The 288,358-nt window shown below is 37.7% G+C and overlaps 3 protein-coding genes and 1 long non-coding RNA gene across 6 annotated transcripts; 3 read left to right on the top strand and 1 right to left on the bottom strand.

The window, feature by feature from the left end:
- The first annotated feature begins 83,349 nt into the window (after nucleotides 1-83,349).
- Nucleotides 83,350-227,373, top strand: LOC129251389 (epidermal growth factor receptor kinase substrate 8). Of its 3 annotated transcripts, none has more exons than XM_054890785.1 (6): nucleotides 83,350-83,565; nucleotides 166,777-167,164; nucleotides 167,255-167,398; nucleotides 167,462-168,994; nucleotides 226,415-226,615; nucleotides 226,681-227,373. In XM_054890785.1, the coding sequence occupies exons 2-6, from the start codon at nucleotides 166,823-166,825 to the stop codon at nucleotides 226,768-226,770; spliced, it is 2,310 nt and encodes a 769-aa protein (XP_054746760.1). In that variant the 5' UTR covers nucleotides 83,350-83,565; nucleotides 166,777-166,822; the 3' UTR covers nucleotides 226,771-227,373. The 3 variants fall into 3 exon arrangements, with proteins under 3 accessions (XP_054746760.1, XP_054746761.1, XP_054746762.1); XM_054890786.1 differs by having other exon boundaries at nucleotides 83,350-83,547; XM_054890787.1 differs by lacking the exon at nucleotides 83,350-83,565 and adding an exon at nucleotides 84,959-85,252.
- A 41,462-nt stretch (nucleotides 227,374-268,835) lies between these two features.
- On the top strand, nucleotides 268,836-271,118 carry LOC129251359 (uncharacterized). Its single transcript, XM_054890757.1, has one exon. The coding sequence runs from the start codon at nucleotides 268,836-268,838 to the stop codon at nucleotides 271,116-271,118; it is 2,283 nt and encodes a 760-aa protein (XP_054746732.1).
- A 2,891-nt stretch (nucleotides 271,119-274,009) lies between these two features.
- LOC129251338 (uncharacterized) lies at nucleotides 274,010-275,170 on the top strand. The gene is made up of 2 exons (XR_008582951.1): nucleotides 274,010-274,495; nucleotides 274,550-275,170. It is a non-coding gene; the product is annotated as an uncharacterized LOC129251338 (long non-coding RNA).
- Nucleotides 275,171-276,401: 1,231 nt separating this feature from the next.
- On the bottom strand, nucleotides 276,402-278,684 carry LOC129251360 (uncharacterized). The gene has a single exon (XM_054890758.1). The coding sequence runs from the start codon at nucleotides 278,682-278,684 to the stop codon at nucleotides 276,402-276,404; it is 2,283 nt and encodes a 760-aa protein (XP_054746733.1).
- Between the last annotated feature and the right edge of the window lie 9,674 nt (nucleotides 278,685-288,358).

Raw genomic sequence — 288,358 nt, forward strand, 5'->3', positions numbered from 1 at the left:
ATGACCAACCCCGAAAACCTAATTAGACCCCCTGTCCTAAACGTCCCCAACCCACCAACAGTAGCGAACCAGAGGCCTATGGACCAATATGTGACACAACTAGTTGACAGACTGTTTAGTGAACGAATAGACGGACGGAATACGTTTGAAGAAGACGAACTCATTAGCGGAAATAATAATTTAGGAGAATTAGACAAAATTCCCGACATAGTACGATGTCTACGGGAATTCACAGGAAATCCAGCAGACTATGGTTCCTGGAAGAAGAGCGTAGAACGTATACTAAACCTATACAAATCGATACGCGGCTCGGCAAAGTATTATGGCATTTTAAGTGTCATAAGAAATAAAATAATAGGGCATGCAGACATAGTGTTAGAATCATACAACACACCTTTAAACTGGACGGCAATTTCTCGTTGTTTAAATACCCATTATGGAGACAAACGCGACTTACGAACACTAGAGTATCAAATGACATCTCTCACCCAAGGCCACCTTAGTATACAAGACTTCTACCAAAAAGTATACTCTAATTTTTCACTTATATTAAACAAAATTTCTTGCCTCGAAGCAGGAAGAGAATCGCGTAATCTACTGATATCTACTTATCGAGATAAAGCTCTCGATACCTTTATAAGAGGTTTGAATGGAGATTTACCTAGGCTTCTTGCAATGCGAGAACCTCAAGATCTCCCAGAAGCACTTCAACTCTGTATAAAACTGGAAAATCAAAACTTTAGATCAGGTTTTGTTCATAACAACTTCAACCCGAGGAAAAATAACATAGGGCAAACAGCACCTCCTATTCCACCACGACGATTTAACCAACAACCAAATCGCCAACCATTTTATCCCCAACTTACTAACTGGGCACAACCAACCCACAGAAATTATACAGAATATCCTATCTATAGAGCACCCTTGCCACCAAAACATTTTCAGCAATATCCAAATAACCAACCACGTTTTCAAAGATTTAATGAGCATAATCAATCAGCACCTCCTCGACCGTTTGGTACAAAACCACTTCCAAAACCACAACCAATGGAAGTTGACCAGAGTATGCAGACTCGTCACATAAATTACATGAATCGACCAGCCCAACTTCAACAGTTTCAAGGAAAAAGGCCAGCACCTCATCCAAATGCAGACAAAAGGCAGCGAAACTTCAATATCGGGATAAAAGAATATGAAGACATGATGGAAGCAGCAGTTAACCCAGAATTTGATCAACCACTTTCAGAATATGCAGGCCCATATCAAACGGAATACTACGAAGGAAATCAAAACCAGAATACCCACATCGATACCGCGGAAGAATTTGATTTCACAGACGTTCATTTTTTAGAATGAGCGGCTCTTCATTACCGTATATTGAAAGCATATTAAGTAATAGAGAGATTATCAAAATATTGATAGACACCGGTTCTAACAAAAATTACGTACAACCACACCTTGCGAAAAAAGTAATAGAAAATAAAAATCCATTTTATGCATTTTCCGTAGGAGGAAACATAAAAATAACCCACCATACATTTGCAAACCTTTTTGGAGTGAAAGACACCCCTATAAAATTCTTTATCTTGCCCACACTAAAATCTTTTCACGCAATAATTGGCAATGACTCTCTAAAACAGTTAGATGCCGTAATACACAGAAAAGGCAATTTCATGTTAGTAAAAAACAGTATAAAAATAAAATTAAAACAACAATATTCACAGGACGTAAATCTCATAAATATCAGATCAGACCATATGACTCACTCTCAAAAAGAAATCATCCGAAAGTTAGCAGTTGGCTACCAAACACTTTTTAGTGAACCAAACGAGAAACTACCATTCACCACAACAGTAAAAGGCGAAATCCGCACCACAACAAATAGCCCCGTTTACACCAGATGTTACCCATACCCAATGTGCCTTAAGGACCAAGTAGGAAAACAAATAGAAGAATACCTACGAGATGGTATTATCCAACCATCGAGATCTCCATACAACTCACCCGTATGGGTTGTTCCCAAAAAAATGGACGCATCGGGAGAAAAAAAATATCGTATGGTAATTGACTATAGGAAATTAAACCTAGTCACAATACCTGACAGGTACCCAATACCAGAAATAAACGAGGTACTTTCCCAACTTGGCAAAAATAAATTCTTTTCCGTATTAGATTTGAAAAGTGGTTTCCATCAGATCCCTTTAAAAGAAACGGATATTGAAAAGACAGCATTTTCAGTGAACAACGGAAAATACGAGTTCACACGGCTTCCCTTCGGACTTAAGAATGCTCCTTCTATCTTTCAAAGGACGCTTGACGGCATTCTAAGAGACCACATAGGAAAAAGATGTTATGTCTATATAGACGACATCATTATATTCAGTAAAGATGAGGAAACTCATCTTAACGACATAAAATTAGTTTTCGACACGTTAGACAAAGCCAATTTGAAAATACAATTGGACAAGTGCGAATTTCTAAAATCAGAAGTCGAATTCTTAGGCTTCATAATATTTGGGAATGGTATAAAAACCAATCCAAAAAAGGTGGAAGCAATAATAAATTTCCCAGTTCCTCAAACCCTAAAAGATCTTCGTTCCTTTTTAGGACTATCAGGGTATTACCGTCGTTTTATAAAGGACTACGCCAATTTAGCGAAGCCTTTAACACTCCTTCTAAGAGGGGAAGATGGACGAGTTTCCAAAAACCATTCAAAAAAAGTTTCCATCACTTTAAACCCAAAAGCAATGGAGGCATTTGAAAAACTCAAATTGTCCCTCACTGCAAAAGACGTGATGCTCAACTACCCCGACTATACCAAGGAATTCCAATTAACTACAGACGCATCCAATCACGCCATTGGAGCAGTTCTGGCACAAAATGACAGACCAATAATGTTTATATCACGGACTTTGACAAAAACTGAAGAACATTACGCCACCAATGAAAAGGAGATGCTTGCGATCATATGGGCTCTAAATAATTTGCGAAATTACCTCTACGGATCAGTTAAAGTAAAAATATATACAGATCACCAATCACTTACTTACGCCCTCAGCAACAAAAATAATAACACCAAAATGAAAAGATGGAAAGCAATCCTTGAAGAGTACAATTACGAACTGTTGTACAAACCAGGAAAATCGAACGTCGTTGCCGATGCCCTATCTAGACCACCTCAAATTAATATCCTACCTACTTCTAATAATGATGACAACAATTCGCTTAGTGCAACTGTACATTCCGACGAAAGTTCCTCCCATCAATTAATTCCAGCAGTGGAAGCACCAATAAATGTATTCAAAAACCAACTATGGCTCCTAACAGGAGAAGAACCCAGTTACCAGTTTAAAATTCCTTTCCCCACCTTCCATAGACACATTATTATACAACGTGAGTACACACGTGATAACATCATTTCAATTTTCAAGAGATATCTAAATCCTACAGTAATTAATGGACTTTTCACATCCGAAGCCATAATGGCGAAAGTTCAAGAAATATACCCCCTTCATTTCAGTAACAGTAAAATTCGATTTACACAGACCAAAGTTAAAGACTTAACAGACGAAACTGAACAAGAAAACGAAATACTAAAGGAACATAAGCGAGCACACCGAAACCCTCAAGAAAACAAACTTCAACTAATACAAAAATTTTATTTTCCTAACATGAAAGCGAAGATAACAACCATAACCAAACAATGTAAGATTTGCAAGGAACACAAATACGACCGTCACCCAAACAAACCCCAATTAGCTGAAACACCTATCCCACAATACCCAGGTGAAATAATCCACATAGACATATACAGAACCGAAAAAAATCTAGTTCTCACAGCAGTAGATAAATTTTCTAAATACGCGCAAACGAGGATCATACAATCCAAAGCAATAGAAGACATCAGAGAGCCGTTGAGACAAATCATTTTCGCCTTCGGCGTACCCAAACACATAATAGTAGACAATGAGAAATCTCTTAATTCTGCATCAATCTATTTCATGCTTGAAGACCAATTGGGCATTCAAGTGTATAAAACCCCACCATATGCCAGTACAGTAAACGGACAAGTAGAATGTTTTCATTCTGCTCTTTCTGAAATAATGAGATGTCTGAAAACAGACCGAATTCACAGATCCTTCATAGAACTTCTTGACAGATCAGTATATGAATACAACTACTCCATCCACTCAACAACAGGGAAAAGACCGATTGAAGTATTCTTTGGAAGAAGAGTTTCAACAACCCCAGAACAATATGAAATTGCTTGACAGGAAAACATAGAAGCACTCAGACAGAAACAAACAAAAGATTTGGAATCACATAATAAAAAAAGGAACCCACAAAAAACTTATTCTCCAGGTGATGCAATATATGCAAAAATCAATAAACGCTTAGGATCAAAACTAACTGCTAGATACAGAAAAGAAATTGTTAAGGAAGACAGAGGAAGTGTAGTCATAACAGAAATAGGACGGACAGTATACAAAGCCAATATAAGGACCTAAAACAAATTTTTTTTTTTCCCATTTTCTATATACCCAATTTAGATTATATTTTCAAATGACAAACGCAGGATTTCGAATAATTGACTATACGAACGCACAATTAGTTACATTTAATACAGGATGGACAAGACTGCAAACTGGAACATATAGGATCGTACACGTTATTAACTTAGACGAATACCAAGAGACCTTGGACTACCTTAACACTACCATACAGCAAAAAATAATTAGCACTAACCCACTCCTTCCTTTCCTAAAACACGAAGTTGAAAACATCCAGAACAATTTGGATAAATTGAAAACACAACCAAAACATAATAAAAATAAACGCTCAATTAAAATATTAGGCACTGCTTGGAAATGGCTTGCAGGAAGCCCAGATTATAACGACTTTAGAATCTTAAGTGAAAAAATTAATAATGCATTGGAAAACAGTAATGATCAAATAATTATAAATAGAGTACTAAGTGAAAGAATAAAAAACATTACAGAACAATCTAATAAAATACTAAGTGCATTAAAAAGTAATGAAAACATACAGCATAATGTAGCTGTTAATATTAAGTATAAGCTAGATATAATAAAGGAAGATATTGCTAACATAAATTCATTGGGCAAAAACAGGCACAGTAAATTCTTACATTTTTTCAAATAATGAAATAAATTTAATAAAAAGCATTCATGAAAATCAAAATAACCCCTTTAATAATATAGACGAAGCCTTAGAATTTTCTAACGTTAATGTAGCTTCAAATAACTCAGTAATATTATATGTAGTAAATATTCCCTTAACCAATAAAAATACATGCGAATCATTACTAATAAAACCAATAAAAAAGGGAAACAAAATAAATAAAATACAATTCGAAAAAATTTTAATATGTGAAAATAAAATATTTGGGAAAAGAAATGAGTGCGAAAAGCATAACACATTAGAAATATGTAATTATAAGGACATTATTGACATAAGCAACTCCTCGTGCATACCAAACCTACTCAACAGTCATCCAGCTAACTGTACAACAATCAACAACCAACACGTATCCGCAATAGAAGCCATTTTACCAGGAATACTATTTTTAAACCAATATGAAGGGTCAGTCACATTGGACAATGAAGAAATGCGACTCAATGGATCATATGCGATCCAATTCCAAAATTCCACAGTTATCATCGACAACCAGCTATACATTTTCAACGGAATATCAGCAAACAACCCACTTCCTGCTATTCTCCAGCCCAGCAATACAATAAACCCAGAGGAAGAAATTCTAAGTCTTGAAATGATGAAGGAATTGCATTTAAAAAACCTTAAGCACATCGAAGAAGCAAAAAGAAGAACCTTAATATCAACAATAACAAATTTTGGCGTATCCAGCCTATTACTGGTTCTAATAATAGGGCTAATGATGAAATTTAGACCAATAAAGGAAAGTAAATTAATCGGAAAATACGTAAAACAAATACCATTGGAGAGAATGAAAACTACACAAGAAGAGGCTAACACACAGTCAACAGAATACGATGACCACACGAATAGTACAGCACCATATTTCAACTACAACACGTAACGCTCGAGGACGATCGCTTTTAAGAGGGGAAGAGTTAATGCAACATTTATTCATATTTCAATATTTAGTCAGCATATTTAGCCAAGTTCGTTGTACCTATTTCATATTTCAATATTTAGTTATTTCATATCAGTTATCATATTTCAATATTTAGTCAGCATATTTAGCCAAGTTCGTTGTACTGATTTCATATTTCAATATTTGGTTATTTCATATCAGTTATCATATTTCAATATTTAGTCAGCATATTTCATGACGGCTTACATTGCAGCTAAATGCTTATAAATCATTTATGCTTACTTTACTGTGCCAAATAATTAAAATGCTGATCAGTAAATAATTATGTAAACCAGCATAAGAAATGCTGATCAATAAATAATTATGTAAACCAGCATAAGAAATGCTGATCAATACGAATTATGTAAACCAGCATAAGACTATTTATAAGAGGTATTGTAATTTTATGTAATCAGTGTAAAAAGATAATTGAATTAATAAAGAGCTAAGCTCTTAAATATTTTTTAAAAAACTAAAATAAATCTATAATTTATTAACTTGTATAAGCAGAGGTGCAGGAGCTAGTGGATTCAGTTCTAAGCATTGTACAGGCCCATAAGACACACTCTCAGTTGGTTATCGAAAAATTCAAAAACACTCTTTTATATAACATGGTTGTATAAAAAATGATTAAATTTCATAGAAAATCGTATCAAGAAATGTAAAAAATGACGTTAAAATTTAGATATATCTTAATAAAAAGCATTATTACAGCTAAGAAGTGTATTAAAAATATTTGTTATTGTAAATTTTCAAAGTCAAAGATAAAATAATATCTTGTATTAATATTTTTATGTGTCGATATTCTATTGTTTTTAATGTTACCATAAAATGTAACATTGTATTATGATGATGAATTATATAGTACCGTAAAGTACAACATTGTATATGGTGAAGGTAGAAGTCTCATTTGCAAATTTTTATCATACTATACCTACATATATGTATATAGGGGAAATAGTAAAAGGTAAGTTGATAAAATTTGTTAAATTGTATATTAATAACTATTGCCACGTTTATATTAGATGAGGCTGATAATATCACAATTATGGAGAAAAAAAGGCAGGAGAAAAATTTGTAAGAAAGGTGATCCGCTCTCGAAAGCGTAAAGTTGCTTTGGGTATATATGTACTAATATGTACACATATGGATATGTTTATTATGTTCTGTAGCATGAAATAACTTTTAAATTTTTAAATGCGCAGCATATTTTTGACAAGTGGTACTCCAGTGCTTAAATGGAATCAAAGCTGAGTAAGCTTTGTTAGTTAGCCGCACCATTAATACCATAAAGATGAGTCCATTGAGGCCTAAAGATTACAAAACAGGAGCCAGTCAACGCTAAGGCTACGGACATGCTAAATCGACTTGTACTAATGTAAAGGTGAGGCCACAAAAATATATTTGCCATCAAAAATCATAATTCGTAGGCGTACCCAATTTCTCCATAGGCTATAGATTTTAATAGCGCCAGCAGCAGTACTTTGAGCAGTGCTTTACATTTGCAAGTCTGAGTGAAATTCGAAAGTTCTAGTACATTTGTTACAAGGAGTGAGACGAAACGCTGCAAATGTATTAAATGTGAATTAATTACGTTGAGTTATCGAATGACACTCCAGTAGTGAAGAAAGAAGCGCCGTAACAGCCAGTGGAGGTTTCAAGAATAGTAAGCTTTGGAATTGGCATTTACTTAACATTTACAATTAATACATTAATAAATATTACATATGTTCCCTGTCACCAGATGAATTTAATGTTTTCAAGGCAGTGTTATGTTCTGAGAGCTTAAGTGCCTATAATAAACACACCCATATTGCATAACATCAGTAGTCGCCAACCTTTTCAATGTGTTGAGCTACTTTCAAGATTTTGAAATAAACAGCGAGCTACTTGCACAAGCCAACATAAATTAAATAATACACAGTTATATTCGACATACAACACATGTATTTATTTTACTAATAATAATAAAAATATATAATAAACTTATGACTTATAGTGCTTATACTTATGCATAACTACATCCATGTTCACACCTATCAATCGTAACAAAATTTTTTGCAGTCATAATGGCAAATCACAAGCGACTTAAAAAAACAACAAAACAGTAATAGTACATTATTATATAAATAAAATATGGGCAGATAAAAAGAGCATATTTAATGAGAAGGTTGGTATTCTGACTCATCGATAATTTTTTTAATATTTGCAGTATAATTTGATACAGTCATTCGAATACAGTTATCCAAATGTATATCTGTAAGCCGATTGCGGTATTTATTTTTAATAAATTTCATATTGGAAAAAGAAGATTCACACAAATAAGTTGAACTGAATAACGCTTTCACTTTCAACGCAACACGACATAAAACTGAATACTTATCTTTACTTACTAAAGTCCATATACATTTTGTATTTGAACCTAAAGATTTTAAAGTCAAGTCACTTTGAAAAGCAATGAGTTCCATTTCTGTCACAGCAATGTCTTCGCCAAAGTTGTTCATAACACAAGTTGCAAACTGTTGTATATCAATGTCCATGAAGGGTGAAACAACAAATTGCGTCACTAAAGCAATTTTGCTGAAATCCTTGAAACGATTTTTGAAGTTTTCCTTCAAGTTAGAAACTATTTCCATATGATATTTACTGTCATAGGGCCCTAATAAATTTTTGGATATCTTTTCGGAAAGAATAGGAAAATGCTTAGTATGGCGGTTTTTTAGGTTTTGTTCCCAAAATTCAAGTTTTGTAATAAATGCATTTATATCAGAAATCATTTCCGCTTATTCTTTATCCCTGCCTTGAAGCTGCAAGTAAAGCTCATTTAATTTCTCTGTAATGTCCACAAGAAAACCAAAATCTCTGAGCCAAGTCGAATTTTCCAGTTCAGGAATCGGTTCATCGCGTTCTTTGAAAAATTGGAGTATAACAGGCAGGACATCATTGAAACGTTTGAGCACTCGTCCTCTGCTTAACCATCGCACTTCAGAGTGAAGAAGTAGCTCTCCGTATTGACAGTCAATTTCATCAGCCAAGGTTTTAAATAATCTTCTTTGTGACGCTTGAGCTCTAATCTTGCTCACAATTTTCACCACCAGTTTCATAACGTAGTTCAAGTTTAGAAAATTTCCACATAATGCTTGCTGATGTATAATACAGTGGTAACTAAGAAATTGTGGAAAACTTTCATCCTTATGACATAGCGCCACGAGCCCCTTATCACAACCCACCATAGCTGAAGCACCGTCAGTTGTCAGGCCTACCATTTTTGATATTGGAATTTTCTCAGAAGAGATGAGATTTTTTAAATGAGAAAACAGCTCTAGCCCAGTAGTATGTCCTTTGAGTGGAATAAACTTCAAAAGATCTTCTTTAATTGTAAAATCACTAAAAGCCATCCTGACAAATATGGCCATCTGTGAGGTGTCAACTACATCTGTTGATTCATCCAGTTGCAGTGAAAAATAAATACAGTTATCTAAGTCACTTCTTAACTGTAAAAAATATCATTGCTCATTACTTTTATTCGCCTCGTCACTGTATTAGCAGAAAGTTGCATAGATTTTATAGCAGACACTATTTCGTCTTTATTTCTAAAGTTGGCGAATAAAGAATCTGCAGCTTCCAAAAATGCTTGTTTTATGATTTCCCCGTCTTCATAAGGTTTTTTCTTTTGTGCAATTATCTGGGAAACACGATAAGATGCTTCAGTTGCAGCCTTATTTTTGTCGATTGTTTTCAAAAATATTGACTGTTGTCCAATTAACTGGATTTTTAAATGTTTCAGTTTTTCTTTTCTGGTGGCAGAATTTAACGGGAATGCCTTCTCAAAATTCGAATGTACAGTTTTATGATGCCTCTCAATATTTCTTTTTTTAAGGAACTGACACAGATGTATTTCATAACAAACAAACACTTTTGCCCGTAACTTATGTGAAGAAGTATTGTTCTTCCCATTCCAAATGGAAATGGTATGTCTTCGCCTTCTTAATACTGCTTACCATAATGTTTCGAACTCTAACCCAACCGCTGCACGCAGAACGTTGATAATGCCGTTCAGTATTAAACTGAGCGCAATGTCGACGTGCATTACGTATATATAAAACCAAAAACTTCTCGAACACGCTAATCGGTTCCAGCCGATCCTAGAACGGAGACGCGACTTCGCGTCGTGTTTGTCGGCGTGAAATCGCTTACCGCAGTGTTGCTGCTGTTTATCTATTTATTATGAAAATTTCTGAAATTTGCTAATACTGGTATGATGTTCAGACTTTTGGATTTTTTGCAACGTGAGCAGCGCGAGCTACCAGAATTGCCTTTGCGAGCTACCGGTAGCTCGCGATCGACGGGTTGGCGACCACTGCATTACATGGTCCATGGGATGTGACGATTTGTAAAAAGGTCTCATAAATTGTTGTTTGCTGAAGGCGCTACGTATAATTTGCCATAGTTATTTAAGATAGAATTCATGGTGAGTTTTTTCAGAATGCAAAGGGCAGGATTTAATTTGTTGCATCAAACACATATCTATCAAACCTATATGTGCCTTTTAAACTAAAATCATTTTTTAATATGGGAAACTAGGTATGGTCAATGGACTTAGTACGATTTATTTCAAGTTTTATGATAGTTTTTAAGCTTTTGTAAAACATATATTTTATAAGACACTCCTCCGCGAAGGCAGATAACATAGATCATAGATAATAAGATGGGAAACTCTCTCATTTTGAGAGAGAGCGCGCCCATGAGGACGTTTCAAAACTTGGCAGCATTCACACATTATGGGATTTTGAACAGCTGATAGGCGAGAGGGCGGGCTGCCAGTGAAAACGCGCCAAAAATAACTAACGAAAACAGTTCGTTTTTGCTTAATGGAGAAATTACGCGATGGAAATGTTTATAATTATTTGTCTTAAAAGTAATTTAATTGAAACATAATAATTTAATTTGAAGGGAGTTTGTAAAATTTTCCAAAGCTTTTTATATCCTTTTCAGCTTCTACTTTTAATTCGTCTTGTGTTCATATCTGAATACATTTTACATACATACATATAATTTTATTGAAAATTTGTGTTGGTTTATGAATGTAAATTTGTATATATGTAAGTATTTTATGGTTAAAAAGCGTAGGTAAGGGAATTGAATTTGAGTTCGAAATATTTTGAAAACATACATAACTATTTTTAGGCAATAAATACTTGAAGGTTATCTGTTTCAGCTTTACACTTATATACATTTTCGAGTTCATTACTTTATTATGATTATATAGCATTTGTATATCAATTTTGAATAATTCCATATAAATGATTTTGATTTTTTAGCTTATTTATGTATTTTATGCTGATTGTGTTTATTTTTATCATATGTAGGTGTATACGGGTGAAATAAGGCTACTGGGCAGCTGCGCACTATATACTAACCTCAATGGCGGTGTGGAAACTAAAAATTCCCAATCTTTGTTTAAAAAATACCCATTCAAAGTTTCTTCCCGTGTGCCATTACTGACGAATGTTATAAAAAATGCACATTTTACAGTGCTCTCACGAGAAAAAGAGTTTCGCATCTAGTTATCTATGCAGGTACCTTGTCATGCTGCGGGGGCTTAGTCGAATCATTAATCAGGCCTTATCAGTGAATGGTAGCGTGGTCGCTTAATTACTTAATCCTGCCGTAAGTTCTGTTACAAGTTAAGTTCGTTATAGATATGAAATTATAATACTTTTTTTAATGAAGTTAGTTTTATTTAATCATGTAAATATTAAACTGTTAAAGTTTTCTTTCGAAATGGTCACCATTTGATATTACACAACACGCTTTCCATGTATATATTTTGACTTCGCTGTCTGAACTAAAGATTGTTTGAGACTCTCCAAATTTCTGTGAGGACATCCTCCTATAAGACATCCTCCTGGTACACTGTTGTCCCGGTCTTAACCCCTCTTTTCGCAGGCCTTATCAGTGAATGGTAGCGTGGTCGCTTAATTACTTAATCCTGCCGTAAGTTCTGTTACAAGTTAAGTTCGTTATAGATATGAAATTATAATACTTTTTTTAATGAAGTTAGTTTTATTTAATCATGTAAATATTAAACTGTTAAAGTTTTCTTTCGAAATGGTCACCATTTGATATTACACAACACGCTTTCCATGTATATATTTTGACTTCGCTGTCTGAACTAAAGATTGTTTGAGACTCTCCAAATTTCTGTGAGGACATCCTCCTATAAGACATCCTCCTGGTACACTGTTGTCCCGGTCTTAACCCCTCTTTTCGCAGAAATGAAAAGATGACATTGGTCGATACATTCATTTAACTGGGCACGATTTTCTGCCTTCTAAGTGGATTTCTGCGATATCGTTTCCGATCGGTTTTTAAGGCTGCGCTGGTTCGAACCACGCGAGGACGACCACTTTTTTCTGTCTGCCGCTTCAGACGTTTGGGAAAAACGATTAATCGTTTGGTAAGCACAAATTCTCGAAACATTACTGTAAGTGGTCGATCAAAGGTGCTTACATTGGACAAATCAGACTTGGAAAACAATAACACGCTTCAAACAATTAGAGGAGAGTGGGCTACGATTCATGAAAAGGTAGTTGGCAAGGTCGTTATTTGAGCTTTATCAGTAGTTTACACATTTTTACTGGGTATAATCACGGATGAAGTAATAATTAGCGTAGATTTCATGCTGATGCTCGTGTCAAAATATGGAGATACCACTCAGTACCGGGTATGAGTACAGCGTACAGTTCAGAAAGGTTATCCTAAATTACCGTGAACAGATTGAGCCAATATCTGAAGCAGTCATGTGGGCTAATGTGGAAAGGACACTAGTAAAGACTGGAAAAAACACGAAGGTTCCAATAAGGGTACTAAATGATTTCAAGTCACTAGTTATTCTAGATAAAGAAGCTCTAAACTGCGAATAACTTCAACAGGAACGGGAAGAGTTCTAGAAAGCAGCAAGAAAAACCCCCAACTTCATAAGGACTTGGTTGCATGAGGTAAGAGGGCCAGAGAGGACAAAAGCTAAGAAGTCGCTGGAAAAATACGGCTACATATTTAGCGGTGATTATGGAAAGTTTGAAAGAACTGCTATCGTCAAACAGCGAAGAGACACAGTAGATGCAAATCCAATTCGTCAAGTTCAGGCCAAGTTCCACTATCCACAATATCTGAAGCAGTCATGTGGGCTAATGTGGAATGAAGTTGTGGGACATGTGAAATGTGTGTCATGGAAGCTGCTAAGGAGACGACAAACATAATTGTAGGAAGGACACTATTGAAGACTGGAAAAGACACGAAGGTTCCAATAAGGGTACTAAATGATTTCAAGTCACTAGTTATTCTAGATAAAGAAGCTGTAAACTGCGAATAGCTTCAACAGGAACGGGAAGAGTTCCAGAAAGCAACAAGAAAAACCCCCAACTTCATAAGGACTTGGTTGGATGAGATAAGAGGGCCAGAGAGGACAAAAGCTAAGAAGTCGCTGGAAATATAAGGCTACATATTTAGCGGTGATTATGGAAAGTTTGAAAGAACTGCTATCGTCAAACAGCGAAGAGACACAGTAGATGCAAATCCAATTCGTCAAGTTCAGGCCAAGTTCCACTATCCACAATATCTGAAGCAGTCATGTGGGCTAATGTGGAATGAAGTTTTGGGACATGTGAAATGTGTGTCATGGAAGCTGCTAAGGAGACGACAAACATAATTGTAGGAAGGACACTATTGAAGACTGGAAAAGACACGAAGGTTCCAATAAAGGTACTAAATGATTTCAAGTCACTAGTTATTCTAGATAAAGAAGCTCTAAACTGCGAATAACTTCAACAGGAACGGGAAGAGTTCTAGAAAGCAGCAAGAAAAACCCCCAACTTCATATGGACTTGGTTGCATGAGGTAAGAGGGCCAGAGAGGACAAAAGCTAAGAAGTCGCTGGAAATATAAGGCTACATATTTAGCGGTGATTATGGAAAGTTTGAAAGAACTGCTATTGTCAAACAGAGAAGAGACACAGGAGATGCAAATCCAATTCGTCAAGTTCAGGCCGAGTTCCACTAGCAAAGCGCGAGAGAGCAAATCCATTATCCAGGATATGCAGCGAAGTGGAGTAATTTAGACCCAAATAAGGCCGGGAAGCACATCGTTTGTACTGGTTAAAAATAAAGATGGTAGTACCTATGTTTTTGTAGATTATAGAAAGTTGAACGAAGCCTTATTTGTGTAGGCTGATCGCAACCAAACCAAATTTCATTGTGCTCGATTGTGCTCATTTGAGCTGATGTAGATTTTCGAATCGTGTGCAATCAAAAGTTGTTTTGTATAGATTGTGCTGCTATCTGGTGAAGGTCTATCCGCTATCCCCCTCCATTTGCTTGCAATGAGCGAAATATTAACTGATATGTCTTCAACAAGTTCGCCCGCGCCAACAAATTTAAGTGCGAACATCTCATTGTAACAACAACAAGTGCCAGAATCAGCCCCAGCTGCGATGACCGCTGTAAATGAAAGTAAATCGGAAATTACCCTACAAACAGTTCTTAGAGAAATTTCTGCTTTTCCATCCAAGAATGCTCGTGGTATGGATGCAATTAGTTCTTTTCAAGTGTCATGGAAAGAAAACCAAAAATGCGAAAACCAAAGCAAAGACACAAGAGCCTTTATTCCCAGTGACCGCAGCTTTGACTGCTTTGACGGTTGTCTTCTACACTCGTCATATGAACGTAAGAGTATGTGAAGTTTCACTTCAATTTGTCAATTTATTCATTGTTGACAAGCCATTTAGTATACTTGCCATTTTTTTCCTTGTTATGTCGGTCTCCTTGCCGCGGGGATGAGTCTTAAGTGGTGATTTAACCCCATGTTATGGAGATTAACTTACAACGAACTAAGAGGGCAGCTCTATATAGGAATTGGGTATCCACCCATCCGCGGAACGGCGGAATTGGTGGCCACCCAAGTACTATAGTATGTAGAGAAAACCGTACCGACAACCTGGCTGGAGGTATAAAATGCATTTTTCTACAATGTGGAGATTAACGATGGATGTTTCTGCACGAGGTAACCCACTTTCGGGAAATCCTCCCGTCGAGCAATTGACGGCTCGGGCATCGGATGTGCAGGCCCGAACCCCACACCCCCCTATGACCGGAACTAACACCCATGGTTCCTGAGGAAGCGAACTACTAGTGGTGAAACATAGCACAGAGCCGAGTGAGTGTAAGCGATGCACCGGTTAAACCTGGTGCGATTCAGGTAAGTACCGGTAAAAAGACTGAAGATATTGGAGATATGAAAGCAGGTGTTGGTCTATCCACAAGGCAGATCAAACGAAGAAGACAGAAGGCGAAGAAAGCTGAAGCATCAGCTAAGGTAAATACTCAAGCTCCGTCAACTTCGACACCTGTAATGGAGACGGGAAAGCGTGGCAGAACAGAGGACTCCTCTGTAAGGTTGCACTCTTCCGGAAACGAAACGAGGTCTGTGCTCACAACCGGGAAGAGGAGAAAGGCAAAGAAGAGGAATGTCGAAAGACGGAATTCGCAAATGCCTGCATCCTCGACCCAATCCAAGCAGATAAACCTTTACCTGACAAGGTAAAGGCTAAGGGACCTCAAATGTCGAATGACACTCTTCCGTCAACGTCTGGCGAATCATTTGCGAGAATGGCAGGAAAGACAATGACGGTGGAGATACATACCGACAAACAAGAAGGTCTACTGCCCAAAGAGAAATAAAACTATCTGGACAGCTATCTTTGGAAAGCTATCGGTGAGTCGAAAGACGCGCCGACTTTCGAGGGCAAAAGCGTGGTGGACGGCATCGTAAAGGTGCACTGTTCCAATGCATTTTCCCGAGAATGGCTGGAAAAAGTGATAGCAAAAATTCCAGCCTGCGAAAACAGTAAGTACGTTCTTGTTGAGAGGAGTAAAGGAAGGCTGGTACGAGCGAGTATCTGGATTCCGGGTCCTTCCTGCAGTTCAGCAGAACTTCTCACACGCATCCGTGTTCAGAACAAAGATCTTGACACGACTCTCTGGAGAGTATACCCGTGCACCAGGCAGGAATCCGCTACCACCTCGGAGGCGGGTTCCCACCTGGTACTGGCTATCGATCTTGGGTCCCTCAAGCTTCTTAAGTCGAAGCACGGGTGCCGTCCTCACCTACATCTGGGGCGAATCCACTTCCGTGTCCAGGATAAGGTGGAATACAAAATGTAAATATACTCAGTCTCATGACTGAAGTAATATTTATGCAGATAAATCTGCAGCATAGCAAAGCGTCTACGACTCTCTTGTGCCGTAGGCATGCTAAACTGCAAAAAAACCCACACATAATTTTAATACAAGCGTATCTGTGGTCTAGGTGCTATGTCGTGGTCTAGGTGCAAACACTTCATTATGAAGGGAATGTGAGACCGCGATCATGTATTATATTACCGAGGTTGATCGAAGATATCGTTGTTGCAAAGATAAAGTACTTGAACAGTGAGAACAGAGTTGAAGCTATCATAGTTTCGGCCTACCTCCCCTAGGATTCTTTACAGCCACCTCCTTCGGGGCAGCTAAGAAAAGTGGTCAAGTATGCAGAATCCAATAATCTGGGGCTAATAGTGGGCTGTGACGCAAATTCACAGAACATTGTTTGGGGAATCAGCAAATGCAACCCCAGGCCTCAAGTTACTGGATTTTATTATGTCATACGATTTGGTCATTCAAAACACTGGTAACAAACCAACTTTTGCGACCAAGAGGAGACAAGAGGTGATTGATTTAACACTTACCAATAGGTCATTTGGAAATCAAATCAGCCGATGGCGAGTTTTGGAAGAGGACTCTCTTTTTGATCATCGTCTCATCGAATTCCGACTCGGAATTGATACGATATCAATACCATCGGGTAGGACTCCTCGAAATGTGGACTGGGACCGGTATGGTGAACTTGTAACAGAGCGATTACCAAACCTGAAAAAACTCAAATCAGTAGAAATGATTGAAGATGCTACTAAGAAATTAGAAGGTACTTTAATCCATTGCTTTGAGGAACTGTGCCCACTCAGGCAAAGCAGGTAGGCGAAAGCGGTTCCTTGGTGGAACCCTGAACTGTCGAAGCTTCGTGTACGGTCCAGAAAACTTCTGCACCGAAGAGGACTGGGCTAATCATCGACTTATGCAGAGAGAATATAAGAAAAAAGTACGCAAAGCCAAATTTGAGTCCTATAGAAATTTCTGCAGTAACGTTGAAGATATGAGGGAAACAGCGAGACTTTGTAAGGTCCTTCATCTGGACCGCTCAGTAAGGCTGGATTCCATTCGAAAACCTGACGGTTCATACAGCATCGGAAACGTTTAATGCTCTACTCGAAACCCATTTTCCGGGCAGTAGAACTCTCTCTGAAGAAGATAGTGGCATGGACAATAACGGTAACAACGGTGGAGCCTCTAGGTACAGCTGGTATATTGATAGTCGGATAGTGACAAAAGAATCGATAAGGTTTTCTTTGTCTTCCTTTGAAAACTTTAAGTCCACTGGACCTGACGGAATATATACAGCAATGCTTAAAAAAGGAGGAGACAGGCTGATTGAGGCCCTGAAAAGAATCTTCACAGCATGTCTTGCATTTGGTTATATACCATCCCAATGGCGACGCGTAAGAGTAGTATTTATTCCGAAACCAGGAAAAGATGACTATTCCCTAGAAAAAAGCTTTAGCCGAATCAGTTCGTCATCGTTCGTGTTGAAAAGTCTAGAACGAGTGGTGGAGAAATATATTCGAGTGGGGGTATTGCCGAGAAGTCCACTTAGTAGAAATCAACACGCTTACCAGAGTGGAAAATCAAGTGAATCTGCCTTATCAGCTTTTGATAATGCCACTTTCGGCTCGATATGTTCTTCTGCCGAACGACACGGAGTTAATCAAACCATTGTAAAATGGATATATTCCATGCCCTCTGAGAGGCTGTTAACCGCTGGTTGGAGGAGTGACGAACAAATCACAGTCAGGGCCAGACAAGGATGTCCCCAAGGGGGTGTTCTTTCTCCGCTGCTTTGCTCTCCGCTAAGAAGAATTTGCACGAAAGTGCAGAGGATTGTCTTGCATGAGTGCACTTACGCTTCTGTGGTATAGTGGCGACGGAGTATGGTTAAGTCCACAATCCGGGAACTATACAGGCTACAAAGAAGTGCATGTTTAGGCATCACGGGTGACATGAGTACAACCTCTGGTGATGCCCTAAATGCTATGCTTGATTTGCTCCCGCTGGATCTTAAGATACAACAGGAAGCAATAAAAGTACTGTGTAGACTCCATAAATCTGCTTTCTGGCACGAAGATGGAACTTCGAGACACAGAGAAATTTTAAGTTGCTATCGGAGCAGTATCCAGTGTTTTTGGCACCTAAAGATTACCTGATACCCACAGTTTCATTTGGAAGGAAATTTGATGTCAGATTTCCATTGCGTGAGCAATGGAGCAATCCATAATGCAGGCAGGGAGGTTTGACGGATATTTTCTTTACCGATGGGTCAAAGAATAACATAGGGTCTGGAGCCGGATGGTACTTAAACTATAGTAATAAGTATCACTATGCTATGGGGGAAACGGCAACTGTTTTCCAAACAGAAGTTTTTACCATCCTGAAAGTAGCCGAATGGATAATCGAGAGGAGATGGAGCGGGAAACAGATTGGAGTCTTCAGTGACAGTCAGGCTGCACTGAAGGCCTTGGAGAACGTGAAGGAAACCTCAAAGATTGTTCAAGAATGTAAGAAGAAGCTTAATTCTGTCGCAAGACAAACCAGGCTTGTACTTATGTGGGTTCCGGGACACTCCGGTGTTCAAGGAAACGAGATTGCCGACGAGTTGGCCAACCGTGGATCAGCGGTCTCCCACAGGGGCCAGAGCCAATAATCGGAATCAGTTCAGCAGGAATGAAGAATTGGATCAACGATTATGTAGGCAATCTACATAAAGAGCGATGGTCCGGTCTAGAATGCTGCAGAACTGCAAAGTGTTTTGTGACAAGTCCGAACAGAAAACTGTCAAACTTTCTACTAAAACTTAGAAGGAAAGACATTCGGTTGATGGTCAGTATCATTACAGGACACAACCCATGTGGTCAGCATATGACCACCATTGGAATCATTGAGGACCCAATGTGCCTGTCATGCTTGGAGGAAGCGGACAGCACTGAGCACTTTCTCTGTGAGTGTCCTGCCTCTGCTAGAGCACGGCTACGAGTTTTGGGTTCCGATGTCATGAGAATTAGTAATATTCGTTCTCTAAAACTGGAGGATATTTACAGATTTGCTAAAGAATCCGGAGAATTCTTACAGGACTAACTATCTCTGTCTCTATTCTTTTCTATCTTTTTCTCTGATACTTTTCTCCTTCCCTCCTTGACTATCAACCCCCTTTCCAGAGCGTTAAATATATACTATGGGCTTTTTAGCCTGAGTGGTCCTTGGCTCGACCTTTTCAAATTTCATTTCAATCTTTGCCATTTGGAATATCTAAAAGCAAAGGAAATTTATGAGCGAATGCTTAAAGTGTATAAGGACTTTTCGCCATCAATTAGTACAGTAAATAGATGGGTTTGCTTTTTAAACGTGGACGAATAAGAATTGAAGACGATCCACGTCAAGGAGATCCAAAAACAACAACACCAGAAATGGTAGAAAAAAGTACAGGACATCGTATTGGAAAATCGTTGAGTGTCTGAAAGAGACTCAGTAGAAGCTCTACGCATCTCATTGGACAGTGTAAGTAGTATTTTGACTGACGTGTCGTATTCGCTAACAATGGAACAACCGATTCCATTCCCAAAAACAACCGATTCCATTCCCAAAATGTTTTCGGACTCAGAACTAAGTTCAAGTCTGGACTTAATTTGCGTGCCCATTTGGTCTATGACATCGATTTTCTTGTTGAAATTTGGTTAAATGCTGAATTTAGTAAAAATAAATATTTTGATTCGAATATTTTGTACGTATACCGGAAAGACCGAGATTGCCAGAAAACAAGATTGTCAAGGGGAGGTGGTGCTTTAATAGCTATTTGGCGTTGGTATCGATCATCGTTGGTGTATAGCAGGGGTGGGCAAAAGCCGGCCCGCGGGCCGGATCCGGCCCTCTTGCTAATTTTATCCGGCCCGTTGAAAAATTCCGCACATAAATTTTTTTAAACTCTTTTATGAGATTTTGTTGACATCAGCATTATTAGTGTGCGTACTGTATATATAATAGTCTTAATAAAATGGGCGGTCGGCTAACTACACTAGTGTGGACGATGTCGTGAGCTTAAAACAATCCTCGTGTGTTTCACACGGGTCGCTCGCGACGATCGCTCTCAGGGCGGTTTTTTCGTCAAACACAAAGGAGACCGCGCTAGGTTCGAAATGCCTGTGAGTACGGCATATGCCATAGATGACTAGATGTGAAACTCTTTTTCTCGTGAGAGCGCTGAAAAATGTACATTTTTTATAACATTTTCCAATATTGCCACACCGGTAGAAACATGAATTGGGTATTTTTGAATCAAAGGTCTGGAATTTTTAGTTTCCACACCACCATTGAGGTTAGTATTTAGTGTACGGTTGCCCAATAGCCTTATATCACTCGTAAACACCTACATATACTAAAAATAAGCACAATCCGCACACAAAATTGCTAAGTTATGTAAGCCATTTTCTGAAGCAGAATTTGTTAAACAATGCATGGTACAAGTGTCGGAGATATGTTGTCCTGAAAAGAAACATATTTTTGAAAATGTAAGCCTTTCAAGAAGAACAATAGTACGACGGATTGAAAATATTTCAGGAAACTTACTTGACCAGCTAAGAACAAAAATTGCTGATTTTACCTATTGTTCTCTGGCTTTAGATGAGTCCTGCGTAATTACTGATACAAGTCAATTATTAATATTTATTCGCGGCATTAACAAGAAATGCGAAATTAGCGAGGAACTTCTTAGTGTGCATCCAATGAAAGATCAACTACTGGTGAAGACTTTTTTCTCGCTCTTGAAGAGTGTTTAGTTAAAGTAAGTTTAACTTGGAATAAAATAGTAAGCGTCACTACGGATGGTTGTACTAGTTTAACAGGGAAAAATGTAGGCTTACTTAAACGAATTCGCGACAAAGTAAAAAAGTTACAACCAGAACACGATATATTATTTTTGCACTGCATTATTCATCAAGAAGTGCTATGCAGAAAGGTTTTAAAACTGAATCACGTCGTTACTGTTGTGACCAAAGTTGTGAATTTTATTCGAGGGCGTGCCGTAAACCATCGACAGTTTGTTGAATTTTTGAAAGAAATTGAAAGTGACTTCTATGAAATTCCTTATTACACTGAAGTGAGATGGCTTAGCATTGGTAAAGTTTTGGACAGATTTCAATATTTGCTTGATGAAATAGTATCCTTCTTGTCGATAAAAGAAAAACTACATGATTTTCCTGAATTGCAAAATAGAGCTTGGCTAAACGATTTCTCATTTTTAGTAGATATCGTAAAATATTTGAATGAACTAAATATAAATCTACAAGGGAAAAAACAATTCGCTTTCAATATGCACTCAAACGTCAAAGCATTTATGACAAAACTAAGTTTATTTGCTGAAAACTTTAATAATAAATTATTAAATCATTTCCCCTCATTGCAAGCACGGCGAGAATCATTGAAAAATACAGATTTTTTTAAATATAGTACAATAACACAAGACCTGCATTCTGAATTCCAAAGAAGATTTCAAGATTTCAAAGCTATTGAAAAACCTTTATCATTAATTAGCCAACCTTTCAATTGCGATGTGCAAGAAGCCCCTGTTGAAATTCAACTAGAACTAATTGACTTACAATCAAATATTTTACAATACTAAAAGAAAATTTTCACTCAAACGAATTGAGTGCTTTCTATGGCGCTTTGAATGATGAACATTTCAAACATTTTTTGAACTATGTTCAAAAATACCTTGTTTTATTTGGTTCGACATATATTTGTGAAAGAACTTTTTCTTTAATGGTTTCTACGAAAAATAAATATCGATCACAAATTACTGACGAAAATCTACACTCGGTATTAAGGATTGCTGCAAGTGATTTGGAACCCAATTTTGAAGAAATAATGTCAGATGAACATTCGAGATTTCACGTTTCGCATTAACTTTAAATATTTATTTTACCGTTTGATGTTTTTCTTTTCTTTTTTGAATTCTATTTACTATTATATTTACGAAATGCAATATAAATGTTAAATTGTAATAACTATGTGTCAATATAAAATAATTTGTATCATTAAGACATAAATAAGTAACAAAATAAAATGTTTCATTGACTGGTTTATCTAATAGGCATTTATTTATAAAAATATTTCTTTAAAAATTACGTGACATATTTTATTCAAATTGAAATGATACTTAGTGTTTTTGTCAAAAAAAAAATTGGCAGGGAAAAAACTCCATCCAAAACATCCGCTTGTGCAAAGCATATGCGGTATAGTCCTCCGGCCCGGGAGACATTTTGAAAATTTCATTTTGGCCCGCGCTTTAAAGTATTTGCCCACCCCTGGTGTATAGGAACAACGAGAACTCACTTCTGGATCAGCTTTGCGCCTTGGTACATGGAAATTACAATCTTGTAGTCTGTGCTAACTACATCACCCGGCTATTCCAGATAATTTGTACAAGGCGCTTATTGATAATATAACAGCTCTCGTCAGTATTCGTTCTGGCAGCAACTTCTGTATAATTGGTGTTTTTAACGTGCCTACTATTCCTAGGTCATATGTTGACAATAACTGTGCCTTAATTGCTGAAAACATTAACAGTTTTTCGAAGTCCTATTTATTTGAAAAATTTTTAAGTTCGGCTCTTACACAAATAATTAACTGTGTTAATAAGCTTTCCAGAAGTTTGGATCTAGTTTTCATAAATGGCAACTTGAATTTCTCACTTATTCTTCTTATTTGTATATGGCAAAGGTCGAGACACGCCTTGTATATATTTCGGAAATTCCGGGGGAAAGACGCCACCTAGAAGATAAACACCACAAATTGGAGATGAGTCTCGGCCACATACCTAAGACTTAAGTGTTACCAAAGAACATATAAAGGCAAGAAGGTCCTGTTGGCGGCTTATTCCGCTAACTATGTGTTCTTCCTATCTAAATAAAGGGTGAATTTTTAAGAGCTATAGGAAAGTTTTTCAAAAAAACACACGTAAAATTCAGAAAAATGCATGAAATTTTTATTTAAATCGATAGTACAGTCCATATAATTTAATGTTTGAAGATTATTTCATGCAAATCTTGACCGCGACTGCGTTAATTGAAGCAAAATTTTCCACGTTGTTGAGTAACAGAGGCCCAACCGCTGCGAACGGCGACGCATCGATACTTGATGGTCATTATTAACACTGGCCGATGCAGCTGCGATATGTTATTCAGTTCGCACTATACGTAAGCGTGTTGGTGGTTTGATGTCCAATAATGTAAATATGGTTCTAAAGTTAGTCACAATAGCTCGAATAGCCGCTTCAGTGGGTCGATTAAACTGACCATAAAATGAAAGAAGCGCGCGATACGCTTTCTTAGCAGAAAAGGCATTTTTATAATAAAATTTAGCGTTGTTCGTTTGTAAGACGATTCATGGTTAAATTATAGACCAAACTGAAGATGTTTGACGGTGAAACAAAACACGAAATGTGCGTTAGCTGTTTAAACCAACTGTTTAAAAAGATAATAGCTAAAAAATCAACCTTTAGTTATTGGGTTTGATCTTTATATATTGTTATTGGGAAAACTAGATGGATGGGAAACTGAATGATTGAATTCACTAGACATGTAAGCGTTATTATAGATACATACTTTAGAATCAAAATATTCTCCCCTTTCAATTTTCCATGGGGGTACCATAGTGGTACCAGATGGAGCTAGACCTTTACGTTTCTCTATAGCAAACATCTTGTAATAAGTCTGCGTATTTTGCGAATTTAAATAAACCCTGAAGCTCTTTCCCCGAGATACATTCCAGCTTCTCATATTGTAGAGCTCCAAAACATTTCATTCCTGTTCTAGCTAATGCAGTCTCTCGATAGAGAGACGAAGGTTCCTCTCTTCCAGTTCATTGCAAAACCAGCAGTTATCATTGTTTGTAATTCCTATCTGGTATGCATGTAACGCTAGCAAATTGTGACCTGTCAGTATACATATGATAGTTCTGCTTTCTTTTCTATGTAGATAGAGCTATTACGAATCTGATGTATTTATTTGCATTCTGTTTAGGCTAAGTTGATTCACCTCCTGTCTATTGGTCTTTTCATTAAATTTGATTTGTAGTTATTTCATTTCCAGTTAGACTTTTTTGGTTTTGTATTTGTTTCGGCCGCCGTAGCCGAATGGGTTGGTGCGTGACTACCATTCGGAATTCACAGAGAGAACGTTGGTTCGAATCTCGGTGAAACACTAAAATTAAGAAAAACATTTTTCTAATAGCGGTCGCCCCTCGGGCGGCAATGGCAAACCTCCGAGTGTATTTCTCATATGAAAAAGCTCCTCATAAAAATATCTGCCGTTCGGAGTCGGCTTGAAACTGTAGGTCCCTCCATTTGTGGAACAACATCAAGACGCACACCACAAATAGGAGGAGGAGCTCGGCCAAACACCCGAAAAGGGTGTACGCGCCAATTATATATAAGGTTCAATAGGTGCGCTTCAACTTTTTCCGATAGGGAGGGCGACCGACGCAATATTTTTTATTTTTCGCTTGTTATTTGTAAACATCATTAGTATACATTTCATCATGGAGTGCTACACACTTGAGCAACGATTGCAAATCGTGCAAATTTTTTATCAAAATAATCGTTCTGTTGCTGCTACTTTAAGAGCATTACGGCCATTTTACGGTCCATTTATCAAGCCATCCCGTTCGACAATCGACCGTCTAGTGAAAAAATTTGTATCTACGTTTTCGCTACATAATGTTCCGGTGCCAGTGAGAGCAAGAAATGCACGAAGTGTTGAAAATATTGCTGCCGCCAGGGCTTCAGTTCAAGAAGACGCAAATGTGTCGCTCACACGACGTTCTCAACAATTGGGCCTTTCTGTGTCGTCATTGTGGCGAATTTTGCGAAAAGATCTTGGCCTACATCCGTACAAGATCAAGCTGACACAATAACTGAAGCCGTTTGACCGTTTGAAGCGACGTCGATTGGTAAATTGGGCTGAAGATCAACTCGAAAATGATCCAGATTTTTTCCAAAAAATCATCTTCTGTGATGAAGCTCACTTTTGGCTCAATGGCTTTGTCAACAAGCAAAATATGCGTTACTGGGCAGAAAATAATCCACACGAGATTCATGAGGAACCGTTGCATCCCGAAAAAATCACTGTTTGGAGCGGTTTACATGCCGGCGGCGTAATTGGCCCATATTTTTTCGTTGACGAGAACGATCGCCACGTTACTGTGAATGGAAATCGATACCGCGACATGATAAACGATTATTTTTGGCCGCAATTGAATGGTATGGACTTAGACGACATGTGGTTTCAACAGGACGGGGCCACAACCCACACAGCACACGCTACAATTGATTTGTTGAAGAGTAAGTTCGATGAGCGCATTATTTCCAGAAATGGGCTGGTCGAATGGCCGCCGTGCTCGTGTGATTTGACGCCTCTAGACTATTATCTTTGGGGTTTTATGAAGTCATTGGTCTACAGTAACAAGCCGGCGACGATTTGTGAGCTCAGAGCCAATATTGAAAGCGAAATTGCTGGAATTTCGGCCGATTTATGCAAAAGAGTGGTCGAAAATTGGGTTCAACGATTGGACTCCGTAAAACGTGCACGCGGTGGTCATACAAAAGAAATCGAATTTTATACTTAAATGTATATGTTCAAACTCGATAATAAAAAAAATTAGTTAAAAAAGTCTAACCGTTTGTGTTTTATTCAAAAAAAAAAAGTTGAAGCGCACCTATTGAAAAACGCTTTATATATATATTTGTTTGCCTGAAACTAATCGAACACCTTTTGATTTTGCGGAATGATGTCACTGTAGATCGTCTTTGAGAGTTTTAATGCATCCTTTTCTTGTTCAAATGGCATGTAAATTGCGCCCTTGGTAATCTTATCTACAATTTCATTTCCTGCAATGCCCTTACGTCCGGGTACCCAATAGATGTACAGCCGTCTGTCTGTCGGACTTAAGTAGTCCTTACATCCTAGAAAATGTGTATTGAAAACATCCTGTAGAGCTTCTTCACAGTTGTTAGTCCAGTCTCCGTTTAGCTTGCATGTTAATGTGGGCGTGGTCAGATTTTTGATAACAATTTCCTGAGCCTAGCCGCTTCGTTTGTGCTTTCAATACTGCCGCAGAAGTCTTTCCATGACTCTCTTTTGGCCATAGGCACCTCTTGTTTGTATGTTCTTTGCAAATCGTTATATTCATCCCAACGCGATTCATTGTCACTTCCCTGTCTAACTTATAGAATTCGAATACGTTGCGCCTTTGTGATCCCAGCTCCCTGTACCACCAAGGGGGCTTTGGCCTGTGCTTCATAGGTCCGGGGATATGAGCTGTATTTAGCGGGTCTCAACCGTTTTTGCAAAAGTACTTTCCTTAACGTTACCCAGTTCGTGTTTTTATGATCTCTGAGGATAGTGCGTTTGGTCTTGGGTGAGAATGCTATTTCAAATTTTATGTATTTATGGTCGGATAGTAATGGCGTTTGTAACACTTTTCAATCTTCTATTCTAGTAAGATTATTCGTAAAGAGGGTAACATCTAGAACATTTTTCGAGTTGAGTCCAATAATGTTGGTTCCTCACCCCGATTAGCTACTTCTATTCTACTTTGTAGAATAAAGTTAAGGAGAGACTCGCCTCTGTCGTTTATGTCGGAACTCCCCAATAGAGTATGATGCGCCTTCAGCACTTATCACAAGAGCTTGCTTCCTACGCTCAGCTTCTTTCACCAGCTTTTTGATGTTTTCCCTTTCATGTAACAGGACCCAAGAAGTATGGCTTCATTCTTGCCGTCCTATATTGTTATTACGGTTATATCAACTGTGGGGAGATGAATGTTAATTTAGGAATGTAAAGTGGGATGGCAAATCAAGTTCAGATACCACGTTTCCCGAGCCTATCAATGGTTCCTGGACCAGAGCCACGTCGTAGTTGACCCCTTCTAAATTTTGAAGGAGTTCAACTAAGGCTACTTTGTTTTTATGAAGGTTGATCTGAATGACTTTCAGCATCTTTCTTTGCTTATTTACCGTGTGAGGTATCACCCCTTTCGCTTTTGGTATCGACGGTTTGCAGCTGCGTTCCACTATCTCCAGATCGGCACCCGTAAGCCTTGAAGCTTCTTCACGACTTCCTTGACCCATTTGAGGGATGGATCGATTCGTCGTTGCTGTTCATGTCGTGCTTTACGTTTTGCCTTACAGTAACGTCTTTGCCCTTTCGCCTTGTGTGTAGCTTTGCTTCGCTTTCAGCCGAGCGCTGCCTCTGTACTACCCCCTAGCCTCGTTTTGGGAAAAACTTGTGTAGTATTTCACCGCAAGGGGAGAGGGATGATCATACATTGCCCTTAGCTAGGCATTACTGTTTGCATTGCAATCGGTATAGGTAGGTATACCCTATCATGCGCAACAAACAGTGGTGCCCATTGCCCAGTCGGCGCCCACGTGGTGCCAACCGGAAAAATGAGAAGTGCTAATTAAAAATGTTTGGACGAATTTATAGTGTTTCAAAAATGAGCTTTTATTATGCCAAATAAAAAGTGAATTATTCAAAAACCGAGTGGGGAAATTTGGAGAATTTGCTGACAAATTACAAAGAGATAGAAATTGATGCAACTATAGAGTCAGTAAAAGGAAAGTACATGGGCTAAGGGAAAAATTCGGGAAAGTGAAAGATCTGGTCTCAGAATCGAGAACATATATGTGCCACATTTATGGTGTTTCAAAAATCTAGAATTTTTAACTGACCAGGAAATTCTAAATGATTCCACAACACCATTTGAAGAATCCATTGAAATCGAAGGAGTAAATAGATATATATCTTAAAATTTTATTAAAAAAACAAATTATTTTTATTAATCTGTGTATGAATATGTATTTATATAATATATAAAATTCACAAAAATGTATTTTGCCAAGTTACAGCACCGACGATATTGTAGGAATAGGCGCAAAATTTTTTGTGAATTTCTTTCGCGTTACCTGCGACATTTCCATATTTAAATAGCTGTAGATTCGTTAAATAATCATTATCATATTAAACACATTTTCAGTTCGCATGTATACTGATGGTTTTTCTGCTTCAAAAAATGGCGTAGGTAACAATAAACAGTTGGTATTAATGCAGCCTTTTTTGGACATACGCTGGTATTTGTGAACAGAATTCTATAACGATTCGCCAGAATTCCAAAGTTCGCCGAGCTCTTCACAGGCGATAATTAAAAATTTGCAACTCTATGGTTAAATTATTTCGGCTATATGACTTCAAGAGGAAAAGCGTCATCACCTACAAACACATATATAAAGATTTCTTCAGTATTTGATATTTCGTCGCGTTTTGGCAAATTTAAATTTTCTTCAAAAAGTTTTCTTTAAAGTTGTTTGATTTTCGACTGCCCGAAAACACCAGCATCGGAGGCCTGGGCATTTGTGACTACTTCATCTGCTATGAACTCATAATTTGCGTTTACTTCCTCATCATTATAATGCTAAACCTCCTTTTATAATTGAAAAAATAAGATCCATATTTAGAAGGTTCATATTGACTTGCTTCCCATCAAGCGCGTCATTTCTGTTGGGGAAGTTCAAATTTTTCTCAAATTCAGCTGTATATATTGTTAAAATATAATAATTTTGTCTTTTCTTTTTAGCCGACACCTTCCAAGAAACGGAAGTTAAGTTAAAGTGAAAGTGAGTTTCTTCAAAAAGCTGTTCAACACTCAGAAAGTTCAAATAACAACCAAACTAGAGTGGACGCAGATGTTTTTGATGAAGCATGGGCTATGGTTTATCGAAAGTTGGATGGAGAACAAAAAACATCCGCCAAGCGAATTATTGACGAAGCACTTATGCATGGACAATTGGACTGCCTAAGCTATTGTAGCGGTATAAATTTTGGTGGCAATAAAATTAATTTCATGCCGACTTATGTCCCAAGATCATATAGTTCAACGCCCGGTTCTCGGCCGCACAGAAACATATTCATCACTTCCGTAGTTTAATTCTGAGAACCAAAGATATGTACAACTTATTTCTGATGAAGTACTACAATCAAATTTTACGTTTAAAGAACTTTTTGACAGCAACCAATATAATTAACCCTGCTACTACGTTAGGGTCTTTTGATGACCCAAATTGCATATAACATCACCGTATTTCTAACTGGTGGAATATATTGGAAAGTTCTTACTACTCAGTGCATCAATTGTTGAAATATATTGAATTCAATCAGTTTTATCACCATTTTAGGCTTAGAAAATTGTTTATTTCAAGTGCTTACGCATATCATGTTTGGGTCATTTTATGACCCCTATCATATTTGTAAAACGAATAGTAAATATATAATGTTATATCCCCTGTTGCAGAGTCATCGTCTGGAACACCTCTCTGTTGTGAATGCTGGAATGCGTTTACAGTTACAATTTTTGTATTCAATAACAACGAAACCAAATACTTTCAGTTCTGTGCTAAATATTGTAGTGTTCAGTTGCTATTGTAAATCTTAGTTTATAGACGATAGATTTTGATAAAACATACTGTAAGTATATATAATATACATTTTTTTTCTAAATTCATATTAGTAATATATTTATACGGTAAAATTCTTTGTTGTATTTACTTGGCCATAATGTCAGCGTGGACAAATGACTGAGCAAGACATTGGTGCATTCTTGAGTGACCTTGAAGACAATGCAAGTGATGCTAATTTTGTACTTGAGGAAGACGAATATTTATCTTCAGAACAATCCATTTCCAGTGGCACAGAAGCCTTCACTTCATTGACCGTAACTAATAGCACAGAAGTTTTTGATAAAGATCGGATGATAAAGTGGGCAACAATACCTTCTTTGTAATGTCTCAGTCGTGCAGCAAGTGAGAATATTCTTCACGGAAAACCTGGAGTGACTTCTTATGTCATTCATCGTAATATATTTCAAAAATTCGTGATACTTTTGATGTACGCCTTACATAAGCTATGAAAAGGGAAATAATTCACTACAGCAATTTGCAAGGAAGTGCTGTTTTCGAAAATTTTCTAGCTATAGATGCTACTGAGTTCGATGCTACCTGGGACTTCTTATACTTATTGGTATTTATTTACAATATATTTTTCCTATTATAATTGTATAACGGACATATTATTCTTTTAGGAGTCTACCGGTCATACGGTGAAAGTCTTAACTCCCTGTGGGACGAGTTTCATGGACGTCCGTTTTTGAGAGCAATCATGTCTTTGGAGCGATTTAGCAATATTTCTCGTGTACTAGCATTTGACGATAGGCAAAGAAGAAGATCAGAACAAAGAGGAGATAAATTTGCTCCTATTCGCACATTTTATGAGCAATGGACTCAAAACTTGCAGCTGCTTTACGTTCCAAGTGCTAACATAACGATTGACGAACAGCTTATTCCGTTCCGAGGTAGATGTCCTTTCAAAGTATACATTCCAAGTAAACCTGGGAAATATGGCATGAAAGCGTGGATAGCAGCGGATTCTGACACCGCATTTTGCTTACAGTTCCAAATATACTTGGGCAAAGTAGGAGACAATGCTGAAAGGAATCAAGTCGAACGGGTTGTTCTAGACTTAGTGTCTTCATACCGTGGACGAAATGTGACTACCGATAATTTTTTTACGAGTCATAACCTTGCATTAGAACTGCTAAAGCAGAAAATTACTATTGTTGGCATAGTAAGGAACAACAAACGTTTTCTGCCGGTTCATGCAACATCACAAGAATTGCGTAAGCTTCCAATACACTCAAGTAATTTTTTTTTTCATGAAAAAGAAACTGTAGTTTGTATGTGCCTAAAAAATACAGAATGATTTATTTGCTTAGCACCCTTCACCATAATAGCAACATTTTGGAAGATCATCCAAAAAAAATTCCGGAAATAATTGAATACTACAACTCGACAAAAGGTGGAGTCGACACATTGGACCAATTGGTTCGTACATATTCGTGCAAAAGGAAAACCAATCGGTGGCCAGTTGCCCTGTTTTCTAATTTATTAGATATTTCTGCTCTAAACGGTTTTATAATATGGACCGAAATATATCCTGAATGGCAAACAAATAAATTACACAAAAGGCGCCTATTTTTAGAGCAACTCGGTGAAGTTTTAGCTCAAGAACATATCAAGAGGCGTAGTCGACTTCCTCGCGCAGAAGCCTCTGCATCATTGGTACGAAGAATTCGAGAAGAAGACAGTGCATCACCATCTATGAATTCGATGTTGCGCTAGTGAACGGAAAAGGTGCAAATTTTGCCCGTCGAAAAAGGAAAAAAAATATGTTTGTTCGTCACACCGACACACAACCACTCTAACGACGACATATTGCATTGATCACAAGCCTTAAAAAATATTTTTGAACTGTACAAATTTGAATTTTCTCAATAAAAAAATGTGGAGTCAAAATAAGACCCGAACATAACATGTGTATTTTTTTTCTAACATAGTAGCAGGGTTAATAAATAAATTAAGTTTTAATTATGAGTTAAAATGATAAATTATATTATTACCAAAAATAGTTAACTCCTGGGCAAAAGTTGTAGCATTTATAATAAAAAAGTGTTCAAGACTATTATTAAATGCAAATGGAGAGCAGGAAGAACAAAATTTACGGAGACATAGGTATAAAAGTTCATTTTGAGTTTTATAAATATCTTGCAGACACAAATTATACATGTCATTCATCATCATCAACAATTCACGAAAAGGACAGAGTGGTCTAGTACTCTCAGCTTGAATTCAGCATTTGTGGGTCTGCCTGTGGTGATGTGCATGTAAATGCAAGAAAACAAGAGAATACTTCCCACTAGTTTCATTCAGAAAATATTTCCTCCTATATGCAGTGCCAGAGCTAAGAAAGGAAGAGAGACGTATTATTCGAAAGAAGAAACGAGAGGCTGAAATACGTGAGTATGATGACCTTGAGATACTGGCCAATAGGAACAACGCCCAAAAATTCTACCAGAAAGTTCGACGGCTTGGAGAAGGTTTTAACCCCGGGACGTTTTCCTGTAAGAATAAAGAGGGCTATTTGGTGACTAACATCCAGAGCATACTTAAATTATGGAGATAATACTTTTCGAGCCTGTTAACTAGTGATAGCTGCGCATGTCATAGATAACGTGGATATGCCGATACCTCAATCGTGGACGCCGGAATTATCGTTCCGCTACCAGACCATGATGAGGTCAGAATAGCGATAACGCAGCTAAAGAACAACAAAACCGCGGGCGCCGACGGGCTACCGGCTGAGCTATTCACACATGGCAGCGAGGAGCAAAATATGGTCGGATGAAAGCATGCCTACCGATTGGAGATTAACAACCGCGCTGTTAGTTCTGCTTTCTTCAAACTGGATAAAGAGGAAAAGCGAATTGGTCTGGTGGTGAACGAGGACGAAACGAAGCACCTCTTGTCATCAAACAAACAGTCGGCGCACTCGCGTCATTCTTGAGAGTTATAATTTCGAGGTTGTAAAAGACTTCGTATATTTAGGAACCAGCATTAACACCCATAACAATGTCAGCCTAGAAATCCTACGTAGAGTCTCTCTTGCCAAAAAGTGCTACTTTGGAATAAGTAGGCAACTGAGCAGTAAAGTCCTCTCTCGACGAACAAAATTAACACTCTACAAGGCTCTCATCATGTTCGTCATAACGTATGGCGCAGAAGCGTGGTCGATGACAACATCCAATGAAGCGGCGCTTGGAGTGTTTGAGAGAAAGATTCTGCGTAAGATTTTTGGACCTTTGCACATGGGCAACGGCGAATATCGCAGGCGATTTAACGATGAGCTGAATGAGCTTTACGACGACATAGACATAGCGCAGCGAATAAAGATCCTGCGGCTCCGCTGACTGGGTGATGTCGTCTGAATGGATAAAAACGCTTCGGCTCTGAAAATATTCGACGTGGTACCAGCTGGCGGTAGCTGAAAAGCAAGATACTTCCCTCTTTCACCACTGAATTACAACTGATTTACGGCGACATAGACATAGCGCAGCGAATAAAGATCCTGCGGCTCCGCTGACTGGATCATGTCGTCTGAATGGATAAAAACGCTCCGGCTCTGAAAATATTCGACGTGGTACCAACTGGTGGTAGCTAAAAAACAACATACTTCGCTCTTTAACCACTGAATAACAAATGATTTTTATTATTAAAAATGTTTAAATCAAAGTTATAAATTAATTACAAAATTGCTTATTCTGTATTTTAATATTAAACCAATTTCTTAATAATGTTAGTATTGCTTAATTAGAATTTTACAAGTTTTTGTTAATTCGGCAATCGATAATATGAGACTTATAAATTAATTGCGAAATTGCTTATTCTGTATTTTAATAATAATTCTTATGAACTCAATTTAATTACAAATTGCTTATTCTATAGTTTAACAATAATAATTATGAACTCATTGACCTAGCTATTTTTATGTTTAACCTTGGAGGTTTGGTTGGTGGTTGTGTTATGGGGGTTTCCATAACTCCTCCCCCTTTAAAGTAAAGTGAAGACCACAAGGAAAACGTAGTGGCTGGTTCTTTTCCTTGCGATGTAAACAAGGGCGGCGGTAAATATGATGCTCAATGAACAGGTTGTTAGAATAATAATGTAGTTTTTCTTTGATGTTGTTTCGTGACTTTCTATTTGATAGCTTATAAGTTTGTCCAATGGTGGCCGCCGTAGCCGAATGGGTTGGTGCGTGATTACCATTCGGAATTCACAGAGACGTCGTTGGTTCGAATCTCGGTGAAACACCAAAATTAAGAAAAACATTTTTCTAATAGCGGTCGCCCCTCGGCAGGCAATGGCAAACCTCCGAGTGTATTTCTGCCATGAAAAAGCTCCTCATAAAAATATCTGCCGTTCGGAGTCGGCTTGAAACTGTAGGTCCCTCCATTTGTGGAACAACATCAAGACGCACACCACAAATAGGAGGAGGAGCTTGGCCAAACACCTAACAGAAGTGTACGCGCCAATTATATATATATATAAGTTTGTCGAGGCTCAGTTTGTTATGGTTTTTGCGCTTACTTCGGAATAGCTTATGAGTGGTAGAAAAAATTCATCTCTGTAAAACATGGGGCTGTCTTGGTAGATTTCGTCGTTGACGTTGTTGTAGTATAGGAGAGCTGTACCTTTAACTTCGTAAGTATCGTTGCTGCAGCTAGTTGTTACGGTAGTCTTCTTTATATTGATGAAGAGAATATAGTTTGGTTCAGGTTGCATGATTAGGTTTATATTGCCAAGATCTTCTATGTCGCACAGAGCATCTTTGTTGTTTATTATTTGTGCAATGCAGGTGGAGTTAGTTGTATATTCAGTATCTGGTGATTTTTTTCGTCTCTTCGATAAGGTTCGTTAAAAAATGCTGATGCGGTTTTTATTGTATGTTAAGTATTGTTTTATTTTTATCTTTTTAGTGTTCTTTAAGGGGAGTGGAAGTATATGATAAAGTTCATACAATAGTTTCCTTTTGATACATTTGGTATCTGTACATTACATATAGTATTTGAATTCTAATAATATGCTTGTAGTCCAAGCAGTTCGTATATTTGCTCTTTAGAGCTAATTTTTATTGACTGATTTTCCATATAATTAATAATATTTGGTCTAGCTCTGTAGTGCTTAGTATGAACTTCGATATCACATTTAGTTTTGCTAGGACAATTGATTCCGCAATGCTTTCTAGGTGATTGTTTAAAAGGTCTATATTATAATTTATTTGGCTGATATACTAAAGTTCAAAAAGTTGGTCATCTTCTTTCAAGACATGCTATTGCTATTTTGTTAATGTATGTTTCTATTTTATCCTGTTCCTTGTTTATATGGATAGTAACGTTTTGCAATCTTTCCTGCTTGACTGAATTTATTTGGTTCTGGTTATTCAGTATAGTCTCGATATGCATTGTATTAGTTTTAATGTCTTGAATTTGTTTATTTACGAAAAGTGCGTCATGGGCGTCCATATTCCCCGTGATGAATTTTACAGCTCTACCTAGTCCGTTGATGAGTCCACGTTTATGTCGTTTATGTGGTGTAAGTGTCTGTACTTTATTTTCTAGCTCCTTGAGTTTTAGCCTAGTTACTTTTTGTGAAGCTTGTAGTTCTGTGGGTGTTCTCGAATACTGAAACAGTGTCCTGTATTTTATTGACACTTTTAGTGTATACGTCAAGGTTAACAATATGTATGAGGTTATTGTGATTAGTGATTATTCTTATCCTAATCGGAATCTAACTACTTTCTGATGTTTTCTTATTCCTGTTGTGTCCATCGTTTGACGAAATGCCACTGGTATCCTATGGATAAAGAAAAAGTTTAATTAGGGGTTTTTGGTTTTGTGTGTTTCTTTTTTAATTTCGACTTGTGAAATTTTCTGTTATATTCTGTAATTATAGTTACTCTGTTGTTTTTCTTTACTTTATGTTTTGTAAATCTGGGTGTAATTTTATTCGATAAAGGGTTTGATTTTCTAAATTTTCCGGGTCTCAGCGGGTTTCGTTCGGTTTGTTTATCCTATTGCTAGTTGCATTTTCCATTTTTTCTTTGATTTGTGGGTATAAAATGTTTTGGAATTCGTTAAGTTTTGTAATGTACTCATGTTCGTTGTTGAAAGTGACAGTATTATTAAATTTGAAGGTTCTACCGAAAAACGGTTCGAATGGGGTCAATTTCGTAGTACTGTGTTTTGAGTTGTTGTAGGTGATCAGTGTTTCTGTAAGTATGCCGTCATGGTTTTCGCTGAGGTGATTCTCTTTTCTGGTAGTTAATACAACTATGTACATATATTCCCGTTAGGGTGGAATGTATTCTTAGGAGAGTAGGAGCGTTGCTCGTGCTCGGTTGAAATGAGGTAATATGCAAGTGAATTTGAAATTGCCTACAAAATTCTTTGAAAATATTGGCTGTGAACTCCAGCAACTATTTGTCTTGGAATACCGTAGACATTAATGAAATGTTTTAGAGATTTTAGTATACATACATACAGAATGTCTTAATGGGAGTGTGTATGCTGCTGCAAATTTTGAGAATTTGTCAATAACTGTTAGCATTTGTTGTGGTTTATGCTGTATATGTCTATATGTAAGATATCTAAAGGGGTTTCCGGTTTCTCAAATAAGGGTTTTGGGGAATTTCTGTCGTATTTAAGGGTTTGGTATTTGTCGCAGTTGTTGACTATCTGTGTTATTTGGTTTTTCATAAAAGGGAAATAAAATTGTCTTTTAAGATGGAGAAGCATTTCGTTAATTCCGCGGTGGTTATTATTTTCATGGTAATTCTTTATTAGTTCCTCTTATTTGTCAGTGTCTGTTATGTCGTACAATATTTCTTTACATTGTATTAAACGAAACATTTTATTATTTGAAATATATTTTGAATAAACGGACTGAATAATACGAAAAGTGTCATCATCAGCAAATATAGCGGACAACTTATTTGGATTAAGAAATTTTTTTTAAATATCTATTATTATTTCTTCTGTGTATAAAGATTTCCTGAATATCCTACGTTGCTTGTTTTTGAATGGCATGATAACTGACATTTCTGGAGTTTCTGATAATTTTTCTAATATGAGCTGTAGATTAAAGTCGTTTACGGGTTTCTCTGAGATACACATATGTGCCGTCATATAAATTTTCTTCTGCGGAATGATCTGTGGTACCGGACGTACCTTTATTTGAAGCAACATCATTTACGTTTATTTCTGATAAGTTAGGTGGGTCTATTTTTATTCGACTTAGGGCATCAGCATTTATATTTAATTTTCCTTTCTTGTATACTATCTCATAGTCGAATTTTTCCAGTTTGAGGCGCGACCTGACCAGTTTTGAATTAGGCTCTTTTAAACTCATTATCCACGTGAGTGGCCTATGATCAGTCACAATAAAGAACTTACGTCCAAACAGGTAAGGGCGGAAATGTTTCGTCGCCCATACCATCGCCAATAGCTCCATTTCTATTGTTGAATAATAGTATTCGGATTCCGAGAGGGTTCGACTAGCGTTGCATATAGGTTTATCATTTCCTATGCGAACTTGAGATATGTAGTATAGCTCCTAACGCAAAGTTGCTTGCGTCCGTGGTTAGTATAAAGGGTTTTGCAAAATTAATATAGGATACTGTAAAATGAGGTCGTTAGTTAATATAGATTTACATGTTTCAAAAGCGTTCATGTATCTCTCAATAAAGTCTATGTTTTTTCCCTTCTTGAGGCATTCCGTTAGGGGTTTGGTTAATTTGGAAAAATACTTAATGAATTTTCGGTAATACCCAACGAGGCCAATAAAGCTTTTAATTTGCTTCTGAGTTCGAGGGATTGGAAAGTTTTTTATAACATCAATTTTTGTCGGATTGGGTCTTATTCCCTCTGTTGATATAATATGCCCGATAAACTTTGTTTCTTTTTTTAGAAATTCGGATTTATAGTTTGAATTTTAAGGTTGGATGATTGAAGCTTATCGAAAACTAACTGAAGGTTTTGTATGTGTTCTTGTAGGGATGTGGAATAGATAATAATATCGGCTAGATATACTAGGCATATTTTACCTACTAGTTCACCTAAAACGTTATCCATGACCCTTTGGAAGGTGGATGGTGCGTTTTTGAGCCCAAAAGGCATTCTAAGATACTCAAAATGTCCGCCTTCTACTGTGAATGCAATTGTTGGTATGTCTTTATCATGCATCTCAATTTGGTGACACCCCCTTGCCAAATCAAGTGTGATAAAGTACATACATTTACCTAATTTGTCTAGAATTTCGCTTATATTAGGGAGTGGATACCTATTGGATATGGTTTTCTCTTTCAGTTTCCTGTAATCTATTACTAGCCGCCATTTTTGTTTACCGCTGGCATCGAGTTTTTTGGGAACTATCCATACAGGAGAACTCCAATGAGGATAACTTGGGCGTATTATTCCCTGTTCTATCATATCTGCTATTTGTTTTTTTACTTCAGATTTGTGTACTTGAGGGTATCTATACGATTTTGCATGTATAGGGATATCGTCTGTTGTTGCTATTTTATGCTTGACTTGATTGGTGAAAGTCAATTTTGTGTAATTTTTCTTCCCTGTTTAAATGCTCTGTTCTAAGTGTTTCTATAATATCGTATTCACAGTTTCCTCTTTGAATTCGAAGTTAAAGGCTTCTACGAACGCATGACAGTTATATTTAGTAACTTTTAATGGCTGCCCTATCTATAATATCTGTTGTTCATCCGAAATGTTATTAATTTCAAGTAGGCTGTGCCAGTCCTTTGGTTGGTACATACCTTCAGGTATATAAAGTGAAGCAGTAATAAAAGTTGTTTCTATGTAGATATCTCCGTCCATCACGTCTACTAGAATTTTTTTATAAGTTTGGAATTATCAGAAATAATATGCTTCCCTGATGAAAAATTGGGCTTAAGTTCTAAAGGAATTATTGAGTTTTTTGTTATAACTTTATTCTTTTCCAAATCTATTTTGGATTCTAATTGTGAAAGGATGTCAATGCCTATCATACCATCAAAATAATTATTAAAATTAAATAAAAGAAATCTTAATTCACCTGGTTCGTTAAACTCATCAACGTTTCGAAGTCTAACCTCTTTATTTAGCTTATATCTATTGAGGATCGTTGGTAATTGGTTTACATGTTATTTGATCTGAAGGATTTATAAATGTTGGGTTTATAAATGATGATGAGGCTCCCGTGTCAATTAGGAATTTAAGCGGTCGTCCGAGTGGGGAGGAGATATTAATGTAGCCTAACTCGCTACCATGCTTATTTATATCAAGGTATCCTGTCTGTTGTTTGAGGCTAAGTCGCGAAAATTTGTGTTGGCCTCAATGTTGGAATGATCTTCTTTTGTTTTTTGATACTGGTCTAAGTTTTGTTGGAAACCTGCGATTGGTAGTAGTGAATAGTTCTTGCTTTGAAGGTTATAAAGCTCCCTTCTCTTATATTGATTTCCGGATGTAAGAGTACGTATCGGGTGGCCAGTTTTAAAGGATCGTTGAGTTGTTGAGTTTTCACATAGTTGGAGCTTACATCCATAGGCTCTGGCTTACTGTATCCTTGAAACGTGTTACCTCTAAATGGGTTCTGGTTGTAGTTTTGGTTCGGGAAATTGGAGTTTATCCTACGTTGAGAGGTTTGGGCATTATAATTTACAATTTCTTTTGACTGTTGGGGACGTGTATATTGATTGTTGTATGTAAACTGGTTTTGTTGCGGAAAAGGTGTAAATCTATTATTGTACCTGTTTCCACCATAAAACGAATTGTGTGGGCTTGGCTGCCATTTATTTTGGGCTGTAATGGGACCTGTTTTCATATAAAAAATGTTTTGTTTTTTAATGCATTATGAAAACGCTTCTGCTAGTGAGTCTGGCTTGGATGCCCTTATGGTTGAGCCTAGTGGTTCCCTTAATCCAATCAGAAAGCTATTTAGACACATTACAGAATAAAGTTCTTTCTTTGATCTTACTACCCTTTCGTCTCTTTCGTGTATTTGGATATTGGTAAGTAGAGCTGCTTGGATCTCTATTATTTCGCTGTACAATTTTTCTACATTAATGAATTTTTGGCGAATATTATGGAGGTCTCTAATTAGAGAAGTTTCGGTCATTTTACCTGAATAGTGTAGAATAAGGTTGTGCTTAATGTCGTCCCAAATAAGAGGTGTTCCGTACATATTTAACACCTCATTGTCCGATAATTTTGTTGCGGATAGCTCGCAATAGTATTCGACCCTGTGGTGTTCAATCACAGGCTGTTATGTGAATCTAAATTTTTTCCACGTTGTTAAGAGATTCAAGAGAGGGTCTAAGGGAAAGACTTGGGAGAGGGTTCCCTACAGAGTTTGGCTGTTCGCTTGGAGGAGTAGCCATATTATTTGTTTCTAATCGAAAAGATGTATCTGTCAAAGGAGAATCTTCAGATATTGAACTTAAACTCCTACTTTTAAAAAGTCTTCCTAGTGTATTTGGGTATAGTCTAAATGAAATAGTCTTACCCGTTTCCCGCTTGTTCATTTACTAGCAGTATAGTTACTTTTTTCTCTATGGGAAATCAAACAATACGTGAATTTATTTTTGTTTTTCTGTTTATTTATAACAATAAATTATAAGCTCTTCAAATAAATTTTTATGTACTCATATGTATGAATATATGTGTATGTATTTTTTATTTATTATTGTATTTTTACCTTAATTCCTATTTTTCTTTAATGTTTTCAAAAAAATCTTTTTATTTCACATGTATATATATCTTTTTTTATTTTAAATTTAACTACAATATTTTTTTTCTAGATTTTATTTTTATTAAATAAAATTATTATTACTTTATAATTTTTTTATTTTTTTATAGGCTCTTCTAACCTGGATGGTCCGGTTTTAAGGGTACGGAATCGCAGATTTGAGTTTCTGTTGTACTGGAATAGGAATCTCAGTTTATTGTTTTTTGTAAAGGCTGTACAAGCCTGTTTGTAATACTTTTTTTTGTTTTTTATTATATATTTATTTATACACATCACAATTTTTACTCACCAAATCAAGAGTATGGTTCTGAACATGTTGCTCCTGGTGGTAAGGAGTTGACATTCTCCGATATTCTATATTCCTCCGATATTCTGTGATATTCCCGCACAGTCCATCAGGAGGCACTTTCACTTTAAAGTCTTCGATATTCCCTCGAAGTTCTTTTGTACTATTCCTGTGATATTCCTTCACAGTCGTTCAGGAAACGCTTTTAATGGAATTCGAAATCGTCCACCAGGCTTAAGCCGACTGCGCCGGTTATGTTTCCATACCTCGAAGGATAGAAAAAAAACCAGATACTTCGTTCTTTCACCACTGAATTACAACTGATTTTTATTATTAAAAATGTTTAAAATGAAACTTATAAATTAATTGCAAAATTGCTTATTCTGTATTTTAATACTAAACCAAATTCTTAATAATGTTAGTATTGCTTAATTAGCATTTTACAAGTTTTTGTTAATTCGGCAATCGGTAATATCAAACTTACAAATGAATTGCAAAATTGCTTATTCTGTATTTTAATAATAATTCTTATGAACTCATACTTTTTTTCACATACAAATATACAGTTTATCAAGAATATCCTTGTATAGCGAAGAAAAATTTAAAATTTTAGCTTTGATCGAGAACTCCAACAACAAATAAAAAAGCAAACCAAAAATTTATACACACATTCCATTACCGTACTTGGCTACGACTATTAGGCGCCAACAGTTATTAAATAAACACACACATTACAAAAACAACAACAAAAGGAGATGTTTACTCTATTTAAAAACTGTTAAGAGAATCTTTGCATAACTGATGAAAACAACAAAATATGCAGTCTTTTGGGTTAATATTTTGTATGTCCTCCTTAGGCATCAATTACCGCTTGAAGACGACTACACATTGATTTAATAAGTTTCTGAATATCATATTCTAATGGTATTTTTCCCCACTCTTCTCTGATGAATCTTATTAATTCAGTTTTATTAGTTGGCGATCATTTTCCTACCTTTCTTTTTAAATGAACCCACAAATCTTCGATTGGGTTCATGTCGAAACTTTGGGCGGGAGTATCAAAAGCTTTGGTGCAGTTGTAGAGTAACCAGGACCTGTATAAATATGATGTAAGTTTGGGATCATTATCTTGATAGTATTTATATTTAAGTTTGTTCGAATTTTCCGGGTCAACAAAGCCGAATTTTCTAATACTAGAAGCCAATTCGTTTTTTTTAAATATCAAGATATACTTCGTTGGTTATTATTTCGTCCAAAATTTTTATTTTACCCACTCCCATTGTTGATATACAATCCCAAACTATTACTGACAGTTTTCCAAACTTTACGGTAGGGATTATATTTTTGTTTTGTAGTGCTGCGAGAGGCTTACGCCAAACTCATAGAGCATCATTTTCGTCTCATCTGAGAAAATAACGTCATCCCAGTACTCGTTTTTTTTTTTTTTACGAGGAGGAAGCATTGAAAGCCTAACCCCGTCAGTGTGGGACTTTAAACCGAACTAAGCCTCCTACCGTCAAAGTACCGATCCCCCGGTACAACCGTTAAGTATTCCTCGGGAGGTGGTTTGAGCACTAAGCTCAATGTCCGTTATTGTCCTGATGCAATACGTCGAAAGTAGCATCTGCTTGTTACCACCCACTGTTTAGGTCATCTGATGAGAGGGCCACCCCTGTCATAACAATACTCCCCCACCCAGCATGTCTCCGTCCATACCACAGAAACGTAAGTTTCTATGTCTGGTATCGTCAGTTTACCTGCATCCAAATAAATTTATCTAGCAAGTGGTCCTACAGTACCACCATAAGTTACTAAATCTACTACTACAGGAAAAGTTACTACATCTACTACTACAGGAAAAGGTACTACATCTACTACTATGGAATTTCAGCTATTGCTATGCTATGCTTTCGCTTTTTCGCCTTCTCTCCATTTGTCTCAAATCATTGAGTACGAACGCTGACAAATTTTTGATACCATCCCATATTTTAGATTGTAGCATATGTGGAACAACATTGTCCGGTGTTATTCTTTCTGCTACTTGGTTCTCCAACAACTCTCGTTCTTTACTATATCTTTGGCAGTGAAAGAAAATATGCTCCGCATTTTCATTAGCCTTGGCACAAACTGAGCATATAACTCCATCATCATGGCCATATTTATGGAGGTACTCTCTAAAACAACCATGTCCTGTCAAGAACTGCGTTATATAAAAGTCGACATTATCGTGTTTTCTATCAACCCATGCCTGCACATCACTAATGAGTCGGTGTGTCCATCTCCCTTTGGTTGTTATATCCCAGCGTCTTTGCCATTTAGATATACTCTCGTATCTGATTTCTTTGCGCTCCTCAGCTATTAACGACCTGCCAAGGCTTCAGCTTTTGTCATATATTCTCTTACTTTCCAGAGCCATTATATCTGGTGGCATTATACCAGAGATTACCCCAATAGCTTCATGGGATACAGTGCGAAAAGCGCTTGCGACTCTAATAGCGCTCAGTCGAAACAGAGATTTTGTACTCTTGCCGTATGTTTCGTATTTTAGCGCTTGTCCCCATACCGGTGCAGCATACATTACAATGGACTAGGTAACTTTTGCCAGTAGTAGCCTTCTGTTCTGGCTTGGCCCGCCTGTGTTAGCCATTATTCGAGATAGCGCCGTGTTTACCCGTGCTGCTTTCCCACAAGCTTTTGCAATGTGCACTTTGAAGTTTAAGCGTGCATCAATCATGACTCCCAAGTATTTCAGGTACGGTTGGGTATTGATGTTATGCTCGTTTATGCTTAGTGTAATGCTCTCAATTTTTTTCCTGCTTGTAATCAAAACTGCTTCAGTTTTTTGGCCCGCAAGCTGTAGGTTTGACGATGTAAGCCAGTTTTTTAGTTTGTGAACTGTATATAGTCTTGATTTGATTAAGCTCTTTTGCAACTATTGCCAACGCAATGCCATCCGTGTATTCGATTAATTGGGCTGCGGAGGATTCCATCGTAGAGCACATTCCACAACAGAGGGCCCAGCACAGAGCCTTGCGGTACTCCCCCAGTTACTCTATATTGCTTAACTCCTTCGTCTGTGCCATAGAGTAGTATTCTATCTGACAGGTAGCTTTTTATCAAACGCAATAGATATGGTGGCGTGTCCAGGTTCCCTAAAGCTTGCATAATATAGGACCAGCATGCAGAGTTAAAAGCATTTTTTACGTCCAATGTTATGACGGCGCAATACTCCTTGGTACCATGTATCCATCTTGTTCCTTCAATGGCATTTTCCGCTATTGATGTAAGTTTTTTTATTGCATCAATTGTCGAGCGCCCCCTGCGGAAACCATATTGGTTGTCGGACAAGCCTTCTTTTTCAGTAACGTGCTGCTCCAAGCGATCAGTAATAAGCCGTTCTAAAATTTTGCCCATCGTATCAATCATACAGAGGGGTCGATACGAGCTTGGTTGACGCGGCGTCTTATTAGGTTTCGGCAAAAGGACAAGTCGTTGCTGTTTCCAGATTTTTGGGAAGACACCATGTCGAAAACACTTTTGATATGTCTTTTTTGGGAAGGGTTTTGCATCTTCTTTCAGTGCGAGTTTAAGAGCTCCGTTTGGTATTCCTTCTAGTCCTGGAGCTTTAGTGTTTCCAAAACGACCCAAGACTGTATTTACCTCTGTTTACGTGACAGTAGGTATATCTGTAATAAAAGATGCGTCTGCTGTTAGTCGGTATTCTTGCTCATCTTCTTGTCTTGGAAAAAGGGTTTCCACAACCTTTTTTAGGATAATTGGACAAGTCGGCGCTTTTCCTTTGCAACCACTGATCTTAGACCTCACCATTTTATACGCTCCTCCCCACGGATTTTCATCAGCTTTGGCACAAAGTTCTTTGAAGCAGGAAGCCTTGCTTTTTTTAATCGCATTTTTGAGGCCCTTGCGTTTCATTTTGAAGATTTCCCGCAGCCTTTCTTTTTCACTTGTTCCTCTGCTTCTTTGGTATTGACGTCTAGCTTTGTGGCAAGTGCCTCTGAGTTCAGCTATATCGCTGTTCCACCAGTATGCCGGTTTCCGTATGTAAGTTTGTTTTTTCCTGATCATTGCAGCATCACAGGCTTTGGTCAGGCGTGTTACCAGTAGCTGAGCTTGCTCATTCGCGTCGTTTTTGTTAGTTGGATGAGCGTTTAGCATAAGCTTAAAAATCTCTTCGTCCATGGTTTCGATCTTCCACCCTTTTGTCTGGGCTTTTTTAGCAGGCTTGTTCTTTCCTTTACTTTGTTTCGGATGTATTATTTCGATCATTATGGCCAAGTGGTCGCTGTGGGTATAAATGTCGGAAATCTGCCATTTCGTCCTTAAAGCTAAAGATCTGCTTATAAAAGCTATGTCAATAACGGAGCCACGACCATTCTTCTCGAAAGTGTTTTTTCTTCCAGTATTTAATAACACGACGTCAAGTAATGAGAAGGCTTTGAGAAGTGCTTTCCCTCGTTGGTTTGTACACTTACTTCCCCATTCTAAGGCCCATACATTGAAGTCTCCAGCTATTAAGTTTGGCGTTGTTGTCAGGGCTTCTCTGACCAGTTCGTCAAGAATCTTTTCAAATGCTGCTTGAAGTAGGCTCGGTGGTATATAACAACTATATATATGTACACCAGAAATTTTTACTTTACTGTAGCTGGTTTTGTCTGCAAGTTGCCCCTCTTGGATAGTCTTATCTCCTAGGATCCATATGGCTGCCTTCCTTGTTGAATCCGAAACCCACATTCCAGCGTCTGGCTTGTTGTATTGTTCACATATTACCGCCACGTCTGCGTGCTGTTCGTACATTGTTTGCGTTAGAAGATCTTGCGTTTCCCTGCAGTGATTTAAATTTATTTGGATCACTCTCATTTTCTTTTTGTTTTACATGCTGTCGGTAAATTGGGCAGTTTTTGCTACCAATTTGGTGCTTGAAGTTTGACCTTCCGGCTTTATTGCACACAATACAAAAAGGTTCCCTTTCACACATTTTTGCGAAATGACCTTTCCCACCACATTTCATACAGCACTCACTCTTGTCTTCAGGATTTGTACATTTAGTTGCAGTATGTCCATATTCTAGGCATCTATAACACTTCGTAAGGTTCAGTTTTTCACGAATTCTGCAGACAACCCATCCAACCTTGATTTTTTCTGCGTGCAGTAAGTACCCTGCTTCTAGCGCTGGGAGGCGTATAGCGGCTGTTTGGGTACCTGCATATGCCGGTCTTAAATTTTTAACTGAGCCTTCGCTGAAGTTACTGAGTTCCTTGACTTGTGAGCGGATGGCATCGACTATATCATCCTTCGTGGTTATTTCGTCTAGGTCCCGTATTTCAAGTGACGGCTCGTGTGTTAGCGCTTTTATTTCCGCCTGATCTCCCAGTAACTTAGCAATGCCTTCTTTGTATTCTCGGGCACGCCCTGTCTGTGCTCTTATAAGTTGCAGCAGTATCTCACCTCTGGCTGTCTTTCTGATTCTTGTCACGTTTTCACCAAGCTGCTGGAGACCATCATCATTTTTGACCGCCCTCAATATGTCGCTATATGACATGTTGCCAGTTTTTATGATAACTATGGCATCAGGTCTCGGAGTGGGATTCATCTTCTTCTTGCTTTTGTCTTTGCTCTTTCGCGTCTTGTACTTGACTTTTACCCAGTTCTCGTCTCTTGGGGTTTCCACTCTCGCAGTTTTAGCTGGGCTCTTATCTTTTTCACTGGGCGTAATAAGGTCAGCTTTTCTGGCCAGTTCTTGCGATATTCTGCTCCTTTTTGAGGGCGTTTTTCGCCGTGTAGAGTTATCCTCACGTGGCCTCTTTGGTGTTGCTTCGACCATTTTCCTGGTCGCCAGATTCTGGCCAGCTTTCTTCCTTAGCTCTGCGTTTTCCACTTTAGCACATGCATGCAGCTTCGTAATAGTGCTAAGAAGGTCCCGCATGCTATTATTTATCGAGCGCTGAGGAAGTCGCATCAATTCAGAGAGTTTGTTAATGTTCTCTCCTAGTTTAGCAAGATAGTCCCGTTCGGCTTGCACTGGTGTGTCTGCAGGTCTATTTTCGCTTAAGGCGGGTGGAGATGACCTTGATCTTTTACCACGCACCATAGGTGATGTCTTCTCTGGGGTTCTTGCCAGCTTTGATGCCCGTTGGAAGGGATTTATAGCTGGGCTATCTATTTTCCTTGTAGTATTATCTGATACGTTAGCCAAGTGTACCACCATCGTATCATTGCAGTCGTTGGATATCGACGGCCGGGAGCCTGCTTGCTCACTCCTCAAAACCGCCGGCACTGGGCTTTTTACACCCTGCACCGTAACTTTAGCATCTTTCTTACTATCATCCATGTTTTATTATTCAGGATCCTACCCATATCATTTCAGACCTACTGACAGGTGCTCGTTCAGCCGCTCTTAACATAGAGGCAGACGCTGCCTAAGAAGCCGCTCAATTTGAGTCAGACGCTTTAGGATTTTATTTCTGGGCGACACTTATTTCTGGGCGGTATCGACTCGCCCCGTCACAGAGATTTCACAGAGCAGTATAGCCTTTTCAACTATGCCCTCCATTTCGGCCGCTTTTGGTCGGGGACTGCTTATTAAGTATTCGCAGCTAACCTACATATCTATAGGCCGTTCAGCTATCCGCCACCTTGCTGACCCTCACAGTAGCCTAAGCTCAGCCCTAGTTCCCCAGTACTCTGTGGGAAGTGATATGTGCTCGGTGGCAAATCGCAATCTTTTATCAACGTTTTTGCAACACTTTTCGAACAGTTTCATGAGAAACTCTTAACCCGTAGTCATTTTCGACTTGAAGAGCTAATCCTCTTGTTTTGCTTTGCGGGCTATTATAAATCGTTTTAAAAATTTTACGATCAATTCGCTGCGTCACGTTTTTTGGTCTGCCTGTAGATCCTTTCAACTCGAGTATCTCTTCATTTTCAGCACGGTTTATTATATTATATACAGTTCTAATTTTGAGGGAGAACATATCGGCGATTTCTCTGGCTGATTTGCCTTTGTAGTGACTGGAATTTATTTATTCAAATCTGAGATCACTTGTAGCATTGAAGACAATCACTTTATAACGAAATAATTTCTTACTATGTAAAGATATTCTTGACAAACTGTATGTGCATATACATATATTTAATAACGTTAAAACAATAATATATGTAAAAGAATATGAATGAAAATGGTATTCTTAAAACACAACAGAAACAAATAACTTCTGAACAGTTTGGAAAAAGGATATAATTAAAATGTCAAATTTGCAAATTTTTTTTAAGCGTAAAGGTTTCCAGACTACATGTCTTGTTTATTTCAATTTCTTTACTTAGCTTATGGACCTGCTGTGGACTATGACTATGAACTTGTTGTGTAACTATACGAATTACATTCAAATTAAAAGTGGATTTGTTTGTAAATGCATACATATATGTTTGAGTTAATAATTATTTAGATATAGGATAACCATATTGCTGCAGTGATGATCAGTCAGCGCCTGACATGTGTTTGTTTTGTGTGTGCGTTCCCCAAACCGCTTCTTTATTATTTACATATAGTATGTAGGCAGCAACGTAACGTTTTCTTGAACGCCACGGTCTTCTTGCACCCCATTTACACACGGAGACATCTGGAATGGAGACACTGGAAATTCTCTTTTCATGTCTCATTCGCGGGCACACGGGCAAAATTGTTTTCGGCGACATTTTGACATTTAATACTTTAGCATCGTATGGTTCGGAAGTATTCTCGCACGCGCTTACATGTAAAGCGGAAAACGTTCGTCAAAAATTTCTTAAATATATGAATGAAAAATGCAAACTGGTTAAATAATAAATAATTTGTTGTTTTTTTTATTGAAATATATTTATAAATTCTTATACTTGAATAAAAAAAATTAAATTAAAAATACTTCATATGTAAATAATTAACTTAAAATTAACTTGAGTATCTAGAAATGCAGGGAAAAATTAGAAATCAACATAAACATGTCCCATAACTATTTTAAATTATACCTAATTTACTACCAAAAATAATCGTGCATTTCCCAAGCAGCGTTCGGATGTTTGTCATCGTTGTTTTCTTCCGTTTGTATGAAAACCAACACATAACTTAGAACTTTCTTCCACAAAAGCAGAAAACGAATGAAGCAACTGTCAAAAATTGCTTTAAGATTGGAAATACGAATAAGAAGAGCAAAGCGTGTCGCCAGTACAGGAGACAAATTCCCTTCCCTCTTCCCCGGCCGTCCTTCACCACCGAACAAAATGTTTCCCTTCCAGTGGAGACATCGTGTAAATGGGCACTTGGTATATTTACAGGCAGCGACATGTCGTGGTATATATTTTACTAGATCGAAAAGACGTTCAGCTCACTACTGATTGACTTCAATATGGAGCCTACGAAAACAAGCACATCGCCCTCAGCAGCATCTACACCTACCATACGTGAACGTATCAATCCCTCACTAGCTTTTGCTATAACCAAGATCTGAAACATAAATTGGAACACATAAGACAAAAATATTACATACTCGTAACCACTTTTTAAAATACTTACGCATAAACCTTGTTGATTTTGTTGAACATTTTTTCTAACTGGAGGTGAATTTAACAAATGTTCATAAAAAATGTAACAAACGAAGAACTAAAGGGTGATTTTTTAAGAGCTATAGGAAAGTTTTTCAAAAAAACACAGGTAAAACTCAAAAAAATGCATGAAATTTGTATTTAAGTCGATAGTACAGTCCATATAATTTAATGTTATAAGATTATTTCATGCAAATGTTGATCGTGACTGCGCTTCAAATGCTCCATTCGCTTAGTCTAATTCTGGCATACTCTTTCCAATGTTTCGGCCGGTATCTCACATATAAATGCTTTAATGTTGTCTTCCAGTGCGTTAATTAAAGCAGGCTTGTCTGAATAGACATGAGCTTAAGCATAGCCCCACAAAAAATAATCTAAAGGCGTTAAATCGCACGATCCGGGTGGCCAATTGACAGGTCCCGAACGTGAAATAAAATGTTCACCGAACTCGCCTCTCAACAAGTCCATTGTTACGCGTGCTAAAACCACATGTCATGCAAGTCAAGCTCTGGCATTTTGGGCAAAAAAAAGTTGGATATCATTTCACGGTAGCGCTCAGCATTCACAGTTACATTACGATTCGCAGCATCTTTGAAGAAGTATGGTCCAATGATATCTCCAGCCCATAAACCGCACCAAACTGTGACCTCTTATGGATACATTGGTAGCTCTTGAAATTCTTCTGGCTGATCTTCACTCCAAAATCAACAATTCTGCTTATTTACATACCCATAGATCCAAAAATGAGGTTCGTCGCTGAACATAATTTTTCGACTTTAAACTTTCTTAACAGAACACGTATTTTTATGATAAAATTCAATGATTTGCAAGCGTTGTTCGTTTGTAAGACGATTCATAGTTAAATTATAGATCAAACTGAAGATGTTTGACAATGAAACAAAACACGAAACGCACGTCAGCTATTTAAGTCAACTGTTTAAAAAGATAATAGCTAAAAAATCACCCGTTATATACCATATGTATATAAACCAAATTCGCCTTGGCACAAATTTTTGAAAGAAGTGCCCGAAGTACCGAATTCACCCAAGACGAATTAATCAACTGTTCTAATGATATCACTTTATATAAATAGATACGCCTTGGTTGCTATTGATTGACTGATTGAACGATTTTGTTAATATGTGTTTGGATGAATGTGTGAAATGATTGTGCAAACTTCTGCTAGCGATAAGATTGGTTAGTGATATACGAAAAAATATCAACAGTTTTCGCTTATGTTGCTGCCTTGCTATTGAACAACGACTGATGGGACAAGTGTGTGAATATAATAGGAATATGAATAAGTTCGTGTGGTTTTTTTTCGAAATTTGAAACTTTATTGACGTAAAATGGTTATAAATTTAATATTCAAAGTATTGTCCATCGCTTACTACTACTTTTTCCCATCTTTCTGGCAATTCACGGATTCCCTTTGTGAAAAATTCGGTCGGTTTTGCCGCAATCCACGAATCGATCCATTTTTTGACTTCATCGTAATTACGGAAGTGCTGGTCAGCCAGGCCATGTTGCATCGATCGGAAGAGATAGTAAGCGGATGGCGCAAGGTCTGGACTATACGGCGGGTGGGGTAGGACATCCCATTTGAGCGTTTCTAAGTATGTTTTGACCACTTGTGCAACATGTGGCCGAGCATTGTCATGTTGCAAAATAACTTTGTCGTGTCTATCGGCGTATTGCGGCCGTTTTTCTCGCAGTGCTCGGCTCAAACGCATCAATTGTCGTCGGTAGACATCCCCCGTAATCGTTTCATTCGGTTTCAGTAGCTCATAATACACAACACCCAGCTGGTCCCACCAGATACACAGCATAACCTTCAGGCCATGAATATTCTGCGCCGACGTCGATGTTGAAGCATGGTCAGGGTATCCATACGTTGCCCGACGTTTTGGATTGTCGTAATGGACCCACTTTTCATCGCCAGTCACAATTCGATGCAAAAGACCCTTTCTTTTGTGCCGTTGAAGCAGTTGTTCGCATGCCATAAAACGGCGTTCAACGTCTCTTGGCTTCAATTCATACGGCACCCAATGGCCTACCTTTCGGATCATTCCCATGGCTTTTAAACGTTTGGAAATGGTTGATTGATCAACTCCCAAAGTTTTTGCAACCTCTTCTTGCGTTTGAGCCGGATCTTGATCGAGCAATTCCTCCAATTCGGTATCCATGAACTTTGGCGGCGCACCCTCGCGTTCTTCGTCTTCCAAGCCAAAATCACCACTTTTAAAGCGTGCAAACCACTTCTGGCACGTTCGCTCAGCTAGAGTATGCTCACCATAAACTTCCACCAAGATACGATGACTTTCGGCTGCTTTTTTCTTCATATTAAAATAATGAAGAAGAATTCCCCGCAAAAACACATTATTTGGCACGAAATTCGACATTTTCAAGTGTGGTAAAAATATTGTTGTTTACGCTTCAAATAAAAAACTTATACTGACGTTTGTGCCTTACGACAGTAGCTCTCCAATGAATGTTTGGAAATGTGGATCGATGGAATAATAATCAAGTTACGCCATCTGTTGTAAACCCGCACGAACTTATTCATAGTCCTGTATGTATGTAAAATGTTGCGCAAATTTGTTAGTTAGTGTGTGAATGCATGTGAAATAATATACGATTGTGTTAATCTGGCTCAAAACAGGGCACAACTCCCAGAAATTTGTGCCTAGTCCGTAGCACACACACTGTACACAAATCCATAAGCCTGTACACAAATCCATAAAGATGGTGTGTGTCGATTCTGCTTTCATGAGTCTTTTCCAAGACTTGGCGTATTGTGAATACTTGGTCGATGGTGGACCTTCCAGGTTTAAAGCCACAATGATAAGGTCCAATCTGTTGGCTGATGGTCAGCCTTTCACACAATACACTCGCTAGAACCTTATATTTAGAATACTAGTCCCTCGATAATTGACACAGATTGCAGGATCACCCTTCTTATGGATTGGGCAGAGCACACTTAAACTCCAATCGGTAGACATGCTTTCATTTGTCCAAATTTTGCATAGAAGCTGATGCATGCAGCTTACCAGCTCCTCGCCGCCATGTTTAAATAGCTTAGCCGGTAGTCTGTCGAATCCTGCGGCTTTGTTGTTCTTTAGCCGCGGAATCGCTATTGTTACCTTGTCGTGGTCGGGTAGCGGAACGACAATTCCGTCGTCAACGATTGTGGTGTCGGAATCTTCACATTCTCTGTAGCATACGCAGCTGTAACTATTTAAAAAGAGAAGTGTTCCCTCCATAATTTAAGTACGCTCCGGATGTCAGTCACCAGACTTGTTCTTACAGAAAAATGTCTCGGTCGTGAAACCTTCTGTAAGCCGCCGAACTTTCTGGTAGAGTTTTTGTGCCTTGTTCCTGCTGCCCAGCTTCTCAAATTCTCCAAGGCACGTATTTCGCCCTATCGCTCCTGTTTTCTGATAAAAAGTCTATCTTCCTTTTTTAGCTCTTAGTAGCGATCGCAGCGTGGCTCTAAGGCAGCATCGTTTCTTTCTGCGGCAGCTCTTCTGCAATGCTCATCTTGCCTTACCCCATCCATCGCGTCTATTAAATGGCAGTGATATCAGCCTTTGCTCCCACGGGGACATCAGCCAGTCGGGCAGAGGCACCTTCCCTATTAAGGGATCAGACATTCCAGGCGCATGCCCTCAAATGATAGTCCTTAGCCTCAGTGGTCGTCATCAAGGTAAGTAGTTCTCATCTGAGGCTTTGATGTCGTTTTCAATGGTCCTGTCGCATTACATGGCGGATCCCAAACCCAGCGTACAACCTTGAGATGATTCGCCTTCTTACATTAGCTCGCTCTCAAACGGATGTTCGGGAGGTCCCCTGAGGATACTTGGGTGAGACCCGAAAATTGTGAGCTGCTTGGACCGTACGTAGAGGAATGTATAATATGTTTTTTTACTTACCTTAATAAAACTTTTCAAAGACAACACAATTGCTTCATATGCTTCAATTACTATTGTATTTTTCCTAAGCTGAGGTGAAAGATATGTCAAAAAGTTTAAATCCTCAAAACTTTCACCATAGGCAAGAAATCTCAACGTCGCAGAAATCCTATCATTTGGCGTGATTGCTTCCTGCATTTGGGTATTCTTTTTTTATAAAAGTAGATACAGAATTAGGCAGCTCCATATGAGTTTCAGTTTCCATACGTAGAATGTTTGTATACTCGTCTGGAACATCCATTTCCATATTTCCTGACAACTTAATAGGAGAACTACTGCTTCTATTTTGCAACCATTATTTTACAAAAATCTTTTTCTCTTTTTTTCGATTTTTTCTTAATGCACATGTAAAGAACTGCAAGAGTAACCTTGTGCTTCGATTGCTTATTTCGCATGTTAATAGTACGCCGATCTCAATGAAATTATGGCTCGTGGATTTGTGTACAGTGTGTGTGCTACGGACTAGGTACACATTTCTGGGAGTTGTGCCTTATTTTGAGCCAGATTAACACAATCGTATATTATTTCACATGCATTCACACACTCGTCCAATCAGTCGTTCTTCAGCTGACAACGAAGCAATTTGATTGACTATTGCGCAACATTTCACTTACATATAATATATTCACACACTTGTCCCATCAGTTGTTGTTCAATAGCAAGGAAGCAACATGAGCGAAGACTGTTGATATATTTCCGTATACCACTAACCAATCTTATCGCTAGCAGAAGTTTGCACAATCATTTCACACATTCATCCAAGCACATATTAACAAACTCGTCCAATCAGTCGATCAATAGCAACCAAGGCGTATCTATATAAGGTGATATCATTAGAACAGTTGATTAATTCGTCTTGGGTGAATTCGGTACTTCGGGCACTTCTATCAAAAAGTTGTGCCAAGGTGAATTTGCTGTGTATACATATGGTATATAGTTCTGCGTTTCTTACATTTTTTATGAACATTTGTTAAATTCACCTCCAGTTAGAAACAATGTTCAACAAAATCAACAAGGTTTATGCGTAAGTATTTTAAAAAGTTGTTACGAGTATGTAATATTTTTGTCTTATATGTTGCAATTATTTTTCAGATCTTGGTTATAGCAAAAGCTAGTAAGGGATTTATACGTTCACGTATGGTAGGTGTAGATGCTGCTGAGGGCGATATGCTTGTTTTCATAGGCTCCATATTGAAGTCAACCAGCAGTGAGCTGAACGTCTTTTCGATCCAGTAAAATATAGGTATACCACGACATGTCGCTGTCTGTAAATATACCAAAAAGACCGAAGCGGCGTGGCATTCAAGAAAGCGTTAAGCTAAATACACACCAGGCAACCGTTGCAGCAACACGACCATGTTGAAGCAACCGTTGCCTCGTGTGTAGCTGTGTTGCCAATTGATTTTCGTGTTGCTGCAACCGTTGCCTGAAATATCAAATAAATTTGAATTTTGAGATAGGTTGCTGCAACCGTTGCTTCGTGTGTATTATTGTTTACTGCTTTTACTCGTTCAGTTCGTTGAAAACAAGCGAAGAAGGTTCGTGCGAAGTAAAATAAAGTGAAAAAGGAAAAAATGAGAATTGAAAATAATGAAAATTATGTTAATTTTATTAACGAATATAAAAATTTGAGAGAGCTGTGTGATATAAGTAGTGAAAAATATAAAAATAAAAATTTTAGAAAAAAATCATACGAACAATTAAAAAATACAATAAAATTGATAAAAATTTCAAGTCCGCAAAAGAGTTTCCTGTTGCAAGATACCGCAAAGTTATTGCCAGTCTAATTTCTGCTGATATTGCCTTTCTCATTATGGTATCTTGTTTCGTTATTTTGGGCTTTACGAAGTCCAACAATTTTCTAAACAGGGCTTCGTCCATCCTTATGTCATTTTTATACTCCGCTGGTTCATTTTCCTTCAGTTCTTTCAGCAGCCTCTCGTTCGAAAATTCGATTTTTTTTAAAAGCCAATTTTTGGACCAAATTTTCGTTCTCTTCTTTTGTTGCATTTCTTCTTCCTCATTTTCGTACAAAAGTTCGTCAATTATAATAAGAGAAGTAATTTTACGTATTTCGTCGATCATTTAAAAAATTTAATTTTACGTATCTTCCGCTCGTACCTTTCCTGCACCACAGTTATACACAATACTGAGATTGAAGCAACGGTCGCAACGTGTTTCTTCAACAAAGGCAACACGTTGCTGCAACCGTTGCTTCAACGGTTGCCTGGTGTGTATTTAGCTTTATGTTGCTGCCTACATACTATGTGTAAATAATAAAGAAGTGGTTTGCGGAATGCACACACAAAATAAACAAATGTCAGCCGCTGACTGATCATCACTGCAGCAATATGGTTATCCTATATCTAAATAATTATTAGCTCAAACATATATGTATGCATTTACAAACAAATCCACTTTTAATTTGAATGTAATTCGTATAGCTATACGACAAGTTCATAGTCATAGCCCACATCATTTTATTTCATGTATTCTTTTACATATACCTATTATTGTTTTAACGATACTAAATATATGTATTTGTATGTGAAAAAACAAGTTTCAGCGTCACTATAGTTGGTTTTTATTTATTTATTTAAATTAAACACAAATGTTCTTACTGACTTACGCGATTTTGGCCCGTTTAACAAAGCGCGAGTTATGGAAACCCCCATAACATAACCACCAACCAAGCCTCCAAGGTTAAATACACATAGTAGAAAAAGTCTGCGTTCACCTATGCAAATAATCTTTGCATTAGAAAAAGTTCAAAACAATAAATATTTCAGAAATTTTTTTTAATGAGTTTTATTTAGTTCACTTAAACGTAACTATCACACATTTTTCGCTACCAATAACAAAATCAAATTTAAAATGAGATCACATAAAATTAAAAAGGCCATTCAAAAAAGTTTGCGTTCACTTCAATAATAATAAAATAAAAAGCTTAAGATCATAGAAATGTTTTAAAATTAATAGCTAGTTGGATATCCACGCCCTTTTATGACTTCTAGAAGGCGTCTTTTCATTGATCCAACTAGTTTGGCTGTTATTTCTGGACTTATGGATTCCCATTCCTCTTTTAGCACGTTCTTAAGCATTTCCTCGCTAGTTACTGTACGCTCTCGTATTTTTTTTTTTCTAGAACGTCCCGTAAGTGCTCAATGGGGTTAAGGTCAGGTGATTGTGGGGGTGTGCGAAGTTGTTTTGGAACATTATACAACAACCACACCTAACAATCTCCGCTGTGTGTTTCGGGTCGTTGTCCTGTTGGAAAACAAATCTTTCACCCAGTCCCAGTTTGATTGCACTTTCTCTCAAATTCGTTTTTAAAATATCGAGATAATCATGTCTGTTCATTATCGACTCAATAAACTATATATTTCCAACGCCCGAACTAGCCATACACCCCCATATCATGGCACCTCCTCCCTCATGCTTTACCGTAAGTACCAGATTTTGCTTTCCAAGTGCCGTTCCGTTTTTCCTCCAAATAATTTTACGACCTTTTATCCCGAAAATGCAAAACTTGCTCTCTTCTGAAAAAATCACACTATTCCAAAACTCAGGTGGCTTAAGTCGATTTACTCGCGATATGAAGGGTTGTTTTCGGGCCACTCTACCGTGAAATCCGATTCTTTTTAGAATTTTTCTTACTGTATCTGGATGTACTTTCTTTTGGTATTTTACTTCTATGTCTTTTGAAATTTGGCTTGCTGTTAATCGTGGATTAGACTTCACAAGAATAGTTATGTTGCGTTCTTCTCTTTCCGTCAGTTTTTTTGGACGCCCAGAACGAGGCTTAGACTCCAAACAATTCGTTTGCTAGAAGTTGTTTATCACTCTTTGGACCGAGGAGTATTGCTTCCAAACAATTTTCGCGATTTCCCGATAGCTCTTACTATTTTGCCACAAACTTACAATGATTTTCCTTTCACCAATATCTATTTCGTTTCGCCTTTGGTCCATAGTAACAAAAAATGTATAATATTTCTAATATCAATTTTTCCCTCTTTAGATTTGTTCTTAACCGCGTCAACTACATGAATGATTTAAAATTAAATTTAACGTAATTGCCATGCAAATAATCGTCACTATTCGAAATGAACGCACACTTTTTCTGCTCAGCCTATTTAAGTAACTGTACTACAATCCCGTTATCTGAACACGACGCAGCTCAAACTCCATTTTGTAATTAAATTGAGTTCATAAGAATTATTATTAAAATACAGAATAAGCAATTTTGCAATTCATTTGTAAGTTTGATATTACCGATTGCCGAATTAACAAAAACTTGTAAAATGCTAATTAAGCAATACTAACATTATTAAGAATTTGGTTTAGTATTAAAATACAGAATAAGCAATTTTGCAATTAATTTATAAGTTTCGTTTTAAACATTTTTAATAATAAAAATCAGTTGTAATTCAGTGGTGAAAGAACGAAGTATCTGGTTTTTTTTTCTATCCTTCGAGGTATGGAAACATAACCGGCGCAGTCGGCTTAGGCCTGGTGGACGATTTCGAATTCCATTAAAAGCGTTTCCTGAACGACTGTGAAGGAATATCACAGGAATAGTACAAAAGAACTTCGAGGGAATATCGAAGACTTTAAAGTGAAAGTGCCTCCTGATGGACTGTGCGGGAATATCACAGAATATCGGAGGAATATAGAATATCGGAGAGTGTCAACTCCTTACCACCAGGAGCAACATGTTCAGAACCATACTCTTGATTTGGTGAGTAAAAATTGTGATGTGTATAAATAAATATATAATAAAAAACAAAAAAAAGTATTACAAACAGGCTTGTACAGCCTTTACAAAAAACAATAAACTGAGATTCCTATTCCAGTACAACAGAAACTCAAATCTGCGATTCCGTACCCTTAAAACCGGACCATCCAGGTTAGAAGAGCCTATAAAAAAATAAAAAAATTATAAAGTAATAATAATTTTATTTAATAAAAATAAAATCTAGAAAAAAAATATTGTAGTTAAATTTAAAATAAAAAAAGATATATATACATGTGAAATAAAAAGATTTTTTTGAAAACATTAAAGAAAAATAGGAATTAAGGTAAAAATACAATAATAAATAAAAAATACATACACATATATTCATACATATGAGTACATAAAAATTTATTTGAAGAGCTTATAATTTATTGTTATAAATAAACAGAAAAACAAAAATAAATTCACGTATTGTTTGATTTCCCATAGAGAAAAAAGTAACTATACTGCTAGTAAATGAACAAGCGGGAAACGGGTAAGACTATTTCATTTAGACTATACCCAAATACACTAGGAAGACTTTTTAAAAGTAGGAGTTTAAGTTCAATATCTGAAGATTCTCCTTTGACAGATACATCTTTTCGATTAGAAACAAATAATATGGCTACTCCTCCAAGCGAACAGCCAAACTCTGTAGGGAACCCTCTCCCAAGTCTTTCCCTTAGACCCTCTCTTGAATCTCTTCGTATTCCAGAGGCTATAAAGGAGTTCATTAACAACGTGGAAAAAATTTAGATTCACATAACAGCCTGTGATTGAACACCACAGGGTCGAATACTATTGCGAGCTATCCGCAACAAAATTATCGGACAATGAGGTGTTAAATATGTACGGAACACCTCTTATTTGGGACGACATTAAGCACAACCTTATTCTACACTATTCAGGTAAAATGACCGAAACTTCTCTAATTAGAGACCTCCATAATATTCGCCAAAAATTCATTAATGTAGAAAAATTGTACAGCGAAATAATAGAGATCCAAGCAGCTCTACTTACCAATATCCAAATACACGAAAGAGACGAAAGGGTAGTAAGATCAAAGAAAGAACTTTATTCTGTAATGTGTCTAAATAGCTTTCTGATTGGATTAAGGGAACCACTAGGCTCAACCATAAGGGCATCCAAGCCAGACTCACTAGCAGAAGCGTTTTCATAATGCATTAAAAAACAAAACATTTTTTATATGAAAACAGGTCCCATTACAGCCCAAAATAAATGGCAGCCAAGCCCACACAATTCGTTTTATGGTGGAAACAGGTACAATAATAGATTTACACCTTTTCCGCAACAAAACCAGTTTACATACAACAATCAATATACACGTCCCCAACAGTCAAAAGAAATTGTAAATTATAATGCCCAAACCTCTCAACGTAGGATAAACTCCAATTTCCCGAACCAAAACTACAACCAGAACCCATTTAGAGGTAACACGTTTCAAGGATACAGTAAGCCAGAGCCTATGGATGTAAGCTCCAACTATGTGAAAACTCAACAACTCAAAGATCCTTTAAAACTGGCCACCCGATACGTACTCTTATAACCTTCAAAGCAAGAACTATTCACTACCACCAATCGCAGGTTTCCAACAAAACTTAGACCAGTATCAAAAAACAAAAGAAGATCATTCCAACATTGAGGGCAACACAAATTTTCGCGACTTAGCCTCAAACAACATACAGGATACCTTGATATAAATAAGCATGGTAGCGAGTTAGGCTACATTAATATCTCCTCCCCACTCGGACGACCGCTTAAATTCCTAATTGACACGGGAGCCTCATCATCATTTATAAACCCAACATTTATAAATCCTTCAGATCAAATAACATGTAAACCAATTACCAACGATCCTCAACAGATATAAGCTAAATAAAGAGGTTAGACTTCGAAACGTTGATGAGTTTAACGAACCAGGTGAATTAAGATTTCTTTTATTTAATTTTCATAATAATTTTGATGGAATGATAGGCATTGACATCCTTTCACAATTAGAATCCAAAATAGATTTGGAAAAGAATAAAGTTGTAACAAAAAACTCAATAATTCCTTTAGAACTTAAGCCCAATTTCTGATAATTCCAAACTTATAAAAAAAATTCTAGTAGACGTGATGGACGGAGATATCTACATAGAAACAACTTTTATTACTGCTTCACTTTATATACCTGAAGGTATGTACCAACCAAAGGACTGGCACAGCCTACTTGAAATTATTAACATTTCGGATGAACAACAGATATTATACAGGGTGATTTTTTAGAGGTTAGGTTTTCAAGTTGGCACTACTTTTTTCGTAGATGGTCTTTTTGACAGCTGTCACTTGATTTATGCTCAGTTTGGTTTGCCATTTCATAATGAATAGACTTACACCTGAACAACGTTTGCAAATCGTGCAAATTTATTACGAAAATAATGGTTCGGTTCGCGCGACGCATCGAAGAAAATTTTGTTCAGCGATGAAGCTCACTTTTGGTTGAATGGGTATGTCAATAAGCAAAATTGTCGCATTTGGAGTGAACATAATCCACAAGCCATTGCTGAGACGCCGTTACATCCTCAAAAAGTCACTGTTTGGTGTGCTCTATGGGCAGAGGGAATCATTGGTCCATATTTCTTTAAAAATGAAGCCGGCCATAATGTTACAGTCAATGGAGAGCGCTATAGAGCCAAGATTAATGACTTTTTCGTGCCTGAATTGGACGATGTTGATGTGGACGACCTTTGGTTCCAACAAGACGGCGCTACATGCCATACAGCCAACGCAACAATCGATTTATTGAAGGAAACTTTTGGTGAGCGCATTATCTCGCGCCGTGGACCTGTGGCGTGGCCTCCAAGATCGTGCGATATAACACCGCTGGACTATTTCTTGTGGGGCTATGTGAAGTCGCTTGTCTACGCAGATAAGCCCGAGACGATTGACGTCTTGGAAGAGAATATTCGGCGCGTTATTGCTGACATACGGCCCCAATTGCTGCAAAAAGTGGTCGAAAATTGGGCCTCTCGACTGGAATTTATTCGAGCCAGCCGCGGCGGCCACTTGCCCGAAATCATTTTTAAAACATAATGGCAAACCCTTATCTTAATAATAAAGCTAATTTCTTGGCCATAACATTAAATTATATACGTTTTATTTCATCTTGAAAAACTAACCTCTAAAAAAAACACCCTATACATAGGGCAGCCATTAAAAGTTACTAAATATAATATAACTGTCATGAGTTCACAGAAGCCTTTAACTTCGAATCAATTCAAACAGGAAACTGTGAATACGATATTATAGAAACACTTAGAACAGAGCATTTAAACAGGGAAGAAAAATTACACCTATTAAAACTCTGCCGAAATTATAAAGATATATTTTTTGAAGAAAATACAAAATTGACTTTCACCAATCAAGTCAAGCATAAAATAGCAACAACAGACGATATCCCTATACATGCAAAATCGTATAGATACCCTCAAGTACACAAATCTGAAGTAAAAAAACAAATAGCAGATATGATAGAACAGGGAATAATACGCCCAAGTTATCCTCATTGGAGTTCTCCTGTATGGATAGTTCCCAAAAAACTCGATGCCAGCGGTAAACAAAAATGGCGGCTAGTAATAGATTACAGGAAACTGAAAGAGAAAACCATATCCAATAGGTATCCACTCCCTAATATAAGCGAAATTCTAGACAAATTAGGTAAATGTATGTACTTTACCACACTTGATTTGGCAAGGGGGTTTCACCAAATTGAGATGCATGATAAAGACATTCCAAAAATTGCATTCACAGTAGAAGGCGGACATTTTGAGTATCTTAGAATGCCTTTTGGGCTCAAAAACGCACCATCCACCTTCCAAAGGGTCATGGATAACGTTTTAGGTGAACTAGTAGGTAAAATATGCCCAGTATATCTAGCCATATTATTATCTATTCCACATCCCTACAAGAACACATACAAAACCTTCAGTTAGTTTTCGATAAGCTTCAATCATCCAACCTTAAAATTCAAACTATAAATCCGAATTTCTAAAAAAAGAAACAAAGTTTATCGGGCATATTATATCAACAGAGGGAATAAGACCCAATCCGACAAAAATTGATGTTATAAAAAACTTTCCAATCCCTCGAACTCAGAAGCAAATTAAAAGCTTCATTGGCCTCGTTGGGTATTACCGAAAATTCATTAAGTATTATTCCAAATTAACCAAACACCTAACGGAATGCCTCAAGAAGGGAAAAAACATAGACTTTATTGAGAGATACATGAACGCTTTTGAAACATGTAAATCTATATTAACTAACGACCTCATTCTACAGTATCCTGATTTTGCAAAACCCTTTATACTAACCACGGACGCAAGCAACTTTGCGTTAGGAGCTATACTACATATCTCAAGTTCGCATAGGAAATGATAAACCTATATGCAACGCTAGTCGAACCCTCTCGGAATCCGAATACTATTATTCAACAATAGAAATGGAGCTATTGGCGATGGTATGGGCGACGAAACATTTCCGCCCTTACCTGTTTGGACGTAAGTTCTTTATTGTGACTGATCATAGGCCACTCACGTGGATAATGAGTTTAAAAGAGCCTACTTCAAAACTGGTCAGGTCGCGCCTCAAACTGGAAAAATTCGACTATGAGATAGTATACAAGAAAGGAAAATTAAATATAAATGCTGATGCCCTAAGTCGAATAAAAATAGACCCACCTAACTTATCAGAAATAAACGTAAATGATGTTGCTTCAAATAAAGGTACGTCCGGTACCACAGATCATTCTGCAGAAGAAAATTTATATGACGGCACATATGTGTATCTCAGAGAAACCCGTAAACGACTTTAATCTACAGCTCATATTAGAAAAATTATCAGAAACTCCAGAAATGTCAGTTATCATGCCATTCAAAAACAAGCAACGTAGGATATTCAGGAAATCTTTATACACAGAAGAAATAATAATAGATATTTAAAAAAAATTTCTTAATCCAAATAAGTTGTCCGCTATATTTGCTGATGATGACACTTTTCGTATTATTCAGTCCGTTTATTCAAAATATATTTCAAATAATAAAATGTTTCGTTTAATACAATGTAAAGAAATATTGTACGACATAACAGACACTGACAAATAAGAGGAACTAATAAAGAATTACCATGAAAATAATAACCACCGCGGAATTAACGAAATGCTTCTCCATCTTAAAAGACAATTTTATTTCCCTTTTATGAAAAACCAAATAACACAGATAGTCAACAACTGCGACAAATACCAAACCCTTAAATACGACAGAAATTCCCCAAAACCCTTATTTGAGAAACCGGAAACCCCTTTAGATATCTTACATATAGACATATACAGCATAAACCACAACAAATGCTAACAGTTATTGACAAATTCTCAAAATTTGCAGCAGCATACACACTCCCATTAAGACATTCTGTATGTATGTATACTAAAATCTCTAAAACATTTCATTAATGTCTACGGTATTCCAAGACAAATAGTTGCTGGAGTTCACAGCCAATATTTTCAAAGAATTTTGTAGGCAATTTCAAATTCACTTGCATATTACCTCATTTCAACAGAGCACGAGCAACGCTCCTACTCTCCTAAGAATACATTCCACCCTAACGGGAATATATGTACATAGTTGTATTAACTACCGGAAAAGAGAATCACCTCAGCGAAAACCATGACGGCATACTTACAGAAACACTGATCACCTACAACAACTCAAAACACAGTACTACGAAATTGACCCCATTCGAACCGTTTTTCGGTAGAACCTTCAAATTTAATAATACTGTCACTTTCAACAACGAACATGAGTACATTACAAAACTTAACGAATTCCAAAACTTTTTATACCCACAAATCAAAGAAAAAATGGAAAATGCAACTAGCAATAGGATAAACAAACCGAACGAAACCCGCTGAGACCCGGAAAATTTAGAAAATCAAACCCTTTATCGAAAAGAAGCAAAACGTAATAAAATTACACCCAGATTTACAAAACATAAAGTAAAGAAAAACAACAGAGTAATTATAATTACAGAATATAACAGAAAATTTCACAAGTCGAAATTAAAAAAGAAACACACAAAACCAAAAACCCCTAATTAAACTTTTTCTTTATCCATAGGATACCAGTGGCATTTCGTCAAACGATGGACACAACAGGAATAAGAAAACATCAGAAAGTAGTTAGATTCCGATTAGGACAAGAATAATCACTAATCACAATAACCTCATACATATTGTTAACCTTGACGTATACACTAAAAGTGTCAATAAAATACAGGACACTGTTTCAGTATTCGAGAACACCCACAGAACTACAAGCTTCACAAAAAGTAACTAGGCTAAAACTCAAGGAGCTAGAAAATAAAGTACAGACACTTACACCACATAAACGACATAAACGTGGACTCATCAACGGACTAGGCAGAGCTGTGAAATTCATCACGGGGAATATGGACGCCCATGACGCACTTTTCGTAAATAAACAAATTCAAGACATTAAAACTAATACAATGCATATCGAGACTATACTGAATAACCAGAACCAAATAAATTCAGTCATGCAGGAAAGATTGCAAAACGTTACTATCCATATAAACAAGGAACAGGATAAAATAGAAACATACATTAACAAAATAGCAAACAATGTCTTGAAAGAAGATGACCAACTTTTTGAACTTTAGTATATCAGCCAAATAAATTATAATATAGACCTTTTAAACAAGAGAGACTCTACGTAGGATTTCTAGGCTGACATTGTTATGGGTGTTAATGCTGGTTCCTAAATATACGAAGTCTTTTACAACCTCGAAATTATAACTCTCAAGAATGACGCGAGTGCGCCGACTGTTTGTTTGATGACAAGAGGTGCTTCGTTTCGTCCTCGTTCACCACCAGACCAATTCGCTTTTCCTCTTTATCCAGTTTGAAGAAAGCAGAACTAACAGCGCGGTTGTTAAACTCCAATCGGTAGGCATGCTTTCATCCGACCATATTTTGCTCCTCGCTGCCATGTGTGAATAGCTCAGCCGGTAGCCCGTCGGCGCCCGCGGTTTTGTTGTTCTTTAGCTGCGTTATCGCTATTCTGACCTCATCATGGTCTGGTAGCGGAACGATAATTCCGGCGTCCACGATTGAGGTATCGGCATCTCCACGTTATCTATGACATGCGCAGCTATCACTAGTTAACAGGCTCGAAAAGTATTATCTCCATAATTTAAGTATGCTCTGGATGTTAGTCACCAAATAGCCCTCTTTATTCTTACAGGAAAACGTCCCGGGGTTAAAGCCTTCTCTAAGCCGCCGAACTTTCTGGTAGAATTTTTGGGCGTTGTTCCTATTGGCCAGTATCTCAAGGTCACCACACTCACGTATTTCAGCCTCTCGGTTCTTCTTTCGAATAATACGTCTCTCTTCCTTTCTTAGCTCTGGCACTGCATATAGGAGGAAATATTTTCTGAATGAAACTAGTGGGAAGTATTCCCAGGAGCTTTCTATTTTTTGTAATAATTTAATTTATCATTTTAACTCATAATTAAAACTTAATTTATTTATTAATTATATTGGTTGCTGTCAAAAAGTTCTTTAAACGTAAAATTTGATTGCAGTACTTCATCAGAAATAAGTTGTACATATCTTTGGTTCTCAGAATTAAACTACGGAAGTGATGAATATGTTTCTGTGCGGCCGAGAACCGGGCGTTGAACTATATGATCTTGGGACATAAGTCGGCATGAAATTAATTTTATTGCCACCAAAATTTATACCGCTACAATAGCTTAGGCAGTCCCATTGTCCATGCATGGGTGCTTCGTCAATAATTCGCTTGGCGGATGTTTTTTGTTCTCCATCCAACTTTCGATAAATCATAGCCCATGCTTCATCAAAAACATCTGCGTCCACTCTAGTTTGGTTGTTATTTGAACTTTCTGAGTGTTGAACAGCTTTTTGAAGAAACTCACTTTCACTTTTCTAACTTCCGTTTCTTGGAAGGTGTCGGCTAAAAAGAAAAGACAAAATTATTATATTTTAACAATATATACAGCTGAATTTGAGAAAAATTTGAACTTCCCCAACAGAAATGACGCGCTTGATGGGAAGCAAGTCAATATGAACCTTCTAAATCTGGATCTTATTTTTTCAATTATAAAAAGAGGTTTAGCATTATAATGATGAGGAAGTAAACGCAAATTATGAGTTCATAGCAGATGAAGTAGTCACAAATGCCCAGGCCTCCGATGCTGGTGTTTTCGGGCAGTCGAAAATCAAACAACTTTAAAGAAAACTTTTTGAAGAAAATTTAAATTTGCCAAAACGCGACGAAATATCAAATACTGAAGAAATCTTTATATATGTGTTTGTAGGTGATGACGCTTTTCCTCTTGAAGTCATATAGCCGAAATAATTTAACCATAGAGTTACAAATTTTTAATTATCGCCTGTGAAGAGCTCGGCGAACTTTGGAATTCTGGCGAATCGTTATAGAATTCTGTTCACAAATACCAGCGTATGTCCAAAAAAGGCTGCATTAATACCAACTGTTTATTGTTACCTACGCCATTTTTTGAAGCAGAAAAACCATCAGTATACATGAGAACTGAAAATGTGTTTAATATGATAATGATTATTTAACGAATCTACAGCTATTTAAATATGGAAATGTCGCAGGTAACGCGAAAGAAATTCACAAAAAATTTTGCGCCTATTCCTACAATATCGTCGGTGCTGTAACTTGGCAAAATAAATTTTTGTTAATTTTATATATAAATACATATTCATACACAGATTAATAAAAGTAATTTGTTTTTTTTTTTAACAAAATTTTAAGATATATATCTAATATATTTACTCCTTCGATTTCAATGGATTCTTCAAATGGTGTTGTGGAATCATTTAGAATTTCCTGGTCAGTTAAAAATTCTAGATTTTTGAAATACCATAAATGTGGCACATATATGTTCTCGATTCTGAGACCAGATCTTTCACTTTCCCGAATTTTTCCTTTAGCCCATGTACTTTCCTTTTACTGACTCTATAGTTGCATCAATTTCTATCTCTTTGTAATTTGTCAGCAAATTCTCCAAATTTCCCCACTCGGTTTTTGAATAATTCACTTTTTATTTGGCATAATAAAAGCTCATTTTTGAAACACTATAAATTCGTCCAAACATTTTTAATTAGCACTTCTCATTTTTCCGGTTGGCACCACGTGGGCGCCGACTGGGCAATGGGCACCACTGTTTGTTGCGCATGATAGGGTATACCTACATATACCGATTGCAATGCAAACAGTAATGCCTAGCTAAGGGCAATGTATGATCATCCCTCTCCCCTTGCGGTGAAATACTACACAAGTTTTTCCCAAAACGAGGCTAGGGGGTAGTACAGAGGCAGCGCTCGGCTGAAAGCGAAGCAAAGCTACACACAAGGCGAAAGGGCAAAGACGTTACTGTAAGGCAAAACGTAAAGCATAACATGAACAGCAACGACGAAAAGCCGACAACGTCTGAAGCAGCGGCAGCGGCCAATGAGATAGCCAAAAAGCATTTAACTGTGGCACTCACTGACCGTAGTAACCCGCTGGGATAGATGTCGCAAGAGAGATGGAATATAGTGGAGATGAAACTGCTTGAAGCTCTCTTCGCTATAATGGACGCAGACCCAAACACCCCGATGCCAACCGTTGATGGTGCCTGGTGGTTCAGCGTTGTCAAAATCATCAAATGTAAGGTCGATCCCTCCCTCAAATGGGTCAAGGAAGTGGTGAAGAAGCTTCAAGGCCTACGGGTGCCGATCTGGAGATAGTAGAACGCAGCTGCATACCGTCGATACCAAAAGCGAAAGTGTTGATAGCTCACGTGGTAAATCCAAAGCATGCACTTCGACTTCTTCAGTTTCAAAATAAGGATTCTGTACGCTTGGTTCGGGAAAATGGCGTGGCGTCAAAATGAATCGTGTTGGGATGAATATAACGATTTGCGAAGAACATACAAACAAGAGGTGCCTATGGCCAAAAGAGAGTCATGGAAAGACTTCTGCGGCAGTATTGAAGGCACAAACGAAGCGGCTAGGCTCAGGAAATTGTTATCAAAAAATCCGACCACGCCCAAATTAATACGCAAGCTAAACGGAGACTGGACTAACAACTGTGAAGAAGCACTTAAGGATGTTTTCAATACACATTTTCTAGGATGTAAGGACTACTTGGGTCATGAAGTTATAAGCGACAACGCAGTATTCAACGCCGGCCTTCTTGGGTACCAAAACCATGCCTCGGTAGAAGGGCTTGCGTGCATCAATGAGGAGTTAGAATATGCCGACAGCATGGCCTGGCAGGGTGGCCCATGTCGGATAGGCTAATTCTGAGGTGCCAGACTGGTAGTGCCAAAAGGACCAGTCGCAAAAGGTCCCCTTCGACGTCCGGACAAGGTGGTTTGTATTAAGGGCTCTGCGGACGAGTGACCAATTCCTTCCGAGCATACTCGTGAGACCGAAGACAAAAGAGAATTGAAATACCGGACTCCGGGAAAGATTTTCTTCGACTTGGACGAAGGCAGACTCTTGGTCTCAAGTCAAGGGTCCTTAACTACTGTTCAGGATCGCGCCAGACATAGCACGCCTGAATCGCAAGCAGATTTAAAGCCAAAAGCGGCTGCAACTAGAGCGCAGGAAAGTTCTAAAAACAGTACACCTGAAGTAGCTGTAGCCTCTAAATCCAAAACAGCATTGCAGGCGGCCTCCAGCGCAGTGGCGCCTAGATGGCCCCAGAAAAAGAACAGATCAATGGTCATGATCATGAAGTAACGGTACCTCAAGGCTGTCTACATGTTGGACAGAATAGCCAAGAACACAGCAGCCGGCACCGTACATGAGCGATACCAAATCGACAAGCAAAGGCACGCGGCGGTGATCGAGGAGTACAAGAAGTTTTCGGAACGTACAACAGCGCCAACTGCTAACGCAGGCAGCCAAACACAAAAAAAAAATCGCTCTCAGAACGAAAGCGGTAATGCCCATCTCAAGAGGCCCAAAAAGGGCTGTCCAAGGCGGACAACAAAATGCTTACCTAGGTTTTAATTACAGCACTTCAGATATAACGGCAGTAAAGATAGAAGAAGCCGGCATTTTGCTTCATTTTCATAACCTTCTGTACATAAGTAGTTGCCAATAGAATGATTGTAATATTTACTATATCAAGTATCCCACGCTTTTAACTCTAATTTGAATTATTCTATTTGTATCTTAATTTTTGTTATAGTTCTGTTCTGAGGTAGTTGACTATGACTGATCGTTCGATTTGCTATTACTTCATCATATATATTATATATATTTTTTATTTTCCACTTTTTAGTTCGATTAGCAAAAAAGCGTGTTTTTTAGTTTTTTTAACTATTTTTTATTTTTACTATATGTAGGTGTTTACGAGTAATATACTATTACACAACCGCACACTAAAAACTAACCTCAATGGTGGTGTGGAAACTAAAAATTCCCAATTTTTGTTTAAAAAAATACCCTATTCATGTTTCTACCGGTGTGGCAATATTGGCAAATGTTATAAAAAATGCACATTTTTCAGCGCTCTCACGAGAAAAAGAGTTTCCCATTTAGTCATCTATGCTGTGTGTTCCGAGTCGATCAGATTTTTAGAAGCCAGAGAAAATTAAGCTCAAAGATTCCGTTACATTCATTCATACATACAACCCGAGCTAATAAAAGTGTGTTAATTATTCTATTTGTATCTTAATTTTTGTTATAATTTTGTTCTGAGGTAGTTGACTATGACTGATCGTTCGATTTGCTATTACTTCATTATAGGTATCTTTGTCATTAAAATTTATTTTCTACTTTTTAGTTCGATTAGCAATAAAAGCGTGTTTTTTTATTTTTTTTAATCTATTTTTTATTTTCTAATATACTTTTTAGTTAGATTAGCAAAAAAGCGTGTTTTTTAGTTTACTTAAACGATTTTTTTTTATTATGAATGAAAATTATTGTTATCATTGCAGTCAGTGAATAAATGATTCGATATATTCGTGTTATATTTAATTCCTTTCTTATCGACTGTGAGACTAGAGCTATGCAGTTATCGGCCGTGATAAAGAAGTAATCGGGATGAAGAACTTATATCGTGGAGGGAGTCTGAGAAACTGATTTACAAGAATAAATAAAGATTTTTCATTTTACAACCAAATTCACCTTACTTTTTGCCCACAGTAAAAAAAAGAAAATATTAATCCTGGCAATCCTAATAAGGATAATGGAAAAATTTTATCAAATTATTGCATTGTCATCGGTCCTTGATAGGTGTGCAAAATTTCAAGTCGATCAGATTTTTAGAAGCCAGTGAAAATTAAGCTCAAAGATTCCGTTACATACATACATGCATACATACATACATGCATACATACATACATACATACATACAACCCGACCTAATAAAAGTGTGTTAAAAACATAACCAAACTTAGTGCCTGTACGAAAAAAACTTGTGTTTCTTTTATTTACTGCTTCCTTTGACATTAAGACATTAAGTAATTAATATTAAAATATTTATATGGAAATGTTGTTGTAGCATCAATTACAATTTTGGTATAACAAATCTCCACCATTGTAAATGTAATTATTATTGAAAATAAATATTTACCACACGGTTCTCTAATAGTTTTGTTTATAAGTTTGTTTGTTTCAAAAAAATATTCTAATAATTCCTAAAAGTAAATTCCTTATTAAGAAAAATCTTTTGTGTAAGTTGAATTAATGACACATACTTAGTCTTGCCATAAATTTTGTGTCAAATTTTACAATGCATACGGCGAGAAGAAAAAAGGTCTGTTATTTTCGCTTTTGTTCGTATTCATTTACTACTCGTAAATTATACTCAGTTTCGTGGGAAATTTCTATTGTTAACAACGGAGTGGAAAGCTAAAGAAAATTGCATTGCAGTGATTGCATTACATACATAAGTGTGGTAAAACTGCAAGTGAGTTTTACGAATTGCTGAAAAAACTTAACCCTAGAACACACACCCAGAAAATACCACGTAAACACACACCCGGGATACGTTTGTACCCGGGACCTTATTTTGCGGTTTTTTTAATGCTTATTCAACCGATTTCTATGATTTTTTTTTTTAAATGTATATTTTAATATATAACAAGTACTTTGTCTTTTGTTTCATTCGAATATTCCTACTGGTTCCAGCGATATGGGCAAATAAAGTCAGGACATGCAACAGTGGATTTTTGTTTTTGTTGTTGTCCTGATAAATGCAAACCAAAATACATAATATTATTTATAATAATATACTTGTAGAGTAACAACGAATACACATTTTGGTTTTTATTTCATTGAAATATTCTACCTGGTTCAAAAGATATGTGCAAAAAGGTCGCGCAAGGTATGGGTACGTAGGTAGCAAATACACTGGTATAACTGGTTTTTGTATTTTATATGCAGCTGCAAGGGTTGTTTTCACACGAGGTGTTGTTATAAATGATATTTTCATTATTGTTTTGGTGCTCAAAAGTGTAAGAAGTGAAAATATAAGTGAAAATAAATATAACTGAAACTATAAATAACTGGATACGAAATGACTTCAAGAAGAAACGAATATTTATCAAGTGCAGCATATAGAAGGTAAAAAATGTAAAATAAGCAACAATGTAAACATATACTAATTTTTTTTATTATGCAGGCTAACTGAGGAACAACGAGAATCATATATACAATCTTTATTTGATGAAATTTGTGACGATGACGCTCCCAATAATTTTGACTCAGAAGACGAAGAAGAAATTCAATTCAATGACATTGAAATTGCTGATGACGATGCTGAAGTTTCGCAAAGTGCTGCAGAAGTATTACCTGATTATGCGGACTATGAGAATGATGAAGAAGACGATGAAGAAGAAGAAGTAGAAGAAAATAATGAATTACCTGCTAGTGGCGGAAAATTTGTTGCACGTGATGGTACTGAGTGGATGAAAAAACCAAATGTAAGTCGTCAGGTACTCAGACAAAATATTATAAGAGAACGTTCTGGACCAGCTAGATGCACTGAAATGTTGTCAATAGAGCAAACATTCAAATGTTTCATGAACGTTGAAATGGCTGATATAATTATGCGCCACACAAAAAAGTAGCAAAAGAAACTTATAATGCTTACAACAATGCGCATCCAAACACAACTCCTAAGTCATGGACGCCTGTGTCAATAACAGAGCTGTATGCATTTTTTGGCATACTTATTATGACTGGTGCGAACCATAGCAATGGAGAACATGTTCGAGATTTATGGAGCGTCAAAAACTATCCTTTATATCGCGCCACAATGGGAGTCAACCGTTTCTGTTCGATATTGCGGTTCCTAAGATTTGACGATAAAAACACTCGTGCAACACGCCTACTAACTGATAAAGCAGCACCGATCAGTGAGTTGTGGACGATGATGAACAATAATCTTGCTGCACATTACAAGCGCAGCTCTTGCTTGACGATTGATGAACAATTATTTCCTTACCGTGGACGCACACGGTTTACGCAGTACATACCGTCAAAACCTGCTAAATATGGTGTCAAGGTTTGGTGGATTTGGGATGCCACAAATGCATATCCACTGCATGGACAAATATATACTGGCCAAGCAGAAACTGGTAGGGAAACGAACCAAGGCGAACGAGTGGTGAAGGATTTGTCTGCCGAATACCAAGGAAGTGGCCGAAACATTACAATGGACAATTTTTTTACGACCTTGCCAGTTGCAGAACTGCTTCTCACCTGGATACTCACGATCGTTGGAACTTTGCGCAAAAACAAATCATATATTCCTCAAGAAATGAAGCAGAACAAAAACAGGACAATTGGTTCAACGTCATTTGGCTTCAAAAATAATGTGACAATGTGCTCTTATGTTCCCAAAAAAAATAAAGCACTAATTTTGCTTTCGACCATGCATAATGATGCTGAAATAGCTGACAGTGGGAAACCTGAAATAATTGAATATTATAATCGTACCAAAGGTGGTGTTGATCGAATGGACCAAATGTTTGCGGAATATCCAACACAAAGACAAACAAAACGATGGCCACTAGCGATGTTCTTCAACATGTTGGACATTACAGCTCTTGCAGCCTACATTGTCTACGATTTGAATAACCCTATGTTGCCTTGGCGAACAAACAACAAGCGTAAGCAGATCCTGCGCAGCTTGGATGAAGCATTGTGTATGCCCATTATTGAAGCCAGAGCCATAAATCGTCAAGTGACGCGAAATTTTTCGACTAAAATTGCTATTAAAGCATATTTCAACCGACCGCTGGAATCAATGGTGTCAACAGCAGCAACAACATCTGCCGCAGCGCGCACGCCAAAACCTGCGTCCGGATCTTGCTATTTATGTTACGCACAAGAGGAAAAACGCCGTAGAAAAACCAGAAAGCTGTGCGCCAAATGTAAGAAGCCAATGTGTCTTGAACATTCGGTCACATCAACAAATTGCTCTATTTGCCATGATTTTCCTTAGATATAAGATGCATTTTTATAATTTTTATAATAAAAGTCAATAATATAATGTGTGAAATGAATATTTTTAATTTTTCAAATAAAATAATAATATAAAAAATGTTTTTTTTTTTATTATGAGGATTTTTACTATTGGGGTACAAACGTATCCCGGGTGTGTGTTTACGTATATAATGTGTTTGGAAGGCTGTAGCTCCTGAACCAATGGTCCGATCTGGAGGTATAGAGGTATAGCGGTTCAAAAGTTACAACACTTCAAAGTTGAAGTGGATACATTTGTACCCGAGTGTGTGTTCTAGGGTTAATATTTCAAAAATGTTGGTTTACCGCACGACCAATCGTTTTTCCAAATCGCCTGAAGTGAAAGACTGTTAAAGAAGTGGTCGTCCTCGCGTGGTTCAAACCAGTGCAACCATATAAACCGTTCGAGAAACAATTCGCAGAAACCTCCTTAGAAAGCAGAAAATCATGTCCAGGGAAATGAATGTATCGACATGGATCTGTCAAGACTAATTAGAGATGATCTGGACATGAAAGTCTTCCGTCGCTCAACTGGTCATCTTTACACAACGCGCTTGAAGAAAATTAGGCTCGAAAAATTCAAGCAGCTTCTTCAGTGACACGTGGCCAACGGCCATGCAAATATTCTTTTCATAGATGAGAAAATTTTCATTATTGAAGGAGTGTTTAATAAGCAAAACGAAAAAATCTATGCTAAAACTTCTAAAGACGCAAGAACTATTGTTTCAAGTGTTCAGCGTGGGCACCATCCAGCCTCCGTAATAATTTTGTTTGGAGTGTCTTGTAAAGACGTTACATCTCTTCATTCTGCGAAAAAGGGGTTAAGACCGGGGCAAAAATGTACCTGGGGGATGTCTTAGAGGGCGTGGTGTAAATCAGTTGAGCAGTACTCTCTTCAATGGAGAGCGTTGTACCTGCCAGCAAGATCCCACTTCGCAAAAGAATATTCGTGGTTTCATAGCCGCTGAAGATTGACCGGCTGGAAGTCCAGATCAGAATCCATTGGACTACAGTTTGTGGTCAGAATTCAAGAACATGGCCTCTCGAAGGCCTCACAGAAATTTGAAGAGTCTCAAACAATCTTTGATTCGAGCAGCGAAGTTAATATCCATGGAAACCGTGCGTGCTGCAATAGCTGAATGGTCTAGCATTTTAAGGCTTGTGTAAAAGCAAATGGTGACCATTTCGGATGAAAATTATTATTTTTTTTTATATTTACATAATTATTGTAGAATATTGTAAAAGATGTAGAGACGATGAAGATGGCCTCTCGAAGGCCTCACAGAAATTTGAAGAGTCTCAAACAATCTTTGATTCGAGCAGCGAAGTCAATATCCATGGAAACCGTGCGTGCTGCAATAGCTGAATGGTCTATCATTTTAAGGCTTGTGTAAAAGCAAATGGTGACCATTTCGAATGAAAATTATTATATATATTATTTTTTTTTATATTTACATAATTATTGTAGAATATTGTAAAAGATGTAGAGACGATGAAGAGGAAGAAACAATTTAGCACTTCCTTTGCAATTATCCAGCCTTAGCTAAAATCTGAGCAGGTTGTCTAGGTAAGCACCGGGCCTAACGCAAAAATGTCACCAGTAGTTTTTGCATTCACCCCTTTTTCTGTTTGTCTTAACCTTAAAAAGAGAGCTGTTTTTGAAGTGAAACTTCTTTAGCGGCGGTCTGATATTTGAGCGAGAATGGAGAGTGAATTGGAAAAAATGTAACGTTTAGAGATTTCGTTACGCGAGAGAGAAAAAAAGATACAACATAGAGAGAAGGAGAAAGAGAGCTATACATGTTCTATACCTAAGACATAGGCTTCGTTGTAAGACACAGCATACAGATATATAACATAGAGAGAAAGAGAAGCAGAGCTATACATATTATACATAAGTTAAGGCTATCCGCGGCTTCCTTTTGTGCGGTCCTAGTCCAGAGTCTAACTTGCTTGAAGGGGGAATAGTTTAGAAAGCATCGTACGAGCAAGAGAGAGAGAGCCACGTATTCATTGAATACTAGGCACTAGAAGAAAATAAAGTATGACGCGCATGCGCGCGAGTACGTACAGCTCTGCCACCATACGACAGTGGAGCAAGGGAGAGCGATATATACACTCAGTACGAAGCAATAGAATAGGATAGCTACATTATCGCGCATGCGCGTATTATAAAGCGTTTTACAGTAAGAGCTCTTCAACTTTTTTTTTTTTTGAATAAAACACAAACGGTTAGACTTTTTTAACTAATTTTTTTTGCATGACCACCGCGTGCACGTTTTACGAAGTCCAATCGTTGAACCCAATTTTCGACCACTCTTTTGCATAAATCGGCCGAAATTCCAGCAATTTCGCGTTCAATATTGGTTCTGAGCTCACAAATCGTCGCCGGCTTGTTACTGTAGACCAATGACTTCACATAACCCCAAAGAAAATAGTCTAAAGGCGTCTAATCACACGAGCGCGGCGGCCATTCGACCAGCCCATTTCTGGAAATAATGCGCTCATCGAACTGACTCTTCAACAAATCAATTGTAGCGTGTGCTGTGTGGCTTGTGGACCTGTCCTGTTGAAACCACATGTCGTCTAAGTCCATACCATTCAATTGCGGCCAAAAATAATCGTTTATCATGTCGCGGTATCGATTTCCATTCACAGTAACGTGGCGATCGTTCTCGTCAACGAAAAAATATGGGCCAATTACGCCGCCGGCATGTAAACCGCACCAAACAGTGATTTTTTCGGGATGCAACGGTGCCTCATGAATCACGTGTGGATTGCTTTCTGCCCAGTAACGCATATTTTGCTTGTTGACAAAGCCATTGAGCCAAAAGTGAGCTTCATCACTGAAGATGATTTTTTGGAAAATTTATAAATTTTCATACAAAATTTGCACGATTATTTTCATAAAAAATTTGCACGATTATTTTCATAAAAAATTTGCACGATTTGCAATCGTTGCTCAAGTGTGTAGCGTTCCATGATGAAATGTATGCTAATGAAGTTTACAAATGACAAGCAAAAAATAAAAAATATTGCTTCGTTCGCCCTCCCTATCGGAAAAAAGTTGAAGCGCACCTATTGAAAAACGCTTTAGATGTACGCGTCAGACGCTATATATTATTGAAACAGCACGTGTGTATACTTGATATGTATATCATTGTATTTTGTTGTGATTATTTACGTTATTTACATCTGTATTCTGTGATTATTTGATAATATCCTTGAACCGCTATAATGTAAGTATATTTAAATTATTAAAATATTATTATAAATAATATTTCTAAGCCTATATTGGGCTGAAAAAATAAAAATACTTGATTTACGCCACGTGTTTCATCACAGATAACTATAACGCATAACTTCCATCAGTACGTGAGAGAGGCATTACTTCCGTGCAATCAAGAAATATATCTATACATCGCTGTAATACATGTAAGTAATATACAGTATATTCTGTTTTTATGCGGTTTTGAAATAGGGCGGTTTTTTTTTTTTAATTAAAAAATGGATGTCGACCTATGGGGAATTGTACATATAAGCAAGATTCTAAACCAGCTAAGCAAAAACTCATCACACAATATATCAAAAATGCTAACCTTACAAGTATGGAACCGCCTGCATCACCATCCAGATCAGACGTGTACATTTCCTCATGTGACGGAAGTGATTTTACGCCAAATCCTAAACGAATGCGCAACATGTGGGTATTGTCTGATTCTATTTCTGACGATGTAAATTTATTTTTCGATTCTGACGTTTCTTAAAAAAAGATATAATTTTCAAAAATACAATTTTTTGTTTATGCGATTTTATTTAATTATTTCAGATTCATGCGGTCTATGGAACGTATCTATAGTTATAATATGGGACTAGCACCCTTTTTTTATGCGATTTTATTACATTATTTCAGATTTATGCGGTTCTTAGCACTTTTGAAACGTATCTATAGTTTTACTATAGAACTGGTAGCTTTTTTTATGCTGTTTCTTGCGGAACGTATGTACCGCATAAAAACAGAATCTACTGAATACCAATTAATATATATATCGCAAAGCTGTTTAAATGTTCAAGTGAAATTGAGAGCGCGAACGCACACTGACGCATGTAATAATGTGTGCATACGCACTCGGCGTGCACGCGCCGACATACACACTTATGTGCGTCAGTGAGCATTTACATTTTATACCTGAACCTTAGCATTACATTATGACTGCCGAATCCACTTGAAATTATTATAACATTCAAAAATGCTATTTTCGAAAAAAATTCTCACCACATACAATATATAGGGTTGTTCAATAGGTGCGCTTCAACTTTTTTCCGATAGGGAGGGCGAACGACGCAATATTTTTTATTTTTCGCTTGTCATTTGTAAACTTCATTAGTATACATTACATCATGGAACGCTACACACTTGAGCAACGATTGCAAATCGTGCAAATTTTTTATGAAAATAATCGTTCTGTTGCTGCTACTTTAAGAGCATTACGGCCATTTTACGGTCCATTTAATAAGTCGTCCCGTTTTGGGGTTATGTGAAGTCATTGGTCTACAGTAACAAGCCGGCGACGATTTGTGAGCCCAGAGCCAATATTGAACGCGAAATTGCTGGAATTTCGGCCGATTTATGCAAAAGAGTGGTCGAAAATTGGGTTCAACGATTGGACTTTGTAAAACGTGCACGCGGTGGTCACGCAAAAGATATCGAATTTCATACTTAAATGCATATGTTCAAACTCGATAATAAAAAAAAAAATTAGTTAAAAAAGTCAAAACCGTTTGTGTTTTATTCAAAAAAGTTGAAACGCTCTTACTGAAAAACCCTTTGTTATCAAAAAACAAGTATGCTTTACATGAATTTTTCTATTTCACAGATTTCACCATGCCAAAAAAAAGTGACGAACGTTCACGAGGTACCGAAGGAGAAAAAATAAAAAAAATAGCCAAAACGGGAGCAGAGGGGATTCGCGCATACCGAGCGCGCATAAGGGCCCTCGGGAATGTAGCCGCGGCTGCATATATAAGCAATTTTGCTGTCCTCAGTCAACGGAGTAGCCAGAGTGATCAGGAAGCAGGGAATATTCATCGAGAATTTGTTGTTCGAGTTGATGTTCATCAACCAGATTTGCCATCGCTTTCGGATGCTCCATCAACGAGCAGTAATGCACAAGTTCTGCGTGGCACATCAATGTTGGGGAGACGTGGCAAAACTCCGAAAACATCAGCAGAACGTGTTCGTGCTTATAGAGAACGGCAAAAGGCTGCCAACCGGCAGCACGTTGATGACATTTCTGTACTAGGTGAACCATATCAACAAGTAATCAACACGGCAACAGCCACCGCAAGTCAAGAATGCGCAGGGCGAAGTCGAACATATCGAAATTTTTTCGAACCAGTATGCACTCCCGGATCTTCAACCAGTGTACAATTTAACAATGCGACATCTCCCTTGCCATCGATTCATCATAATCCAAGGACCAACATCAACCGTATACCGACATCAACAGTTAATGATAATGCGAATGACATTCAAAATGAACATTCAAGAAGTTTCACTTCTACCACGTGTACGATGCTGCGCATGATTTTTTTTTTTCTTTTTCGATTTCCTGATTTTCGAGAGTTATTATACTAAGAGTGGTCCTACTTTTGATGATTCAAAACAATGACAACAATAGATGATTTGAACTTCGAATCGGTCGCACATTGATCGTATTCGCCATATTTCACTTCGACCGACTACGGGCTGTTCGCAAACCTAAAAACAATGCTTGCCGGTAAAAAATTTCGCTCGAATGAAGAGGTTATCGCTGAGGCGTACTTTGAGGCAAAAGATAAGTCGTTCTACAAATGTGATATTGAAATGTTAGACCGGCACTGGAATATTTGCATTGTTCTTGATGAATTAAGCTAATTTTGTTAGGCCCGAGACTTTTCAGCCCATATGTTATGTACATATGTTCCTTCAAAAACGATACAATAAGTACATTTTTTAATTAACCAAATCCAACCGTGCTTTAAAATTTCAACGTAATTTTTAGGTCGCGCGTAGTGGGATAACAAGTGTTGTACAAGGTAGTGCAAAATTAATGATCTATATTAAATAAAAAGTAATAATTTGAGTGATGGAAATATTTATTTCACCTCCATGCGCTCTATTGCTTGCCTGCTTGTATACTGCAGCTGTGTCGTTCCCAAGTGTCAAATAAGGCTGATGTGCGACGTAAATTTTCGGATAGAATGATTCATTTTGCGCCGCCTTGCATAAATAACTCGGGAAAGCAAAAAATAGTTGTTAATTCAAACTATGTTATAATGAAATACCTACAGAATCTGTTAATAATTCGAATAAAACAGATTGTTCGAGTTTCAATTTGAATTTTTGTATGTTTTTACTTATATTGCAGAATATCCATTAAGATTTTAAGATACTTGCCTTAACCAGCAGCGTTTTCTTTAATTAAATAAAAGGCAAGTTACAGTTTTTGTGAATTTCCTCTGTCGCTTATAACAGGAGGCGCTAAAGTAATCCTCCTATCAGAAAATGCTATACATTTTGCGATTGGCCCCTAATGTCAGTTCTGTTTTGACATTTGTGTAGTAAACACATGCGAAATACACTTTAATAAACAATATTACGCTACACTTCTCCAGAACGCGGAATATTGCTGACTATTTATTTGACCAATAATCGGTCGGTGACTTTGGCACAACGTAAATTTCGTCGCAGATTTCCTCGCCGTCCAACGCCTACTGGTGAAACACTGCGACGTTTAGCCGCTCGCCTCGAAGAGACTGGCACAACACGAGATGCTACCAGGCGTGGCAGACCCCGGAGTAGCCGTTCTGCAGAGAATATTGCTGCTGTAGCTGAGGATGTCATAGATGCGTCGTCGACATCGACCAGACGACGTGCCACGCAAATGGGTATCAGTCGACGGTCTTTACAGCGAATTTTGGTATAAGATTTGAAGATGTTTCCGTACAAAGTCCAGACGGTGCATCAGCTGTTAGCTGCTAACCGCCAATCGCGTCTAACATACGCTCAAGCCATCCTTAATCACCACCAAGAGGAAGATGATTTTTCATCAAAAATAATCATGAGTGAAGAGGCCCATTTCCATCTTAGTGGGTACGTAAATAAGCAAAATTTACACTTCTGGGCACTGAAAATCCGCGTGTAGCCCACGAAGAGCCATTACACCCACTCAAAGTCACTGTATGGTGTGCTGTTTTCGCTGGAGGAGTCATCGGACCTTTTTTCTTCGAAGACGTCGCGGGCCAAACGGTTACTGTGAATGGTGAGCGCAATGATCAACTAGTTCTTTTTGCCGCAACTTAATGAATTGGGATTGGAAAACATGTGGTTCCAACAGGGCGGTGCAACGGCACACACTGCACGTGCCACAGCCGATATGCTGAAGGATGCATTGCCCGGGCACCTACATAATCCGCCGTTTTGGCGATTTGCACTGGCCAGCAAGATCGCCTGGTTTCACCGCTCTAGACTTCTTTTGTGGGGCTTTTTAAAGTCGCGGGTTTATGTCAACAAGCCTCAGACTCTTGCAGCTCTTAAAGACAATATCCGTCAATAATGTGAGGACCTATCACCGGAAGTTTTGGCCAAAGTGATGGAAAATGCCATAAAAAGGGCTCAAATGGCAATCAACTGTGCCGGCGGCCATTTACATGACATCATATTCTCGACTTGATGTAAAAAAAATTACAAGACCAAATAAAAATAATCCATAAGAAGAATCAAAGTTTTTCATTTTTTTTTTTAAATTACAGACAAACAACATCGCAAGGTTACTTTTGCGCCACCTTGTACATGGTGTTTGCAAGTGCTTTGTTTAAAGTTCGCATTCTGAAATTCGCTCTCGTATTCTTGCTCTAGCAAAATGATATTGAATACCTGGACAAATGATAGTCATGCACCAACTCATTCGGCTACGGCGGCCGCCGTTAATTAAGTATTCATGCCTGTAAGAAAAAATAAAATGTAATTATTCATACCTGTGAGAGAAATAATTGCTATTTCCATGTTAATTGGCGTGCCATCTACCGGCACATTTGCGCTGTCTTGGTTTTTCCAACCAAGCGCATTTGCTCAAGCATTTGGGACAAGTTGTTTTATTAAATCTAAATAGCTGCTTAGCTACTGGCTGACATAAACTAAACTAGAGTTTTCCGCTTTAAGGCACTACTAAAAAATTATAAAAAGATTTTATATGAATGTTACAAACGTTCGCTACAAATTCTTGCTCATTTTTTGTTTGAATTTCTCCGGTAAAATTGACTCTTTGCGGTTGATGTCACCACAGTTGCGGCATTCACAAGTCGTCGTAAAAGTCGGTGCCGCCAAAGGAAAGTTTCAACGAATTCTGTGTTTTCTAACATCCATATATTTGCTTTAAATCACTAAGGAACAAATAATAAATAAGCTAAATTTGCTCCGACTAGCTGGGACTCTCATCTCAATCGCGCGCTTGAATTTTGAATTATCATCAAGCGCATGAAAACGAAAATGGCAATGTAAACAAACTCGCAAATTTCGTCACATTCGGCATCTGTTTTCTGTACATTTTTGGATTTTGCCAAAGTGTCATAATCTTTTATAATTCCTTCATGACTGGCAAGCAATACTTTTAGCAAAGCTGGAATTGCTCATCTTAAATAAAAAATTTAAGGACATAACTGCAGCGTGTAAATGAACAGTAAAATAGAACCACGATTGCAAAGAAAAATTAAGTTCTAACAATATGGTAAAATTTTGCAAACAAATTTCAAATGGTGCTTGTAACTTGGGCATGGTTTTGTATCGAATATTTTTGTATCAAATTAAAACCTCGTGATCTAAGTAGATTTGAGAAAAACGTGTTTAAACTTTATAATATTGATTTCATTGTTATAAATCATTTTGAATTTATTATAATTAATAAACGCTTCAAAGCGGTTTATTGAAAATAGTTGGCTTAAATATACGAGTACATGCATCTACACAACCGAATTAGCTATATGGGGTAAACCAACTCCATAATTTTTTTTTTTAAATAGTTTAAAATTATCTAATAAAGCTACTTCGCTTATTATATGACGCATTCATGACTGAAGAGGATTGTGATGCACAAGAACGTATGATTTTTACCGTTGTTCCCTTGATATTCTTAATTTAAAGAGTAGTATACACATATTATATATTTTTTAAGCAGTTATCCAAAATTGAGTCCGAATCTTGCCGAAAAGGGCCAATATATATGTAGTTAGTTTGTTTAATGAAATTGCTTCGGTGATGATTATTCTTTAAGACAGAGCTTAAACCTTTTTTTACAGGTGCCTTCCTTACCTTGCTGCTCAGATTCTGACAGCCGACGTAGCCGACTCTCTTTCATGGCGTTACTACTGAATCGAACTTTGCACGATTCATGGGAGTCACCGTCAAACTAAATTAATAACAAGTTAACTGCTCACAGCTAAAACACGTTAGTACAGTAGGTTTTGTGGGGCGAAATAACGTGGCTAGTGAATCGCGCGTCCGCTATTTTTATAATATTATTTCATTGTTTTTGTTTCTAGTCTTTATAAATTTTTGTGGAAGTTATTGTTAAATTTTTTTATATATCGACCTATACATATGCATGTGTTTTTGCACTAACGGATGAGGTGGACAAAACGCAAAAAGTCCGTGTAAACGTACGTTCATGTTTATATGTGAGTGTAAGAATATAATAAAAATATATATATTATATAATTGTACATCAAAATGAATATTAAAAATATGGACTTGTCTGGCTATGCGGCTTGGCGGTGTGGCACGGCACTCTGTTGTGTATATATAAACATATGGTGCATATATCTCCAAAGTTTTTGAAAATTTAAGGGTAAATAATAAAATCTAATTTGCTTCCATTTTTTTAAAGCTGATAAAGTCAAAAAGAATAAACCACTTACAATATTATTTTTAAATAAATAAATGTACGTGCACACTGCACTACACCTACTGTTAAACATTTAGAAAATGAAATGTTTGCAACTGGTCCATAAATAACTATAAATAAACGGTAAACAATGGTTAAATTGGGTTTGCGTTACACTTTTGGCCTAAATACCTAACAACTTACATGTCTGTCACAATGGGTCCGTTGCGTCCGTTGTGGCAATGCATTTCACTGACGTGGCGTGCAAAATGTACCGTGGTGCCACAATGAAAGTATTGTCGCACATAAACGAAAAAAAAAATGTTCTTCTTGTGGAAGCAAATATTATATTTCGTTGTGTATAAACAGATTTTTGTTGGTTGTGAAAAGTATATATTAATCCTTAATGAAGCGAAAGAGGGTTTTAATAGAATTTGTGGTATTCGTAGACGGTGGGTGCAACAATAACTTCGAGATCGGGACGCCCATTCATATTTCAGAAAGTTAAGCCTAGCCTTTTCTCTACTTTTTCACCGAAATAATAAGAGTGCTTTTGAATTGACTTAATTAATTTAAATTCCATTTATTCGCTCCATTTAATTTGAAATAATAAAAACGTCATCGATACAAAATTGTTCTTTACAGTTGGCATTTGCGCCGCACTTGCCGTACAGCAAAAGTAGAAAGTGGCCAATTTTTGTACACTCTGGCATGGCGTACGGCACGTATCTGGTGCCTGCGACTCAAATACACATAATAAATTTTGCTGTCAGTAAAATTCGTTGCCACAACCGACGAAACGGGCCCAATGTGACGGGCCTATTACTCCTATAGAACAAATGTACATATTTATATACATACATTGGTATGCCAAATTATGTATGCATGTTCGTATGCGTATGTATGCGTTAATATGAAAATACCTGAATATGAAAACGTAGACGTAAAAATATCAACATACTTTGGTTGAATAGCAAATATTTTTAAGTAAATTAATAAATATGAGTGAAATTTCAGTTATGTAATATAACAACTCCCTTATAAAAGAAATTGCCGTATAACAAACAAAAAGTAATGAAAGCGGGACATGAAACCGTTTAAATGCCAAAGCAGTGATATCATTCAACATGGATATGTAGAATGAGTATAAGTATTATATGTATGTACGTACTTACTTACATGCATGTATTCTTATGCTAGATGTAACCTTTGTTTCTAACAAAACTTAACTACATAAGCTAGACCTACATACATACATATGTAGGTAGATGGGTAGATAAGATACAAAAGGCGCTTGTATGAACGAGTGATGGCACATATTATCGAATAGTGTAATTCAATATAGAAGCGTTTACTAAGTAAATATAAAATGAAGGAAGTGAATTTCAAAATAAGGCTTCATTAAACTTTCGTTAGTTTTCTTAAAAACCTCCCAGTGATTTATGAAAGACCTACATATATATGCATGTATGTATGCTGATGTAAGTGAATACCAAATAGGCTCCGTACAAAGTGCTTAAGGAATTTTACATTTCTATATTACTTGTAATGTATTAAGATTGTATATAGATATGAATTATGATGAATGGCGTGGTCATGCAATTAATAAAGTATTGTAAGCTTAGTGATATGTTTCTTTGTTTTTTTTTTCTTTCTGAAATCAAATTAAAGAACTCTAAAACCTCAACATCATTTTGCACAGTCGTATGAGTTTCGCCATACCAGATTTGGCATTTTCCTTTTATAGTTAAGCTAACAATAGAGAATATCGTGCAAATACCCTAAAGCTAATTTCATATTTCATATTTACATATATACTCTGCGTTCCTAGTAATACGTTCACATATGTATAAGTAGATCTACTTTATCGTGCTTAACTCCCAATCCGTAATTCAAAAAAGAGATTTCTCATCCGAAATTTCTCTTCCAAAATCTGAGATTATAAAATATTCCTCCTTTTTGACATACAACCTTGTGTTTTCTGTGTAATAGATCATTATTTTTACGAGTGTAAAGAAAAAGTCAAAATAAAAACTAAATAAAATGGAGGCCGGCAAAGAAAACAGGTTTGCAGACAAAATTCTAATAAAATGTTTGTTAGGTATTATTAACTATGCACTCATACTCGTATAACAGAAAAAAAGAGGTTGTCTGTAAAGTCGGTTTACTGACGATAGTTTAACGTGATAACGTCATAAGAAAATACTAATTGAATGGTTGCATTTTTCAAAAGAAAATTTTAATTTTATTTGTTTGATAGATATTTTGTATGGATATAGAGAATGAGTTAACATTAACATAACATAATATACTTTAACATACAATAACATAACATAACATAACATAACATAACATAACATAACATAACATAACATAACATAACATAACATAACATAACATAACATAACATAACATAACATAACATAACATAACATAACATAACATAACATAACATAACATAACATAACATAACATAACATAACATAACATAACATAACATAGCATAACATAACATAACATAACATAACATAACATAACATAACATAACATAACATAACATAACATAACATAACATAACATAACATAATCACGTCAAAAAATAATAATAACATTAAAACAACAGGTATTATTAACAAACTTGGTTTTATTTTAAATTCTTCAAGTAAATCAAATTAATAATCTATACTAATATTATAAGGAGGAAAACTTTGTTTGTTTGTTTGTTCGTTTGTTTGTTTGTTTGTAACGAATAGGCTCAAAAACTACTGGACCGATTTTAAAAATTCTTTCACCATTCGAAAACTACATTATCCACGAGTAACATGCATTACATTTTATTTTGGAAAAAAATAGGGTTCCGTAAGATATTTGGATTTTTCGGACACAAACTGAAAAAAATCTTATATATAAAATAAAGTCAACTTTTTGTGTGTGTTCGCTAACCGGCCGTGTCTGCACCAAATTAAACCAAACTTACACACATTGTTAAGAAGGTATTGAAGATGGTTTCCGTATAGTTTGGATACCTATTGATGACTAGGATCTCGAAATATATGCCAACACGTGGACCCGCCGTGTCTTTGCACCGAATTAAACCAAACTTATGCACATTGTTAAGTAAGTATTGAAAATGGGTTTCGTAAAGTTTGGTTGTAATTCGGAGCAGTGGCAACGGGTACAGCGTTCTTTTGAGCAATGTCGCTTACTTTTTTAACGCTTGGGGCGGAACTGAACTGTCAAATTGACAGTGTGAGTTACAATGTGCCAATATTTCTTTCTGATTTGGAAACGTAAGTGCAACATGTAAAAATTGTTTGTGAATTTTTTTGGAGTGGATTTTGGAACAGTGAATAATTTCTTACGACATTTGAGAATTTAATGTGAAATCCGAAGGAAATTATGTGTTCGTGGAAAAAACAATTTTTTTCGTTTTTTTTTTTTTTTTGAAAAATATAAATGGATAATGGTTAAAAAAGCTGAAATGCTTAATAAAACATATAAATTGAAACGAAAAATTCATGGATGATCAGGAAAAAAGACTATTGTTTATTCATATGCGTTGATTTGAAATTTAAAAATAATCTTCTTTTTTCCTGATTTTCAATTTATATTTTATATTTACTCAAAAACAAATAGAAAAACAAAAAATATTGTTTATGCCAAAGCGCTTGAATAAAGAAATAAATAATATGAAAACCATATATTTTCTGTTCTAAACCATATCTATTCTATTTTAGTGTGCCCAGCGAAGGGGGCCGGGTTTGCTAGTAATCAATAAGAAGGCATATGCAAATACAAATACGTGAATTTATATATGTACATATGCGCATATACATACACATATACGCTCACTTAAGTAGGAGAGAGCGCTTTCGCTTGCAGTTCATTCAAGGTAACGGCAATGAGCAAGGTAACGGCAATGAGCAAGGTAACACTAATGAGCAAGGTAACGACACATTTTTTCGTGCGTGCAGCCTGTTAAATCGAATTATAAGACGTTATCACGTCAAAAAAGCACGTATCTATAAACGTGTCCTCTTATTACTTATTATAAAATGTTATATTGAATTTCGAATGCGTATTGCTGCCATAATTTTACGTTTACGGATTTCCTGAAACTGTTTCTTATTAGCCGCCAATTGCGCAATTTAGCTATTAGCTCTTCCTTCTCCTTGTATTTTCTTCATATCGTAAGTAATAATTAAACAAACCAAAAACACCAAAATATTTCACCCAAATAATTTCTATGAAGAAAAACCTTTCACAACAGTATTGACAGCTGATTGGCAATTTTGCAGGTAATCTGCCATATGTGAACGGGTAGATTAATTTTGTGGATTTATTGGTAATTAATGCATATGTGAACGTACTTTAAGTTAAGAAGATTTTTTTAAAATAAGATTAACAACATTTTTTCCCCAAAATCGATTATTCGGAATTCCCCATTCCGTTTAGTACACTGTTTTGGCCGGACTAAATGCCTACAGTAAACACTTATAATATGATATTTCTGACTTCTGCCACGAGATGAACAGTCGTCAATTTAAATTTCGTTCATAAATTTGTACATACAGATCTAACTATGGCCGAAAATTCCACATTGAATGTGTTGAGACGTTTTATAGGCCTGCGGCCCAAGTCGGCATGCTGACACAAGGCCTCTTCTTTTCGCCAAGCGTTAGCAAGTGGATGAGTAGTTGAAGCAACTGGTATACATGAATATATGTAGCTGCCTTAAATTACACGTGTTTGTAAGATAGTGAGTTATACTACATAGTTTAATGAGGTTTAACCGTACTTGCTAGCGGCGAATCTTCCTTGATAATTTTGTTGTTGCTTTCGCATGCAAATTTTTCGTCAATGAATCGAGCATAGAGGTAGCGAGCGTGGAAGTGGCAAACAGAAGAGGCCTACAGTATCAGTCGCATCCGATGAAGAAGCGAGCTTGGTTAAATATAACCGGTGAGGTAGCTTTTGAGCAATTTGAAGTTAAACTTAACCAATCGGTTTAAGAAATTTCTAATACATTTCGGGGTGCCCAAAAGCTTTCCTACCCCAGACGGATATCGCAACCTATTTGTATGTATTTATGGTGACCAGATAAGAACAATACGAAAAAAATTTAAATAAAAAAAGGACGGCGTTAAATATCAAATCGATCCCGTATTTATTTTAAATCTACACTCATGCCTTTGTATATGGAATAGCAAGTTATTTAAATGACTGTCTCTTTGGAAGCATCAAATATTTGTGGAGGCATTGGTGAAAGGTATTTTTTTGGCCAAATTTGTATTTACAACTAAGCCCGAATTCCGACAACAGTATGTTCAAATCTCGGTGAAACACCAAAATAAAGAAAACGTTTTTTCTAATAGCGGTCGCCCCTCGGCAGGCAATGGCAAAGCTCCGAGTGTATTTCTGCCATGAAAAAGTTCTTCATAAAAAAAATATCTGCCGTTCGGAGTCGGCTTGAAACTGTCGGTCTCTTCATTTGTGGAAAAACATCAAGACGCACACCACAAATAGGAGAAGGAGCTCGGCATTTTGTAAGGCATTTGAATGTGAATTTCTATATTCCTTTGACAAACCAAATTTTATTCCATTTACATTGTATTCATCTTAACATATCTACGTACAGTATTTAGGGATAAATATATAAATGATCGAATGCCATGATTCTCTCAGTCGCAGCGGCGCTGAACAGTTTCAAATATTGTGAAGCACCAAAAAACAAATTTATTGATAAGTTCGAGTTCATATTTCTAGGAGCAAAATACTTGCATTCATAAAATGAACCGCCCATATGCCAATTTTTGACAACGATGGCAAAAATGTATATCTAAGATTGAAGAAATCAAATCAAAATAGTCAATAATAGATTATTTCTTATATAAATACTTGCCAATATTTGGTGAATCGTGAATTTTTGTCATGCCGAATGGTGGCGGCTCCGTATATATGTTTGCACCCATATATGAATGTAAATATGTCTTCTAAATACTCGACAGCAGCAGCTGCTGTACATCAAGTGCGCGCATGAACGTACACTAAGGTACAGAAATCAGCAACAAGTATCTCAAAAATAAGTTATGTTCCGGACATTTTGATACTAGTGAAAATTTCGAAACAATTACTTTTTGTTCTTAATAGTATGTGAATATTAAATTAATATATTCATTTACGTATGGTGTCTCCAATTGATAAAAAGTGCACAAAGACATATGTATGTATATATGTATGTATATAGCCGCAACAGAAATGGGACTTATTTGGATGTTACTGTACATACATTCTGTCTTCAGATGAAGCCCAAAAGTGCCAAATATTTAATATTGAATCTATTATGAGCTGTACAGTGCTGTTCATAACAACAGAGACCAAAGCTGCAAATCGTTAAATTAAAATCTGTCAGTCAATATAAACTTTTCATTTCTAAAATATATTACGTACTTTTGTTCTTGAACATTAAAATTCGCATATAACAATGTACTACTTCATAGTAAAGACCTAAAAAGTGGTTTAAGTAAATTATGAAACATTTTTGTTGACGCTGCATTATTAATAATTTTTGGCACAATGCTGTTCCTATAAATGTGTGCTGGATTCCTTGAGAATTTTTGGCGAATCGTAATATTTTTGCTGTGACAAGTGCACGCAATTCTCTATGAAGGAATTTGAGTTGGTTGAAGGGGAGTTCAACAAAGTTTAAACAGACATAATATGTGTACATAATTTTGCATGATTTGGAAAAAATTTAAATATATAATGGTCATATTAAAAAGTTAGCCTACATCGATACCATTCTTTGTTTCTAATCACAAAAGAAGTCTACTACTGCTGCTAAATTTATATAATTCAGTCTCTTACTGTTAAGTTTTGGTGAAAATGTGTCTGTGGTGCATAACGTTTGCAAAACGAGTACCCTTCAAAATCACATGCATCCGAGACGGTAGATCGGCTTATTCTACGTTTGTAAGGCGTTGGCACTCTTCTGACAAACCATCGAGGTTGAGTGTATCAGCTTCAGTGTCAAGCTTGCTTAGCATTTTCATTCTGTTGTCAAAATCTGATTGTGACTTGATACCCATAATACAAATCAAATCAACTTAAATTCTTCAAATTTGAGGTTATCCAGCTTAAATTTTGCGTAGTGCCTATTGACCATATCTGCGTAAGCGAGGAGCTCTTTGACGAGCTTGCAAGCGATTGTACCTGGTGTCGAATAGTGATGTTTGGAGTCCGAAGAGTTGCATAATCTTCGCTCCTGTAGACGTATGGAGACTTTACGCCATCGATAGTATCCTTTCCTGCAATTGCGTTCAAAAGCGCTTGTGGGGGGAATGAAACATCGGAGAATGTTTGATACTATAGTGAGTGTTTAACTCAAGCGTCTGTATCTGTTTAAAACTCCGTCGGTCATCTCCATTACAAAGTTGCTAGCAAAGGTGCAAACAAAACCTAAAAAAAGAAAAGAAATATAATATAATATGTTTTTTTGCTAATCTGTCGAATTATGGCTTAGCTGAATTAAGTACTAATGTATCAGGCGAAATATGTTCAGAAGAACTTCAATAAAAAAAAATCTGGATAGGTTTGCACCTAAATAATTACAAAACTAAATTAAATATAACATGACAATACTCATTCCTTACTCAATACTTATTAATTAAATATTATAATAGTATTTAATACTTAATCTATCTTTCTTCTTCTAATGATGCTGCCTTGTTGTTGCAGCTGCTGCTACAATTTCCGGGCCTCCTTTCCCGGTCAGTGTGGTTTAAACTCATCACGACTGTAGCCACAAAGGTTTTTACAGCTGTTAGTTCTTCACTGAAACGTTTGCAGTGGAAGGTCACATGTTTTGCGCTCTTAACTGTGTTCGAGCAACTGAGTTCGGTAGTAGTTAATATCGACATGCTTCCTACTCATCCATCCTTCAAGATTTGGTATGAGTTTGTATTATGCCTTGAGCCATCGATCGCGTTCTTTCTGCTGTAATCGGTTTCACTTCATATAAGCGATACAGTTGCGCTACATGTAGGCGATAATGCATTGGATGTTCACTAGTATCTCTCCAGGCCCGCAAAACAGAGCTACAGTTGTATTCTCGCTGTTGCAGCGGAAAGTTTCAGTTTTAGGACCCCGTCGTACATGACGTTGCAAAGTATTGGCCCCAGGACCGATCCTTGCGGGACCCACCACTGACTTCATACTTTTCTGACCCATTATCGGTATCACACTGTAGGACACTATTGCTTCAATAGCTGCTTATGATGGGTAAGAGATAACATGCCACCTTCAAGTGTTTTAAGGCTAGAAGTATGTTGGACTATTTTGCCGAATTGAAAGAATTTTTTACATCCAATATATGATTGCGCTTCCCCCACTGATATCTTCCCGAGCAAAGTTTGTGACTGGGTTGTGGATAGCATCGACAGTTGACCTTGATCGTCGGAAACCAAACTCGGCAATCGTATTATTTTAACCCGGGAAGTCCCATAACTCGAATATCGTTTTATTTTTAATTTTTCAAAAAATAACTGTTTTCAAACATTTTTATTTAAAAATTAAGTAAATGAAAAAAAAAAAAAATTTTTGAACTGAAATTTATCATGGTTTTGTGTGGTACTGAGCAAAACATTGTACGCAAAGTCCTACGTTGCATTTACCACATGCAGTTCGTCCATTAACTCTGCATCCGTCACCGGCACAATGCCTACGATTTGATGGTACCACAAAATGTCCAACCTGATCATAGCGCAGAGTATGTTCAACTCGACCTGGTTGGTATGCATATCTGTGAAAGAGCGCAGGTCCAGGACTTTTGGGCGGTATACCATAGTGTTTGCAGTAGTATACTGCAACTTGTCGTCGAAATTCTAACTGACTGATAGGTTGATCTTTTCGGTAAAGTTGCCATGCATTTTGAATACAAGCATCTAACAGCCAGGTAAAAATGCTAGACCACCACTTTTTTCCCCTGTATGCGATGCGGTGCAGGGATAGATTTTGATCTAATCGGTCTACTCCGCACATAAATTTATTATATTCCGTGATTGCGCAAGGACGGGGTACATTTATTTTCGATCCACTTGCCTTCGAATAACGCTGTGCCATTGATTTCGGATCCTCACCAAAGCAGGTAGATAACATGCAGACAACATTGTTATCTTTCCATTTCACCAAACAAATACCAGTGCTTTTCATTTCAATTGATTCAGAGTAACCTCTTTCCATTGACTTGAAGTCTTTTTTATGCACTAGTGGACAGGTTGATGGAATTCTGTTTTCTCGGATTGTCCCAGTACCATTATATCCGCAAAACTTGGGATATGCCAACAGAGGATAACTAGTAAACAGGTTATCGAAATAAAACTGGAATGACAGCGATTTCAATTCATCAGGAAAATCGTCGATCATGCTGACTAAAGGAGCGGCGCATTTTCCAAACTTTGCTTTGTACTCCAAATTCGATCGAGGATTCTTCCCCTGGTAAATTTCAAAATTCACCAAATAACCAGATGGAGTACATAGGGACCAGACTTTATATCCAAATCGTAATGGTTTGCCCTTTATAAATTGCTTGCATCCATATTTACCAAAATAGGATATCATACTTTCGTCGAAAGAAAGATTTTGTTCCAGATGGAAATTTTCTATCATTTTTGCTTTCAAATGATCCGTAAGAGGACGCAGTTTCCACATTTTGTCAGGATTTGGGGCGTCTTTTGAAGAAGCCTTGGAATTTTCTTCGAAGTGGAGATTTTGCAAAATCTCTTGAAAACGATTCCCACGCACGGTGTTACTGACAAGATTGTTCCGAATGTCTTCATCCTGACTCCACAAATGTTTGTAATTGGAGTGATAATTGTAGCCAGTGACGATCAATATGCCTATGAATGCTCTAAGTTCGCTGACTGTTATATTTACGTTCGGTCTATTCTGTTCCACCGAATATAACGCACTTTGTTCGCAAATATGTTCCAATAATGTGTCATCAAAAAATTTTTCAAACTGTTCGTGTGGCAGTGAATGGTGACAATCTTCGTAATTTGCGCATTGAAAAATTGGAATTAGAGATGACGATTTCTTCTTGACCCATGCAAATACAGTTTCCTAATGGCAATGCAACGTTTGAAGGTTTCGGTTTTACGTAAGCGCTTCCTCATTGGATATTCTGAACGATTAGCCGTTGTTTCTTCATCCTCCATCTCATTATAAGTGTCTTCAACCTCAATAACAGGCAAATCTCCTGGATTTGGTGCTGAAAAATTTAGAGTTTATAAGATTAAAATGATGGTATGCTTATACCGTCTCTAAACATGCCTTCCATATCCTCTAGCCATAACAACTTCGCAGCCCCCTCTTAGCTGAGCCGGGCAAACATTATCTGGAATGCCCGCACAATCATCTTCAGCGTCATCTTCGCCAGATTCATTGCCATCCACAGGAGGCTCGATATAAAGAGTGGTTGGAATATCACACAGTTGATTTTGATCTTCTGCTTCATCGAGTTCTTGAATGAAATCAAGTATTTCTTGCAACGATAAACCGCTGTAATTCACAAAATATCAATAAATATGATCAAAAATCTCAAAAAAAACTACACCAAACGTAACTAAAACCCTGTACCCTAGACGTCCCACGGTTACCATATGGTAACGCCTTGAGTAAAATACAAAAAAGTTACACAAAAAATCAAATTTCAAACTTGCATTTACTAGTTTATTTCATTAGCTACCAACTGATGCAATTTTTTTGGAAATATATCAAAAAAGCAAAAAGTTATTCATATACTTACCGACGTGCCATGTTAAAAAACCACAATAATTCACTTTTTTATTTTCACCTGAGTTTGACGTCTTATAGCTTTGTAGGTGCACTAAAAATAACAAAAAACTTATGTTTTTCCGTGAGCTGCATTTATTCTGCGTGAAATAAAGTTATTCTTTTTTGTTTTTGTTATTTAGTTCAGACATAATACGTAAAATTGCAACGGCATGTTTGCATTACCATATGGCAATCGTGGGAAGATTCGGGTTAAAATAAAGGCAAATTTCCAACAGTGCGCTTTAAAACTTTTTGTATTTCTCTTATTTTTTACGACTGCTCCGATTTACACCAAGTGACACATATACATATGGTATATAGCTAGTCAGAGTGGCCTGCTATTACAGTTAAATTTAGTAAATATGTAATAAATAGCAATAGAATGCATGATGGAAAGAATAATGAGATGGCGCCTATCGTGGTACCCTTACTTTTCTCTCAGCAAATTTTTCATTTATTTATTTATTTAAGTCTATGAATTACAATCCTTACAGACTATGATGTAAAAGTTGCTTAGACTAAACTACAGATATACATGTAATTAAAAACAACTATAATATAGAATTCAGGAGATTTAAAAATGCTACTCTTGAAAGCGAAAAATCGAGAACAACATCATTATGAACGGAATTCAATTCCCGTAAAGCACAGTAATGGGAGCATTACTGGCATACTTAGTTTTAAAGTTTCCCCCATAAAAATGGTAGAAGTTCCTAAGAGATCGTTGGGGAACATTAAATCGAATCCTCTTCAGCAAGTAGGGGTAATCAATTACTCCAGTAATAATACTATGAGTAAAATACAGACACAGTATACAAGGTTTGATTGAAAAGTAATGAGCCTTATTTTTTTTAAGCAGTTTTATTAAACCCTTTGGCTTATACAACTAATATTCTTCAAAATAGGACTCCTGAGCGTCAATACACCGCTGGTAGCGGTCCTTCCATTGCAGGAAACATTTTTTAAACTCATCCGCCGGAATCGCGTTCAATTTGGCTGTCACAGTTTTTTGGATCGCACCGATGGAGTCGAAACGCCTCCCCTTCAGCTTTCTTTTCAGGCGCGGGAACAAGAAGAAGTCCGGAGGGGACAGGTCTGGGCTGTAGGGAGGGTTGGGAAGCACCGGAACCCCCATCTTGGCCAATGCAGAGGTGCAGAGGAAGGCGGTGTGCGCCGGCGCATTGTCGTGATGAAGGGTCAAATTGTTGACGAGGTCGGGCCGAACCCGGGCGACGCGGTTTTTCAGCCGAAGGAGCACTTCTTTGTAAAATGCCGCGTTTACAGTGCGTCCTGGAGGTACAAACTCGTTGTGGACGATGCCTCGAGAGTCGAAAAAGATGATCAGCATGGTTTTGACCTTGGATTTCGACATGCGCGCCTTCTTGGGCCACCGTTTTACCTGGACACTGGACAGAGATTGGTCCAGGTAAAGCCTCCTTGAGTAGCCCAATGGTTTCGGTACTCGTTTTGTTGAGCTTTACGCAAAATTTGATCGAGCAACGTTGCTCCAACGATCACTGCATTTTGCCACTGCAAAATCCTAACTCACTTTTAAAACCGCTTTCACGCGCGGAGCGATGTTGACTGCACCGCTGTTGCCAGCGAACTGGGACCGATTTCTAGTGGAAGGGGAAGGTCCAACGATCATTTTCCCCCAACAGCCGATTCGGTTGCTCGCTTGGCAGACGCTCAGCGCGGGAAGGCTTATTACTTTTCAATCAAACCCTGTAGACCTACGAATTTCTAAGGACTTGAGACTTTAAATCATGAGACGAGCAGAATATGTCGGCATGGAATCAATAAAATACAGGGACCGAAGGGCATGTTTGAGAAATATTTTTTGCACACGTTCGATTCTATTGATAGCCTGCTGACTACACGGTCTCCAAATAAACACAGCATATTCTAAATGAGATCTAACAAAAGGTATATAGAGTAACTTAATAGTGTTGGGATCAGAGAACTTAGTGGCGTTCCGTCTGACGAAGCCCAACAGCGAAAAAGATTTTGAAGTAATATAATTTATATGGTTATTAAATGAGATTTTGTTGTCGAAGATAACGCCAAGGTCCGTAAACTCGCTGCACTGCAGGACACATGTCGAGATACTGTACTTAGTGCACAAAATGTTAGATGTTTTCGAATAAGATATTTGAAAACACTTAGATAATTTCAGCGAATGTCGTGAATTCTGGCACCACAAGTAAAGCCTATTCAAATCGGCTTGAAGTTTAATGGCATCTTCTTGAGTCTTGATCGCTGAGAAGATCTTAAGGTCATCAGCATAAAGCAAAAGTTTAGCATACGAGAAACAACTTTTGATGTCATTAATAAATAACACAAATAAAAGCGATCTTCCTTGCGGAACACCAGATGTGGCAGTGAAGGGGGTAGATGAAATACCATCAATTGTTACAACACAACGTCTATTGCTCAAATAAGAGTTTATCCATTCCAGAAATGCAGAAGGAAAGACAAAATAAGCCAATTTTTTAACTAAGATTCTATGAGAAACTTTGTCGAAGACTGTGAAAGTCGGTGTAAATACAATCGATCTGGAAGCCAGCCGAGAAAGAATCAATGCAGTATTCACTAAAACAGCCAGATTCGATACTGTTGATCTGTTAGCAATAAACCCATGCTGATTAGGGCAAATTAAAGATTTAACAGCAAAGCTTAGCTCAGTCATTGAAATTGGCAAAATCGCATAATGATTAATTGAATGATTACCTGGCATCAGACGGGATAGTAGCAAAACAGTAAAAGTCGAGTTTGACAACTAAGGGTAAATGATGCTTATCTTTAGGAGTTATGGGATTCAAACATTCATTGATCTTGTAGTTTTTTTTATCACTTACAAATATGAGGTTCAAGATTCTATTCAGAGAATTAACAAAATTATTAATTTGAAATAAATTAAGACTAAGAATATTATCAATAAAATATAATCCATGATTTGCAGTAACATTATTTGGTGTGAGAATAGAATTAGAGACACTACACCAATTTATTTTACTTAAGTTGAAATCACCTAATACACATAAATGATTGCCATTTTATTTAAGACTAGATATACAATGTTGTCAACATGCGCTTTATACAGCTCGTATGAACTTTCAGGCGGCAAATACGAGGCAAGTAGATATAAAGAGCCTTGTGAATTGGGACAACTTATGCAGACGCAGATCTGATCCAACAGAGAGTCAATATTCATGAGGGGGCACAAAAATGCGTTTAAGTGACACTTGATAGCCATAAGAACGCCACCCCCGCGTAAGCACCCTGTTTTTACAGCATCCCTGTCTTTGCGAAAAACGTTAAATAAGTTCGGGTCGAAGAATTCACTGTCGTAGAAACTTGTATGTAGCCAAGTCTCAACAAGAACGCAGATGTCGTAATCTAACTGCGCACTAAGGGAATGTACATACTCAGCCTTTGAACGCATGCCGAATAAGTTCTGAAAATAGACCTTAAGACCACCACTAGGAAGATTCGAAGATGTTGTTATGCCGGTGTCGGCTGCTGCGAATCCTTTTTAAAAAACCGAAACTGATTCACTGTTACATTTGTTGGCCAGATTTCTGAGCTTAACAACTTTTCATACGAGGGCTCCGGAACTCCCAACTTAAAGTTGACCCTTTTAATGCTGGTTAACGAAACATCCTTTTTAATCAGTTTGAAACAGGAAAGTAAATTTGTACTCAAGCCTGTATGTACGTAATATTTAATAGCATCTTCAGATACGGAGGGAGAGAAAGAAGCCAGGGGTAACCATTTGTATTTGACCGCGACATCCAAATCATTACAAGTATTTGTTCCTATTACTCGTACTTGGTTTTTGCTCCGTTTCTTATTGACAGTGATCCACTGTGCATTATCAACCGGAGCAGCAGGTGAATAAAAAGAGCGCGAAGTGTTAGGTGCAGCAGCGACTGGCGCAGAAATTTTTACATGTTTTTTGCTCCGTTTATTATTGACCGTCGCCCACTGTACATTATTAATCGCAGCAGCAGGCGAAAGAACAGAGCATGAAGTGGCAGCATTAGAGACAGCATCGACTGGTGCGGAAACCTTAGCGTATGTATGTGTAGACAGATTAGAGCGAATAACAGCAGTCACATTAACTCCAACATCAGCATTAGCAGCAGTAGTAGGTGAGAGAGCAGCAGAGGAAATAACAACTGTTGGTGCCGAAATCTCAAGGTGCGAATGTGAAGCAGCACTTGACCAAGCATTAGATGAGGATGATAAATCATTAGTAGCGCTGGGCGAAGAAAGAGCAGCATGAGCTATTAATGATAACGGTGGGCGGGTAAATTTAGCATCAGTGACTTCTTTAGCTGCAGCATTATCACTACCAAACTTCTCAAGAGCAACAGTAATGCATAAGCTTAGGTTGTTAACCTCAGTTGTGAGTAAGGAAATCACATTATCTTTTTCCAGCAGATTTCGCTGCATAGAAAGAAGATCTGAGTGCAAACTCTCAGTTTTCTTCAAAAGTTTATCATTGTCCTCACGAATATCACTGATTACTTTATGCACACCAGCATTCTCAGATCGAAGAGAAACCAATATGCTGTATAGTGATTCTAATGTTACTTCTCGCTTATTGGTGGCTTCACTGTCACTGACAAAGAGTTACGTCGCTTAAGCACCTGTATGGCCAAATTACAATTTTCGTAACTTTATTTAGCTTCGTGACATTTTTCTAGCCTGTGCTAATTAAAAGTAGGGTTTATAGTTTGGTTAAATATACTTTTTTTTAAATTAGTGCCATAACTCACTCAGTTTTATTTAGCTTTACTTATTTTAACATCTGGTCGCACAGCACGCGATTGTAGTTGTTGTTGGTGTTCTTCTGCTTTCAGCAGTCTAATCTCTCTCTCGCTACTGCAGTGTTGCCTAACTTTGGATATAAAAACGCAGTAAAATGCCCATTTAAAGAAAATAAAATACCAAATTTCTATCGAACTGCTTAAAGAACTTTGTGTACGTCATAAATTGTCTTTAAAATGTGCTTTTTTTAAATAAATGTGTTATGTATGTACAATTTACTTTATGAGTTTTCTGTTAAGAAAAGAAGTTCTTTGCTATATTTCAGGTTATGTAACAAAATAAGATAGTCTTTTTGTAAAAATGTCGTTATGGTTTCTTCAATATTTTCTAGTATTTTGTTGTTTATTTTTACTATGAATACACCTCTTGATACCCTGTGTCCCACTAAGGATTGAGGACTGGAAGAAAAGATTACACCTCTATGGTTTTAATCCGCATTCAGTAAATTCAAACGTTTTTCAAAATATGTAAAAAGGTTTTCAATGTTAAGCAGAGTTGAGAGAAGAGAATTTAATATTTTAACATAATCTTAAAAGGAACGAACTATTAAATGTTCACTTTCAAAATATCAAATTTTATAAGAACCAACAAATTTTCATTAACACTAAAACATTCTCAGAGTGATCATTTTTAACATTCTGTTGTTTAATAATACAGTTTGTTTTTTAACTTACAGTTTCGGTAGCTTTAAATTAAATAAAAGCAACAAACACCAAACTTAAAAATTTTCGCATTTTGGGTATAAAAAAGCACTAAACTTATTGCGAAGAGCAAATGGTTGGCAACACTGCACAACTCAGCTAATGCGACGTCACGCACTCTTTGATGGGGGTAATCTTGTTTTTATCATTCTTGGTTTCGCCCTTCCTCTTCTTTTCAACTGACCGACTGCATCAATCTGCCCGTTTTCCAAAAATTGAGTGATTGTGACTCTATCTTATTACTTACTCAATGATTTAACTGATCAACTATCAGTGCCCCCACAGGTGTTATAACGGGTTTTTTACTTCTGCATGAGCTGTGGAGATGGAGAAGACATTGAGTTGGTACAACGCCTTTTCTGTGAATGCCCTGCACTTCAAAGAAGCTGTGCCAAATATCTTGACAATTATTTCTTTGAAGACCTGGGAAATTTGCAGAATGTCTCACTAGATCTAAGTAGTTTAACACAACCTAATTAATTGAAATTAAACACATGTGTTAAGTTTATATGATATATATATACAATAAGATAATGATCTGGGTTTTTTTCTGGGTTTTCCAGTATCCTTACAGCGAATGGTTAATCATTTAACACTTCCCAGAACGCACACCAACCACTTTAGCTTAATAACTGAATATTTGTTTTTATTTGTAAACTTACTAGTAATGTTATTTTTGAGGGGAGCGTGTTGGAATACCCTTATTCAAATAATAACATTATGCAACACTATTTAGGTATCCCTTATATACCTAAGTATATCTGGTCACACTGAAAATTGATCTCTCTTTTACTGTTTGATTATCTATATTCGTAGACGTGGTATTGATGTTGCTTAAAAAATAACCTATAAAATAAAAGACAATCATCAAAGCAAACATAAATAAAATACTAGTGTTATTTATTTAATCGTAGAAGTAAGTTTTCCAACATAGACTTTTTCGTTCTAGCGCTTCTACGAAAGCACTGCTCTTGGGCCGTTGAAAAAGTTCGTTGGACCAAGTAATGTTTTTGTATTGAATCGTATTCAAATCGAACATGAAAGCGTGTTGGTCGAAGCCGTGGTTCATTCCCATGGCAGCCGGTTCTACGTTACCGGAATGACTCGGGTTTTTCCCGACCAAGGGCTGCCGCCCCAGTATACTAGCTCTGTCTAGTGAACCGTATATCACCCCACCCTTTACGTCACAGGAGCAAATCCTCGCAGCAATCCTGCTCCAAATGCTTCTCCTCAGGGCTGGAATCGAATCCAACCCTGGGTCAGAAGTATTCTATTGCTGCGTCTGCCACAAACGGCTTCACCCGAACTCCACCTCGGTTAGGTGTAACAGGTGCAACGGGTGGAGCCACCTTAAGACCTGTTCAGGCCATAAGTCACATAGGGAGTGGTCCACACGGTATGTGGCCACTTGTTGCTCCCGCCAGCAGGCGTCTGATGCCTCCATGGCTACTATACCCCCTGATTGGCCGGCACTACCAACCACCACCACAACCCACACCTCCACGGTGAGGAGCCTATCGGAGCAACACAACTCCCCCTCAACCCTTCCCCTTCCTTCCTGCTCCAACCCCAGTGCGGGGACAAACCAGCAGCTCTTGGTCCCCCGCACAGTCTTTTCCGTGTGTCAGACCGTAATACCTCGGAATCTGGTATCAGTCCAATGCAATTCTTGCAATGGCTGGTGCCATTTTCGGAGATGTTCCGGCCTACGCACCACCCGTGAGTGGACAACTGCCTACGTTGCCCCCTGCTGCAGAGCTCTGCACCCCCTATCGCCCCCGGAGGCGCGGCCGCCCACCACCATCAGGCCGCAACAACCACAGTGGATTGCGCAGCAGATCCAACGTAGACAACCCCACGCGTGCCTCACCCCCCGAATTACACAGACCTTACCGAGAAGCTTCAAGCTTCTCCAATTTAACTGCAACGGACTCACGAGTAAGGTCGACGAGATAGTTGACTTTATGAGCCGTCACAGTATTAAAATAGCTGCAGTCCAAGAAACAAAGCTGCACGCTAGGTCATCTCTGATCACCAGGGATGGCTATAACGTGCACAGCCGCGATCGCGAGCGAGACAATGGTGGTGGCCTAGCGTTTATAGTCCACCACACAGTGCAGTATCATCTCATCGATGAAGGAATCGACCGCAGGGACAGCATCTTAGAATGTCAAGGCATAGCTGTCCGGTCAGGCGATTCCGAGCTCGAAATATTTATCATTTATATACCCCCTGTCATCTGCTGCCCGGCAGGATATCAGCCTGATATAGGTGCGCTCATCAGAGGTGAAACACGGTTGGTTGTAGGTGACTTCAATGCGCATCACGATCTTTGGCATTCAAGCCTGCCAAATGATCGTAGGGGACAGCCATTGGCAGAGCAGATAAACGACTCGACACTGTGAACGACGACGCCCCCACCGGGGTAGTGGGCAATTGCAGCAGCTCGCCTGACCTAACAATAGCTAGCGCGGGTCTGATAAATAGCATAACGTGGAGACCTATGCTATCGCTTGCATCAGACCACTTGCCTATTATCGTCTCGATTGAGAGACCGGCCGACTTTGTTTCTGCGAATCTCCGATCCTATTTTAACTTTAAAAAAGCTAATTGGGCCGGCTTCACGGAGTTCACCGAGGACACCTTCGCCGCTCTTCCCATCCCCACTGATGTGCGCGTAGGCGAACGCGCATTCCGCAAGGTGCTCACAGCTGCTGCGGCTCGCTTCATTCCAGCTGGAAGTTTTAAGGACATTCGTCCCCATTTCCCAGCCGAAGCAGCCAGCTTAGCAAACGAGCGTGAGTGAGGCCGATCCCGGGGATCCCCGCATAAGGGATCTCAATTTGGAGATCCGGCAACTGGTAAATCAACATTAGCGGACCAAATGGGTTGAGCACCTGAAGACCTGTAACCTCACCTCTGGGGTTGAATGAAGGAATGAATTTGAAGAGGACGAGCCAAGGAGCCCCAGGAGATTTGGTGACTCCTAAAACACTCAGGCTAAAAAGCCCATTGTATTTAAAGCTCTGGAAAAGGGGTAGATAGTCAAGGAGGGAGGGAGAAAAGTATCAGAGAAAGAGATAGGAAAGAATAGAAACAGAAATAGAGATAGTTAGTCCTGTGAGAATTTTCCAGATTCTTTGGCAAATCTGTAAATATCCTCCAGTTTTAGAGAACGAATATTACTCATTCCCATGACATCGGAACCCAATACTCGCAGTCGCGCTCTAGCAAAGGCAGGACACTCACAGAGAAAGTGCTCAGTGCTATCCGCCTCCTCCAAGCATGACAGGCATACCGGGTCCTCGATGATTCCAATGGTGGTCATATGCTGACCACATGGGTTGTGTCCTGTAATGATGCCGACCATCAACCGAATGTCTTTCCTTCTAAGTTTTAGTAGAAAGTTTGACAGTTTTCTGTTCGGACTTGTCACAAAACACTTTGCAGTTCTGCAGCGTTCTAGACCGGACCATCGCTCTTTATGTAGATTGCCTACATAATCGTTGATTCAATTCTTGATTCCTGCGGGACTGATTCCGATTATTGGCTCTGACCCCTGTGGGAGCACCGCTGATCCACGGTTGGCCAGTTCGTCGGCAATTTCGTTTCCTTGAACACCGGAGTGTCCCGGAACCCATATAAGTACAAGCCTGTTTTGTCTTGCGACAGAATTAAACTTCTTCTTACATTCTTGAACAATCTTTGAGGTTTGCTTCGCGTTCTCCAGGGCCTTCAACGCGTTCTCAGGGCCTGACTGTCACTGAAGACTCTGGGGTTAGTAAGCTCTGGTCCACCGTTAGGTCCCTGTCGAACCCGACGAAGCACAACGACAAGGTGGCTATCACCTTCAACGGTTGTCCTTCGTCGGACCCGAAGAGATGCGCGAGCTATTTTAGCCAGCTTTTCATACTGCATCCTCCGGTCGACAGAACCAAACGTCGTCCTGCCAGAAGGCTGCACAAACTGACGAGCGACAGTGCGCCACTTACTTTCTCCGGTGATGAGGTTCAAGGGGCCATCAACAAATCGAAATCATCAAAAGCCATTAGCCCTGACGGATTAAACGCGCTGATGCTGAAGCATCTGGGACCTCTGGGAGTAGGATTCCTCACAAGGGTCTTCAATCTGTCCCTAACCACTCTCATCATCCCTGACAAGTGGAAAGTAGGGAGAGTGGTCCCACTACTGAAACCTGGGAAACCCGCCAACCAAGGGGAATATTATCGGCCGATAACTCTCCTTTCCCCAGTAGTGAAGACACTCGAAGCCCTCCTACTCCCACTCTTCACGAAACACCTGGTCCCAGCCCCACATCAGCCCGGATTCCGACGAGTGCATAGCGCCACCATTGCACTCACCGCCATAAACGCCCAGATAAACCGCGGGCTTAACCAAAACCGCCCCTGCGAGAGGACTGCCCTGGTAGCGTTAAACCTGAAGGAGGCTTTCGATACAGTCAGCCATTCCACGCTACTAGATGATATTTATCAGTCGACACTCCCGGGAGGGCTGAAGAGGTGGTCCGCAAACTACCTGAGCGGTCAGCAGAGAAAGATTAAGCAAGGTGTACCGCAGGGTGGTGTCCTTTCTCCCTTGCTGTTCAACTTTACATCTCGAAGCTCCCCCAACCACCAGCGGGAGTTTCCCTGATCTCATACGCTGACGACTGCACGATAATGGCGTCGGGAAATGACATTGATGGCCTGTGTTCCAAAGTAAACAACTACCTCACCGACCTTCCTCGCTTTTTCACTGCGAGGAATCTCCAACTTTCCCCCAAAAAGTCCACGGCGACCCTCTTTACCACCTGGACAAAGGAGGTCAAGCTGTCCCTTAAGGTAAAAGTCGACGAAACACCAATTCCGACGGTAAATAGCCCCATAATTTTGGGTGTAACCTTTGACAGCTTGCTCTCCTTCTCTGCGCATACAACCGCAATTGCCACTAAAGTCCAAAATCGCAACAAGGTCCTCAAATCGCTGGCCGGCAGCACTTGGAGCAAAGACAAAGAACTGTTGCTTTCGACATTTAAGGCAATTGGTCGGGCGGTTCTAAACTATGCTGCGCCTGTCTGGTCGCCTGGAACTAGTGATACGCAGTGGATAAAGCTACAGACATGTCAAAATACTGCCATTCGGACAGCGACCGGGTGCCTCCTGATGTCTCCCATTCAACACCTACATAACGAGGCACAAATGCTCCCAGTAGTGGAGCACAACAAACTGCTCAGCAAGCAGTTCCTGCTGGGATGTTACCGCAGGTTTTACCCCTGCAGACACCTGCCTGAGCCTGAGCCGCCTCCCAGGCACGTCAGGAGACACCTCTTAGACTACGCTGACGAAATTCAGGACAAAACTGACCGCAACCTACTCGACCGGGAGACCGTCACCACCTTCATGAACTCCCGTCCTGTGAATGCCGTAATCGGAGTCCAACCACCACCTATTGCAGACGAAGAGCTCCAGCTTCCCCGTGAGACACGTGTAACACTGGCACAATTACGTTCTGGATATTGTAGCAGGTTAAACTCCCACATATACAGAATCGACCCGACATACCAAACACATGTCCGGGATGTGAAGGTACCCCGCACGACACTAACCACCTCTTCACATGCCCCTCAAACCGACTCATCTAACAGGGCACAAATGCTGTTAAAACAACAACAACAAGCCGTGGTAGTCTCATAATATTACTTACTTAATGCATAGAGATACGCAAATCATCGTGTCGAGTAATAAAGACGACCAATGATGGCTTTACTCGTAACACAAATAGTAAAGGCTCAATATAAACAGTGGGAAAAAAATTATTTTGATAAAAATTGTTTTCTTAGTGAGCTAGATTCAGGATGTTCGGGATTATTTTTTGGTTTTTCATAGCTTTTACATTTTCAATGAAATTATGTCTAAAATGAGGTTAAATTTTTTTTCTAAAGCATTTCAACAATCCAAATACGTATATATTTGGGAAAATAACACATTTTATTTGTGCCCGCGAAGAAGACACTGCACGACGCAGCCAAGCAAATTCTGCTCCGGGTGCACAGAAAAATGTATATGTAAACATAGGTGCACCACAGCAAAAAAAAACAGCAATCTGGTTTCTATACATATTTCGTCGATTTTTCATTAATTGGATAAAATGTGAAAATATATTTTAATTAAGTATTTATTTGCTTTGAGGGAACAAAAAGGAATGTGTTTGAAATCTTCAATAGCTTTTGTTTACATTATTAGTGTATGCCTCTGCGCGCACTTGACACACAGCAGCTAAAACCGTCATCATTCCCTACGAGTATCGCCATTCTGTCGCGCACTTAGAATTTTTCATAACCAAACAATAGATAAGTATTAGTAAATAATAGGTTTATGCAATGCATAAGGACTGATAAACAACTTTTACAATAGATAAGTGTTAGTAAATAACATAAGCAATGGATAAGGACTGATAAACAATTTTCCACTGCAAATCTGCCACCGCATCCTAGTATTATAAATAGCCCTAAGTATACAAAATGTAGAGCAGTATTGAATTTCTATTAATGAAGAAAGCTCGTGACTTTGCAGCATATTTCTTTACTCTATTCTATTCAAATAGAATAACTGGGGGCTCAACCGGGATGACAATACGTTTTGTCACCTAAATGCCAAAATCCTCGAAACATAGGAAAATAAAAAATCCACGGTCTTGGAGAAAGACAAAAGACCAGTTTCTGATACAGCAAAACACTACAAAAAAAAACAAAAAACGGTTCCTGGAAAAGGGGAACAATATTAACAACTTCCGAAGAAGTTGTTGTGACAGAAACAGAACAAACTGGATCAGCGCGGAATAAAAGCATTCCTATCTGGCTATTCTTCCAAACGACGTGCTAGGAAATCGGAATCCTCCTTTCTAAGAGGTCAAAGAAGCGACAACACAAGAAATATGGCCGAATCAGCACAGCTAAGAGCACAAATTGATGCACTAACACAACAGTTCCAACAACAAATCTTAAAAGTAACTACCCTACAACAGGAGCTTAATACTGTAAAGGAAAACTAAACAGCCTTCCACAATATCACCACCATTACACAACACGGAGACATCCTAGGTATTATAGCGCAGTAGGCATCATCCGCACGAAAATTATAGGAACAGCAGCCGACATACTAAGTAATCATAAAACGAAATTAAACTTCTATTCGATTATAAATCGATTGGACTATACATTTGCGGACCAAAGACCTTTGTATGTGTTACTAGACGAGATGAAAAAGGTTAATCAAGGAAGAAAGAATTTATCCGGATATCACAGCGAAATTAATAAAGCACTTAAACTTGCGCTTTCAAAAATTGAAATGACGCATGAACAAGACAGCGAAGCCATTAAGACATATGCTAACCAAGAAGCCGTTCGAACATTCATTATGGGACTGAACAGCAGATACACAAGTGGAACCTTGTACAGCCACAACCCAATGGACTTAGAGCATGCATATGCTATTGCCAGCACAGTCTACCACGACAAGCATAACCAACAATTTGAAATTCAGCCAAGGTATGTCCAACAATCAAGAAGTCACTCGGGAGAAGGACGCTTCCCTCAACGAAATGAACGCCCCAGATATAATCCAGGGATACAAGTGCAACGCAACAATTTTACTCCGCACCACGACCGTATAAATAAACCAATACCTATGGAAATAGACAACTCTAGGCAGTTTATACGTCCTACTCAACACCAACAGGGTTACCAGAATCCTTTCAAAAGGAAAGAAATCCATCCTCACAAAACTTCAATCAACATAAGCAGCAGAGGATCAATCAAACGCATCAAACAGAGACAGAATCTACTATATCTCACCTCGAAAAACAGTACGAAAGCGGAAGTACTTTTTTAGGCGAATAAACGGGCTGCCCTGCATTCAAACAAAGTGCGGTCTTACAGGCACACCCGTTACAATCTTAGTCGACACAGGATCAACAAGTAATTATATAAGTATCAACTGTAATATTGGTAAGTCAGTGTCTATAAAACCTATAAAAACAAAAACTATTCACGGATATTCAATATTAAAATCTAAAAAAATTATAACTTTGTATAGTCATCACTTGCCATTTTTTGAGATTGATGAGCTACAAGAATTTGATATAATACTAGGTGAACAAGGACTTAGAACTATAAAAGCAGAAATAAATTTATTCGACTACAGTTTAAATTACCAAAAGAAAGTTGTGAAGGTAGAAAATGAACAAAAAATATATTACACAATAAATAATACAGAACATGAAGATGACATTAGGTAAATAATGAGAAAAAATGACGAAACTAGTGAAAACTTACCGTTTACCACAACTATCCAAGCAGCTATTAGAACGAATAATGAAGATTCTATTAGGACTAAACAGTACCCTTATCCCAGAAACTTCCCGATAATCAGATAATTCAACCAAGTAAAAGTCCATAAAACTCTCCGATTTGGACAGTCCCAAAAAAGGGCACCGATGAAAACGGGAAACCCAAAAGAAGGATGGTTGTAGATTATCAGAGGATTAACGCACAAACAATAACAGACAGATACCCTATCCCAGACGTAAATATGACTTTTCAAAATTTAAGGAAAGCAAAGATTTGGTATCAGGATTCCACCAAATACTAATAAAAGAAGCATACAGAGAGAAGACCGCGTTTTCGGTCCGCGTTTTCGGTAAACGGCGCTAAGTATGAATTTATCAGGATGTCATTTGGGCTTAAGAATGCACCCTCAATATTTCAACGATGCGTCGATGATATTCTCCGCCAGTACATTGGAAAATTTGCATACGTATACATAGATGACGTGTTAATATATTCTTCCTCATCCGAAGAACATGTAGAGCATATAAGAACTATTGTAAACGCTTTACATAACGCCAATATGAAAATCACTAACGAAAAATCACACTTCTTTTAGAACTCTGTCAAATACTTATAACATATAATATAATAAAACACAATAGAATAATGGTGGACCCCAAGAAAATCCGAACAATAAAAGAATATCCTATTCCAAAGACATTAAAAGAACTTAGATCATTCCTAGGGCTAGCTAGTTACTACAGGAAATTTATTCAAAATTTTGCAGCAAGCATTAAACCATTGACCATACATTTACGCGGCCACAATGGTATAGTAAGTAGAAACAAAAGTGCGAAAGTTGAAGTTAAATTAGATGAGGCAGCTCTAGAAGCTATCGAGAAAATCAAATATGCGCTTCAAGCTCAAGTAGAACTTTATCAACCTGACTTCACGAAACCTTTTGACCTGACTACAGATGCCAGCAATTTCGCTATAGGCGCAGTGCTGTCCCAAAACAGACAACCCATCGCTTTTGTATCACGAACACTCAATGAAACTGAACAAAATTACAGAACCAACGAAAAGGAACTTCTAGCCATTGTATGGGCCCTACAGAAATTAAGAAATTACTTATATTGCTAATTTAACAATACATACAGATCACCAATCTTTAATTTACTCTATTTCCGAAAAGAATCCGAATAACAAACTAAAAAGATGGAAGAATTTAATAGAAGAGTATGGTGCGAAATTAGTATACAGACCAGGACATCAGAATGTAGTCGCTGATGCTCTCTCAAGGCAACAAATAAATACGACAACTGATTGCTCAGAACACTCAACAAAAAGCTCACCTGTGGATCATTTTAAGAGGGTCACCAACCTTTAAACTCTTTCCGCAACCAAATTATACCAATTCCGACACAAATAAAGACGAAATTGTGTCACAGACTATCTTTACAAATAATACACGACATATAATCTATTATAAAAATAAAGAGACCCTAATTTCAAGTTTAAAATCAATTTTGCTACCTGGAGTAACAAATGTTCTAAAATTAGATGAAGAAATTTTATTTCATTTCAAAAACGATATCAACTCCATTTTCGCCCCATGTAAAATGTTTGTAGCACAAACATAATTTCAAGACGTAACTGATCCGAACGAACAAAAACAGATTATCATACAAACTCACAAAAGAGCACATAAGAATTATAAAAACAACATACAGGAAACACTTACTCAGTATTTTTGGCCTTCTATTCGAGAAATGTGTAAAAAGGAAGCAATAAACTGCGAAGTATGTTTACAAAATAAATACGAGAGGCACCCTAACAAACAACCAATAGGTAAAACCCCAATACCAGCACACGTAGGCGACTATATACAAATGAACATATTCCACATGAATAACAACATATACATTAATTCCACATGTAAATATTCCAAATATTGTTATCTACGCAAACTTCCAAATAAAGTAAACTGCCACGAATACATTGAAGAAATACTCAAACAAATATACCCTAACACGAAATATTTAATGACAGATAATGGGAATGTGTTTAATGGGCATACAACTAAATCAGTATACGACAGACTACATATACAACACTCAAAACGAACGTTCAAGTTGAACACAGTACACTGATTGAACTATCAACAGCTCTAACGCAGGAAAATCATACGGTACCGGGAGAAGAACTATTTAACGCCGTGAAGCAGTACAACAGGAGGATTCATTACACAACAGGGTTTAAACCTGAGGAAGTGTTTTTTAACAGAGAGAAATACCCCAAGATAAAGGACATCTTAATCGACAAACAGGATAAACTCCTGCAATATCATAACAAAAAAAGACACACAATTACATACAAAAAAGGTGACTTCATATACGTAAAAACCGATAGAAGAAATAAATTAGCAACGAAATATTATATAATAAGTACAAAGTAAAAAAAGATCATGGAACACAATTTTAACAGCAAGAGGGAAAGTTATACACAAATACAATATTCGAAAACAAGAAAAATGTGCAGAATCGCAATATTTTTCGTACTTTTGAAAATTGCTAACAGTGACAAAATAACTGATTTGAATAACAAGAAATATGTGCTAACAGAGACAGATCCATCCTTTTTATTTGAGAATTCAAAATAATTGTACCACATAGCTAACCTGAGCACAATTCTAGCACCATACGAAAAAATAATAAGAAACAGGTACACAACAGATGAAAATCAGGAAGGAACTTTATTAATAAACAGGATAGAAATCTTGAAATTGCAACTTATATCAACTTCACATAGAGCTAAGAGATCGTTAAATTTCTTAGGTGCAATCTTAAAATTTATAACAGGAACACCAGACCACGACAACCGAATAGAAATTAAGACAGAACTCAATGAACTTATTAAAAACAAAAGCCAACAACAAAAGATAAATTCTCAATTTGAAAAAATCTTAGAAACCTTAGATCTTAAATCAGTAACAGAAAAAAATAGAAACAAATGAAGTCTATCAAGAACTTGTAGTCATCACAAATACAATCAATTTTGCAAAAAATGGAATTTTTTATTCAGGCACTTTAAATTTAAATGATATTGAAAAAACAATTACAAATGAACAATTTGATACACCCATAATAAATATACTAGACTATGCAGATAAACATATTTGCCTATACCAAAACTGCGTAATAACTATTTTTAAATATAGACGTGGAAAAATGATTACTGACAAATATATTGCTGAATGTAACAACAAATATACTAGAGTAGCTAGATTTAGAAACTATGTAGGAATGAATATATGTCAACAATTGGCAGATGATAATTGTACTATACTACTTTTGGAAAATAAGGAAGCTAAATGTAACATCATTCAAGAAAACAATAAACCTATATTAATATTAGATCACGGTAATATCATCACAGATGGAGAACTTACGTGGAATGGATATACAATTAAAGGACCGAACCGAAACATCGTCGAAAAAACATACCCCAACCATCAAGAAGAAACAAAAAAGGCAATCCATTCTCACACTAACGAACAATTAGAGATCCTAAAAATTCTAACTTCCGAGTCAGATAAAAAATTTACGAACATATAATACAAAAAATGTACAAATACCCTATACCTATAGAATAACATCCGGTAATGTTCACATTGTATAGCATTCTCAGCCTAGCAACTCTAGTACTCCTTGTGTACTCTTCGGCCAAAATACGCCAATGCTACAAAATAAAGCAGGAAGAAAAAAGGAGAAAACTCACTAACGAAATATACGAAGCGGAATCGATCCACCTTAGAACACAACAATAGTAAAAAGTGAGGACACTTTACACGCCACTGTTGACGTCGCCACATAACGAGTGCATTATCGATACAAACCGTATCAGGCAGCAACCGAAACGGAATTTTCCACAAACAAACAATAGATAAGTATTAGTAAATAACATAAGCAATGCATAATGACTGATAAACAATCTTAACAATAGATAAGTATTAGTAAATAACATAAGCAAAGGATAAGGACTGATAAACAATTTCCCACTGCAAATCTGCCACCGCATCCTAGTATTATAAATAGCCCTAAGTATACAAAATGTAAAGCAGTATTGAATTTCTATTAATAAAGAAAGCACGTGAATGTGCAGCATATTTCTTTACTCTATTCTATTCAACTAGAATAACTCGCGTGAGGGAAGATGCAATGGGCTCGTTTTATGACTGATCGAGCCTTGCTTTGAGTAATATACGCTTGCGTTTATTAATGAAATAGTTTTTGTTGCATTAAAGAATGTTTTAGAATGCTGTTTCTGCGCCTATAAAAGTATTTTGTTTTTGTAAGTACAGTGACTCAATAAAAAACTCGGACACCCAAGTGATATGGTTTTAAATAAAAAAATATATATACATATATATGTACATATATTAAAATGCAAATGGAATACGTTTATGTGTCACATTTATTTTCGTTCTTCAAGTGTATTCTTCAAAACTTCAAAAAACATAAGCAAACTTCAACGCATTCGTATATAAAAGTACAAACATAAAAATAAATACATGGCAAAAAGAACTTGGACATTTATATAAAGTAGAGTTAGGCAAATAATATTTAAGAAAAAATAATATAATTACTATTTAGGCGACATGACGACTAATAATTACATTTCTCAATTCAATTGAGCTTTGTCCACCCGTTTACTCATGTTTATAATTTGGACTTTTATTCAACAGAACACAACTGAAATTTTATTTTAATTTATTATGTTTGGTTCTTTTTTTACACTGTTCTAGCAAGGCAAAATTAATTGTAGGATTCTCTGTTTTAAAGTGCTAAACAATCGCATTAATGCCAGATGTCCGATTTTTTTTTACACCGATTTTGAGAATGTTGCATGATACATTTTTTATAACAAGGAGGTAATAGATTTGTAAACTATTATTACTATTTTTAAAATCCTATGTGTACGCAAAAGAAAAATATAAAAATAAAAATATTTAACTTGCATTTCTTACAAAAATTTTAAATTTGAAACTGCATGCTACGTATGTCCGAGTTCTTTATTGAGCCACTGTAAGTAAAATTTCATTAAGTAAATAATGAATAAAGGAAATACAATTTATTAACCTTTATAGATAAATTCAAATATTTACATCTATGTACAGTGGTCACACAATTTATTCGTACACTCACAGTTTATAAACATAATATTTAATAATAATAAAATGTTGATATATTCGTAAAGAATAACATATTTATTCAATATTTAAGGCACAAAAACTTTGAATTTCATTTCTGGAACTAGAGAACTTAAGGCAATAACGAAATAAGGCACAATTTTATCCAAAAATGTTATTCGTACATAGCCATTTAAGGAATATTTTATTTAAAAAATAATGAAAAAACAAGTATTTAGTACTTTGTTGGGCCACCTTTAGCTTTAATAACTGCTTCCAAACGTCGTTGCATACTTTTTCCCAAAACCTTGGTTTCATTAGCTGCAATTTTCTCCCACTCAACACTTAAAGCTGTCTTTAATGACGCTTTTGATGTTATTTTGTGCTTTCTGATTCTCCTTTCTAAGAGCTCCTAGAAATGCTCAATTGGGTTCAGATGCGGTGATTGAGGGGAATATTTAAGCTGCTTACAGTGGTAAATAAGCCATTTTACACGAGATAAGATGAGTGTTTTGGGTCATTGACTTGTCGGAACAAGAACCCTCTAGCATTCAGTCCAAGTTTAACGGCCCTATCATACAAATTATTCTTCAAGATGTTTAAATACAGATGTTTGTCCATTTTATCATCAATAAAAACCCATTTTCCTACTGCAGATGAAACTAACCAAACCATTGCATTTCCTCCTCCGTGCTTGACGGAAGGAATATGATTCTTTTCATCTGATCCGGAAACATTAAATTTCGACTCATCACTAAATATGACGTTTTCCCAAAAAGAATCTGGCTCATTTATAGAGCAATTGGCGAACTCCAATCTCTTATTTCTGTTAATATCTGAAATGTAGGGCTTGCGGTGTGCCACTCTACTATGCTAACCTAACAAGCTTTTTTCAGACAATTACGGACTGTTTATGGGCTTACTTTTTTATGCAAAGACTCTAGAATATTTCGGCATAGTATAGTGGAGGTTATTTTGGGATTTTGCGTGACTGATGCTATTATGTTGCGTTCCGCACGTGAAGTCAATATTTTTCGCCTTCCGGCTTAGTGGTGATTAGCTTCCAATTTACCAGTATTAACGTAATTAGCAATAACACTTTGACCGGTAGAATGCGATTTGCCATGTACAATTTAATAACAATTTTACCCATTTCTAATGGCAAATCCGCACTTCGTCCCATTTTGCCACTTTCAATCGAGATATTACGCGCAACTGAAACTGAATCAGCGAGAAAAACAAAAAAAAAAAACACCTATATTATTTTGTTTTCAGCAATATTAGTAAAACACAAACGATTTTTACTGTTACTTTTGAAGCAATAATTTCATGAATTGAAAGTGTACGAATAAATGCTTTGCAGCGTTTTGCTACGTCTGCCTGCTTTCCTTGGAGTCCCTCAGTGTGAGTTGAAATAAGGGAAGTTTTGTTTCGGCAATTCATCAGGAATGTAACCCAAAAAAATATATTGTCACAGCAAATATTTTGCGGAAAGCTAAAGTTTTTTACGTACTACGCGTGACCACTGTATATAATTCAATATTAAGTCAAATCTTTGATTTCTTGATATATAATATCCTCCAACTCCTCGTTAAAGCATACAACGTTTAATGGTAATGTATGGTAGGTATAAAATTATCTACTTCCATGCGACATAAATATTCAAATAAAATATTTTATATTAAAATCCTACAAAAATCAAAAGTAGGCGAATCAAAATTTTACCATAGCATCAAATATGTTGCATTAGTGCGTACACATGATGGAAAGAATAATGAGATGGCGCCTATCGTGGTACCTATACTTTGTTGTCAGCGAATTTGACAATCAGTTACGTCGTTTTAGCATCAGTATAGCCAGATTACAATTTTCGTAACTTGATTTATGATTTTTTTTGTTATTTAGCCTCGGAGTCTTAGTTCTTTCTTCATGACATTTTTCTAGCCTGTTCTAATTGAAAGTAATGTTTATAATTTTGTAAAATATAAATTTTTTAAAATTAGTTCAATAATTCACTCAGTTTTATTTAAATTTACTTTTTTTCAACATCTGGTCGCATTGCCCGCGATTGCAGTTGTTGTTGGTGTTCTTCTGCTTTCAGCAGTCAAATCTCTCTCTTGCTACTGCAGTGTTGCTTAGCTTTGGATATAAAAACGCACTTAAATAAATGTGTTATGGATATCTACAATTTAGTTTATAAGTTTTTTTGTTGAAAGAAACTCTTGTGTTAAGAGAACGACTTTTTTGTTATATTTGAGGTTAGGTAACAAGATAAGGTACTCTCTTTGTAAAAATATCGTTATGGTTTCTTCAGTATTTTCTGGTATTTTGTTGTTTATTTTTACTATGAATACACCTCTTGATGCCTTGTGTTCCACTAAGGATTGAGGTCCGGAAAAGACGATTACACCTCTATGGTTTTAATTCGCATTCAGTAAATTCAAACGCTTTTTTAAATGTGTAGAAAGGTTAACAATGTTAAGAAGAGTTGAGAGAAGAACATTTAATATTCTCGCATTAACTTAGAAGGAGGAAAAAATTAAATTTACGCTTTCAAAATATCAAACTTTATAATCAATCAACAAATTGGCATTAGCACTAAAATCTTCTCAGAGTGACCTTTTTTAACATTCTTTTGTCTAATAATACAGTTTTTTTTAACTACAGTTTCGGTAGCTTTGAATTAAAAACAAAAAGAAGCAAACACCAAACTTAAAATTTTTCGCATTTTAGGTATAAAAAACACTAAACTTATTGTGAAGAGCAAATGATTGAAAACACTGCACAACTTGGCAAAAGTGACGTCACGCACTCTCTGATGGGCCAAATCTTGTTTCTATCATTCTTGAATAGAATGTATAATAATGAGAGATGCTCATAACATAACAGCAATAAAGTGCAAGTGAAAAAGAATGCGAATGTGAGAAAAATGGCAACACACAAAGATAAGAGAATGAATGATATTTACTGCTCGGCTGTACTTTTCGTCGGTAACAGAGCCCGTTGGGGCTTTCTAAGTTCTCCTGCACGCGATGACATATGATAAGTTCAAATATATTGGCTACTGTATCCAACATGCAAAGGGGTCTGTATGCAGATGGTCGGTCAGGTTGCTTGCTTAGTTTAAGCAGCAGCACCAAGCGTTGCAATTTCCAACGCGTCAGGAGCATTTGCTGGGTTAAACGTTTGTAAAGGCAATGTACCTGAAGACTCATATAATGAATATGATAATTTTTTCATTTATTTATCATTTTCTTAATGCTTGCATACAGAAGTACATGGTATTTTTTATTTTAACATTAAAATAGGATGTCTTTGCTTCTTCAGACTGTTGCGTGCTCTTTATAGTTTCTTTTTCTTTATGTTCAAGCTCATCTTTGAACCTGATTCAAATAACATCTTCTTCAGTAATGTCACAATGCCTTGCCACAATCTGTTTACTTCCAACTAGTACTATATAACTAAATTCTGTATATCCCAGTAAAGTTTCCAACTCAGCCCTCTTATCGAATTTTGACTTTCTGGTTATTTCTACAATTCTCGCATAAACTTTGCTACCGTAAATTATTTGTTTTTTAATGGATGGTTTCCTTTTGAAAATTATTTTGTACGGTCTCTTTCTTTCCATTGTATTTGTATGTATGCAACAGCTTTAGTTACTTCTGGCCAATTTTTTTCGGTCCACTTTGCCTTCTGTCAGCAGGCATTTTGCCGATCATATCGTGCACGTATATATGCCGGACGTGCTTTTAAGTTGATACCCTTTTCTCTCAGAAACTGATGTACTTCTTTCCGTTATCGCACTGTAACTAGTTTATAGTTTTGCCCGTCTGATTCCGAATTTCATTCACGTAATGTTTTGTACAGTCATATACTTGGCCTTTTGCTTCAGAGAAGTATACTTTTTTTAAATAAAGGGTTTTCCAATAACAGGTGTTACAGGTTAATGGATTGGACAATGTTTATTTTCAACAACACGGCGCTACGTGCCACGCAAGCAACGAAACCATTGATCTTTTACGGGACAAGTTTCCGGGCCGTGTTATCTCTCGAAGAGGTAATCACAATTGGCCACCGAGATCTTGTGATTTAACACCTTGTGACTATTTTCTTTGGGGCCACGGGAAAGCGAAGGTCTACGCCAACAGCCCAGGGTCGATTCAAGACCTCAAAGATGGAATTCGTGAGGCTATCGAGGACATAGGGCAGCCACTTTGGTCATGGAAAATTTCATGAAAAGGATATTGTCCTGTAAGCGTGGTCGTGGCGGTCATTTGCTTGATGTTATTTTCCACTATTAACGGCATACTTCCTTCTTTATAATTAAACAAGCATCCGATCATTTATAATAAAAAATAACATTTTTCTATGAATATTAAAATAACACCTCTTATTGGCAAACCCTTTAGTAAGTTACACATTTTGTTTTCAATAGAGGTGGAACATTTCATATAATATATTCGGTAGCAGTTTCTTTGGGCAATCCCTGTAGCAGTTCGTTTTTACAAATTATTTTGCTTTAACAGTCAACGATTTGTTAATGAACACATTCACTTTTAGTTGTTCTTTAGCCATGTAGCCATTGCCACAATTTCTCTATAACTGTTGTATATTTCCGTTCTTTAAAAATGGTAGAGTGGTTGGCACTCGATATCGGGTAACCATAGTATCTCGTACCTTTTTCGATATTATTCACGATAGTAATATGGAAGCAGTTACACTGGTATTCACCGCTCCGAGCCCATAATTTCCCTTCATATGTCCAGGTTTACCACAATTGTCACATTTTGGTTTGTTTACGGAGGATACACGCGAATCACAATCTGCCCTGAAAACGTTTGATTTATCATTTACTGCTTCTTGTGGGTTTCCTGTAATCGATTCCATGGATTTCATCTTTAGTTTGTTTTTTAAATACTCTGTTAACATGTCGATAAGATTTCCAATATAACTATAACTATGATGTAGTGCTTTGAGCATGTAATCATTGAGTAAGTAGTAAGATAGAGTCACAATCACTAAATTTTTGGCAAACGAACATACTGATGCGGTCGGTCGGGACGCGAGAAACGATGTCTTTGCTCCTATACAAAAAAAGAAATTGACACGAAGGACATGGGAATGCGTCGATTTGTCTTTGCCTAAGCACTGAGCAAGCGTACGGTAAGCGTATGTATATACATGTACGAGAGGGGTTCAATAAGTACACGTGTTAGAGATGAAGAAACCATTTTTTCAAAAGAATTTGTTTTGTTTTTCAATACACACAGTCCCTTTTTAGAAAGACACTCTTCTCCCAACGCTTCGGTCATTTTTTCAACCCCTCCAACTCTTCAATATACACCTCTGACTCCGCGATGATTTCTTTGCATCCTAAAAAATCGTTGTCATGACCTTTCCGGCTGATGGAACTAAATTCGCCTTCTTTAGAGCAGATACACCCGGAGAAATCCATTCTTTTGATTGTTGCTTAGTTTCCGGTGTGTAGGGATGAATCCAGGATCCATCAACGGTGACAACTCGACGCAAAAATTCCTTCTGATCTCGCTAAAAACACTGCTTCGAAGTTAACAGCCGCATCCGCTTGTTGTAAAATATTAATTCCCGTTGCTGTCAACACACCTATGGCCTTCGTCTTCCTCTGCTACCACCACCTGGTACCGCATCGAATATTTTCAAAGCCGGAGCGTTTGTATCCATTCGGACGACATGACCCAGCCAACGTAGCCGCTGGATCTTTATTCGTTGCGGTAAGTCTAGACGTCATCGTTCCTTCGCCTGAGATACTTGCCGTCGCCAACGGGCAAAAGTCCAAAAAGCTTCCGCAGAATCTTTCTCTAAAACACTCCAAGCGACGCTTCATATATCGATTTTCACATATGGATTATTGTCATTTCTCTTTATTATGATAATATTTTATATACATATAATTGGCGCGTACACCCTTCTTGGGTGTTTGGCCGAGCTCCTCCTCCTATTTGTGGTGTGCGTCTTGATGTTGTTCCACAAATGGAGGGACCTACAGTTTCAAGCCGACTCCGAACGGCTGATATTTTTACGAGGAACTTTTTCATGGCAGAAATACACTCGGATGTTTGCCATTGCCTGCCGAGGGGCGACCGCTATTAGAAAAATGTTTTTCTTAATTTTGGTGTTTCACCGAGATTCAAACCAACGTTCTCTCTGTGAATTCCGAATGGTAGTCACGCACCAACCCATTCAGCTACGGCGGCCGCCATTTTATTACGCTTTTAATTTCTTTCACTTTTGCCTCTTGGATACTTATGTAACTAAACTATGATGCTTCTCCATCAGAAGTTATTGTGGTCACAGTCACCAACGTATCCCAACCCCTTTCCGTTGTCCGTAGGATATACAAAATTGAGCATATCCCGTAGAGAACAACTGCGTTCTTTTAGTTACATACATATTTACACAATACATCGGTTTGTTTTTGTTTATGTTTGATTGTATCTACACAATGTTGCCATTGATATTTTTGCTTAAATACTTTTACACACATCCGCGTTATTAGTTATAGTTTTTCATTCCATAATAAACCAAAGTCAAAAACCAACATATGCAAATAGTTCTTTGATCTATCATATAATCCACATTATTCAACATTGCTTCTAAGTTATTTTAATAAGCATTAAAGTTTTTCTAAATTTATTTTGTAAATGATTTCGAAATGTACTGTTTGGCAACACTGTGTGGTGAGAGAGCAATCAGCTGGCCCGATTCTGCGGAATTTTCCAAAACCCTGCTATAAAATCTACGATACTACGATGCGGAAGGGTGGTAATTTTTCATTTACATGGGGCTGTCATTAGTTTGATAGTAACAGCTGACACAATCCTGCGTTTACGTCGGTGAGTGTGCGCAGCATTAAGATTGAATACCTAGTACTCGTGCACATCTGCTTATATACATGTGCTCGCCACATAAAGTGTTATCTGTCTCGTCATATAAATTGTTGTATTATCTCATTCGTGTGGTATTGCCACAGTTGGATTGTGAACATTCGCGTTTTGTAACAATATTCATAACCAGCTGTCAAAGTCATGCCAACGCCAACGCAACGCCAGGTTGTATTTTGACGGGCCTTAAGTTCCAGTCGAGCTTAATTTAATATTTTATTTCATAAAAAATAAATTGCATATAAAAATTTAAACAACCGCTTCTTCAGGTATCGAAAAACGTTGACCTCTCAGTTTGTTTTTTACGTACGGGAATAAAAAGAAGTCATTCGGGGCCAAGTCAGGACTATTAGGCGGATGACCCATTAATTCGATGTTTTGGGTGCTCAAAAATGCAGTTGTTTGAGCCGATGTGTGAGAGCTCGCATTGTCCTGGTGAAGAGTGATCCGTCTTTGGCGATTGGTTTTCCTCATTTCTTGGAAGACAACTAGCAAACAAATGGTTGTGTACCACTCAGAATTTACTGTTCTGCGTTGTTCTAGTGGTGCGGTTGCGACATATCCAGTTTTTCCGAAAAACAGGCGACCATTTGCTTGGAAGTGCTTCGTGCGCGAACAACTTTTGTTGTTGAAACACCCATACAGTCGACTGCTGTTTACTTTCGGGCTCATACGCGTTAATACATGATTCATCACCTGTCACGATGTCATAGACGGGTTTCGAAGCCCCCCGATCGTATTTTTTGAGCATATCCTTCGACCAATCGACACGAGCCTTTTTTTGAGCGATTGACAAATTGTGTGGGATCCAACGCGAACAAATTTTTTTGACAGTCAAATGTTTATGCAATATTGAATGTATGCTGGTCGTACTAATGCCTAAGATTGTCTCAAGCTCACGATAGGTCACATGACGATCTTGCAATATCAGTTCGCGCACAGCATCAATGGTTTTCGGAACAACAACTGATTTTGGACGACCTTCACGAAATACGTCTTGGAGTGAACTACGACCACGATTGAATTCACCATACCATCGATAGACACTGGTCCTTGATGGAGCTTCATCGCCAAAAAATGAATTAAGTTCATCCATGCAATGTTGCTGAGTTAATCCACGTCGAAAGTTGTAAAAAATAATTGCACGAAAATGTTCACGATTTAATTCCTTTTTTGGATCGAGATGAATCTTTTAAGTTACTGTAAACAACACAAATAGTGCTGGTATTTCAAAACGTTCTGAGTACGTAAAAGCCAAAAAATGTCAAACTTTGCGATACAGCTGTCAGTTGCCAGATTGCAACACCAGGGTTGTCAAATCCCGACATATAAAAGGCACCCCTCGTATGTATACTTAAATACAAGTAAATTCAATTTTTCGATTTCAGTAGCAAAAACTAGCACTGTTTATTTATCTTAGACTTCTGTTTTGTACGGATTCATATTTATTCGCAGTATTTAAAGGGAATTAATAAAAAAAAACTTTAAATTCGTTGGAAAAACAACAACAAAAACAAATAACATACTATTTCGACACTGTCAATAAGCTGATGCTATTTACAAACTTTAATACGTAATTACGTACGTAATTTCTTGATTAATTTAATATTTGGCCTTTAGCTTCAATAACATTCTGCAGGCGCTTTTTCATAGAATGGAGCAAATTTTTATGTATTTATGTATTTTTATTGCAGTTTTTAATGCTTCTGAATTCTTTTATAGACTCTTTTCTTCAAAACGGCCCACAAATTTTCAATCACGTTTATGTCGGGACTCTCGGCTGGTGTAATTATAAATTTACCGCAATTGTAAAGAAGCCACATTTACATGTTATGCTCCTTATGCTTTGGATCGTTATATTGATAAAATTAAAATTTGGTTTATTCTCAGTGATAAACCCAAATTTTTCAGCACTGCCGGCTAAGTTTTTTTTTTTTCAATGTATTTAAATATTGTTTGGCGTCCAGTGTGCCGTTAATAAACACCAAGTCGCCTACTACTTTGCTTGAAATGCATGCCCAAACCATACGGAAATTTTTCCAAAATGGGAGTTATAAAGCTGTCAAGGGCTTGCGCTATACTCTAATCGGTCCATCGTTGTCACAAGGCCTTATCTTTGTCTCGTCGCAGTATATAACGTCGTCCCAATAATCATCTGGTTCGGAAATGTGGTTCAAAGCAAAAGACAGGTATTTTTCTACATTTTGTGGAAACAGCAATGGTTTCTGGTGTGCTGATCTCGATAAATATTTGTTGTGCAGTATGGCTTGACGCACTGCTTCATGAAAGACAACAATACCACACTCCTCATTAAGCTCCTTTACAACCGTTCTCAAGGAAATTCTCAGGTTTTGATCCAATTTTCGGATCATTAAGCGTTCTGCGCGTCCAGTAAATTTAGTTTTAGACCCATCTACACGCTTTACTCTAATCTACCCTCTTTTTCCGCTCGATTTATAACATTATAAACACGTCAAACAAGTGGTAATTGTAATATAATAACTGCGTAATATCAAAGCTTACTCTTTTGTCAGGCATTTAAAAAACACAGTATTTAAATTTTAAGTCCGATTTAAAGCAAAAATTGTTCACTGAATTACAAAGCATCAAAGTGACCATTGCAAAGCAGAGATATCAGTAAATCAATGTTAATCGCGCAACACATTCTAAAAAAATTGAAAAAGCAAAATGTAAAAACAGTTAATTGACAGTGTCATAATAGTGTGTTCTTTGTTTTTTTTTTTTTGGTTTTAGTTGTTGTTTTTCCAAAGAGTTTTAAGTTATTTTAAGCAATTCCCTTTAAATACTGTGAATAAATATGAATTCGTACAAGAACGAAGTCAAAGATAAATAAAGAGTGCTAGTTTTTCCTACTGAAGTCGAAAAATTGAAATTATTTTCAAAGTAAGAATTCATTATTCTCATTCTATTTATATAAAAATTCAGCCGTTCTTCGAGTTGTTATGAACTTTATGGAGAAGGGCTCAACCGATTTTAACCATACTTTGCCACATTGAAGAAACACATGTGGAGAAGGTTTGTGTTTGGAAATTTTAAGAATCGGATACCAGGGTCTCGAGAAATAGGCCAAAACGTGGACCCGAGCAACCCTAGGATGTGTTTGTACAATATGGGTAGCAAATGGAAGCTGTTGATGATTTCTATAGTATAAAGTATTTTTCATACCGTTCCGTGACTATGGTCTCGAGATATAGGCCAAAACGTGGACCCGGGTAACCCAAGGATGTGTTTGTACAGTATGGATAGCAAAGGAAGCTGTTGATGATTTCTATAGTATAGAGTATTTTTCATACCGTTCCGTGACTGGGGTCTCGAGATATAGGCCAAAACGTAGACCCGGGTAACCCTAGGATGTGTTTGTACAATATGGGCAGCAAATGGAAGCTGTTGATGATTTCTATAGTATAAAGTATTTTTCATACCGTTCCGTGACTACGGTCTCGAGATATAGACCAACACGTGGACCCGGGTAACCCTAGGATGTGTTTGTACAATATGGGTAGCAAATGGAAGCTGCTGATGATTTCTATAGTAAAGAGTATTTTTCATACCGTTCCGTGACTAGGGTCTCGAGATATAGGCCAAAACGTGGACCCGTGTAACCCCAGGATGTGTTTGTGCAATATGGGTAGCAAATGGAAGCTGCAGATGACTTCTATAGTATAGAGTATTTTTCATACCGTTCCGTGACTAGAGTCTCGAGATATAGGTCAAAACGTGGACCCGGGTAACCCTAGGATGTGTTTGTACAATATGGGTAGCAAATGGAAGCTGATTTCTATAGTATAGAGTATTTTTCATACCGTTCCGTGACTAGGGTCTCGAGATATAGGCCAAAACGTGGACCTGGGTAACCTTTGGTTGTGTATGTACAATATGGGTATCAAATGAAAGCTGTTGATAAGTGCTTTAATACGGGGTAATTTTCATACCTATTGATGACTAGGGTCTCGAAATATATGCCAAAACGTGGACCCGCCGTGTCTTTGCACCGAATTACACTTCGTAAAGTTTGGTTGTAATTCGTAACACCGGCAACGCGTACAGCGTTCTTTTGAACCAGCCATAATGTCGTTTACTTTTTTAACGCTTGGGGCGGGACTGAACTGTCAAATTGACAGTGTGAGTTACAACGTGTCAATATTTCTTTCTGATTTGGACGCCATAAGGAGAAGACGTAAGTGCAAAGTGTAAACATTTTTGGGAATTTTTTTGGAGTTAATTTTGGAACAGTGAATAATTTCTTACGAAATTTGAGAATTTAATGTGAAATCCGAATGTTCAAATGAAATTATGTTTTGTGGATTTATTTTTTCGGTTCATATGCGATAAGCTACGATACACCATGAGTGAAAAAAATGGTAAAAAAAATGAAAAAACAAAAGAAATTGTTAACGGATGCAAAAGAAGAGCACGAAAAATGCGTAACTTTGATGAAAAAATTAATAGTCTTATCATGCAAATTGTCAACGATTTTCAGAAGAAAAGAGATGATTTAAGAAAATCACAACAAAATAAAATAATCCTGACCATATGGACTTGGGCTTTTAAACACATATGCATCGAAAATATAATCCACAAAATTGAAAAAAAAAACATGTTTTAAAATCTCAGAATACCATAATTACAATCATGTTTATTATAGTACAAATGCCAAGACAATCACGTAATCATATTGGTCGTTCGACAAATAATAATAGGCGCATGAGAAATGCCCGGAATAACGCGACATCAGAAGAACGTCAAGAACAAAATGAAGTGGTCAAACGATTGATGAATAATGTTATCCAAGCAACTATTTTAATTAGCAAATTCAAGAATGAAGACGTTCTAATACCAAGAATTCCAATGATTCCACCTGAATTGCCATTTGAATTCAAGCGTTTGCAACTGCCCATTCGTTTAGCATTTGCAATAACTACACTGGTCGACAAAAAATGATTATTTTTCTGATTCAAGCATCGGACCCGGCCTATCTTATAGATTTTTCATCGCTGAATACGAATCTGACCTTAAAAAGTTTCCATCACGTCAAGATTTTGAAAAAAATTAGTTCAAAAAGTCAAAAAAACGTGTTTTTGACCATTTTTGACCAAATGTAGTGGATGAACCTGAGGTGTTGGAAGCTTCTACCTAGCCTTAAACTGAAGCCTGAACCTTCAGTTATAAGATCCAAATCGAAAATACCCTGAATCAATTGTAAATTTTGATTTAGCACAATTTTTTTAACTGCTCGCGCACGATTTTCATAGGTGCAGCCATACAGGCTAGTTAGCCTTATCATAGTGGTGCGCTGACTTGTACCTTTTACCTATCATGTTTTTAGTTATTGGGTTTGCTTAGCACGATTCGGAAGTTGTAATTTCAAAATTGAAAGTGTCGGATGCAAGATGGCGAAAATAAAAATTTAATAAAATCAAATAAAAATTTGATTTTGCAGCTTGTCTTAGAATTAAAGGAAAGGCAAAAATTGTATGTAGAATTTCGTTTGTCTAGAAATTTAGTTGTTACAGTTAGAAATATTTCTAGCTATTAGCTATATTTCTACCAAAGACACATATTTCTAACTGTTACACCTTAATTTCAAGCTAATCGCAATTCAGCTATACGGTTAGCTGGGTCAGCTAAAAATTTCTTTCAATGTTTGGTTTTATGATGCGCTGAAGACAAATATGACATCATAATTTAAAAAGGCAAAACCAATATGGTGATCTAAATTACTTTTTACTTCACGAACAACTATTGAAAGATGAATTTATATAGTTATATTAGACTAATTTTTGACAGTAGTAATAAAGTTTTATAATCTGACATTAGCTGGTGAACCAATATTTTAGTGCATAATAAATTTATTAAATTCACGACCCCAGAATGTGCCACGAGGAGGCTGTCAGTATTTTACACTCTACTTTTGTTTTTTTTGTTCTTTTTTATTTAAAAAATTTTTTTTTGTCTTTTTTTTTCCTTTTTGCTTTTTTTTTGTTTATTAATATTCTCGCATTTGTGGTAATTTTTTGTTATTCCTTAGAAAGGAATTTCTTCCTTCTTTGTTTGAATTTTTTGAATCCACAATTTGTAAATTTGTAGGTAAAGGTCAGATTCTAATATTAAGAAATTGAGATGTAGTCCTGAAAAAAACTGATGATAAAGAAACTTCGAAGATATTGATTGACCAATTTATGTTGAAGTCTCAATTAAAAATGAACTTTTTATCACAAAAGATATGTAAAGTGCAGTTCTGATAACATATATATCTAATAATTCCGAATCGTGCTAAGCAAACCCAATAACTAAAAACATGATAGGTAAAAGGTACAAGACAGCGCACCACTATGATAAGGCTAACTAGCCTGTATGGCTGCACCTATGAAAATCGTGCGCGAGCAGTTAAAAAAATTGTGCTACATCAAAATTTACAATTGGTTCAGGGTATTTTCGATTTGGATCTTATAACTGAAGGTTCAGGCTTCAGTTTAAGGCTAGGTAGAAGCTTCCATCACCTCAGGTTCATACACTACATTTGGTCAAAAATGGTCAAAAACACGTTTTTTTGACTTTTTGAACTAATTTTTTTCAAAATCTTGACGTGATGGAAACTTTTTAAGGTCAGATTCGTATTCAGCGATGAAAAATCTATAAGATAGGCCGGGTCCGATGCTTGAATCATTTTCAGTGTCGACCTGTGCTATCAATAAATCACAAGGGCAAACTTTAGAAATATGCGGGATGAATTTAGAGGAACCAGTATTCACCCATGGTCAACTATACGTTGGCTGTTCACGTGTTGGGAAGCCAAAAACATTATATATTTACTCAAAAACCAATAGAAAAACAAAAAATATTGTTTATGCCAAAGCGCTTGAATAAAGAAAAAAGAAATAAATAATATGAAAACCTTATCTTTTCTGTTCTAAACCATATCTATTCTATTTTAGTGTGCCCAGCGAAGCGGGCCGGGTCTGCTAGTACTGTATAAAGAATAAGCTATAGTTAAAAAAATATTTGTTTTTAAATCATATTCATGCTGTTCTGCTAAACAGCCCCGCGTCTGAAAGTGTTGGCATTTTCTAAACCACTAAAATTTGGCCGCCACTAAAATGTGGTAGCCGAATGGGTTTGTACGAGACTACCATTCGGGAGTGTGTAGGTTCGAATCTCTGTAAATGAATATCAAATAATAGAAAGCGTTTTTTCTAATAGCGGTCGCCTTTCTTATACAAAATATTGCCGGATGAAAGCGAAATCGTCTGTATATTTGGAATGTAAGTGTGCTCTGCCCAACCCATAAGAAGGGTGATCCCGCATTCGACAGCATGAAGAGCATGCCTATATGCCGTGATGCCTGAATTGGGTATCACTGCAAAATTAATAAGGCTGTGCAAATAGACGGTGAACAACTGGGAATTGGGAAGCACCTCCCCGAGCCATTTGGTACAACAAGGTATCAGACAAGGTTACTCGCTTTCGTGTGACCTCTTTAACCAGATTCTGGAGAAGATTGTGCGAGCCGCAGAACTTAATCGTCAATCAGTGGCATTTGTTGTGATATGGGTATTGTGACAAATAACGGAAGTTCGCGAACCGACTGGCAACATAGCGAAGGAGTTACTAAAACAAGAATGTAAATTTGCTTTGAGACCACATGACAAGGCAGAACAAGGCGCATTCCCATAGCTTTTTCCCGACCAAGAGCTGCCGTCCCTGTAAGCTAGCCCTATCTAGTGAACCGTTTATCATCACCCCTCTATCCTCACAGGAGCAATTCCATGCAACAATCTTGCTCCAAATACTTCTCCTTAAGGCTGGTATTGATACATATGATACTTATGATACATACACATAGGGATTGGTCCACACGGTACGGTCGTGATGCTCCCGCCTCCAGGCGTTTCATGCCTCAACGGCTACTACATCCCCTGACAGGCCGACACTACCAGCCGCCTCCCCAACACATACCTCCACGGTAAGAAGCTCATCGGCGCAACACAACCCCCCCAACATAGTCGATTCCCCATCCCTCCTGTTCCAGCCCCAGTGCGGGGACAAACCAGCAGTTCTTGGTCCCCGCACAGTTTGTTCCGTGTGTCAGACAAGAATACCTCGGAACCTGATATCAATCAAACGCAATTTTTGCAATGGCTGGTGCCACTTTCGGAGATGCTCTGGCCTGCGCACCACCCATGAGTGGACAACTGACTACATTGCCCCCTGCTGCAGAGCCCTGCACCTGCAACCGCCACCCCGTGGTGCTGCCGCCCACCACCATCAGGCCGTAGCAACTGGTCTGATAAATAGCATAACCTGGCGACCAATGCTATCGCTTGCATCAGACCACTTGCCCATTATAGTCTCGATTGAGAGTCTTGCCGACTTTGTTTCCGCGAATCACCGGTCTTAATAAAGGTAATTGGGCCGGCTTGGTGGACTTCACCGAGGACACCTCGGCCGCTATTCCCATTCCCACTGATATGCGCGTAGGTTAACGCGTATTCCGCTAGGTGGTCACAGCTGTTGCGGCTCGCTTGATTCCTGCTGGAAGGATCAGAAGCATGCGTCCTAATTTCCCAGCCGAAGCAGCCGTGTTCGGAGATCCGGCAACTGGCAAATCAACACGAGCGGAACAAATGAGTTGAGCACCTGAATGCTTGTAACTTCACCACTACTGTGAGTAACGTCTGGTCAACCGTAAGGTCTCTGTCGAGCCCAATATTTTGATATTTTGGGTGTAACCTTTGACTGTTTGCTCTCCTTCTCTGCGCAAACAACCGCAATGTCATCAAAATCTAAAATCGCAAGAAGGTCCTCAAATCGCTTGCCGGCAGCACTTGGGCGCTTGGGGCAAAGACAAAGAAATGTTGCTATCGACATTTAAGGCGATTTCCCGGGCGGTTCTAGACTACGTCTGGTTACGCTGCGCCTGGAACTAGTGACACGCAGTGGATAAAGCTCCAGACTTGCCAAAACACTGCTATTCGGATAGCGACGGGTTGCCTCCTGATGTCCCCTCTTCAACACGTCCATAACGAGGAACATATGCTCCCGGTAAAGGAGCACAACAAATTATTCAGCAAACAGATTCTGCTTGGGTGCTACCGCAGATTTCACGCTTGCATACACTTGCTTAAACCAGAGCCGCCTCCCAGGCATATCAGGAAACACCTCCTCAGTTACGCCGACGAGATCCAGGACAAAATGAACAGACATCTACTAGATCAGACAGTGTTTACACAGATAAGAAACAACATTCATCGGAAAACCCGTACCATCTTCTTAAGCTCCCGACCCTCGAATGCCGTAATCGGAGTCCAACCACTACCCACAGCAGTTGAAGAGCTCCCGCTTTCCCGTGAGACCCGCGTAACACTGACACAACTACATTCTGGATATTAACTGGTAACCACGTACTAAACATATGTGCTGCATGTGAAGGTATCCCGCACGACACTAACTTACTTTTCACATGCCCCATCAAACCCACTCTCCCTCTGGATCCAACCTGTCGAAACAGCAAGTTTCCTGGGCCTACCTTTAGGTGAATCAGACGTAGACGGCTACACTTACACTTAGTACTGCTGCTACAACAACAACAGAACAATGCGTGACAGAAGTTGCCAGAAGATACGAATTGCCACATCTAGAAAGTTTTTAAGTACATGTACATATATATGAAGAGGCGCACGAGCACGGAGTAATCAGTCTTATGTTAAGCTAGTGAACATATAAACGTAATGTAAAGAGGTTCACTAAATCGAACAAGTTATGTTCCCATTAGATTCTGACTTTTATTTATACAGTGATCGAGCTCAGAGGAATTATACATAGAAAGACCATTTATTTGGATAAAAACGTAACAATTCTTTCTTAAAGATAACCCATTTCAAATGTTGGCCGCAATTATAGCGCAGTTCCTTCGGTCATCCGTAAACATCAATTTTGGATAACTCACTGGAGGACTACGGTCGATATTTCGTGAATAACTTTAGTAATGCTGGCTTCCAAGCCTTAATCGAAGCAGGTTTATCCGCAAAGCATTAAGATTTTATATACCCCCGCAAATAAAAGTCAAAAGGTGTGATATCACACGATTTCGGCAGCTAATCCAATGGTCCGAGACGACCGATAAATTGCTCACCGAAATGACAACGCGGTCATCCCGCCGTCTTGTTGGAAGCAAATTTTGTGGAGATCAAGGCTCTAATTTCCGGCATCAAAAAGTCGTTTGTCATGGCGTGATAGCGTTCGCCATTCACTGTTACATTGGCGCCAGCCTCGTTTTTGAAGAAATATGGGCCGAGGATTCCTTCAACCGGTAGGCTGCACCAAACGGTTATTTTCGGTAGATGTAAAGACGTAGCCATTAAGACAAAAATTGGAATCATCGCTGAATTGGCTTTTGGCACTTTTCACAGAGCGCCGATTTTCGTAACACAATTGTACGATTTGTAAACGTTGTTGAGGCGTATGTCTTTCCATGATGAAATGTCAATGAATACTGAAAAAAGGTATGTATTTAGTTTGACACTACTCAGGCGTGATCTGTCCAAAAAACCCATTGAAAAAAATCCTCCCATCCGATCACCCTTTAGTATGTTCCGTAGGCAATAGAAGGTGAATTCAGGTGAGAGAAAATAAAAGGCGCTGGAGAGAAACCATCTCGTGCATTGTAAAGAGGAACAAAATTGTAAGGTTGATTCATTATCTCGGCAACCCGGTGAGAGATTATCCGGTAGAGCGTAAATGTTGTCCCAAGGTCGAGAGATTCAAGCGGATAGTTAACATCAGATCCGTGGCATGATGAGTAGGAACCAAGTGCGATAAGAAGAAGTCAATTAAATGATGCTGACCTGGAAAAGACAAACAAAGATAAAACTGAAATGGGGGCAGCGGAATAGTCTTAAAACTATTGTTGGAATTCTACATCGCGCATGGGAAAACGAAGACGGAAATCATGCCTTTAACCTGATCATAGTTTCTAAATCCGGAATTGCCACCGTGTTAGAGGAATTCCACAATGGACCTAGCAGGGGTCATTTGGATGCCACTAAAACGCTGGAAAAGGTTAAACATTTGTTTTATTAGGTAAATTGCATAGAATCAGTTGCTTAATGGGTTAGAAATTTCGCGCAGTGTATGGCCACAAAAGGTTCAAAGAAAAGAAGTCGTAGAAGATTACAGCAGTACAACGCGGATTCACTATTTGAGCGAGTGGCCAATTAATGCATCGGATAACAAATATTTGCTAATATGCTAATAACCAGGACTACTTCAGTAAGTGGCCAGAACTGAACGCTATACCAAACCAAAAGGCCAAAACCAATGTTGAGGTTTTTGTGCAGAACTGGGTTTGGAATACCTATTGAGTTGGATTCAGACCAAGAAAGGAACTTCGAATCCGCAGTATTCAAAGAAATGTGTTGTTTTTAGGGATTTAAGAAAACCCTTCCACCCCCAATCAGATGGAATGGTTGGAATATTCAACCGCACTCTGGAGAAGCATTTGCGGAAGGTACATCTTGGTGATTTAGCGTTCGGACGCGCCGCTGCTGGAATGGACGATGGTAGTGATTGGCAAGCGCTGCAGGGCGAAGGTAATTTGATACTTATTTAAATCCGCAATGAAAAAAGGGGCTTCTGTAAAACTCTAAGCTTCCTAGGAAGGTTCCTACAAGGACAAGGCAAAGTCAGAGTAGTACTCCTGGAGAGATTGGCCCCATTTAGATAAAAAAATGTGGTTCTTAATCGACACGACTGAACTTAAGCAGAGAGTGTTTAATCGAGACCATTAGACTTAGCAAACCGAGAAACTTCGCAAACCGACTGGTAACAAAAAGCGGGCGAGTGAAATATTAAAACAAAAACATGAATTCGGCTTGTTTCAAACCTTGTTACCAAATGACAAATGACAAGACAGCAAAGGCGAAGCACATGCATTTATGCAAAGGTGCACCCGCACCGAGTAATCAGTCTTAAGATAAGTTTATGAACATGTAAAAGTAAAGTAAAGGGATTCAATAGAGGGAGCAAGTTGGGATGCCATTAGTTTGTGACTTTTATTTAGCAATCCAGGAATCGAATTCAGAGCAATTGTAGAGAGACCAATTATTTTATAAGAGCGTAAAATTCAATAAAGTGAGCAAGTTGTGATGCCATTAGCTTGGAACTTTTATTTAGCAATCCAGGAATCGAATTCAGAGCAATTATGGAGAGACAAATTACTTCATAAGAGCGTACAATTGTTGCCGTATGTCGATGATAATGGCATCATCGGCCTGAACAACCGCGCTGTTAGTTCCGCCTTCTACAAACTGGATAAAGAGGCTAAGCGAATGAGTCTGGTGGTGAACGGGGACAGATCGAAGTACCTTCTGTCATCAAACAAACAGTCGGCGCACTCGCGTATCGACACCATCGGCGCTGCGGACAGGAACCAGCATCAACACCTGTAACAATGTCAGCCTGGAAATCCAACGTAGAATCTCTCTTGCCAATTAGGGTTACTTTGGACTAAATAGGCAATTGAGTAGTAAAGTCCTCTCTCGACGAACAAAACTAACACTCTAAAAGGCTCTCATCATGCCCGGGCTAACGTATAGCGCAGAAGCATGGACGATAACAACATCCAATAAAGCGCCGCTTGGAGTGTTTGAGAGAAAGATTCTGCTTAAGATTTTTGGACCTTTGCACGTTGGCAACGGCGATTATCGAAGGCGATGGAACGATGAGCTGTATGAGTTTTACGACGAAATAGACATAGCGCAGCGAATAAAGATCCAGCGGCTACGTTGGCTGGGTTATGTCGTCCGAATAGATACAAACGCTCCGGCTCTGAAAGTATTCGATGCGGGGATCCGTTGCGTTGGAAAGATCAGGTGGAGAAGGACTTGGCTTCACTTGGTGTGTCCAACTGGCGCCGATTAGCACAAGAAAGAAACGACTGGCACGCTTTGTTAAACTCGGCCAAATTCGCGTAAGCGGTTATCGCGCCAATTAAGAAGAAGAAGAGTTATTTGAATACAACCGTAACAATTTCGTAAAAATATCATCGATAGTCGAATGAGATAAGAGTCCGACACATTTCGTCAAATAAGAAACGAACAAACCACTAATTATTCTGACGTACAATAAATGTTAGCTTTTGTCTGTGTTCTGTTGCAGGTTAATTAAAATTAAAAAGAAATATCCATAAAGTGCCTTAAGTTAAATTCAAGAAATGTAATTCAGTGTTCCATAATTCACTTAAATAATGTAAAGCTTCTTCCGGTTAAAATTTATGTGAAAGTTGTCATAATACAGGACACCAGCGTATTCACTACATATTTTTTAATTTATTTAAGTTTTAAGTACCAATTGCTTACATACGACTATAGACAATTCTGTGCTACATAAATTGAAGCATTGATAGCAAGTAGTTATACAACATGTTTCAAGAAAAAAAGTTCAAAGTAAAGCGAAGTGAACATTCACCTTTTGTGTACGCTCAAATCGTTTAATATGATAATCAAATTAATGTCTCCAAATAAATACCGCATATTCAAGTTTGGAACAAACTGAAGACGTATAGTATAAGTTAGCGCATTGCACACTTGCAAAGCTAAAACAGAGGTTTGATGATTCCCTTGAATCACTCCCACGTTACTGGCTGTTTGTAATTAGATCCCACAGCTTACTCCCAAGCCTGCTTGGCTTTTGGATTTTGTAAATAAACCTCACAGCGGTCAAGCTGATCGTCAATTAACGTACGTGACTTTGGGCAGCTTGAGGAATGCAGCTGAGAATACATTTGTACCAACATAAAAACAAAGCTGCCGGCGCATCTACACCAATACAAACTCATGGTTGAATAGCTACACCGCAAGCAGAGAACGTAAATTCATAGAGAAGGCGCAGTCCCGGCCCGTTCCTCATTTTGGGCTCTAACAATACACGGGTAAGAAAATGAAATCAGCAAAAGTTAACAGTAGGAAATTAATTAATATGGCGGCCGGAGAGAAATGAGAGGGAGAGAGTGATACGCAAGTGTGAAAAAATGTAGTTTACATTAGCTTACATTTGCTTGCGTACAGAACAGATTTGTTCATTTGATATGTCCATATGATTTGTATGCATGTTTACAGATTTGTTCTTTTTATGAAAATTGCGCGTAATTGCATATATGCATGTTTATATACATATATTAGCATAGGACATACAGCTATGGTCAAACGTTTAGCGCACTTAAAAAGAGTTCAATATAATGCTCGATTAAGGGGTAACACCACTCTACACGCGTAAAATAAACACAATTTTTAAAGAATTTTTTTGTATAGAAAGAAAGGGAAAACAATCACTCTGATTTGGGAAGTAATAATAAGTAATAATATACTAAAATACAAAACTACAAAGTTTGATCGAAAAATTTTACAAAATGGCGGTATTGGAGACATTTTTGTAATGTGGGTGCAAATTTTAATCTGGAACAGGGAAATTTGTTTTTTCTTAATATAGATAAGAATAGCTAGAGAAACACGTAGGGGATTTAAAAAATATCTATTTTTGTGGAATTAGCAAGCATTTGAAGAAAAAAACTCTATTTTGGACTAAAAAAACGGCAGTTAAATAATTATAACAATCGTTTAAATTAATCTATCGAAAATCCCCTACGCTCTTCTCTTAAGAAGGTTATTATACAGACGTAGTGAAAAACCTGATTAAAAATATTTAAAATTGTTTGAGTTATGCTGCGTGCCAATTTCAGAAAACGTGTTTTGAGAAAAACGCGTTTAAAGTTTGGAAATTTGGAGAAATCGTTAGGTAGCAGTCACTAACGCTTGGTTAAAAGCTTAAAATATTTATGAAATAAACTTCGGTAACGTATAAAACTTTTTGTTCTGTATTTTAAAAGGTTCAAAGAATTGTTTAAGCTTATAAAAAAAAAATCAATTTTTTGAAATTTCTACAGTGGTGTTACCCCTTAAATGAAATGAAAATAAATGAAATCCAGTTGTTTTAACTAAATATATTTAACACTTTATTATAAGACAAAATAACTTAAAGTAGACAGTTTTCCCTAGTAAAAATATGATAAAATAGAAGTAATTCTTATTTGGTCATATTGGGATTTGGACATGGACTTAGCGCAGTTTTGATTTCTGTAAAAAATATGAAATATTTATAAGAATTGAGAAAATATTGTTGACTATTATTGCTTACCATATCAATATTTGGTAGAATAGCCGCTATTCTATGTATATAACTGCTTCACACCTGCGTGGTAAACTCTCTACCAACTTTTGGCATCTGTCCAAAGGAATAGAGTTCCATGCTTCCTGTACACCTTCCCAAAGTGCATCGATATTTTTAAATTTTTTTTGTCCAACCATCGTCTTCACATCATTCCACAAGTTTTCGATTGGATTTAAATCCGGACTTTGTGCTGGCCAATCGAGCTGGGTAATATTTTCCTGCGAAAGCCAGTTTTTGACTATTGCCATCTCATAAAGTCCATCCGTAATGTATTTATGAAATATGATATTCCAATCGCCCATGGCACTGCAAGCTTTAAGGTCATTAGGAAGTTATTTGATATTGATTAAAAGAATTCCAATTTTAAAATTTGCCCAAAATTGACGGAGGCTCATATTTACCCAAGCATTTTCGAAAAAATGAGCGTTTCACGCGCAACACAAGTATTGAGCAATTCGGTAGCGTCAGGTATTGACATGATGTGTAGTCAAAATTTATTTGGTAATGACGAAAACTTGATAAATTTTGCCAAGCCCACGCAGATATTTGTTAAAGAAATGAATGATCTTTTTGATGAACTCGATGCAAAGCATTTCCAGTCAACAAATCCATTAAGGTCTCCTCTGAAGCGGGATGATAGGGGCAAAGTTGAAAGACTATTAATATGATATGATATGACTTAATCGATGTCAATATCGAAGTCGCGTGAGAAATTGTTTTAATATGAGAACAATTTCGTAATTCGTGCTTTCACAATTTTATACATAATATTTTTTTTTTCATTTCAGGAAATGTACAATAAATACCAATTATTTATAGTATTGTAATATATATACATATACTATATATGAGTAGTTAACTTACTTGTTGGTAAAAATAAAAAATAGAGATTAAAAAAACTAGTGTTTCAATTTTCTTAAGGATAATAATATTTATTTGGTAAGAAGAACTTAAATGAACATATACCAATAATATAATTCGACATATTTTCTTACAAAATCAATATATTCGTTCAGCTAAATTAAATGAATATCTGCATATGAAAAATCGTTCATATGGACGTACAAAAGCAAACACGCATATACATACATAAATACATGCATACAAACTTCCATAGACGTTTTTTATTGAAACGTTATAAAATGGGTAAGACTCCGTCAGAAAATATGAGATTTGCAAGTGGTCTTTCGATTTCTTTGAAACTTTGGGAAATATTAGTTCTAGGTAAGATACATTCAAGCCTAAAAGGATTTTGAAAAATTTTCAAAATTGAGTCATCTACGCCATGTTGAATATCGGGACCGTGTTTTTTCAAAAATCAATATTTCTTGAACCGGTGGATGGATTTCAATGCAATTTACAGACAATATAGAAACAAATAAGTAGTTTAAATTAGTATTATGTAAAAAAAAAATTTCGAAATTTTGACCAAAAAAAAGTCAAAAAATTTTTTTGAATCAATTTTTAGTTGATTTGGCCACTTTTTTAGATTTTCTGTTATACACGTAACGATTCCTTATGATTTAACCTTTATTTTGAAAAAAAAAATTTTATGGTGTCTATAATAGTTCTCGAGATATTGCGATTTTAGTGGAAGCGCGCACGCACTTTCGCGTACGCACGCACGGTTCGCGCTGCGTTATGTGTTCCTGTATGAAGTGACTGGAGCAGACTGCTGCAGGTCTGTGCGCGTTTTTCTACTCCTGCGCTGCGTAACCGCGAAATTCACGGTGTTCGCTTCCACTAAAATCGCAATATCTCGAGAACTATTATAGACACCATAAAATTTTTTGTTTCAAAATAAAGGTTAAATCATAAGGAATCGTTACGTGTATAACAGAAAATCTAAAAAAGTGGCCAAATCAACTAAAAATTGATTCAAAAAAATTTTTTGACTTTTTTTTGGTCAAAATTTCGAAATTTTTTTTTTACATAATACTAATTTAAACTACTTATTTGTTTCTATATTGTCTGTAAATTGCATTGAAATCCATCCACCGGTTCAAGAAATATTGATTTTTGAAAAAACACGGTCCCGATATTCAACATGGCGTAGATGACTCAATTTTGAAAATTTTTCAAAATCCTTTTAGGCTTGAATGTATCTTACCTAGAACTAATATTTCCCAAAGTTTCAAAGAAATCGAAAGACCACTTGCAAATCTCATATTTTCTGACGGAGTCTTACCCAAATGTGTATACATTTCATGGTATTACGCCTAGCATAAGCTAACAAGTAACATTATTCTATCCTTAACATTGAAATTTAAAAACAATTATAAATATTTTACAAACAATTATACAGCGTTGGCGACTAAATCTCGTGGCTTAGTTCTTCGAAGTCTTCTTGTGCATACTGTTTTGGTAAGCTCTGCGGCCTCCGGGTTTATGTGCTCTTTCAGCCTGGTGTCATGGTTACTTGCAAGAATTTGGATTATATCAGCGACTTTTTTCACCGACAGATCCTTGTGCAGGTCGTGATTTCGCACATACCCAGGTGCGTTGACCATGTCTCTGAGAATCTTATTCTGCAGGCGTTGTACAGCTTCAATGTTTGATTTAGTGGTACATCCCCATAATTGAATGCCGTATGTCCATACCGGCTTAACTACTTGGTTGTATATTAATAATTTATTCTGTATTGACAATGTAGACTTTCTGCCAATTAACCATTTCATTTTTTTAATTTTTAAGTTGATTTCAGTTGCTTTAATTTTGACATGTTCTTTCCATTTGAGCTTTGCATCCAAAGTCATACCCAAGTATTTTGCTGTATTACTATATGGAACAGTAGCAGATGATATTTTCACTGGGTTATAGGCTATTTTCTTGTTTTTAAAGTCTACGTGAACAGACTTGCTTTCATTTAGTTTGATTCTCTAGTTTTCAGTCCATGCGACAACTTCTTCTATCGATGCCTGTAACTTTCTAGTTGATTCATTTGCGTTATTTCCATAGGCTAAGATACACGTGTCATCAGCAAAAGTGGCTATCTTACTTGTATTTGAAACAGGTAGATCTGCAGTATAGAGCAAATACAGTACTGGCCCAAGAATGCTGCCTTGTGGTACACCAGCTTCAATTTTTTTAATGTTTGAGTATGCTTGTCTTTGTTTCACTCTAAAATATCTGTCTGTGAGATATGATTCCAATAGCAAAGTATATTGATATGGGAGCATCGCTCTGAGCTTACGGATTAGACCTTCGTGCCACACTTTATCAAACGCCTGTGCGATATCAAGGAATATTGCTGAACACACTTGATTGTTTTCTATGGCCTCTTCTATGATGTGTACTATACGATGTATCTGATCTATCGTTGAATGTTTTTCTCGAAATCCAAATTGGTGAGATGGTATTAATTGTTTATTAGAAATTATATCCTTTAATCGTTTGGAAAATAGTTTTTCAAATAGCTTTCCGATGGCTGTGAGTAATGCTATTGGGCGGTAAGATGTGACTTCGTTGGGATTTTTCCCTGGCTTTGGGATCATTTTGATTTCAGAAATTTTCCAGTGCATTGGTATGTATTTAAATTCAATGCATGCATTCATTATTAAAGTGAGTTTGATTAGCGCTTTGTAAAATAAGTTCTTTAGCACTTCGGCTGTGATTAAGTCAAATCCTGGACTTTTCTTTTGTTTTAGTTTGGAGATTTCATTTGCTACCTCATCAGTGGTAAAACTTGTAATTTCAACAGATTCTTGCACAATATGGGGAAACAAAGTGTAATTTATCGTTTCAAATGGCTTAAAAATTTTTTGGAGGTGTTGTGCAAATAACTCAGCTTTTTCCGAATCGGTTTTTGCCCAAGGTTGGTTGCTATTTGGCTGTTTAATTGGGGGATTATGTTGAATTGGTCTTTTCATATGTGCCGTAGTCCGCCATAGAGAGTAATCAGAGGTTTTATCTGCAGATAGGTTTTGTAGCTTTATATTTAAAGTTCTGTTTTTATTTTCTTGAATAGCATATTTCACTGTTTTGGTGAGGTTGTTTAATTGTGTTTTAAGTGATGGAGACCTAATCGACTGCCACTTTTTTCTGATTTTTCTTTTTTCCTTTATGAGTTCAATTATATTCGAAGGATATCTTTGGCGATTAATTTTTTGGACTCTTACAGGTGTACTTAACCAAGCAGCTTTTTGTATCTGTGCTGACAGCTTTATTGTTTCCTTCTCAATTTCGTCAACATTATCGATTTCATTTGTCGTGTTTACATATGTGTCTAGTTTAGTCTTGAAGTATTGCCAATCTGTATATTTATTTGAAAGGAGCAGGTTACTTTCATTGATTTTTGGTTCACCATCAAGAATCATGAATATAGGTGAATGATCTGAATTAAGATCTAAACCATCCTCCAGAGTTATGATGTTGTATGGTAGTTGTTTGACTACGAAAAAATCAATCAAATCTGGAGTCTTATTAATGTCTGTTGGCCAGTATGTTGGATTGCCAGTTGAGAATATTTCACAACCACATTGTTGTGCCGCTTTCCACAGTTCGCGACCTTTAGTTGTCGTTAGGCGAGATCCCCAGTTAATGTGCTTTGCATTGAAATCGCCTCCCATAACGAATCTTCCTTTATGTTTATTTAAAAGTTGTGTGTATTCTGTAGACTTTATGTTATGTCTCGGCGAACTATATACTGCTGTTACCGACAGTTGGTAATTGCAAAACTTGATTCCAACTGTTGTCGCTTGAAACTCAGTGGAGCTGATCTTTTCTTCTTCGAAATGTTCAATCGAATTCTTAATAATAATTGCGCTACCTCCTCTTGCGTTGTTTAGAGGATGATTTGAGCAATACATTATAAATCCGTTGAATGTAGAGTACATTTGAGTGGTCAAATGAGTTTCAGATACTAAACAAATATCAATTCTTTTTTGATTAAGTACAAGCTCAAGTTCATTTTTGTGCTTTAAGATTCCATTCGTGTTCCATGCCATTATCTTTAAACTTTTTCTTATTGTGTTTTTAGACATTTATAATTTGCTCAAGTTTTTCAACGCGATTCAGTAGATCCTGGTTTAAGGTTAACTGCTTTTCAATTTTAAATAAAATTTGTGTCAATATATCTTTAACTGTCGTATTTTCCTTTTGGGCTGCTACGTCTGCATATGTTTGTTTACCCGATATTAGTGTTGGTTTCTTAGTCGTTCTTGGTTCTACAGAGTGTTTTGGCATAGCTAATGCTTGACGTATTGCTGTTGGGGGTTTTTTGCCAGTTTCTTCTTTGTGTTTAACTCCGCTTTTGTTACGGAGCTTTTGCAACTCCTTGGCAACATGACATCCTCTGTAGCTTGCTGGGTGGTTTTGCCCGCAGTTGCAGCATTTTGGTGGTTCTTTGTCTGGTTTCTTGCATTCAAGAGTTGAATGATTACCAGCGCACTTAACACATTTTGGAGGCTTGCAACAATAGTTCTTGGTGTGCATAAAACCCTGGCAGGACTTGCATTGGGGAATTAAGCTAGATAATTTTAATAGCTCAATTTTTACGATTGTGTTGAGCATGTTTTTAATCTCATAGACCTTTTTTATGTCTTCATTGGGTCAAAACAGAGGGTAAACATGTTTAAGGGCTCTTTGGTTTTCCATTTCAATTTTCTATATGCGTTTGTAGCCTTTAAACCTTGTCTTTGCAGATCTTCAATGATATCCTCAGGTTGACATGTGTGATGTAGGTCTTTAACCACTACCCTTATCTGCCTTGTTTGCTTGTTTTCGTATGAGTGCCATGGGAACATTAGCTCAGTAAATATTTTTGTAATTTTTCTGTAATCGCTTCCATTCTGGACATTGATTTTATATATATCTTTGCCAATCAGCTTGATTATAAAATCACTATTTATGTTATCTTTCAGTTTTTTTTGAAGTTGTTGGTGATTTATTTTTGGATTTGTTAATATTATTGGCGGTGGTCGTAGCTCTGGCAATTTAACCTGTTCCTTTTGAGTAGGTGGATCGATTTCTGGGGATGATTCCATTTTTATTTTTTATTTGCTCTTTTGGACTGATTGTGTACCCATTTGGTTTCTCTTTCAAGCTGTTCTTCATCAGTATGATATTCTACTTCCGTTAGTATTGGTGTATTTGACCTTTCAGTTGTAGTTTTTATACTATTCAATTCGCTTTTAAGAACTTTATTTTCTTCTTGCAGAGAAATGCACAATTTTTCTAGTTCTTGTAATTTAAGTAACAATTTTTGAGTTTCAGAATGTTTACCTCCCCCTGGAGGTGGCGTTTGTTGCGCCATCTAGCGGCCAGTAGCTTGTTAATTTTCGTGTTGAAGAATGTGGCAACTCTACTTTTGCTCACTAGTTTGGGAGAACAGAGCAGCTGATGTTGTTTGTTTACCGATATGATCAATTTGAGTGATTTTCTCTTTAAGCTTTCAGTCAAAATCCTTTTGTAGTTTTTGTTTTTTCTAATAAAAATATAAATAAATATAACTTAACCAAAAGTGTAAAATTTGAATTGTCAGCAACGAGTCCGCAGAAGGGTCCCAGGTCCCGTCGATTTTCGCCCAGTTTACAATTTTTGGCGTTCGCTAAAGATATCTTTTTGGTGTTTTTCTGGAGCACTTCAATTTCGTACGTGTTTATGAAAACTCACTCACTAATGTTTTTTCCACTTGCAACAGAAAAAATATTCGATTTGCTATTGCTGTCGAGAATTTAGAACACATATTTACATACATATGAGGCATTCTCTGAAAAAAAAGCCACTTGAAAAAAAAAGTTCTTTATTTTTTTTGGCAATAATATATCTTATAGTATATGTAAAAACTAAAATAAAAAATATGGTTTTAGGTCCGTGTAATGCGGGGTTGCCATACTGTCAGGGGTCAAAGTTTTTTGCAAAAAAATTTCCGAACCGCCATAACTTTTAAACGAATGAACGGATTTTAAAACACCTTAAGACTTTTTTGTACAAAATTTCTTAAACTTTAAAACTGTGTATCATAAAAAAATTTTAAATTAATATTTCATTGAAAAAAATTAAAAAAAATTTTTTTTTGAATTTTTAACCACTTATGCCCCCTTCGATTTTTTTCAAAAATACCCCAAAATGTTCCTTATTTCATCACCTTTTTACCCCCCAAAGGGAATTTTGGGACAGCAATATTTGTATGAGTTACAAATAAAAAACCAACTCAGCGCAACGCTCTTAATCCAAGGAAATGCTCTACTACCATCCCTACTGCATTATATTATTATCTTTTTCCATCATACTTTACTAAATGTAAGAAAAATTATTATTTAGGAATTTTGTAAAAGAAATTAAAGAGATTTCATGTCCATAAATGGAAACAAAGTCCTTAAAATTGTCCAATACTGATAATTGTCCAATACTAACTACATAGTTTAAATTGGAGAATTCAAGTACCCTAAAATTCCGCTAGGTGGCTATGCTGTATGCCTTCTTACAACCGAGTTTATTCACGCGTATTATATTATAAGTACCGTGCCTAACAAAGTGTAACATTTTCTACGATTATCGCATTGAAAGAGTTTTCTACAGTAAGTATTTTTTTTTTCACTACTTATTATATGGTTTTTTTTTAATTATGCCTTTTACTAAGTGCTATATTCCTTTTAAATTTTAATATCATAAAAATAAGAATGTACGTAAGGTCAATAGTGGAAAAATTGTTGGAAAAAACGTACCTCACAGTTTGTATTTGTGTGATAAATGTCGTAAACAGCTTGTGAAAGAAGGTTGGCCTAAAGTTACTGGTAAATGTAAATCTAAACCGAAATCTTCTGCATCGTCTACAGATTTAAAGAATTTGGAAGAATTTAAGATTGAGAACGAATTTGAGTCTGAGAATAAATCTGAATCTGATTGTGAGAACGAATCTGATTCAGATTTTTCTTTTGCTAAAGATGATAAATCTACTAATAACGGTAATGATTCCGCTGATTTGTTGCAAATTATTGAAAAATTAAAAAATAAATTCAATGATCCACAGATTAGTAGATTTGAAAAGTATGAATTATTAAAACTTGTACCAGATTCATGGGGAGAAAGAAAAGTAGCAAAGATATTTGGATGTTCACGCCAACTCGTCAAACAAGCAAGAGAAGGAAAAAGCGATAAAATTAATGGAAATTCATTATCTGAAGAAATTAAAACGTTGGTTATTAGTTTTTATGAAAAGGACACAAATAGTCGTCTTTTGCCAGGTAAAAAAGATTTCGTTCCTGTAAAGCAATCCGATGGAAAACGTGTTCATGTACAAAAGCGTTTAATTTTATGTAACCTTTCGGAACTTTATTATCTTTTTAAATTAGAACATCCGAATTGTAAGATAGGATTTTCCACCTTCGCCCGATTGCGACCGAAGCATTGTGTTCTTGCGGGATCATGTGGAACACATTCGGTTTGTGTATGTACTTGCCATGAAAATGTGCACTTAATGATTGACGGAGCATCTATACCTTCTTTGACTGAATCCAGTGTTTTAAAACTTACTTCTTATAAAGATTGCTTAAAAATTATGGTCTGTGAAAATGCGACACCTCAATGTCATTCTGGAGAATGTAAAAAATGCGAAAATAATATTGATATTATAAAAGACCATTTAAATGAGATTTTCGAGTCTAACGGAATTAATAAAATTGAGTTTCAAATTTGGGAAAGCACAGACCGTTCAACGTTGATATCTCAAGTTCAGGATAGTAATGAATTTGTTGAAACTTTGTGTGAGAAATTGACAGTTTTGAGGAATCACGATTTTATTGCTAGAAAGCAAGCAAGCTATTTAGAGTATCTGAAAAAAAATCTAAAAAAAGGAGAATTGCTATTATTATGCGATTTTGCAGAGAATTATGCATTCGTTGCTCAAAATGCTGCTCAGTCATTCCACTGGAACAACAATCAAGTTTCCATTCATACAGCTGTGTGCTATTATGTTAAAAATCAGAAACTTGAACATAACAGTATATTTGTTCTTTCTGATGATCTCACGCACAATACTGTAGCTGTGCATGCATTCCAGAAGATTCTTATGAAACATTTAAAGGAGCAAAGTTTATCGATAAATAAAATAATATATTTTACTGATGGAGCAGCACAACATTATAAGAATCGATTTAACTTTGTTAATTTGTTGAATCATAAGAAGGACTTTGGAGTGGGTGCTGAATGGCACTTCCATGAAACTGCCCATGGGAAAGGTCCTTGTGACGGTATTGGTGGAAATTTAAAAAGATTGGCAGCTCGAGCGAGCTTACAACTTCCACCTTCCCAACAAATTTTGACAGCAGAAGCTCTTTTCAATTGGGCAAAGAAAAATCTTGAACGAACTTTCGTGTATTTTTCTTCAAAAAAAGAACAAAATGTGCTCGAAAATTCCTTGAAAGTCAGATTTTCTTTAGCAAACAGAATTAATGGTACCCAAAAGTATCACGCATTTATCCCTATCGGTAACAAGAATTGTTATTAAAAACATTTAGTTTCTCTGAAGAATCTGTAGTTTTTCCACCAAAGCGTGGACGTAAACGCAAAAGCACATGAACATCAAGTTAAGATTCAATATACATAATTATTTTACTTAAAAAACTAAAAAACCAAAAAAAAAATTATAAAATTGAAAAAATACAAAAAAGTTTAAAAATAATAAAAAAACAAAAAAATAAATAAAAAAAAATGAAAAAATAAAAAAATAAAAAAGGGATTAAATGTCTGCTACGTCCACGTCGTTAAACCTGGGTTACGCTAAATGCAGATAATAAAAGTCCATAAATCAATGATTTTTCATCATAGCAACAGCTTGAAATCTAAGGAATCCTGTTTGCTTGTCTTATTTTTTACTTCCTTTTCACAGCTTCTGATAAATTATTGCAATTTGTAGTCAAACAAATAGATTGGTTAGATTGAGAGCGTTGCACTGAGTTGGTTTTTTATTTGTAACTCATACAAATATTGCTGTCCCAAAATTCCCTTTGGGGGGTAAAAAGGTGATGAAATAAGGAACATTTTGGGGTATTTTTGAAAAAAATCGAAGGGGGCATAAGTGGTTAAAAATTCAAAAAAAAAAATTTTTTTTTTAATTTTTTCCAATGAAATATTAATTTAAAAATTTTTTATGATACACAGTTTTAAAGTTTAAGAAATTTTGTACAAAAAAGTCTTAAGGTGTTTTAAAATCCGTTCATTCGTTTAAAAGTTATGGCGGTTCGAAAATTTTTTTGCAAAAAGACTTTGACCCCTGACAGTATGGCAACCCCGCATTACACGGACCTAAAACCATATTTTTTATTTTAGTTTTTACATATACTATAAGATATATTATTGCCAAAAAAATAAAGAACTTTTTTTTTTCAAGTGGCTTTTTTTTCAGAGAATGCCTCATATATTGATGCATACATATGTACGGAGCCGCGGCCACTCGACTTGACAAAAATTCAAGATTTACCAAATATTGGCAAATAATTCAACGCGAAATATTCGAATATTGACTATTTTCGAATAGTCGTGAAAATTGGCATATGGGCGGCTCGTTTTATGAATGAAAGTACTTTGCTCGTAGAAATATGAGCTCGAACTTATCAATGAATTTGTTTTTGTTGTGCTTTTTAAGGGGGTCTTCTACCGTCACGGTTTGAAAAAATCGATTTTTTTTTTTTTAGATTTTTTAAAAGCTACTAATGTTAAGAGTATGCTATAAAGAGGGTTTTATGAAAAACATGTTCCTTCATGAGCATTTCGGGGAGAATACATGCATGCGCGTGGCATTTTCGAGCGTTTCTGTTATCTTTAAACGCCTTTTCCCGAAAGTTGACTTTTTTCAACTTTCTGGTCACACATCTACTATAAATATTTGTCGAATTCATTCCATCTTTTTTCCAGTTATTCAGTGAACATCTCGCTATGTTTTCCCAGACCACTTTTTTCAATTTTTGATTAGTTTAATTTTGCGGGCCTCTAAAGTGTAAAAAAAAGAGGAAATTTTCAAACTTTTTTTTTAAAATCACGCATTTTTTACAAATTTCAAAATATTTAAAATCGCCACTGGGAAAACATAGCCAACGCTACACTTTATGATAAAAAAAAAAATTTTTTTGATTTCAGATAAGTAAAATGGTCGATCGCGTGCCACAAAGTCGCCTAGGACATTTTTACAAGGGCAACCTCGAGGACGGTTCAAGGACACAGGGCCAAAGAATTCGATTTGAAAAATATATTTTTAAATAGTGCAAACTTGTGCAAATTAAATAAAAAAAATCTGATTTCATTATCTCAAGTGGTTGCTTTGTAATTAATTCCCAAAAATAGGCCCGAGATTAAGGCGCGACGGTAGAAGACCCCCTTAATATTTGAAACTGTTCAGTGCCGTCGCGGGTAAATAATCATGGCGGCAACAGCTACGCCTAGGAATGCATTTTGTTCTTGTAGTCGCTAGGCTTAGAATTTTAGTTTTGGAAGCATACACATGTAGAGGCATAAAGTAAGTATGTGCGGTTATATGTACATACGAATATTCATTGTTTTGCTTAGAATAGAAACTTTTACGTACATATGTACATTGTCCCAACATATGTATTCAATTGCCAGAATGATAGAAAGAAGATGGCGCCCATCAAGAGTGTGTGACGTCACGTTTGCCGAGTTGTGTTGCCAACCATTTGCTCTTCACAATAAATTTAATGTCCAAAATGCAAAAATTTTTAAATTTCGTGTTTGTTTCTTTTTTTTAATTTAAAGCTACCGAAACTTTAAGTTAAAAAACAAACTATATTATTAAACAAAAAAAGGTTAAAAAAGATCACTCTGAGAAGACTTTAGTGCTAATGAAAATTTTTTTACTCTTATAAAATTTGATAATGTGAAAGTGCAAATTTAATTTTTGGCTCCATTTAAGGTTAGGGGCCGTTCAAGTATTACGTAAGCACTACGCAGGGGTGGGGGGGTCTTTGTTTTGCTTATTTTGGATGACATGGGGGGTAGGGGAGTCTAGATGATGATTACGTCATCGGTAGTTATTTACTTTTTTACACGAATGGCAACCCTCACATTGTCTATGCTTGAAAACGAAACGCATTTTCGGGGATTCCCGCAAATATACACGCATACGTTTAGGCACTCGCTTTAGGGTACGTTTATAGTGAGCCAGGTTGTCGACACTGCAGTATACTGCAGTACACGTACTAGTAGCCGTACATAATGAGTCAGGTGAATCTGGCTGTTGTGACAACAATTTTTTTTTTATTTGGACTTTTCGTTTTTTATAATCGGGTGATATAGCCAAAAATTTTGACGGGGTCCGATAATAATAGAGTCTCCGAGAAACCGGTGTTAAAATATTTATTCTCATATATCTATTGTACATGAAACTGTTAAATAATAAAATAATCGGAAAATCCAGATTCCAAAGAACGACAACTCCTTCACCCAACTCTTCCTCGAATCCTTCTTCCTACTTCTATTCTTCAGCCTTGCCACTTGTCGATGACACCAGGCTTGCCATTTGTCGTTGACAGCTCGGCCTTTCCTGATTGATCGTATCTCCGGACGATTCTCTGCGGCCGTTGTCATCGATGTGATTTCGGTTGATATCAGGACCTGACTTCTCATCATCGAAATCATCGTCTACTAAACCTTGAATACACCACGGTTTCATGTTTTCATTTGTAAATACACCTGCGTAAGGTTTTCGCCGAGTTGTAGTATCTGGCAGATCTTCTACTACGTAGCGGTCATTGGGTAAAACTTTAGTTACCATATACGGTCCTTTGAACGACGGATCAAGCTTGTGTGAGGTACCAGTGGGTTGGGGTACATAATCAACCACTACCAAGTCTCCTTCGTTGTATTGTCTGGGTGTCTGATGTTTTGAATCAAACCGCTGCTTCCATTTGGCCCTTTCGGCATCGATTCGTTCGGCCACTGCTTTCATTCGGAAGTCTTCGTGTTGATATGTGTCCTCATCGCGTTCGTCTTGTACTGCTTGAATTAACCGATTGGTGGTAACATCTCGAAGTTTGTAGGTAAAAACTATACTATTTGGACTCTGCTTTGTCGTCGTATTATTTTGGGAGTTTAAGCACCATTGAAGCTGGGGTAGCGCTTCGTCCCAATCTTTGTCGGATTTCGTACTGCATTTAAGTGATGCCAAAATGGTCTTATTAATACGCTCTGCTTGACCGTTGGCACGAGGCGTGCGCACTGCTACTTTCGTGTGACGTATGTCGTATCGTTCGACGAAGTTCTGAAACTCTTTGGATGTAAAGGCTGTGCCTCTGTCCGAAACCATTTGCGTTGGACATCCGTATATCGTCATATAATCACGTAGTGCCGCTAACACCGGAGTTGTCTTCGTATTCCGCAATGCTCGTATAACTACATATTTAGTGAAAGCACAGACAATGACCAGAATATAGCAATTACCGTGTTTGCTTCGTACGAATGGCCCCAAATGATCTATGTGCACACAACGAAATGGTATTGGTACCACCTTGCTTACATGTAGCTGCGCTTCTTTCTTCCCTCCTGTTACTTTATTGATGCAGCATTCTGGACACGATGCAATATAAGATTTTACGTATTGTCGCATACGAGCGAACCAAAAGTCTTTAGATAACCGTTCACAGGTCTTGTCCAACCCGAAGTGACCTGCTTCATCGTGGCACGCTCTTGTCAAACGCCACTTCACGCCTTTTGGGACTACTAGTAGCTTATTCCCGTTGACCTTGCGATATAACCGTTAACCTTGCAAAGTGTAATCATCTTTCAGTTGACGTTCATTAAATGTTTTCTTCCCATTGAGAACCTCGATGATCTCTTTAAGTGTCTCATCTTGTATCTGCATTGCCGATACCCAATCGTTGTCGATATTGACTACTCGATAGACTGACTCTGCGACCGTTATCGGTTCCGTTGGTGGAAATGTCGGACTTCTGCTTAAGCCATCAGCCAATGTATTCTTTGCACCCGCACGATGGATACATTTAAAATCAAACTCCTGTAGTTTGAGCCACCACCTAGCCACTCGCGGTAACAATGGTGTCGTTGCTTTTGTTACTGCTATAGCATTGCAGTCAGTGATTACGTTAAATTTTTGTCCGATTAAATACAACCTATATCGTTGCAATGTTTCAACTATTGCCAGAACCTCTAACTCATGGCTGGCATAGTTGCGTTCTGCTTCATTACATTGCCTACTAAAATAAAACACAGGCTTCCAATCAGTGTCGTTGTCGTTTTGCAATAGCACCCCGGACAATCATATGGAACTTGCATCCGTGTGCACCTCATGGGTTTTCGTTGCGTCGTACATTACTAGTACTGGCTTTGTAATTATCATCGCTTTTAGCTTTTCAAAGGCATCGTTCTGATCTTTGTTCCACACAAACTCTACGTTTTTTTCAGCAACATCTTCAACGGACGAGCCAGTATACAATATTCTTTAACAAATTTTCTGAAATAACCCGTTACTCCTAAAAATTGTCGTACCTCTTTGGTCGAAGTCGGTTTTGGATATTCCTCGATAACCTTTGTTTTATTTTTACGTGGACGTATTCCATCGCTATTTATATCGTGACCCAAAAACTGAACCTGCTGAGCCATAAACGTACACTTGGATGGTCTAAGTGTTAAACCTGTAGCTTTGATAGCTTCCAGAAACTCTTTAAGGACCATGATGCCTTCGTTGACGGTTTTCGTGGCTATGATAACCTCATCAACATAGCTTACCACCTTATCACGATGTTTCAATGACTTAATTAAGTTAACAACTATTTCCTGGAAAACCATTGGAGCATTTACCAGACCGAAAGGCATAACATTATGCTCAAATAAACCCTCGTGAGTTAAAAATGCTGTATATTTTTTTGAATCTTCGTTCATCGGTACTTGGTAATAACCGGAGGTCATGTCTAATGTGGAAAAATATTTGTTCCCTGAAAGGCGCGAGAGTTGTTCTTCCACTATTGGCATTACGTAATTCTTCTTAACTGTGACCTCGTTAAGCGCGCGGTAATCAACGCACATTCGATTTTCGCCATTAGATTTTTTTACCAAAAGTACTGAAGCTGCGTGAGGTGAACTACTTGGACTTATAATTTCGTTGTCCAACAGCTCCGCCAAAATTCTCGACAACTCAGGACGTTGTGAAAAAGGGACTTGATATTTCTTACCAAGTATAGGACCTGATTTGGTTACCTCTATCGTCATTTGTGCGCTTTTGCATCTGCCAATTCGGCTTATATCTTCGGCAAAAGAATTTTGCTTATCAACTAAAAGGTTACGTACCTTGCTCTTATCTTCTTCCGATAAATCGCTGGATATATTAAAATTATTTATTTTTATTTCGTCTAAATGTAGTACGCCTTTGTCTACAACCATGTGATACCCATTGTTTTGTAAAACGTCGCGACCCAATAAAATGTCGTAGGGCAGCAGGCTATCCGCGACAATGTACAATATTATCTCTCGCTGAACGTTATCAACATTTGCAACAACATTGACTTGTCTCGTCACTTGCACTTTAGACCCGCCGAATCCTGTGAAACATTTATTTGTTCCCAGTATCTGCATGCCATCTGCTGCTGATTCGCGAATTAAAGAGCATACGCTTCCGGTATCAATAAAAGCTTCGAACTCCTTTCCATTTAACTCAACCACTTTCATGACTGGCTGTACTTCATCGCTTTCATTGTGGTTCCCAATCTCTACAACTGTTGGTTTCTTGTTGCAGTTCTTGGCTTCGTGCCCTATCTTAGTACATACAGTACAACGTACCTTCTTTTGCGGTTGCGGACACTTGATTGCAATATGACCGTACTCATTACAATTAAAGCACTTTACTTGCGTTTGCTTCGCATTAGATTTCGTTTCAGATTTCAATATTTGCTGGGTTGGAGTAGTAGATGTCGTTGATATACTACTGGTTATCGTTAAGTTCTTGAGTGCAAGTAACAATTGGCTACATGAACCAAAACTCATTGCTGCCAGTGCCTTTGTTAATGCACCATCGTTGAGACCACTAATTATATGTGTACTGATGGAAACATCATCCACCAAACCTTGTCGACCTATGGTTAGCATAGAATAATAATATTCCACATAGTCTTCGCCGTTTTTCCGTTTACGCCTCATAAGCATTTTATGTGCTTCAGCTGCATTATGTGTTGATGGAAAATCGATTTTGAATGCGTTAACAAATTGTGACCAGGACTGAAACACCGGTTGTGCATCCAGCCAACGTTTAGCCATGCCTTTCATTTGGTGCTGAACTGCGATCAACATCATTTCTTCTTTCCAACCGTGACATTTCTGCAATTGCTCAGCTCGGATTAAAAACTGCGTTGGTGATGCTGAGCTTTTGAGTGGATCAAATTCAGGCATTACACCGATCATGTCTTGAATCGTCACTCTTGGATACGACACTGTACGTAAATCATCAGCTGACTCCCAGGTTGACTCGTTTGAAACTGGATCAACATCGTCATTAACGTTGGATGTTTGTTGATTTGCGTTATTGTTTAGCACCTGTGGCGAACTACCATTCAGTGTGCCAATTGCTGACGTCAACCCTGCCATTGCTTCTCTCAAGCTGTTGAGTTGCATTCTTAAATCATTTGTTGATTCCACACCCTCATCTTCGAGCTCCGATGGATCTATTTCATCCACGCCTAAGGCTTCTTGAAGCCTTGATATCTTGCTTGTCTTCAAACCTGTCGTTGGCAAACCATTAGCCCGTAGCAGTGTATTCAACTGAATCACCTTTAGCGTATTTAGTTTGATCATTGTGCTCTCTGATCTTATTTGTTTGCCTTCAGCTGTATTTGCTTTTGATATATTTTCGTTGCTATTCGTTTTATTGTCTTTTTGTTTTCAAATTCGTACGTTGGTTCTTTCAACAGCGACGATGAGTTGAAGTTGATTCGCTTCGTACCTTCGCAGTCGAAATTGTATAAGCAGCGAAGTCAGCGCCTCTGTTTGTACGCGCCGTCAACTGCTCTGTCGTTAAGTGTTGATCGTTGTGACTGAACTTCAGCGTATAAGTTCCAGAAATTGTTAATATTTAGCGTATTTGCAATTCGTTGCAAATATTCGTATATATACCAATGTATATTTCGTCTTCGGACGTTGACAATACGTTGTGGCCTCGTACCGCAGTGCTAATACTTGACTGCGTCGTTGAGACTTTCCGTTGAAAAGCTGATGCCGTTTAGCAAAACTTGCAATTTGCGCTGCTTTCCACGTTGAAAGTTCTCGAAGTACTTGTATGTCTGTACAATGTTGCACGACGTCGGCGTTTTTCCTTTTTAGGCGTTTGGATAAACTTATTCCACTTCTGACTTGTTAAAATATTTATTCTCATATATCTATTGTACATGAAACTGTTAAATAATAAAATAATCGGAAAATCCAGATTCCAAAGAACGACAACTCCTTCACCCAACTCTTCCTCGAATCCTTCTTCCTACTTCTATTCTTCAGCCTTGCCACTTGTCGATGACACCAGGCTTGCCATTTGTCGTTGACACCGGTAATACGTTAAATCAAGAAATCAAGCTGGCGACCGAGCGAGACTATCGAATCCGGGATTGCAGGCCCTAGGCGCGATGAAATGATTTCTTTATCCGGAACAGACAGACACCCTAGACACCCAAGATGATAAAGCTCGAGTCCCTATTGGCGTAACTGCGGCAAATAAGCAAGCACCTCTTCTAATGCACATGGAATATAGAATCAAATTATCTGACCACGATTAGGTAATCGCTGAGCGTCATAAATTAATACCATCTGTTTATGCTGTTATCAAAATCACTTCCAGTATGCTAGGACAACCGGAAGCCGTTGGATATTCTGGACCAACATACATCGCTATTCGAAGTGAAAAGCATAGTTCATCTACTGCTAATACTCATGCTCAGGATTTCGAGACGCTTCTCGAACTTGAAGAGTTTCGACCATCAGCTAAAACTGACCATGGACTAGTAAAACCAGTGGTAATCATGACGGTTGATGGAGGGCCAGATGAAAATCCGCGTTATGAAAAAGTCATAGGGTTTGCTATAGAACACTTTAAGCGATATGATCTCGATGCATTGTTTTTAGCTACCAATGCTCCTGGAAGAAGTGCGTACAACAGAGTAGAGCGCAGAATGGCTCCTCTTAGTCGGGAACTGGCTGGTTTAATATTGCCTCATGACCATTTTGGGTCTCATTTGGATGAACGTGGGGTTACAATTGATGAACATTTAGAAAGATCTAATTTCGAATTTGCAGGAAATGTATTTGCTGAAGTATGGAGTTCAATGGAAATTACTGCAAAATATGTTGGGGCAGGTCAACAAGATGTTCCTGATTTTCCAGACATTAAATGGTATTCAGAACATCTGCGTGAAAGCCAATACTTGCTTCAAATTGTGAAATGTAGAAATACAGAATGCTGTCGTCCAAGAAGTGGCCTATTCAGATTACTAGGTAACAGGTTTCTTCCACTACCTATAAAAGTAAAACAAACAGTTGATGACTTGGTTTTGGATGAAGGAGAGCAATTTCTTGATCTTCCAGTCAATTTAGCTCTACGCTTAAGTGCTTCACTCAAAGATTTCCTGCAAATGTCCTACGATTATTTTTGTCATGGTAAAATTGAGGCTATGAAGTCGAACATGCAAAACGTGTGGTCTTTATCATGCTTCCATCAAGTCACTAAATCGTCACATCGAGAAGATCCATAAAAAAGTAAACACGCACACTGATAGGAATGTTAGACCTGTAAGAGTCGCTGCCCGTCGTGCTAATGAACTGATGTGCATTATTCAAAATTTAGAGCACCATGATGTTGAATGGCTCGATGAGAACGACGTAGACATTCCAAAATCGGATGAAAGTGAGCAGACTCACAACACGGAGCAGCAATCGAAGCAATCCAATGTCATCGAAAACTTAGAATCATGGATTCGGGTTTCATGGACTGAAGACTGTCAATTTGAATTTAATATGTGTACCAAAAATTTTAAATAAGCTTGTTATGTTCGTAAGATTATAATATTTTTGTCCCTTACTCTATGTTGAATACTGCATCAGTAAAATCTAATCTCTATTCTAAATCTATTTTCTTATTTTTAAAATTATAATTATAACATTATAATTATAATATAAAAAAATACATTTTTAATTGAAAAATGTTTACGTAAGCATGGGGGGAGGGGTAAAAGCTTTGCTTACTTTTGCTGACAAGGGGGATGGGGGGGTAAATAATTGTAATAAATCTGCTTACGTAATACTTGAACGGCCCCTTATGCAAGAATATTAAATCGTCTTCTCTCAACTCTTCTTAAGAGTGAAAACCTTCTTACACGTTTTAAAAAGCGTTTGAACTTACTGAATGCGAATTAAAACCATAGAGGTGTAATCATTTCTTCCGGTCATCAATCCTTAGTGAGACATAGGACATTAAGAGTTGTATTCATTGTAAAAATAAGCCACAAAATACCAAAAATCACTAAAGAAACCATACAGACATTTTTACGAAAAGAGTACCTTATCTAGTTACATAACTTCAAATACAGCAAACAAGTCGTTCCCTTAACAAAAAATTCTCGCTTAACAACTCATAAATTAAATTGTACATAAGCATAACACATTTATTAAACAAAACGCACATTCTAAAGACAATTTGTCACGCATACAAAGTTCATTAAGAAACACAATAAAAATTTCGTGTTTCATTTTCTTAAATAATCGCGGGCAATGCCACCAGATGTTAAAAAAAAGTAAAGCTAAATAAAACTGAATGAATTATTTAAATAATTATTAAAAAATGTATATTTTACAAAATTATAAACATTACATTTTAATTAGAACAGGCTAGAAAAATGTCAGGAAGAAAGAACTAAAGCTCTGAGACTAAATGTAATAACAAAAACAAATGATAAATCAAGTTACGAAAATGGTAGTCTGGCCATACTGGAGCTAAAATCACGTAACTAGTTGTCAAATTCGCTGAGAGCAAAGTAATGGAACCACGATAGGCGCCATCTCATTATTCTTTCCATCATGATTCATATGTATATGCATACATACATACATAATGTATATGTACGCGAATACCGTTTAGATGAGTTTTTTTGCATATAATATGTTAGGAATATGTTTGCATACGTTTGTCTATTTGCTTTTGAATTTTTTATATGTAGATACATATGAGCTGTGTTTTGAGGCAGGTCAAGATTTTTTCTGCCCACATGAATATGGATGGTAGATGTTATATCTATTTAGTATATGATATGTATATTCATTCATATGGATATAAAAATTTAAAAAGGACAAATATTGTTGAATAATAACCGTTGATGCAAATTAATGGTTTACAAAGCCATTATGAAATTATTTTGATAATGCACTTAATATCAATACAATTTAGTTAATTAGATACTTAAAATTTCACATTCATGCATGCATATACTTAGAATTAATTTATTCATCTCACAAGAAATAATCCATTTGCAAAATGCCGACGGCAAATAAGCATGAAAGAAAAATGTACAAGTCTTCTGTTATTTTCTTTTCCCTAACACCAAATCATGGCATTTTACATTTCAATGCAAACGCTATGTTTATTTCTGTTGACTACGCTCCGCTATGTTAACTCTTTTCTGTTAACTTTCCTACCCTCGTTTTGATGTGTTTTGACATTTAACCTGCCCATTCGTTCCTGAGCCTTCTCTATCAATTTACGTTCTCTGCCGCAAGTAGGGATTTAGGGTAGATTGTAAGAACATAGTTTTTAGTTGAGATTTGATAATAATAAAGAACAGTCGAAAATAGAAAAGTGGCGCCCAACCGGCGAAGAACCCTTCAATTAATCAACCAAGAATAACTGGCAAAGAACCCTTTAATTCATCAACGCAAGGAGAGCTATTCATTACCACAAAGAGAACTGGCAGAAAACCCTAAAATGCATCAACACAGGGACAACTGGCAAAGAACCGTTTAACTTGTTACAATGCTAAATTACACTATAATAATACTGTAAGTAATTGTTCGGATTTTAAAGTGTGATCCAGTGCAATTAAAGAAAAGAAATATTTTCTCCTAAGGGAGAAAAAAAAATATATTTTTTTTTTGGAATTTTTTCTTCCGGGTTTACGGTCTACAAAAGCAAAAAATTTACCAAAATGAGTGTAACTAGGGAACAAGTAATCGAGATTTTGAGACAACAAAATGAGCTAAATGAAAGAGAATTGAATGCCCAGTTGGATGAAGTGATGCAAACACTTCGGCGCTTAGAGCCGCCATTCGCGGAGAGTTATCTTCCCGTGGAAATAAATCCAACTGTGGTCGGGGGCAACACAAATATGGATTTAATAAAATCCTTACAAGAATTTAAGGGGGATACTGCTTCCGGCCTGGCATTCCGCAGCAGAATTCGCCATTGGCTACTACAAAGAGGGTTCAGAGCAATATTATGTTGCAATGGGGATATTTAGAAACAAGATAGTAGGCCCCGCAAATGCAACGCTCGCTTCCTTCTCAACTGTTTTAAATTTTAAAGCTATAATAGCTAGATTGGATAAAGCATACGCGGACCAAAGACCGCTACATGTTTTGGAAACAGAGCTCAGCGTTCTGAGGCAGGGGAGTTTGGCAATCTGCCAATATTATGATACGGTGGACAAGCAATTAACACTCATAACAAATAAAAATATGATGACTCATTCAAACAATAGGCAGCTTGCCGCCGCGCTCAATGATAGAGCTAGGGAAAACGCATTAAGAGTTTTTATTTCTGGCCTAAAGCGGCCGTTATGCGACATTCTATTTTCTGTCAATCCTAAAGATTTGCCTTCTGCACTGGCTACTGCCCAGGAGTTAGAGAACAACCGCATGCGTTATGATTTCACCAGAACATTTGCGGTTAACAACGTAGCAACTACCATTAGCCCAAAATACCACAATAAATATCCTGGCAATCCCCAAATGCTTAAGGACACCCCACTCCAATGGATGTAGACTGCGGATCCTCCGCATTCCGACGTACAAAACAGTCCAAGCAGGGTTATAGTTAGATAGGGAAATGCAGTGGGAGGGCACCCCAAAAGGGATGCTAATCAATACGTGAATAAACGGGAGCACAGAAGGGGAGATTCAGTAAATTCACGGAAGCCGAAAGTGCACCGGACCAACCATTTGGGGACAACTCCAGAGGGGGATCCACAAAAGAAAATTACTGTGGACCGTGACAGTGATTCGGATGTCGACATCGCTTCCAATTTCGCGATGGAAGACGAGATTAAAATTTTTTAGTATAAGGTCGCTACTACCTTACATTACCAAGAAGGCGTCGGAGGGGCAGGAGCTTAGGTTACTGATTGATACAGGAACTTCAAAAAACTATAACAAAAATTTGAGCTTCCTAAAGGGAATTACCCCTGTGGAGAGACAGTTTACGGTCAAATCTATAAACGGATGAAATCTCATAGAGAAAAAATGTAAGGTTCTCGTTTTAGGGAAAGTCTCAACTTTCTTCATTCTTCCTAACATAAAGGCCTTCGATGGTATAGTGGGATACGATTTCCTTAAGGAGATAGAATCTAAAATTGATACGACATCGGGATACTTATATTACGAGGGTGGTAAGGAAAAATTAAATAACGTCAAATGTGAGCAAGTTAACTCCAAATATTTGGATAAGGACTCGGTCCCAGCTCTTGTGAAAAACGAGTTTGACTCTATGATTAAAAAGAATTGTAAGGCCTTTGCCGAACCTAACCGCGCTTTGCCATTTAATACTAAGGTCAAAGCTAAAATTCGTACCACTTCCTTGGAACCAATTTACACCCGATCTTATCCATACCTGGTTTCGGCGGCAGGATTCATTAATAAGGAAATAGAAATATTGTTGAAGGAGGAAATTATCAGAAAGTCTAATTCGGCGTCCGGTCCATGTAGTGAATAAAAAGGCCTGGATGAATATGGTAAACAAAAGCTCCGCATGGTAATCGACTTTCGAAAATTAAACGAAAAGACGATTGCGGATAAATATCCTATACCAGATATTTCTACCATATTGGCAAACCTCGGCAGTTCTAGATTTTTGCTACTTTAGATCTAAAGTCTGGACTCCACCAGATAATCCTTGAGGAGAAGGACCGCGAAAAAACAACCTTCAGCATTAACAATGGCAAATATGAATTTAATAGATTGCCATTCGGGTTAAAGAGAATGCGCCCAGTATCTTTCAACGGGCTATTGATGATGTCTTGAGAGACGACATTGGCCAAAGTTGCCAAGTTTATATGGATGATATAATCATCTTTTCAAGGGAGGAAAAGTCTCATATTCAACATGTAGATAAGGTACTGGGGAGGTTGGAAAGGGCCGGTATGCGAGTTTCAGCAGCAAAGACTAAATTCTTTAAAGATGAGGTTGAGTTTCTTGGCTTTATTGTCTCTCGAAGGGGGATAAAAACATGTCCAAATAAGGTCAAGGACATAATCGACTATAGGAAGCCGGAAACACTTCGAGCATTACGCTTCTTCTTGGGTCTTTCAGGATACTATTGAAGGTTTATACGGGATTATGCGTCTATCGTCAAACCATTAACAAAATATCTTCGGGGGGAGAATGGCCATGTGTCATCCCACAAGTCCAAACACACTAAAATAGTCCTTGATGACGAGGCCATTCAAGCATTTAAAAGGGTAAAAAGCATTTTCGCTTCCTCTAGCGCTTTAGGCGCGGTCCTCTCCTAGAATGGTCGGCCCATTACAATGATTTCAAGAACATTATCAAAAACAGAGGAGAATTATGCAACCAACGAGCGTGAGCTCTTGGCTATAATGTGGGCCCTTAAAAACCTTCGACATTACTTATACGGTATTAAGGACATCGTAATATTCACAGACCACCAGCCTTTAACTTTCGCCATTTCGAACAAAAATCCTAATACAAAACTGAAGCGATGGCGTGCGTTCATAGAAGAATTTTCGTCAAAATTTGTTTATAAACCCGGCAGACAACGTCATAGAAGACGCTCTGTCCCGTCAGTTTTTGAATAATATGAGTGATACAGATGCTACAGCACATAGCGAGTCATCGCTCTCAAACACAATTAAAACTATCCAGTATCCAGTAAACCAATTCAAAAGACAATTCATTTTGACAAAGGGGGATCATTATCACTAAAGTACAGAAATAATTTTTCAGAAAAAAATTCGTTATACTATAAATTACGACACAATAGTAAATTTGTTGCATAATCTCAAGAAACTCGTAAACCCTAGCGTTACAAACGCTCTTAGTTGCGATCTTCCGACACTATCAGAGATCCAGGGACCTCTTGTCGAAGCATTCCCGGGGGTTAAATTTATTCATACGGAAAAATTTGTAATCGATCTAACTAATCCGAACGATCAACAGGAAGCAATAGCAACGGAGCATGCCCGTGCCCATCGATCTCTGTCCGAGAATTTTAAGCAAATTCTATCAGAATACTACTTTCCCGAAATGAGGAAAATGCTCAGGTCAGCTGTATCAAATTGTAAGATCTGTCTGGAAAATAAATACCAAAGAAAACCACCAAATCCGGAAATTGGGAGAACTCAGAACCCAGAGCGCCCAGGAGAAATTCTCCACTTAGACATTTTAATTACTGGAAAGCAGCTATTCTTAACTGCTGTTGATAGGTTTTCAAAGATTGCAATTGTTAAACCTGTTATTTCAAGATGTACCATTGAAATAAAAGAAGCTTTATTAGAGGTATTAGGTATGTTCAAAGACACTAAAACAATTGTCACAGATAACGAAAGAGCGTTTGCTTCAAATTTAATTAGAAACATGCTACGCGATCATTTCTCTATAGCACAGTTTTTTGTACCCACCTTACATAGCGAAAGCAATGGACAGGTCGAAAAGTTTCATTCAACCCTTTTGGAAATAGCCAGGTGCGTAAAGGCACAGCAGCAGATAAGCGAGGTTAAAGATTTGATTTTGCTTGCTGCTTACAAGTACAACAGAACAATTCACTCGGTTGTAGATTCGAAACCAATCGAAATTTTGCAGAACTGCCCAGCGGAGAAATTTGGGGAAATTAGAGATAAATAAATAAGAGCCCAGAATTTGGTATTGAATATATTGAATGAGAAAAGAATAACCAAAACATATCAGCCTGGTGAAAGGGTGTTTCTTCGTCGAAATAAGCGATTGGGAAGTAAATTTGAGAAGGTGTTCGTGGAAAAAATAGTAGAAAGGGATTTAGGTAAAACAGTACAGATAGAAGGCAGGAAAATTCATAAAAGTAATTTACGATAAAATCAATTTCAGATTGCCGCTTGCCCTAGTCTCCGTCACTAGAGCCAATTTAATTGACTACACCTCCTCACAAGTTATCACCATTCCTCGCGGAAATGTGGCTATTTATAATGAATTAATTTACCTCTTGCACACCACCAACTTAACAGATTATCGCCAGATAGCTTACGAAAGCCGATGGTTCACATCAAAATCAAAAAATCAGGTAGTGAACGAAAATATTTTGAAACAACAAGGTGAGGAAATACTATTCGCACTTTGGAAATACCTAGGAGAATTGGAAGGTCAGTAGATTTTCTGGGGTTCGCCCTGAAATTTATAGACGGTACCCCGGACCACGAGGATTTTGAACAGCTCTTGACAAAGCATGTTAATAGAAAACAACAACAGGCAGATTAGAATTAACTCCGATTTACAAAATAGAATTAACGAAATTACCAACCAAATCAATACACTTCGCGGAAATCAAACGAATTAGATATTGAAAGACGAGGAAACATTGCTCAGTGAAAATTTGGTAAGATGAAATAACCATATAATCAGCCAACTAAACAGACTAGCACTCTCCATTGTGTTGGCAAAAAGTAATATCATAAATCCACTTGTTTTGGATGACGAAGAGATGGATCAAGCGTTCAATTCCGAACAGTTACCCTTTAGTTTAAGTAATTTACTTTTAGTATCTAAGGTAAAAATTTTGCAAAGTTCTGATGTTATTTACTATATTCTTAAGGTTCCTAAGGTTACAAGTTTCTGTCAATTCCTAAAAATCTATCCTGTAGTCCATAATAACAGTATCATAAACCTAGAGACCACGCTTGCGGCAAAATGTAGCGACACGTTTCAACCACTCGAGAACTGCAATGACACTTTGGTAGCTAAAGTGTGCAAACCGGCTCACTCAGATTGCTTGGGTCAGATGCTAAATTGCAGGGTCAGATGCTAAATTGGGTCAGATGCAAAATGCAGCTAATTGTCCATCAGAATCGGCATATCACATACCACCAGTTCAAAAAATAGAAGAGGGCATCATTATTCTTAACAACGTGCAACCAACGACAATATTTAATCAACGAAAATTGGAAATAAGGGGAACGTATCTGCTTCTTTTTCGTGACTCTATCACCATAAATGATACAACTTACGTGACAAAAAGGGAACCGACTTATATCCAACCACATCCTCCAAAAACCGTATCCATTAATTACTTCGAACACCATACGAGTTTGTCCCTACCATACTTGCACCAAATTTATATGACAACATATCTCGCATTCACGAATTGAAGGAGGGTATATCTGTCCATCGTAATTTGTTGTGGACGATTTTTTCTTTTCCTCCATTATTATTGATCGCAATAGCAATTTTTTTCATCCACCGCAGAAACAAATTAGCAAGTAATAAAGTAAAAACTCAGAGGGCAGTAGAGGAAATTTTGGCACGAGTCGAGGACGGCTCGTCTTAAGAGGGGGAGAAGTTAGTGCATTGCACACTTGCAAAGCTAAAACAGAGGTTTGATGATTCCCTTGAATCACTCCCACGTTACTGTACCAACATACAAACAAAGCTGCCGGCGCATCTATACCAATACAAACTCATCGTTGAATAGCTACACCGCAAGTAGGGATTTAGGGTAGATTGTAAGAACATAGTTTTTAGTTGAGATTTGATATTAATAAAGAACAGTCGAAAATAGAAAAGTTATACAAAAACTTCAGGGTGTACGGATCACTAAAATCAGAGCTAAAATGACAAATGAAAGCTAGCCTAGCATAGGATTCCGCAATTTTACAGCTGATGTCACTGAAGTATCAAAACTTTGAATTAAACATAATACCCAGGTCGGAAATCTCATTCAATGTAGAGAGACGAGACCTGTCAATAGAATAGGAAATAGGGACAGGAAAAGAAAAAGAAGCATGGAAATATTTACTTATATTAAGTTGTACACAGTTTTTATAGAACCACAAATTGACTTTATTAATATCAGCTTTGCTCTTAATTGAATCAGATGTACTACTAATGGTGGAAAAAATTTTTAAGTCGTTCGCATATAAGAGATAGTTTTAATTTGTATTGCATTAACAAATGTCATTAATAAAAATATTAAGGTGTAAGGGGCCTAAAATATGGAGGATGGTTCCATATGTAGAAGTCCACGCATTTGGGAAAACTACCTGAACGCCATTCACTTGAGAGTAGCCAGGAATATTCTTCTGCAAATAGTCCAAGCAGTTCACACCCTCTCGGCTTCGCCCAAGTATCCTCTGGGCAGCTTCCAAACATCCGTTCGAGAGCGAGCTAATGTGAGAAGGCGAAGCAATCCAGGATATCTGGTTGTGCGCTGGACTTGGGACTCACCACGTACGATTTTATCCAAGATAAAAAATTGAACGGAAACCCAAGCTAGCTACTTTGGCCACCAAGTGGAAGTGACTTTGTCAGGGAAATGAAAGTGTTGATGAGCTTGCCAAGAAGAAGTCGACTGAATTGGTCTCAGTGGTCTCCTACCTAAACATCGGCAGCCCCTTGATGTTGTTAAAGGGGAATTCCACAACTTATTTCTCAGAAAGGCGCAGGACAGATTACCTCAGTACAATAGACGCAAGACGACGAAAGTTCTAGGGACTCCCCGCCATTCAATTCCCAAGCTCGTAGATTTATGTACCGGTCATAGCCCGATCCGCATACACACAGAAAAGATAAGTTGGCCATTTAATTCCCATTGCTGAAGCTGAGGCGGCCTTTCAGAGAAGGAGACTTCTGAGTACTTTCTCTATAAATACGAGTATTCGGGTTAGCAGCTATACGATTATGGTCACTTGGTGCTTATTTCTTCGACAGCCTGGGACAGTGCTGTATCCTAAATCCCATCAACCTTATTTGTTACATCAACAGCTCTGGTTAGCTATAGATATCTGCCCGTTGGACGTCTCAAAATCATATCAAAACGGCACTTTAGAGTTACTTAGAGAGTGCTAGAGTAGTACTTCACCCATTTCACCTATCTACCTAACTTCGTCAAACACTTTAGAAAAGGGTTACATTGGCATCAGCCTCGTCTTTATAGAAATATGGGCTGACGATTCCTCCAGCTCATAGGGCACACCAAGCGGTTGTTTTCAATGGATATAATAGTTGTCTTGAATGGCTTCGGGTTGCTCTTCAGCCCAAATATGGCAATTGCGCTTATTGACGTAGCCATTAAGCCAAAAATTAGCCTCATCGCTTAATACCATAAATTGGCCTAGGCGCGCTATGATAGAAAAAGTACCTCCAATCTGATCAGCCTTTATGATTAATTTTAATTAAATACTAAAATACATGAATCAATAAATTTTATTGGTTCTTTCGATTTATAAATCATATATTAAATGATTTATTAATTTGTAGTGAATTTGCCTTGTATGTATGATAATTTTCACATAGGCTGCCCTCACTTACTTTTAAACCGGAAACGGTTTTAAATTACTTAAATGAATTAATACTGAATTAATACTGAATTACATACGAGTATATTAAACATATTTTATTGATTTAAGGATCCCGAGCATGGACCATCAAATGGTAGATACTAAAAACGCTCGCCACTTGGCATGCAATAGCAGATCTCTGCAGTGTGATTGTATTTCTGCGATGAAAAAAGTTTTCATTAAAAGCGATTGTAGAAAAACACCAAGGCCAACGCCATAAATAGCAGGAGAAGTTCGGCCCAACACACAAAAAAGGGTGTAACGCCAATTAAAAATATGTACTAACAAAGAACATAAACAAAAACACATTTTTTTACGGTTTTTACTTACAAAAGGCAATCTTAACAGCCGCAAAATTTGTTATGGCTTTTCTATGCTAGATAAAAAAGCGAAGCGAATGGGTCTGGTCTTATTTATAGAGGTATTATACTATGTGCATAATACCATTTGAGAGATTGCGTTTAAAAGAGACATGACAAATGTACTTACATACCTACAAAAAAATATAATGTTAACAATATGTCCGTCGTTTAAATGAAAAATTCCGAGTAGTAGAAAGAATACGAACGAATAATCTATTGCATGCTCGAACGCTTTTCCATTTTCTTTTCTTCTATTAATTTTGTATTATTAGGACAAACTCAGAAAAAATATACATAACACACGGTGGCAGAAACTATATGCAATAAATCACAACACATATGCTACATGGGCAATTTTAGTCAATTATAATGCCTAATTAATGAAACTTGGTGGAGATGTTAGGAAGTGGTTCAGGAACAATCTTTATAACTCCAATTTTCCGGAAGTAATAGTTTTGCAATTATTTGCCTTCAAAGTGCCTTCCGGAACTTCACTATAATTTGGCACATTGTAAAAGTAATATATTTTTTTCTAAACTTCACAAAATATACAGTCACACGCGTGTTTTTACTTGTTTTTGTACTTGTATTCGAAATATTTCTATGAAAATAGAGTGCAAATGCATTCATCAATAGCATCACTTTCCAATTTTAAACGAGAATAACAATTCATTGGAATAGACAACTGTATTATGTTGCCGGATGCCTGGAAATGAAAATAAAAATATTAACAAAAATCAAGTATCTCAGTTCAGTGTTGATGATGGGAATGGGCGTTATTGTGCCTCCTTACTACTCGCACGTATTACGTTTTAGTTTTTGGTTTAATGGAAAGCAGTTCTGCGCAAAAATACTGTATATGGAAAGCTGGAGTTGGACTGATGAGGGTTATTTTTTTGCAAAAAAAACTACAAATACACCTTTGTAAAGCTTATCGAAGCAATACAATACACTTATAAATCGTTCTTTTTGGTTTTGTTTACTTTAGTATTTTGTGTGATATCTTATATATCATTATTTTCAAGTTTCGATGAGTTACTATATACGTGTGTAACATAAGCCAGACAATCGCCCTGTTTTTACTCCATAAAAAGCAGGAGGACGCTTTTTTCTATAAACAGCAATGTTTATATTTTAAAAAATGTTTATCAATTCTAAACTAAAGCAAAAAATACTGCAGATTTACAAACATCCTTCCAGTGAACGTCGCGGTATACGAACTTCGTTTTTATTTGAAGTGTCTGGCAACACCAACTTTACGTTAAATTACACAACTTTAACAATAAATTACTTAAAAATCATAAACCTCCGGAGGGTGCGATTTTCAGTTTTAACATGGGGATCATCCCCTTTGATGTTAAGGGGGGATCATCCTTTTTTTCAAAGCGTGTTGCATTATGCTAAATATTTTCCAATAATAACCGGACATTGAGAAAATGCAAATAGATAAATCTACGAAATGTTCTAAAAGGTTGGGCCGAATCCAATTACTGAATTTTTTTTCGTGAGACGAGGCTTTTCGCTGGTCACCTACCAACTTCGCGAACCCTTTTGGAGACTTAATTTTGGGACCACGGGGAATAGGAGTTAGCTCCTTGGAGTTAGATCCAACCTGATTGTGGGAATGAGCCTTCGAGCAGTTTCGTTGAGTTGAATTGAAACGTGGTGCCGAGCACACAGCATGACAGTGGTTTCAGACTTCGAATTCTATCCAGGTGGTAGTGTACATAAATAAAGTCAGGGCAAGGCCGACGTAAGACATAAATTTTAGACCGCTTTAAAACGTTGTATACTACAAAAAGAAAATTATTGCAGTAATTATATATATTCACTTTTTTCATATTGTAGCTTATTACGAGTAAATATAATTTTGTGTTAATGAGAGCCCTCCAGTATGGCGTATCACAATTCGAATGGAGGTGCTATTGGAGGCAATAGCGCAGTTGGTGGTAGTTCTCGCGGCATTGTTGGTGAAATGGGTTCCACTGAATATTCCGGTGACGAACGGGACTCGCGGACTGGCGAAGAAAGTCTCAATACTGATCTTAACGACAAGCCCATATATCTCCTCGAACATTTAGCTACCTTTACGGTGAATAAGGAATCCGGTATTGTTTATCCGGCAGACGGAATGCGGCGGCTATTACAGTTAGAGAAAACCACTGGCATATGGTCACAGAAAATGCAGTTATGTTTGGACCACCAATGGGTGCTTATAATGGACTACGAAACTGGGGTAAAAGCCATTGAATTTTATATACATATGTTTTCTTCTAATTGTTTAGCTCTGCTTCGGTTTTACTTTCCCTTACTGTCGAAATTTCAGAACATAATTGAACGATTTCCAGCATCACTTATTCAGGAACCAACAGCATTTACGTCAACAGATACCATGGAATTATATAATAATATTTTAGTATTCATTGTAACTGGCGGAAATGGTTCACGTTCGGAAATGCATATATTTCAGGTAAGGTATTAAAATACGTTTTCTGCATTTGCATGTTTACTAAATAATATACATTGTATGTAGTCACAAAGTGTATCTGCCGTGCATTTGGTTGAAGACTTAAAAAGTCTGAGAAATGGCAAAATGGTTACACAACACCGAGAGGATTTATTGCAACAACAAGAGACACAACAGTATCAGCTCAGTCAAAAAAGCGGTGCTTTATCTAAACCATTGTCTGCCTGCACTGTCTTACAAGATCGTAGCGAGCAGCACCCTCACCACCACAGCGGTAGTGTTATTATGCCGTCCCGAAACGGTATGGATCAATATGGATTACATATCCGTAGTCATATGGCAGAAAGTAATCACACAAGTGGAGGCGGGGGCAGGAATTGCGAAACAGATTCCGAGCAGGGAGCACTAAATGACGAAACCAGCTCCACTTCCAGTGACAAATACGAACGCGATGTTACTGTATTGAATCATTGCTTTGATGACATTGAAAAATTTATCGCACGTCTGCAGCATGCGGCTGCGGCATCTCGTGAGCTCGAGCGTAGACGGCGTAATCGCAAAACAAAGAAAAAAGATCCCGGTGAGGGATTACTAACACTCCGGACTCGACCACCCCACGAAAAAGAGTTTATCGATATTTTTGCCAAATTTAAACTTTCTTTCAACTTGCTGGCCAAGTTGAAAGCACATATCCATGATCCAAATGCACCCGAGCTGGTTCATTTCTTATTTACGCCTTTAGCACTAATCGTTGAGGCGTCCAGTGACACTTATTATGAGTCCCAATTGCCCGCACGTGTTATCACTCCATTGCTTACCCGTGAAGCCATTAATCTATTAATTAACTGTGTCACCAGTAAAGAAACTGAACTATGGCGCTCTCTTGGCGATGCTTGGATTATACCGCGCGACCAATGGAAAAATGATATTGGCTCATACCATCCAGTATTTATGGATGGATGGTCTCCAGACTTTTTAGTCATCGATGAATTAGAAACACCTAGTACGCCAACAAACATTAACAGGCGCCAGTTGGAGACTCAAACACATTTGCATGTTGCCAATGTGCCCAGCATTGGCGGTGTGAACGAACGTTCACTTGGAGCTATTAACAATTTAAGCAGTGCAACCCTACAAACAGAACAACCCGATGAATATGAAATGAGTGCACCAAGTGAAAAGTATTCTGGTCATTATGAACGTGGTAGCGAAAGACTAGTTGCAGTTGGCGTAATAGGAGGCGTCGCTGATGGTGGTCCGGGCGATTTCAGTACACGTAGCGAAATTTCTATTGACTCGATTGAACGAAGTGGTGCGGGTCCACAGAGTTTACCAGTGAACAATAATACTCATATCCAAGAAATCTCAATCGGTATGCAACAATTGCGCACACGTGACACTAGAAATACACTCGGCGTTCGCAATATAAATACGGTTTCCGAATTCTCTGGTCGTGATAACACTATCAATGATGAGCAAATGCTAGAGTCGTGGGTTGAAGACTTGCAAGCGGCTGGTGCTAAAATCGTGCTAGTCACATATCCCCGGACGGCCAACAATGATAAAGAGCTTAGCGTCGTGCGTGGTGAATATTTGGAGGTGAGTATGTGGCAGTTTTTAAATTTAATTATGAAATACAAAAAATACTAAGAAAATACTGAAAAAACTGGAAACGGCATTCCGGAAATATGAATCATTTAATTTTTTTGGAATTTTGATAGAGGAAACATCAAATTCATCAAAAGCAAGAAATGAAAATTAAGTTTTGTTTTGCTTTCTACCGGTATTCAGTAAGCAGTCACAAAGAAAGGCTTTCAGCTATGAAATCTCATTTTTAGACCAGTTGCTATTCAGCAAGAAGCCTCTAGGTTCTATTATTTATTTAGTCAGCGAACTTTTAGCAGGTCACAAATAGAAAAATATGGAGGAAGGGATTATATCTTTTTTTTTTTATTAAAAAAATGCTAAAATTTAACAAAATATTGCCTTGAATACAATTTTTAATAAATACGAACTTGCTTGTCTTGTAGAAATGTTCATAGTAAAATTCTGGTCGTTTTACGAAGTACGGAAGACTCATTTTTGCTGTTTCAGTAGTGTTTATTTTTAGATTTACAAAATCATCGAGCTGGGACTTTTCCAAAAATTGAAACAGCATGATAACTACAGTTGGAAATCTAGAATTCTATTGAATTTCATCCTGATTGTTGACGGTCTGGGTTGAACCTTGGTCCCTTCAATAACTTCGACCAAGAATCTCGATCCTTTACAGACATCCTTTAGTTTGTCAGCCCAAGCCTTGGATGTTGCGTCCATAGAGATGATAGATCCAAAATATTTGAATGCCATCTGTTCAAAAGTGTACCGATCAATATGGCAGATTTTCATTCACTTGAAACTTTTCCAGTGCACACAAGTTTATTATGATTCGTCTATGCGTTGGCGCAAGCTTCTGGCTGCGTTCTCAAGTTTCAGGCCTTTTTCGAAGCTACTGTACTCTTGCTTATTATATCGATGTCATCCTCATCTTACATCTGCGCAATCTTCTCCATAGCAAACATGAATAAAGTTGGGACAAAGGGATTATTGTCTAAAGAGTTCTACGCGTCATTCTAAGTCGTCATTTGTATTGTCATAGTAGACATATGGGAATGCGTATGTCCTTAATTTTGAAGTGAACATTCTTTACGCGGCGGAGCTCATTTTATTCTATATTGCACAGTTTTTTTACACAGTTCTCTTGCCTCAGTATACTCAGCTTGGTTTCTTCTGGTGTTATGCAACAACATACGTTTTCTATATGAAAAATATGTGATTTTGATGGATATATTTTTTGACACAGCGAAATCTATAAATCTATTACCATTTTCATTTGTACTATTACTTCGGCTGTATTTTCCGTAGGCTCCATTTCCTGTACGATTTTTTTCAAATTGAGCATTTGGATCACCAAAAACAATTTGTATATCATTTTTTTGGAGCAACTGTGCAGCTCTTGGAAAAACATACCATTGCCTTGTGATTTATCCTCTGTAACCGCGTGGGCAGAGATAGTAATGTTAAATAAACGCTGCCTTTTTGGAGTTTACTCCTTAAGAAACGATATATAAGGCCCACGGTGTGAAAAAAATATGGGTAGTAAAATCTGGCGTACACCGACGGAAGTGTACGCTAACGGAAGTGACACATTGCCCTTTCTCTATGCCCCTTTTTTCTTTTGGTTTGTGTTTTTGATGGTTTATTTAGTTGGTAAGTGTTTGTTTTAAATTTTTCCAACGAAGCCACAAACCACCACTTTGAATATTTGAATATTATCTGCGCAGCGCAATAGTGCACCAACAAACCATACAGCAGCTACTCAGTGTTTTTGCTACTACATTTCACCTCAAACTGTGCATGTGTAATTGTGCCTGCGAATGTGGAGAAAACTACTCAGAGTGTTTCGCTGCTACATTTGACATCAAACTGTGGCTCATCATCATAAATGTGGGGCTTACAAAGTATATTCACTAATTTTGCTAATAGCAAAATTGCATAGCTGGAAACATAAAACGCCTCTGTTAGCTATCCTACATAAAAGTAAATTGTGGTAACTGTGCATGTTAATTATTAATTGCGCAGTTACCGTGTAAAGCAAATTAAACTTTAGAACAGCCATTTTTCATACGCCGCCGGCCAAGGCATCCACATCAGAGCAGCAATAGAAACTTGGTTAAGAACTTGCGCTAGCTAAGCTACGAACCATTTCTGGTTCCATTTTGCAAAGACGCTACTACAGTGCACATCAAACAGTGGACGAGTAGGTAGCAGCACAACGTACCGGAAATTTTACCCAATGCACGTTTTAAATGAGTTTCTGCAGAGAATGTTAATTAACATGCAAGAGAATTCTGCATTCTGTTGCATATAATTAACATTATCTGCTGCTACAAACCTTTCAAATCTCAATTTTACTAAAAATAGTTAACTGTAACATTTGCGCCTTCTCATCTCATTAAGGGGGAACACCACTGTGATTTAAAAAAAAAAAAAAGAGGTGTGTGTGTCAGCTCCGACACGCGACTGGAGTTTACTCCTTAAGAACGATTGCCGTGATATTTAAAAATAAAGGTTCCAGAGAGCTTAAAATACGTTCACATATGCATTAATTACCAATAAATCAACAAAATTAATATACCCGTTCACATATGGCAGATACCTGCAAAATTGACAATCAGCTATCAATACTGTTGTGAAAGGTTTTTCTTCATAGAAATTATTTTGGTGGAATATTTCGGTGTTTTTGCTTTGTTAAATTATTTTCATCTTAACGATATGATGAAAAGACAAGCAGAATTTAATTGCGGAATTCGCTGCTAATAAATAAATTTATATTTTTTCCAGTAATATAGAAAAGGTCTTCATTTACTCCTTTTGCATATTAAATATATTGTTAAATATCACGGTAATCGTGCTTAAGGAGTAAACTCCAGTCGCGTGTCAGAGCTGGCACACGCACCTCTTTTTTTTTTAATGTACACCTTCACTACCAGTTTAATTTCCAACTGAATACCCCATACACATGCCACTCTTCTTATATATATGTGCCTAATAGCTATCGTAATTTCTAGATCTAGCTCCTCGTATCTTCTGGCGAGTTCTGTTCTGGCAGCACCTCCCACTCACCTGTCATCTTCGTCTAACTCATTTAGCGGTAGACTCAAAAAGCGTGCACTGTCTCGCTATTTGCTGTCGCAATCAAGGCTATTTCATGTTTTTGATTTGACCTCTCGTTCGCTACTGTTCCCAGTCGATTCGCGAATCTTCGCTATTGCAACAAAAGTATTATTCGATTGATGACTTTCTACCTTTTACACATATGTAGTAGATATTTGTAGTAATCAATTATCGAGCCCAATTATTTAGCATGTGTCTATAAGAGTTTTTCTGTCTTCATGTATGTGGGATTAATTTTCCGTTCAAATAAAAAAAAGCGGTTTAAATATTATTCAACTTAGCGGTTACTATATTTATTTAAATTAAAGTTTCAAAACGCGTCCGACCAGTCCGGTGCTCTATTCGGAAAGAAAGCTTCGTTTTCCTAACGCTTTAGTTCCGAGTCCTTTTCGTTCAGTCAGTGATGCCCATTGCAATTAAATTCATCCAGTTACAAATAAATTCGTCCAGTATGCAGAGATGCATTTACCTATAAAGTATGCAGAGATGCATTTATCTATAAAGTCATGTTCAATTATGTCCTTTGTTCGTCTGTCAATCCCACATTCGGCCATCCTGATGTTTCATTCGCCTCGAATGAAGGGTTCCACGGCTTCATGTACTCTGCCACTGTATGCGTTACTCTCGGCCCTTCGATATCGCCAATTTTTTCCACGGTGTACCGACCATGATTTCTTTTCTCTTTCACCTTGTACGGTCCGTAAAATTTTGGCTTGAGCTTAAGTCCGGTTCCATATTGAGTGCGCTTAACGGCGACTAATTCTCCAACCACATACTCGGTTTCTATTTTGCGGTTTTTATTAAAATTCCGAATGTTCTCCTCTTGCATATGGCTTATATTAGCTCGCGCTTCTTCTCGTACCTTACTCCTCTCTTCCTCCAACTCTTCTATAGCTGATTCTTCCAACAACTTGCGAATGTCGTGATTTTCGTTAACGCGTATATCAACACCTGTTAACAGTTTGAACGGTGAATGCTTCGTGCTTCGCGACGGTGTAGAGTTTATTACTTGCTGCACTCTATCCACATGCTTATACCATAGCTTCGGATTCTCTACGCATAACTTCGTCAACATTGGTATGACAATCTTATGGACTCTCTCTACCTGCCCGTTTCCACGCGGAACTCCGGTTGTTATAACTAGATGTTGTATGTTTTCCTTTTTGCAATAATCCTCGAACGCATTCGAAGTAAAACCAGTCCCTCTATCCGTGATGATCCTAAGTGGATGTCCAAACGTTGCTGCCTGCTTTTCTAAACGCTCTAAAACTTCATCGCTTCCGGTACTTCTAGTGGGATACAGCCAAACAAATTTAGAAAATGCATCGACGACTACTAGAATATAGTTATATCGCTTTTTCGTTTCTTCCATAGGTCCTACGTGGTCTAAATGGTATGTTACTAGAGGTCTGTCCTCTTTGCTAATTGGATGTAGCATCCCTTCCTTCTTCCCAGCTTTCGCCTCTGAAACCAAACATTCTACGCAACTCCTGACTACTCGCACTACCTTCGGTGCCAAATCGTAAATAAAAAAGTCTCTCTCGACCAAATCTTGCGTCTTTTTCGCCGCATAATGTCCTTGTCTATGAGCCATCTGGATAACCTCTCGCTCCATCGATGTCGGTACTACCATAAGCTCTTTAGCGAGACCTTTATGGAGAACCCCATGCTTTAAATAGAAATGGTGATACTCCTCGTGCTCTAAAACCTTTCGTACGGCTGCCAACTTATCGTCTTTCAGTTGTTCTTCTCGTATCCTATGTCGCAAGGTGTCCGTCATCATCAAGCAATGTATGCGACTTAACGCATCCACGTGTCTCATCTGACTTCCTGAACGGTGCTCAATCTCGTACTGATAGTCTTGAAGAAACATCGCCCAACGCGATACTCTTAAGGGAACGTCCTCTTTTTTCATAGTTAGTGCAAAAGCGTTACAGTCGCTTACTATTTTAAATTTTATACCCATAACGTATACTCTCCATTTCTTTAGCGCGGCTATAATTGCTAATACCTCCAGCTCGTATGAGTGATATTTCTGTTCTACAACCGTAGTTTTTCTACTCATATATTCAATAGGATGTAAACATCTATCTTCCGAATCTTTCTGTAACAGAACTCCGCCATATCCAAACATGGATGCATCGGTGCACTTCTGTCTGTAGTGTTGGGTCGAATAATCTAAGCAACGGTGGATTCGCTAAAGCAGTCTTCAACTGTTGAAACGCTGCTATTTATTGATCCCCTATTTGAAACTCTACGTGTTGCCAAATGGAGCATACAGAAACTCGTATTGTCCATTATGAGTTACAAAAGCTGTGTATTTACGCGACGTAGTCTCTAACGGTACTTGGAAGAATCCGTTACGAAGATCCAAAGTCGAGTAAAAAGTAGCCGATTGAAGCCTCTGCAGAACATTATCGATTAATGGCATCGGAAAGTTGTCACGTATTATTTTTTCGTTTAACTTCCGGTAGTCGCAGCATAACCGTTTGGTACCATCCTTCTTTGTCACCAGTACTATCGGAGATGCATACTCAGATGTGCTAATCTGAATGATATTGTCGGCTAACCACTCGTCTACCTGCTTTTCAACTAAACATTGGTCGGCGTATGACATTCGACGCGGTCTTTGATATACTGGCACCTCATCGGACAAGATGATCTTCATTTCGATGGGCGATGACTTTTTCTTCTCGCTTCTGTAATTCGTAATCAGGCTAAGTACACTTTCCTTTGTGGCAGTTGGCAAATGATCGAGTTCAACCTGCAACCCAGCACTCTCACAAGACACAGAATGTAGGATTTGTCCAAACTCTTTCGCCAACTCATCAATGCGGTTCGGGTCTTCACTCCCCACTCTTTTCACGCTAACTTCCTTAGATTCTGATTTCTGCTCGGGAATTCTTTTCTTTTGGAACCTCACCCCTTCGCCGTCGATGACGACGTCTACCTGCCTTAGAATATCCTTTCCCAAAATCGCGTCGTACAAAATATCGCGCTCCCTAGCAACGTGAAACTCGATATTTACCTCGACCCCATCCAAATCCATGATCGCAGAGAAACACCCAACAGTGGTTATCCTTTTGTTGCCAATACCATACAACGTTTTACTTATGGGTTTTAAGTCGATGTATCCAATGTTGAGTAGGGTGTCATATCTGACAACACAGATATCACTACCCGTATCCAACAGTGCTGAAAACGTGTACCCATTTATTTGAAATTCGCGGAATAGGGACGCGTCCTTTGAAGCTGACTTCGCTTTCGGCTCTTCTTCGCCGTCGGTAACTACATTCACCCTTTGATTTTCCATCTTCTCCGCTCGCGGTACCATCTGCTTACACTCGAATGCCTTGTGACCGACTTGGCTACATTTAAAACATCGAATCGCCAATTGAGTGCATTGCCTAGCAAGATGCCCTATTCTTCCACACTGGAAACACGACCTACTTCTTTGCGCCTCATCTTTAGTAGAACCTTTATCTTGCGAGGACTGTGTGAACGGTCTGCTTCCTATGTGTGATCCCTTGTGTTGTGATCCCCTACATCTCTCATAAATGCGCAAGTTTTCCTTAAGGTCTCTCAAATTACGGGCTTGATATAAAATTTGCTTATTAGCACGCGTGTCTGGGATGCCATCGATAAAATATTCGATAACGCTCTCGTCGTCCATATTAATCGGGCTGGCTATCTCCATCAATGAGTATAGATACTCCAGTAAATTCTCATTCACCCGTTTCCGTCTATTCTTTAATCTGCGATGAATTTCGTTCGCACTCAGCTTAACTTCGAACTCTTCCTTAAGGATGGACTTTAGCGAGTTCCAATCCTTCACTGCTCTCTGACTTCTCACAAAGGTTCTTGCCGCGCCCCTGAGTAGTTGTTTTCCATAAATAAACTTCTGCAGTTCGTTCCAATTGACGACAGCTGCGTTATCCTCGAACTCCTGCAACCACTGATTAACGTCAGGTTGCCCGCACCCTGAGAATGATGACAGCGCATCTTTGATATCGCGAAGGCTAAAAAAATTCTGGACTGGCATTTGTACCTTAGCGGATCTATCTTCACAGCCCTCATCCGAACCTAGAGTTACATTCGCGTCTGAAACCCTAGAATGACCGAAGTGTTCTAAGAGTGCGTCCTGCAAATCACCTTTCCGCCCCCTAGTCGGTAACCCTAAAGCCGTGAGTTTCTCCCTGAGGCAGTTTAAATTCAATTCTAAAATTTCGTCCACGTCCATGTCAATGTCGTTTACAATGTTAGATATAATACAATGTTTACGTATAAAGAATTCAATAAAGTATATTCAACACCAATATAATTTTTCTTAAATAGTTCTTAAATATATGTTGGGAACCGCTGTAATGAGTAGAACCCAGCACTTTGACTTTGCAATTTCTTTCGTTTTGCCTATTACTTATATTCGTTTCTAATTTACTGTAACATCTTGTACATACATTTTGCTATAAATACTCAACTTATGTACATTCCATTTTTAGGAAAAATAAAGTAAATTCGAAGTTAAGACAAATCAGTCTTCCGACTCTTAACAATATACTTGATAGCTTTTGCTATGCTTTTGTTTACAACTTGTTTTGATAACTATTGATAATTCAAAATACTTTTCGTGAATTTACTGCTGTTGATTTACTGTTTTTGATTTCAAACTTAATTTAACTTGTTTATTCATTTTAGATAAAGTTAAAATACTTTTATTGGGATAAACTAAAAAAATAATTCCTATTTCCTACATTGTACCTTGAAATTTACTGTACCGAAATGTACTTGGTAAGTCTAGTTCTTGCCACATAAAAGGGCAAATTGGTTTAAGTTATTACAAACTTCTTTGTAATTATTGAATATTGTATATCATATTTTTTTTTTTTATAGCCATTTACTTTTAAACTGTATTGAAATTGATAAAATGCATTTAGTTTTCACAAAGTGGTTTGCATAATGTTGCTTAGTTATATTTAGGTATAAAATAAATGATCAAATTAATTTCCACTCTTTTAGTCAGCACTTAAGTTAAGAAAACTACAATATTATTAGCATCAGTTCATTAATTTTCACAAAGAAATATAGATATAAAATAAATGATCATATTAATTTCCACTCTTTTAGTTAGCACTTAAGTTAAGAAAACTACAATATTATTAGCATCAGTTCATTATTAGTTAGCTACAATAGTTTTTTTTGTTAAATGTATATGTACTTAACGTATTTTCTCCAACAGTCAGGATATAAGTAAATATTTTTGATTTTGTTTATTACACAAAACAGTTTTAAAAATTTTAATCGTTTTTTTTTTCAAAAAAAATTTTTTTTTTTTTTTTTATCAACTTCAACGCACAATCAACGTTTCGGCGTCACACTTTTCTTATACGCATTTACATACCTTGGTTCTGAATATTTTACGATACGGTAAATTTCCGTTACTTGCACTTTGCTGCTTCTTCACGCCGTTAGTATTCCGTTAATCGCATTCTCTCGTCGCTGCCTCACTTTTCTTGAAAATCGCAAATCAGACGCACAATCCAAACGCTGACTCCTTCTTTCTTCCAGCCGCTGTTGCCGTTATCGTTGGCGACTGCGCCGTATGCACTTCCAATGCTACCTCAACTTCGCCCAAATTTGATGACTGCGCCTCTCTGCTACGTTTCTCTGTTGCTTCCAACTGCGGCGCCTGTCTGGTCTTTCCGTTACTGCTGCGCTCGCGCTGCTACTTTAATTTCAATTTAGTGCGTACTTTGTATCACTTTCGCTTATTTAGTTTCGAAGAAAAACAAACTTTAGATGAACGAAACGAATTTCCCGGACGAGCCCCCAAATTGTGGGATTAATTTTCCGTTCAAATAAAAAAAAGCGGTTTAAATATTATTCAACTTAGCGATTACAATATTTATTTAAATTAAAGTTTCAAAACGCGTCCGACCAGTCCGGTGCTCTATTCGGAAAGAAAGCTTCGTTTTCCTAACGCTTTAGTTCCGAGTCCTTTTCGTTCAGTCAGTGATGCCCATTGCAATTAAATTCGTCCAGTTACAAATAAATTCGTCCAGTATGCAGAGATGCATTTACGTATAAAGTATGCAGAGATGCATTTATCTATAAAGTCATGTTCAATTATGTCCTTTGTTCGTCTGTCAATCCCACATGTATTTATATTTTTATGAACAATTATGCTACTGAAATGCTTTTTATTTTTCTATTTTCTTACAGTCCTTATATAAGTATATGGACATCTCTAATTGCAACCCAAAATCATCTGACTGCCTCTATTGGTTTTAACCACCAAATTTTTTATGACTGCAAATTAGTGAATACCCAAATCATCTCAAGCCATAAAAATAGTCTCTAATATTATATAAACTCTCAAAATTAATAACTTGAAGTTGGTGTAAATGACTGAATACCGGCATACCACAAGATAAGTTATAATGTATAGGCTTCCTGCGCATACTATAATGCACAAGATCATTATAAAGGGTTTTTAATAAGAGGTGTTATTTTGATATTCAACGAAAAATGCTATATATTGATATATGTAATTGATCGGATGCTTATTTCATTATAAAGAGGAAGGTATGCCGTTAATAGTGGAAAATATAATAACATCAGGCAAATGACCACCACGACCATGTTCACAGGACAATATCCTTTTCATGAAATTTTCCATAACCGAATTGCTGAGTGGCTGCCCTATGTTCGCGATAGCCTCACGAATTTCATCTTTTAGGCCTTGAATCGACCCTGGGCTGTTGGCGTAGACCTTCGCTTTCCCGAGCCCTCAAAGAAAAAAGTCACAAGGTGCTAAATCACAAGATCTCGGTGGCCCATTGTGATCATCTCTTCGAGAGATAACACGATCCGGAAACTTTTTCCGTAAAAGAGCAATGGTTTCGTTGCTTGTGTGACACGTAGCGTCGTGTTGTTGCAAATAAACGTTGGCCCGATCAATACCATCCAATTCCGGCCATAAAAATTCGTTTATCATCTCTCGATAGCGCAATCCATTCACCTGTAACACCTGTTCTTGGAAAACACTGTATCTGTCATATAACGATTGTATGTAACGGTATAAAGGAATCGATATGATATAGACGTACTATATATAATATATACCGAAATGAAATCAGACGAAAACAAAAATTTCGTAATATGTTAACTTTTTTTGAAACTCGCTCGCTGGAATAATTATTTCTTGAAAATTTCTTAGTAACAGATTAACTTTGTTTGGTTTTTTCACTCACTCAGTTGAATATTTTTTTATCTTAATCTGTGGGATCAATACTTTTTTTGCCCTATAACAGGAAGTTCTTAATGATGCGTTAGTTTAAATGAGGTACCATGTCTTTATAAGGAAAATTAGTCAGTACCAAGATTTAAAAAAAATTCGAGTACGCAGTTTTATGGCCAATTGAATTTTGTGTCAATAAAGTGTAAGTTTGAATTGGCAGTGTTTTCTTCAATATAAAAACAATGTCAGGCATTCGTTATAAATACTAGGTTGCTCAATAAGTTTTGTAGTTAGGTAAGAAAAACACAATTTTATGGTCTGAGCAAGTTGGCTTGCTTGGGCTTTCACTCCCTCTTTCTACAATGGCTTAAATCATATTTAACGGACAGACGGTGTGTGATAAAAATTGATGGCGTTTTATTGAACTAATTTGTTGCTAACATTAATTTTATTCTTCCAAATTCGTATTCGGTTCTAGGCTTCATCCGTCGCTATATAGTTGAATTTTCTGATCCGTATACCTTTAAACTGTTATTTACGGCTGTTGTTCGCTCTCATTTAGAGTACGCTGTTATCATTTCGAGACCTTACGACCAACTTTCGATTAATAGAGTGCGTTAAAAAAGAAGTTTTCGGAATTTTTATCCTTTTTATGGGGAAAACTTTAAGACTAAATATGCGAGTAATGCACCCATTAATCGCACACTTCGGGACTATAATTCATTATCTAGTACCAGTCTGCTTAATTTTGCTGTATCTAGATCTATTTTTATAAAAAATTTAAGTTTAGTTACTTAATATTGTATTTATATTGATTGCTAATATTATAGTTGCCAAATTTGGCTTGCTTTTCTTTACATTTGTGTCTAGTCTGTAAGGTATTTTGTACTGTAGATTAATAAAATAAATACACTGAATTATTCAGTATAGTCTCCTTGAACACGAGATTGTAATTTATGAATTCCGTTCCTAAACTGAGAATCTGGAAGGGCCGCAAAATACGCTCCCACAGCTGTTATAACTTATCATTTATTTATTAAATCAACAAACAAGACGCTTACAGGCTATTACATAAGTATCTAGATACAAACAAAGAGCTTATGACTGCAGTCAGAAGAGACATAAGCAACTTCTTAAAAGTAAACTTAGAGTAAGAGAAATCAAGGACTAAGAAAGAAGAGTAAGCATTAAATTGAGCTAGCGCCCTTCTAAAAGAAGCATTCATTCCATTAGGAATTTTAGCAATACCCACAAAAAACAATTCATTACAACGGAAAATGCGTGAGGGAACATTAAAATTAATTTTATTGAGCAGATACGGACAATCTATTGAGCCCACACAAGCACATCGTCAACAGAACACGCTAGACTCTAAGGACATTAGATTTATTAATAAGTATCGAGAGCGATAAGACAGAATGGGATCAACGAATTTCATCGAGCGCAAAGCAAAGCGCACAAAAGCTCTCTGAACAGACTCTAATCTATTAATGAAACGGTCTCCAAACGCATACAGTAGTCTAACCTGGACCGAACTAGGGACGAGTACAATAGTTCGAGAGTATAGGGATCAGAAAACGAGGGACTATTTCGACGAATAAAGGCTAACATTGCGAACGATTTAGAAATAATAAAATTTATGTGGGTGGTGAAGTTGAGCTTGGAGTCAAAATAAACACCCAGCTCTTTTAATTTACTAATTGACTTTAGCGGCGAGTTTGAGATGTAGTAAGCTGTTAATATTGTTCTTAAATAGTTTCGCATACGAAGTATAGTGACATTTATTAATGTTAAGGAACAAACGATAACGCACACACCCACTATGTAAGTTATTCAACTCACGCTGGAGAATGGATGAGTCTTCTGGATATTTAATTTCATAGTAGATTTTTATGGACTATGAATAAGTTCGTGCGGTTTTACAACAGATGGCGTAATTTGATTATTATTCCATCGATCCACATTTCCAAACATTCATTGGAGAGCTACTGTCGTAAGGCACAAACGTCAGTATAAGTTTTTTATTTGAAGCGTAAACAACAATATTTTTACCACACTTGAAAATGTCGAATTTCGTGCCAAATAATGTGTTTTTGCGGGGAATTCTTCTTCATTATTTTAATATGAAGAAAAAAGCAGCCGAAAGTCATCGTATCTTGGTGGAAGTTTATGGTGAGCATGCTCTAGCTGAGCGAACGTGCCATAAGTGATTTGCACGCTTTAAAAGTAGTGATTTTGGCTTGGAAGACGAAGAACGCGAGGGTGCGCCGCCAAAGTTCATGGATACCGAATTGGAGGAATTGCTCGATCAAGATCCGGCTCAAACGCAAGAAGAGGTTGCAAAAACTTTGGGAGTTGATCAATCAACCATTTCCAAACGTTTAAAAGCCATGGGAATGATCCGAAAGGTAGGCCATTGGGTGCCGTATGAATTGAAGCCAAGAGACGTTGAACGCCGTTTTATGGCATGCGAACAACTGCTTCAACGGCACAAAAGAAAGGGTTTTTTGCATCGAATTGTGACTGGCGATGAAAAGTGGGTCCATTACGACAATCCAAAACGTCGGGCAACGTATGGATACCCTGGCCATGCTTCAACATCGACGTCGGCGCAGAATATTCATGGCCTGAAGGTTATGCTGTGTATCTGGTGGGACCAGCTGGGTGTTGTGTATTATGAGCTACTGAAACCGAATGAAACGATTACGGGGGATGTCTACCGACGACAATTGATGCGTTTGAGCCGAGCACTGCGAGAAAAACGGCCGCAATACGCCGATAGACACGACAAAGTTATTTTGCAACATGACAATGCTCGGCCACATGTTGCACAAGTGGTCAAAACATACTTAGAAACGCTCAAATGGGATGTCCTACCCCACCCGCCGTATAGTCCAGACCTTGCGCCATCCGATTACTATCTCTTCCGATCGATGCAACATGGCCTGGCTGACCAGCACTTCCGTAATTACGATGAAGTCAAAAAATGGATCGATTCGTGGATTGCGGCAAAACCGACCGAATTTTTCACAAAGGGAATCCGTGAATTGCCAGAAAGATGGGAAAAAGTAGTAGTAAGCGATGGACAATACTTTGAATATTAAATTTGTAACCATTTTACGTCAATAAAGTTTCAAATTTCGAAAAAAAACCGCACGAACTTATTCATAGTCCGCGTATATGTAGAAGAAAATTACACAATGAAAAACAGGAGGAAAAATTGTTAATGAAGAAGGTAAATAGTAGTGGACCTAGGACACTACCGGGGGAGCACCAGATGAGGCAACAAATGGATAAGACGATAGATTATCAAGTTGAGCAACACAGTGCCTATTATTAAGATAGGAAATTAACCACTTAAGAAATTGAGAGTGAAAGCCGAAACCCTCAAGTTTAGCTATTAATATTGGGTGAGATACCCTATAAAAAGCCTTAGAAAATTCTGTATAGATTGTATCCATTTGGAAACCTCTTTAAAATCTATCCAAACAGTCCTCCTTAAAGGCAGCTAAATTCGTTAACATAGATCTGCCCGGAATAAACCCATGTTGATTGGGACATAACAAATGTTTAACATCAAAGTATATTTTGTCTTTGACTATATACTCAAGTACTTTCGAAACTGTAGATAGCTTGGAAATCGGCCTATAATTTTCAATAATATGTATATTTATGCCGCTTTTAAGGATAGGCGTAATAAAAGTTAATTTACAGTCATCAAGGAAAACTCCAGCAGAAAGTAACATGTTGAAAATGTTCTTTAAAGGCGTAGTCAAAGCAGGACAACTTTTAATTAGAATAACCGAGAGACCATCAACATCGCTACCAGTGGATCGCTTAAGCTGATTTATGCCAACAATGACATCCTCGTCAGTCAAATTTAATTTCACAAAGTTAATGGAAGTACCTAAATTTGATGAAAAACGCTTTTCCCGTTTTTTTTAGGCCTGGAAACATATGGAAATCGTAAGGGACCAAATCTGGAGAATACGGTGGGTGTTCCAACAATTCGCACTTTAATTCATAGATTTTATAATAGCTATTGTCAAAATGCTCTTGTGACACGGTACATGGTCCTGTTGAAAAATATCTTTTTTCTTATGTAAAATGAGTTTTTTTTTACGAATTTTTTCCTTCTTCTGGTCTAAAAAGTTACAATAAAATTCGGAATTTATTATTTTAGCAGTTTGCAAGTAATCCACAAACAAAACTCCTTGCGCATCTAAAAAACTGATACTAAGGTGTTAGTTGCTTTCTGGGCACGAACTTCTTTCGGAGCCGAAGAACCAAGTTCACATCACTCCTTAGCCTCTTGTTTAGACTTAGCATCATTCTGATAGACCCAAGTCTCATTCATAGTGATGAATCGATCCACGAAATCCACTTTATTCTTTCGAAAACTCCCTAAATCTTGCTGAGAAAGTCCCATTCTATTGTTAGGGAATGCGACACGTATTGTGCACACAGTTTTCTGAAACCCAATACGTCAGTCAAAATATTATTTACACTGCCCAATGAGATACGTAGGGCTTCTACTAAATATCTTTCAGTGATTCGACGATTTTCCAATTCTACAATATTTCCTGTATTTTTTCTACGATTTCTGGTGGTGTTGCTGTTTTTGGGCATCCTTGGCGTGAATCATTTTCAAGGCTTCTACAACCACGTTTAAATTCGGCAACCCATTTTTTACTGTACGAATTGATGGCGTTCGTTCATAAATTTCCTCTGCTTTTGAACCTTCCAAAAATAAAAATTCGATCAATAAAGATTACTTGATTTTTTTTTTTCATTGTAGAAAATATTGTGGCACGTAGTGGCTTGTAAATAAAAAATGAATTGACAGAGTGAAATGAAACTAACATACCTACGTTCATATGAAGAGTGTACCAACATAACAAAAAAAAAGTTAGGCTTATCGAACCGTAAAACTAATTGAACAACCTGGTATAAAGAAAATATACAAGGCCATTCAAATGTTTGAATTTTATTGAAAGCAGACAACGATCGATGCTTGGAAATAAAATTATACGGTAAATGGGCGTTATTATTAGATTATATTTAGATTAAAACGAGTTCTTTTGGAGGAAAATATGGACCGCAACAAAAACCATCTCAAAAGACTCCTTCGTCGCATAAGTAATTTGGAGGGATTGGTTTTTAATGATCTTCAAAACGTCATACATATGTTAAGTTTAATATTCTGTGTAATTTTTCTTGCATTTAGAATCGCGATTCATCTTTTCAAAAATTCAACGCAGTGAAAAATTGTACTTTTTGGTTGAGGCATCTTCAGTGCAAAGCTCTCTCCTCCCTTTTAGGAACCTGTTTACTCAAATTTAAGTTGGCATATTCTTAAACCGGTGAGGACTCTCTCCAGTTGAAGTATGACGCCCAGAATGAGTTTCACAAGATGTATTCCTATAAAGAGAAGCGAATCCATATATGGAAGACACGGATTCGTTGTACGTTCAGTACCTGCAACGCATGTTAGTGTTGAACGAACTTTTTCAGCATTAACGCTTGTTTTAACGGACTTACGTTATAATCTGTTCGAGCACAATGTGGAAACAATTTGCCTTTTAAAGATTAATAACAATATTTTATCAAAGAAATGAACTTTCTAAACAACATTTTGTTGAAAATTTTGAAATATCATAATTTCTTTTTTCAATTTTTTTTGCCTTACTTTCGCTTCGTTTGATTTGCAAATTGCAAATACCAATGAGTTGGGTTAAATGAATTTCTTTTAACATATCCCCAATAATGAGTTTTTTAATATTCCCGTATGTTTTAAATTATTCCCAATAATCGATCTCGTATGAATTTCTTTGAAATAAAAAATATTTCAGAATTATCGTTATTTACAATATTTAACAGCAAAATATGGCTACAATGAATAAAATTCATGCTAAGTTTGATGTTTGAATTTGGAGAAAATGTCACAAAAATGCATTTGTTATTGAAAAAATTAAAAACTGACCGCAATCAAAATCAATTAAGTGTTAGATGAATAGTAATATTCAAAAGAGATACTAGAAAGATATTCCCTAAGAATCAGTATTTCCCTTTTTGCTATCTCGGGAATCTGACCGCAGTTTTGTCCCGCTTGTTGAGGCGGAAAGACGCAGCAACAAATTATACATATATATTTGAAATGTAGAAGTCAAGTCGAATCGAGTTAAATTAAATATTTTTGTCATTAGCACAGTTTTTATTCTTTCTCTGTTTATGAGGTTTTTGTGCAATTTAATGTTTATTAAAATTTTGGAATTAAGCCCCTAATCGGAAATTGTATTTCAACACTTAGAGACCAGTCGGTCGAGGACTGCGCTTTTATACTATTCCACTGTTCCATAAAAAATTTTTTTAAGGGGAACTTAGGCTGAAACGTCAAATTAGGCTGCTAAATTTAGATTGTGTTACTGCTACACCGGATTTACACACGGAGACATCTGGAAGGGAGACACTGGAAATTCTCTTTTCATGTCTCATTCGCGGCCACACGAGCAAAATTGTTTTCGGCAACATTTTGACGTTTACTACTTTAGCATCTTCTGGTTCGAATATATTCTACAACCCGCTAACATATAAAGCGGAAAACGTTCATCAACAATTTATTAAATATAATATATGAATGAAAAATGCAAACTGGTTAAATAATAAATAACACTGTGCGACAGTGATTTTATACTTTTATGGAGACCTAGTACAACTTGTAGGTACAACTCTTTACAATCACTTTGTTAAGAGCGTTGGGAAAACCGTGCCAAAAATTTTGTGTACGTGTAATTTTCTATCCCTTTCATACATATGTATTCGTTTCAGTGCCAAACAAAATAACTTGTAGGCCAACGACGACAGCATAGCGCGATAGCCGAGCGGCTAACAATGTGGACTTCCGATCCAAAATCCTTGGTTCGAATCAAAAAAAAAAAAATTTTTTTATACATTTATTTTATTTTGTTTTATGATATGTTTATGAGGAGGTTTTTTTCATGGCAGAAATACACTCGGTGTTTTACCATTGCCTGCTGAGGGGTGACCGCTATTAGAAAAATAGTTTTCCTTAATTTTGGTGTTTTCACCGAGATTCGAACTGACGTTCTCTCTGTGAATTCTGAATAGTAGCCACGCACCAACCCATTCGGCTACGGCGTTTGTTTAATTTTACTGATGCAAAAATGAGGAAAAATAAATGAATAAAGTTTGCTTACTGCTTACACATTTTCCAAAGGTGACGGAGAACCAAAAAAAAAAGTCGATTTTCAAACAAATACGAGTGCATATGTGTAATTGTGTTAGAGTTTCGGTCACGCCCCAGCAAAACCTGCCTGCATATGTGTTTGTAACATACAAAAAAGTAATTGTGTTAGAGTTTCGGTCACGCAGGTTTTGCTGGGTAGAGTCTCAAGCTCACAATTTTTGGCAAACGGTCATATTGATGCGGTCGATCGCGTAAAAAGAAGAAGAAGGGCGAAGCATTGCAACAACTTTGGCGAAAAACAATGTATTTGCTCTTATACAAAACAAGAAATCAACATGAAGTAAATCCGGTGTCGATTTGTCTGTACCTAAGCACGGTCTCACAATAGAGAAAAGTTTAATTGAGTTTTTAGATTAAGTAAATAAGTAAAAATAAAACACATATTTCGTATTTATTTTCTTTTTATTATAAAAACGACATCAACCATAGAATTTTCTTTTCAAAGTTTGCTTTTTATAGTCGGGATATACCTGTCTGTGTTCTTGTACGCAACGTAATAAAAATAGTTTTTGCTCCTCTTGAACAGTGATCAAACCGTGGAAGTCTTGCATTAACTTAACCGCTCTTTCTGCCGTATCATTAACTGCTTTCAGTCCTAGCAGCTTTCTTTTAGCTTGTAGAACGAATCCTCATTTGACCACGAAGAGGGGCACTTGTTCAGAAAACTGTCGTCAATCTGGAGTCGATTAAACAGGAACTTGCTTTCGACAGAGACGAAGTCATCAATGTTTTTCTCTGAAATTAAAACAGATAGATCAGTTATCAAATATACCTATTAGCAAACTTAGTAAAAGAACAAAATCAAAGCTTAATTCACGTACCAAAAAGTGGGCCACAGAGTTCTTCTTTGGATGCAATATAACGTTTATTATGGACTGATGGATTTTCTCTAGTTAAGTTAGCAATCACTTTTACTTTAGTTTCTAGATCGACATCATCATCAAATAAAGCCAGAATAGATACTTCATCTGTCAAATACCACAAATGCTGACAAAACTTCTGCAAAGCTGCTTTTGAAATGCTTTTGTCTATTGTTTCTTAATTTTTCAGGGCCTTCCAAAAACACAAATCCTGACACGGCGCCTTTACTGCCGAAATACACTGGAGCCAGGGTTTTACGTAGGATGTCACGATGAACAGACATACGTCCAACAGAGCTGCCTTATCCTTGTTTGAAACTCTGAATTGAGAGCTAAGTAACGATATTTTTAATAAATAAATGGCTCTTGCCATCCATCAAGCCTGGTGCATAGCACCTAGAGGCCGAATCTTAAATTCCTTCGCTGAATCTCCGCCATGAAATATAATTGAAAGCTCAATTAATTCGCGATAGTCATCTCTAACGATTTCTTTGGTTAATTCAGTTTTGTACAATTTTAGCAGTTTGTCAATTTCCGAAACATTAAAACAAGAGCTTTTCTGTACAGCTTTGTATTTTCTCGGGATCGCCTTTAAGTACTAATTCGTAAACGTGATGACGGCAAGCAAAAATAAGCACTTCTCTACACAGTTTTTTTCGAGAAGCACACATGCTCCATTTATGCGGCCTGTGTTAGAAGCAGTAGTATCACAATCTGCACTTTGTCTTCAAGGTTCCAGTTCATAATAGCATCCCAAACTACGTCTGCCTGTTCCCTTCCTGTCGAGCTATCCAATTTCGGAACAGCAATAATTTGTTCTTTATTATCGTATGTAATAACTACCGGTAGGCGTTCTTCTTTACTTTTACGTGAATCTAGAGCTGGCAACAGTTTTCCGTCCCAGTGGACAGTTACCGCGCCCGGGACCTTGTTTTGAAAATAAATTTTTATAGCTTCAGCCCTTTCTTTTCGCATTTCCGTACGAACTCTATGGATGGAGGATTTGCTTATAGGGAATTCATCCGTATTGAGCCCCAGAGCCTCAATAGTAGCCTCAGTTATAAAGACAGAATCCCTCACACTTAACTGACATCTGTCTAATGCGGCAAATAACTTGGGAGTTATGATATTTTTCCGCATAGAAGTTTTATCGGGCTGGGAGGAGGCTTCTCTTGCGCTGGGCCTATTTTCTTCTAAATCTATTATTTCAGAATCAGAAGATGACTTTTCTAGTGGTGGTTCGCAAAATGATGTTGATGGTGCTAAGGTGACAAATATTTAGCACGTCGCTTTTCCTCCTCAATGATTCGAAGGCGCGTCCTTTCCTCTTTGTTTGTTACTTTTTTGTGCACTCCGGCTAAGTGACCGGGCCCACCTGGTTCTCTTTGGCGCTGCAAGAAGATCTTATCTTCCTTTATTTTAATCAATTGAAGGGTATCGGTATGTGCGATGTCAAACAAATTGTTTAAGTTTGAAGCAAACTCCTGTCGACGCTGTTCAAACACTTCTTGAGTTTGTTTTGCAATTCTCTCCAAACTTGGTATAAGTTAACTAGTTTCTTAACACAGTTAGGTATTGATCTGGTCGGCACGTAGCCTTTTCTCAATAAATAATACCCTCACGAATTGTGAGATTTGCACTTTCATTGACACTTAAGTTCACTTCATGAATATTATAGAACAAAACTGCCAGTACTTGCCCGTTAGAGAGAAGTTTAGAACCGGTGATTTGATGTTTTACATATCCTATTAAAAATATCTCCTTTTTGGAACTTCGTAACTCCACTAACATGTCGACTACACGAAAAAAAACCCGGTTACTAATAAAACAAAAAAGTAATTACACGCAATCAATCCGACAGTTCACGCGCGCCGTACTGTACAAGTGCCGACAGGTTTCGGCGCAACTCGGCACGGGTTGCCGTGATTCTAAATAGACGAAACTTTATTTTTAGATGTTTTGAGACCATTCAAACAAAATAAGAGGGTATGCGTTAAAAAAAAACACTTTAATTTTTTTGGGACACTCTAATGTACATACATACATATTTCATGCATACCTTTGTATATACACACTATGGCAACATTTTTATTTGCCTATTTTTGATTTTTGTAGGATTTTTAATGAAATATTTTATTTAAACCACCAACGTTTATATTCTATCACGCTTTGTATCTCTATGTAAAATAAGCATATAATCAAACATCCTTAGCAGTTATAAATACACCCATTAATAAAGGGTTTTTCAATTGGCGCGGGTCGATTTTGGCGCCCTGTGGCAGCCATTTGGTTTTGGTGACATCTGTCAAATCTTTTGTTTATTATTCAGTTGCTTATGCCAAATCATCATGGCAAGTTACACGATTGAACAGCACGTTCAAATGATAAAACTTTATTATCAAAATGAGTGTTCATTAACGTAAACGTTTTTCAATTGGCGCGGGCCGGTTTTGGCGCCCTGTGGCAACCATTTTGTTTTGGTGACATCTGTCAAATCTTTTGTTTATTATTCAGTTGTTTGTGCCAAATCATCATGGCAAGTTACACGATTGAACAGCACGTTCAAATGATAAAACTTTATTATCAAAATGAGTGTTCATTAACGCAAACGTTGCGCGCATTGCGCCCATTTTTCGATAGACGTGGTGGCCCTTCCAATTTCTTATGGCCCATATTGAACCATATGGACCTAGACGACATGTGGTTCCAGCAGGACGGCGCTACGTGCCACACAGCAAACGCCACTTTATTCCATTTCAACATCTACCCGCCCTTATTGAAAAACCCTTTACATCTTTCTGTACTAAATATTATTACTTAAGTATACTAATTTCCAAGTCTGGATCTATGCTTGGCTTTGTAATAAGGAACTCAAGGGAGTTCCAGCATATTTCTTCGCTGAAGCATTTATATTTTTCTCTTGTGAGATCTAACCTCGAATTTTGCAGCATTATTTGGGATCCATCCTATATGGGTTCGTCTTCAAGAATAGAGAAGGTTTAGATATGTTTCACTAGATTTTCTATTCATTCCCTTCGTTGGCCTTGTAGTTTGCCTGCATATATTGTTAGTATTACAAACTTTAGAAATGCGATGAAAAATTTCATCGGTAATGTTTATAAGGGACATAGTTACGAACCATATCAAATGGCATTTGTTGCTGGAGTTAATACTTTTTAATTGTCGGACTCGTAGCCTTAAACTCAGCAATATGCTCCATTTACCTTATCACAAGACCAATGTTAGTCGAAATGAACCGCTTGCACGTTGTAAATATAACCGATTATGAAATAATTTAGATATATTCTCTAACGCACGAGAGACTTTCAAGTCAAAACTTAATCTGGAAATACACTTTCTGAATTCTGACTAATGTATCTCACAGTATTGTTTTCCATATATTATATATATATTCCATATATTATTTTTAAGCTTTAGTATTGGTAATCCATCTGAGTTGTACTTTATTTGAATAAATAATTTATTTTATCTGGCCGACGGTCCTGACTGCCAGTGCTTTAGATTTAAGTGTAGCAATTATTTATAATGGCTTTTCTTTATATAAATAAGTAAATAAAATAAAAATATTATTTAAATATTTATGCCACAACAAAGTAGATAATTGTATACCTTCCCACATTACCATTAAATGTTTTATGCTCCAACTAGGAGCTAGAGGATCTTATATGGTATATCAAGAAATCAAAAATTTGCCTTAACAGATTGACAGCCGGTCCCGCGAAAACGCGGATTTCCGAGTCTTGCCCTTGAGCGTCGGTCCCGCGTAAGCGCAGATTTCCGATTCTTGCGTTTGAGCGTCGGCCGCGGAATAAAACGGGGTTTTTCTCGTTATGTGGAATTTTTTTTGCTGGTATGAGTATCTTACACATCGATTTGTATTTATGTACTTGTTATTTTTACGCCGACCTTCATTTGTCATACTGATTAAACGCTACATTTCGAACAAATCGCCAGCGAGGACACACGTGTTTTACTTTCACGGACTTATCATATTTTTTCTAAAATCTAATTTAATTGTGAATTAAATATTATTTACATAAATAAGAAACTATAAATAAAATACGCTTTATTGAACCGAATAAAATTATTTGCCACTATACCCACGCAGTGTATTCCGCAATCAGTATATCTTTCGTACGCTTCCATTTCTTGTTGATGGTTGTTGTGGTGGTGGTGTGGTGCCTCATTCTCGTTACCAACTTGTTTAACGGTTATTTACAGCATGACTGTATCCAGTCTGTGCGGTTTAAGAACCTTATTAGGTTGTTGACGTCTGACAGTTGTTCGAGATTCTCGAACAGTGGTTGGCCAGGGTTAACATTCTGTCCCTCCATAGGGTAGGGCATTCACAGAGGAAATGGAAGATTGCTGCCTTTTTCTCCGGTTCTTTACAACTGTGACAGTATGTATTGTGAGAGATACCCATTTTGGCGGCTTGTTCTCCGATAGACCAAAAGCCAGTTATGACTGCCGTTAGGCCCCAGGTGTCCCGTCGTTTCATGCCTATTAATGTCGACGATTGCTTGAGGTTGAAGGCGGGCCATAACGTTCTGCTAATTATGCATTTTGTCTGGTCTTTCGATCTACAATCTGCGATTCGGAGGTATTTTTGGAAAACATATTCGTTACTCATGGCAGATCCCCCTCTTGCCAATTCATCTGCTTTTTCGTTACCTCCAATGTTCCGATGTCCCGAGACCCAGTGCCTGGATTGCACCTCCGAAAGAATAGCGATATTGCTCTTAAAAGAGAAATCTGTGATTAGTAGCCTACAGGCCTCCCCGATTGCCAATACTTCCGCCTGGAAGACTCTGCTGGTATTAGGGAGACGCACAGATTTCTCAATTTTAAGTCTGTGAGAATATATACCAGCTCCAACACCACAGTCCATTTTAAAACTATCTTATAAACTGTAGTGTCGAAGTTGTTTAGAGAGAATCCCTTATTCCATTCCTCCTTAGATGGAAAAAGAGTGGCAAAATTCCTATTGAATGTTACCGTCGGGACGATGTAGCCAGTCCTCACCGACAACTTGAAAATTGGGAACAGTGTCGAAGCTATCATAGTTTCGGCCTACCTACCCTACGACTCTTTACAGCCACCTCCTTCGAGACAGCTAAGAGAAGTCGTCAAGTATGCAGAATCCAATAATCTGGGGCTAATAGTGGGTTGTGATGCAAATTCACAGAACATTGTGTGGGGAAGCAGCAAATGCAACCCCAGAGGTCTCAAGTTAATGGATTTTATTCTGCCATCCGATTTGGTCATTCAAAACACTGGTAACAAACCAACTTTTGTGACCAGAAGGAGATAAGAGGTGATTGATTTAACACTTACCAATAGGTCATTTGGAAATCAAATCAACCGATGGCGAGTTTTGGAAGAGGACTCTCTTTCTGATCATCGTCTTATCGGATTCCGAGTGGGAATTGATACAATATCAATACCTTCCGGTAGGAATCCTCGAAATGTGGACTGGGACAGGTAGATAGAGATGCTAAGAAGAAATTAGAGGGTACTTTAATCAATAGCTTGGAAGAACTATGCCCACTCAGGCAAAGCAAACAGGGGAAAGCGGTTCCTTGGTGGAACCATGAACTGTCGAAGCTTCGTGTACGGTCCAGAAAACTTCTAAATAAGGCCTTAAAGACCCAAACAGAAGAGGACTGGGCTAATCATCGACTTACACGGAGAGAATATAAGAAAAAAGTATAGAAAGTCAAACTTGAATCCTATAGAAATTTCTGCAGTAACGTCGAAGAAATGAGGGAAACAGCGAGACTTTGTAAGGTCCTTCATTTAGACCGCTCAGTAAGGCTGGATTCCATTCGAAAACCTGACGGTTCATACACCATTTCCAAATCGGAAACGTTTAATGCTCTACTCAAAACCTATTTTCCGGGTAGTAGAACTCTCTCTGAAGTAGAGAGTGGCATGGACAATAACGGTAGCAACGGTGGAGCCTCTAGGTTCAGCTGGTATATTGCTAGTCGGATAGTGACAAAGGAATCGCTAAAGGTTTTCCTTGTCTTCCTTTGAGAACTTTAAGTCCCCTGGACCTGACGGAACCAACAATGCTTAAAAAAGGAGGAGACAGACTAATTGAGGCCCTGAAAAGGATCTTCACAGCCTGTCTCGCATTTGGTTACATACCATCCCAATGGCGACGCGTAAGAGTAGTATTTATTCCGAAACCAGGAAAAGATGACTATTCCCTAGCAAAAAGTTTTAGACCAATCAGCTTGACATCGTTCATGTTGAAAAGTCTGGAACGAGTGGTGGAGAAACATATTCAAGTGGGGGTATTGCCGAGAAGTCCACTTAGTAGAAATCAACGCGCTTACCAGAGTGGAAAATCATGTGAATCAGCCTTACACGATCTTGTTAGCAAGATTGAAGCCGGGCTGGAAGCTGACGAATACACAATGGGCGTGTTGGTGGACATTGAGGGGGCTTTCGATAATGCCACTTTCGGCTCGATGTGTTCTTCTGCCGAACGACACGGAGTTAATCAAACCATTATAAAATGGATATATTCCATGCTCTCTGAGAGCCTGTTAACCGCTGGTTGGAGCGGTGACGAACAAATCACAGTCAAGGCCAAGCAAGGATGTCCCCAAGAGGGTGTTCTTTCTCCGCTGCTGTGGTCCTTCGTCGTAGACTCTTTATTAGTGGAGATGCAGGAACTCGGTTTTCACGTCCAAGTATATACGGACGATGTCTGTGCGCTAACAACGGATAAATTCTTAAGGAGGCTTTGCACGAAAGTGCAGAGGATTCTTGACAAAATCGATGACTGGTGCATGAGACAAGGTCATTTCGTTAATCCGAACAAAACAACCATAGTCTTGTTGACGAGAAAACGGAAATCGCATGGACTCAGTGTTCCAACACTGAAAGGTGTGACACTTGGTCTTTCCGATAAATTTAAATATCTAGGAGTAATCTTGGATAAGAAGCTGACTTGAGAGACACACATTTCACTGAAGCTGAGTTGAGCATTGAGGATTTTTCAGCAATGCCGTAGAGCCTTTGGTAAAACCTGGGGTCTGAAACCTGCTCTGGTCCTATGGATATACACAGCACTTATCAGACCAATCATCACTTACGCTTCTGTGGTCTGGTGGCGACGGAGCATGGTTAAGTCCACAATCCGGGAACTATACAGGCTGCAAAGAAGTGTATGTTTATGCATCATGGGTGCCATGAGTACAACCTCGGATGATGCCCTAAATGCTATGCTTGATTTGCTCCCCCTGGATCTTAAGATACAACAGGAAGCAATAAAAGCAATGTGTAGACTCCATAAATATGGTTTCTGGCACGAAGATGGAACTTCGAGACACAGGGAAATCTTTAAGTTGCTATCGGAGCAGTATCCACTGTTTTGGCACCTAAAGATTACCTGATACCCACAGTTTCATTTGGAAGGAAATTTGATGTCAGATTTCCATTGCGTGAGCAATGGAGCAATCCATAATGCATGCAGGGAGGTTTGACGGATATCTTCTTTACCGATGGGTCCAAGACTGAAATAGGGTCTGGAGCCGGATGGTACTTAAACGATAGTAATAAGTATCACTATGCTATGGGGGAAATGGCAATTGTTTTCCAATCGGAAGTTTTTGCCATCCTGATAGTAGCCGAATGGAAAATCGAGAGGAGATGGAGCGGGAAACAGATTGGAGTCTTCACTGACAGTCAGGCTGCACTGAAGGCCCTAGAGAACGCTAAGCAAACCTCAAAGATTGTTCAAGAATGTAAGAAGAAGCTTAATTCTGTCGCAAGACAAAACAAGCTTGTACTTATATGGGTTCCGGGACAGTCCGGTGTTCAAGGAAACGAAATTGCCGACGAATTGGCCAACCGTAGATCAGCGGTTCCCCCACAGGGGCAGAGCCAATAATCGAAATCAGCTCCGCAGGAATCAAGAATTGGATCAGCGATTATGTAGGCAATCTACATAAAGAGCGATGGTCCGGTCTAGAACGCTGCAGAACTGCAAAGTATTTTGTGACAAGTCCTCTCTGTCTCTATTCTTTCCTATCTCTTTCTCTGATAATTTTCTCCTTCCCTCCTTGACTATCTACCCCCTTTCCAGAGCTTTAACTACAATAGGCTCTTTGGCCTGAGTGTTTTAGGAGCCACCAAATCTCCTGGTGCTCCTTGGCTCGACCTTTTCAAATTTTAATTTCAATTTCACCGCCATTAACTGAGTTTGTCGCAATAACAGACTAGCATGACCTTACGTTTTTTCTTTACAGCGTCTTTCGTCTTCTTAGTATGTAGGTCTATTAGAATAACGTGTGTCAGTGCATTGAGAGCATTTCTAGGACATGATCTGATTGCACCGACCGTTATTGCACAGGCTGATCTTTGTATTCTGCCGTGTAATTTGGTATTGTACTCTCTCCCAAGAGCTTTCCACCAAACTACCGAAAAATACTATAAAATAGGTCGTATAACCGCCTTATACAGCCATAATGTACGCTTAGGTTGAAGACCCTATCTTCTTCCAAGCATACGTTTACAGGCAGAAACTTCCTTATCCTTCTTCCAGGTAAGTTTGGAGACCAGAATTACCCCTAAGTACTTTGCACTGGGTGAAAGTGAGAGAGTTTGTCCGTTAATATTTGGTAGGGTAAAAGTTGGTAGCTTATATCTGATGGTCAAAAGCACAAGTACTATTTTACGCGGGTTTAAACTTACGCCTGTGGCCCAAGAGTTAAGCTCGCCTAACGCCCTTTGGATGATTCCACTAATGATCCTGGTTTCTAGCATAGAGATGACCCACTTGCTGATGCAATTGTTTACCTCTTAGTCTATCAACGCCCGTCGGATGGCACCTGTACTAACATTGTTAAAGGCGCCTTCTATATCCAAGTATGCCGCCATGGTATAATGTTTGTTCTCTAGAAAGGCCTCTATTGTTGCCTTTAAAGTACGCATGTTGTGCAGTTGATATACCAGAGTTGTCCAAAGAGCATCTGAGATATATATCCAAAAGTTTTTCAAAGGTTTTCAGCAAGAAAGACGAAAGACTGATTGCCTATAGTCCTTCACTGATTCATGTCCCCTCCTGCCTATTTTTGGAATGAAGACGGCCTTTACTATATTAGTTTCCAACTATCTGGAATATGTCCTAAGTTTAAACACGCTTTTAAAATTTGCTCAAGTCATGGTAGGATACAGTCCAAGGTTACCTGTAACATCTTTGGAATGATCCCATCTAGCCCCGGAGATTTAAAAGGTGAAAAAAACTTAATTGCCCATGCAACTTTCTCCTTTGTAATTATTTCTTTTGAAAGATGCTGTGGATTATATTGGCTCCACCTGATATTTCCCCTGCCACTTTCGTGGACCCTGCATCCCGGAAAACGTGTGTTTAGTAGAAGTTCTAACCATTTTTCTGTCGTAGCAGTCCAAGTATCATCAGGCTGCTTGACCCAAGAAGAAATTGAATGATCTTTGGAATGAACACGGCTAAGCCCAGCAGAATCATTGCTGGATTCGATTGACGAACAAAATTCCCTCCAGCTTTCTTTCTTGGCGGCCCTAATTTTCTTCTTGTACTGTCTCCGACTCTCTCTGTACAATTCCCAATTTCCTTTTGAGTAGATGAGGTTAAACGTTGATCTAGATTTTTCCCTTGGTTTTAAGAACTCACTGCTCCACCAGTGCCTTCTCCAGTGTTGTGACCCCACTCTCAAGATTTTCGGTGAGAGTGATTTGGTAGATGCGAGTCTCTCCTATCTTTTTATTTACTACGTTTCTGAACCTCTTCCAGATGGTTGTTAGTGGATTTCTATACGTCAAGAGCGGATCAACATTAAGATCCAGATTGTAGAAGATCCAGCTGTGATCCGAAAAAGACATTTTATTGGAGACCCTCCAATGGTCTAACCTTACTGAGCTATTTTCAGTTAATAGAGTAACATCGATCACTTCCTCCCATCCGCTGAAGTACTCCGTACTGGTAAAGGTGAAAGTGGGAGTGTTACCACTGTTACATACCGACAAGTTAGTTTTAATTATGAAATCATAAAAAGACTCACCTCGGTCGCTTGTTTCGGAGCTTCCCCATAAGGCGTCCCTCGCATTGGCATCGCGCCGAGAAGCAGGGTTTCGTTTGAGTTTTCCTACACAAGTTTACGGGCCTCCTCAGTCGGTGCTGGTATATCATGTGCCATGTATATAGAGGCAAGTGTTATTCCGCACCCAGGGTTCCTGAATTAATGCGATGTACACGTCCTCTTCCGCCAGTACAACGATTAGGTTGTCCCTTGCAGTCTGTGAATGCTGCATACTAATTTGGACAACTTTTGAACCCATGTTTACTGGTTTCCGTTTTCGGACTCGGTGTCATCTAGCTGCAAGCCAGTCGATGGTGCCAACGAACTGCTACCATCGACCTCATCTTGTTCCTCTTCCGGGTTCGCAGAACGAACTTTCTTCAGCTGGGCCTTCTGAATTCGTGGAATCTAGCTAGACGGAATTAGCTTGAGTTTCAAGCCTTCCCAGTTGTTCTGGATTTTACCAATCACGTTTGTCAGAAAATGCAGCAAGAATTGATCATCGCATTTTATGACACGGTACCCACGGATTGGCCTTCCTGGTTCGCCATGGCATGGTCAACCACTATGCGAGACAACCGTGCCTCAATCTCTGACCACTTGTCAAGCACTGGTTTTCCACGGTTAGAGGTTTCATCTACAAATGTCATTTGAAGATGGTCATGTGCCACCTCACTAAATCGCTTGGTAGATTTGGAAGCAATTGCACCCTGATCCGAGGTCTTGTGCTTCTTTGTTACCTTCCCAGTTTTGTCGTGCGAGGGCTTTCGTTTTTTAGCATCTGTATTATTGGCGACTTGGAATGCTAAGTATTCGTCAACCACCTTTTGACATGTTGTCTTGTCAGTCTCATCTTTGGGATGAACTTTACCTTCGGTCTCGCTTTTTCGAATCCTACTTTTTCGAGAGACCTCTGGTAGAGTTTATTACCTCGCTTTTGCCCCATGGCTTTAGCGGATGTTGTTGGTTGATTTATAGTTGTTGGCGTACTGTGGCCCATAGCTTTGCCCTCAACTGTTTCCTGGCTGGAGGTCAAGAGCTCATTCTCTGAGGGTGACCCAGTCATCCTTAGTTCGTCTTTGCTCGTACATCTTGTCCATTTGTCCGACTGTTTGTTAAGTGCGTCTGCGTCGTCCTGTCTATCTGTTTTCTTGTCATGTGGTTTTGTCCGCGTGTTCGTTTTTATGTCAGTCCGTGCTGTCAATGCGTCCGTATGTTTTCCAGTCATTTTGTCCGTTTGTTTCATGATTGATTTTCTGTCATCCGAGTTTTTATTATTTGGTTTAAACATTTCATCTGGTTGGTACGGTCACCTGCCCCACCAAGGGAGCTGCACATGTCGCCATGCGCAGTGGCAAAGAGGATAAAGGGGAAATATCCGGTCGACCATGGCAAGGCCACCGCTACAACCTGAGGCGGCCTGATATCAGGAGGGATCCGTTCGAAGACAGCCTTATATAGTTCTCCGGCTGCCAAACCCACCCAATAGGCATGCGACCCACCTTGGGTTGACTGAATTTTTTTTTAACGAAGTTTACGTTTTCGACCTGTGTGCCTCGCGGGAGATATTTGCTCTCCTACCTTTCATATCTGGGAGGTGTTTCCCTATCCACCACCTGGGGACGCGCCCTCCAGGGATAAGAGGCTCTCCTGAGGGTTCATGTTGAACAATATAAACAGTTTTTTTTCTTTTGTGACATTTTACAAATATAATATGAGTGAAGTTATTGCTGAGTATATTGCTGAATCTCTAAATCTCTAAAATTCTGATGTGGAAGTCGAGGATAACGATAGTGGGTCCTAGAAAATGACCAAGAGCTGTTTCACTACAGGATTCAAGCGATCCCGATGATTCCAATGATTCTGAAATTCCCACAGAATCGCATAATTACAGAGAAGTATGGTCAGATGTTCATGAAATTCCCAATATACCAAATTTTACTGGTAAGCCTGGCCCAAAGATTCCGGCTGATAAGAAAAGCATCACAGAAGTCGTCGAATTGTTTATTCGCAATCGTTTGTTTGAATCAATGAATCCAATAGCTATTACCAGCAAAATAAGTACAATATGAGTGAGACGAGTAGAATGTCAAAATGGCGTGATATCACTCTAGCCACTCTAGATGAAAAAATTTCTGGGTCTAACTACAATGATGGGCCAGGTGAAGAAGGATATAAAGGATGATTACTGGTGCTCCGATTTTCATACGAGAACCCCATGGTACGCCGCTATAATGTCACGTAATAGGTTTCGCCAGATTTGAGGATGTGGAATTTTGCAAACAACCAAACAATAACTGGTGCTCATAAACTTGAGAGAATTCAACCCCTTCTGAGCTATTTATTAGATAAATTCAAATCAGTAGAAAGAATCACCCTAGGAAAGAACTTTCACTTGATCAATCCGTTATTCCGTGGAGTGCAAAATCTATATATATAAAAATTAAGCCGAAAAAAAGTGTGCATTTGTCTCCGGTAATCTCAGCAACGCGTGTAAGGAAAACAATGAAAGTTTCACACATTGTTGGTGTTGCTTTGGCAAAGGTTTCTGTGAAGTTTGGTTGAAATCCGATAACGCGTGTGTGTGCGGTGCGCCAGTTAAGTGAGTGTGTTTTTGCTATTTGCCGCACGTATTTTTTGTACCGCACATTGCATTCATTTGAATTGAATACATTTTGGTCGTGTGTGTCTGGACCGATTATTATGAAATTTGGTATATATATATATATTTTTCCACGGTGAAGGTTAGTATAATATGCTTATTGATTCCACTCACCGCCAGGTGGCGCTGCCGAAGTCCAAAATGAGGACCCGGGTAACCCTAGGATGTGTTTTTACATTGTGGGTATCAAATCAAAGCTACTGATGAGTGCTTTAATACAGAGTATTTTTTAAATCTCTGAGTTACCAGGGTCTCGAGATATAGCCGAAAAGGTGGACCAAGGTACCCTTGGATGTGTTTGTACAATATGGGTATCAGATGGAAGCTGTTGATGAAAGCTTTTAAGTGAAGTAATTTTTACTGCCCGTTTCCGGGATAAAGAAAGGAGATGGAGCTGGAGATGGAAGAGGAAAAGGAATAGCTACAGGAAGAGGAAGAGGAAGGCCACTTATTAGAACAGTTCTCTTCTCCTTCTCTGCTTTTTCGCAGAGATAATGTCGATAATTTAACTGGCTTAATGACTTTACAACAAAACTTTTGTCAAATAAGTCAAACGAAAGAACAGTTAATTCAAAGCATTTTCCCAAATTTGCCTCAAAATTACAAAAATCATGATTGGCTTAGTGAACGAGCCATCATGGCTGGCAAAAATAAAGATGTGAATGAAATGAATGCGGCTATTTTGGCTAACATACCAAGTCCAGAACAAACATATCGATCCGTTGACACTGTTACAAATCAAGATGATATTGTAAATTATCCCACTGAATTTTTGAATTCCTTTGATTTACCTGGATTACCGCCACACATGCTAAACTTGAAAATATTAGAACTGATTATTATGTTGAGAAACATAAATCAACCACGACTATGTAATGGCACTCGATTAACAGTTAAGAGATTGATGAATAACGTCATTGAAGCAACAATTTTGAATGGAAAATACTCTGGTGAAGACGTTTTAATACCGCGAATACCAATGATACCATCGGATATGCCGTTTGAATTCAAACGTCTTCAATTTCCTGTTCGCCTTGCATTCGCGATTACTATTAATAAGTCACAAGGCCAAACTTTATCAATTTGTGGCATTGATTTAGAATACCCATGTTTTTCTCATGGCCAACTTTATGTTTCATGCTCAAGAGTTGGTAAGCCATCGGCATTGCTCATTTATTCAACAACGCATGGAAAAACGAAGAATATTGTATACCAAAGAGCATTACAATAAAAAAAGTAATAAAGTAAATCACATCAAACGTTTTTTAATTGCTACTACTATTTAAAACTTCTTTCATTACTATTCATGCGCGAGAATTTTTATAAAATACGCACAGTATTTTTCGGCTTAATTTGATTAATTAATCTAGATTTTTTTAAAGACGACCAGCGGAACGGGCGGGTTCTCGCTAGTTATCTATAAAAACATACAATCCGGCAAAGATAATAAAGTGCGGTCTACTTTGCCGTATGCTATGCGTAGCGAAAACCGGATATGTTTGTGACATGGATATCTCCACTCTGCAGAAGTAAAAAATTGGACCAGACAATTATGTCATTACTAAATAAAAATATAAGTTTGGGACACCACGTATACATGGACAACTATAACACCGCGTTACACACATTCTGTCCTATGAACCAAATATACTTTTTCGGAAAGGGGATAAAAAATAAAAATACACGTGTATCGGCGATTTTCATGTACACGTCACAATTTTTTTTTTGTATATTATAACTTTAAACGAGCCACACGATCTCAGGATTTGCTTAACGGATTTGAATGAAATTGGGCACACAGATAGTGTATCACATTTCTAGACTTTTCACTTATCACTTTTCACAATATTTCACAAGGTTGCCACCTGTTCGAGATTAAAAAAAAAATTGCTTGAGATATTCCGATGTGGGTATCAAAAGAAAGGTATTTCACTCCGCATTACAATAGGGATATAAAACCCCGATTTTTTTTATTAATTTTATTATATTTAAATTAAAAATTGTTACATTAACAATTTTAATGCTTTTAAAGAAACTTAGGCCTTTTATTTTTGCGTTTGTAAGCATTTGTGCCAGTATCGCGACAAATAGACCAACAGTATTCACCAAGCATATGCGTAACGTCTTGTCCTTTAAAGCGCTTTTAAATAGCCGCAATGTCCTGATGGAACCTTTCGCCATATTCATCGCTACAAGCTCCTAAATCACCAGGGAAACAATCTAAATGATTGTGAAGGAAATGGATCTTTAGCGACATTAATATGCCCATTTCGCCATATGCCGAAATCATTTCCATGCACGTTGTTCGATAGGATTCAATTTTGATGAAAATTCATAACTTGCAACTATTTTTTTTATCTGCGGACCACTGAAAACACCTTAAATTATACACATCATTAAAAAAATAAAATTACTAAAAGCCTTCGTAAAAAAAATACCTGCATGAATCTTTGCGCCGCTCAGTTTCGGAAAAATATTGCGCAAACTTGCAATCGCCTCGCCCTCACGATCCAGTTTTTTAACAAAATTTGATACGACGCCGAGCTTAATGTGTAGGGATGGCAAAATGATTTGAGATGGCTGCACTAATGGTAGATTTTCTATACTTTCTACATCTACTTTGTAGCATGTTCGCGGCTTCCACTTAAATTCATTGTAATGCTGATCTCTTCTGCTACCTTCCCATGTACACAAAAAGCACTGGTGGGTTGGAAATCCACGCTTAAAACCCATGAGTAATCCGACCACTTTTAGATCGCAGCATATTTTCCAATTATGCTCTTGGTGGTTTATCAGCTGTAATATTAATTCCATGTCTTCGTATGTTTCTTTGAGGTTGTGGGCATATGCGATCGGGGCAGCTGGATGTTTGTTACCGATATGAAGCAGCACTACTTTAAGGCTGTTGAGCGATGCATCGATGAAAAGTCGCCACTCCTCTGAAATATGAGGGTAACCAATTTTTTCAAACATCGAATCAATATCACAACAATAAGCCAGGTTTTTTTCCCGATCTTCGTGCAATTTAAAAAATTCGTCATATGAAATACTGCTAAGTCGATCACGAGCGGCTGTTATTTTAAAATCAGCCGCCACTATATTCCACTGCTTAAAGCGTGATACAAAGAGTTCGGCTGTTCTCTTTGACAAATTTCCTTCTCGTACAAGGTCATTGAAGTCGGCTTGCATTACTAAATGCGGCACTGCAGTCAAAAGTTCTCTGGGTGTTGGTACAAATTCCGATACTTCTGGTTCCCCGCATCTCGCATTCGATGCAAGAAATGTTGATAGCATTGTTGGTGCTACTGTTGGTTCTCCATCCCTTAATTCGGGAACATCATCAAAAATCTCTATTGAAGCCGCTATACGTTCTTCTGGTGAGTACAGAACCACTGAAATAACCGATTCTACATTAGCGTAGCGAATTTTGTTGCGGCGAGAGTATTGGGTTTTAGTTTGAGTAAAAGTTACGCAAAAGTAGCACACTTCACTGCAGTGCTCCGTACGTGGTAGCCAAATTGTTGGTACATAGTACATTATTGTTGACCTTCCATCAGTAAACTTGCATAAATTTCTATAGCAATAGTCGCACACGACTTCCGGAGTATACCACAAGTAAGGAACATAAGCAGTCTTGAATATTTTCTGAAACGAATTAACCACTGTTTTCGTAATATTTTAAAAATTTTTACTTGGTGCGAATAAGCCACAAACGTAGCAAAAGTTATTTCGAGTCGGGCACTGCATTTTTCGTAAGATGAAATATACAGAAAGACATTTTCGCGTAACAGAACTTATTTGTTATACGTCTCCTAGTAGCGCAACGCACAAACGGCACAGAGTGTGTTGTATGAAATAATAAATTAAAGGTTAATAAGTTGTTTAAAAATTTGGAGTCCCTTCAAGTTATGCCGAAAATTTAGAAAATCTGAGCATTGATAATTTTTTTTTTAATTTTACATAATAAAAACATTTCCACGAGTCTGCCTGCAGAAATTCAGCGCGATTGGATCACGGAAAAAGGGTTAAAAATTGATCCAAAGTTTTTCACACAGGCGGACTACGAGCTCTATATTTTATACATAAAAAAAATTCTGACGTGTTCATGAAAATCGCCGATACACGTGTATTTTTATTTTTTCTCCTCTTTCCGAAAAAGTATATTTGGTTCATAGGACAGAAAAAAAGTTCGTTTTTGTAACGCAGTGTAATAATAGCACTTAAATCGATGAATTGCTTATGACAAATGGTACATGAGTTTGTGGTACAATTAGACAAAATAGGGGTATTCCCGAGTCTTTACGGCATCTCCAATGGAGAACTGGAGAATATAGATGGAAAAAAGGGTATAGTTTTGATACAGGCGTGGAAGCCGAAAAATAAAGTTGTATACATGATTTCAACGATATATTCGGCAGAAATGAAAACAACAAATAAAACACACAGGAAAACGAAACAAGAAATCATAAAACCGCATTCCGGCATAGAGTATAATAAATATATGATGAGTGTAGATTTGGCAGATCAATATTTATCATATTATTCCATCATGAGAAAAACTGTGAAGTGTTCAAAGAAGACAGTGTTGTTTCTTTTAAACTACGCAATGTTTACAGTCTGTTGCATAAAAGCGTGGTCACTGTTACACGTAGATAAAAAATCAGAGCGTCCTGTTTCTTTTTCTATGACATAGAGGGCACCTCAGTCCTTCATGCTTTTTGTAAAAAGTCAGCTGTCTATAAAATTTAGTCTTCAATTCAGCAGTTTTTTTTCTATGTTTGCATGAAAGAGGACGCAAATTAACGCAAACTGCTGCTGCGAAATATATGGGAAAGTCGAAGCAGTTCGTTAGCAAGTGATAAATCGCTATAAAAAGATCGGTAACGTTGATGATTTTCCTGATCGCGGAAGTGCAAGGAAAGTCTCAAAAAAAGACGAAAAAAAGATTCTCGCGTTGTTCTCGAAAGAACCAACTTTGACTTTACGTGGAGCTGCTGTGCAATTGAAAGCAAAAGGTGTTGACATGTCTTACGGAACGATTCGCAGGCACTTGCTTGCAATAAACTGAAATATCGCAGTACACGTTAAAAAACGAGTGGAATGGCAAAACGGAGTTGTCACATTAGATTGGCTATCTTAGTCACCGGATGCAAATCCCATAGAAAATGTGTGGACTCTGATGAAAATGCAGCTTCGCCGAGGCAAGCCATGTAATTTAGATGAGCTTTCTCGACAATTTCGGAAAATTTGGAGGTCTTTTCCGGTAGAATATGCAGAAAAACTAGTGGAAAGTATGCCCCGACGGTGCCAGGCCATAATTGACAATGCAGGAGATTGGACTTGCTACTGAAGTATTTGCATTGAGTATTCACGACCAAATTATCAATAAATTTGCGAATTTTCGAAAAATCAATTGTTGTTATTATTTAACAGTGACCACGCTCTTATATAACAGACTGTTATGTATTTAGATTATATATTGAATTAACCGGTAACGATATAAAATATAAAATGTTTTTTATATACTGTTGGACGTTTCTGGATCGAGGAGTTCGCAATTTTTTTATTTGTTTTATTTTACATTGCGACTAGTTACAAAGGAAAATTTTATTAATTAATGAGCAATTTGTTTACAATTTAGAAAATAAGGTGAATACAACAATTAACGCTAAGGTGTGGTTAGTACATTAAGTCTTTGGGCTTTTTGCGTTTCAGTCTTATTCTCCAATTAGCTGGATTAACAAGAATAGAGGCCTCCGTATTAACGCGGTTTTTTAATCTTTCATCGTGGGCTTTTTTTCGCAAATAATCCATATTTAATGGATACTCCTAGTACTTTGCATTTTAATATGATACTTCAAGTACTTCTGTGCTTGTTCCTACACCTCGCACACCAAAATTTGATAACCCCCAGAGACTTTCGTGTGATAAGAAGAAACATAAATGGGGGCTCATTAGTCTCATTGTGTCAGCTGATACGGGCGTACGTTCGCTGCAAACAGTGACCGACGTATCGTGGTCCCTTACCACAGGCCCTAGAGAGCGCAAAATTGAGCAAAACTCATCTCGTAGAGAACAACTGCGTTCTTTTAATTACATATGTACACAATACATCGGTTTGTGTGTGTATGTCTTTGGTTGTATTTACACAATGTTGCCATTGATAGTTTTGCTTACACAATTTTTCACACATCCGCGTTATCAGTTAGAATTTTTCATTGTTTAATAAAATAAAGCCAAAAACCAACAAATGCAAATTGTTCATTTATCTATAACTAACATTATTCAACATTGTTTTTAACTTATTTTAACAAAAATGAAAATTTTTCCAAGTTGATTTTGTAAATGATTTCGAAATGTACTGTTTGGCAGCACTGTGTAGTGAGAGAGCAATCAGCTGACACGGTTCCAGTGGAATTTTCAAAAATCCTGCGATCAAATCTACGATACTACGATACGGAAGGGCAGTAATTTTTCATTTACATGGGGCTCTCATTAGTTTGATCGTAACAGCTGACAGGGGACTGCGTTTACGTCGGTGACTGTTTGCAGCATGAGCACCATAGGCCAATTTTTCTAGAGGAAGACAAAAATATTTGGCGAACCGTATACGTATACTTTATAAATGCGCGACAGAATGGCGACAGTCGTAGCGAATGATGACTGTCTAAGCTGAAGTTAGAAATTTACTTTGAAACCAAATTGCTGCTTTTTTCTTTACTGTAGCGTATCTATGTTTACATATACATTTTTCTGCGCACCTTCAATTAAAACTTAATTTCCTCAAAAATATGAAAGCTATGATAAACTAAATATATATATATAAAGGAAAGAATTTTTATCGACAATCATTAATTTTCCCCCACTGTTTATATTGAGTCTTTACTCTTTGGGTTTACGAGCAAAGCCACCATTGGTCGCCTATATTACTCGGCACGATGATTTGCGCATCTTTATGCATTCAGTAAGTAATGATATTACCAAACGTAGAATGTAGCGAAACAAACACACATCCAAAAAAGCATTTACTATTCCCTGCGACAATATTTACCTATCCTTAATCCATACATATGTACGTACAGATAAGTCAGACAATATTTTTCATCCCTGATTCATACATACATATGAGCGTACATATGTATATGTATATATATATAATCGGTGCTTAAACCCACTCCCTGGGAGGATGGTTCTACATGTAGAAGACCACGCAAGTAGGAAAAGTTCCTGATCGCCATTCACTTGGGAGTGGCCATGACGACTCTTCTACATATGGTTCAAGCAGCTCACAATTTTCGGGATTAGGCCAAGTATCCTCCGGGTAGCTTCCGAACACCAATTCGGGAGCGAGCTAATGTGAGAGGGCGAAGTAATCAAGGATATCTGGTTGTGCGCTGGGTTTTGGACCCTTGCTCATTTGCGCCTCCGCCTCGACGGATAAGAAGGACGATGCGACAAGAGATTCCTTCTATGAGCACCTGGAAGATTCCTATGAGCGCTGCCCCGCTACGACATAAAAATCGTGTTAACCGACCTCAACGCCAGGGTGGGCAAGGAGGGAACTTTAAGTCCAATAGTCGGAAAATTTAGCCTGCATAATGAAACCTCCGGTAAGAGACAGAGGTTGATCGACTTCGCCGGGGTCCGAAACATGGTAGTCTACAACACTAGATTCTAGCATAAGAAAATACACCAAGCTACATGGCCGTCTCGTGATTGAAAAACGCGAAACCTGATCGATCAAATTGTGATAGATTGAAGACACGCTTCTAGTGTTTTAGATGTACGTACGATCCGAGGACTCAACATCGACTCAGAACATTACCTTGTTGCAGCCAAATTACTCACAGACCTCTGCGCAGCAAAAAACTAACATACCTACGCAAAGAATGCTCGACATCGAAAAGCTGCAATCACAACGGAAAGGATGCTGCCAATTAAGCCACGTTGCGATCGGGCGAAACGCGAGTTATGTGGGATCGCTACTGACAGCTAAGAAAGGACGAGCGACGTATCAGAAAGTTCGGCGGCTTGCAGAAGGTTTTAATACAGGGCTGTTTTCCTCTAAGAAGAAAGATCTGCTGATCTGGTGATTGACATCCAGAGCATACTTAAATTATGGGGAGGGGAGTACGTCTTGGACTTGTTAAATAGAGACAGCTGCGCATTTCACAGGGAATGTGAATAGCGATATAGCGGCTAAAGAGCAATAAAGTCGCGGGTGCCGGCTGAACTTCAAGACAAAATATGGTAAGATGAAAAGATGAAAATGCCTGCCGATTGGAATTTAAGTGTGCTCTGCCCAATCCATAAGAAGGGTGATTCTGCAATCTGTTCCAATTATCGACAAATTAGTCTTTTCAATATCGCCTATAAGATTCTAGGGAGTGTATTGTGTGAAAGCCTGAAGCCCACCATAAACCCACTGGTTGGACTTTACCAGTGTCCACCATCGACCAAATATTCGCATTACGCCAATCCTTGGTGAAGGTAATACGCATCATCTTTTTGTCAATTTCAAAACTGTATTCGACAGTAAGAAAAGGAGTTACCTATTTGCCGCAATGTATAAATTTGGTATCCCCACAAAACTAATACGGTTCTGAAAGATGACGTTACTCAATACCAGCAGCGCCATCACCTCTCCGAGCCGATTGATACCAAACGAGTTTTCAGGAGACTCGCTGTCGTGTGACTTCTTTAACCTGATGTTGGAAAGGATCGTACGAGCCGCAGAACTTTTTCGCTCAGGGACATTTTTTTAATAAAAGCGTACAATTGTTGGCTATGCGGATGATATTGACATCATCGGCCTTAACAACCGCGCTGTTAGTTCTGCCTTCTCAAAACTGGTTAAAGAGGCAAAGCGAATTGGTCTTTTGGTGAACGAGGACAATACGGAGTATCGGGACACCGGTATAAACAAATAGTCGGCGTACTCGCGTATTTTCACCCACGTCACTTTTGACAGTTGTGATTTCGATGTTGTAAAAGACTTCGTTTATTTAGGTGAGGTTAGGTTATGGTGGTAGTCGGTCCGTATGACCAACTCACTTAGACCTCACAGGTCCGTTGTGATGCCACGGTGCGACACGGGAACCTTGTGTATTTACTTTCATGAAACCATTTTGAGCCTCTTATGAAGCGCAGGATTGGTCTAATCGTCGCGCCAGACAGTTCTGTAAGAGAATTGAAAAAAATGTTACCTAGACACCTGCTCTGATTTTAGCTAATTTAGCTGGACAATTGCAAAGGAAGTGCTCTACTGTTTCTTCCTCCTTCTCATCTCTAAAGCTTCTACAATATTCATGGGAGAATACTCCCAGTCTCAAGGAATGCCTTCCAAATAGCCAGAGGCCGGTGACACAAGCCACGACCTGCGAGATATCTTCTCTTGAGAGGCTAAGCAATTCCTTAGTCCTTTTCTTGTTTATTTGCGGCCATAGTAGCCTGGCTGTTACGCATGTATCTTCTTCCCATGATCTATTGGCCTCTTGGGTAATGTTGTTTTTTATTATTAATTTACTCGTGGCCAAAGGTATTCCAATGGTACTTTTATCACGGAACAGTTGAAGGGCAGTACCTTTTCTAGCTAGCTCATCAGCTTTACAGTTTCCCTCAATATCTCTGTGTCCTGGAACCCAAATAAGGCTGACCTTGAATACGACGCTAATATCATTTAGCTGCTCGGCATTTCTGTGCAACCATTGATCTTAGTATAGGCGCATTCATTGATTTAATGGCCGCTTGGCTATCCGAGAATATATTTATAGTCGTTTTTGCTACGGCATGCATATTTAGGTATGTATCCACTTCTTTTATGGCTAGAACCTCTGCCTGATGGACGCTGCAGTAGTCAGGTAGTCGAGCGGATAGTTCCAGTCTTTATTATTGCGAAAATACTCCATAGCCAACTTTATCGTCTAGCTTGGAACCGTCTGTATAAAAGTTTAATTCCCCCCTTCTCCATGGCCTTGGTGTTTGCCACTCCCTTCTTGACGGTATACTTGCCTTGAAGAGCTTGTCGAAGGTAAGTCTAGGAGTAGAATAGTCTATTTCTTGTTTGTGAATGTTCAGAGTATATAAAATATAGGCGCGGCCAAACCTCCGTTCTTTCCATAGCGCCATACTTTTGAGTCTAAGCACCGAGGCGGCGGCAACGTTTTTTCCCTCCGAGATTAAGTGCAGGTACATTGATTAGCACTTCTAGCGCTTTGTTTGGGGTAGTCCTTAAAGCACCAGAGTTGCATTAAAGGGCTGTTCTTTGGACCTTACTCATGATTTAAGCGTAACTCGCCTTTAGAGTAGATGGCCACCATACAAGTATTCCATATATTAAGATTGGTCTAACTGCCGAAGTATATAGCCAATACGTAACGCGACGTGTTACCCCCATTTAATACCGACCGCTCTTATAATATAATGCAACGTTGGCCTTTTTCACTCTTTCCTCAGTATTAGGTTTCCATGTAAGTTTCCTATCTAATATGAGTCCCTAAGTTCTTGACATTCCCTCTCAAAGGAATCTCCACACCCTTGAAAACCAGCGGGGAGATTATAGGGAGCCTATGTTTCCTTGTGAAGATAATTATTTCAGTTTTTGCGAGATTTATAGCGAGTCCCCTACTCTCAGTCCAGCTCCTAGGCGTGACCATATTTGAGCGCAGAATGTCCATGAGGGTGTTAGGATATCTGCCTTTAACAGCAACTGCTATGTCATCTGCGTATGCAGTGACGTATTTGGTATAGCGCCCCGTATGTACTCGTCCACTATCCTCTCTAGAATTTTGAGAAGAAAAGACGTAAGACTAATTGGTCTGAAGTCTTTGGGGTTAGTGTGTGAGGACCTGCCTGCCTTGGGTATGAAAGAGACTTTTGTCTCTCTCCATCCTAGCGGAATGTAGCCCATGTTAAGACAACTTCTAATGATGTTTTTAATAAACGGTGAGGTAATATCCCGTGATTTCTGCAGTTCTACAGGATAGATACCGTCTAGTCCAGGTGATTTATAAGGACCAAAAGTGTTGACTAAATGGGCTATCAATCTTATCTTTGCGTTTGTCACTTATAGACTTCCGAAGTTGGATAGCTTTTCATGATTAGCAGAATCATTTTGTTCCACCGGCTTGTTTCCTGGGAAGTGTGTATCTAGTAGAAGACCTAATGATTCCTCACTTGACGTAGTCCATGTATTCCCTTGACCTTATAGACAGCCTAGGTTACATGGCGTCTTTGAAAGAATTTTTCTTAATTTGGCCGCTTCTGAAGTTTCTTCAATTTCTTTGCAATAATTTTGCCAGGATTCACGTTGCGCAGTTCTGACTGCTTTCTTATACTTTTTCAGTTCGGTCTTATAGGCTTGCAAGTCCTCTGACCTTCTCGCGGCCCTGGCGAGGTTGAATAACGTTCTATGGTATTTTTGTAGCGAGGTTAGTGGCTTGGTCCACCAAGGTGGGTTAGACTTTCCTCTGGGCCTAACAGCCGGGCAGCTAGCTGCTAAAGAGATATTAATTGCTATAGTTACCTGATTAACCAATTTATCCCGCTCTTCACATATAGTGGGGTCTTTGGGGGCTATCTTTGGCAGTAAAGTTTTTAGTTTATTATTGTAAACTCCCCGGTCGGTTTTTCGTATATTTCTAAACTTACCGACTTCGGGGGATCTAATATCGATTTCAAATTCGATGTATCGATGGTCTGAGAATGAGTTTTCGTTTGAAACGCGCCATCTCTTTACATAGTTGGAAAACCTGTCGGAAGCCAGGGTGATATCCAGAACTTCCTCTATTTATTGTGACAAAGGTCTCTGAGCCTAAATTCAACACACTAATTTGGCTTTCTAAGATAAAGTCAAGTAAAGACTCACCTCTAGCGTGAGTGTCGCTCCTCCCCCACAGGGTGTTATGTGCATTTGCGTCGCAGGAGACAACCAGGTGTTTGTTCTTCAGAGTTGCTTCTTTCAGGAGCGCCCGAACCTCTTCCGGCGGGGCGTCTTTTTCGTGGGCCATATAGGCGGAAGCTAGCCAAAAGCCGGTTTTCCCAAGCTCGATGCTTGCCGCCACCAAGTTGCCGCTACTGAGCAGTGGAAGCAAGAAAATATTGATATTATTTGTAGTTAAAATGCAGCTGCGGATTTTACCTGTGTTTTGTACGGCAATTAGCTTGAAGCCCTTCACTCCGTGCCCACAGATTTTGTTCCCGCATATCCATGACTCTTGAATGAGGGCTACGTCAAGTCCACTGGCAGCCAAGCGGACGGAAAGGTGCGCGGACGCAAGTTTAGAGGGGTGGACATTAATTTGGATCAGCTTCATGTGAATCTGTCCGTTTCGTCTCTACCATCGTGGCATCAACGTCCTCCTCCGAGATCTCCCCACCCTCAGTGTCAGTGAGGAGATCTTCTTCGTTGAAAAGCGGCCCCACACCGGTCAGTTTCTCGGAATCGGTTGAGCTCTGGCTGCAGACCAACCCTTCTTCCGTATCACCACGCAAGCCGCCTTTGTCACCCTCTTCATCTGAGTCCAATGCCGGTTCGTCGCTGCGACAGATCCGAATGGTTGCGTCAACAAACCCGAATCTTACAACATTATTTTGTTTGCGCCAGTGGGGCAAGAAGTTCTCCATTGAGGAAGAGCATCACTTGTCTTCTTCCCTCTATTGGCTCTTCTACTTTCCCTATCCTCCAGTTGTGAGTTGGCAGGTTGAACATTTGCTCGATTTTATTCGGCTCTGCCGGCTTGGCCGGAATCCAAACTCGAGCTCGAGGTCTGCTTGGAATTTCTTCCTTACTAACCGCTTCGAGTTTGGCTCCCGGCCAAACCTCTACCATCCTGGCTACGGCCAACCTGTAGAGCGTGGCTGACCTAACGTCTTCGCTTTGCTCTACCTTGATTCCAGCCTGCGTCATGGCAAAGGGGAGGGGTCCGAGCGGAGTTGATCCCGTAACTCCTGGTGTCGATCGGTTTGATACCGGTTTTCCCAAGCCTCCTCGTCCCCCATTGCCTCCTGCAGTACTCGTACTGGGACCAGCCCTATCGCTCAAGCCCCCTCTGTCTCCTATTAATGGCCGTCTGACCACTACCTTCCTCACAGTTGTGGCAGCAGTCGGGTTCACCTTCGTCGGTTTTTTGGGATAACCGTCATCCTTGTTAGAAATGTGTTTATTTAAACTCTTCTCCATTTTACCTGCACAGGTAAGGCTAGATAGAACCGAAGGTCGCCAGGTATCCGAAGCACTCCGTTCACGACTGGGCTATTTTTTATCTGGGTCCCCAGCCAGGCTGAACCTCAGCACGGGTCGTATTACACCTTGTTCCAACCCAGAGTGTTTTTCAAGAGGTTTGCTCCTCCAGTTGGCAGAACTTGATCATCGTTCAAAAAGACAGTCCGAACCATAGGAAAGTCGTTTATTACTGGAATGTACGTAAATGAACATACTGCCATCCAATGATAAAACCTGATTAATGATTCGACTAAGCTCCCGCACCGCGGCAAGGTGTCTACCCTCGCGGAGGACTTCGTATATTTAGGAACCAACATTAACACCGATAACATGTCATCCTAGAAATACAACGTAGAATCTCTCTTACCAACAAGTGCTACTTTGGACTAAGTCGGCAATTGAGTAGTAAAGTCCTCTCTCGACCAACAAAACTAACACTCTACAAGGCTCTCATCATGCCCGTGCTAACGTAAGACGCAGAAGCGTGGGCGATGAAACGTCGCTTGAAGTGTTTGAGAGAAAGAGTCTGCGCTGGTTAGCACGGTAAAGAAAGGACTTGCGCGCTTTGCCAAAGTCGGTCAAAATCGCGTAAGTGGTAATCGCGCTAATTAAGAAGAAGGGAATCTTACACCCTTTTTGGGTGTTTGACCGAGCTCTTCCTCCCGTTTGTGATGTGCATCTTGATGTTGCTTCACAAATGGACGTACATAAAAGTCACTTCGAGATTTTTCCGACAATTTAATCGTCCAAATGTGCGTACAATCGGAAAAATTGTGCAAAAGTTTGAGCAAACCGGGTCTGTAGGAGATGTGAAAACACCAGTGCATGCTCTTGCAGCTCGTACTGCAGAAAATATTGCTGCTGTTCGCGATAGTGCACCTCTCACGCTCGTCGTTGATGAACATTATTCATAAAGACTTGCATTTACACGCTTACAAGGTACAATTAACTCAAGAACTAAAGCGTCGTCCTTGGTCAGAATGGTGGCAGGAAATGGCAACAGTGAATGACCAATTTTCGAAGAAAATCATCTTCAGTGATGAGGCACATTTTCACTTCAGTGGATTCGTCAATAAGCAGAATTGTCGCATTTGGGCGAATGATAATCTAAGAGTGATTGCCGAAAAACCAATGCACCCACAAGGAGTGACTGTTTGGTACGGTTCATGGGCCGGCGGCATCATTGGGCCGTATTTTTTCCAAAATGAGGCCGGTCAGGCAGTTACTATGAATAGTGTTCGCTATCGTGAGATGATGACGAACTTTTTATGGCCCGAATTGAAAGATATGGATGTGGACGATATGTGGTTTCAACAGGACAGTGCCACTTGTCACACAGCTAACGAAACAATGGCTCTTTTGCGCGAAAAATTTGATGGCCGAATAATCTCACGTCGCGGCTATGTCAATTGGCCGCGAAGATCATGTGATTTGACACCGTTGGACTTTTTTCTTTGAAGTTATTTGAAAGAAAAGGTGTACGTCGATAAGCCATCAACAATTCAAGAGCTAAGGACGAGATAATTCGCCACATTAATGGCATAGAACCTCAATTATGCCTCAGCGTCATCGAAAATTTGGACCATCGGATGGAGGTGTGCCGCCGAGATCGCGGCGGCCATTTGACCGATATTTTTTTCCGTACGTAATTGAGCCGTACTAGTATTATCATAATAAAGAGAAATGACAATACTTTCCCAAACAAATTGTATTTTATTCAAAATCAACACCGGCCCTTGTAACTTAACCATCCTTTATATGTATATGCACCGGCAAGCACTCGCCAAAGCAAAAATATCACCATTTGCCAAATTCAGAACAATTCTATAGTAAGCAATATATATGTACGTATATATACATATAAATGTAATCTACATATATGCGTATTTTTTAATAAATAATTGAATAACATAATTAAAAGTATCGTTTATATTTTTATGAAGATTTTCAGAAAGATATTATCAAAAATATAATAGTAAAAAAAAAAGTAAAAAGTGAATGTACAGAGATGCGGGTCTCAGGATTTGGACCTGGTGCCGAGCATCTAAGGATCTTGTAAAACCTCTAAAACATATGCTGAGTTTGTACCACAACATGCCATATATTTTAAGTTCCTGTTGTCATACTTCACAAAAATGAGTCACGCAATATATTCGTATATAATAACAAAGAGTCACAATCTCGAACAAAAATTATTCTTATTATCAAACATATTGCCCCTCTCCTTTTTACATAAAGATACGCAAAATCCTCAAGTAGAGTAATAAAGGCGACCACGGATGGCTTTAATCTTAAACATAAGGAATAAACCCTCAATATGAACAGTGAACAAAAATTAATGAATTTTGATAACAATTTTTTCCATAGTGAGCTAGACTACGCTGAATTCTTGATATTCATCTTCTTTTTTGGGGTTTCACAGCCATTATATTTGCGATGAAATTAAGCCTAAAATGAGATAAAAATATGTTTTTTTCTGAAGCATTTCAAATACGTGCATTTTGCTTCACTTTCATAACCCTCTGTACATAGGTAGTTGCCAATAGAATGATTGTAATATTTACTATATCAAGCATCCCACGTTTTTAACTCTAATTTGAATTACTCTATTTGTACCTTAATTTTTGTTATAACTCTGTTCTGACGAAGTTGACTATGACTGATCGTTCGATTTGCTATTACTTCATTATAGGTCCCTTTGTCATTAAAATTTATTTTCTACTTTTTAGTTCGATTAGCAATAAAAGCGTGTTTTTTAGTTTTTTTAAACTATTCACGCAATCACAGTACTTACTCAAACCAACAAATTTACAGCCATCCTCAAGCCTTTGCGGAATTTCTGGGTAATTCTTCCAACCTCACGACAGCCAAGCATTCCGTCAAACACTTTAATACCAACCACGACGCGTTCTCATCAGATCAGGGAGCTCGCAGGAGCCTTGCGCCTCAACGAGCCTCCCCGTACAACAGGTGGAAACCCGCTCCACGGATTAATCATGAGCATTAAACTCAACCTTATTGGTTCCCAGATAAGGCTTTTATTTGGGGGGAGTTGTGTGGGAACACAGCTGAAAGTGCCGTACGGTAACACACCTATACCTATCCTTTTGGCCACACTGAATTCATTATTCAATTTAATTTAACGTCGTTATTCGTTCTAAGAAAGAATTCATTCGAGAAGCGTTCTTGCAAACCACAAGACACATAAAACTAGATTTCCTTTATAAGTTATAAGTTTTTATCTTAACAGTCTTGAATTAAACATCACAAATAAATAGTGTTAATATAAAATAAAAAGTGCATGTGGGGGATCTATTCCCCCACACTTCTGTGCACACCGCAGCTAAAACAATCACCATTCGCTACGACTGTCACCATTCTGTTGCGCATTTAGAAGACATATTTACATACATATTATATATGGGTGTAAACATATGCTTATATTATATACTAGCAAACCCGGCCCCCTTCGCTGGGCACACTAAAATAGAATAGATATGGTTTAGAACAGAAAATATATGATTTTCATATTATTTATTTCTTTATTCTTTATTCAAGCGCTTTGGCATAAACAATATTTTTTGTTTTTCTATTTGTTTTTAAGTAAATATAAAATATAAATTGAAAATCAGGAAAAAAGAAGATTGTTTTTAAATTTCAAATCAACGCATATGAATAAACAATCGTCTTTTTTCCTGATCATCCATGAATTTTCCGTTTCAATTTATATGTTCTATTAAGCATTGGAGCTTTTTTAACCATTATCCATTTATATTTTTCAAAAAAAAAAACGAAAAAAATTGTTTTTTCCACGAACACATAATTTCATTCGCATTTCACATTAAATTCTCAAATTTCGTAAGTAATTATTCACTGTTCCAAAATCCACTCCAAAAAAATTCACAAACAATTTTTACATGTTGCACTTACGTTTTTTCCTTATGGCATCCAAATCAGAAAGAAATATTGACACATTGTAACTCACACTGTCAATTTGACAGTTCAGTTCCGCCCCAAGCGTTAAAAAAGTAAACGACATTATGGCTGGTTCAAAAGAACGCTGTACCCGTTGCCAGTGCTCCGAATTACAACCAAACTTTACGAAACCCATTTTCAATACTTACTTAACAATGTGTGTAAGTTTGGTTTAATTCGGTGCAAAGACACGGCGGGTCCACGTTTTGGCATATATTTCGAGACCCTAGTCATCAATAGGTATGAATATTACCCCGTATTAAAGCACTTATCAACAGCTTTCATTTGATATCCATATTGTACATACACAACCAAAGGTTACCCGGGTCCACGTTTTGACCTATATCTCGAGACCCCAGTCACGTAGCGGCATGAAAAATACTCTGTACTATGGCATTCACCAACAGCTTCAATTTGATATCCATATTGTACAAACATATTGTAGGCTCCACGTTTTGGTCTCTATCTCGAGACCCTAGTCACGGAGCGGCATGAAAAATACTCTGAACTAAAGCATTCACCAACAGCTTTCATTTGATACCCATATTGTTTATACACGTCCGAAGGTTACCCGGGTCCACGTTTTGACCTATATCTCGAGACCCCAGTCACGTAGCGGCATGAAAAATACTCTGTACTAAAGCATTCACCAACAGCTTCAATTTGATATCCATATTGTACAAACATATTGTAGGCTCCACGTTTTGGTCTCTATCTCGAGACCCTAGTCACGGAGCGGATGGAAATACTCTGAACTAAAGCATTCACCAACAGCTTCCATTTGATACCCATATTGTACATACACATCCGAAGGTTACCCGGGTCCACGTTTTGACCTATATCTCGAGACCCTATCTACCAATAGGTATCCAAACTATACGGAAACCATCTTCAATACCTCCTTAACAATGTGTGTAAGTTTGGTTTAATTCGGTGCAAAGACACGGCGGGTCCACGTTTTGGCATATATTTCCAGACCCTAGTCATCAATAGGTATGAAAATTACCCCGTATTAAAGCACTTATAAACAGCTTTCATTTGATATCCATATTGTACAAACACATTCTAGGGTCCACGTTTTGGTCTCTATCTCGAGACCCTAGTCACGGAGCGGATGGAAATACTCTGAACTAAAGCATTCACCAGCAGCTTCCATTTGATACCCATATTGTACATACACATCCGAAGGTTACCCGGGTCCACGTTTTGACCTATATCTCGAGACCCTATCTACCAATAGGTATTCAAACTATACGGAAACCATCTTCAATACCTCCTTAACAATGTGTGTAAGTTTGGTTTAATTCGGTGCAAAGACACGGCGGGTCCACGTTTTGGCATATATTTCCAGACCCTAGTCATCAATAGGTATGAAAATTACCCCGTATTAAAGCACTTATCAACAGCTTTCATTTGATATCCATATTGTACAAACACATTCTAGGGTCCACGTTTTGGTCTCTATCTCGAGACCCTAGTCACGGAGCGGATGGAAATACTCTGAACTAAAGCATTCACCAACAGCTTCCATTTGATACCCATATTGTACATACACATCCGAAGGTTACCCGGGTCCACGTCTTGACCTATATCTCAAGATCCTATCTACCAAAGGTAGATATCCAAACTATACGGAAACCATCTTCAATACCTCCTTAACAATGTGTGTAAGTTTGGTTTAATTCGGTGCAGACACGGCCGGTTAGCGAACACACACAAAAAGTTGACTTTATTTTAAATATAAGATTTTTTTCAGTTTATGTCCGAAAAATCCAAATATCTTACGGAAACCTATTTTTTTCCAAAATAAAATGTAATCCATGTTACTCTTGGATAATGTAGTTTTCGAATGGTGAAAGAATTTTTAAAATCGGTCCAGTAGTTTTTGAGCCTATTCGTTACAAACAAACAAACAAAGATTTCCTCTTTATAATATTAGTATAGATATGGAAACTGCCCCGACATAAATTGATGGTTCACCAAATATTTTTGTCTTCCTGAAGAAAAATAGGCTTATGGACAACTCAGGCGTGTGAGAGAAGATATGGTGGGCTCTATTCATGAATTAATGAGCCTGGGTTTGAGAAATATGCGCTTGCGTTTGTGAATGAAATGGTTTTTCTTGTATTAAAGAACATTTTAGAATGCTGCTTCGGCGCCTATGAAGGTACTGGGTTGAAGAATAAGTTCATAGCGCTTTTATATTTTCTTTTTTTTACATCGAGTTTTTTGCTGTTTGGCAAAAGGCAAGCAGAGAACGTTAATGTATAGAGAAGTCTCACGGGCTACGAATAGTGCGAATTGTCTAAAATAAAGTCTAACCACCGCCGTGGTGTGGTAAAACTTTTAACAGAGCAGATTACAGTGAATTCTCTTTAGTACCTATGTTGGCTCTGCACAGTGTTTGGAAGCTCATATTTCTTTCTTTACTTTCATTCATAAAACGAACCGCCCATTTGCCAGTTTTTCTCAGTGATAATAAAATTTTACTTCTAAGATTGAAGAAACCAAATCAACTATTTTTCCTTCAGAAATATTTGCCAATATGTCATATGTATGTATGTAAATATGTGTTCTAAATGCTCGACAACCGCAGCTGCTAGTTTGCCAAGTGCCCGCATGAGCGTATAGTAAACTGCAGAGGACAGCACTAAGTTGTTTATAAAAAAGTTCTGTCCCAGAAATTTCGATACTATGAGAAATTTTCGAAACAATTATTTTATGCTCTCTGATAGTAGGTAAATAGCAATTAGTATATTACTTAACGTATTTAGTTCTTCATTTGATAAAAAATGCACAAAAACGTATGTATGTATATAGCTGCAAAGCTAGAAACTAACACTGAAATCAGAGTGCGGCTTATTTGGAGGTTACTGTACATACATTTTGGCTTCGGATGAAGCCCAAAGTGCCAACTATTTTAATTTAAAGCTTCTGTATCGAGCCGTAATATTCTTGCTGTGCCAAGTGCACACAGTCGCATACATAGGTACATACCTATGTATATGAATTCACATATTTGAATTTGCATACCCATTTTCCTGTGCGCCTGGTAATGAAACTATTCTCTATGAAGGATTTGATCTGGTTGAAGGGAATTCAACAAAGTTTTAACAGACATGACATAATATAGGTATATATTTTTGGATGATTTGCTCTTTCTAAGTAACTATTGCGCTCAGCATATTTGTTTTTTATAATAAAGTGCCTGTAGCTAGCCTACAGCGCTAATTAATTTGACCGGTTGAGTATATTTCTATTAACTTTTAGTGAAAAATATGTCTGTGGTAAACCACGCACGCAAAACGAGTACTGAGACTTCGCTATACATTAACGTTCTTTGAGCCAAGTGTTCATTTGTATTGTATTTTTGAGTTACTAATTTTTTGCAGTTTTGAGGCTTAGAGATGGAATACCCAGGAGGCTAAAATCAACATATTCGACACTTGCTCTCCTTTGCTTTTTATCGAGGTCAAAAAGTTGCCGAAGTAGCCCGGGACATTTGCGACGTATGTATATAGAGAAGGTAAAGGCGACTTCGATGAAGGGTTCGATGAAGAACGTTTCAAATCATTTTTGACGAAGAACGGTCGCCAAACCAGTCGGGAATTAGCGGAAAATGAACTGCGATCAGAAAACGATTCTCAGCCACCTTCATTCAATGGGGTTTACCGAAAAATTAGGAGCCTGGGTGTCTCACGAGCTCAACGAAAAAAGCAAAGAAGGTTACCTTCAAATTGCATCTCAGCATCTCGTCCGCCAAGGAGTAACACGCGGTCATAAACAGGGCTTTTTGTACCAAATCGTCATGGAAGATGAGAAATGGCACCTATACTCGTACATCAATATGAATCAAGGAATGGAGTGGGTGTCTCGAAGAGATACGCCAAAGCTGACAGTCAATCCGGATGTTCATCCAAAGAAGACCATGATATGTGTTTGCTGGGACTGAGACTGGGAATGGTCGAACAGAATGCCACGGTCAACAAGGGGATCTACTACTTTTGCAACTATACTGAGTGAATCAGATTATTCGACTGAAAAGACCTGATCGACATGGTCAAACCATACTCCTTCACGACAACGCCAAGCCCCATGTTGCACAAGTCGTCAAAGCCGCACTTCGAAAGCCCGAATGGGAAGTCATTCAGTATCCGCCGCATTCTCCGGTCCTTGCATCGACCGATTACCATCTTTTCCGCTTTCTGTCAAATCATTTGAAGGACATTACCTTCAATAACATAGAAGTCCTTCAAAACTTGGTCAAAAACTTCTTTGACACCAGACCAGGCGATTTTGGCGGCACGGCATCAACAAATTGGTCGAAAGGTAAGAAGATGCAAATATATAATTGTTAAACTTATTAATATAATTATTCTTTTTTGTTTAAATAAAAGTCTTCGGTAAGAGCGCTACGAACTTATTCCCAAACATAATAATTTTTTTTTGTATGTACAATATTTGGAATGTCGACTGAGGGACGGCAAATTTCATTGATTAAATGATAAATAAATGGCATATGTTTTAGTTAACCGTTATACAATAGATAAATGCAAATATGTACATATATAAGTCAATATTAAGTCAAATTTTTGATCTCTTGATATATAAGATCCTCTAACTCCTCGTCGGAGCATAGAACGTCTAGTGGTAACGTATGGTTGGTATAAAATTATCTACTTTTATGCCACATAAACATGTAAAGGGTTTGTCAATTGGCGCGGGTCGATTTTGGCGCCCTGTGGCACCCATTTTGTTTCGGTGACATCTGTCAAATCCTTTGTTTATTATTCATTTGCTTATGCCAAATCATCATGGCAAGTTACACGATTGAACAGCACGCTCAAATGATAAAACTTTATTATCAAAATGAGTGTTCATTAACGCAAACATTGCGCGCATTGCGCCCATTTTTCGGTAGACGTGGTGGCCCTTCAAAGTCGACTCTTCAACGTTTGGTGGCCAAATTTGAGACGACCGGGACAGTAAACAATCAGCCAACACCCGTACGTTCAAGGAACGCAAGATCAGCCGAGAACATTGCCGCGCTCCGTGAAAGTGTACAGCAGAACCCGAGGCAGTCTATGCCTCGCCGTGCACGAAAACTTGGCCTTTCGCAGACTTCAACTTGGCGAATTTTGCGTCGGGACTTGGGCCTACACCCGTACAAGATCCAACTGACCCAGGAGCTCAAAGTTGATGACCATATACAACGCCGTTTGTTCGCTGACTGGGCTTCGAATCGTTTGTAAGAGAACCCCAGTTTTGGGCGAAAAATCATCTTTAGTGACGAGGCGCATTTTTGGATGAATGGCTGTGTTAACAAACAAAATTGCCGTATATGGGACGACACCAATCCACACGAGGTTCACCAGGTGATAATGCATCCTCAAAAAGTTACCGTTTGGTGTGGATTTTGGGCCGGCGGCGTCATTGGTCCGTACTTTTTTGAAAACGACGTTGGTGAGGCGGTCACCGTCAACAGCGAGCGCTACACAACGATGATAACCAATTTCTTATGGCCCATATTGAACCATATGGACCTAGACCACATGTGGTTCCAGCAGGACGGCGCTACGTGCCACACAGCAAACGCCACGATTGACATTCTGCATGAGGCTAAGGTTATCTCTCGCAGGGGTGATGTGAATTGGCCACCAAAGTCATGCGATTTGACCCCGCTAGACTTTTTCCTGTGGGGTTTCTTGACGTCTCAGGTCTATGCAAATAAACCACAATCGACCGATGCTCTAAAGGTGAACATAACACAGGCCATCGCTCAAATTCAGCCGGATCTATGCGGAAGAGTCATTGAAAATTGCACCACTCGGATCCGTTCCACCGTAAGAAGCCGAGGCGGGCATTTGAATGATGTCATATTCCACACTTAATGGCATATATGCGCCTCTGAAATAAAAAAATAATTTTGTCAATAACTCACACACAGCTTGTTTTATTCCATTTCAACATCTACCCGCCCTTATTGAAAACCCCTTTATTGAAATAAAGCAACTACAAAGTATTTTATGCAAAAATCATCCAAAAATCAAAAATAACCGAATTAAATTTGCTATAGAATTGAATAAGCTACATTTGAGCGTACATACTAATGAATATATGTATGTACATCTGTATGTACATACTCGTACGTTTACCGTACGCTTTCTCAGTGCTTTTTAGATATCCTTGTTCATTTCGCGCGGGAGCATAGGGTCTCGATATGACTCTTCCATCGTACACGGTTCACGGCTTTTGTTTTTATGCCGTCCTATGTAATGTCGGCATCTGCAACACCGACCTTCGCCAAGTGATCTTTGACCTCTGCTTTCTTGCAGGTGCCAGTCCAGTGCCATTCTCGTGATGCTATCTGATGGTTTTCTAAGCGTGTAACCTACCCATCGCCACTTTCTGCATTTGATTTGCCATGAAATGGGCTCCTAATGCGTTAATCTCCACAGTGCGTTGTTGCTGATAGTGTTCGGCCGAAATATTTCACAGATGATGCGGAGGCATTTGTTTACGAAAGATTGTAGCCTCTGTGTGATAGTGTTCGTGTTTCGCTTCCATACAACAGTACACACTTCTCACATGAGCTGAATATTTTCAGTTTAGTGCACTTGGAGATTTGCGAACTCACCCATACTGTATGCATTCGCCCGAACGCCGCCCTTACTTTGTTTAGTCTGCAGTTGACATCTTCAGCCAACGTAGCAAAAACTTTCGGCGGGGTCAATTAGCTCATAGCGTCATCTAGGACGATCCCGATGAAACGGGGCGATAGGGGACAACCATGCCTTACGCCGGCGTTGGTTGTGAATGGCTCGCTGATGTCACCGTTATGGAGCACTGCCAGTTCGGAGTTCTCCTAAAGAACTCTAATGAGGCGAATTATTTTAGCGGGAACCCCCTTTATAGTCAAAGCCAGACATATTGAGTAACGATTGATTGTGTCGAGTGCCTTCTTGAAGTCGACGAACAACATGTAAAACGGGGAGCGCCACTCAACCGATTGTTCTACTATGATGCGAAGAGTGTTTGCTTGGTCAACAGGGATTCGGTGAGGGGGAAATCCAGCTTGTTCGTCCCTTAAGGAGCGTTGGATACATTGGAGTTTGCCTTGCCTGCAGTCACGCAAATCGCCTTTCTTGGGCAGCTTCACGATTATGACTTTTGTCCAGGATGGAGGCAGCTTCTCAATGCCCCAGGCGGACGTGATGTGAGGCTGCAGAATTTCCACTGAAATGTGTAGGTTGGCGATCAGTAGTTCTGGCTGTATGCCATAAAGACTAGAGCAGGATGTTGTTATTTTGCTGATGATTGTTGTGCTCTCCACTTCGAAGCTAGACTCGAGACTAAGAGCGATGTTGCTATTAGCTTCAAACGGTTCTTTCTATCTACGGATCTGGTCATCATTCCATGTCAGTAAAGCACCATTCAGATCTCTGATTGATTGGTTACTACTACTCTGCTGGTTGGTTAGACGGCCGATTTTGCGGTACAGCTGTTTTATATACAATATTTTACTCTTATCGTTTCTGGCCGATTTCTTTATTTGCTTCGTCATCTCTGTGTAGGCTGACCAAAGAGAACCATCGCTGATGACTTTCATTGAGTTGATTTCTGCGCTGAATGATGCCGCATACAGATCCATGATTTGATATACATGGCTTTTACTGTGCCGATTTTCTCTTGTGCGATTTGCCTGAAGGTGACATTTGTAGCTTCCCAATCTTTGTTGTTGTGATTAGTAAAGAGCCTCTCGCGAAAGGCGCTTGTCATTTCTTTTCTGTACGTTGAATCGCTTATTTCTACGCAGAGTATTGGATTTCTTCCTGCATTTCCGCTTGATCTTGACGACGCCGGTAATTAGCTCGTGATCACTGTCTATGTCGGCTCCCCTACTTCCAAGAGTGAAAGGTGTTATGCATTCCTCTGGAAATTATTAGGCCAAAGCGGTTTTCACCTTTATCAGCTTTTTCGTTCTGCAGTATTGTGTTGTGGCAAAGACAAATTGAAAACGCATTTGCTTCGTGTCGCATTCTTTTTATGTATACGAGAAAAGCACCCTTGCTCGCCTCTACTGCTCAACGCGATGCCCTTCCTCTTCTTTTCACCCGATCGACCGCATCAATATGCCCGTTTGCCAAAAATTGAGTGATTGAGACTTTATCTTATTACTTACTCAATGCTTAAAGACAGGACTACGGCTTTTACTCTATCACAAATTAAAACCGCGCGCTTTATTTAGATCAATATCAATATCAACTTTAATTAAACAAAAACTTACATTAAATAATGCACAATAATTATACATATATATATAGAATTGGCGCTTACACCCTTTGTTTGGGTGTTTGGCCGAGCTCCTCCTTCTATTTGTGGTGTGCGTCTTGATGTTGTTCCACAAATGGAGGGACTTACATCTTTAAGCCGACTCCGCACGGCAGATATTTTTTATGAGGAGCTTTTTCGTGGCAGAAATACACTCGGAGGCTTGCCATTGCCTGCCGAGGGGCGACCGCTATTAGAAAAAACTTTCCGGTAGTCCAACGCACCAACCCATTCGGCTATGCACAATAATTACAATATAATTTTTCTCAAATAAAATAAAAATTCAAAAATACAAGTTTTCTCGAAACTTTTATCGTAAAAGTTATATTCTGGTTGGTCCCTCTTAATTCTGTTAAATTAAAGCCTTTTTGTTGTTTAGCAAGTTTTTATTCTTTCATAAAAAATTAAAGTCACATTTTAACCGTCATTATTTGTATGCAAAAATAGAAGTCAACTTTTAATGATAATTTCTTCAAAAATAACTTTGTTCTCGAAACTTGTATTGTAAAAGTCATAATCTATTTGGTCCACCTTAATTCTGTTAGTTAACAATATTATATTATTCTCAACTAGGTAAAACTCATTAATGCCTACGTATTTGAGGCACTGCCACATATGTTGTGAGTTTTTTAAATGTCAGTTTGTCTCTTTGTAGATCTTAGAGGATACCCGTAAATGGTGGAAGGCGCGAAATATACAAGGTCAGGTGGCTCATGTTCCACACACAATTGTTACGCCATATAACTACGGTGACGAGTCTAATAGCAATCAATTCTATGGGCAACAACAAGTTCAATCACATCAGCAAGGGAATAACTATACCCAAGCAAGGAATGCAGCAGATACACTATTAAGTGTAAATTCAATATTTAAAAATAATGCAGTTGAACAAATTCACAGTAAATATGTTTTCTTGTTTAGGATAATATCGAAGCGCACCGATCACAGGACACTACCGATTGGATTCGTAAGAAGCATCTGGGTAAGAAAGGAGAGTTCAGATATTTTTAATATGCTGCATCATATCAACATGTGTACACATATCGCTCCTTCTTCACTGCGTCTTTGGTGTTTTTATCTATAACTTTGTTTAAACAAGTAAACTAAAATTTTAATTTTATTTTATGTTTAGAGTGTGTGACTTAATGTAGTTGCCAATATCAGGTTATGTTGTATTTTTGATGAGTTTGCTGAGTACATTACAACACACTGAATATCAAAAAATTCAAAAAAAAAACAAAACTTATTAGATTTAAGTATTTCTTTTTTATTATATATTAGATAAGTAACGAATCTCTTATTTCTTTGTAAAACCATAAAAAGAGACTAAACAATGGCGTATTGAAGCCAAGAAATTTATTTATAAATCGTGTATGAACAAACTTCCGAATCGATGTTCAGCAATTTTTATTAACTGAAAAAGAGTAAAACTTTCGAGAAAATATTACAAAGTTAGGAGCAATTGTAAATTGTTTATGTTATGCTAGTTTTTTCATTAATGTGGTACAGTTTTGCTGAAAATAATTAAAGACCATAGACTACGTATCTCGAAAAATGATAATACCTATGTAGATCTATCAGCTTTTACCAAGAATATAACAAACAGTGAAAGTAGCTAAGTGGTTTCATTATTTGAGTTACAGCTTAATTTACGCGTGGAGTTCTTGCTTTATAGTATGTACTTGAATGACATTAAGGAAAATAATTCATTATCAATTTGTTCAAGGATTAAATAGAAGTAAAAAAATTATTAGTAGAAAGAGTAGTCCACCTGTTATAATGCAATTTGTAATTATTTGTACATATATTCACAATATGACACTGGGGAAAAATGCCAGTGGAAGCGTTTTGCACACAATTTTTATTTTTTGGTCATTACTTTAGCACGAAATTTTTTCTCTAATTTTCCCACCAATATACTCGTACAATAAAACTTCACAAAATGAGTGAGGAAGTTGTCCAAACGTGCTAGTTTCATTATTTTTCCTTTTTTAATTGACTCTTTCGTTAGAGATGGGTGCTTCACCGAAATGAGAGCTTTGTCAGAAGATTACTTGGACCAAATTGAACAGTTTGTTTTAATAATTCAATGAGAGAGCTCACAGGATCCTAAATCAGCTCAGAAATCATTTCTGCACTCACAAATTTGGTAATAAAGGGCAAAAATTGAAACGTATTGCATTTTAAAAAGAATGGAGAATGCGGGGTGCGTCTTGATGCTGTTTCACAAATGGGAGGAACTTCAACTTTATGCCGCCTCAAAACGGCAGACGATTTTTTACGAAGAGTTTTTTCATGACAGATATACATATACTTGCTTATAGAAAAAACGATTTCTATTATTCATATCAGCACTGCCGAATGGTAATCACGAACCAACCCATTCGGCTCCGGCAGCCGCCGTACAACTTACACATTAGAAAATATCAAGTGAATTTTCGAAATTGTAAACATTTGAGAAATATTTTCTTATTTAAAGTAAAAATATTCATAGCACAAGTTAATATACAAACAAACAAATGTACAACTTACACATTAGAAAATATCAAGTGAATTTTCGAAATTGTAAACATTTGAGAAATATTTTCTTATTTAAAGTAAAAATATTCATAGCACAAGTTAATATACAAACAAACAAATAATCAATAGCCAGATCATTCAATTCCTACATATGTAAAATCGAAAAATAGTAAGCATTGTGTGGAGGAAAAACGAGCAAGAAATATTCGTATGGTACGATAGCTCTAGTCTACTAAGTGCAGAAGCAATATTTGCGGCATTATTCGCGGCTTTTACAGAATTTCGTAGTTAAAGCGTAGCGGTATAGTCGCGCTTCCTACATATGTATATATTGGTACACACATATCTGCACATAACGGGTGATCAATTAAGAGGAGTTTTTTTTCATTTGCGTTTTTTTTACAGATCGCGCGCGAGTTGTGGCAAACTGTCATCGTGGATTTGTTGAACAGCGTTTGGCATTTCATCATGGAAAGACTCACACCGCAACAACGTCTACAAATTGTTCAACTGTATTATGAAAATCAGCGTTCTGTGACAAATGTTTTTCGTGCGCTTAGACCGCATTATGGTCAACATAATCGGCCTGCCTTAAACACTATTCGACATACCATCAACAAATTTGAATCCGAATATTCATTGGTGGATAATTCTCGACCGAATAGACCACGTCCAGCAAGAAGCATTGAGAATAAAGTGGTGCACAAGTCGACATATATGCGCTTTCAAGTCATTTGCTAAATGCACACAACAATGCAGTGTTTTGTTCTCAACTAACAGTAACAGCTAGAGAGAAAACCAAATCATGCTTTTGTATGACTTGTTCCTCTCTCAGCATTATCACAACACACATATTTCGGCAAGATAGCAAGAAAAGCAATGACACTGAAAGGCAATGAAAAACAATTCAATTCAATCAAGTGAATTGTGTCAAATGTGGATTATTTACTTACATGAATTCCTGATATTTTAAAATCAAATAGGCAGTTAATGTTTGGTATGATGGTTTTGTAGAATAAAAATTAAATTCTGATTAATATTTGAATGTAACTTACACTTTGCCTGCTAATATACACTACGTACATACATACATATGACACCAATTCACACATTGTACTTGATGTCTTTCGGCAAAGCTTGTATGAGAATGTTTTTCTACCATTGCCATGCAAGCATATAAGCAGCGTCGTGCAATTCGTGCACTGTCGATAGAGCCGAAGTAGTATTGCTTGTTGAAGACAGGTTTTCTTCGTTGCTGTTCAAGTTGTGTGCCTACATTGCTTTTTGTCTTCACAAACAGTGTCACATGCAATGTGTGACTTGTTGCTTTGTAATAAGCAAGTCATTTGTGCACCACTTTAATTGAGAATATAGCGGCAGTAGCAGAGAGTGTACGTGAAAACCGCGATGAATCGATTCGGCACCGTTCTCAGCAACTTGGACTGTCGTATGGAACAACTTGGTCAATTTTACGGAAGGATCTTCATTTAAAAGCATACAAAATACAGCTCGTACAAGAACTAAAGCCAAATGACCTTCCTGCACGTCACCGTTTTGCTGATTGGGCTCTTGAAAAGATTGAAGAAGATCCGCTGTTTTCGAGCAAAATTTTGTTCAGCGATGAGGCGCATTTCTGGCTCAATGGTTACGTCAATAAGCAAAATTGCCGTATTTGGGATGAAGAGCAACCAGAACAGGTTCAAGAGCTACCTTTACACCCAGAGAAAACAACGGTCTGGTGTGGTTTATGGGCTGGTGGAATCATCGGTCCATATTTTTTCAAAAATGATGATGGCCGCAACGTAACTGTGAATGGTGCTCGCTACCGTACCATGATATCGGACTTTTTGCTACCTGAAATTGAATCTAATGATCTCTACGACATTTGGTTTCAACAAGACGGAGCCACTTGCCATACAGCTCGTGAAACAATGACATTATTGAGAAGTCATTTCGGAGAGCAGCTGATTTCACGTTTAGGACCTGTGAGTTGGCCACCAAGATCTTGTGATATCACACCTTTGGACTTTTTTCTTTGGGGATTCGTGAAGTCCAAGGTCTATGCTGATAAACCAGCTACGATTGAAGCTCTGGAAGCCAACATTACGCGTGTTATTCACGACATACCAGTCGAAATGCTCGAACGAGTGATTGAAAATTGGACCTTCAGAATGGACCACCTTAAGCGTAGTTGCGGCCAACATTTGAATGAAGTCATATTCAAAAAGTAAATGTCAAAGAATGTCCTTTCAAATGATAAATAAAGGTTTTGAACATAATTTACATTTTTGTTTTCTTTTTAAATATTGAAAAAAGCACCTCATGATTGATCACCCGTTACATACATACATATGTACGTACATGTACCATCTACGTGTATGTATGAATGTATGTATACCAACGGAGCAGCGGCAGTTGAGTTGAAAGCGGAGTGGTTTAATTTAGCGACGACACATATGTTCGTACATACAGTGGCTCACAGTTATTTCATGCAGTTTCAGTTCATGAATTTAAATTATTGCAGAATGAAAAATTGTCGCAATTTAAAAAAAAAAGTTATGTTAATATTTATTAATGTTCTCATTGTTTTTTTTGATGAAAATACAACTCTATTCTGAAAAATGGTTACAAGTGAATCATTGAAAGTATTGCCCATCGCTGGCTACCACTTTTTACCATCTTTCTGGTAGATCTCGTATACCGTCGTGGTAAAACTGTTCATCTTTTGAGGCTATCGAATCACATGAATGGAACTGTTGGTCAGCTAGACCATGTGCCGTCGATCGGAACAGGTGATAATTGGACGGCGCAATATCTGGAGAGTATGGCGGGTGGGGTATGATTTCCCATTTCAGTGCTTCCAGGTAGGATTTAACGGGTTTTGCAACGTGAAGCCGAGCATTGTCATGGTGTAGAATCACTTTTTCATGCATACTCGCGTATTGCGGCCACTTCTCGCGCACTGCTCGGCTCAATCGCATCAATTGAAGTCGATACCGATCACTGGTTTCGCTTGGTTTTAACAGTTCATAATAAATAACACCAACTTGGTCCCACCAAATACATAGCATAAGCTGGGCAGCGTGAATATTCGGCCGAGGCGACGACGTAGAAGCATGACCGGGCAGCCCCCATGACATTCTTTTCTTTGGATTGCTGTAATAAATCCATTTTTCATCACCCGTCACGATGCGATGAAAAAACCCCTTCCTTTTTTTGCCGGAGCAGTTGTTTACAGGCGAAAAAAAGGCGTTCAACATCCCTTAGTTTTAACTCATAAGGAACTCAAGTCCTCTGCTTCTGAAACCAAAGCATACAATCGCTTGGAAATGGATTGGCAGGTAACTCTTAATACTGAAGCAAGCTCTTCTTGCGTTTGACACGAATCATCATCGAGAAATGCCTCCAATTCAGCGATTCACCGTCTTCGAAGATTTTTGGCCTTCCTTCACGCGGACGGACGCCAACATTAAAATCACGGTCTTTGAAGCGACGGAACCAATCTCGGCACGTTGTTTCACTTAAAGCAGCATCTCCATAAACTTTCTGTAGCTCTCGATGCGTTTCAGCCGCAGTTTTTTTCGAATGAAAGAGGAAAATCAACACTTCCCGCATATGATGAAGTGGAGGAAGAGAGGACTTCCGCGGCAACGGCATCATCTAAAAACAGATTACGCGGTACAGAAAAACAGCAAGCACCAAGCAGCCAGAAATTGTTCACCTGAAACACGAAACAACAACAGACGATACAGAAGTAAGTTCTATTATTACACAAAACATCAAATTACAAAGTGAAAGATAGCTTTAAGAAAAAGATACATTAAAAAATTGTATTTAAGAAGTAATGTAGTTTTATAAAACAAAATTCAAAAACCACTTAGTAATAAATGAGTAATAAAAAATAACATACGAAATAATAGAAATAACTGTTTTAAACAGGCAGTAAAGTTTTAACAAATTAACAAAAAAGAAGAACGTAGTTTTATATGAAAGTTGAAACAAAAAAAAAAAAAAATGTATATTAGTAAGGAGAAAGCTAAGAAACTAAGCAGCAACAAGAAAATATTTAGACAAATTTTTGAAGTGAAAACTTCTTTAGAATCGTTGGGAGTGATTTGAGACTCGATGAAACGAAAAAGCGACACCAAAAGGAAGAAGAAAAGAGATATACGTATATATATGTATGTATAGAAAATGCTTCATTACCAGGCACACAGAAGGATGGCATAAGCAAATTTAAATTTGTGAATTTATATATGTATGTATATATGCGGATATATGTATATATGTTGTGTGTATGTACATATGTGCCTCGCTACAGCAAAACATACGGTAAAATTTCTCAAGAAATCCAGCGCGCATTCATAGGCACAGCGCACATTCATAGGCACAGCATTGCATGTACAGTAGGGCGGGTCGATTTAAAAATCGCTCATTGCTCTATGAAAATCGTATTCTAGGGATCAAAATAAGAAACTTTGCCGAAGGAACCATACCTCTAAAACGAATTCTGATGTCCCCCAATTTCAAAATATCACCATTTTTGGCCTTTACATGAAAAAATCAGCTAAATGGCTATGTTTTTTCTTTATTTTTATTTATTTATAATATTATCTATTTGTTTTCTTAAGAAATTTATTCAGTCAGAACATATGTAAATGAATGAATGTGAGTTATAGAAAAGAAACTAAAAAGTTCGACCCATATTGGGGGACATCAGAAATCGTTTTAGAGGTATGGTTCCTTCGGCAAAATTTCTTATTCTGATCCCTAGAATATGATTTTCACAGAGCAATGGGCGATTTTTTTGCCTTCCCACAAATCGACCCGGCCTAATGTACAGTAACCTTGAACAGGCAGCTGCGGTTGTCGAGCATTTAGAAACATATATTTACATACATATATGAGTGCAAACATATTTAAGGTGCCGCGGGCACTCGACTTGACAAAAATTGAATATTGGCAAATAATTCTACGCGAAATATTCCAATATTGACTATTTTCGAATTGTCGAGAAAATTAGCATATGGGCGGCTCGTTTTATGAATGCAAGTACTTGCTCTTAGAACTATGAGCTCGAATTTATAAATCAATTTTTTGATGATGAGTTTTTGTTGCACGGTACAATAGTTGAAACTGTTCGGCGCTATGGCAACTAGGATGATGGCCGCTACGCCTGCGCCTATTAATGCATTTTGTTCTTGTAGTCGCTAGGCATAGAATTTTAGCTTTGGACGACATACGCATTTACAGGAATAAAGTGAGTGGCCTGTGTGTGCGGTTGTATGTAGATGCATATGTGTATATTAATAAGCATTGTTTTGCTGGAAGTTCAGAACACAAATATGTGTGTACGTACATAGGCTAGGCCATAGTATAGCATACATACATATGTATAAAAAATTCAAACCAAGCGTCCTACGAATGTTTGTGTGTATGTTAGTACGTCTGTGTATTATACGCGTTACGACGCTCATAATAGCAACAGCGTTTGCTGTATTGCGCCCGTATTTTTATATTCGTAAATATTTTCAATGTTAAATATATACCGCAATTGCAGGCGGTGTTGCAATACACCACAATCAAAATGACGGTGCTCGTATTGTAACTCCACAGATAGATCTGAATGCACAGCAACTAGAATCACTGTCTGTTCAGCTCTCTAAAGTGGGAGAAATATGTGCATGCGAAACCAGATTGAGCAATGGAAAAACAGTTTTAATTGTGGCAATTTATATTTCACCGAATCAATCAATAAATAGCATCACGGAATTCATTCACGAAAATTTAATAAAGTATACACCAGAAGTATCGCGGATACTTAGAAAAGATTACGATAAAGTTCCAATGATTTTAAGTGGAGATTTTAACGTAAATTTTGCATTGAGCACAGCGGTTCCTTTAATTGATTTTCTCAATACAACATTCAATTTAGAAATGTGTAAGAATCGCACTGAATCGACAACACGATCAAAAACAACAATTGACGCGGTATTTCAAAGATATGTTGACAACATCGAAACCAAAGCATTTGTATCATATTTTAGCTATCATAAGCCACTCGTATCATTTGTTGAAATTGAAAACATTGAGGATGAATAACAATAAAATGAAGAAAATAAAATATGAACTTAATAGCAATATTATAATGAACCTATAATTATCCCGCTCCTAATGCTGCTTTCGTCTCATTCTCTCTCAGTTTGTTTTACGGAAGGTTTCACTTCTATCGCGTCTAACCGTTAGACTGGTTTTTTTTTTGCCTCTGATATTTTCGTTTAAAGAAAGAAAATTTTAGAAAAAATTTAAAAAATATATCATAGAAAATGGCAGAACCACAAGCACCACTGTCAATTAACCTTAAACCCCCTTAAACACTTGAATAACCTCCCCGAATTTAATGAATATTATCGGGATATTCAAACTTTTATCAACCTGATAGACAGAGTTAATTCTATCCTTAGGGCCTATAACCCGCCATCCCAACAACTTTTCTCCAACATAATTAAAAGTGGGCTAGGAGTAAGGCTCGCGAAACAATCGAAATCATTTGCCAAACCCAGTCTTGGACCGATATAAAAACGATCCTACTAAATAATTTTGGCGACAAGCACAGCATTGAGGAACTTTTTGATAGATTAAAGGGGGTAACCTTTAAAACTAATGGCGTAGAATTCTATAACGAACTCAAACAATCTTTAAGGAGTTTGAACAATAAGACAGTGACGGTAGTTGGGTCTGTTCCAGCAGCAAATGAGTGCGCCAGAAATAATATGAGAACCGCACTGAACGTATTTAAGAAAAAGATGCCAGAACCAATGAAAACAATACTAATATGTAGAGATCCAGACACCATGGTGGAAGCGATGGAAATATTGTTTCAATCCAGATACGCCTACCCAAAGACAGGAAAAATTCTACCATAACCAGATGCCTTTTTACGGACAAAACCAAAAGCAGGGAAGAAACCAAAAATTTTATAACCTGCGAAATATTTCTTTTTTTATAAAGGTTTACATAACAATAAAATTATTATACAAACTAAAAGTAGTGCAGCGCTAGCTTCGGAGGCTTTCGGCTGGAATTATTTACCTTTCTCAATACAATTATAGAAGCAACAGGCATGACAATCTCCAACAAAATGGGAGCAATCACAGATTACAAAATGTGCCATACCGACTTTTCAACCCTCAATATCAACCACCTGTAGAACCTATGGACATGAACATGATCCAAACCAAGCGATCAAGTGAATCGGCTGGTAGGGGAAAATGATCGTTGGACTTTCCCCTTCCACTAGAAACCAGTCCCAGTTCGCTGGCAACAGCGGTGCAGTCAACATCGCTCCGCGCGTGAAAGCTGTTTTAAAAGTGTGTTAGGATTTTGCAGTGGCGAAAATGCAGCGATCGTTGGAGCAACGTTACTCGATCAAATTTTGCGAAAAGCTAAACAAAACGAGTATCGAAACCATTGGGATACTCAAGGAGGCTTACGGTGACCAATCTCTGTCCAGTGCCCGGGTAAAACGGTGGCACAAGTCGTTCAAGGAAGGCCGGGAGGACGTCGAAGACGAACAGCGATCTGGAAGGCCTTCGACGACGCAAACAGACGAAGATGTGAACCGGGTTCGTGAATTTTTGAACATTGACCGTCGTGCTAGTCTACGTGAGATCAGTGAAGAGTTAAATTTTACTTATTGCTGAAGGGGAGGCGTTTCGACTCCATCGAGGCGATCCATAAAACTGTGACAGCCGAATTGAACGCGATTCCGGCAGATGAGTTTAAAAAATGTGTGTTGACGCTCAAGAGTCCAATTTTGAAGAATATTAGTTGTATAAGCCAAAAGGTTTAATAAAACTGCTTAAAAAAATAAGGCTAATTACTTTTCAATCAAACCCGGTAATATAAATGGGGAACTCATACTTAAAGAAGGCAAATATGATTCACAAAATTTTGCCGTAACTGTTGACACCTGTCATCACTGCTCTGCTGTGATAGAATTAAAACCTCAAGATTATTGGCCTGTAACCTACTAAAATTACTACATATATGATGCAAAATCATACACGGATTTCCCAAGGGAACCACCCTTCAATTATCCAATCAGAATTGACCACATGAACTCTGAAGAACGCGAAAAACTCTGCAAATTAATAAATAAAAAATAGTTTGAAAAAACTAATATAAAAAACACGCTTTTATTGCTAATCGAACTAACGCTTTTAACTCTAATTTGAATTACTCTATTTGTATCTTAATTTTTGTTATAACTCTGTTCTGAGGTAGTTGACTATGACTGATCGTTCGATTTGCTATTACTTCATTATAGGTCCCTTTGTCATTAAAATTTATTTTCTACTTTTTAGTTCGATTAGCAAAAAAAGCGTGTTTTTTAGTTTTTTTAAACTACTTTTTATTTTCTACTTTTTAGTTCGATTAGCAATAAAAGCGTGTTTCTTAGGTTTTTCTTTAACTATTTTTTTATTTTTAGTATATGTAGGGGTTTACGAGTAATATACTATTACACAACCGCACACTAAATACTAACGTCAATGGTGGTGTGGAAACTAAAAATTCCCAATTTTTGTTTAAAAAAATACCCAATTCATGTTTCTACCGGTGTGGCAATATTGGCAAATGTTATAAAAAAATGCACATTTTTCAGCGCTTTCGCGAGAAAAAGAGTTTCCCATTTAGTCATCTGTGTTGTGTGTTCCGAGTCGATCAGATTTTTAGAAGCCAGTGAAAATTAAGCTCAAAGATTCCGTTACAATCATTCATACATACAACCCGAGCTAATAAAAGTGTGTTAAAAAAAGAAAATAATAATCCTGGCAATCCTAATAAGGATAATGGAAAACTTTTATCAAATTATTGCATTGTCATCGGTCCTCGATAGGTGTGCAAAATTCCAAGTCGATCAGATTTTTAGAAGCCAGTTAAGCTCAAAGATTCCATTACATACATACATACATATTTACAACCCGGGCTAATAAAAGTGTGTTAATTATTCTATTTGTATCTTAATTTTTGTTATAATTCTGTTCTGAGGTAGTTGACTATGACTGATCCTTCGATTTGCTATTACTTCATTATAGGTCTCTTTGTCATTAAATTTTATTTTCTACTTTTTAGTTCGATTAGCAATAAAAGCGTGTTTTTTAGTTTTTTTAAACTATTTTTTATTTTCTACTTTTTAGATCGATTAGCAAAAAAGCGTGTTTTTTAGTTTTTTTTAAACTATTTTTTATTATGAATGAAAATTATTACTATCATTGCAGTCAGTGAATAAATGATTCGATATATTCGTGTTATATTTAATTTCTTTCTTATCGACTGTGAGTCTAAAGCTATGCAGTTATCGGCCGTGATAAAGAAGTAATCGGGATGAAGAACTTATTCCGTGGAGGGAGCCTGAGAAACTGATTTACAAGAATAAATAAAGATTTTTCATTTTACAACCAAATTCACCTTACTTTTTGCCCATAGGTAAAAAAAGAAAATATTAATCCTGGCAATCCTAATAAGGATAATGCAAAACTTTTATCAAATTATTGCATTGTCATCGGTCCTTGATAGGTGTGCAAAATTTCAAGTCGATCCGATTTTTAGAAGCCAGTGAAAATTAAGCTCAAAGATTCCGTTACATACATACAACCCAAGCTAATAAAAGTGTGTTAAAAAATACGTAGATTTATTTTATGATTCCAATTCTAAATTAACATTTGCAAGCCTTATAAACATCGATGATAAACCTATCTTTACAGAATCATATCGCTACCCCTATATCCACAAACAAGAGGTAAAGAAACGAATTCAAGAGATGCTGGATAATAATATAATCCGACGTTCTACTTCACCATACTCAGCCCTTTTTTGGTTCGTGCCAAAAAAGGACGATGCAAGTGGCGGGAAGAAATGGCGTGTCGTAATCGACTACCGTAAACTAAATGACAAAACTATTGACGACAAATATCCCATCCCTAATATGGAAAAAATATTAGAAAAACTAGGTCGGAGTATATATTTCACAACTCTTGACCTTGCTAAAGGCTTCCACCAAGTTGAATTAGACGATAGAGATATAGATAGAGATATGCATAAAACAGCATTCTCTGTGGAAGGAGGCCAATATGAATTTTTAAGAATGCCTTTCGGTTTAAAAACAGCATCAGCCACATTCCAGCGCTTGATGAACGTAGTGCTGGGTGACTTGTTAGGAAAAGTATGTTTGGTCTACCTAGATGACGTTATAATTTACTCTACGTCACTTGAAAAACATCTGAATTCAATCAGATACGTATTAAACCGTATCAAGGAGGCCATCTTAAAAGTCCAACCAGATAAGTGTGAGTTCTTGAAAAGGGAAACAGAATTCCTCGGGCATATAGTAACCCGAGATGGGGTAAGACCAAATGACAAAAAGTTGAAGTGCGTAGCTAACTACCCATTACCAAAAACCCCAAAAGAAATTAAAAAATATCTCGGTCTCAGCGGGTATTACCGCAAGTTTATAAAGGACTACGCAATGATAGCAAAACCAATGACTAATTACCTGAATATTTAAAAAGTTTTAATACACTCATTAGTAATCCGAATTTAGATTTATCCAGATTTCAACGAGAAATTCGTAGTAAATACTGATGCAAGTAATTTCGCATTGGGAGCGTCACAAGACAACCACCCGATCTGCTATGCGAGCAGAACGCTCAACGAGCATGAAATACACTGCAATACTATCGAAAAAGAACCCCTAGCTGTAATATGGGCAGTAGGGTACTTTCGCCCTTATTTGTTTGGTAGAAAATTCACCATTCAAACTGACCACCCTTCAATGGTTGTTTTCAATTAAAGAATCAAATTCAAAACTGATAAGGTGGAGCCTGATATTAGAAGAATATGATTACGACATCGTTTGTAAACGCGGAATCAATAACGGGAACGCCGATGCATTATCCCGAATTGCAGACAAGAATACTCAAATTAAAACAATAGAAACCATTACAGAAATTAGAGAAACTGCAACACCAATAAATTTCTATAAAACTCAAATTATCATATCCAAAATTACATCTGGGTCTACGAGAATACGCATTAAAAAAGTATTCGGAAATACCAGAAGAACCTTTTACTTTAAAGAACTTGACAATGCAAAAATAATAACTTTAATTAAAACACATTTTAATCCAACGCAATTAAATGCAATAATTATAGACGAATGCATTTTGGAGACACTCAGACACACATACAATTAAACTGCGGACTTCAATACCCTAAGAATAATAAGGTGCAAGACATTGCTCGAAGACATAGAAGACAATATCAAATTAACAGAGATTATTAAGACGAACACCTACACAATAGGTTAGGTTAGGTTAGCCTGGTTGGCAACAAGCCACGCTTATACTTTTGGTCCCTAGCGATACCAGATGGAGACCGACCTCTATGAATCCGCTTTTCAGACGTCCTCCAGACCCTCAAACTAGGGGGCTCAAAGGCATTTTTAACGCGTTTTTAATAATGCCTGACAAATGCACAGAAAGTGTTTTAAAGTTTCCTCAACATCGTCTCTGCATTGCCTGCATTTGTCCGTGTTTGCAATCCCTATCTTGTACGCATATGCAGCCAATAGATTGTGGCCTGTTAGCATACCTATGATAGTTCTGTATTCCTTTCGCGAGAGCGTAAGTACGAATGGAGTCAGTTTTTTGTCGTTAGTTCTACACATGACTTTTGCTGTTTTGCATGTGGTTAGATTAGTCCACCTAGCTTCCACTCGCCTTTTCATGTGGTCGTCCATTTCGTTGTATATTGTGTTTAGCGGTTTTGGTATGTCGTTCTCTTGTTCAAATGGTAGTCTCACAGCTCTTTTTTTCTATCTCATCTACTATTTCGATCTCCATAATACCTTTGTGACCAGGCACCAGGCAATAGATATGCAGCCTACTCTTTGCGGCTAGCCTTTCTATGGCCTCCCTGTTCCGTCGAACATTTTTGGACTTAATACAAAATGAGTTTATTGCTTTTATTGCTGCTTGACTATCCACGTGTATATTTAATGTTGAGTTCTGTCTTGTTCTAGTGTAGGCTGCCTCTGCCGCTTTCCTAATAGCAAAAACTTCCACTTGGAAAATATTGCTGTGGTCTGGCAGCTTGATAGGCTGCCTTATCTCTAGTTTTGAGCAGTAAATACCCGTTCCCACTCCATCTGAAGTTTTAGAGCCGTCTGTATAGATGTGAAAAGTTCTATGGCCAGGCTTCATGCCTCTGTGCCATCCCTCCTCTTCAATTGTAGTGCGAAACCTTCTGTCCCAACTAAAGTACGGAGTCATGTAGTCTGTGCAACCTGAGCTCCACTTTCCTATTGAGCTGTGACCGAAGGTTCTGTAGGTGAATACTCCAGCAGCCACCAACCTCCTCGAGGATTTCGTTGCCAGGTTTTCCGCCATAAGGTCAATAGGTGGCATGCTGAGTATCATTTCCAGCGCCGCCGTTGGAGTGGTTTTCATCGCTCCTGTTATGCACAGAGCAGCGAGTCGTTGAATCCTTTCCAGTGGCATTAAGTATGTCAACTTTCTTGTCGCAGTCCACCATACTAAGGCCCCATACAGCAATATCGGTCTAACTACCGCCGTGTAGCACCAATGCATCAGAGAGGGTGATAGACCCTAAGTAACGCTCAGCATTCTTTTACATGCGTACAACGCATCAGTGGCTTTTTTCACCCTTTCCTCAACATTGTGCTTCCACAGCAATTTACTATCTAGTATTACTCCGAGGTACACCTACACAATAACCACAGGGGAATCCAGGCAGTCTATGAAGAACCTAAACTAAAATTGTATAACCCCAACTGGAAATAGAAGATAACTAAGTACATTAACAATTGCGAAACATGTATCTTAGAGAAATACGACCGCAACCCACCAAAAATACCATATAAGATTACCGAAACTCCAAATAAACCAAGAGAATTGATTCATATTGACGTTCCTTTAGAGAAAAAGCTATTTCGAACAATGATAGATAAGTTCTCTAAGCACGCTTTAACTTTTCCGATAAACGGAAGAAGTTGTATAGAATTTAAAAGTAAAATATTACATGTTATAAGTATGCTCGGAAAAATCGAAAAGATAATAGTAGACAACGAACTTCGATTTAAAGCTTCAGAAATGCAGACATTCTTAGAAAAGGAAAATATTTGTGTACATTTCACCTCAAACGGGAATCACACATCTAACGCAGATTAAGAAATATTGCATAATACTATAAATGAACATATACATCTCTTGAGACATCATGAAAGGAATAAGGATGAAACAATTGAAGAAAAAATGATAAGAATTATAGGGTTCTATAATAATACAATTCATAGTACCACTAATATTAGACAAATAGATTTTGTAAATGGTAAAATAAATGAAGAAAAGTATAAGGGAATACATGATTTACTGTTAGCAAAGAAACAAAAATATATTAGTAAATTTTACAAAGATAGGGCAGATATAAAATTAGAAGAAGGAACCAATTATGTTCTACCCCACAGTTTAGAACAAAACGAGGACTTGTAAACATTCTAGGTAAAGGTCTAAAACTTATAGCAGGAACTATGGATAGTGACGACGAGACCCAAATCAACGAACCCCTGAATGCAATTTACAAAAACCAGCAAACTCTAACTGAAAAAACGGACAGCCTAACATCTATACTAATATTATAAAGAGGAAAACTTTGTTTGTTTGTTTGGTTGTAATGAATAGGCTCAAAAACTACTGGACCGATTTTAAAAATTCTTTCACCATTCGAAAGCTACATCATCCACGAGTAACACGGATTATATTTTATTTTGGAAATAGGGCTCGAGATATAGGTCAAAACGTGGACCCGGGTAACCTTCGGATGTGTATGTACAATATGGGTATCAAATGGAAGCTGTTGGTGAATGCTTTAGTCCAGAGTATTTTTCATGCCGCTCCGTGACTAGGGTCTCGAGATAGAGACCAAAACGTGGACCCTAGAATGTGTTTGTACAATATGGATATCAAATTGAAGCAGTTGGTGAATGCTTTAGGACAGAGTATTTTTCATGCCGCTCCGTGACTGGGGTCTCGAGATATAGGTCAAAACGTGGACCCGGGTAACCTTTGGTTGTGTATGTACAATATGGGTATCAATTGAAAGCTGTTGATAAGTGCTTTAATACGAGGTAATTTTCATACCTATTGATGACTAGGGTCTGGAAATATATGACAAAACGTGGACCCGCCGTGTCTTTGCACCGAATTAAACCAAACTTACACACATTGTTAAGGAGGTATTGAAGATGGTTTCCGTATCGTTTGGATACCTATTGGTAGATAGGGTCTCGAGATATAGGTCAAAACGTGGACCCGGGTAACCTTCGGACGTGTATGTACAATATGGGTATCAAATGAAAGCTGTTGGTGAATGCTTTATTACAGAGTATTTTTCATGCCGCTCCGTGACTGGGGTCTCGAGATATAGGTCAAAACGTGGATCCGGGTAACCTTTGGTTGTGCATGTACAATATGGATATCAAATGAAAGCTGTTGATAAGTGCTTTAATACGGGGTAATTTTCATATCTATTGATGACTAGGGTCTCGAAATATATGCCAAAACGTGGACCCGCCGTGTCTTTGCACCGAATTAAACCAAACTTACGCACATTGTTAAGTAAGTATTGAAAATGGGTTTCGTAAAGTTTGGTTGTAATTCGGAGCACTGGCAACGGGTACAGCGTTCTTTTGAACCAGCCTTAATGTCGCTTACTTTTTTAACGCGTGGGCCGGACCTGAACTGTCAAATTTACAGTGTGAGTTACAATGTGTCAATATTTCTTTCTGATTTGCATGCCATAAGGAAAAAACGTAAGTGCAACATGTAAAAATTGTTTGTGAATTTTTTTGGAGTGGATTTTGGAACAGTGAATAATTACTTACGAAATTTGAGAATTTAATGTGAAATCCGAATGAAATTATGTGTTCGTGGAAAAAACAATTTTTTTCGTTTTTTTTTTTTTGAAAAATATAAATGGATAATGGTTAAAAAAACTCCAATGCTGAATAGAACATATAAATTGAAACGAAGAATTCATGGATGATCAGGAAAAAAGACGATTGTTTATTCATATGCGTTGATTTGAAATTTAAAAACAATCTTCTTTTTTCCTGATTTTCAATTTATATTTTATATTTACTCAAAAACAAATAGAAAAACAAAAAATATTGTTTATGCCAAAGCGCTTGAATAAAGAATAAAGAAATAAATAATATGAAAATCATTTTTTTTCTGTTCTAAACCATATCTATTCTATTTTAGTGTGCCCAGCGAAGGGGCCGGGTTTGCTAGTATTGCAATAATTTGATGACCTCTCAAATACAAAATATTGCAAAACATATAAAACAAAAATCAATTTCTAATAAAAACCTATCTAAATAACTTTATGAACAGAATAGAATAGCGATTTTAGAAATAGAAGTCACATTTTTATCACATATCTACAAAATAAACAATTATATCTCACTTTTAAGAGACCACATCGATAATATTGGGCAAATTATATTTACCAGTAAACTTGGAATTATTCCTTCAGATATAATGACAAAAACCCAACCAGATCTATAATAATTAATCACTTCAGCAGCTACGTAAATATAGTAGCTTTGTAGCCGTAGCTTTGCAACATTCTAATTATTCTCCTTATACCACAATATTCGAAAATTATTCTTTCAAAAGTCGTATTCGAACCAATTCCAAATATTGATAATAACTCAGTGGCATTAGAAAATAAATAAGTACTTGTGGATTCACAAAATATCATAATATCTTTAATATAAATATTAAAGATAATATGAGGAAGAATTTAATTAAATTAAACGATACGTGTTTAACAAAAATAATAAACTTTAAAGAAGCATTTCAATATGGAAAAACTTGAAGAAACAATTGTACCTGAAGTCACACCTGGCGTTTTTGTCTTTTTCAATAAATTTACATATTTACAATTATAACAAATATAATAAAAGTATGACAAGGAATTTCTTGTAAAAATTTGAAAACTGTGAAGTAAATGCACTGAATACAACATTTCCAAATGTAAAAATTAATGTTTATGATAAATTTATATTACCCACCATAATTACAAAAATTAATAAGAAACCTAATATTACCGCCAATTTAAAATTAGAATAATTGTATATTAAACAAACAAAACATGAAGAAACCATAAAAAACAATATTATATGAGAACAAAAACTCAAACATAATCAACATATGTATGATGTAATAATAATTATTGTAAAAATTACTTTAAGCATAATATTTTTTGTAAAAAAAAATATGTTAATCTTAAAAATTTCGTCGGAGCCTCAAGCTAAAGATGGGAGTATTATAGTGAGACCTAATTTATATAATATAATATAGTACCGCCCTATTTTTTGTATAAATAAGCGCCTAACTTTCCGTAACTTTCCGTACACGCGCAAACATATTTTTTATTTAGTTCACACGCAAAATTCATCACGTTGCACTTTTATAATTTTTATTTAATTGGTAAACAGTTCTGTGGAATTGTGCAAGTGCATTAACACTTTCTTTGCGAGTCAGTCTTTTTCGTTTCCTGTTTACCAAATTTCAAGTGCAATTTTAAGATTTCCTGTTTACCAAATAATTAAAAAATAAATAAACAATTCGCTGGAATTATTTACCTAAATGGTTAATTGACGAAAGTGCTAAAAGTGTTTTTTTTTTAATAAAAGACTTGAATTGATAGCAATTGATAACAATTCAAGTCAACCTTTTTGTAACGTAGTAGTAAGTAGTTAGTTGTTAGTTCTTAAGAATAAATATATATTTATTTTTTTTAATTAAAATATTATATATACTTTTACTGCTAGTCGCATGGTTAACGGTGTTTTGAATGTCTAGTTAATGTAACTATGTTCTATGCAAATTTTAGTATGCTTGTGAGCGTCAAGTGGACAATATAAAAATATATAAAAAATGGGCCAACGTATTACGATTGAACAGCGAGATTGGTCATCAAGCATTTTCAAAGCGGAAAATCGCAGCGAAAAATTGGAGAAATAGTTTGTTTGAGTAGTGCTACAGAAAAAAGTATCATTGAACGCTTCGTTCATGAAAATCGGGTGCAATATAAAGGCCGATGTGCCCCAAATAAAATTTTTGAGGAACGTGATGAGCGTTCAATTCTTCGAAAAATAAATAAAAAATAGTTTAAAAAAACTAAAAAACACGCTTTTATTGTTAATCGAACTAAAAAGTAGAAAATAAATTTTAATGACAAAGGGACCTATAATGAAGTAATAGCAAATCGAACGATCAGTCATAGTCAACTTCCTAGAACAGAGTTATAACAAAAATGAAGGTACAAATAGAGTAATTCAAATTAGAGTTAAAAGCGTGGGATGCTTGATATAGTAAATATTACAATCATTCTATTGGCAACTACCTATGTACAGAGGGTTATGAAAGTGAAGCAAAATGCAATGCTATCGGGTCCAAAACTGTTAAACGAAATTCAGCAGGAAGTGGGCAAATCATGTTGAGTGGAAACAGTGCGACGGGTACTACGTGAAAAGGACTTTTATGGTAGAGCAGCACGATGAGATGGAATGTCTTACGTCTGGCGGAAACTTAATACAGAGCTCCACAAAAGCAACATAAAACCGACTGTGAAACATGGTGGTGGCAGTGTAATGGGATGGGCATGTATGCCAGCAACAGGAGTAGGAAATTTAGTGTTTGTCGAGGGTATTATGGGCAAACCAATGTACCTCAATATTTTAAAAGATAATCTACTCCAAAGTGCTGCGAAACTTGGAATACCTCAAGATTTGCGTTTCTACCAGGACAATCACCCTAAACATAAAGCGGCAATCGTGCAGACATGGCTCATATGGAACTGTCCACATTTAATGCAACCACCGGCTCAATCACCCAACATGAACGTCATCGAGAATTTATGGTCATTACTGGAAACAAAAATCCGCACACATCACATAAGCAATAGAGATCAGATGAAAACCGTAATTTTGGAGTAGTGAAACAAAATCGTACCGGAAGTAACGAAAAAGCTGGTGGAGTCAATGCCAGAAAGGTTAAAAGCTGTTAATAAAGCCAAATCATACCACACAAAGTACTGAATCATTTTTAAATCATTACATATATATAATATAATTGGCGCGTACATTCTTTTTGGGTGTTTGGCCGAGCTCCTTCTCCTATTTGTGGTGTGCGTTGATGTTGTTCCACAAATGGAGGGACCTACAGTTTCAAGCCGACTCCGAACGGCAGATATTTTTATGAGGAGCTTTTTCATGGCAGAAATACACTCGGAGGTTCGCCATTGCCTGCCGGAGGGCGACCGCTATTAGAAAAATGTTTTTCTTTATTTTGGTGTTTCACCGAGATTTTAAATCATTAGTTTAACTTAAATTGAAGAAAAAAATGAATACTGCATGAAATAAGCTGGGATAAAATTTTGAACTGTTCTGTGTTTTATATTTTTTATTTAAAGCTTCAAAAATATATGAAGTACCTTTTTTATACTGCAATTGCGTATAAATTATTTGATCTTTAAATTTTCTCAAAAAAAGTTTTAGCTTTCGAAGTTTTAGTACTTCGTCTGCATAAAATAAGCTGTGAGCCACTGTATGTGCATAGTCTGGGTTCAGACACGGAAACTTTTGTTGCGGTGGCTCAAGTCTGGGCTGTTAATAAATTTTACTTTCCTATCATTTACAAATTCTTTCACATGTATGTATGTACTTCGTCCTGCCATAAGATCTGTTTCAAGTGAAGTCCGTTATAGATATGAAATTAATAATATATATAATACTTTTTTAATGAAGCTAGTTTTATGTACCAGGAGGACGTCTTAGAAGGCGTGGTGAAGTAGTTGAGCAGTACTCTTTCTAATGAAGAGCGTTGGATCTTCCAGATTCCGCTCTAGTTCAAAAGGCGAAAACCACCCAGCAGTGGCTAAAAACAATATTCCTGGGTTCACAGCCGCAGAAGATTGACCGTCTGGAAGTCCAGATCTAAATCCATTGGACTACCGTTTTTGGTCAGAATTGGAAAACATGGCCTGTCGAAGTTCTCACAGAAATTTGGAGAGACTCAAACATTTTTTGGTTCGAGCAGCGACGTCAATGGAAACCGTGCATTCTGCCAAAGCTGAATGGTCTAATCGTTTGACGGCTTATGTAAAAACAAGTGGTGACCATTTGAAATAAAAATTTAAATTTTTTTTCTTAATATTTATATGATTAATCGGCGGCCGCCGTCGTCGAATGGAATTCACAGAGAAAAAGTAGGTACAAATCTCGGCGAAACACCAAAATTAAGAAAAACATTTTTCTAATAGCAGTCGCCCCTCGGCAGGCAATAGCAAACCTCCGAGTGTATTTCTACCATGAAAAAGTTCCTCACAAAAAATATCTGCCGTTCGGAGTCGGCTTGAAACTGTAGGTCTCTCCATTTGTGGAACAACATCAAGACGCACACCACAAATAGGAGGAGGAGCTCGGCCAAACACCCAAAAGGCGTGTACGCGCCAATTATATATATATGTATAATTAAAACTACAATAACTTCATAATGTCTTAACGAACTTAATTTGTAACAGAACTTATGGCTGGACTAAGTACAGGCTGGCTGATGAAAGCCGCTACCAAAAAAAATTGAATAACTTTTTTTCTTTTTAAGCTATCTGTTCCATTTTTGTTTTAATTTGCAGATTGATCTTTAAAATTTATTAAAATGGATAACTGGGACACGCAAACAAGAATTTGGATAGTCCGCCGCTATCACGCACTGGAGTCCGTAGTTTTGGTACAGAGAGGGTACAGGCGGATGTTTGGCGGCGATCCCCCGAGCAGATGGACCATAATGAGACTGGTGAATAATTTTGCTGAGCAAGGAACAGTCGCAAGAAGGCCTTATCATCGAAACCCACCAGTTCGGACGGAGGAAACGATCGCTGCTGTAGCTGCAGCTATACAAAGCAATCCAAGGGTTTCAACAAGAAGCTTATCTGCTCAACTTGGTGTCAGCCGACAGTCTTTGCAAACAATAATGCACAAAGATTTAGACTTATTTCCCTACAAAATTCAAATGGTTAACAAACTGAATGCAGCAGACTTGCCGATTCGCTTGGAATTTTGCCAGAAGATCCTGCAAATGGTGGAAGAAGACCAAAACATGTTAAACTGCCTTTTCATGTCTGATGAGGCCCATTTCGATTTAAACGGCAATGTGAACAAACAAAATTGTCGAATATGGAGTACTTCTAACCCACAGATACTCCACGAGACGGAATTGCATCCTCTTCGCGCGACAGTGTGGTGTGCGGTTTCTTCACGCTGTATTGTCGGGCCTTATTTTTTTGAAGAAAATGGTCACACCGTTACGGTTACTGGATACCGTTATTTGAAAATGCTGAAAGAATTTTTCTATCCAGAACTACGCCGAAAGAGAATTCCTTTCAACTCTGTGTGGTTTCAACAAGATGGGGCAACGTCTCACATAGCCCAGACTGTTATGACAGAGTTGCGACGAAAATTTCCCAATAAACTGATTTCAAGAAACTCCGAATTTCGTTGGCCCCCCAGGTCGCCTGACCTTACTGCACCTGACTTTTTCTTGTGGGGTTTATGTAAACAAGAAGTTTATAAAACAAAGCCAACAAATTTGGATGAACTAAAACAATCCATTCGGGCAACAATTGCGGCTATTCCTGTCGCAACTCTCAAAGCAGCAATGAACAACTTTTTACTAAGATGCCGCACTTGTGTCAACGAGCATGGGGGGCATTTAAATTCAATTATTTTTAAAACTAGTTAAGCTACATTTAATAAAATTTAATGACCTTCAACTTGAAAAAAAAATAAACGAATTCCATATACTAAAAAAAAAGTTATTTGAGTTCCTTAATGTAGCAAAATTCATCAGCCACCCTGTATATAAAGGGTTTTTTTAATAAGAGGTATTATTTTGATATTCAAAGAAAAATGATATTTTTTAATATAAATGATCGGATGTTTATTTCATTATAAAGAGGAAGGTATGCCGTTAGTATTGGAAAATAGTATCAGGCAAATGACCACCACGACCACGCTTACAGGACATTATCCTTTTCATGAAATTTTCCATAACCGAATTGTAAAGAGCTGCCCTATGTCCTCGATAACCTCACGAATTCCATCTTTGAGGTCTTGAATCGACCCTGGGCTGTTGGAGTAGACTTTCTCTGTCACATGGCCCCAAAGAAAAAAGTCAAGATCAATACCATCCAATTCCGGCCATAAAAAATCGGATAAAGGGTCATTCGTATTTTTAACAAAAGAGCTATTAACATCAGACAAAGCTCGGAATAAAAATATTTGCGAATGACTCAGACCCAATTTGGTTTCCTTCTTTCTCTTAAAAGTGAAGATTTAGGAAAGCAAGATACCATAATGCGTTTTGTAATTTTTTTTTCCATATAGTACAGGCTCATAATATGGAAAACATGTAACCTTCCGGTCGTTGGGGAAAGAGGAAGAATTTTACAACAACTACAAAGGCACAAACAAATTTTTTTATTAGCACTCGTAGATGCAAATTTCAAGTTTATTTTTATCGACTTTGGTTGAATTGGAGGAAATTATGATGCGGAAGTGTTTTTGCAAAGCAAACTATCCATGTTTTTACGTGAAGAGAGGAGACTGCAAAAAAATGCCACGATTGGAAATATTTGGTACCTTTCTCGTGGCTTTCTCGCGCCAGACCGCTCGTTCGGTATTCTCTCTAACAGGCTTCGAGATTTCCTTGCTCCATTTAATTAAAAAGTTGAATTGGTGGAAAAAATTACTCTTGCTAGCTGTAATTTGCAATACTACATGAAACTTACACTATTTTCCACTATTATTTTGCTAAAGGCAAAATGTATTTAGTTTTAATATAATAAATAAAAATATCACTTTATGCACATTACCTTACAAGACAGCACAACAACTTTCTTTCATTAAGAACTTTCAATAAAAAAAATTTAGGTACACGGGATTTCGTTATTTTCATTTGAATTTCCACTAAACCAGGGCTTCTTAAACTTTTTTATATAGCGACCCCCTTCAAGCTTAGGAAATTTTAAACGACCCCCTCCTCCATATAATGAAATATATATTAACCGTAGATGTAGATGTAATATCGCACTATTTTACAATGTAAATAAAATAAGGATTAAAGAATACGTACCCATTCATTTCACATATATATAATTGGAAACGTTGACGGGATATCGGTCGTAATAAAACACAATAAATAGAATGACATAAAACTATATATATATTTATTCAATAGAAAAAATAAACTTTTGTAACAATTTTTTTATAAGAAAACATAAAACTATATCTATATATTCAATAGGAAAAATAAACTTTTGTAAACATTTTTTTAATAAAAACATATTATTAACATCAAACAATATTAATTTGACGGATGTGATTGTTTATTTTTACACAAATAATTAAATCTAGGATCAATTTGAGTTAGTGCAGATCGTAATAAATTTTCAACGTTTATTAAAGTTGAACGGTATTTTGATTTTATGTAAGTTAATGTGGAAAAGGCTGATTCACATAAATATGTTGTACAAAATGGCAGTAATTTGTTCATTGCCATTTCCGATAGTAGGGGATATTCTGATTTGATTTCTATTCAAAATTCATGCACAGGCACTTGAGAAAATCCCAGTCGCAAGGTAGTACCACTTGTTAATTCGGCAAATTCTTCTTGTGCTTTTAGGTTTAAAAAAATAATTTCTTCCATTTCAATTGAAAATGGATCCATTGTTGTGTATCGATATCATTGGGAAAATACCTATGCATATAAACTTCCATATCCTTCAAATGATTAACTATAATTTTTGTTATAGGAGTATCTTTTTTTGAAATATTGTTACTAGTTATATTATTTCGAGCGATCCACTTTTCACTCTGTTCTTCCATATAAGAATTTTTTTAACAAAGGCCTCAAGTTTATTTTTTAACATAAACATATTAACGCGACTCCCTGCATTGATAAATTCATATCATTGATTTTATCAAAAATATCTGCCAAATAGCTTAGCTTGAGAAGCCATAAATTATCGTGAAAATAATCGGCCAAATTAGAATTTTGCTCTGTTAGAAATATAAGAACTTCATCTTTTAAAGTTAATAATCGTTTCAAACTTCGACCTCTTGATAGCCACCTAACTTCAGCATGTAGCAATAAACTTGTATAATCCGAATCCATATCAATGCACAAATTTTTAAACAATCGACTATTAAGTGCTCGACTTTTAATAAAGTTAATGATTTTGACTGCATCAAAAAACACAGTCTTTAATTCTGGTGCAATTTTTTTAACAACAAGTGCCTCTCGGTGAATCATACAATGTGTAAATGTAATATGATCATTTCCAACTTTAACAAATGCTGTAAAACCAAGATCTTGTCCGGTCATTGCTGCAGCACCGTCCGTGCACACACCAACACAATTTTTCCAATTTAATCCTTCTTTTTCAAAAAACTCATTTACTTTTTTATATATATCTTTTCCACGAGTATGACCTTCCAGAGGACGACAAAACAGTATATCTTCATGAATGCTTCCCTCATAAATATATCTTACAAAAAGTAACAACTGTGCCATTTTTGAAATGTCTGTCGACTCGTCCAGTTGTATTGCAAACTTTGAGCTGTCTTTAAGCCTCATAAGAAGCTGTTGAAATTGATCTTTGCTAATGTCTGAAATTCTTTTGGACACAGTGTCATTTGATAATGGACTTTTACTAATTTCAGCAGCATACTGTTTTCCATGAACAATTTCAGACATTCTTATAGCTGCAGGTAGTAAAAGTTGCTCTCTAAGGACGAATGAAAAAGGAGCAGTACTTCACGATCTTGCAAGAAAATTTGCCTGCTGCCATCCACAAAACCGGTCTTGCTGTTGAAAAAGATATTTTTCAACAAGACAATGACCCTAAACATACGGCAAAAATGGTGTCCAGCTGGCTGAAGTCGCAAAAATTTTCGGTTATGCAGTGGCCAGCACAAAGCCCTCACATAAACCCCATTGAGAATTTGTGGATTCTCGTAAAACAAAAGCTCGTATACTATAAAAACCCGCCAAAAGGGATTAATGAGGTCTGGGAGCGAGTCCAGGATGTGTGGTACTCCAATTCGCCACAAACTGTGGCTGAATATACAGAAAGTATGCCAAACCGTATAAAGGCATTAAAAAAATCGAAGGGGCTTTGGACGAAATATTAAAATAATTTGTTTTTTGTACTTTTTTTTATAAATAAAAAAGCGGTGCATAATTGGAACATTTGTGTTTTTATTTTCAGCTCTTCCAATGAGTAGTTGTTGTTGTTAGATTTTAACCGTTATGGGCTCATTTGAAAGCTTACACACTAATTATATAATACATGTACAATGGGATTCAAATAAACAAGCTTGTTTGCGTAGATATGGTACTAAACGTAACTTATGTTATTTATGTTACATTTTTGCACCTCACTGTATCTTGCAAACACTGACGCCGGCGACCAGACATCAATGTCGAACGTTCAGTTGAAAATCGAGGAGCGCGTTGTATATATTATTTTAAATGCTACTTCCATATTTTCATTTTTAGGCCCTACATAACAGTTTTGCATTGCCACTTTTTTCAAAAAATAGTTATAATAAAACTGCAATAGTATTTTGTATGATTTTTATTTGTATTTATATTTGTACGTAGTGTGTATACTAATTTTAAAATTTTAATTATAATGATTGAAAAGTATCAGATCTTTGCGACCCCCTTTCAGTAGTCTCGCGACCCCCCTGGGGGTCGCGACCCACAGTTTAAGAAGCCCTGCACTAAACTACACTTACATATAATTTACATGTAATTATAATTCAATCTTTCGTTAAAAAAAAATTTCATCAAAAATTTCAAAAATACATTTTCCAGGTACAGCTTCCATTTCCCAGCATTCTTTTATATAAGGAGCTGAAAAATGAAGAGAATATAATCTTCTTTAATAGTTTAACAAAGTTTAATAAAGCGAGCAAGTCATATCTTACTCGTGCAACCCGCGCCAGTTGGACACACCAAGTGAAGCCAAGTTCTTCTTCACCTGATTTTTCCAACGCAGAGGAGGGCTTCCTTTTCCTCTGCTACCACCAGCTGGTACATTATCCAGCCACCGAAGCCGCTTTATTCGCCGCGCTATGTCTATGCCATTGTAAAGCTCATACAACTCACTGTTCAATCGCCTACGACAATTGCCGTCGCCAACGTGCAAAGATCCAAAAATCGTCCGCATAATATTTCTCTCAAACACTCCAAGGCACGCCTCGTCGGATATTGTCATCGTCCAACCTTCTGAGTCATACGTTGATTAGCGCCTTATAGAGCTTTAAGTCGTTCGTGAAGAGAGGACTTTACTACACAATTGCCTACTTAGTCCAAATTAGCACTTGTTGAAGACTTTCCCCTGGATTTCAAGCCTGACATTGTTATCGGTGTTAATGCTGGCTCCTAAATAAACGAAGTCTCTTATAACCTCGAATCATGTCAACAGTGACGTCGGTGCCGATACGTGAGTACGCCGACTGTTTGTTTGATGACAGGAGGTATCGTACTTCGTTTTGTCCTCGTTTCCCACCAAACCCATTCGCTTTGCTTCTTTATCCAATTTGGAAAAGGCATAACAAACAGCGGTTGTTAAGGCCGATAATATCAATATCTGCTTGCATTGAGCAACGTCTTTATGTATAGCCGTATTAGTTTTGCGGGGATACCAAATTCAGACAGCTTATAAGCAACTTCTTTTCGTGCTATCGAATGCAGTTTTGAAATCAAAAAATTGTCATATAATTTACAATCAGTTTCATTAAAGATTCCACTCATTGGATTTTTAAGTAGGTTACACGTAACGGATTGCGAAGATGAGGCATTCTTCGATTTTAGTAACCAATTATCCATCCAAGGCTTTTCGCAGATCTTGACTGTGAATGAGGCCAAATCTGTGCTTAAAAAAGAAAGTAAAAGCTTTTAATGCATTGACACTTTAACAGTAATAAAATGAAGTGGTGATTATCCTTGCCCGTTTTTTCTGTGGCTATTTATTTTTGTATTTTCGTGTATATTTATTTTTTTCACGTACGTTACATGTACTTGCAATATCAATATATACGGGAACAAATATTTTCACCAAATATCAGCTTTTAAATCTTCGCTTGAGTCCATTTACTTATTACTAATAACCACAAATTTTACCAGAATTCTTAAATGCCGCGTAAGCAAAATGTACCGCAATTTGCGAAAATTATATAAAATGAAATATCAGAAAGATGGCGATCAGAGTTGATTTGTGTGAACGCGATGGGCAACCCCAAAAGAGAAGTTGCCGAAAATAAGCAACAAACTAATAGCAAAACAAGAAAACGAAAGAGGAGATAAACAAAATAAAGAACAGTAAGAATCTAATTGGTAAGCTCAAACAAAGGAAAGTTGTGAGTAGTAGTCATTTTGATTTAATTTGCGTTAAAATACTTACTTCATTATAAGTCTATACATTTTATAAGACATATTTTTAAACAACTTTACTCGTGCTTAATATACAATAACACTGCGTTACAAAAACGAACTTTTTTTCTGTCCTATGAACCAAATATACTTTTTCGGAAAGAGGAGAAAAAATAAAAATACACGTGCATCGGCGATTTTCATGTACACGTCAGAATTTTTTTTTTATGTATAAAATATAGAGCTCGTAGTCCGCCTGTGTGAAAAACTTTGGATCAATTTTTAACCCTTTTTCCGTGATCCAATCGCGCTGAATTTCTGCAGGATGACTCGTGGAAATGTTTTTATTATGTAAAATTAAAAAAAAATTATCAATGCTCAGATTTTCTAAATTTTCGGCATAACTTGAAGGGACTCCAAATTTTTAAACAACTTATTAACCTTTAATTTCATACAACACACTCTGTGCCGTTTGTGTGTTTGTTACTGTTCCGGAAGTTACGATCATCTGACAGTTGCGCTACTAGGAGACGTACATATACTTTGACAATTGTTTTAAGTTCTGTTGCGCAAAAACGTCTTTCTGTATATTTCATCTTACGAAAAATGCAGTGCCCGACTCGAAATAACTTTTGTTACGTTTGTGGCTTATTCGCACCAAGTAAAAATTTTAAAAATATTACGAAAACAGTGGTTAATTCGTTTTAGGAAATATTCAAGACTGCTTATGTTCCTTACTTGTGGTATACTCCGGAAGTCGTGTGCGACTATTGCTATAGAAATTTATGCAAATTTACTGATGGAAAGTCAACAATAATGTACTATGTACAAAAAATTTGGCTACCACGTACGGAGCACTGCAGTGAAGTGTGCTACTTTTGCGTAACTTTTACTCAAACTAAAACCCAATACTCTCGCCGCAACAAAATTCGCTACGCTAATGTAGAATCGGTTATTTCAGTGGTTCTGTACTCACCAGAAGAACGTATAGCGGCTGCAATGGAGATTTTTGATGATGTTCCCGAATTAAGGGATGGAGAACCAACAGTAGCACCAACAATGCTATCAACATTTCTTGCATCGAATGCGAGATGCGGGGAACCAGAAGTATCGGAATTTGTACCAACACCCAGAGAACTTTTGACTGCAGTGCCGCATTTAGTAATGCAAGCCGACTTCAATGACCTTGTACGAGAAGGAAATTTGTCAAAGAGAACAGCCGAACTCTTTGCATCACGCTTTAAGCAGTGGAATATAGTGGCGGCTGATTTTAAAATAACAGCCGCTCGTGATCGACTTAGCAGTATTTCATATGACGAATTTTTTAAATTGCACGAAGATCGGGGAAAAAAACCTGGCTTATTGTTGTGATATTGATTCGATGTTTGAAAAAATTGGTTACCCTCATATTTCAGAGGAGTGGCGACTTTTCATCGATGCATCGCTCAACAGCCTTAAAGTAGTGCTGCTTCATATCGGTAACAAACATCCAGCTGTCCCGATCGCATATGCCCACAACCTCAAAGAAACATACGAAGACATGGAATTAATATTACAGCTGATAAACTACCAAGAGCATAATTGGAAAATATGCTGCGATTTAAAAGTGGTCGGATTACTCATGGGTGTTAAGCGTGGATTTCCAACCCACCAGTGCTTTTTGTGTACATGGGAAGGTAGCAGAAGAGATCAGCATTACAATGAATTTAAGTGGAAGCCGCGAACATGCTACAAAGTAGATGTATAAAGTATAGAAAATCTACCATTAGTGCAGCCATCTCAAATCATTTTGCAATCCCTACACATTAAGCTCGGCGTCGTATCAAATTTTGTTAAAAAACTGGATCGTGAGGGCGAGGCGATTGCAAGTTTGCGCAATATTTTTCCGAAACTGAGCGGCGCAAAGATTCATGCAGGTATTTTTTTTACGAAGGCTTTTAGTAATTTTATTTTTTTAATGATGTGTATAATTTAAGGTTTTTTCAGTGGTCCGCAGATAAAAAAAATAGTTGCAAGTTATGAATTTTCATCAAAATTGAATGCTATCGAACAACGTGCATGGAAAGGCACAGTTGCCGTTATTGAGCAGTTTCTTGGCAACAAACGAGCTGGCAATTATAAAATTATTGTTGCAGAAATGATTTCGGCATATGGCGAAATGGGCATATTAATGCCGCTAAAGATCCATTTCCTTCACAATTATTTAGATTGTTTCCCTGGTGATTTAGGAGCTTGTAGCGATGAACATGGCGAAAGGTTCCATCAGGACATTGCGGCTATTGAAAAGCGCTTTAACACGTTCACGCCGACGCGTACCACCGGTGGCTCGCACAAGTCTGCTTCATGGGGCGGCGCGTACCACCGGTGGCTCGCACAAGATTGCTTCATGAGGCGGCGTGTACCAGCGGTGGCCCGCACAAGATTGCTTCATGGGACGGCGTGTACCACCAATGGTACTTTATTAGACGGTACCTATGAGATGAGAAGCCATAAACGACTACCCTTATGAAAAAATTTCGTTTTATATAACCTGCATGACCATGAATAACAGCGCCGGCGGGAACGTGTTAAAGGACAAGACATTACGCATATGCTTGGCGGCCGCCGTAGCCGAATGGTTTGGTGCGTGATTTCCATTCGGAATTCACAGAGAGGTCGTTGGTTCGAATCTCGGTGAAAGCAAAATTAATAAAAACATTTTAATAATAGCGGTCGCCCCTCGGCAGGCAATGGCAAACCTCCGAGTGTATTTCAGCCATGAAAAAGCTCCTCATAAAAATATCTGCCGTTCGGAGTCGGCTTGAAACTGTAGGTCCCTCCATTTGTGGAACAACATCAACGCACACCACAAATAGGAGGAGGAGCTCGGCCAAACACCTAACAGAAGTGTACGCGCCAATTATTTATTTTTTTTTTTATTTTGGCGAATACTGTTGGTCTATTTGTCGCGATACTGACACAAATGCTTACAAACGCAAAAATAAAAGGTCTTAGTTTCTTTAAAAGCATTAAAATTTTTAATGCACCAATTTTTAATTTTAATATAATCAAATTAATAAAAAAAATTTGGTGTTTTATATCTCTATTGTAATGCGGAGTAAAATACCTTTCTTTTGATACCCACATCGGCATATCTCAAGCAATTTTTTTTTTTTAATTTCGAACAGGTGGCAACCCTGTGAAATATTGTCAGTGGCAACACCTAGGTGAAAAGTCTAGAAATGTGATACACTATCTGTGTGTCCAATTTCATTCAAATCCGTTAAGCTAGTCCTGAGATCGTGGCTATACAGCTATGCATACAAAAATTGCTCGTTTAAAGTTATAATATACAAAAAAAAAAATAATGTGACGTGTACATGAAAATCGCCGATACACGTGTATTTTTATTTTTTATCCCCTTTCCGAAAAAGTATTTATTTATTTTTTTTATTTATTTAAAAGAGTAACAGTTATTAATAACTATTCCACTTACGAAATAAGCACTGGCTGCCAGGGTCTTCGGCTTATGGTATCTGAATTAGAGTAATAATATAGGTAAGTAACTATACAAGAGGATGGGAGAGAGGAGTTGAGGGAGTATTAAAAGATGAGTGGGTAGTGTGAGTTTGAGCGGAGTATAATTTTATATATGCATATCTAGTTTTCGCAAAGAGTTTAAGTTTTAATTTAGTTAGTTTAATAAATTTACAAATTAAGCTAATGCTATTGTCATCTGTTTTGTTAGTAGCTTCGAAAGTTCAAGGTTAGGATGAATTGCATTTCTAGTGCATTTCAATCCTGGGCAGGTATCGAGGAGGTGTGAAGTCGTGTAGTCGTCTGAGTTACAAAAAGGGCAGGCTGGTTTGACTGTGCTGTTTAGTATGTGAACATGGGTGCCTATAGTGTGACCGATTCGAAGACGTGTAAATATCTTGAGGTTCTTGGAAGGCATGTGTGTAGGATATATCGGCTTGATGCCAGTAGGGTTGTGCTTTTTGTAGTGGTGTTGATAATTAAACCATTGGCTATTGTATGCATCCTGAGGAGATTTTAGTATAATTTTTCGAATATCTTTGGTAGTAAAATGTGCACTGAAGTGAAGGGGTTCTTGGGCAGCTCTTTGGCTCTAGTATCAGTGCACTCGTTGCCTTGTATTCCGGCATGACCCGGAACCCACATGATCCTTATGGAATTTTTATTTAATGCGATATTATTTCGGATTTCAGTGATTACTGGAGTTTCGTTAGAATGGTTCAATATAGCGTCCATTACGGATTAACTATCAAATAATGAATTTTCCGCCTTTGTTGGAGGTATAAACTACCGCTTCAAGCAATGCAGCTGCTTCCGCTGTGAATACTGAGCAGTAGGAAGGTAAAGCCCCGACTGAGATTGTGACACCAAGCTGGTTTGTGACTGCTAACGATGTACTGGTGTCTGTTTTAGATCCATCGGTATAAACGAACTCCCATTCGATTCTTAAAGGAGCAACGATTTCATTAAAATGTTGGACGTATTCATTAGAGGAGGTGGACTCTTTGGGGAATTTCAGCAAATCCACGTTAAAAATAATTTTTGGATTCAAGCATGGTGGGAAAACTGGGATTGGTGGCAAAATGCATCTGATGTGACATTCAGTTTGTGCATTAGTTCAACACAACGTTTTATGGTGGACAGTTTGCGGGTATTTTTATGTTATTGCTTCGCTGAGTTTACCAGTCCAAGTAATATTTTATTTCTGCTGTGAAGAAGCTTGGGTAGGAGCATTATTGTGTTGCGGTTGACTCTGTGTGGTATATCCGGTAATCCTGCTTCTGCAAGAACAGCTTTTGTTGGTGATGTTGGAAACGCGCGGATACTCCTTCTAGCTGCCGCATGGTAAGGAGCATTTAATAGTTTGATATTTTCTTTGGCACAGTGTCCGTAAATACAAAGTCGAAAATCGCTTTGGATAACAGTAAGGCCTTTGTTACGTTAGCAAGTGTGTGTGTGGATGAACATGGGAATGCTTAGAAGATAAAAACTTAATTATGTTAAGCCTTAAAAATAAGCTTATTCTAATGGCTTTACAATGTTCTTTATATGTAAGTTTTTTGTCGAATGTTAAGCCTAAAATCCTTAGTGTGTTAGAATGTGGGATGAGTACATTGGAAAAGGACAAACTGGGGAAGCAACATTTACGTTTTCTACGTATATGAAAAGTAGCGCATTTATTTGCTGAGATGTTGTCGCCTGATATTTCTGACTAAAACATCATCAGCATATATAACATGTTCCACCTCGGCATTAGAGGCGATAATTGAACTAATTTCATTGAAAGCTATTGTGAACAATGTTACTGAGAGAGGTGAACCTTGTGGTATACCATTAAAGAGGCTTTGAGCCTGTGATTTACAATTATTAACGCTGACTGAAAACTTGCCATTACTTAAAAAGGATTTAACGAATTTATATATTTTGTTTCCGATTTTTCAGCGCTTGAGTTGGTTAAGAACAACATGAATGCCGATTCTATCGAATGCTTTCTCGAAGTCTAAACTTAATACAGAAACGTGATTACCGACGCTAATGCCGAGGATGCGAAATGTTCAAAGTATAAAAGCGACTCGGTCACTCCTATGCCTTTTTGGAAGCCAAATTGGTTGGGACTAAGAAGTCCCTTTGCTTTAGCGAACCACAGAATTCGGACGGAAATGATCTTCTCAAGGATTTTGGGCATGCAAGGGAGTAAGGAGATAGGTCTAAAGTTCGTAATGAGGGTAGAGGGTTTATTAGGTTTAGGGATAGGCACAATTAAAGCAGTTTTCCATTCTTGAGGAAAGACTCCAGCATTGAAAATATCATTGTAAAGATTTAGGAGTCGGATTTTGAGTATGCTGGGTAGGTTTTTTAGTATTTCATAGGATATTTTATCCAAGCAGGGTGTCTTTCCTGTCATTTTTAAGGTCGTGGAATCGAATTCATGTTGAGAAATTTGGGATTCTATGAGCGAAGCTTCAATTGAAGGGTATGGGTTGGAGTAGTTTTCAGGTAGGGTTAGATTTATTTTTGCGAGTTGAAGGCGGAATGAAAATTGGAGTCTTGGGAGTAGGTCGACCAGGACTTAGCAAATTCCTCAGCGATATCTGGTGGAGCGTAAATTTGCCCTTGTTCATTATAAATAAATGGTATGTTAGAACGACGCGAGCTGCCTGTCAGCATTCTAATATCTGACCATATTTGTTTAGGGCTTGAAGAGGGATTTATATTTGCACTGCGTTTTTCCAAGGAATGCCTTTTAGCTGATTTAAGCTCTTTTCTGAAAACAGCGTTCGCTTTTTTATAATTAGCGAGGTTGGTATCGTTCATGTGGTAATTGTATTTGGACCACAGTTTTTGCTTTCTATTTCTTAAGATGGTAAGTAGGTTAGACCAGTATGGTAGTTTGGCGAAAAATTTTCTTGTGTTTGTTTGTGGTATTGAGAGGTGGGCTGCCGAACGAATTACTGTTCTAATTTTAGCAGCTTCTGCGTTGATGTTTTTTGAAACCGCTTTATTGTTTCTTAGAGTTATGGGTAAGGAATGAAATTTTTTCCAGGCAGCTTTTCCTGTTCAAAATTTTGATATCGGCTTGAATTCGTACCAATCAGGGATGGAAAAGGATGTTATAAGCGGGAAATGGTCGCTGTTGTGGAGTTCGTCCAATGTACGAGAAGAAAGGCTGGATGCAAGAATGATATCAGGATGGGTGAAGGTTTGGTGTGTGGAAAAGTGTGTGGGTAGGCCATCGTTCAAGACAATGAGATTTTGGGTCAAAATTAAATCTTCAATAGTATTTCCTCTTCTATTGGAATGCTCGAAGCCCCACAATGGGCTCCAGGCATTGAAATCGCCTAGGACTATAATTGGGGTGGAAAATTTGTTAATTATATCGGTCTCTTTGTGAGTAAAATTTTGGCTGGGAGGAATATAACAATTAATTAAAGTGATTTTTCTTCCTTTATCAATCCCAATAGCTAGGCAGGATATATAAGTTTAAATAGGAATTATTTTATGATTTAAAGATTTTTTTATAAAGAAAGCGATTCCTTGCTTACACAAGGTATTTTGAGGCAAATTGTTGAAATAGCTATTTTATTTATTAGGTGCGTATGTTGTTTTATTGGATGGAATATGTGTTTCTTGCAGTGCGACAATCGCCGGGTTGAATTCATTGATTAGTATATTTAAATCTATGTAGTTATTAAGTAGTCCATTAATATTCCATTGTATTATTTGTATCATCTATTCTTCTTTTTAGGGTGGGTTTTCTGTAATAACAGGTGGAAAAGGGTGGGTGGGAAGCTGGGTAAATTGAGAAAGGAAGGAGAAAATAGTTGGGTTTGTGTTGTAGTAATCGACTGAATTATTATGTGCGCAGTCAACAGTGCCATCGATATTCGCGTTATATTCATTTGCGTTTATGTTTGCTGTGTTACCATTGTTGGTATTAGAAAATATTTGCTTGGTTTGTGGGTTACTATTGTTATTATTGCTGGTGGAGGGTAGAAGAGTGTCAACAGTGGGAGTAGGTGATGCCGGCTTGAATGATGTATTTGTTGTATTTTTGTTACTTCCTTTTGTGGTATTATTTGTTTTGATGATATTTAAATTGTTGCGGTTTCTGGAGGTTTTTTCTGCTTGGTGATTCGTTGTATTTGTTGTGTTTAGGTATATTGTTTTGTGGATTACTGCAGGTATTTTTGGTTACAGTAGAGAAAGAGGGTGAAGATTCATTAAGAGTGGGGGGTATTTGCATTTTATGTATTCTAATAGCCTCGCGCATGCTGCATTTCTTTTCAGTTTTTATTGTAATTACTTGCTTCATTTGAATGAATTTTGGGCATGATTTACTGGAGGCAGCATGATCGCCTGAGCAATTTGCGCAAAAAGTACGTGAGCATGGAGTTGGCGTGTGAGGTGGAAGTGCACATGAGTCGCATACTGGGGTTTTGTTGCAACGTTTAGTTGTGTGTCCACGGATTTGACAACTTTTACACCTCATCGGGTTCGGGAAGTAAGGCCTGACTTTGGGTGTACCATGAGACTTCCAGTTTTTCTGGAAGCTGATACAAGTCGAATGTGAGCAACACGACTCCACTAGCAACAGTTTGGTCATTATAACGTTTAAGGAATTTGTATGCTGAGACAACACCTTGATCACTTAAATTTTCCACTATTTCTGTTTCCGGAACATCATTTAGACAAGGCGCTTAAATAGTGCCCTTAGAGTGGTTAAGATTGTTGTGCATTTCGATTTTCACATCGCAAACTCCAATTAGTTTAGTTGTGGCGAGAAATGTTTTTGCAACTAAATCGTTTTTAACAAACAGTAGAAGTCTGCCGTCTCTGAGACTTGAAATTTCTATTTTCTCCGTTGAGATATTCTTTAAAGCCTTATGTATGGCAAAACATGAATATTTATTTAGTTGTTTATTTGTGTTTATTGCGCTAGCCACAATGTATTTTGGGTTGTCCTTTTTAATTAAAAGGAGAGAAGGGAATATTTCTCTGGTGATTGGTTGCGCTTTTTGGAGTTTACTCCTTAAGAAACGATATATAAGGCCCATGGTATGAAAAATATGGGTAGTAAAATCGTGTGTTTAGGCCACACCGTAATATTCAATATACATTTTTAGCCACCCTAATGGTAACTGCGCCTACCGTTCCGACTGTTGCTAACCACCGTTTCCAGTCGCTGCAACGTGAAGGCCGTTAACCCTGGCATTTCCCCGCCGAACAGTTAAAACGTTTACCGTGTTAAACGTTGTTCGGCGAGGTTACTTTCACTTTAATTTTAACTATAACTTTCACTGCGATTTTCCAAGCATCAGGACGTGTCAGCCAGCCAGGTAATATGATATAAATTATCTATACTAATATTATAAAGAGGAAAACTTTGTTTGTTTGTTTGTTTGTTTGTTTTGTTTGTTTGTAACGAATAGGCTCAAAAACTACTGCACCGATTTTAAAAATTCTTTCACCATTCGAAAACTACATTATCCACGAGTAACATGGATTACATTTTATTTTGGAAAAAAATAGGGTTCCGTAAGATATTTGGATTTTTAGGACACAAACTGAAAAAAATCTTATATATAAAATAAAGTCAACTTTTTGTGTGTGTTCGCTAACCGGCCGTGTCTGCACCGACTTAAACCAAACTTACACACATTGTTAAGAAGGTATTGAAGATGGTTACCGTATAGTTTGGATTCCTATTGGTGGATAGGGCTCGAGATATAGGTCAAAACGTGGACCCGGGTAACCTTTGGTTGTGTATGTACAATATGGGTATCAAATGAAAGCTGTTGATAAGTGCTTTAATACGGGGTAATTTTCATACCTATTGATGACTAGGGTCTCGAAATATATGCCAAAACGTGGACCCGCCGTGTCTTTGCACCGAATTAAACCAAACTTACACACATTGTTAAGGAGGTATTGAAGATGGTTTTCGTATAGTTTGGATATCTATTGGTGGATAGGGCTCGAGATATAGGTCAAAACGTGGACCCGGGTAACCTTCGGATGTGTATGTACAATATGGGTATCAAATGGAAGCTGTTGGTGAACGCCTTAGTTCAGAGTATTTCCATCCGCTCCGTGACTAGGGTCTCGAGATAGAGACCAAAACGTGGACCCTAGAATGTGTTTGTACAATATGGATATCAAATTGAAGCTGTTGGTGAATGCTTTAGTACAGAGTATTTTTCATGCCGCTCCGTGACTGGGATCTCGAGATATAGGTGAAAACGTGGACCCGGGTAATCTTTGGTTGTGTATGTACAATATGGGTATCAAATGAAAGCTGTTGATAAGTGCTTTAATACGGGGTAATTTTCATACCTATTGATGACTAGGGTCTGGAAATATATGCCAAAACGTGGACCCGCCGTGTCTTTGCACCGAATTAAACCAAACTTACACACATTGTTAAGGAGGTATTGAAGATGGTTTTCGTATAGTTTGGATATCTATTGGTGGATAGGGCTCGAGATATAGGTCAAAACGTGGACCCGGGTAACCTTCGGATGTGTATGTACAATATGGGTATCAAATAGAAGCTGTTGGTGAATGCTTTAGTTCAGAGTATTTCCATCCGCTCCGTGACTAGGGTCTCGAGATAGAGACCAAAACGTGGACCCTAGAATGTGTTTGTACAATATGGATATCAAATTGAAGCTGTTGGTGAATGCTTAAGTACAGAGTATTTTTCATGCCGCTCCGTGACTGGGGTCTCGAGATATAGGTCAAAACGTGGACCCGGATAACCTTTGGTTGTGTATGTACAATATGGGTATCAAACGAAAGCTGTTGATAAGTGCTTTAATACGGGGTAATTTTCATACCTATTGATGACTAGGGTCTCGAAATATATGCCAAAACGTGGACGCGCCGTGTCTTTGCACCGAATTAAACCAAACTTATACACATTGTTAAGGAGGTATTGAAGATGGTTTCCGTATAGTTTGGATACCTATTGGTAGATAGGGTCTCGAGATATAGGTCAAAACGTGGACCCGGGTAACCTTCGGATGTTTATGTACAATATGGGTATCAAATGGAAGCTGTTGGTGAATGCCTTAGTTCAGAGTATTTTCATCCGCTCCGTGACTAGGGTCTCGAGATAGAGACCAAAACGTGGACCCTAGAATGTGTATGTACAATATGGGTATCAAATGGAAGCTGTTGGTGAATGCTTTAGTTCAGAGTATTTCCATCCGCTCCGTGACTAGGGTCTCGAGATAGAGACCAAAACGTGGACCCTAGAATGTGTTTGTACAATATGGATATCAAATTGAAGCTGTTGGTGAATGCTTTAGTACAGAGTATTTTTCATGCCGCTCCGTGACTGGGGTCTCGAGATATAGGTCAAAACGTGGACCCGGATAACCTTTGGTTGTGTATGTACAATATGGGTATCAAACGAAAGCTGTTGATAAGTGCTTTAATACGGGGTAATTTTCATACCTATTGATGACTTTTTCTTCTTAATTGGCGCGATAACCGTTTACGCGATTTTGGCCGAGATTAACAAAGCGCGCCAGTCGTTTCTTTCTCGTGCTAACCGGCGCCAATTGGACACACCAAGTGAAGCCAAGTCCTTCTCCACCTGATCTTTCCAACGCAGAGGAGGCCTTCCTCTTCCTCTGCTACCACCAGCTGGTACCGCATCGAATACTTTCAAAGCCGGAGCGTTTGTATCCATTCGGACGACATGACCCAGCCAACGAAGCCGCTGGATCTTGATTCGCTGCGCTATGCCTATGTCGTCGTAAAGCTCATACAGCTCATCGTTCCATCGTCTGCGATATTCGCCGTTGCCAACGTGCAAAGGTCCAAAAATCTTACGCAGAATCTTTCTCTCGAACACTCCAAGCGTCGCTTCATCGGATGTTGTCATCGTCCAAGCTTCTGCGCCATACGTTAGGACGGGCATGATGAGAGTCTTGTAGAGTGTTAATTTTGTTCGTCGAGAGAGGACTTTACTGCTCAATTGCCTACTTAGTCCAAAGTAGCACTTGTTGGCAAGAGAGATTCTACGTTGGATTTCAAGGCTGACATTGTTATCGGTGTTAATGCTGGTTCCTAAATACACGAAGTCTTTTACAACCTGGTTTTCGTATAGTTTGGATACCTATTGGTGGATAGGGCTCGAGATATAGGTCAAAACGTGGACCCGGGTAACCTTCGGATGTGTATGTACAATATGGGTATCAAATGGAAGCTGTTGGTGAGTGCTTTAGTTCAGAGTATTTCCATCCGCTCCCTGACTAGGGTCTCGAAATATATGCCCAAACGTGGACCCGCCGTGTCTTTGCACCGAATTAAACCAAACTTACACACATTGTTAAGTAAGTATTGAAAATGGGTTTCGTAAAGTTTGGTTGTAATTCGGAGCAGTGGCAACGGGTACAGCGTTCTTTTCAGCCAGCCATAATGTTGCTTACTTTTTTAACGCTTGGGGCGGAACTGAACTGTCAAATTGACAGTGTGAGTTACAATGTGTCAATATTTCTTTCTGATTTGGATGCCATAAGGAAAAAACGTAAGTGCAACATGTAAAAATTGTTTGTGAATTTTTTTGGAGTGGATTTTGGAACAGTGAATAATTTCTTACGAAATTTGAGAATTTAATGTGAAATCCGAATGAAATTATGTGTTCGTGGTAAAAACAATTTTTTTCGTTTTTTTTTTTTTTTGAAAAATATAAATGGATAATGGTTAAAAAAGCTCCAATGCTTAATAAAACATATAAATTGAAACGAAAAATGCATGGATGATCAGGAAAAAAGACGATTGTTTATTCATATGCGCTGATTTGAAATTTAAAAACAATCTTCCTTTTTCCTGATTTTCAATTTATATTTTATATTTACTCAAAAACAAAGCGCTTGAATAAAGAATAAAGAAATAAATAATATGAAAACCATATATTTTCTGTTGTAAACCATATCTATTCTATTTTAGTGTGCCCAGCGAAGGGGGCCGGGTTTGCTAGTAAATTATACTTATACTTATACTACTTAACATACATCTTTCTATGCATATATCTATGTATATACTGCAAAATAAATATTAACGAATATATACTGACACGCCTTTGTGCTTTTCATTTTTTATAAAATATATCATCGGAGCGACTGTGGAGGCCCCACATTTTTCAAACCGCCCATTGCGTCGCACTCTGATGAGAACATGGTCCTTCGAGCCGGATATAATAAAAGATCCATTTAAACAGAGCACCAGCAAGCTAAAGAGCACCAGCAAGCATCAAAGATCACCAGTAAGCATCAAAAGCACCAGCAAGCATCAAAAAGCACCAGCAAGCATCAAAAGCACCAGCAAGCACCAAAAAAGCACCAAGCCATCAGCAAACAATCCGTTCCAGCAAAACCAGGTACGTGGATTTATTGCACACTTTTTTTTTTGGTGGAAATAAGCTAATTAAAATATATATACATACCGCTGATTATTGTGTGGGTGGCGAAATTCTCGTACATAAATATAAATATGTTATCCTTTTGGTCAATAAATATATATAGATACATAATATATATTGTTATTTTAATCTCGGTGGTGCATTTTGGGCTTGGGTCTCGCTGTAAATTCGTCTCCATTTCGCGAAGGAACAATTTTTTTAATACCGCGTAAGTTTTTGTATCCCATACTTACAATATGGATACCTATATTCGTTTAGTCGACGCCGTGACGGAATTCGAAGCCGACGTTAATGGCACTCCGTCAAGTGACCGTTCGAAATTTTCACTCCGGATCCAACAGGAGGAGTTGAAAGCAATGTGGGAAAAAGCCAAAGCAGCGTACGACCACTTGCTTTCAACAGAAACTCCTTCTCCTAAGGATCTTGCCACGATCAAGAAAAGGAATAAAATATGTTACCACACATATTTGCGCGGCATGTCGACGATGGAAAAGGCAGACCGGGAAGGCCAAGAACTTGCAGTACGCGAACATAACATTCACCTTCCACCGTGCGATACGGAGGTTTTCAAAGGCGACTACGTATCTTGGCCAACATTCCGCGATATGTTCACGGCCATTTACATATTAAACAAACGCCTTACCCCGGTCGAAAAGCTGTTCCACCTCAACCAAAAAACGCAGGGTGAAGCCAGAGACATCGTGAGGAAGTGCCCGCTCACTAATGACGGGTTTGCTACGGCGTGGAAAAATCTCTGCGAAAGGTACGAGAACAAACGGATTCTGGTGAACACGCAGCTGAAGATCCTGTTTAACCTACAGTCAATCAAAACTGAATGTGGCAGTTCGATAAAAAAACTCCAAAGAGACATCAATAATTGCATTTCCTCCTTACAGAACCACCAAATTGACATTTCAAACTGGGATGCAATTATTACATAATTATGCTCCACGAAATTGCCAGAAAGTTCGCTTTGGGAACAAACGATAGAGAATAAATCTGAAATTTCAAAGTGGACAGACATGGACAAATTCCTTTCCAACAGGTTTCAGACACTTGAAACAGTGTCAGGCTTGAAAGGAATTAAAGCCTACAAAGCGCCCAAGGCGCAAAGCTTACAACATTTCACGGAAACTACACCAAAAAAGATGGGTAACTTTCAGGTAAGTGTCGCCAAACATATGTGCAAATTATGTGTCACTGACGACCACAAATTGCAAAGTTGCCCAAAGTTCCGGAAGTTAAAGGTTACCGATCGAATCGCATGCGTCAAGAGCAACAACTGTTGCTTGAACTGCCTGTCGTCAGGACATACGGTGTCAAGATGTAAGAGCTCGTATAACTGCAGCACATGTCACTCAAGACACAACACGCTCTTGCACATTACAGCAGTTCAACCAAAAGCAGCAGCTCTTAAGGAAAGCAGAGATCCCGCTGATGACCTGCCCTCAACATCCAAGGAGGCCCTAAAACGACTCGACTCTAATGGGCCAAAGGATAGCAGAACACATAATTTTAAATCGTGCTATTCCAATACGGACAACGGGGTTCTACTAGGAACAGCCATGGTGAATATATTCCACAATAATGTTAATTTTACAGCACGAGCTCTGATCGATTCTGGTTCTGAGTGTTCGTTCATTACTGAACGACTCAAACGTAGAATCAACCTGCCATCTAAACGCTTGCATGCCCAAGTCTCGGGCGTCAACAATTCAATATCTGCGCAGGTAAGACAAGCGTGCTCCTTACAACTGCGGTCGTCTATTGACCCTTATGTAAAAATAAACACAATTGCGCTAGTTTTGCCGCAATTAACTGGAAATCTGCCAACTTGCCTAGTAAGCGCAATGACAAGGCAAGCTTTTCCAGATCTCACTTTGGCGGATAAGAGGTTTTTCGTCAATGAACCAGTGGACCTTGTCCTTGGCGGAGACATTTATCCCCAAATTATTTTAAGCGGCTTGAAGAAAAATGTACTAAGTACACTTCTTGCCCAAGAGACTGTATTCGGGTGGATACTAACTGGTCGAGCCGAAACAGTCAGTCCACCAAACAAGATAGTTTCTCTTTTCAGCGAAGTCACATTAGATTATGGGGAATTTGATAATATCCGCATACCTCGTTGGGTGCACTATTCACCAGCAGACAACGCCGAAATCCATGGGTTCTGCGACGCTTCGGAAAAGGCATACGCGGCTGCTGTCTACTTGCGTGTGAAGAAACAGGATCAAGTATACCTCAACCTACTCCTCGCGAAAACCAGGGTGGCACCTGTTAAGACGATATCCCTTCCACGTTTGGAATTATGTGGTGCCGTCCTATTAGCGGATATTATAGAAACTGTTACGGAAAATCTAAGCCTAGCACACCTGGATGTTCATCTGTGGACAGATTCGACAATCGTCCTTGCATGGATTCGCAAACCGCCCTGCTCGTGGTCAACCTTTGTGGCACATCGAGTAACCAAAATAGTGGAAAAGGTAGGAAACAATAACTGGCGTCATGTGGACTCGGCATCAAATCCAGCAGACTTAGCAAGCAGAGGACTTCCGGCCAAGGAACTGGTTCACAATTCTTTGTGGTGGCAGGGTCCTTCTTACCTACAAGAAGACAAATCACGATGGCCGACATCAGAATGCAACTATGAAACAACGATGGAAGAGAAAAAGGTAAAGGTATATTCAGCAACAACAATCAATTTCAGCGATATTCTCGACCGTTTTTCCAATTTACCAAGGGCTTTGAGAGTTTTATCATATATTATGAGATTCTCTCAAAGAACCCACCCTAATACAAAGATTGAATTTCAAGCAAAGTCTTGCTTTATTTCACCTGATGAAATTAAAGCAACGACACAACGCTTAATTATAAACAGTCAAAAGCAATATTACGGTGGAGAATACGCGAAATTGAAACAAAAGAAAACAGTTGACACAAAAAGTGAGATATTGGCTCTCAATCCATTTCTCGACAAAGATGACATCATGAGAGCAGGCGGTCGTCTGGGCGCTTCCCTCAACTTATCATATAACGAACGTCATCCTATTATCCTTCCATACAATAGCAGGTTATCACGCCTTATAACCAAATTCATTAACGAAATATCACTGCATGGCGAAAATCAGCTGATGTTGCGTTTAATTCGAACGCAGTACTGGATTCCGCGAGTTAAAAATATGATCCGATCCATCATCCATAATTGTAAGATCTGCATGATAAAAAGCGATCGCAAACCCAACTCATGGGAATCCTTCCTCAGGTACGCACCACCTTTTCGCGTGCTTTCACCAATACAGGTATAGATTTCGCAGGTCCATTTGACATCAAAAGCTTCCGCGGCAGAGGATGTCGCATTTCCAAAAGCTACGTCTGTCTATTTATCTGTTTCGCCACCAAAGCTATCCATTTAGAGGCCACCAATGACCTAAGTACCCCATCCTTTCTAGCGGCCTTCTCGAGATTCGTTGCTAGACGAGGATGTCCAAAAAATGTTTACTCCGATAATGGTACCAACTTTGTAGGAGCTTCACGAGCTTTACGATCAGAATTTAAAGCGTTTATTGCGGATGCACGCAACAACACGCTTTCAAAATATGCCCACCAGGCATTAACCTGACACTTCATACCTGCAGCAGCCCCTCATATGGGCGGACTGTGGGAAGCAGGTGTGAAAAGCTTCAAAGCACACATCAAAAAGACAGCCTCTGGTCTGAAATACACTTTCGAGGAGTTTAATACCGTCTTATGCCGAATTGAGTCCTGTCTCAATTCGCGACCCTTAAGTCCATCTTCAAATGAGCCCTCCGATCTAGAGCCTCTCACACCTGGTCACTTTCTGGTTGGCGGACATCTCTTAGCTCCGCCAGAAATAGAAACCAGCGAGAATCCTGCCTCAATTGTGAATCGGTGGCAGAAATTGAAAGCCCTCCATCAAACCTTTTGCCAACGATGGAAAAGGGAATTCCTCATCGAATTGCAAAAACGCACGAAGTGGAAACATCAAAAACCTAACATCAAGGTAGGGGACCTTGTCGTCATTAAAGAGGACAACCTACCACCAAACGAATGGAGAATGGGACGAGTAGTAAAACTACATCCTGGACCCGACAATCAAGTACGCGTCGTGGACATCACGACACAAAGGGGACAGGTGACTAGACCATTAGTCAAATTGGTCCTACTTCCACCTTACTCAGAAGAAACGGACAAATCCATACCTACACCCTCAACGTAATATCTTAATATCTTCTAATACCTACCTAGTAGAAACAAATCTCACTTCGCGATTCACCCTTTATTAGAAGGTGATTGACATCACCACACTGTTATACCCTAGCAAACCTAAGAAGCTACAACAACACCTACAACCTACGGAGGATGCAATTGCATCGGCATTCTCAAAAACTTTTAAATGTATTTTATTATCTGTAGGAATATTTGAATTCACTGTTTTGATTTCTCATTATTTTAGTAATTCCCTACCTGAAGTTTGTTGTAGAAAACTAAAGTTGCTAAGGAATGAACAAAAATAGGTTTTCTTAATTTCATTGATTATATTCAGTTTATTGAATTTCGCTTTATACTTATGCACCCACAACATAGGTCCCAGATGTTCCATTAGCATTAATATTGTGTAAAATACACAAATATTACATTACAATGCTATTCACATAAATTTTATTTCACTGGTACAAAAACCATATTAAGGAAAAGTGAAATTATTAAATTAGCCTATATTAACCATTTTTGTAATTATATCTTGGCATTCAACTACAACAATTTGTAAATTTTTTATCCCAGTTTTCTAAAGCTACAAAACATAATAAATTGCACAACCTTAATGAGAAAACCTGCGAAAGTAAACCACATTATTTTGTACATAAAGGAGAATGTTTGAAAAACGATAACATAATCCGAATTATAGTAACAAACACTTTTGAATATGTAACGCAAAAAATCACTACGCGAAAACTACGATTTAAGGCCTGTGTCTGTTCGCGGATTTGTGTGTTCATATGGAAGTAAGCCATGTAAAGGATACACCAGTTTGTTGTGGTTGGTAACCGCGCGAGCTTTCCTACCGGGATGCAATTCGTGCGTTACAATTTTCCTCATTTTTCTCTAGGTCAATTAAAGCTTGGATGACACAAACATCTAAAAAGGCACATTTTTACTTTTACAGTCACATTCACGCATTAACATATTTACCTCTTAGCAGCGGCAACGAAGTGATTAAAGATATCCTTCCAGTTGGCGGCATCCCAGATAGCTTCAACATGGGATGGTCGTAGTCACATCAACTTTTCTGTGCTTCAGCAAACTGCTCCTTGGCAGCATTCAAGTTGTGCACATATGTTAATGATGCTTCTGATGGTGCAATTCCATGATTTCACGGCAGATGATTGGTTCCAAAGCGGCATAATCGCTTCGGCAAATCCTGCTTACAACGCACAGCCGCTTTGGGGCGTTTGAAGCAGTACGTGTCAATGCGAACATATTGAACAATTAGTTGATGTTGATTGCACAACAACGGAACCTATAACACACAGAATTAATTATAAAATTGGCTCCGACTCCATGTGTTCTCCCCTCACTTGTTTTGAGAGAAATATTACGAATTTTTCAATGAAATTCACAGGAGATGTTCATTTCGTGCTTATTTTGCTAAAACTAGCACCAACACTATTCTGTTAATAATAGTTTTTAAGTTATTTGTTGATAAAGTTTGTCTTTTACCTTCACCAAATTTTGAATAAGTGCATTTATCACATTTATTTTAATAAATATTGAAACTATATTAACATACACACACGTTTTTAACTCTTTTTATTTATTTATACCACAAATTAACCATTTATATTGCATTTTTAAGTTGCTAACTCCAAATATGCCAGCTAAATTTACAATAACTGAAAAGCATGGCTGAATGGAGTGCTGCCAGAAGCAAAAAATAAAAAAAAATAATAGAATGCGATTGAAAACGAAGCAACATAGGAACATAATTTCCACACACTCTTTTCTGTTAGAATATGAGGGAATGGGGGTTTACAACCTCTAAGGTGTATATATTCTTTTTAAAATTTTTTAACTATTCTTTTTTATATATAGATATTTAATATATAAAAAAGAATATATATAATATATTCATAATATAGTGAAAATTTGGAATAAAAAATCGCGTTAAAAACTATTATTAACAGAATAGTGTTGGTGCTAGTTTTAGCAAAATAAGCACGAAATGAACATCTCCTGTGAATTTCATTGAAAAATTCGTAATATTTCTCTCAAAACAAGTGAGGGGAGAACACATGGAGTCGGAGCCAATTTTATAATTAATTCTGTGTGTTATAGGTTCCGTTGTTGTGCAATCAACATCAACTAATTGTTCAATATGTTCGCATTGACACGTACTGCTTCAAACGCCCCAAAGCGGCTGTGCGTTGTAAGCAGGATTTGCCGAAGCGATTATGCCGCTTTGGAACCAATCATCTGCCGTGAAATCATGGAATTGCACCATCAGAAGCATCATTAACATATGTGCACAACTTGAATGCTGCCAAGGAGCAGTTTGCTGAAGCACAGAAAAGTTGATGTGACTACGACCATCCCATGTTGAAGCTATCTGGGATGCCGCCAACTGGAAGGATATCTTTAATCACTTCGTTGCCGCTGCTAAGAGGTAAATATGTTAATGCGTGAATGTGACTGTAAAAGTAAAAATGTGCCTTTTTAGATGTTTGTGTCATCCAAGCTTTAATTGACCTAGAGAAAAATGAGGAAAATTGTAACGCACGAATTGCATCCCGGTAGGAAAGCTCGCGCGGTTACCAACCACAACAAACTGGTGTATCCTTTACATGGCTTACTTCCATATGAACACACAAATCCGCGAACAGACACAGGCCTTAAATCGTAGTTTTCGCGTAGTGATTTTTTGCGTTACAAATTCAAAAGTGTTTGTTACTATAATTCGGATTATGTTATCGTTTTTCAAACATTCTCCTTTATGTACAAAATAATGTGGTTTACTTTCGCAGGTTTTCTCATTAAGGTTGTGCAATTTATTATGTTTTGTAGCTTTAGAAAACTGGGATAAAAAATTTACAAATTGTTGTAGTTGAATGCCAAGATATAATTACAAAAATGGTTAATATAGGCTAATTTAATAATTTCACTTTTCCCTAATATGGTTTTTGTACCAGTGAAATAAAATTTATGTGAATAGCATTGTAATGTAATATTTGTGTATTTTACACAATATTAATGCTAATGGAACATCTGGGACCTATGTTGTGGGTGCATAAGTATAAAGCGAAATTCAATAAACTGAATATAATCAATGAAATTAAGAAAACCTATTTTTGTTCATTCCTTAGCAACTTTAGTTTTCTACAACAAACTTCAGGTAGGGAATTACTAAAATAATGAGAAATCAAAACAGTGAATTCAAATATTCCTACAGATAATAAAATACATTTAAAAGTTTTTGAGAATGCCGATGCAATTGCATCCTCCGTAGGTTGTAGGTGTTGTTGTAGCTTCTTAGGTTTGCTAGGGTATAACAGTGTGGTGATGTCAATCACCTTCTAATAAAGGGTGAATCGCGAAGTGAGATTTGTTTCTACTAGGTAGGTATTAGAAGATATTAAGATATTACGTTGAGGGTGTAGGTATGGATTTGTCCGTTTCTTCTGAGTAAGGTGGAAGTAGGACCAATTTGACTAATGGTCTAGTCACCTGTCCCCTTTGTGTCGTGATGTCCACGACGCGTACTTGATTGTCGGGTCCAGGATGTAGTTTTACTACTCGTCCCATTCTCCATTCGTTTGGTGGTAGGTTGTCCTCTTTAATGACGACAAGGTCCCCTACCTTGATGTTAGGTTTTTGATGTTTCCACTTCGTGCGTTTTTGCAATTCGATGAGGAATTCCCTTTTCCATCGTTGGCAAAAGGTTTGATGGAGGGCTTTCAATTTCTGCCACCGATTCACAATTGAGGCAGGATTCTCGCTGGTTTCTATTTCTGGCGGAGCTAAGAGATGTCCGCCAACCAGAAAGTGACCAGGTGTGAGAGGCTCTAGATCGGAGGGCTCATTTGAAGATGGACTTAAGGGTCGCGAATTGAGACAGGACTCAATTCGGCATAAGACGGTATTAAACTCCTCGAAAGTGTATTTCAGACCAGAGGCTGTCTTTTTGATGTGTGCTTTGAAGCTTTTCACACCTGCTTCCCACAGTCCGCCCATATGAGGGGCTGCTGCAGGTATGAAGTGTCAGGTTAATGCCTGGTGGGCATATTTTGAAAGCGTGTTGTTGCGTGCATCCGCAATAAACGCTTTAAATTCTGATCGTAAAGCTCGTGAAGCTCCTACAAAGTTGGTACCATTATCGGAGTAAACATTTTTTGGACATCCTCGTCTAGCAACGAATCTCGAGAAGGCCGCTAGAAAGGATGGGGTACTTAGGTCATTGGTGGCCTCTAAATGGATAGCTTTGGTGGCGAAACAGATAAATAGACAGACGTAGCTTTTGGAAATGCGACATCCTCTGCCGCGGAAGCTTTTGATGTCAAATGGACCTGCGAAATCTATACCTGTATTGGTGAAAGCACGCGAAAAGGTGGTGCGTACCTGAGGAAGGATTCCCATGAGTTGGGTTTGCGATCGCTTTTTATCATGCAGATCTTACAATTATGGATGATGGATCGGATCATATTTTTAACTCGCGGAATCCAGTACTGCGTTCGAATTAAACGCAACATCAGCTGATTTTCGCCATGCAGTGATATTTCGTTAATGAATTTGGTTATAAGGCGTGATAACCTGCTATTGTATGGAAGGATAATAGGATGACGTTCGTTATATGATAAGTTGAGGGAAGCGCCCAGACGACCGCCTGCTCTCATGATGTCATCTTTGTCGAGAAATGGATTGAGAGCCAATATCTCACTTTTTGTGTCAACTGTTTTCTTTTGTTTCAATTTCGCGTATTCTCCACCGTAATATTGCTTTTGACTGTTTATAATTAAGCGTTGTGTCGTTGCTTTAATTTCATCAGGTGAAATAAAGCAAGACTTTGCTTGAAATTCAATCTTTGTATTAGGGTGGGTTCTTTGAGAGAATCTCATAATATATGATAAAACTCTCAAAGCCCTTGGTAAATTGGAAAAACGGTCGAGAATATCGCTGAAATTGATTGTTGTTGCTGAATATACCTTTACCTTTTTCTCTTCCATCGTTGTTTCATAGTTGCATTCTGATGTCGGCCATCGTGATTTGTCTTCTTGTAGGTAAGAAGGACCCTGCCACCACAAAGAATTGTGAACCAGTTCCTTGGCCGGAAGTCCTCTGCTTGCTAAGTCTGCTGGATTTGATGCCGAGTCCACATGACGCCAGTTATTGTTTCCTACCTTTTCCACTATTTTGGTTACTCGATGTGCCACAAAGGTTGACCACGAGCAGGGCGGTTTGCGAATCCATGCAAGGACGATTGTCGAATCTGTCCACAGATGAACATCCAGGTGTGCTAGGCTTAGATTTTCCGTAACAGTTTCTATAATATCCGCTAATAGGACGGCACCACATAATTCCAAACGTGGAAGGGATATCGTCTTAACAGGTGCCACCCTGGTTTTCGCGAGGAGTAGGTTGAGGTATACTTGATCCTGTTTCTTCACACGCAAGTAGACAGCAGCCGCGTATGCCTTTTCCGAAGCGTCGCAGAACCCATGGATTTCGGCGTTGTCTGCTGGTGAATAGTGCACCCAACGAGGTATGCGGATATTATCAAATTCCCCATAATCTAATGTGACTTCGCTGAAAAGAGAAACTATCTTGTTTGGTGGACTGACTGTTTCGGCTCGACCAGTTAGTATCCACCCGAATACAGTCTCTTGGGCAAGAAGTGTACTTAGTACATTTTTCTTCAAGCCGCTTAAAATAATTTGGGGATAAATGTCTCCGCCAAGGACAAGGTCCACTGGTTCATTGACGAAAAACCTCTTATCCGCCAAAGTGAGATCTGGAAAAGCTTGCCTTGTCATTGCGCTTACTAGGCAAGTTGGCAGATTTCCAGTTAATTGCGGCAAAACTAGCGCAATTGTGTTTATTTTTACATAAGGGTCAATAGACGACCGCAGTTGTAAGGAGCACGCTTGTCTTACCTGCGCAGATATTGAATTGTTGACGCCCGAGACTTGGGCATGCAAGCGTTTAGATGGCAGGTTGATTCTACGTTTGAGTCGTTCAGTAATGAACGAACACTCAGAACCAGAATCGATCAGAGCTCGTGCTGTAAAATTAACATTATTGTGGAATATATTCACCATGGCTGTTCCTAGTAGAACCCCGTTGTCCGTATTGGAATAGCACGATTTAAAATTATGTGTTCTGCTATCCTTTGGCCCATTAGAGTCGAGTCGTTTTAGGGCCTCCTTGGATGTTGAGGGCAGGTCATCAGCGGGATCTCTGCTTTCCTTAAGAGCTGCTGCTTTTGGTTGAACTGCTGTAATGTGCAAGAGCGTGTTGTGTCTTGAGTGACATGTGCTGCAGTTATACGAGCTCTTACATCTTGACACCGTATGTCCTGACGACAGGCAGTTCAAGCAACAGTTGTTGCTCTTGACGCATGCGATTCGATCGGTAACCTTTAACTTCCGGAACTTTGGGCAACTTTGCAATTTGTGGTCGTCAGTGACACATAATTTGCACATATGTTTGGCGACACTTACCTGAAAGTTACCCATCTTTTTTGGTGTAGTTTCCGTGAAATGTTGTAAGCTTTGCGCCTTGGGCGCTTTGTAGGCTTTAATTCCTTTCAAGCCTGACACTGTTTCAAGTGTCTGAAACCTGTTGGAAAGGAATTTGTCCATGTCTGTCCACTTTGAAATTTCAGATTTATTCTCTATCGTTTGTTCCCAAAGCGAACTTTCTGGCAATTTCGTGGAGCATAATTATGTAATAATTGCATCCCAGTTTGAAATGTCAATTTGGTGGTTCTGTAAGGAGGAAATGCAATTATTGATGTCTCTTTGGAGTTTTTTTATCGAACTGCCACATTCAGTTTTGATTGACTGTAGGTTAAACAGGATCTTCAGCTGCGTGTTCACCAGAATCCGTTTGTTCTCGTACCTTTCGCAGAGATTTTTCCACGCCGTAGCAAACCCGTCATTAGTGAGCGGGCACTTCCTCACGATGTCTCTGGCTTCACCCTGCGTTTTTTGGTTGAGGTGGAACAGCTTTTCGACCGGGGTAAGGCGTTTGTTTAATATGTAAATGGCCGTGAACATATCGCGGAATGTTGGCCAAGATACGTAGTCGCCTTTGAAAACCTCCGTATCGCACGGTGGAAGGTGAATGTTATGTTCGCGTACTGCAAGTTCTTGGCCTTCCCGGTCTGCCTTTTCCATCGTCGACATGCCGCGCAAATATGTGTGGTAACATATTTTATTCCTTTTCTTGATCGTGGCAAGATCCTTAGGAGAAGGAGTTTCTGTTGAAAGCAAGTGGTCGTACGCTGCTTTGGCTTTTTCCCACATTGCTTTCAACTCCTCCTGTTGGATCCGGAGTGAAAATTTCGAACGGTCACTTGACGGAGTGCCATTAACGTCGGCTTCGAATTCCGTCACGGCGTCGACTAAACGAATATAGGTATCCATATTGTAAGTATGGGATACAAAAACTTACGCGGTATTAAAAAAATTGTTCCTTCGCGAAATGGAGACGAATTCACAGCGAGACCCAAGCCCAAAATGCACCACCGAGATTAAAATAACAATATATATTATGTATCTATATATATTTATTGACCAAAAGGATAACATATTTATATTTATGTACGAGAATTTCGCCACCCACACAATAATCAGCGGTATGTATATATATTTTAATTAGCTTATTTCCACCAAAAAAAAAAGTGTGCAATAAATCCACGTACCTGGTTTTGCTGGAACGGATTGTTTGCTGATGGCTTGGTGCTTTTTTGGTGCTTGCTGGTGCTTTTGATGCTTGCTGGTGCTTTTTGATGCTTGCTGGTGCTTTTGATGCTTACTGGTGCTCTTTGATGCTTGCTGGTGCTCTTTAGCTTGCTGGTGCTCTGTTTAAATGGATCTTTTATTATATCCGGCTCGAAGGACCATGTTCTCATCAGAGTGCGACGCAATGGGCGGTTTGAAAAATGTGGGGCCTCCACAGTCGCTCCGATGATATATTTTATAAAAAATGAAAAGCACAAGCGGCGCTTTTTTTTCTTTTTTTTAAATATATATATGTATATATATATCACATATATTCATAATATAGGGAAAATTTCGAATTAAAAATCGCGCGATTTTTTATTCCAAATTTTCGCCTGCGGCGCTTTTTTTTCTTTATTTTTAAATATATATATGTATATATATATATCATATATTCATAATATAGGGAAAATTTGGAATTAAAAATCGCGCGATTTTTTATTCCAAATTTTCACCTGCGGCGCTTTTTTTTCTTTTTTTTAAATATATATATGTATAATATAGTGAAAATTTGGAATTAAAAATCGCGCGATTTTTTATTCCAAATTTTCGCCTGCGGCGCTTTTTTTTCTTTATTTTTAAATATATATATGTATATATATATATCATATATTCATAATATAGGGAAAATTTGGAATTAAAAATCGCGCGATTTTTTATTCCAAATTTTCGCCTGCGGCGCTTTTTTTTCTTTTTTTTAAATATATATATGTATAATATAGTGAAAATTTGGAATTAAAAATCGCGCGATTTTTTATTCCAAATTTTCGCCTGCGGCGCTTTTTTTTTCTTTTTTTTTAAATATACATATATATGTATATATATATATATCATATATTCATAATATAGTGAAAATTTGGAATTAAAAATATATATATCATATATATATATCATATATTCAAAATGCATACAATCAAACATACTTTACTGAAAATCAAGCATTAATATATATATGTATATAAATAATAATAAATATATATATATATATATGAATAGACGTATATAATATAGAAATAATTTGTAAAATTTTGTATTTCTAGTCATTTATTATCTTCTAAAATTGTTTATTTATACGATGTCTGGCAGCACTTCGGCTGGTTGTAGTAACCAAAATAGGAGGATTCTTGGTCAATTTTACAATTTTTAAACTCAAATAACTTAAAAACTATAAGGCTCCGGCAAGTGAAGTTTTCACTTTTGGATAGTAGAATACCCCCTCTACCCTCCCTTATACCCCTTTTTTTAAAAAAGTCGGGAGAACACATGGGTATTTTCCCATAAAATTCATTAAGCACTAATTATATACAATCATATATTTTAAAATCTTACCTTTATATTTTCGCCCACTTGTTGCTGTAGAATATTTTGCGAAATGTCCGATAAGCAGAGTTGCATGCTTACGAATATCCAGATCATAATGCTTCGTTCACACTATGATCACTACTTGAGGGCGGCGCTAATTCTGCCAAATATCTTTTTATTGATGGTTTTGAAATTGCACTATTGATAATTTTTGCTAAACTGAACATATACGTATATATATATTTTTTAAAGATTTAATTCTTTTTAGACTTTTCAATCACAAATGTTCAATATTCATATCTACACTACTAGTACAAAATTAAAATTTCCACTTTATAATAAACTCACCTTTAATATAAATAAAAATTTAATTAAAATATCATATTTCGCCCTCGTTCCATAATGATCCAAATGCGAGCTCCATACGTAAATTCTGATGGCGCTCCTTCTTTGCCGTGGTCCAAGGATTTCTTGTGGGTGGTCGATTCACTAAATTGCCGTCATTGGTAACGCGCACCTGTGGACTTTTTACGCACTTTTTATCTAGCCTTTATTCACACGCAAAACCGAAAGGCCAACAAATTGCCACTTAACACTTTTAATATAACGCTCGATGTGAAATTTTTTCTTATCACGACAGTTTTTTTCTTCCTTTTTCTCACTATTTCTCACTAATTATTCTTTTGACGAATTCACTATTTTCACTCACGTTTGTCACAAAAAAAAAAAAAAACCCGTACCCGACCCGCCGTCTACACATGTGAAAAGGAAATGGGTCGAGGTCAGCCATTAAGGAAATTAGGGATTAAGAAACAAAAACAAAAATACCTTACAGGAATGATATAAACGGGTTCCACATTCCAGGGATAGTTTGCGTAAAGTAACGCAAACTATTAGTTTTTTCTAACATCATGCACGTATGCATGCAAATGCTACGAAAAATTATATCTATATATATTTATATTTTTTCTTTTGCTTATCATTTTGTTCTTATTATAGCCGAAATATAATAAGAACAAAAGGAAAAAATATATATATCAAGCACACCACGGCAGGACACCTTGTACTTGGTTACGATCCACACATAGCCAAGACACGATCCTCCTATGCGGCGAATATTGCAAAACCATTAGTATGTACCCACCCACTCGCGGTGAACATACATATTAAAATCACATTAATATGTGATTGTACCCAATTAGGTATATTTTTGTTTTGGGTGGCAGGGTGTCTCATAGGGCTATGAAAATTCCTCTAGCCAAATAACAAAAAAAAATCTAAAATGCCTAGTGCATATTTAGTTAACAAAATATATATATTATTTTATTTTTGTCTTCTCCTTCGCTGTGATCAGCACTGCACTGACCAGCCAAATGCACCACTACCAATACAATACACTAAAGCTAATTAAGCAACTAATTATAAAGCCGTGTACACACTACACATTTTCGGTTTAAAAACAAAAAAGGAAAATTAAATTCAAAATCCTTTTGTTTGTAAAAAACAAAACAAAGTCTAGAGCGGAAACTAGGCCTTTCCGCCTAGACAAGTAGAGCGGAAACTAGGCCTTTCCGCCTAAACAAGCAGAGCGGAAACTAGGCCTTTTCGCCCAGTTGTGGCCGCAGCGGAAACTAGGCCTTTCCGTACCGACGTAGATAGGGGATTGGAGACTAGGCCTCTTCGACCCCAGCTACAGCACGAACGTCGGCGCGAGCGTGGAGCGGAAACTAGGCCTTTTCGACCACGCACGCGAACGACGTTGGTGCGCCAAGCAGAGCGGAAACAAGGTCTTTCCGCCTCAATGAAGATAGGGGATTGGAGACGAGGGCTCTCCGACCCCAACTGTAGTATGAACGGTGGCGTGCGCGTGGATCGGAAACCAGGCCTTTTCGACTACGTGAGCAAGCAACCATAATGCGTCAAAATAAAAGGACTGGCGACGGTACACTGGCGACTAGGCCTCGCCAGGTATCACGGCCCTAATATGATTTGTACAAAACGAATCAATAAATTTTAATATAATAAATTTACTTTTTGTGTGCAATAATTATCCACGTACATAAAATTTCATCTTTACAGCATTTCAGACGGCACCAGCAGCCTCCGATGTCTCACCAATATACCGAACGTTGGCTGACACCTCCGTCCTAAAACAATCATTGCTTATCGCAAGGGGGCCGGCATGTTTAGGCCACACCCTAATATTCAATATACATTTTTAGCCACCCTAATGGTAACTGCGCCTACCGTTCCGACTGTTGCTAACCACCGTTTCCAGTCGCTGCAACGTGAAGGCCGTTAACCCTGGCATTTCCCCGCCGAACAGTTAAAACGTTTACCGTGTTAAACGTTGTTCGGCGAGGTTACTTTCACTTTCACTTTAATTTTAACTTTAACTTTCACTGCGATTTTCCAATCAGAAGCATCAGGACGTGTCAGCCAACCAGGTAATATGATATAAATTATAAATTATACTTATACTTATACTACTTAACATACATCTTATATCTATGTATATACTGCAAATCTATACATATATCTATGTATATACTGCAAAATAAATATTAACGAATATATACTGACACGCCTTTGTGCTTTTCATTTTTTATAAAATATATCATCGGAGCGACTGTGGAGGCCCCACATTTTTCAAACCGCCCATTGCGTCGCACTCCGATGAGAACATCGTGAATCACTGGAAGTGTACGCTGACGGAAATGACGCGTTGCCCTTTTCCCTTTTTGTTTTTGAAGGTTTATTTAGTTGGTAAGTGTTTATTTTAAATTTTTCCAACGAAGCCACAAACCACCACTTTGAATATTTGAATATTATCACAGTGGTGTTCCCCCTTAATGAGATGAGAAGGCGCAAATGTTACTGTTAACTAATATATTTTTAGCAAAATTGAGATTTGAAAGGTTTGTAGCAGCAGATAATGTTAATTATATGCAACAGAATGCAGAATTCTCTTGCATGTTAATTAACATCTCTGCAGAAACTCATTTAAAACGTGCATTGGGTAAAATTTCCGGTACGTTGTGCTGCTACCTACTCGTCCACTGTTTGATGTGCACTGTAGTAGCGTCTTTGCAAAATGGAACCAGAAATGGTTCGTAGCTTAGCTAGCGCAAATTCTTAACCAAGTTTCAAGTATGAAAAATGGCTGTTCTAAAGTTTAATTTGCTTTACACGGTAACTGCGCAATTAATAATTAACATGCACAGTTACCAAAATTTACTTTTATGTAGGATAGCTAACAGAGGCGTTTTATGTTTCCAGCTATGCGATTTTGCTATTAGCAAAATTAGTGAATATACTTTGTAAGCCCCACATTTATGATGATGCGCCACAGTTTGATGTCAAATGTAGCAGCGAAACACTCTGAGTAGTTTCTCCATTGTAACAAAACATTCGCAGGCACAATTACACATGCACAGTTTGAGGTGAAATGTAGTATCAAAAACACTGAGTAGCTGCTGTATGGTTTGTTGGTGCACTATTGCGCTGCGCAGATAATATTCAAATATTCAAAGTGGTGGTTTGTGGCTTCGTTGGAAAAATTTAAAATAAACACTTACCAACTAAATAAACCATCAAAAACACAAACCAAAAGAGAAAAGGGGCATAGAGAAAGGGCAATGCGTCACTTCCGTCAGCGTACGCCAGATTTTACTACCCATATTTTTTTCATACCGTGGGCCTTATATATCGTTTCTTAAGGAGTAAACTCCAAAAAGACCGATACCACTGCTGAGCACAACCGTACACATTAAGTGTCAGTCGATGACTGACCGAAAAGTACATACATTTGGTTCATAGTACAGAATGTGTGTAACGCGGTGTAATTGTTATATACAAACATTGTAAGCATGAATACAGACAATCAAATCGACGCGGGAATTGAAAAATACAAAAAATATATTTTTTAGTTCTATGTGTTGGATGAGAACGTTGTTGTATTTATTATTCTCTTCAACAATTTAATTCTAGGAATATATAGTGACAAAAGACATTGTATGTTAGGTTGTCTTGGCTATTTAGGAAAAGAATTCTCCAACATTTAGGTTTGATTGACGACAGTGACGACGTCGATGATGAAGAGACCGATTTTCACTCAAATTAATTTGAATGCGAACTTGTACGCAGCTTGTCTGATCCACCTGGACCCGTAAGTAGTGCGCATTTTCACATTTAAACATATGTATTGAGGAAAACCTTTCATTTTTTGATGGAACTGATAAGTCCGATAGACAGAAGTGAATAGAGGAGATAGAAGAAAATTGAGAAATACTAAATTGGAATAAATAAATTCATTACGAAAAACGGGCGTTTAAACCGCATAAAATCGGACGTGCGTCGGTCAGTTTTTGTGCTATATTTTGATATTTTCCTCATTATTGTGCTATTGCGCAATGAAGTTGAGTGATGCACTCGTATGGCCATAACTGCGCAAATTTTACTCTAGTATTGGCATTGTAATGTACACATCGTGATGTGAAATGAGCGCAGAAAAAAAAAATAAACAGTTTTGGGTGGAGTTTTTAGAACTCTACAAATCGGAGCCATTACAGAATTTATTGAAATTAAAAAGTGAAGAGCAGAGCAAACTTGGTCTCCAAACTGAAAGATATTGACCCCATGCCCCACTTACATATTTTGTGTATGGAAAAATATTCTAATATACACATACGCAAATACATATGTTTATTTCGAATTTTTATTGAAACTAAAGACTGAATAATATATAAATTATTTTTTAATTTGAAAAACTGAATATGCTTTGGTGTGTTCCCAAAGCCTATGAACCTTAACAGCTATAACACCAAAAAATTTATAAAATAAAAAATTACATTATTTATTTCTTGCAACAACAAACGTAAAAAAAAATTGAACGTGCTAACATCTTGTGAATATCTCAGTTAAATCATTCATTGTTGTGTATTTACAAGTATTTACAAAAATTATGTCTCATGGTTTTAGCAGCAGTAAAATCATTGCGATCGCCCTTCCGAGTGTATTTCTGCCCTAAAATATGAAAATATCTGCCGTTTGGAGTAGGCTTGAAACTGTGGGCCCCTCCATTTGTAGAACAAGATCGAGACGCACGCCAGAGCAAGAGGAGCTCGGTCAAACCCAAAAAGGGTGTAAATGCCAATTATGTATATATATCTACATATGTAGGTATTGTATATATACGGGACAACTTCCCTACGACTTTAATCGTCGACGGGCTTAAAAGGCTTAGAGAGGCAAACTTCAGATGAGAGTTCACGCAAATAACCTGCGTTTGTTACTCATAGCGGTCAATATTAATTTCTGTACGTACCCTTTGGCCTATGTAATTCGCCCGCTGATTATAAATATAAGAGATGGAACAGTAATTGCTTATATGGATGAGTTTTTAATCCGTGCGAAAACTGAAGAAAAAGTTGGAAAATATTTTAAAGTTAGCATCTGATAAGGGAGGGAGAACAAAATGGGAAAATTGCTAATTCCATAAGAAGATGCAGTTTTTAGGGTATATTGTAGAAAATAGATGATTGTTATAATTTTTTTTAAATATGTTTTAGAACTTTTATTCAAATGAGGCATATATCATACTGAAGAGTAACTCTCGAATAATACATTTTGGTGTTTTTATTTTAAAAAATGTTATTATTTATTGTTGATATCGCCCCTCCCCTGAAACGCCGGTTTTTAGAAGTGGCTTGTGGTGATCACGGTAGCGCATGAGCAGCTCAACTGAAATCAAAAAAATTAAATGATTATTGTAGAAAAATGTTTTTTATTTATTTATTTACCCAAAAAAAATTTTTCTCGATATGAAAACTGCTTTGCACCAAAAAAAACGATTTATGAGGGGTTGAAAAATTAAAAAAAAAATTAATTCCAGCGAACTATGCAAATATTTATAAAAAGTAAACCGTTCAGATTCACGAGATTGTAACTTCCAATAATTAAAAAAAAGTTTATGCAAAAACACAACTTCGAGATAAGCGCGTCTAAAGTTTTGCGTGCACTTCATGTATGGATAAGGTCACGCGCTTCCACGGTCTGTATCTTTCGTTCTAGTGCTCCGATCTTTATGATTTTTTGAATTTATATTTTTAAGATGATGTATGTACTTCTAGAATATGCCATAAAAAATTTTCGATTTTTTAGTCCAACACAAGGTATATAACCCCTTAAGGTATCGACTTAAAGGGACACGGATGAGAGATATGTGGACGAAGGCAATGCGGAAAATGTTGGTAAAAACCTGTTACGAAGACTTTTACATGCATAATGATGTTATTTACAAAGACCCAGTTCGACAGTTGATTTTATAGCAATCCAAGGCAGATGAAGAGAGAGGTAATTGAGATGGCATATCGTCCGGGGCAATTTTCGGTGAAAAAACTACAGATTGAGAAGGATTTTTATATACCAGTCCAAACTTGCTTAAATTATTAACAGATGTGCTGTATTTTATTACCCATACAAGTTACTTAGGACGGCGCGGAATAATATTGTTGCGAACGGTGAAGTTTCGCAAACCGACTGGCAGCAATAGCGAACGAATGAGATGCCGAAACAAAAGCATGAACTAATTTTAATGCGACAGCAAATAGCGAGACACAGACCGCTTTCTGGGTCTACCGTTAGATGATTTACACGACAAGTGACTAATTTGCACAGACAGGATTTAGTAAGCTTCTACAACAACAGAACTCGCCAGAAGATACGAGATGCCAGATTTTGAACATATGATAGTTATATCATCCGCATGAGGCATTCCGTTGTAAGTTAAATTGTAAGCGAATAAACAAAACATAATATAGTGATTCAGTCTTAAGGTGAACGTGTGCATGTAAAGTAAAGCAGTAAAGTGTTGGAAATAAAGTAAAGCAATTGTGTTGCCATTAATTTCTGACTTTTATTTGCCAATCTAGTGATCGAACTGGAAAGGAGTTATTGTAAGTGATTTATTTGAGATTTAACGTAAGAAAATTTCTAACAAAACATTATAGCAAGTGTACAATTATATCCTGGTTATTATTATTATTGATTGGCTGTTTGTGCACTGCAACCTGAAGAGATCTATTGCCTTATAGCCATATAGCCTACTCAAACAGTTGTAGGCTGTTAATAAATCCTCAAATTGCTGTAGGCTTAATTTCTCCAGGAGGTTAGGATCTATAGCCCGATTTCCCAGGTAATTTAGTCCGCATCGTGCCACTGCTGGGCAG

Source organism: Anastrepha obliqua, unplaced genomic scaffold, assembly GCF_027943255.1.
Source record: "Anastrepha obliqua isolate idAnaObli1 unplaced genomic scaffold, idAnaObli1_1.0 ptg000012l, whole genome shotgun sequence".
Taxonomy (NCBI): Eukaryota; Metazoa; Arthropoda; class Insecta; order Diptera; family Tephritidae; genus Anastrepha; species Anastrepha obliqua.

Bases quoted from the DNA above. Each gene is read 5' to 3' on its own strand.
- LOC129251360 (XM_054890758.1), bottom strand. From the start codon at position 278,684: ATGGACAAATTCCTTTCCAACAGGTTTCAGACACTTGAAACAGTGTCA.
- LOC129251359 (XM_054890757.1), top strand. From the start codon at position 268,836: ATGGACAAATTCCTTTCCAACAGGTTTCAGACACTTGAAACAGTGTCA.
- LOC129251389 (XM_054890785.1), top strand. From the start codon at position 166,823: ATGGCGTATCACAATTCGAATGGAGGTGCTATTGGAGGCAATAGCGCA. The intron at 167,165-167,254 runs GTAAAAGCCATT...TCGAAATTTCAG, and splicing joins TAATGGACTACGAAACTGGG to AACATAATTGAACGATTTCC. The intron at 226,616-226,680 runs GTAAATTCAATA...TTTCTTGTTTAG, and splicing joins CAGCAGATACACTATTAAGT to GATAATATCGAAGCGCACCG.